The sequence below is a fragment of the Polypterus senegalus genome, chromosome 15, assembly GCF_016835505.1.
Source record: "Polypterus senegalus isolate Bchr_013 chromosome 15, ASM1683550v1, whole genome shotgun sequence".
In the NCBI taxonomy this organism is placed as follows: domain Eukaryota; kingdom Metazoa; phylum Chordata; class Cladistia; order Polypteriformes; family Polypteridae; genus Polypterus; species Polypterus senegalus.
Window position 1 is genome coordinate 97,325,878 of NC_053168.1, and position 280,440 is coordinate 97,606,317.

At 39.7% G+C, this 280,440-nt stretch overlaps 1 protein-coding gene across 2 annotated transcripts; it reads left to right on the top strand.

The window, feature by feature from the left end:
- Positions 1-15,122: 15,122 nt before the first annotated feature.
- LOC120515738 (TPR and ankyrin repeat-containing protein 1-like) lies at positions 15,123-235,174 on the top strand. Of its 2 annotated transcripts, none has more exons than XM_039737015.1 (24): positions 15,123-15,337; positions 34,337-34,476; positions 36,399-36,522; positions 36,615-36,774; positions 39,516-39,619; positions 39,937-40,023; positions 40,303-40,477; positions 40,607-40,759; positions 41,247-41,411; positions 41,589-41,759; positions 69,077-69,334; positions 69,510-69,686; positions 69,956-72,766; positions 72,903-73,102; positions 113,129-113,266; positions 156,005-156,148; positions 164,956-165,112; positions 165,819-165,907; positions 166,007-166,110; positions 167,317-167,449; positions 221,395-221,540; positions 221,676-224,632; positions 225,417-225,521; positions 234,725-235,174. In XM_039737015.1, exons 2-24 carry the CDS (start codon positions 34,343-34,345, stop codon positions 234,844-234,846), a joined length of 8,814 nt encoding a protein of 2,937 aa, XP_039592949.1. In that variant the 5' UTR covers positions 15,123-15,337; positions 34,337-34,342; the 3' UTR covers positions 234,847-235,174. The 2 variants fall into 2 exon arrangements, with proteins under 2 accessions (XP_039592949.1, XP_039592950.1); XM_039737016.1 differs by having other exon boundaries at positions 40,342-40,477.
- Positions 235,175-280,440: the final 45,266 nt, after the last annotated feature.

A 280,440-nucleotide genomic window follows, 5' to 3' on the forward strand; every position in this document is an offset into this window, starting at 1 on the left:
GTACTCTGCTGCAGATTGCCATTTTATGTTGGCAAAAATATGTTTTATGTATGTACACTCACACCATAAGTGTGAAAAAATCCCAATGTTTGTGTGGGAGGTTGTGTATGCACATTTTGATCCTTCTTTTGCCTCTCCTGTCCATAGAAATGGGGCTTTGGAATCATATATTATATGAATAATAAATTACAAATCACTAATTACAAGCAGTAATAGCCATTAGGAATACCACTAATATCTTGGCTGTATTTTAAATCAATTCAATAATATCTTGACAGAAAAAGTTATCAATTTCTTGTGAAAATATGGAAATTTCTGGGAGTGTCTAAGGCTTTAACTGATACTTTATGTATTGTAAATAATAGTAGCTGTGTTACCTGCTTCACCCGACAAATTTTGTAAGACAATGGGCCTCAGTTATAGTGACATCACTTAATCAGATGTATTAGAAGTACTATGTAACTAAGTACTTTTCTGTATACAATATATGTACATTTTTTTTTTAACCAAGGGCTAATATTATCGGCAGGCAGTGGGATGTAATCGTTAAGGCTCTGGATCTAGGACTTCAAACCCTGAGGTCGAGGGTTCAATTCTTGCACTGTGTGACCATAGACAAGTCACTTCTCCTGCATGTGCTCCAACTAAAAAAAACAAAAGAAATGTAACCAATTGTATCTCAAATGTTGTAAGTCACTGAATAAGTGCTACTCTTGAACATGCCAAACGTTCCAGCATTAGGTTAAATTCTGCTTTTCCTACAACAACAACAACATTTATTTATATAGCACATTTTCATACAAAAAAAATGTAGCTCAAAGTGCTTTACAAAATGAAGAATAGAAAAATAGAAGACACAATAAAAAATAAAAATAAGTCAGCATTAATTAACATAGAATAAGTAAGGTCCGATGGCAAGGGTGGACAGAAAAAACAAAAAAAAAACTCCAGAGGCTGGAGAAAAAAAATAAAATCTGTAGGGATTCCAGACCAAGAGACCGCCCAGTCCCTTCTGGGCAATATACCTAACATAAATCAAACAGTCCTCTTTGTATTTAGGGTTCTCATGGTAGGACTTGATGATGATGGTCACGTAGACTTCTGGCTTTCAGTCCATCAATGTTTGAGCATCATGATGCTTTGAGTAGGTGGTGGTGGCGCAGGCCGCCACTACAAAGAAACCGGAAAAAGAAACAGAAGAGAGAGTTGGGGTCAGTATGGATTTTGGAGCCACTATGAATAGTTATTATGATGAATTGAACATACAGAGTATCAGTATTAAGTTAAAGTAAAGTTAGGAGAAAGCCATGTTAAAGTAATGTGTTTTCAGCAGTTTTTTAAAGTGCTCTACTGTATTAGCCTGGCGAATTCCTATTGGCAGGCTATTCCAGATTTTAGGTGCATAAATAACAGCAGAAGGCCGCCTCACCACTTCTTTTAAGTTTAACTTTTGGAATTCTAAGGAGACACTCATTTGAGGATCTAAGGTTACGTTTGGAATATAGGGTGTCAGACATTCTGATATATAAGATGGAGCGAGATTATTTAAGGCTTTATAAACCATAAGCAGTATTTTAAAGTCAATACTAAATGACACAGGCAACCAGTGTAGTGACATCAAAACTGGAGAAATGTGTTTGGATTTTCTTTTCCTAGTTAGGATTCCTAGTCACTTGTCTTTTGTTGATGGTCATTGTAAAACACAATTTTACAGGAAACTGCATACTTTTGAATTGAAACAAGTAATCAGTGCAAACATTTGTCAAATTTATGATTTTCAACTGTTTATGTCATTCATTTTAGTATTTAATTTTGTGTTTTTATCAATTGTATGTTCAAGGTTGTTTTTTTTTTGCCATAGCAATAGGCAGACAATAAAGTGCTAACACTGAATCATGTTTTACTTTAACCTATTACAATTACCTATTATTGGCTGCGTTTTTAGGTTGCCCATGCAATGAATTGAATATTTTCATTTTGTTTTCATTTTTGAGGCTGTTTTCTTAAGTGCCTGAAGTGGAAGAAAACTTCCAGAATTATGTTTTGGAGTCTTCTTAAATAATCATGGGTCCCCTCTTTAAAGTCATCAGATGTGTATTTATATGTAAAGAATTTTAGAGTGAAAGGGGAGGGGGGCATCCCTGTTCAAAGTAAGCAGATGCTTTTCATCTTCCCTGTGCATCACTGAACTTTCTCCTTCCATTTCTTACCTGACTGTAGACACCAAACATGATCACATGTTTTTTTTATCCTGTCCAGAATACCACCCCTTCTTCAGTCATCTGTTCACCCTAGTGCTCCTCTTCTCATGCCTGTCAATTGTTTCTGCTGCTTCCTTCATTTGCATAAAACCACCTGTAAGCACAGCACAGAGCATGTACTAATAAATATTAACAGAAAAAAAAATTTCAAATCAAAAAACAGGGGTCAGCTAATTTTCTTTTTGTAATTCACCAAATTTCAGTCAAATTATTCAAAGTGTTTTTGAGCTTTTGGGATATTCACTTTTTCTAACAGTTTTTTAAACTAATTATATATAAATATTGATATATCAAAATATCCTTTCTTAGCAGGTACCTACTGACCTAGATGTACAATCCTGCCAAGTTTCAGGGTTTAACTAAACTGGAAATAGTTTTTTTGTTAATGAGTGAGTAAGTGAACTTTGCATTTTATATATTAGACATGTACAAACAAAAGACCTTTATCTGTGTGTGTGTGTGTGTGTGTGGAGCAGTCCGCACTACTCACGTTCAACCAAAGCCATTAGATGGCACATTTGTGTACTTTTACATTTTTTCAGTGCTTGCATGCACCTCACTTCTATGAAAGACCTGTGAGCTGCAAACGGTGCCACGAAACAACAACATCGTGCTAATGACACAAATGAAGAGACACAGCGTTCAAATAAAGCAAACATTGTGGCACAACAATGTGCAATGGAAACTCCTCAGCAACAGAGGACAAGGCTTGAAGTTTTATTGTAATGACTGGATGAACAGACTGATGATGCCTAAGAAAGGTTGGGGTAACAATCGGGTTTCCCAGTTTGATTGAAAATTTTGAGGAAAAGTTTGAGGAAAATAAACACTAGTCACAAAGGCTTATCCTAGACAAAAGGTATGTCACTTCAGCAGGATCTCTGTTACCACTGATGTCCAGGGTCAAAATGAATGCCTCCTTCTGGGGACTGCCTTTTTATGGCATCCTGGGCAGAAGGGATGTAGATTTTTCAAAGTGTTGTGGCCAGAGCTAAGAGCAATCCTCAGACATCTTCTTGGAACTGTGGTGGAAAGGAAAGAAGTAGTTAATGCCAGCACCCTCCTCTTGTCCCATGTTAGTATTGCTAATCTTCACAGAGCCTGGAAGGTGGTCTCCTGGCACGCATACATGGCACTATATACATATTGTCACACACTTGCTCTTGGGAGACAATTTCAAGGTGTATCTGATTATAATTCCACCATGAGTCGAGGGTTGGCATTTTTGTCTAATGCTTCTCCTCCTTTCTCCACTACAGATCCCATTGATGTCACTTCCAGGTCACAGTCCCTTGGCTCTGCCCCTTCCAGTCTGAGTGCTTCTTAAGGGGTGCCGCTGCCATTTTGTTGCCAGTTGTGATTTTAACAACTGTCTGAAAGGACCTTATTTCTTATACCAACTGTTTTTCCACTTTTTTCACCTTCAAGGTGCCCCAACTGTTTATCCTGTCTTGTCTGTTGTTTTACAATATATATGTTGTCACAATAAGACAGAAGAAACATCAAAGGTTTGGGGCAGCCACCTGTATAATGTCCCTGCCTGCAAAATGGCTAATTTTGATGAGTTGTGAATGGCACAACATCCAAAACAGAACTGATTTGATAGTGAGAACATGGCGGCTTTAAAGACCAGTACAAGAAGTGACATCATCGGGACCAGAACTGGAAGTGATGTCTTTAGTGGCGCTGAACCCAGAAGTGACTTCTTCGGGACCAAAGTGACATCCTTAATGGCCCCAGTTCTGGAAGTAATGTCATCAATGGCGCCAGAACCTAGGGGGATTTCCCATGGATGGTCTGCTGAGGATTGCGAGAGAGAGTTAGTGCAGCTCGCCACCCCCTGGTCTGGTGTGGTACTACTATTATTCAGGCCCTCTAGCTGCCTCCCAATTGCACGCCTCTTCTATGTGACTTTTTAATATTGGTCAAATTTTTCCAAATCGATTGCACAACTGTGCAATATACTCTAATATATTTGTAGAGGGAAAAGCCTCTCCTTTCCATCTTTCTTTTAAAATATCCAATATTCCCGAGGTTGCCGTCGTTATAATAATTCAAAAGGCGAGAACCCTGTAGAGGCTTGTGAGACTTCCCGATAGGCAAAGAACACGAGGGAGAGGAGCTAATCCCAGTTCCTCCTGTCCCTGCTGACCACTTGCAAAGAATTTGTTTAAGAGTCTAATTAAACCTCTGAACTAGGCTGCCAGTTTGAGGATGGTACACCGCTGTCTTTAAGTGTTTTATTTTAAGTAACTTGGCAATCTCCCTGAACGTCTCTGAGGTAAAAGTTGTCCCTTGGTCCATAAGGACTTCCTTAGGGATGCCGACACACGCAAAGAAGCCTACTAGTTCCCGTGCGTTAGCTTTAGATGTAGCTGAGCACAAGGAACAGCCTCTGGATATCGAGCAACATAATCCACAAGGACTAATATATATTTATGTCCTCGGGCTGAGTGTTCTAGGGGTCCTACTATATCGACCCCAATTCGAAGGGGAAGGGGAACAAGAGGAGCTCTGTCCTTCCTAGGAATTTGCCGTAATTGACACTCCGTATAAGAGATGCAAAAACGGCAAGCCTCCTTATTAGTTCAATAAAATCAGAGCTTAATTCGCTCTAAAGTCTTTTTGGTGCCCAAATGGCCTCCTAGGAGGTGGGCGTGTGCCAATTCACAAACCTGGGAATTAACAACAGCTTCCGTACGTCCCACCTCCCTGCTACCTTATATAATAAGTCATTTTCTAACACAAGGTGAGGACCCTGTGGCATGGACTGATGAGTGCGCTGGCCATTGACTGGTACCACTGCATTTTTCGCAAATTTCAGGGAGTCATTGCTCCACTGCTCCCGTTTGAAAGAAGCTGGTGTCTTTCTAAATTGAAAGTGTATCTAGAAGAAAGGGTCTGGTCTGACCTCAAGGGGTGGGGATGATGTTTCTGCCTGTGATTGTCCAGGAATCTCCCCATCTGCCTCTTTCGCCGCCGGCTGATTACACGGTATGGAGACAGCATGAGTTGGGTCATTCCCGTCAATTTCTAGGCCTAAATTATGATCTGGAATAGTCAGTACTACACTGCATTTATTGTTAGACCAGTCCTGCCCTAGAATCACCGAAAAAGGTGGATTGGGGACTGCCACGAGGAATTTTTTTTTAGCGATCCTACATGACTGATGAAACATAGAGCAGTTTTATATTTTTGGATTTCTCTGTGTATATATGTTATACTGGTCTTGATTTTAATCCACTGTTGTTGTAGTACATATCAGATATCAACAATGGAAATTTTGCTGCCGGAATCAAGGAATGTTCAACTTTATATCCATTAACAATCACTACTCCTGTGTGTGATATATTTGGGGGTTGTAAGTGCACATAACCCTCCCCTCTCTCTCCACCTGCATTCCTCCTCATTCCTGAGTAAATTACGCGTCCACTGGTCCGGGGACTTCGGAAGAGGCTCTGGCTTGGAAGGAAAAGGCAGATTTTCTGGGACATAATTCCCTTAGTGTCCGCTAAAGGACCATTCTGCTCTCTCAGATTGCGAGGCCGCCCTAGATGTTTTAATGAGCTGGATTAGTTTATCCAGACTGGGTGGGTGAAGTGTTCAGGAAGGGTCTGAATTAGTAGCAAACAGGCTATCTGCTGCACTATTTGAAAAGTGGCACCACCTGTTCCCATAGAGCAAAGACTTGCTCCTGGGTAGGTCTCTGTGTGTTGAATATCCAATTTTTTATTCTCTCTACCTGCTGGTCTGGGGATGACCCATCATTTAGCTAGGGTCTTGACCCTAGTGGGGGCAGCTCTCTCCTCTCAGAGTGCATAATAAGCCTCCTTCTCTTCTCTCATAAGGACAAGCCCACTCCTGTGTGTCTCTCCCACACTTTCCCTATGTTTCTTTAATAGCCTGGTTATGTGTATTGGGAGCGGAGCCTGCACTGGGTCTTTCTGAACCATGGGATAAACCACCCACTTGGAAACTCGGCCCCAGTACTCTCCCACCTGGGTATACTGCAGGTCCGATTCTTTTGGGTGTTAACCATCCTGCCGACTATGCCGCTGTCACAAAAATGATTAAGAGATATCAGAAAGGTTTGTGGCAGCCACTCATATAATTTAACCATGTGGCTAACTTTAATCATGTGACGCTGGACAAAACATTACCTGCCTTCTCTCAGTATGTGGATTGTAACACCTGGGGAAATAGGACTATTGACCTACTGTATGCAAACATTAAAGACGCATACAGTGCCACAGCACTCTTAGTAAAGCAGATCATAACTGGGCTCTGCTTCAGCCTCACTACAAACCAAGAGTGAAGGAGCTACCTACAACCATGCGCTCAAACAGGAAGTGGTCCTCTGAGGCAGAGCAGGCTCTGAGAGACTGCTTTGGAACTACGGACTGGTATATCCTGCAGGGGTCACATAGTGAGAACATTGAGGAGGTTGTTGACTGCACTACTGACTACATCAAGTTCTGTATGGACATTGTAGTTCCAGTAAGAACAGTACGCTGCTATGCTAACAACAAGCCATGGATTACAAGTGACATCAAGGGCCTTTTGAACCAGAAGAAAAGGGCTTTTAAAGGCGGTGATCAGCATGAGCTCAAGCCCGTGCAGAAGGAACTATGAGTCCAGCTAAGGGTAACAAAGGAGCAGTACAGGAGAAAGCTGGAGCAGAAGTTGCAGAATAACAGCATGAAGTAAGTGTGGGATGGGATGAAGATCATCACTGGCTGCAGCTTGAAGCGGGGTGCCACCATCGAGAGAGACGTGGAGAGAGCAAACTAAATGAACAGGTTTGACCACCCTAACCCACTCTCACCTTGGAGTACTGCACCCTCCTCCCATCCTTCTGTTGATACCAACATAGGAGAGACATCCCCATCCACAATTACAGCAGCCCAGGTGAGCAGAGAGCTGAGGAGACTTCGTGCCAGCAAAGCAGTGGGTCCAGATGGAGTATCGCCACGACTGCTGAAGGCCTGTGCCCTGGAACTGGAGAGTCCTCTACAGCGCATCTTCAGCCTGAGCCTGGAACAGGGGAGAGTCCAGAGACTTTGGAAAACATCTTGTGTCACCCCAGTCCCAAAGGTAGCATGTCCTAGTGAGCTGAACGACTTCCAGTCTGTTGCTCTGATGTCACATGTGATGAAGACCATGGAGCGGCTGCTGCTTCACCACCTGAGGCCACAGGTCCGCCACGCCCTCGACCCTCTGCAGTTCGCATACCAGGAGAAGGTGGGAGTAGAGGATGCCATCATCTATTTGCTACACTGATCCCTCACCCACTTGGACAGAGGCAGTGGTGCTGTAAGAATTATGTTTCTGGACTTCTCTAGCCCCTTCAACACCATCCAACCTCTGCTCCATAGGGACAAGCTGACAGAGATGGGAGTAGATTCATACCTGGTGGCATGGATCGTGGACTATCTTACAGACAGACCTCAGTATGTGCATCTCGGGAACTGTAGGTCTTTTGTAGGTGACATTTTAGTCAGCAACACAGGAGCGCCGCTGAAGACTGTACTTTGTCTGGTCCTGTTCAGCCTATATACATTGGACTTCCAATACAACTTGGAGTTCACTGATGACACTGGTATCGTGGGCTGCATCAGGAGTGTGCAGGAGGAGGAGTATAGCAACCTAATCAAGGACTTTGTTAAATGGTGCGACTCAAACCACCTACACCTGAACACCACCAAAACCACAGAGCTGGACAGTTTGACATCCGTGACAGAGTGACGGGCGCTGAGCAGGCTCCTGTCAATCATGGAGAATCCACAGTATCCACTGAACAGTATCATCTCCAGACAGAGGAGCAGCTTCAGTGACAGACTGCTGTCACTGTCCTGCCCCACTAACAGACTAAGGAGATCGTTCCTCCCCCACACTATGTGACTCTTCAATTCCACCGGAGGGTGGGTTAAACGTTAACTTTATACAAAGTTATTGTCTGTTTTTACCTTAATTTTTATCACTCTTTAATTTAATATTGTTTTTTATCAGTAAGCTGTTGATGGAGTATGTGAATTTCCCCTTGGGATTAATAAAGTATCTATCTATCTATCTATCTATCTATCTATCTATCTATCTATCTATCTATCTATCTATCTATCTATCTATCTATCTATCTATCTATCTATCATAATATGCACTGACTGCAAAAGGTAATGGGTGAGAGTTGTTCACAAGTCAGAGTCCAAAACAGAACTGATTTAGGTAGTCAAAGATTGCGGCTTTATATGCCGGGAATGAACTTGACGTCATTAGTGGCGCCTTAACCAGAAATGTGGACATCAGTGGCGTCAGAATCCTACGGGATTTCCCGTAGATGGTCTGCAAAGGATTGAGAGAAACAGTCAGTGCACTATGCCACCCCTTGGTCTGGCATGGAATTACTATCATTCAGGCCCTTTAGCTGTTTCCCAGTCGCACGTGTATGACAATAGATAGACAGGCAGATCTTTATTTATTGACCACATATAAATCTACATCACTTCTAAAGGCAAAAAATTCACACCATAATTGTAAATGCCTGCCTTGCAAAATGGTATGTTGTACGTGAAATGAAATAGTTCAAGCAGCTGTCTTAATGGGGTTACTGCTAAGAGATTACAGCTGTATAAGAAATAGTAGACCTTTGATGCTTGTAAATTATGGGAAAATTTCTTTGTATATTGAAGTGTGAAAACTGTGTTCCTCAAACAGATAGGATGCAGATAGTAGTTCTAAGAATAAATTACCAGGAAATTGCTGTAAATTTGAGATAACATAAAACCCTAGATTTAATATGTGATGCCTGACTTCATTAAAAGATAATCTTTGTACAGGCGCTCTGTTTCATTTTTTGTGCCCCTGTTCAATTTTACCTTTTAATTAATTATTCCATATTTAGTTTGGACTTGTTATGGGCACTTTGAAAGCAATTATGTCCAAAAGAAATGTTTAAGAGAAAAATTGCAAAGAGATGAACAGAAGCAAATAGGAGAAGTATACACTTAATTCACTAAGTAGGAAGGGGTGAGAATACTTATTGAGAAAATATGAGAATATTGAGAATATTGAGAAATATGAGAAATAAGAGAAAAAGTAAGAAACACAAAACCAAAAGTTGATGATGTAATGACACTTCATCTCTAAAGATTATTATGAATGCAAAAAATGGACCAGGAGATGGAAACACCATCCTGAATCAAAGTGAAAATGAAATCAATCATAACCAGAATGACAAGAGAACCAGGCAATTGAGGCAAAAGGGTAAAAGAAGAAGCTGCAGTCAAGATCAAAAAGATGTTTTCAAAGAAGCTAACAGAACTTAATGCTAGGAGTATTTGTTTGAAGAAAATAAAAACAGTAATGTTAAAGTTTTGTTTTCTTTCTCTAACCAAGACATGTTGTTACACAGAGCCATTGCCATTGTGGACGAAAGTTGAGACAACAGCAGGCAAACACCAATAAAAATAAAAAAAACAATTTCTTTCTTGGTGAGTTTTAAAGAGACTGCAGACCCCCAGCTCAGTCAGCCTGGTCAGATCAGACAGCCTTACATTCCAAGGAGTTTCTCTCTTTTATAGTAGATCTGTTACATGTTCAAAGCAGCACTTAACATAGAACTTTAGTGATCAATATCTTATCTTGTTTAGGCATGCAATGTTTTTGCGTAACCGCCAGGAAGAATTTAGCTACATACCCAAGTCTTTAGCAATATGCTCAAACTGGTCTAAGCAAGAGTTCAGAAACCGGTCACAGCTGATTTTGTAATATCACAGGTTGTTCTGAAATTATCAAGAGGTCAGCAGTTTCTTATAAATGATGCAAGTTAGTCCCTTAATACTGTGCACACAGCTTAATTCTTTTTCTGCATAAATGAGGAACAAATCATATAGCTCTCTGCAGCATGATTAATTCAAAATACAGTCCTTGATATTTGTGAGTTAAATAATAATGTTTTCTCTTCCTCACCATATTTATAGCATAATGTCCACTGACATCACAGTCGAGACTGCTGTGATCATGTGATGCAATTTCTCTGCTGCATAAACATGTAACAAAAGTAAAAATAAACTTTGCAAAACAAAATTGCAATGGAGCAAAATCCCTTAAAATAAATAGTCATGTATAGCTGAGATGAAAGTTATAATAATAAAGTAAAATTTGGCACAAGAAATCCTGCCTACTCAGTTTCAAATTCCTGATCCCAATAAAAAACCTGGAGAAAAGTATTATATTCCACCCAAATTAAGAACAAGAGTTTTAAAATGGTTATGAGTTCTTCTGATATGTCTAGGGCATCATGGCATTGCCCACACCTGTACAAAACTTCTTCAAAAACTGTCAGGATCTAATTAGTTCTATTTTAGAATAAGCATTTAAATTGAGGAAGCAGATTCTCTTCCCTTTTTTTATTCTATTTATTTTTATTTATTTGCGTATGTATTTATGTATGTATTTATTTATTTATTTTTCCTACTATTAAAATTTTATTTTGTTGGCCTAGCTCTCTTTCTCAGAGGTAGGGGTTGATTAATTTTGAAACTAGTTTTGTAAAACTTGACTTGCTTGTATGGAATGTTATTTCATTTTAATAAATTCAATAAAATAATTAAATTAATTAATTAATTAAATAAAACACTTACTGAATCTTTATTTTTGGTGGGAAAGAATGCTACTGAAAGTGCATGATTTAATTTTTGGTTGTGAAGTCTGTAATAGACCAAAGTCCATCCCTCCATTATCCAACCCGCTATATCCTAACTACAGGGTCACGGGGGTCTGCTGGAGCCAATCCCAGCCAACAGAGGGCGCAAGGCAGGAAACAAACCCCGGGCAGGGTGCCAGGCCACCGCAGCATAGACCAAAGTCTTCTCAGGACTTCTCCCTGGGTAATTACAGTCAATTCCTCCTCAAATTTATGGATTTTGTAATAGATCTATGTTATATTAAGGGTATACTTCTGTTTTGGTCTTAGTTGATTGTTTCTCTAAGACTATGCATTTTGTTCCATTGAAAATGATTCCCTCTGCTAGGGAGCTTGCTGATATATTTATTACGGAAGTTATGTAATTGCATGGATTCCCATCCTTAATATCAAATCAAGGTCCCTAATTTGTGTCTTGCTTTTTCAAGAGGACAGGTCATGATATTTATCATTATTTCAATATTTTGGAGCCACTGAAATAATTTTAACTGTAAAAATATTTTCTTATTATGTCCAAAGGATTCTGAGTTATCAGTTTATTTTTGTTTTGCTTTGAGGTTGTCACCATTTTGTGTTTATTCTGATGGCCACAGTAGTTTTGTTAATGGCAATAGTGTAGCATTGCAGTCACATGATTGCTGGGTCAATGATGTGTGACATCACACTTCAGAGACTAAAAAACAAACTTCTGAAGTGCATTTTAAAAGCAATTCTGTTTCTCTTATTGTACCTGCATCCTTGCAACTTTTTGACCATGACTTTGAAGTAGTCATTTTGTTTTATTGTTCAGGTTTTATTGACAGAGATGGGAGTAGATTCATACCTGGTAGCATGGATCGTGGACTATCTTAAAGACAGACCTCATTATGTGCGTCTTGGGAACTGCAGGTCTGACATTGTGGTCAGCAACACAGGAGCACTGCAGGGGACTGTACTTTCTCTGGTCCTGTTCAGCCTATATACATCGGACTTCCAATAGAACTCGGAGTCCTGCCATGTGCAAAAGTTTGCTGAAGACACTGCTATCATGGGCTGCATCAGGAGTGGGCAGGAGGAGGAGTATAGGAAACTAATCAAGGACAACTGAACACCAGCAAAACCAAGGAGCTGGTGGTGGATTTTAGGAGGACCAGGCCCGTCCTGGACCCCGTGATCATCAGAGGTGACTGTGTGCAGAGGGTGCAGACCTATAAATACCTGGGAGTGCAGCTGGATGATAAATTGGACTGGACTGCCAATACTGATTCTCTGTGTAAGAAAGGACAGAACTGACTATACTTCCTTAGAAGGCTGGCGTCCTTCAACATCTGCAATAAGATACTGCAGATGTTCTATCAGACAGTTGTGGCGAGTGCCCTCTTCTACATGGTGGTGTGCTGGGGATCAGCATAAAGAAGAGGAATGCCTCACACCTGGACAAACTGGTGAGGAAGGCAGGCTCTATTGTAGGCACAGAACTGGACAGTTTGACATACGTGGCAGAGCAACGGGCACTGAGCAGGCTCCTGTCAATAATGGAGAATCCACTGCATCCACTGAACAAAATTATCGCCAGACAGAGGAGCAGCTTCAGCGACAGACTGCTGTCACTGTCCTGCTCCACTGACAGACTGAGGAGATCGTTCCTCCCCCACACTATGCAACTCTTCAATTCCACCCTGGGGGGTAAACATTAACATTATACAAAGTTATTGTCTGTCTGTTATACCTTCATTTTTATCACTCTTTAATTTAATATTGTTCTTTATCAGTATGCTGATAAAGGATTAATAAAATATCTATCTATCTATCTATCTATCTATCTATCTATCTATCTATCTATCTATCTATCTATCTATCTATCTATCTATCTATCTATCTATCTAGGTTTAGTGGGATTTCTGGTTTTTGATATCTGCACATTCTGATTATGATTTTGGGCTTTCTTGGTCTTTGCCTTGCCTAGATCAGCTCTGCAGTTTCCTTATAGAGAGAACAAGTATTATAACAAAATAGGAAAATATAGAAAGCATGTAAAAAAACATTATTTAGTTGAGAAGTCTTTGAGCATAAAGGGAAGCAAGTTAATTAAATAGATATCACATACCTGCACATGTAGTGCTTACTAGAATGATATGTCTTTTTCATGTTTTCCCCGCTTTGCAAACAAAGAAATGCCTCTAATTCAGGACTCTCTCTATTTTGCTGAATTTATGTTATGCTCAGTTTTGGGAACCTCTCGCAATCTCCATGACAACCTGTCATAAAAAGTGAAAAGTGAAAAGACACTGTCAATAGTGTTTGATTCCACTGATGTTAACATCCATCCATACATCCCTGCATCAGATCTTTGTGCTTGCAGTCCCTTAATTGGATTGTTGAGTAAAAAATAAAACAAAAGCAATAGAGATCCAGAATGCCTGGAACTAAGCTCAATTTTTATGTGTCATTACATAGGGATTATACTGCCTACATGCATGTGCATGTTTCTTAGACTTCATTTAAAAAGTATTCAGACCCCTTAACTTTTCTCACATTTACTTATGTTGCAGCCTTATTAATTTAATTTTTTTTTGGCCTTATTAAGCAACACCCCAGAATGACAAAGCAAAAATAAGAGTTTAGGTATTTTTGGAAATTTATTAAAAATAAAAACATACTAAAATATTACATTGACAGAAATATTCGGACCATTTGCTATGACACTTGAAATCTGGCTCAGATGCACCCCATTCTACAGTATTGAAAATCACTGAGGTTTTTCTAAACTTTGTTTTTCCAGTCCATCTGTGCTAAATGCAATTAATAAGACATGTTTAGGAAAGGAACATTCACACCTGTCTACAGAGTGTCTCACAGATCAAAAACCAAGCTATGTGAAGAAATTCTAAAGAAATTTCCTGTAGAACCTGAAGACAGGATTGTGTCAAGACACAGATATTGCTGAGGGCCACAATAAATTTGGGGAGCATTGAAGGTTCCCAGGAGCACAGTGGTCTCCGTTATTCTGAAACAGAAGAAGTTTGGAACAGCCATGACCCTTCTTATGGTCAAACTGAGCAATTGGGGGAAAAGGGCCTTAGTAAAAGAATTGAGCAAGAACCTAAAGGCTACTATGGCTGAGTTCCAGAGAACCTATGTGTAGATGAGAGAAGATTCCAGAAAGACAACCATCACTGCATCACTTCAATGATTGATCTTTATGGGTGAGTCGCCAGACAGACGTTTTTCAGTAAAAGGTCTATTAAAGCCCGCTTGGATGGGCAAAAAGGCACCTAAATGATTCTCAGGCTGTGAGACACAAGATTCTCTAGTGCAGTGAACCCAACATTGAACTGTTTGGTCTCAATTCTAATTGTTATGTCTGGAGGAAACCAGACACTGCTCATCACCTGTGTAATACCATTCCAACAGAGAAGCAAGAAGGTGGCAGCATCATGCTGTGGGATGGGTATTTAGCAGCAGGGACATGGAAACTACTCAAGGTCAATGGAAAATTCGAACAGAGCAAACTACAGAGATGTCCATAATAAAAACCCGTCTCCAGAGAACTTAGCACAAAGCAAAGGCTACACAGGAGTAGCTTAAGGTTAACTCTGACGATGTCCTTCAGTGGCCTAGCCAGATCCACAGACAAAATTTGTTTAGCCATTGTTTTTATTCTATATTTTAAATATTATTATTATTATTATATTATTATTATTACTATATTTATTCAATATTTTAAAAATCATTTTAGCTAGTTACAGTATTGTTTTATTCTTTTAGTTGCCATTTAACTATAAATTTTATCTGAATTTTTGGTGTATACATTCTGTGTCTGGCCACTGTTATCCACTAGCACCTTGAGTAAGAATGACATTAGATGTCTTGCGTCTCACTGAGCATTGTATCTCTGAAAAGACACATTTTCTGTTCCTGCTTGTGGAGGAAGCAGAAAAACAGAAAAGCTTCTAATGTAAGGAGGGAAATCCTCAAAGCATTAGTTATTTCTTTGTTTGACCCATGTTGCTGGGCGTCATTTCACTCACCACTTTTATTTTCTCTGTTCAGGCAGGGAGCCAGTAGAAGAGCTGTGATACCAATCAGGAGATATTTCCTGCACTCTTTTACACGTAACTCCAATTTACAGTTCAGGGGGTGGAGAGTACAGCTGAACCTCAGCAAGAGTAAATGAAACTGAAAGTATGGAGTCCAGCAGCCTGTTTACAGTAGCTTGATAATAAGTGTTTCTCTTTGTACAGCTTCTACAATAATTCTGCCTTGCCTGTCCCACCTGAGGTAATTGGGGGTCCTGGACTACACTTCATCGAGTACATCTTGAAGGATATACTCCTTCTCTTTAGTCTAATCTGCATCACATCGGGCAGCTGAGAGCTCATCACTCTGTGTTCAGGTAAAATGTTTTACAATTGGGGTTCTAATACTTGTGTAGTTTGCTCAGAAGCTAAGATGTGGGTTTAAATGCCATCTATGTCTCCCTCTATAATCTGAGAAAGTGATTAATCCTATTCCACTGGTTACTGGTTCTTGCTCCTTCTGAAACTCATTTTGCTAAAGAAGGTATTCATGACTAAATGATATTAAGAAGTTTGAAACAATTCAAGAATACACTTACATTTATGGAAATGTTTAAAGGTACTAGGATAGTGGTATTAGCATACAAACTCATACACACTGTGCAGCAAATGACAAGGTTTATTATAGTAAAGTCTCTAACACAATAATGAGAAGTGTATTTTCTTTGACAAAGTTTATTACAGTAAAGCCTCCAACACAATAATGAGAAGTGTATTTTCTTTATGCCCACATTTTACCCTTTAGTGTACCTCAATATTAGTATAAGAAGTCTGTTTAGATGTCAGAGAGAGAGAGTGGTAGGCTTTCTCTACATTAATTACTAAATTTTCATTTGAATTGATATGAATTTTATGCACAGCATTTCAAGTGATTTCACCAGTCCTGTTGATATTTATGATTTTTTTTTTTTATTCTAGTCAAGTGCTTTTTTTCTGTTAACATTATAATGAGGGTTTGGCCAGATGCTGAAACAGTTCTTCATAAATTAAACTGGGTTCTTTGAATTGTATTCTTTTAAATTTGAAATTGAATACTTTAAATAATACTTTAATACTTTCAATAATCTATAATCTGGAATCTTAAAGGAACAACTACTTGCACACTTACAATGAGAAGTGTTACAAAAAAACAGCAAAGTGTGCCTGCCCACACTTTAATCACATTGGAAACAACAAAGCTCACTATGTCACCTTTATAATTCAATTTAAGTGACGACATTTTAAAATCAACCTTTATGTTAACGTTGTTTGTCATTAAGTTGTTTGTAATGCAAAAACAGAATAATAGAAAGCAACTCAAAACAACAAAGTAGATTAGAAAACAATTTAAACTCAAGTTAGATTCACATATTATTATGCAAGAAGCATAGCTAATAACTATGAAGTAATTTATTATTGTTGAAATTAAAGATGTTGGGGGACTGAAGGATTCTTTTGAATGATATAGACCCTGTTGGAAAAACCTTTATCACATTTCCACAGTTCCAATCATAATTTACCTCAAAAATCAACAGAATAAGCTTGCATTCAGGAAAAACTAGATACATGTGTGTGAGAAAATGAAGATGTAAAGAAGTATGTAGTTCTAGTGTAAATGATTCAAGTGATGAAATGAGTGATTTTATATAAAGTAGTTTACGTAACAAGGAAATTAAGTAAGATTAACCCACTTATATTAATAGCTTGCCTTAAACTGAGCTGGAGGTAGTTAAAAAAGATAGAGAATTGCTTAATGTAATGCAAAGTAAATCCTATATACTTAAAAAATAAATAATTATTCCAATACCAAAGAAAAATGTTTTGGTTGATGCTATGTTATAAATCTAGGGCAACAAGTTAAGGCACTGACCTATTTTAGTTCAAGGAAAACTTTGAAATAGACATATATATCAACAATTGGCACAACGTCAACAGTTAGCTCTTGCTGTGTACTCAAGTTTATTAGCATTAATTCCAGGTTCCTCATCTGTCTGTTTTCTAAACCAGCTTAGTCAAAGATCTATCATTTCATTACTGAGTATGTGTTCATTGTAAAATATTCAGTATTAGCATACATACTGAAACTCACTTACTTTGGGCTAATCTAGAGTATCTTGCCATTACCTATCATGCATATCTGTGGGGTGTGTGAAGAAAACTTAAATATATAGATAACCTAAAATTGAATTAGGTTGTTTTAGAAAAGGAATGGATGGACATGTTGAAATATTGTCAGTCCTATAAGATGCTTTAAATATAAAAGGTTTTGGCATAGCAAGAATATGTAAAGGAAAAGCTGTGCTAAATGAAGTGGTGAGTATATGACTATGTAAAATTAAATTCACTTCAAAAAAAGAACCAATGAAATTTTGTAGATGTGGAGCAGTCTGAATACTTTATGTTCAGTCAGTTAGAACAGGGCAGGGCATCTGAAAAGCTAAAGTTTTGAAAGTTAGAAGACAGAAAGCAAGTTTGAGCAATAAATGAAATATAAACATCAAAGTCTAAAATGACAAGCAAGGGATCACAGAAGAATGTGTTTGTATTATTATTGTGAAAGTGTACTTAATGATAATGAATTTAGTAAATAAATACACATGCTAGACTAATCACAGTTTTGGCTTTTACAGTGCAAGTTATTAATTTTATTGAGAAAACAGAGGGCATCTTTAAAATTGAAAACATTTATTGAATGACTTTTAAATATCTTAACATACAGCAACAAATGACTACACAAACAATTTATAACAACCACGTTAAGCAAACTTTTAAACAAGTCAGTTTCTGTAAAGGAGATGATCTGGATGGAGTGTCAGATTGCATTTTGAATGTAGCAATAGTTAGCTGGCATTTGCATAAACTTTTTAATTCTTTAGTTAGAGAAACTATAGTTCCAACTCATTTGAAAACCACTATTATCTCAGAATCAAAGATAAAAGTAAACTGTATTATCAGGGACGTTAAGAGCCAACATCAGGTCTGGGGTACAGATTGCAGAGTGTAGGATGGGATTTCAGCCTGCAGTTTTCAGGGGGATGAAGAGCCCATGTCACCTTGGAATTTTCAGAGCTAAGAAGAGCTTTCCCTTTGTGGTTTTTAGAGCAATGAGGTGATGTGGGGTAATAGCAATTTCCAACACAGACCCCTATCGGGGCACCTAGCTGGACCAATAGAAATCATGTGCCCAGGGAATATTACCCCTCTCATTGGGCCTGTATATTATTTATTATGGACACATTAAGCACATCATTTCAGATACTTTGGAAAATCTCTGGTTTGCACACTACCACAACAGATCCACAGAGGTTAATAACACTATCATCACGGTAATAATCACCAACAATAATTAAACAACTTAAGGGAAAGAGGTTTGTCCTCTAACACAGTGCTGCCACGTTGGCAAACTCTCCTTTAATGTCAACAAAACCAAGGAGCTGTACAGAAACCATTAAGAAGGGGGGATACCATATTCACACCGATATTTATGATAAGTTTATGAGAACACAACACATCTCAGTTATTGCCAAAAAGAAACAACAATACCTTAATTTCCTTATATTTTTAAGGAAGGCCTAGATGTCCCCATCTATACTCTACCAGCAAAATCCATCCTCAGTGAACCTGCACAACTAAGGACCATGAAGCATTTAAATCAGCCCAGAATATTTCTGAAACATAGCTCCCTTTTATTCAAGATATGTGTATCACTCAATGTATTAAAAATGTAAAGACCTTTACCCATACTGCAAGTCTACTTTATTACCTTCTCAATTATGTCGGGTAATAGAGTACATTTCTAACTGCAGGTCATAAGGCCACTTAACAGGAATTCAACATAATCACAAAAGCATTTAACTATCCTTTTTCTCCATTATTGTCAATGTTATGTGATGACATGTTTGCTGTTTAATATTGTATTCATGATCCAAACATTGAAGCAAGTATGACTATCAGAAATTAGTTTTCTCCACAGCAAAAAAGGGGAGGCCTTCAAAAGAAGCTCTTGTGAACTGGGAGTACCAAAAGCACATCGGAACCATAAATATTTCCAAACTTGCCCACTAGGGGTGATTACCCTGCCTACCCCCAGCTAGCAACAAAAAGAGCCCTGAAGAATCTTTATAAAATAAAAAAAGGTTTATTCTTGACAAAATTGTTCTGTGAACAAAAGCAAGCTCAGCAGAGCACAAATGCAAAAAGGAATTGCCTAAAAAGTATAGGTAATCTAAAGCAAACAAGTCACAATATAGTATCCCACACAAAGTCAAAAAAACAGAGCAAAGGTTCAAAAATACCAGAAATCCACAAAAAATACAGCAAAACACAATCAACTCAACACTCCTAGAGTGCATTTGAAATGAACCAACACAAATTATAGAGTAGGGGGCACTTCTGGGGGTGAATGGCAGGTAGCACATAATAAACAAAAGAAGCATTAACATAAATAAATGGCACCAAAATCACATGACTTTGAACCCCAGCTAGGGGAGAATATTCCATATTCTGGTCTTATTTCAAGACTTTTAAATTACCATTTCATGTTATTTGGGGTGTCAATTCCATTTCTAATATATATATTTTTTGTTTTTAAGGTTATGTTAATCTAGTTACAAAGTATTCACAGTTTTTCTACCGCCATTTTGTTTTTTATGGGTGCTGCTATTTTGTAAATGTTTTGTTAAATATTGCTCAGGTGGTTGCCTCTGAAGGATGAGATTGGAAGATTTTGACATAATCAGCATATCAGTATAAAGGCGATACAATTCCTGGTTAACTGAGAATGCAGAGTCCACTAAAGACTTTTTCTGTGTTTCTTTACTTAATATTTCCTGATTTAGGTAATTTCGCTTTATTATTTTTTAACTATAATTGCTATATTTTGGGCTTAGCAGTTTGACTTTGGTTTAATTCGACTTTCTCATTTCAACTTTACCTTGTTACTTGATAACGTTTCATCCTCTGGTCCAAATCAAATCCAAACTGCCTCTTTGTATAACTAGAGAGCACACTTTCAAATGCTTAATAATTTAATGGGTGATAAAAGTATTGATTAAAGTAGAGAATGTCCAGAAAAGCTGTTAGATTAATAAACAATGATAGAGGAGCTAAGTTTTATGTATACAGTATAACAACTCTACCCAACACAGACAGATGCTAGAGGCCCACTGATAAAAACAAAGATGTGTTTATTTTTTTCTTCACTATGTTGGAAACGCCTTCCCTGTTTGCCACAGGCACAACTCAGTCCCACAAACACAAAAGCACACAATACTAACAATTCTTCTCTGTCTTTACTCCTCCTCTTCTCCTTTGTACACTTTGTCCAACTTTGGCTCCCTGAGCACTGTCCACTGGTCCCTTATTTAAGGCACCCGGAAGTGCTTCACGTGCTCGTTGCCCTACTTTCGGCAGCACTTCCGGATGAACTGCCCACACGGGCTCAGGAACAGCTGCATTGCCCCCAGATCCCAACAGGGCTATATCGGAATCCATCTACCATGAAGTCCTAGGCACGGCTGCCACCCAGAGGGCCTGCCATCTAGTGTTTCGGGTGAGGCAGTGTTCTGTTTACACTGGCTCCTCAGGTCTTTCCATAGTAGAAGTGTCCCGACCTCGCAAGGGTACCAGCCATCTATGACAACAGGAATTGTCTATCTTGGTTTGATTAATTTTTATATTAAGGAGCTGGGTTATATAGTGAGAACCATTGAAACCCTCTTGTCCACAATAACAAAACTATGTTCTTTTATACTGAAAAGTTTTTATTATTGAAAGATTTTCAAAATAAATCAAAACATGAACATAAACAAAATGGGTTAAAAAATACACTTTAAAAATGCAAACCAAAGAGAGCAAAACCAGTTCACAATTCCAAATCAAGCTAATACCTTTTCAATATTAATACTCTTGTTTGCAGAATCAATTTATTACCTAGCAAAGTTAAAATTGTATACAGTAACATCTTTCAAATTCTCATTGTGTTTTACTCTCCTTATATTCTGTTGCGTAGCCTGAGGAAAATTGGAGCACCAACTGGAAATAAAGATTGTGATACAATTATATAAACCTTTGCAGATAAATAGTTATCAAATGGAATGAGGCAAGACTCTTTAAATCTGAGAAATGAGCAGCTGATGTAACAGACTTGACCCTGATGTGAAAAAACATCAAAAACGTTATGTTGTGTAATCCAACAGTTATTGTAAAAGAAAGGGTCAAAGGCTAAACTTAACTTTTGCTTATTATCTTTGGAGAAAGACTAGGCTTTCTTGAAGAGTCTTTAAGGGATGACTAGTTAATTGTCTTTAAATGTCCAGTAAGTCTTATGGTTTATCTGAAGAATGCAACAGTTGTTTCTCTCATCAGATGGAAACCAGTTCTCTCACTTTTTGCCATGTGAACAAGGTTACAGCTGATGCAAAGAACATCAGTAGTCAGTTCAATCATGGTGATTTGATTAATATAATATTCCCCTGTTTAAGCAGTACAAAAAACTGCCAGCTCATGAAAAAATATTAGTAACTAGCCAACCTGCGGCGTACCATACTCCGTATAATCAGGCCGGTTTTTTAATGATTTTTAAGCACAGGGAGAAAATTAGCATTTGAAAAATCGGTAATGTAATAAATCAGCAAGAAAAGCAACATTGTAACAATGCACGCAACGAACCAACACACAATCGCCCGTGACTGAAAACTGGCGGACCGTCCTCGCGCCTTCTCCTGCCAGACGGAGGGCTGGGGTGCACGGCGTGGAGTTTGGAACAGGAGGAGAGGAGAAGGACGTCCATTCAGCTCCGTCCGTCATGCTAGTCTGCTGATTTCTCGTTCAGTATGCACTGCCTGCTCATGTGCCCACCTCCAACTCGTCACTTGAGTCATCGTCTTTACACAGTCCAGATGTACCTGTGACTGATGTAGACTTTTCATTGCTCTGTGCGGTTTTGGCTGCTTTTCTATATATAATCCACCAAGACACCCGACCACAGTAGTAGTGAGGTGGGAGGGGGGTGTGTACAAAGGGTTGGGACGCAACCAGTGGGAGCATATGAGTCGCACTTAGTGGGAATTCCACGGTTTGCAGCCCGAATTGGGTTCAACGGCTTACCCACGCCGGGTAGACACACGCTCAATATCATGCATAATTATTTATTGAATGCTAAACACTTTTGGAAAGACACGGTTGTCTAAAACGGGTTGGTGTGAGAATACAACAGTAAGCAAATGAAAAGATGGAACTCTGGAGAAAGCAAAATACAACACAATAGTGAACTCGCGGCATGACAAACGCCGCATAATTATTTATTGATGGAACACTTCTGGAAAGACACAGTTGTCTAAAAAGGGAGGGTTTGAGGATACAACAGAAAGTGAATGAAAAGATGGAACTTTAGACTTTTCATTGCTCTGTGTGGGTTTGGCTGCCTTTCTATATATAATCCACCAAGACACCCGACCACGGTAGTAGCGAGGTGGGAGGGAGGTGTGAACAAAGTGCAGGAGCATTTAAGAAGACACATGTTTGTCGCGGATGCGAATTGCTGTATGTAGCGTGTAAAACAGTTTGCTATGGTGCATGCGGTCGTGCGTCGTAACCGAAAACTCGGTTTTTAAAGACTGCTTACTTCATTGTGTTTTAACCTCAGTTGTAAAGGAATGTTTTAAGGACCCCAGGGGACACCCCTCGGGTTTGGCTGCGTTTCTATATACAGTATAATCCACCAAGATACCCGACCACGGTAGGAGGGGGGTGTGCGCAAAGGGTAGGGACGTAATGAGTGGGAGCGTATGAGTCACACTTAGTGGGAATTCCATGGCTTGCAGCCCGAATGGGGTCCAACGGCTTACCCACGCCTCTCTGCGCTGGGTAGACACACGGTCAATCTCATGCATAATTATTTATTGAATGCTAAACACTTCTGGAAAGACATGGATGTCTAAAACGGTTTGGTGTGAGAATACAACAGTAAGTGAATGAAAAGATGGAACTCTGGAGAGAGCAAAATACAACACAATAGTAAACCCGCGGCATAACAAACGCCACTTGGCTCAGACATGCATGTGGACTCTTACCACAGACGAAAGGTACTAACTGGGTGGTCGGTGAGTTTTTGCGTCTGTTCAAATGGGCAGGCAGTGTGGATGCCTAGAGAGCGAGGGTAGACGCTGGCCAGTGAAAAAGGAGTGTTGGTGGGCAGGAAAACGTCTTCCGTGTTCCTGCAGGAGCATCTAAGAAGACGCATGTTTGTCGCGGATGCAAATAGCTGTATGTAGCGTGTAAAACAGTTTGCTATGGTGCACGTGGTCGTGCTTCGTAACCGAAAACTCGGTTTTTAAAGACTGCTTACTTCATTGTGCTTAAATCTCAGTTGTAAAGGATTGTTTTAAGGATCCCATGGGATACCCCTCGCAAACCATTTCACACGCTGCATATGGCGATTCACCTCCGCGAGAAACATGCCTCTATGAACAGTCAACGTAGCTCGGAGGTGCATGACATGCACATGACATTAACCTGACCTGCACTACATGTGGCCTCTACGACAAACGAATATCATTGACACCATTTTTCCGGTGTCGTCGCATCCAAGTTGGTGGGCGTGGCCCTGCGAGTTGTCATCGTATCCAATGGTCTTGGAGTTGGTGGGCGTGGCTCCTTCCTGCGTGCGTCATAGGTGTCTCACTTGTCGGCGGCTTAGTGAATCCACGCCCCTTCCGGCGTGCTTTTCATGGTTGTCTTGCCTTTCCATGGGTGTCTTCCCTTAGTGAATTATATATATAGATTTTGGATTTTGATTGCTGTGGTAATACTATTTCTACATTTAAACCTACTTTTCCCTTCAAAGCAGAGAAACCACTAATGACCCTTTCAGATAACATCATAATCTGCTCTTTTTTCTCACTATCTGTTCCTCAGTAGAACTGTTTTGATGTGAATAGGGACTAGCTGGCAGTTTTATGTAAGATGGCTAGCTATTTCAGGAGCTATACAGAAAAATTTACATCTACAACACTTTTTGTGACTTTTCTTAGTTGTTTGTTTCCATTGTCAAGCAATGCTCTAATATTATGCATTTCTGTTGCGATCATTACATTTAAACAGGTCTCCATGCACATTTTTAATAGAAGTTGTGGGTAGACGTGTACCAATATCAGCTTTTCTTTTGCATTGCTTCTCAGTAAGAATTTTATTCTTTCAATGATTGTTTTTTATCCTTATACTCATCCCATTCCTTTCTTCATGCTACTGGATGCTCCTCCCTTCCAGGGAAATCTCCAATTTCCCTAACTTGACTTCTCTTTTCTTCCCCTAAAGTCTTTTATTTCTTTAGACCTGTGGAACTTCATGTCTGCTTTCATAATTCTGACTGAAACTCAGATCACCTCATCTAATTAGACATTGCCATTTTTTTTTATACTTAATCATATATATATATATATTGTGAACGAGACCCAGACACAGACAGACGGACATCGTTTGTTCCACCACACACACGTTTATTTACACCTATGTACAAATAGTTTTAGTGCACGAACCCAGTGCCTCCAGCACCGATCCCCCAAAGTCCGGCCCTTTCCCAATCTCTTTCAGTCCTCTCTCCAGCTCCGTCCTTCTTCCACCCAACTTCCGCTTCTGACTGCAGGGAGGCGGCTCCTTTTATCACACCCCGGATGTTCTCCAGCTGCTTCCCAGCATTCCTTCGCAGACACGCCCCAGTGTGTCGGAATTGCTGGCTGCGCACCCGGACTCCCTCCAGGTGTCCCCTGTCTTCTTCCCCCAGGCTTCAGGTTTCTTCAGGCACCGGGGCGCCACCTGGCGGTGGCCACGGACCCCTACAGGGTTGGATTTCCAAGCCCCTTACCCGAGGCCACCAACAAAACCAAGGCCCCCCCCCCTCGTGGTCGGAAGGAGGCACCAGCCCTCCTCCAATCTGCTCGGGCGCCCCGGCTGGGCTCCACCCCCAGCTGCCTGTGACAATATATATATCTGTATTTGATACAATCCATGACAAATTAATAGGGTACTGTTTAACTTTAATTGCCTAAATGGATATTTGTTATCCCTCATCACGGATTTCTTTCTCCACAGTCCTTTCATACTTTTTATGTAACTATCCCTTACAATATGCTCCTCAGGTTATGATCTATCATCCTATTCTACAAAAAAAAAAACTTTCTAGATGAACCTGATTTATTTCTCTCATTAGCGTCCTCATTCTTGGATTTTGTCATTGTTTGTTTTATGGGACTGCAACATCCAATGACTCCCCTAATTCATTTGTCAACATCATTCTCATTTCTTCCTTTTAATTCTGGCGCTTTCTGTCTCCTTCAGTTTACTCAGCTGGTTAACTCATCTCAACGTCTCATTTTCATTTTCACATGCAATCTAACTTTCTTGCTTATTTATCATTCCACTGCATATCTCAGACCACCTTTTCATTCCCCTTTTCCTTCCCCAGTTTTCATTGTTACACCTTTGTAATCAATTACTAATTACTATTACTAATCATCCTCTTTAATAAAACCCTTGTGTGCGTCCAGTGTCCGTGTGTCTTCTGGTGAAGTGCGCATGCGCGGGTCCACACAGCACGTGTTCAGTCTCTTCCTGTGCATTCCCTGTGCAGAGAGATACACACACAGACGCACTCACGCACGCGCACACGCACGCACACACACACACACACAGGCGCGCGCGTCACACACGCACACGCGAGACAAACAGGCACGCGCGACAGACAGACAGACAGACACACACAGACGAGACAGACAGACACACACACAGATACAGAGGCGTGAGCTAAGAGACACACACGCGAGAGACACACACAAAGGCGCACAAGAGAGAGACACACACACAGGCACGCGCGTGCATTGTTGCAATGTTACTTTTCTTGGTTGTTTATTAAATTACAGATTTTTCAAATGTTCAATTTTTCCCCTGTGCTTAAAACTCATTAAAAAAAGAGTTTTTAGCGAGCGGGTCATAAGGCTATAGCGCAAATTCTTGCAGTGTTAGTTTTCTCTGTTGTTCAAGGTTTTCTTAGTGTTAGTCAATGTTTTTACATTTAGTTTACTATTGCGCTGTGCTTTCTATGGTATAGTTAACTATATTTGTGCTTAAAAACTTAAAAAAATATATATTTACATACAGTTCATACGGTCTGGAACGGATTATGGTCGTGAACCGAGGTTCCACTGTATTACTGTCAGACAAAATTACAGGCATTTCACGGAAATACAAACCAGTATTACTGAGAGAGAAAATTAAAGGCACACAATACAGTGACACATATTACAGCCACATACAAGGTCCCTTGCCATTTAATATACAGTAGACTGTTCATACAAATGTCTATCCACTACTGTTCTAGCGCCCGTTATTTTAACGGGCTTAATGTCTAGTCTAATAATAATACATTTTATTTATACTGCACTTTATATAAACAATCTCAAAGTGCTACAGAGTAAAATAAAGTGATAAAACAAAAAGACCTAAAAAAATACTTCAATAATAAAATATCTTTCTAAAAATATAAGTTTTTAAATCTCGTTTAAAAACATCAGTTGACTGTGGGGCTCTCAGGTAATCCGGGAGGGTGTCAGTCTCAGCACCACAGAAGAAAAGGCCCTGTCACCCATGCTGCTGAGCTTAGTTCTGGGAACTTGAAGAGAGTTAATGTGTACAGAGCGGAGGGTACGTGAAGAAGTATGATGGGTAAGGAGGGAAACCTTATACTCTATTCTAAGTGAAACAGAGAGCCAATGAAGGGTTTTCAAAATAGGAGTGATGTGGTCATACTTTCACACCCTCATCAGAATTCTGGCAGCACAGTTCTGAATATACTGGAGTCTCTGGATACTCTTACTAGGAATCCCAATATAAAGCGCATTACAATAGTCCAAACTGGAGGAGACAAAGGCATGAACAAGTCTCTCTGCATCCGCCAGGGTAAGTATAGGGCGGAATTTAGCAATGTTCTTGAGATGATAACAAGAAGATTTACAAAGATATTTAATATGGATGTTAAAAGTGAGTTGAGAATTCATTTTAACACCCAAATTAGTGACAGATATAGAAGGAGGAATGTTTTGATCAGAGAACATAATACCAGTAATGATAGAAGAACAAAGATGATGTGGTGTGCCAACTAAGATGGCTTCTGTTTTTGATCTGTTCAACTGAAGAAAGTTAAGCCTCATCCATGTCTACCAATGACAGTTCCAAGAGGAAGCATATAGATGTTGAAGAGAATAGGGCCCAAAACAGAGCCCTGTGGGAAACCACAGGTAACATTGTGGGTATAGGATTTTGCGCTACCCAAGGCAACGTACTCAGTTATACTAGTCAGGCACGATGTAAACCAGTTAAGAACATTTCCAGAAAGTCCAATAGTGTATTGCAGGTGATGAAGGAGAATGTTATGGTCTATCGTGTCAAAAGCAGCTGTCAGATCAAGAAGGATAAGTAGAGAAGGAGGACCAGTATCTGCTGTCATTAGAAGGCCATTAGTAACCCTAACCAGGGCTGTTTCAGTACTATGGCCAGGGCGAAAACCAGACTGAAACTTCTCAAACAAGTTATTCAGTTTGAGATGATCATGAAGTTGAGCTGCAACTATTTTCTCAGGAACTTTAGAAAGAAATGGAAGATTGGAGATGGGCCTATAGTTAGAGAGAACTTCAGGATCAAGGTTGGATTTTTTCAATAGAGGTCTGATGACAGCAGTTTTTAATACAGAAGGAATATGACCAGTCAAAAGAGAATGATTTATAATCCTAGTGATAAGTGGAGAGACAGCAGAGATGTTGACCTTCAGCAGAGCTAAAGGGAAAGGGTCCAGGGAACTAGTAGACGATTTCATTTTCCTGATAACGGCCTCCACTTCTTCCCATGTGGTAACAGAGAAAGAACAAAGGGGCTGGACAATCTCAGACAATGAGTCGACAGTTGGAAACGGCAGGGTGTCCATGGTAGAGAGATGCAAGCGAATGTTATCAACCTTTTGTTTATAAAAATTGATATGCATGGTGCACCTCTCATCATTTATCTCAGAGTAAACAAATGAAGGAGGTTTTAGAAGGGGATTTGTAGTTGAGAAAAGTTTTTTGGGATTCCTGGCACTATTACTAATAATAGTGGAATAGAACCTGAACCGTGCAACCTTCAAAGCTTCTGCACACGCCCTCTTATAAGTCTGTTTGTGAACAGTCAACCCAGAAGCCTTGAGCCGTCGCTCAAGGACACGCCCAGCTGCCTTCATTTTTCGCAGCTCATAGGTATACCAGGGAGCTGAGCACGAAAATGAGACAGACCTAGATGTTAAGGGGGCATGAAGGTCCAGGAGATTGCTTAAGGACTGGTTGTAGAAATCCACAAGGTCATCAACAGTGCAGGAGCTGGTAAAATCAGAGGAGAGACATTTAAGGTCCAAGGTCAAGGCATCCACATTTATGTTATTCAGATTTCTGAAATGAATCTGTTGTTTTGGTTTGGTACAAGAAGGGAAAAAAGGCAGCTCCATTGACACTACTTTATGATCAGAAATACCAAGATCATATACTTGTAGATTACTAATTGAGACAACATTTGAAATGACCAAATCAAGTGTATGACCCCTAGAATGTGTAGGGACATTAACATATTGTTTTAAATTAAAAGATTCTAACAGCTCAAGGAAATCAGCAGTGAGATAACCTGTGGGATTGTCAATTTAAATATTTATATCTCCAAGGATTATGATGTTAGCAGAAGTAGCACAAAGTGTTGTGAAAAGATCAGTCATTTCCGGGATGAAGGCAGAATTGGGTTTTGGAGGTCGATAAATAAGGAGAACAGTCATGGGAGTAGAGGGCTTACATTTAAATGCAAGGCACTTGCAGGAACATATTGCGAGTAGCAAGATAGGGGACAACCCCAGATCCTGACGGTGGATGATAGCTAAGCCACCACCGTGCCCACCGTGCCTCCAAGTAGCTGTAGCCAGAAGGACAGGCTTCATTTAGAGCAGAGTAAACCTCTGACTGGTGCCATGTTTCTGTTAGACACATGAAGTCAAGTCCTTTCTCCCTAATATTTTATTGAATCAATGTGGATTTATTACCAATGGACTGAGAATTAAACAATTCAGATTTGACCAATAACTGTGGAGTAAATCTCTGTACAGGTCATAAGACATTAAAATCCACTCCACACAGCTTAAAATTCGCTCCATAACACAATTCCAACCGAGGATGTAGAGATATCGCAGCGTTTTTTACAATGGCTCTGGTATTTCCAATGCTAGGAGTGCAGAGATCTCACAATACTTCCAATGTTAATAGCAGTTGGAGCAACGGTGCTCTGATGATGCGTCAAACGTGCGACGAGTGACCAGAAAGATGGAATGCCGTTAGCAGAGCACATTTGCAAATCTATCTTTGTAATCTATTAATCTATTACTGTAATAGTATAAGTATGATGTTAATAACTTCCCTTTGGACACAGTCAGGGACCGTGATCTAAGACTGGGCAATTCTTTCAATCAACACATTTCTTCAAGAATCTAGTCTTGTTGTTTGTGTCTTCATAACATTCACAGGTTTCAACCCTTCCTCATAAACTATGCCACTCATCTCCATGTTCAGACTACTGTTTTCATTCAGCTGTCCTACTGCTGCTATTGCCTGTCAGGAATCCTAGTATCTGCTGTCAGGCATCTCCAGATTCCCCCATAATGCAGCCGCTTGACTGGTGTTCTCCACTTGTCGTTTAACCTGTACTACTCTGCTTCACGCTCTCCACAATTCAAAACTCTTGCCTTGACCTACACATTCCTACATGTTTCTAATCCTTCTACTCCTGTGTTTAGACTCTACATATGACTTTTAAGTTGCAGTCAGGCTGAAGCTGAACAAAGACTTTGTTTATGATGTTGTGATCAATGTTACTTTAAATATCAATAACTTCTGTTTTAATTCTTCTTCTTTCTTGTTTGAAAAGATAAGATCTAAACATGTCACCACATGTTGGACTTGAAATCAACTTCTTCTTCTTTTGACTGCTCCCATTAGGGGTTGCCACAGTGGATCATCTTTTTATATATCTTTTTGACTTGTACTTGAAATCAACTGAGAGATAAAAAAGTCAGTTGCTATTGTAAGGAAGAGACACAACAACGTTAAAGGTTTGGAGAGAACCACCTTAGGTGAATCCTGTATATTCAATGCCAGAACCAAAACAAAGTGCAGAAATGTCCTTTCAGACAATAGTACTAGACAGAGCTGAACTAGGGTGGTTGAACTCTTGAATATGCAGGTATTTGAAAGGAAGGGGAGGGTCCTGGAGGGTGGACTTCAGAAGTGATGTCTACAGTAGTTAGGCTACCGTTCTGCAGGGGGAGAAAGAGAGATGGCATTAAATCACAGCACCAACCCTTGGTTCAGTGAGTTATTACCATCACCTGAGCTCTTAAGCTGTTCCCAGGCACACATGCATGACACTATGAACATCATTTTGGTTTTTGTGTTTGTATTTCCGATAGAGGCTTCCCAGACCTTCAAGTCAGTGTTCATCCATCTGCTGATCTTTTTCCACTAAATTTTGTCTATCTGCCTTGCCAGACACTACATGGTGCTGTAATTCTAGGTCAAGGGTTTGCTTGAGAGCAACACCTTTTGGTCACACACTCTAATTGAACATCAACATCATTTAAAACATTCTTGGATAGTGCATCTTATTATCAAATTTTTTCTGTTATGTTGCTTCTTTTTTTTGTCATGCTGTTATTTTTGTGTATTTTCCTAATGGACACATCCATCTTGTTGCTATCAACAAACTCGGGTTGCTGGTCATGAAATGGAATATCTGTGCTGTGGCATCATTAATGTCAGTCTTCTGATTGACGGTAGCACAGTATAGTACCTCATGTCTAAGTGTTGGATTGTTTGGCTGATCATTCATCATTTATGTAATAGTAATATAATAGTAATAAGGTGCAAGAAAGTCAGTTAGTAGCTTTGGCTTGTTTATTTCTGACAATATCCTTCTTTTCTTGTTTTGGTTTTGATGCTCCATTGTTTTGAGTTGCTGGTTAACAAATTTTGGCTTTATCATAAATCATAATTTTGCCTGTGCACTTTAAGTCATATATCTTCTGCTCCATTCTTTAAACATCTTCAGATGTGTCTTTTTCCACAAAGGGCACAACTGCATTCTTTAATACTGCTTTGAATTTTGTTTTGATATTACTTATAAACTTTGTATATTCTTTTTTTTTTTTATATTCTGATCAGTCGGTGGCACGGTGGCGCAGTGGGTAGCGCTGCTGCTTCACAGTAAGGAGACCTGGGTTCACTTCCTGGGTCCTCCCTGCATGGAGTTTGCATGTTCTCCCCGTGTCTGCGTGGGTTTCCTCCGGGTGCTCCGGTTTCCTCCCATAGTCCAAAGACATGCAGGTTAGGTGCATTGGCGATCCTAAATTGTACCTAGTGTACAAGTCACAACTACAGGGTCATGGGGGTCTGCTGGAGCCAATCCCAGCCAACACAGGGCGCAAGGAAGGAAATAAACCCCAGGCAGCGCGCCAGCCCACCGCAGGGCACACACACACACACATAGCACACACTAGGGCCAATTTAGGAAACCCACGTGAACACGGGGAGAACATGCAAACTCCATGCAGGGAGGAAACGGGAAGCGAACCCAAGTCACCTACTGCGAGGCAGCAGCGCCACCACTGCGTCACCGTGCCGCCTCAGGCTTTATAATACCAGTTATTTTCCGTTACCAAGTTTAACTCATGTAATGCATTCATCCCACTTCGTGTCGTTGAGTGAGTGACGACGTCACTTCCGTGTAGGAAACGATCAGCGGTAAAAGCTGAAGGAATAACAAAGTAGTTGTCTGCAGTTTCTGTGCATCTTGATTGTAGAGGGAAGCGAATGCAGTAACTATGTGAGTTAACTTAAAGACATTAAAAAAACTTGAGGACATCACAGCACTCAGCAGTACAAAGCATGCCAGTTATGTTAGTCTTGATCTAGAAACGTCAACGTAACGGACAACAGAGTAACGCATCGGCATGTTGTTTTTTAGTTTGTAACATGCATACGGTTAAACTACTGTACTTCATCCCCCAAAGAAAAGCTGGCAACCCCATGGCATGCCGTTTACCTTGACCAGGAGAAGTCATAATTTCAGATGTTTATCGCACATTCATTGTTGACCAGGCAGTCTGTATGTGAAAGCATACCAAAACGTTTTCTACGTATGAATAATGTGTACGGTTTACGTGGGCCCAGCTATAGACAGGAGCCTCGTATCAACCAAACCACACACCAAATTATGTTGGCTTGGATGCTGCTCCCCTGGATAAGCAGGTTAAAAGAGTAATGATTGGAGGAATTCAATCTATTTGGAAAGTTTTCTCACTGAATTTTTGGGCAGCATTTTTCTTGAAGTCTGTCAACCCTTTTTATTTTTGATTTTAGTCAAAGTTAAATTTACATACATTATTACATAATTATATTTTGACGTTTCAAAAGTAAGATTGGCAGTATCAGTAATTAGATTAAGAGGTATCTTTTATTGTATTTTGAATAGGGAGGGTTGCATATTTTTTAATATTTCAACATATTAAATATTTAAGTAATTTTGAGTAGTAAAAATATAATTTTATATATATTCAGTGTGATATGCAATTAAATATCTCAAGTTTGAATTTTCACTAATCCAAGTGTAATTTTTTAAAATGAGAATTGTTTTAAAGCATTCAATTTTAAAATTGTGTGCTATCAAACCGGATCTGCCATCCTCATAATGTCCATGAGGTCCCTTACATACGTGACCCAATTTTAATTTTTGCTTCTTATTTCGTTATAAGGAGTTGTGATGCTCCCTCTTGGCCTTTTCAGCATTTGGCTTGCAAACATTCTCAACTGGCAGTTGATTTAATTTTTTACAAGTATAGCACCTTTTAAATTGAGCAAGCCATTTCAAGTACATTATTGGTAGGTAAAATATTCAGGTTAGTTTAGAGTTGCTTTATTTTATGTAAAGAATGGTTAAAGTGGAAAACAAATTTATGGTACATGACAAATCTTTTGTTTTTTTATAAATTCATGGAAAGTTGTATTCAATTTATGTACATAACATATAAAAAATATTACATGCAAAAGATGTACAAATAATTACAAAGGCCTCTGCAGATGACACCTCTTTTTAAACAGTCATCTTCATCATCAGATAACTGCCATGCTTTTCTAGGTGCTTTGCCAATGCGTCTTCCTCCTCAATGGAAGGAAGCTTATTTTCCTTTTTTTTCTCTCTGGCTTCCCGCTAGGACCGCCAAAAATGTTGCCAATCCCTTTCTGCCAACTAGGTGTGGGTCATATTTTTTGATAGGAGTGTCTGAACCCACAGAACTGTTGGCGGAGCTAGAAGCACCCCATAATTTTTTCTGTTACTTGCAGGATTCCTGTCTGCTTTAGTATGGACCATTTTCCATACCTTTTGGGTCTACAGGGAAAGTAAAGGAAAAGTGTGACTCAGTACTGAGCAGATCTTAATTAGTGTGGAGGCAATCAGTAGACAAAATTACTTGAACAGTGAACATATGAGGATCTTTATATGGTACAGAAGAGCGGTAAACTTATGAATAAATCAGAGAACAATTCCTTAACCGGAGTTAATATACATCTGCGAGCATATGAGACAGACCAACAGGTATTTATGGCATAGTCTAAGAATGCCATATGAACATACGGTGCCCTGGATTTAGCTAAAAATGAGGCATGGTGGTGCATGTTATGTGTAAAAAATCTGGCCTCTGTCTACTAAGGCTTTGTATAAGTAGTTAATCTAATAGAGTCTTTTTAAGAAAGCTTGAGACACAAAGATTGTCAGAGTGGCAGAGCCACAAGTTCAGAAGCAGCTCACCACTACAGTTGAATTGAGAGGGTTGCTCATAAGAGCTACAGTACTATTAAGAAGAGGAAGCAGCAAACAGATTTAGCCAATAAAAGTATCTTGGATGGGATCATTTAGGATACATAATTATATCCTTTTTTGTATCACACTGCAAGCATATTTATGTTGGACTCCATCTTTTATCTTTTTATCGGTGTCAAAAATGGTCCTGCATTCTTTTCCAATGACTAGATAATTCAGAAAAGCTGGCCGTTCTGCCTGGCATTTGCTTGGCATTTGGAGGCCAGTGTATTGTTTTACTTTACTAGAAGCACCTTAGTGTCTGTTTTGAGGGATTCTCACTTAAAAGCAAAGGCATCAGTTTGTGATACTAAAGAACCACATCATTGCAAGCATGTTGACTTGTATTCTGTGTTTTTTTGATCTAGTTTGAAATGGACCCCATTCATCTGGCCAATCAGTTGCGAAAAGAAGGAAACCAAGAATTTAAAGCAAAACAGTATATTTCTGCAATCAAAAAGTACAATGCTGCCTTAGCCATCTACTATGAACTGTGTGATCTTTACAGGTGAGGTCTATGCAGCTGTTGCTCATTCTCAGGGTTCAATTCTTCCGACTTAACTGTGACATGCTGAGCACCCTTTATAAAGGGATTGATATCAAAGGGTATAATCAAATTTTTTTAAGGGAAAGGCTATTTGGTAGGCATAATTTGCATATTATACCAGAATCACAATATTAGCAGTATGGGAAATTATAGAAAAAGTGGACACATATTAGAGGAAGTAAAATTTAAAGTACATATGTGAATTATGTGGTCACATGTCTTCTACTTTACACAGAATAAATATTAGAACATAGCAATGATATTCATTTATCTCACTATTATGTAAAAAAAATCCTGGGACAAGATATGACTATTTTAGAGAGATACTTTCAAGTCCCATGAAATTAGACTTTGTGCCAAGAGATTTAACCACATCCCGGGCCCGAAATAAAAGACAAAGTATAGATGACATAGTAGAACGTCATAAAGAGATTCAAAAATGTTGGAGCACAACACATGCAGCGCAGGTTAGAAATAATGAAAGTAAAGATAGTAATGATAGTAAAGATCGCATTAGCACAAACAAATGGAAATGATTACTCTGTGAAATAACTGAACAGCGAAAAGAGATCGAATATAGTGTTCAGATTTAAACTTTGTCGGAGACTTATAGATCATCTAATTCATGTTGCCATCAGGGAAAAGTAGCTTTTCTTCCCAATGAAGAGGCGTATCCGCGAGAATGTAAAGATTTGTTGTTTGGTGAAAGTGAAATCCACATACGCGATCGGCAGAGACGCGAAGTGGCTGGCGTGGAGCACAGGCCTGGGAGTTGGCAAGCGAAGCTAGCAGTTATTTAAATTAGTTTAAAATAGTTATTTAAAAATAAATTAGTATAAATGCAGGAATGGTCTCATTAGTGAGAGAAATCATTTTCAATTTAATGGTATAGTAGAGGGTATTTAAATACTGTACATCATTTAATCTTTTTTATGAGAAAGCACAAATCAACTTTTATAATGTACCCCTTGTCTCTGTTTCCATTTTAAAAGTAAGCTGAATTACATTAATTTAATTAAGGGAAAGTAATTCAATTGATGAGTTAAACACCTTTGCATTAGTTGCAAAAAGAAACAGAGACATTGATGCACATATTTCATGGTCAAGTGTAACCCTAATGTAATCCTCCGTATATACTATCATTACAGCAGGTTCATACCGTTAAATAAATTTAAAATTTTAGATTTAAGTAACTATATTGATGGCTGGAACTGAACTTGATAAAAGAAATAGCAGAATTTGTTTCCAAAACCCAATGCAACAGAGTCTCTGAGTGCTGCTCTTTACTGGCAGAAAATATGGCAGTAGCTGCAGGTTGTTTTCTAGTTTTATTTAATTCTAGATTTGCATATTATTTAAAGAATCACATCTGTTTAATCTTTCTTATCTACTTCATTACATGGAGACTGAGCTGAAGATGTGAAACACACCACAAGGATTAAACCCATCCTGCGACTTGAGACCATCTCATATGACAATATTAGAAGATGTTTGTCTCCATAAACTTTATAAACAAATCTAATACTCAAGATACTCAGACTAGATTTCATAATCCCCTAATAGCTGGAATCTTACATACTATGACTGTATAAAACCAAATTAAAGGCTAATTTTTACTTCTACCTGCTGTTCCATTGCAAAAAGCCTGAATTAAAGGGAGATTTAAGCTAAGGAAATGTACACATCATATTTTCATTGCCTCACTGCATGAGGAAGAATGGACATATGGTTTCTTTAGACGGCCAGCATATGTTTTTGAGTTTGAAGTGCCATCTTGTGTAACTAATTAGTGCTAGTGACCTCCAGTAATATGTCTTGGCTGCTGAAGTCCAGTTTGCTGCTTTTCTTTTTAGTATTGTTATTTTGTGTTATTGTTGTTACAGGAATCCAAAGGATGTTGCCATATTGTTCTGCAACAAAGCTCTTTGTCTGTTTAAGCTTCAGAAATGGTCTGATGCTTATTCATCAGCAGATCAGGCACTAAGGTTTGATCCCACGTTCATTAAGGTAAAGCAACTGATTGCTTGCCATTAAATATGGCTACCAGATTATCCAATTTTTGTGCAGGGCATCTCATTTTTGATGTTCTTTTTTTTCAGGCTTACTACTGGGCAGGTTGTTCTTTGATTGAAATGATGGCAGTCGACCAAGCACTGTTGGTGTTCTTGTCAGGCGTGAAGTTAGCCTCAAGTAATGCCTCTCAGGATCTAATTGCAGAACTTGTGGTTAGCATCATGACAATAATTAACAAGCACCCTGGTAGGTATAGAGTCATGGCTACTGCATGACTTACATGTAACTGACTTATTCTTTTTGTTATGTATCTTTGAGAGCCAGGTGTTTTAAATACTGTTGCTTTAAAGTAAAATTGTTCTTGAATTATAAAGTCCTATGGAGTTTACCACTTACTGCAAAGAAGACCTGGGGCCTCATGTATAAATGGTGCGTATGCACAAAAATGTTGCGTAAGCCCGTTTCTACGCTCACATCACAATGTATAAAACCTAAACTATGCCATGCACATTTTCATGCCAGCTAAATGCTTGGCATATGGAAGTTCTCCGCTTAGTTTTGCAAACTGGCGGCATCCAGTGTCAAAGCAGTGCTTTTGTTCCAATGTGGTTTCCCTTTCTGTTTTAGATCCACATCCCTGATGCAGCTTTATCAAATACACTGAAATTAACCGTATATTGTTTATTAGTTTAAGGCATCTGATTGTAATTAACCTGTAATAATATAATGGTCCACGGAATGGCCAAACTATTCCAAATACCATAACTGTTTTAGCATTGTTACTCTCACTGCACCTTCTTCTTCTTCTTTCAGCTCCTCCTGTTAGGGGTTGCCACAGCATATTGTCTTTTTTCATATTACTCTCACTGCACCACTCGGAGTATTTATATCACTGTATCTGAGTGTGGAATCACAGTTCTACAGCAGCTGATCGGAAAGAGAATTATCGGTATACAGCATCTAGCACACACTGCCTCAGTCATGCTGCCTATTTGAACTGCTTTCATATGGCAAACGCTTCAAAGCCTTTCCTGTACTGACCTTGCGGTTCAGAAACAGTTTCATCACAAGAATTGTAAACGCAATCAATCAGCCCATCAAGTGCTCCTTGTAGAACTGTTTGTACTTATAAGTACAATTACCTCACTGTAAACTTGCGATACAGTTATAATATTGCACAACCTGTGCCACTTTATAAAACGCGAATTTACATATGATGACGATATCATTTTTAAGATGAAATGCAGCAAAATATGTTTATTATATTATACAGATAAAACTCCAAGGTTGCGCACGGCAAAGCAAGCATCTTGCGTGAGGCAGGAGCAATCTCTGGATGGGGCGCCAGTTTGTCACTATCACTGTGCCACCGTGTTCCCAGGTTTAATACTGTACATGCTTCAAATATACACCTCAGTATTTAAATTATTCAGAGAACTGTAATATCACGAATGTAATGGATTCTGTGCCCTGTCAGAGTAAAAGAAAGCCCGTTTAAGAAGCACGTAGTGATTCACGCAGATAGAGCACATAGAAGAACAAATACAAAACAAAGCATTTAGCGTGCTACTTTAGTTACGATGGGATTTGAGAAACTAGTAAATTAAACGATTTTAAGAAGAAGTTTATGATGTTCTACTTTAATGATAAAATAAACTACGTGATTAAAGTGGAAAGTTCGAGATTAAAGTTCCTTGCTTTTTTTCCCCCCTGTGTACTTATTTTTTTTTCTTTTCTCTGTACCCTAATAAGCTTTCATATGACACTCAGACGGTGGGCTACGACTCGCCTTTTCACTGCGACTTTGATATCTGACAACTTCTTTTTTATTTCGGGCACTGTGCGACTTTGTGAACTTGAGCTTTCGAGTTTCTCTGACACTCTATTTCACTCGATAAACTTCCTTTTGTTATTTATAACGCTGTTTAAACCAAAAAATATTTTTTTTTTCCTTGCCTCCGCTTGGTATTCGCTGAAATTCTTCTATTTTCCCCTGTGCTTTTGCCGTTGCCATTTCACAGAATGCTGAGCTTAAGAGCTATTTATATTGATTTGCATATTCAAAGAGGCATAATTCTGGTAGGAGTTGGGGAGTGGCGGCAAGCGTGTGCATGTGTGTTACTTTTCACGCTGACCGGGATTTATGAAGGGAAGATCATGAAAGTTGGCGTATACACAGATTTATGTATCTGGATTATTTTGTGTGTACGCACATTTCCAATTTTGTCTGTTCGCCATGTTTAAGTGTGAATTCTACGCACGGCATTATGCATGAGGCCCCTGGTCATCGGGGTTCACAGTGTATGACAAATATTGAAAAACTTCATGTCACCAATAAGAAAGAATTCCAATTTACTCCCAAAACACATAGTTGGTATTACTACGAAACTGGAGTTAAAAAATAAAATGAAAGTCACAAAGCCATAAAAGCATAAGGGTTTTAATAGTACTTAATTAAAATGGAGTCAAATCGTGATTATATTATTATCCATTGACATTATCTAGGCCATAAGAAATAGGTACCAGCTAAGGGCATGGAGTGGGAAATTGCATCTTTACTTTAGTATATTTGGGGTGGTAGGGGTGTCCTTCCTCCTCCCCTACCTCAAATATTAAGAAGAAGAAGAAAGAAAAATATGTCTCTATATGTATAATTAGCACTGAGCCAGCTTACCAGTATTTAGGTGTTTGCCAGAGATTTTAGGACAGGTATAGAGTACCTCACCATCCAAAAAGGAAAATGTCCTCAGATGCTCATCTTTGCTGCCAAGAATGACTTTGTAGCTTATTTTTTATCACTTTTTGAATTATAATGGTTTCAATCTTAGTAGTACTTAGCGACATGAAACTAGTCATGCCAATTAAGGTATTTTTGTACTTTTAATACCTCTGAAGTAAGTAGCTAATTCTTTACATTGAGCTGGGTGGCTATACTTTCATAGGTTCCTTCACCTGTTCTTCACATCTTCTACTTTTTACACTTACAGTCTTTGGTACTGATGTGTATTTTGATGAAATTTTTAAGAAGAGATTCAGCACTGATGTCTGGAGAATGGTGTTTGAAAAATTGGCCTACAAGGATTTGTGGAGGGTAAGAGTCATTTTTGTATTGCTCTGCAGAATATCACAATTCAATAGTGACTTTGTTGAAGAGCCTGTTTCTGGAAGGTAGATGCTGACATCCACACCTCCTTTACATCCATTTTTCAAGATACCCACTTTATCTTTGTCTTTACGGGCCCTTAGTACACTGTTTGTCACTAGCACTTGTAATTTGCCCACTAGTGGTGCAGAATGACTGCTCCAAAAATGAGGAAAGAAGACAGGAGTATGTCACATTGACATGGCCAGTCCCCCTGCTCCCTCCCAGTTCCTACTAGTCATTTACCTTATCTTTGCTTTTCACAGATCCTGCACTATCTGATTGTTTATAGAAAGAAGCAATTGCCAGTAGAGCTCAGCACGTCTCATGTTTCTCTAAAGCGACTATTTGAGGTAAGATTCTCAAGGTACATATTCACCTTAGTATGAAAGTATTTATCAAAATCAGAAGGTCAGACATAGGAAGTGTTATTGGATAAACCCCAGTTTCACAAAGATATAATTTCCCTTAAAATTTGCAGCCAAGAATAGAAAAGCAGGCCATAAAGTGAAATTTGCAGAAGTGTTGTACAGACTGAAAAGAGCAGGACAACATCACTTCAGTTGAGGCAGCTGTTTATGAAGAATGCCTATCATGGATTCCTCTGATTTGCATTATAATGTTTTCTTTAGAGCACCATGGGGACTCTCCAGATATTTTTCTTTTTGCAGGATAATGTCAGCAGGTACAGTTCTCAAATTGACTGGATATCATCATTAAGTAAGTGGCTCATAAAGCATGGAACCAGAGTTGACACCATTGGATCCTTCCCCCTTCATGCTCTTATGACATTGTCCACCAAAACCAGTGAGTAGCTTGACTAGTTTGCTGGCAAAAGTTTGCCCAAATGGTACCTTCAGCTCCATCCTGGACTTTGTAGAGTGAGCTTTTCTTTGTGTACATTATCATGTTTGCTGTTTGTCTCTGCCTTCTCAGATCTGCATACAAAGGAAAATGACTTGATTATGTGGTTGCTCTCCAATGATACATCTTTGAGGGAGAGAATCAATGAAAGGAATGAAGATGGATATACATTACTTCACATTGTGGCAAAAGCCTACACCAGTAATAAGGGCTATTCACGCAAGCGTGAGTATAATTAACACTATCACTAAGTGCCGAACTAGTTATATAATGCAACTTCTGAGCAAATCACAAATAAGATGTATCACATGTACTTTGCTTGGAAAGAAATAAAGTTAATATGGACCACATTGAAAAGCAAAATGTGTCAGACACCCTGAGCTGTAAATTACTCCAGCCAGTCGTGTATGATTTTGCTTTCTGCTGTATAGTCCTGTGCTGTTTGCTTTGCAGCAGGGTCATAACTTTAATCTATGGACTCTGATTTCTTATAGTATCATAGATATTTTGCACTACAAATATAATTACCTTTTGCTTCTTTCCGGAATCTTTTCAAGGCTTGTTTTTAAACCAAGCTCATCTTTGTGCTGTAATTATAATAATGGAGATAGACTCATGGAGTAGTTTCTACATTTTCTGTAGCACTGCCCATGAAGGCTTTTCTGAGTCATCTAAGCCTTCACTATGTTTTGTACTTGTTTTCTCTCTGCAGAACAGACTGCCCATGTAGCAATGCTGCTTGCATTGGGGATTGATCCAAGCATCACAGATGGTCAGAATAGACTTGCAGTTGATTATCTAAAGAAAAATAAAAATTTTCAAGCAGCAGAGGAAATAAGGAGAATAGCTCCTATACCTACTAATCAAGATTCAGCTGGTAGGTCTCTCCAGTTGCATCAAACACTTTGTGTTATGGAATTTTATTGTTGGTTGAGCCAGGTATTTCCACTACTGGCCTAAATATGTAATCTGTTATCCAGGGTCAGTAGATTTTCAAATAGTGGATGCCATATGTTGTATATGTCTATAAAGAAGTTTGATTGTTTTTCTGCAGTGGCCTGTGGTGCTTATGAAGACTCACCTAACACTACAGAGAATTTAACATTCGAAGAGGTGGTGTCCAACTTTGTTCAGTTCTGCTCTCAAAGCAACAGGAGATACCTCCCAAATCTGTTTGAGCAACCTGAAGTGCTAACACTTCTTCAGCACCTGTCCATATGCTCAGGTACGTGAACATAGCACAGAATAGCTTCTCTACATAAGAGATACTCATCTTGTACAATATTTATTTTCAACTTTAACTTTCACTGTTGTGGTTTGAACATAGTGATAGACTATTTTTCAACGAATAGCCCAGACATGTTTGCTGCAATAAACCAAATAATACAATTTATTTATAACATAAGGATAATAAAAGATGGATACAGGTAGTCCCCAGGTTACGGACATCCGACCTACGACTTACGAACGAGGCTGCAGCTGTGACACATGAGCCTCAGTAACTGCTGCTCCATCATCTTCGGACACTGCAAGCGGTGGCGGGACGGAGGATGGAGGGGGAAATTTTGTTGCTCGTGTAGTGTCCCATGGGGGGGCTGCCAGTGGCAAGCGGTTTCACTGCCCACCCATCACACACGGCTGCCCCGTTTGTTCTCGGCGGGCGGCTGGTAATGCTGCAAGCAGTGACCCGGTTGTGGCTGAATGGAGGCCATTGAGGTTGAATGGGGCGGCATGTGTGCTTCGGATGGCTGCCTGTTGAATTGGGGTGGTGGTGGGCGATTCGCTACCAGCCTTTGGCCGCACTGTGTTTGTTCTCGGTAGGCAGACGCTGCAGGCAGCATACTGTAGTGGAGGTGACTGTGAGGTGAGCTGGTGATGAAGCTCCCCTCGCCGCCCCATTCATTCTCAATAGCAAGCCTGCTTGTACTGTTACATACATAGCAGGAAGTTGTCTCTTGTCAGTACATCAGACGGGTGCCTTCCTGCTGTGATAGCGTGTACAGTGCTGTGCAGAAGAGCTCATCTTAACCTCTTGTCTTCACCCTTCAAGAATGTCTCTGAAACAAAATCTGATGCAAGTGCTGGTGATACAGTAAAGAAGAGAAAAACCATCACCATTGAAATTAAAGTAGAAATAATAAAAAGGTCAGAGAGAGGTGAAACTCCATCATTCATTGGCAGAGCACTTGGTTACAGTCGGTCAACAATAGCATTTATTAAAATTATGTACCTGTTCCGACTTACATACAAATTCAATTTAAGTACAAACCTACAGTCCCTATCTTGTACGTAACCTGGGGACTGCCTGTATATGTATGGATATATCTATGAACTGTAACCACAAGGGGTACCAGAGAGCCCTAAACCACAGACACAGATAGATAGATAGCAATACAGCATGCAATATATGAATAAAGTAAAAGACTTTTATTCCTTCCAAAGCTCCTTTCCACAGACCTCTTTCCAACAATCTGCCACAAATACAATTACAATCACAATAAATGAATGAATTGATGAATGGATGAGTCAGAGTCAGGAGGCAGTGGACATCTTTTAAAGCCAGAACTGGGAATGATTCCAGTATCATGCTGTATCTTCCGGGAAACACTTCTGGGCCATAAAGAAAGCAGGGAGGTCCTCCCTCGACATCGCTCTCTAATGATACCCAGAGACCCCAATAGGGCTGCACTTCCAAACTCCCCAGTATCCCAGTGAGTATCCTGACTGGATTCCCATGTGAGGACCACTGCCACCTATGGTAATGGGGATTGAACTGGTCCTGAACCCAGTTATCTATGGTCCTTCCATTAATTTACACTGGCTGGGCATAAAGTTATTTATTTGTTCTTCTGTCCTATCCGTCTGTGTCATTGCATTGGCATCCTGTCCGGGTAATGGCTTCTTCTGTTTTTCAGCCGGGATGCTAATTCTCCTCCTACAGTACTGAAATATATAGTATATATAATGCAAAGTTAACTGACTCAGTCACTCACTCATCAACAAAAGCACCATTTGCCATTAGTTACAAAGGTAAAATTTGGCAGAATGGTATAAGCAGGGACATTTTTATATATCAGTATTTAGGGGTGAAAACCCTCCCCACAATAGCATAACTAAATACCCCAAAAGTCTCAGCAGTGCTTTGACTGATTTGATTGAACTTTGGTAATGTTATACCAAAAAACCAAATTAGATGACACATTATTTTTTATTAGTTGATATTTGTCAATAATAACCCTGTAGTGAGTGGTCTATTTTAAGGTACCTCGTCTTTTTTCTGCTCAGCAAAGAGAAACTACCAGTTAAACACTGCCAGCACAAAAGTACTACTTGCCAATGCATGAATGGACTAGTGAATAAGCAAACAAGAGAAAACAGGATAATATGTAGCATGATCTCTGAAGTGGGAGAAGGAAGGTTCACTAAAGCCGAAGTATAATGCATCTCAAGACCAGCTGCCAAACAGAAATAGAGAAATACAGGAGGTGTTGGATTCCTCTCACCCAACACAATAAACCTTGACCGATGTGAGGGACTGTAAATAGTACTGGTCAACCAATTATGCACACACTTACCACCAATGGGGACCCATTACCTACCCTTTCTATTTATTATTCCCTAAACTATAAGTTCTTACCCAACTCCCATAGGACTTGCTCTTGCCAAACATTGGTATCAAAACACCCCATATAAGAATGCAATATTTTCATCTTTGCCTAGGGTACCAAAAATGCTAGTGGCTAAACTGACTAAACATATAATTCACAATATTATTTTATTTTTATATAGTACAGTTTGTGAGTTAATTCATTCTTTACAGTAGATTAAATTAGATTAGTCCTCTAATCTGAAAGACACGTAAGGCATTGACAATTCGCTTCGATCTGGTCCTTCTTGAGCTACATGTTTTGCTTCACCCCATGTTAGGTCCATCTCCTACAGTTAATTTATCACAGTTCGCTGCCAGGTTGTTTTAGGCTGGCCTTGTTTGCACTTACCAGGGGCCTCATGCATAACGAACGCTATGCGTAGAATTCACACTAAAATGGTGTACTGGCAAAAGCGGAAATGTGTGTACGCACAAAAAATCCAGATGTATAAATCTCTGCGTTCGCCAACTTCCATGTTCTTCCCCTACATAAATCCCGGTCAGCATGAAAGTAACGCACGTTCACGTGCCTGCCGCCACTCCCAACCTCCTCCCAGAATTATGACTCTTTGAATATGCAAATCAGTATAAATAGACTTAAGCTCAGCGTTCTGTGAAAAGGAAATGGCAAAAGCATGGGGGAAAATAGAAGAATTTCAGCGAATACCAAGTGGAGGCAAGGAAAAACATACTATTTGTTGGCTTAAACAGTGGTATCTATACTAATAAAAGGCAAAGCCCTCACTCACTCACTCACTCACTCACTCACTCACTCACTCACTCACTCACTCACTCACTAATTCTCCAACTTCCCGTGTAGGTAGAAGGCTGAAATTTGGCAGGCATATTCCTTACAGCTTACTTACAAAAGTTGGGCAGGTTTCATTTCGAAATTCTACGCCTAATGGCCTAACGCCGTCTTCCGAAGTAACTTCGTCACACTACCACCAAATACAGAAAAATCCACAAGTTAATACACACGCTGTCTCTAGAGTTTCTCCACACTGAATCCTCCAGGCACTACTTACAAAAGGTTACATTGACAATCGTGTTATGTTATTTTTAAAATCTTTCCTTTTCTTAGCACAAGCACAGCTGAGAAGCTTCGATGCATGTGCTCCATAACGCATTAAAAAATAACGCATTTAATCACACTTTGCATTACAAACAAAGGGGAGCTTTTGTCAATGCATGATTTCCTGGTACACCGATTACATTGATCAGCGCATCCCGATTCATTTTACCCTCGCACCACCTTAGTTTGAGAAGAAGTATGAAAAAATATGAGGTTAACACAGAAAAACAGATCACCAATTCAAACTTTATGAATAATCGATTCGCCATCAATAATTGTTTTGGTAAAGCCATACTCAGTGTAATCCTTCTTCCATTTTATAATTTTTCTACCACTAGCCATGATTAAATGAACGGTAAAAAAGTAAGAGCGAAGCGAGGGTGACTTATTTAGGCAGGAATATATATGACAGCAACACTCATGACAATGTCAATCATGTTACGTTATTATTAAAATGTTTCCTTTTCTTTTTCATTACTTCTTTAGCACACTACTTCTCCACTGCGAGGCGCGGGTATTTTGCTATATATATAATATTTGAATTACCTCCAAAGAGCGCTGAGACTTTTGATATCATGAACGTGTGTACAAAAGGGGTTTCCTGCCCAGCAAAAGTTGAGCAGCCAGCGGGCGCGCATAGCTGTGCCGGCCTTTGAGACGCTGACTGCGCTTCTGCCTTAAGTCAAAGTGAGCACTTTTAATTTTTTTCTTCCTCCCCCTGCGCTATAGCCCAGGCAAGTGCAAACACGGGACCCCTTTTCTACACCACGGCAAAATAATATTAAGGCGATTCACACTTTCTTTTGCACGTATACGATTATGAGGTTGTCAGCTCGGATTATGAAGACACGCACACGAGTGGAGGACTGACAGTGCCATCACAGCCGATTAATGGCGGGGACGTCTCACCAGTCTACACAAGACCCACCGCGACTGTCCCCAAAAGGCGATCATAACGTCAGCGAACACATCTCTCTATACTATATAAAAGAAAAAGGCAACTTTCCTTTCTTTACACCTTTTTTCCTTTTATCCCAAACCAAAGCCTTTCTCTCTTAACACTGCAGAGGACACAAAAATTATTTTCTTTAATTGCCGGTAAAGCACATTACCAGAGGCAGAAATTTAAATGTTCACATAGAAAATGTCATTTCTATACCACAGCCGTCGTGTAGCGCCTTTCAAAAGGGATCTACTACCGAGAGATGATCCATATACATTTTAGCTGCTGTTAGTTGCTTATCTGTTGTGTTACACAGTCTTTAAAATGTAGTTTACCCGCAACCACTCCAGTAGTGCTCAATGTACTTGTACTTCTTAAAACGTTAATGTTTTACTGTTTAATAACTTATAGACTATATTTTATTATTTTTCCCTTGCACTCAGTGACCAAAGCTATACACACACATATAGACACATACAAACATACACACAAGTATATGTATGTGTATATATATGTATGTATGTGTATATATATATGTATATATACACACACACACACACACACACACATATACATACATACATACACACATATATATAATTTGTGTGTGTGTATGTATGTACTGTATGTGTGTGTATATATGATGTAGATAGGTATATATATATATATATATGTAGATATGTATATAGATATGTTGATATGAAGATATGTATGTGTATATATATATATATGTATATATATATGTATATATGTATGTATGTGTGTGTGTGTGTGTGCGTGTGTGTGTGTGTGTGTGTATATATATGACAGCAGCAATCCAAGCTGTGAGAAAACAGTAAAAAGGAGGCGTGTCAGACGTCGTGGTACATTTTCTGATGCAGCTAGACGAAAATAACTTAGTGACGCTGCCACCAAATACACAAAACAATTACTTTGACAATCATGTTACATTATTTTTAAAATGTTTCCTTTTCTTTTCATAACTTCTTTAACACACTACTTCTACGCTGCCAAGCTGGTATTTTGCTATATATATATATATATATATATAGATAGATATGAGAACAATATATATATATATATATATATAGATAGATAGATATATATATATATAGATAGATATGAGAACAACACTCATATCAATGACAAAACAATTACATTAACAATCATGTTACGTTATTTTTAAAATTTTTCCTTTTCTTTTTCGTACCTTCTTTAACACACTACTTCTCCGCTGCGAAGCGCGGGTATTCTGCTAGTAAACAATAAAAGGAAGTTGATCGAGTGACATAGAATATCAGAGAAACTCGAAAGCTCAAGTTCACAAAGTTGCATAGTGCCCGAAATAAAAAAGAAGTTGTCAGATATCAAAGTCGCTGTGTAAAGGCAAATAGTACCCCACTATCAGAATGTCATATGAAAGCTTATTAGGGTACAGAGAAAAGAAAAAAATAGGCACACAGTGGGGAAAAAAGCTGAAAATGTTAACTTTAATCTCGAAATTTCCACTTTAATCACATAGTTTATTTTGTCATTAAAGTAGAAAATCATATACTTCATCTTTAAATCATTTAATTTACTAGTTTCTCAAATACCATCATAACTAAAGTAGCACGTTAAATGCTTTGTTTTGTATACGTTCTTCTATGTGCTCTATGTGTGTGAATCACTACGTGCTTCTTAAACGGGCTTTCTCTTCCTCCAACAGGACACAGAATCCATTACGTTCATGATATTACAGCTCTCTGAATAATTAAAATACTAAGATATATACTTGATATCATTTTCATGATAATAGGAGTTAAAGCAGATTATTAAACACAGGAACACGATGGCGCAGTGATATTGACGAGCTGGTGCTTCGTCCAGAGATTGTTCCAGCCTCACGCAAGATGCTTGCTGCACTGTGTGCGACCTTCGATGAAATAATTTATTGCAGCAGTACTGTCTCTTTCAAATGTACTAGCCCCCAATTCCTGTCCTTACTTTTCTTTCTCCAAGTATCCAATCGCCACACAGTCAGCTCTGTAATAGATGTTAAGCCATCTGTAAGCTTAGAATGCCGATTCTTCAAAACGTTTAAGGAACATTGTAATATCTTCGTAGTATATGTTTAATTATTACATCCATCTATCCATCCAGGGTCACGCCAGTCCCAGCAAACATACAGCGTAAGGCAGGAACAATCTCTGAATAGGGCACCCGATCGTCGCTAAAGCTGCGCCACCGTGTCCTCACATGTTTAATAACAATATTGATTATTTAAATGATGTTAACATTTTATTTGTATAATGTAAAAAACATATTTTACTGCATTTCATCTTAAAAATGATATCGTCATCATATGTAAATACGCTTTTTATAAAGTGGCTCAGGTTGTGCAATATTATAACTGTATCGCAAGTTTACAGTGAGGCGATTGTACTAATAAGTACAAACAGTTCTACAAGGAGTTCTTGGGATGAAACTGTTTCTGAGCGGCAAAGTCCATACAGGAAAGTCTCTGAAGATTTTACCGTTTGATTGTGCGCATGGCAGAGGCAGCGTGTGCTTGGTGCTGTATACCCATAATTCTCTTTCCGATCAGCTGCTGTAGACTCAGATACAGTGTGTGAAAAGGCGCTATATAGGTGCCCAACCTGACAGAGACTGGACACGGATGCACACATTAAATAAATAAAGTATAAATTTTTCTTCACCTGTGGGGCATGTCTTCCCCATAATCCCCACAGGCACAACACAGTCCAAAGCACAAAGACCAATGTGGTAGATAGGGGGCAATCTCGCTCCCTTGAACCCCTGTGCACAACTCCAGACACCAGGTAAAAGTTCTCAAATCGACTTTATTAATTTGCCACAGTGTACAAAGCACACTCTCCACCACTGTACTCATAAATCACAGTAATAATCACTAAGAAACAATCCTCCAGCTCCTAGACGCTTTGACACCCTTCCACCCAGCTCAGATCGCTCCCACAGTCCTTTTATATTCCCTGACCCAGAAATGTTCCCAATCCCCAGTCCATGTGATTCTCAATCACTTCCGGGTCAGGTAAAAGCTCTTCTCTTCAACCCGGAAGCCCGTCGCTCTTCCTATGATGAACTTCCAGGTCATAGGGCACGAAGAAGTCCTCGGTCCTCCCTGCAGCTCCCTCTTGTGGCCCCCATGGCATGCAGCAGGGCTGTGCATAAAAACCACATTGTCCAGGATGCCCTGCTGGTCTTCTGGGGACCTCCATGCTGCAAGGAGGGCTCCACCTGGCGGCTTGGGGGTATTGGCCGGGATAAATGGCCGGCCATCCTCCACACCAAGTAAACACCAAGCAAAGCACTCTTTTTCTTCCTCCACCACCCCTACCAGGCAACCTTGTTCTCCTCCTCTGGCTTTCTGAGTGGTGGCTGCTGGCCCCTTTTATAGTTCACCCAGAAATGCTCCAGATGCTTGATTTCCGAGTTCCGGCTGCACTTCTGGGTGTGGTGAAAACACTGCCCACAAGGGCTCAGGAGATCCAGCTGCAGCCCCCCATCATGATTTAAGCGTAGAAATGGGCTTACACAACAGTTTTTTGCATACACACTATTTATACCTGAGGCCCCAGGTGTTATCCATATCAGAGCCACCTTAGGTTTATGGTTCTGTGGACTTGACCAAGCCATCTTAACCATCGGCGATTGACCTCCAACGCCACACTCTGGCTCTTAGTTTTCTTGTAAAGGTCTTCATTTTCCTGAGACATCCATTGTGGAAGGCTGGCTCCTTAGTTGGAGTAAGTTCTTTTTAATTGCAGCGTTTTAAGTAACCTGAACATGAATAGATATATTATTACGAGGCGATATCCCTCCAATAGTGATACAGCGGTAAGAAATCACATAAGAGAAAATAACTTAGCTTTCTTTAATGGCGATTTACGTGGCATAACAGACGGGAAGCCATGATAACACCTTTGTGTAGAGTCTGCCATTTTCATCTCTGTGCTGGAAGGATTTTCAGGATCTGATGATGTAATCTTCCATCTGTCTGTCGGCTTCAAAGGTGTGCAGGGCAATGTTCCAAGGCTTTATACTCTTTCTCCATGTGTAGGCCCTTACTTAGGTAAATCATGCCATTCCAGACAAGGCAAAGAGAGGATCCAATATCATGTTGACTCTGTCACACAGAGTATAATACCCATTTTCATAATTGTCCCTTTCTTGTCTTCTAATGCTTGCCTAGCAGTTCTAAATGATGAGCCCCTGTGTGCTAAATCTGGCCTTTAGCTGTACATGTGAGAAGAAGCAGATTTATAAAATATTTGTTGTACAGAGCACAGTGACATATTAAACATATAAACTTACTACAGGCATCAATCTTATTCATGTCCCCCTTTACCACATGCCAGAATTCAGAGCCATACCAAAGAATAGATTTGACATTGCTTTTATAAAGTCTGACCTTTGTTCTCAGGCTGTACAGTTTGGACATCCAGATGGGCTGAAGTCTTGCTTATGCACTCTACATGCTTTCCCAAGTTTTGCTCTGATGTCTTTTTGTGCTGCATTGACCTTACTAACAGACTGCCGAGATATTTGAACTCCACAACTTATTCGAGTGGATCATCATTAACTGTGATAAGTGCATTTGGATTGCCATTTATGCACATCACTTTTGTTTTAGAGTCGCTAATGTAAAGACCTATGTGCTCAGCAAAGGTATTCAGTCTGTCAGTCTTCTCCTGCAAATGGTGTAATTTTCAGGAGAGGGCAGTTAGGTCATTGGGCAAGTCAAGATTTTCAAGCTGGGATAATGGGGTCCACTGGATGCCACCAAGTTTTTCAGCAGTTGTCCTCCACATGATCCAATTAGTGGCAAGCATATATAGGATGCAAGAGATGATATATCCATGTTGCACATTGGACTCCACTGGAAACCACTCTGACGGGTTCTGTCATCTATGACTCTGCACTGAAACTGTTGGTAGAACATTCCCATAAATGTGACCATCTTTGGAGGAACTCCATATGACCATAAGACCTTCCATAGGGTGTGACGATGGCAGGCTGTCGAAGGCTTTCCAGAAGTCGATTAAGTTGAAATATAAGGGATTGTTCCATTCCATTCTGATTGATGCATCCCCATCATCTTTTAAACCTTGCCTATTTCTGCCTCAGCCTCTGGTCAACTGCTACATCAATTCTGCCAAGAAGAATCCTTTGGTAAACTTTGGATGTAATTGAGACCAGGATGATGCCGCACTAGTTGTCTCAGTTCTGGAGGCTTTCTTATGGAGATTAACTATTAAGCCCTTGTTCCAGTCCATAGGTATTGTGTCCTTTTCCCAGATATGTCTGAAGAGATCAGTGAAAATCCTTGTTGAGGTGCAGAGGTCTGCTTTCAGCATGAATAGCATCAATACCCACAACTTTCCCACTCTTCATGGCTTTGGTGGAGAGCCTGACTTCTGCTTCAGTTGGGGAACTAGTATCAATGTCCAGGGCAGTATCTGCTAGTGGAGAGTCAGCAGGGTCATGTGTTGGTAAGTTATTGAGTAATTCTCAAAAGTGTTGTACCCATCGGTTGGCTTGTTCCTGCTCTGTTAAGTGGTTTGTACCATCCTTATCTCTGACAGGGGCAGACTGGCTGGTGTTCTTGCCACTGAGTTGCTTAGTGATCTTTTAGACTGCACTCGTCTCATCTCTTGTAGCAGCGTGTTCAGTGTCTCTTGTCAAATTCTCTACAAAAGCTCTCTTGTCTCTCCTATCATTGATAATGGGTCCCTTCTCGTATTCTACAGCCAAAGCAACAAAACAATTTCTCAGCTCCTCAGCAAGCTCTTTTGTGGTACTTAGGCACTTGAGCTTAACAGCATCAAGATGTTTCCTCTGTTCCTTCTGTTTGACCACTTTCCTAGGCTTCAAGTTGATGGTTGTAGTGATTAGGTTGTGGTCAGTGTAAACATTGACCCCATGGCAAACAAAAACCTCAAGAAAGGACCCGCACCACTTTCCATTGATCAAGATATGGTCAGTCTGCTTGGTAATGGAACCATCAGGCAACTTCCATGTGAGCTTATGGATGTTTTTTTTGTGTGGGAAGATGTTACTGCCAATTACGTCATTATTGTCTATACAAAGGCCAACCAGTTGTTTATCATTCTCATTCTTAACATCTGTGCTTTTTCCATAGCTCTTTCATAGTCAGTATTGTCAGCTCCAACCTTGGCATTCATGCCACCCATGATCATTAGTGTATCGTGTTGAGGGACTTTTGTGACTACTTGTTATAGCGCCTTGTACCATTCATCTTTATTATCCTTATTTGCCTCATTTGTTGGTGTATAATATTGTAGGCTGATAAGTTTGCAGTGTTTAGAGATGAAGCATGCTCTGATCATCCTGTTGCTCAGTGTTTCCCATTCCAGCAAGCTTTTGACCTTCTCTTTTGAAAAGGCCATTCTGCAGTTGCACTGGGATTCGTGTCTATAGTGCAGGATTACCGATCTATCACTATTCATATGGCTCCTGAACCTGTCCATTGGCATTCAACTATCACAAGAATGTACAACCTGTACCTCTTCATCTCGCTGATGATCTACGCTGTTTTGTATGTTTTAAACATGGTGCAGACATTCCATGTTCCTAGGCGGATCTTAGTTTTAGGCCTCTGACTTTCATTAGCACTTGTCATACTGCCAACTATTGGGTTCAGGTCCACTACCAGCTCCGTCATTGTTGCATTTGTCATTGTTTCCGTAACTTAATGGAAGTTTTACTGAGTGGGGATGTTGGCCCCATGCCCAACTCCCAGCCTAGATGACCAGGTGCTGAATTTCACCTGGCCATTAATTCTAAATTCCTTGGTTGAACCTGCTAGGGGCAAGCTCACTAAATCAATGAATTTTATTCACTTTACTACTGTTTTCTTACTCTGGTTGCGACAGTATATTGATATTTTTTCTCATACACTATATACAAACTACTGACTTGACTGTAACAGATCTGTAACAGCTAAAGAAATCAAGAAAGTTGTGATTTGTGTGTTTTATGCTGTTAACTTCCTGCCGATAAGCATTGTGGTCCAGGAGGACCAGAGGAGGGCTTGTGCCTCCTCCAGACCGCGAGGGGGCGTCCGTCCTGGTTATGTTGGGGGCCTCGGGTACAGGGCTTGGAAGCCCAGCCCTGTAGGGACCTGTGGCCACCGCCAGGCGGCGCACCGATGCCGGAGTATCCCGTGAGGGACCCGGTCGGGGCTGGAGCCCGGCCGGGACGCCCAGGAGGACCTGAGGAGGGCTTGTGCCTCCTCCAGACCGCAAGGGGGCGATCGCCCTGGTTGTATTGGGGGCCACGGGTAGGGGGCTTGGAAGCCCAACCCTGTAGGGGCCCGTGGCCACCGCCAGGCAGCGCCCTGGTGCGTGAGGAACCCTGGAGCCCAGCACTTCCGCCACACCAGGAAGTGCTGGGGGGAAGATGACAGGGGACACCCGGACGGCTTCCGGGTGCGCAGCTGGCACTTCCGCCACACTGGGGTGTGGCCAGGACTGATTGCCGGGAAGCAGCTGGAGCCCATCCGGTTCCCATTTAAGGGGCCGCCTCCCTCCAGTCAGCAGTGGATGTCGGGTGGAAGAGGACAGAGCTCGGGAGAGGACGGGAGGCGGTCGAAAGAGAGGCACAGTGACTGGAAGAGTGTGGCCTGGACATTGGAGGAATCGGTGCTGGAGGCACTGGGGTTGTGAGTGCACATAATTTGTGTAAATAGTAGTGTAAATAAACAGTGTGTGGTGGAACTATGTTGTCCGTCTGCCTGTGTCCGGGTCCCAGTCCACAGCATCTAAGCATGAGCATTACTGTAACTCATATTGTGGTGTAATGTACTGAAAATCTCATGACACATATTATTTTCATGACACACAAAATATCTATTCTTTGGTATTTTCAGATATGTTCTATCAAACATAGATTTATACAGACTGAGTATCCCTAATCATCAATTGTCTGTCTAAGCTTCATGGGGGACACATTTACAAGATGATTGAGATTTATAAAGGTAAATTGTCTAGAAATGTGTGAACTCCAGGTGTGATAAATCCGTATTTGTTTGGTGTACACACATTTTTATGCTTGAATCCAAGTTTTATAAAAGAGACCAGTATTGTGGAATTTTCACTTGTGATGTCATGTCATGTTGTTGCTCAAAAAAATTTTGGCTTTTGATTAGGGAGACTCAACCAGTATTCCATTGCTATTTTTTACATTTAATTCTAATCTCAAAACTGCTTAATCCAATTCCTAGCTGAAAGGGGTGTGGGATGATGCATACTACAGTAATAATATTACAACATTAGAACAATCTAGATGAGAACAGGCCATTCAGCCCAACAAAGCTTGTTAGTCCTATCCACTTATTTCTTCCAAAAATCATCAAGTATTATCCTTAGGTAAAAAAAAAACTACAAAGAAAAGAAGAATCAAACAAGATTGAGACATTTATTAAAATACAGTTTAACATATTTTTATCTTAGGTACCACACTAGAGCACACACTGATTAGCTCTGTGTCTTTACAGAGCCACCATACTGCAGTAGGTTCAAGTACAGTACCAGATGGTTTGTTTCGAGTCTGAATGTTCTCGCTGTTTCTGTTTTTCTTCAGGGTACTCGAGTTTGGTTAGATGGTCTCAGTATGAATGTGGATGTGAGTTTGTGCCTGAGTGGATCCTGTGATGAACTGGGACCCTGACCGGTCTAGGACAAAGTTAGCTTTGCCCATTCTGCTAGGCTTTTGGCTTTAGTGGCACACCAGGCTGCAGATTTAGTAGACATCCAGCTGCACTTTCCCCCACTTAAATTCAAAACTAATAGACTGAATTCTGGCTTGTACTTGGATGTGCCTGTACTTCCATCTGATAACAAATTTGTGTAAACAAGAGGTAAAATGACATCATTCCAGAGACACCTTTGCAAACTTCTTGAATCAGAAGGCATGAAATGGACTTACGTAGGAGCAATGACCTCTAATTCAAGAAATGACAACTGGGATGGAAATAATCACTTGCTTATGAGCAGGCCATGATTTTGCAACTGGAAGTGGCTTTAATACAAACCTGAGAGGTTCCATCTTTCTTCATGAACTACTTAGACTCACATCTGAGGATTTTCTGTGGACACTTAGTCCTCTCTGGCATTCTTTCAGTGAGGGGGGATCTGCAAAATTACCTTCTGAAACCTGCTGTCTAAAACTAAAACAAAAATGAGTTGTTCCCTGCCTGGGGGAGATGAAACTGACAATTCTTTCTAACCTGAGATCCAATTTGCCAAGCAAAGCTCGGTGTCAGTGTGTATGCAGTCATAGTATGTTGAAAAGCAGCCACTACTTTAAGAGGGGAACTTCAGCCCCTTAAATCAGAAAGAGTAATGCTTTTCTCCTATGACCTTAACTGAGAAAAGCACAGCATACCTGAGCAAGGATCATGTCACAAAGAGAAGGAGTGTACTTCAATGCAAGAAGAATCCTCCAATTGAACTCTGAGCAGCAACACGGTAACAACTCCACACAACATCGGAAATCATCTTTAAAGATTTGTTATTGTAAAATCTATCTCTCTATAGGTATGTATATATTCTGTTATATTTCTATTATCCTTGTGTTTATCAATAAATTGTATTATTCTGTTATTTAAAACAAATGTGCTTCAGTTATCTTTATACAAGTCTAAAGACTGGAGACCCTCCTCCTACAACAGAGAAAGGTAAAGCATGTTTGTGAATAAAGTAGGAGCCTTACCAAATTATTTAATCAATTACTGGCAATGCCAAACGCAAGACCAATTCATTAATTGAGTTGAATCTCTCATCCTTCCCACATAATTTTGACTGTCCCTAGATGGCAAGGTTAAAATTAATTTTCATTTCCTACGTTTGGCTCTTTTCCTGCATTGTGCATAATACTGCAAGGACAGGCTCTTGCTCCCAGCTCAAGTGGGGTTGAGAATAACTATGACTATTGTTAGTTTGCCTGTGGCCTTATTTGCTGTTCTAAATATACATTTAAAAAAGACCATAATTGAAAGGAAAAGTTAATTGTGGTATCCTTGGGAAACTTATTTTTTTGCTAAACTTTTCTTCTTTTCAGAGGTATAGATGTGGCAGCCTTCTACAGCTGATGTTATCCTTGAGCATTGTTTATAATCTGTGTGTGCCACTGACTTTTACATTTCAGATTCAGGTTTAAAGGTAGCATTCCCAATGTAAACATTTAAAAAAACTGTTGTGCTTCATTAAATTTCTCAATACAGTCACAAAGTGCACAAGTGCAGTTTAATCAAAGGTCAACTTAAATTATATGGCCTTGACTCCTGCTGCAAACTTGTTGAACTCCAATTGACAGCCTATTGCCAAATTACTCCGCTGCGAGTACCAGTCAAGAGCTGTGACAATAGGAAGGTGAAATGTGAACAATGAAAAAATAAATCAATTCGTAAGCAACAGATTTGGCATACAGTGGTGCCTCATACTTCGAACAACTCTAACTTTAAACATTCCAGAGTTTGAATGCTAAATTTGAGAGAAAATGTATCCATAATTCGAAAGTTGATTCTGTGCTTGAACTGCATATATATATATATATATATATACACTAGGGGGCTTTGTCCCCTGTTCGCTTCACTCTCCCACCCCGGGTTTGTTTTATATATATATATACATATATATATATATATATATATATATATATATATATATATATATATATATATATACTCAGCAAAAAAGAAACGTTCTCTGACTTTCAACTGTTTTTACTTTCAGTAAACTTAATGTGTAAATATTTGTATGAACACTAAAAGAGTCAACACCGTAAGACATAAACTAAAAATGTTTCACAATGTGTCCCTGAATGAAGGGAGGCTCAAAATCAAAAGTACCAGTCAGTATCTGGTGTGGCCACCAGCTGCTTGAAGTACTGCAGTGCATCTCCTCCTCATGAACTGGACCAGATTTGTCAGTTCTTGCTGTGAGATGTTACCCCACTCTTCCACCAAGGCACCTGCAAGTTCCTGGACATTTCTGGGGGGAATGGCCCTAGCCCTCACCCTGCGATCCAACAGGTCCCAGACGTGCTCAATTCCTTCGACGATAAACACGAATCCGTCCATCACCCCTGGTGAGACAAAACCGTAACTCATCAGTGAAGAGCACTTTTTGCCACTCCTGTCTGGTCCAGCGAAGGTGGGTTTGTGCCCATAGGCGCGTTGTTGCTGGTGATGTCTGGTAAGGACCTGCCTTACAACAGGCCTACAAGCCCTCAGTCCAGCCTCTCTCAGCCTATTGCGGACAGTCTGAGCACTGATGGAGGGATTGTGTGTTCCTGGTGTGACTCGGGCAGTTGTTCTGTACCATCCTGTACCTGTCACGCAGGTATGATATTCAGATGTACCGTTCCTGTGCAGGTGTTGTTACAGGTGGTCTTCCACTGCGAGGATGATCAGCTGTCCTTCCTGTCTTCCTGTAGCGCTGTCTTAGGCGTCTCACAGTGCGGACATGGCAATTTATTGCCCTAGCCACATCAGCAGTCCTCATGCCTCCCTGCAGCATGCCTAATGCACGTTCACGCAGATGAGCAGGGACCCTGGGCATCTTTCTTTGGGTGTTTTTCACAGTCGGTAGACAAGTCTCTTTAATGTCCTGCGTTTTAGAACTGTGACCTTAAATGCCTACTTTCTGTAAGCTGTTAAGGTCTTAACGACCATTCCACAGGTGCATGTTAATTAATTGATTATGGTTAATTGAACATGCATGGAAAACATTGTTTAAACCCTTTACAATGAAGATCTGTAAAGTTATTTGCATTTTTAAAACATTATTGTTGAAATACACAGTCCTGAAAAAGTGACGTTTCTTTTTTTGCTGAGTATATATATATATATATATATATATATATATATATATATATATACATATACATATATATATATACACATATACAGTAGCCCCTGCTCGCTTCACTTACTCACTCCCGAGTTTGGTTTAGTCTGCCAGTTCTGTGATCCAAATTCAAACAGTTAGGTGCCAAGCTGAGGAGCAGAACTGACAAGGTAGTCTTCTCCGAAGTTCTGCCTGTGCCACATACCAGTCCAGGTAAGACTGAGGAAAGTAGAAGGTTTAACGCGTGGCTCAAATGTTGGTGCAGGGTAGAAGGGTATAGGTTTATGGGGCATTGGGACTCCTTTTGGAACAGATGGGACCTGTTCTGCCGTGACGGGTTACATCTGAACTGTAGGGGCACCAATGTATTTGGGAGGCGTATGTGTAGGCTAGTCGAGGATTGTTTAAACTAGGGAATGGGTGTAAGGGAGTTTAGGATAGGCCAGGTTTAGATCCATACATGGAGGAACAAACAATGGTGTAGAAATAAAAATGCATAGTAATGTAAATTCTAAGCAAACATTTAAATGTAGAAGGAGTAACACATTAAAATAGCTTGCCTTAATGCTAGAAGTATCAAAAATAAGGTAAATGAGTTGGAGTTGTATGTAGCAGAGCATAATTATGATATTATAGCAATAATGGAAACCTAGACGGAAACAAAGATGGGGATGAGTGTAACATAGAGGGATACACATTTTTTAGGAAGGATAGACAGAACAGAAAAGGAGGTGGGGTTGCTGTTTATGCCAAACAGAATTTAAATGTAAGTCCTTTTCAGTTGGATGATGAGCCCCATCTTAGTGAGGACATGTGGTTTCGACCTGGAAAATATTACGAAAAGAAGTCTTGTTTAAGGAGTGTGTCATAGACCGCCCAATTCAGACAGTAATTTCAACACACGTTTTTAGTAATATTAAAAAGTCACATTTACAGGGAGATATTAGGAGTTTTTAGAAGTAATCAGTGATTTTTTTTTTTAACACAGCATGTTAAAGCACCAACACAGGGTGAAGCCTGTCTGGATTTAGTATTTTGTAATAAGATAGAATTGAGGATGTAGATGTGATTGAACCACTAAGGTCAAGTGACCATAATGAAATACAATTCTCTGTATTTTGTAAGAGTGCAGATGCAAAGACTAAAATTGTTAAGTTGAACTTTGATAGGGTTAATTTTGACCAGATGAGACAATGTCTAAGTAGAATACACTGGGATATGCTTTTAAGTGTAGAGACAGTCGAGGAGTAGTGGAACAGGTTTAAATATGTTTTACATGTAATGCAGGACACATGCATACCTAAATTTGGAATTAATAGGAAATTAAAAAAAAATTTTAAAAGGAAGTTGCAAAGGAAAAAACTGCTTTATAAGGCATATAAGACTAATGACTGTAAAGTGAATCGTAGAGCGTATGAGAACATGAGGGCAACCATTAAGAAGGATATCAGGGAGGCTAAAAGACAGTTGGAGAGGAATATAGAGATAAGGCGAATGAAGACCCTAAGAGATTCTTTCAGTATTTTAATAGTAAAAGAATAGTCAAGGAGGAGGTGAAATGCATCAGAAATAGTAAAGGGGAATTAAAAGATACAGACAATGAAATAGCGGGTGCTCTAAACGTACATTTTTCTGAGGTGTTCACAAGTGAGCAAGTGGATAACCTCCCAGAGGTAAATGCGACTACTAAGGTGGTACTGAGGGATGTGGAAATTGTAGAGGGAGAAGTATTGCTTAAATAAGCTGAAATCAAACAAATCACCAGGACCTGATAATATTTATCCTTGAGTTCTTAAGGAGGCTAGTGAGTACATATATAAACCCTTGACACATATTTTTAGGAAGTCATTGCGTATGAAGATTTCTTATTTTGTGATTCCATGAGAACCCTGAATACCATGAGGACTGATTGAGGTCATTTATGTTAGGTAGAATGCCTGGAGGGGACTGAATGGTCTCATGGCCTGGAACCCCTGCAGATTTTATTTTTTTTCCAGCCGTCTGGAGTTTTTTTTGGTTTTTTTTCAGTCCTCCCTGGCCACTCGATCATGCTTTTATTCTATATTAATTAGGGTTCCTTTATTTTAATCACTTATTTATTTTGTCTTTTTTCTCTATCTTCATCATGTAAAGCAATTTGAGCTGCATTATTTGTATGAAAATGTGCTATTTAAATAAATGTTGTTGTTGCTGTTGTTGGAGAGATTCCGAAGGACTGGAAAATGGCAAATATCATCCCATACTATTAAAAAGGGTGACAGGGCAGATCCTAGCAACTATAGGCCAGTAAGCTTAACATGCATCACAGGAAAATTAATGGAAGGAATTATTAAGGATAAGATTGAGCAACACCTGGCAAGGACAGGAATTATTCTGAACAGTCAGCATGGGTTCAGAAGAGAGAGGTCGTGTTTTACTAACATGCTGGAATTCTATGAGGAGGCAACAAAAGGATATGATCAAAGCCGAGCATATCATATTATTTATCTTGACTTTCAGAAAGCATTTGATAAGGTGCCACATGAGAGGTTGGGCATCAAATTAAAAGAAGTGGGAGTTCAGGGTGATGTTTTTAGATGTGTGCAGAATTGTCTCAGACACAGGAAGCAGAGGGTGATGGTGTGAGGAACCTCTTCAGAATTGGCCAATGTTAAGAGTGGTGTTCCACAGGGGTTGATGTTAGGGCCACTGTTTTTTTTTAATATATATAAATGATTTAGATAAGTAACAAGCTGGTTAAGTTTGCAGATGATTCCAAGATAGGTGGATTAGCAAATTTGGAATCCGTTATATTATTACAGAAGGACTTGGACAGCATACAGGCTTGGGCAGATTTTTGGCAGATATTATAAATAGGAAGTAAAAATGTTAGGTTTGAAAACACAATGGGCGATCGGAAAATCGAGAGTACGCCTTATGAAGGATTTAGGAGTCATAGCGGACTGTAAGCTATTGACTTCCCGACAGTGTTCAGAAGCCATTAAGAAGGCTAACTGAATGTTAGGTTATATAGCACGGTGTGTGGAGTACAAGTCCAAGGAGGTTATGCTCAACGTTTATAATGCACTGGTGAGGCCTCATCTTGAGTGCTGTGTTCAGTTTTGGTCTCCAGGCTACAAAAAGGACATAGCAGTGCTAGAAAAGTCCAGAGAAGAGCGACTAGGCTGATTTCAGGGCTACAGGGGTTGAATTATGAGGAAAGATTAAAAGAGCTGAGCCTATAGAGTTTAAGCAAAAGAAGATTAAGAAGTGACATGATTGAAGTGTTTAAAGTTATGGAGGGAATCAGTATAGTGGATTGAGACTGTTATTTTAAAATGAGTTCATCAAGAACACGGGGACACAGTTGGAAACTTGTTAAGGGTAAATTTCACACAAACATTAGGACGTTTTTCTTTACACAAAGAACGATAGACACTTGGAATAAGCTACCAAGTAGTGTGGTAGACAGTAAGACGTTAGGGACTTTCAAAACTCGACTTGATGTTTTTTTGGAAGAAATAAGTGGATAGGACTGGTGAGCTTTGTTGGGCTGAAAGGCCTGTTCTCATCTAGAGTGTTCTAGTGTTCTAAAGAGATTGTTATTTTAATGGGAATTGTTACATATGCATTATTTTGACTTTACTTTAAAACTTTTGTAAAAACAATTCTTGTCCTTTATTTCCTGCCCCGGGTGTGGTTAAATCTTTCTCGCAGGATGTATAATGTTGCTCTCGTTGTGAAGGGGGTGGCGGCTGAACGCACACTAAGGAGATGCCGTCGGATCATCTGCTGTCTTTCTGCTGCTGCTGCTAGTGAGCTGTGTGTTCTTTTTGTTGCGCTGCACATCAATAATTTAAAAGCGTCTACAGCAGCTGGCCTTTTGCCACTTTGTGTCTCTCCCACTCACGTTGTGAAGGGGGCGCTGAACACACGCTAAGGAGTTGCAGTCGGATCATCTGCTGGCTTATTGCTGCTGGTGAGCTGCGTTTTCTGCTTGTCATGCTTTGCGTCGAACATTTCAAAGCCTGCACAGCAGCTGTCCTTTTTCCACTTCACATCTCTGCCGCTTGCGTTGTGAAAGGGGTACGGGGGTCGAGGCTGAGCGCATGCTAAGGAGAAGCAGTCAGATTTTCTGCTGGCAAGCTGCGTGTTTTGCTTGTCACTTGTTGTATTAAGAGCTGGGAGCACATGATGTCTGTCTGCCAAAACATTCCAACAACTGCTTCATTAGATGTCCGTGAACTTGTTTTAAATGTTGTCTCACTGCCTTGTTTCGTGTGACGTTAAAGTGTCTCTCACTGGACGTCAAATTGTCTTCCGAGAAGATCAGGTCTCGTCTCCCTAGTATTCATCCCAGGATTTTTTTATAATATATGTATATGTATCAATTTATATATATATATATATATATATATATATATATATATATATATATATATATATATATATATACTGTGAAGGATGGCCGGTCATTTATCCCGGCCAATACCCCCAAGCCGCCAGGTGGAGCCCTCCTTGCAGCATGGAGGTCCCCAGAAGACCAGCAGGGCATCATGGACAATGGAGTTTTTATGCAAAGCCCTGCTGGATGCCTTGGGGTCCACAGGAGGGAGCTGCAGGGAGGACCGAGGGCTTCTTCGTGCCCTGTGACCCGGAGGTTCGTCATAGGAAGAGCGACGGACTTCCGGGTTGAAGAAAAGGACTATTTACCCTGACCTGGAAGGAATAAGGACTTGTGGACTGTTGGGCAGAAACACCTCCGGGTCAGGGAGTATAAAAGGACTATGGGAGCTGCCAGACGGCGAGCTGAACTGGGTGGAAGGGTGGCAACGCGTCTGGGAGCTGGAGGATTGTGTATTAGTAATTATTGTGATTTATATGAGTATTGTGGTGGAGAGTGTGCTTTGTACACTGTGGCGACAAAATAAAGTCAACTTGAGTACTTTTACCTGGTGTCTGGATTCATGGACAGGGGTTCAAGGGAGCTAGATCGCCCCCTATCGTTCACAATATATATATATATATATATAAAGTTATATATATATTTATTGTCATAAGAACGACAATACTCAGCACACTCCGCTGCCCCCTGGTCTGATGTAGAATTACAATTACTCAAGCCCTGCATATAACCAAAAAACTTTTAATTGACAAATTGATACAAATTTTTTCCATTTTTGCCAGTCATTGAGTTATGGCTGTTTGTTCTCTGATAAGTGTTTAGTTGGTGCATGGGTCTCACAGCTAAGACTATTGCTCTTGTAACCCAGTCCCAGATAAGTGGTGGAAGATGAATTAATTAATCAAGAAGGATCTATGGGATGTTATTTTAATAAAATGATTGATCATTTTGTTAGATAAGGCCCAGGGACTGCATTCCAAAGAGGCCCTGTGAGGAGAACTAACACTGGAGCTGAAATTAAGATTAGCTGGCAATCTGCATTTTAGCAAAGTCTTGTGTATCATAGCAAAATGTGTAATACTAGTCTGTCCGACATCTGTAAGATGTCTACTCATTGTTGGTGATCAGGAATATGATGGTGGCATCAAAAGAAAATTTAATAGTGGAGTGGGAAATGGTTTTGACCTTCCAGTCATAGGTAAACCATAAGGAGAGAATGGTGACAAGTTCAAAGAATCCAGTCATTAACTGTAACATGTCTCTTTAAGAGAAGATTTAGAAGTTACTACTCCTGGTATCATGGGACACTTGGCATCACATGGGTGTGAGATTTCCTTGCTTTATTACCAATTTTATTGTTATAAAAATATATATCTATAACTATATCAGTAAACAAATGTTCTCAGGATAACTTGTCCAGTCCCACAAAGGATGCACTCTATATGAATGGGATGGAAACTGGCAGTTCCAAAAAGCCTGTCTTCTGATATAAAGAATGAAGGTAGTAACTTTTGTCAATGAGAACATAATTGAACTCTTTCAGGATGGGTGTCAACTTACGTTGACACATTACTGTTAAGGATGATGTCAACATTAGTCAAGATCCAGGGGTAAAGGGTGGTACTTAGCTGTAAACATTGACTAAACCCATTGCTCCGTTTGGTAGCAGTAGGTTGCTGGCAGAATGTGTTACACTGGCGCCACAGTTTTAGCCATTTGTTGGTGCATACTGTGTCCACTGCCAATGGCCACAGGTAACTAAAGGCAACCGGCTCCGCAAAGACAGCTGACAGCAGCCAGTTCCGTTAAGAGAGTTGCCTGTGGCTGTGGCTGGCTGGTGTAGTGAACACAACTGCTACCTATGGTGACTGGCTGGCTTGGCAAATACAACTGCACACTGACAGCATTCTCAGTATGCAGAAGCAGATGCCAGAAACATTGGCACCAGTGTAACACATTTTACAAGAAGTGTAATGTAACAATGCATGGCATTGGCTGCTTCTAACATTATCATGCCTTGGAGGGCTATGCTATGTAATAGGTTTGTGAATTCACATATTGTATAGGCTCATGGAACATAAAACACAGTGACATTTGTCATAAATAAATATTTTATGTTGATTTATGTGTGTACTTTTCAGAAAGCTGAGTTTTTAGAGAAAATATTCAGCCTTGGGCCAAAACAGAGAAAAACTAAATAGCTCTCAAAGAGTTAAGGTGAATTTTGACTGTCCTTTGGGCGATTATGAAGGTTATTGAAGCACAGAAAATGACTAATTACTGATGAAGATCTGACAAAATCATCCCAAAATTAAAATCCATACTTTGGAATGTCAGATTGTAAATTTATCTTTTAAGTTATCAGACCTTGAAAATGTGACTAAAAAACAACATTTGACTTTGAAAATTCTCTGCTCTTTCATAAAGAAGTGGCCCTTAATTTTTCTGGGTCTGCATGATTTCTGTGTAGGGTTATGTGATATACCAGCATTGGAAAAGTATAGTAAAAAAAAATTTGAAATGGTACGGTACCAGTTTTTTGGGATTTTTGGTAGCAGATGTAAATGTCGGCTTTCCTTTCAAACCCCCCCACCACCATCACTACTGCAGTTATGGAACAGTGTTAGTTCATAGACTTCACAAAACTAAACTACATGTTTTGACGTAATTAGACATTCAAGGTGGCATTTATTGTTTTGACATGATCAGGACCACCCCAAACCCAGACAAAACCTATTGATTTCATGGCAATCAAGAGGGAAGTGATGCATTGTGCATTGCACCGGTGGGGGGGAGTAAGATGGTGGTTGTTTGGGGAGGAGGCGGGTTTGTTTTAGTTATCTGTTATTTGCTTCAGAATCCTTTTGATATTGGTATAGTTGTATGAAAGCTGGTATTGATGCCAAAGTCAAAGTTTTTGTACTGATCCAGCACTATTTCTATTCCAGTGCTAGCGCTTCCACAGAGTGCCTACCTCTAAAATCAAATCAGTGCACACAAGATGTTTAAGTATATGCTTTCTGAATCATGCAAAAAGACAAAAGTGGTTTGGGAGGCTACAAAGCCCTATTAACTTACAGTATATTATTAAGTTTGCTATATACTGTACATTTATTTCAAAACTTCTCGCCCATTTCCTCAAACTAATGCAAAATGAAGAATCACTTATTCAGGAAGGCCCAGGACTCTCTTTGCAGCCTTTTGTCCTCTAATCTCCTCATCCCAAACTTTCTTCTTCTATTGTTTTAGTAGAGGCCTAGGCTTATCCTGTTTCCCTTTTATACTCTCATCAGTATGTAGAACTTTAAAGAAAGATTCAAATTCAATACTCTTACCACGCTGTCAGGTGCTGTAGTGTACTTTATCGTTCCTTTTAATATGCTCAGAATAATAAACAAAGTACAAATGTGAACTTGATAGTAGGCTACCAGGTAGCTTGTAGCCTTATTGATTAATATCTATTACAGCCTGGTCAGGCATTGTTTTTGATACAGCATGGATTTTAAATGGTATGGTAGCATATCCTGTCTGAATATTGCCACTTAGAGAGGAGATCCTCTCCTGCCCTGTGGATGGAAAAATGTCAGAGAGATGGCCTGCAGCATGATACCTCAACTTATTGTGACACTGTAGTTCCTGACAGACCTCATGGAGACTTTCTGGACTATTCACCAATTAACAGCTGAGGCACAGCCTATTCCCCCAGTTCAGCTGATTTGTTCAGTTGCTTATTTATGTCCCTGCCACCTGTATTTCCCCAGGCTAGCTGTCCTAGCCAGTTAACTCCTGAGATTTTAAATATGCTGGTTTTAACCTACAGTAAACTCAGCAATTGGTTTTTAAAATATTTTTTCAACATACATATTTATATGAAAATATTATTACACTGTTCTCATGACAGTTCGTGTTATTTTTGATGACCTGAGGCAGGTATCAGGTACTGTCGATAACTTACTGGTAAATGTTTTCTTCCTCATTTAATCAAAAGTCATTTTGTACTCTGCTTCCAGTCACAGCTTGTTCATGCCTTCCTTCATAGGTTCACATCTTCTCATACATTCCATATCTTTACTCATCTACTTTATTTTTTTTTCAGAAGATAAGCTCAATCTTTCTTTTTTGTTTTCATGATATGCTTATCTTAATAATACTACGATGTTCTGTTACAGCATTACTTTATTGGTAATTATTATATTGCTTATTTCCTTGTTATTCAAACTCAAAAGGATTTTTCCATCTAGTTATTTGCAAGATGTTTCAGGTTAGGGTGTGGTGTCCCTGGCACATTGGCGTGATTGATGATTATTCCTGTGTAGCCTCCCTGCTCCTGACTTTTCTTAGTTTTTTTTTTTTTTGTCATAGAAAGTGCTGTTTGCCTTAGTTCATTTGCTGTTACAGTCAGGAGTACAACATCTTGTTTGATCAACAACAATACTTTTTCAGGTCACAGAGTTCAGTAGTCGTGGGATGAGTTTGTAACAGACTGTCTCAATTAAATTTTCAAAGTTTAATGATCATTACTTCTGGTACGCCATTGAGTGTGATTTCATTGTTATGGTTTTGGTTTTGTGAATTGTGGGTAGGTCCCCTTTTGATAGTTTTTGCTAGTACTCATAATAAGGCAAACAGGTACTTTTTAACTCCACTATCCATTACAGTTAACCTTTTTCTGTCACTCTTCACTTATCCTTTACTACTGCTTCTTTCCTTCTTTAATGCCTGATTTGAAATTCACAAATTTGATTGTTTTTGGAGCTAACACTAAATAAATTTAACAACCTTTTTATGATACAAAAGAACTGATAATTGAATTTTTTCAAGAATCAAAATTTTTAGCATGTAACACCACATTTTAATAATAAACTATCACATGATATTTTTGTCATCGTTCAGCTCGCGTAACACAGTATGCCGAGTAGTTCAATGTCTCTTGAATTTTAAAACAGTTTCTGTCAGCTGTGACACAAATGGCTAGTCCTATTATTTTTGTGTTGAGATTGCTGTTAGAAGACTTTTACTTTGCATAGTATTTTCAATGCTCCTTCACTTCTGGCCAGTATTCCCCATCCAAATTCAGAATTTAAAAGGTTATGAAATAATCCTCATTTCCAGTGCTAATGCAAATATGAATCCTGTTTTAGATGAATATGATGGATGGATGTCTCCCCAATTTTCAATATGCCTCCTGTATAACTTGCTTCCTTAGTAAATTTATGTCTCATTTAAATTAATTGACAGCTTCTGTTGCGTAATCCCTCTGCAAAACAATTTTATATTTATTTTTATTCCTTGCCACCCTTCTCAATCCAGATTAGGTTTCATTTTTGTTCCTCAGTCTCTCCTTCTTCTGCATTGCTTATTTCTCCAAGTCCTCTCTGTCAGTTTTACACTTTCAATACGTATGTCACTTTTCTCTGTATGTTCTGGCTCTGTCCTTTGGTCTTTTGATGCTGGATCTTTATGGTCAAATCTGCTTCCATCCTTTCTGGCCACTAACATTGCTATTTTTCCAAATATTTTCCTTTTTCTTGATTTCTCCTGTCTTTTTGTTATGTCTTTCCAGCAGAGAATTTTATCTTTTTTATTGCAGCTAAATATGCTGTGTTCTTTTGCTGAAAGCCTCAGAACTCCCACACTCAAATTTCCTGGAAATCTTTGTTTATACTTGAATGCTCCTTGTGCTTTCTATGATGAAAATCAATTGTGCTTCTAGGGATGATATTAAAAGGTGGTTTTAAGTGGTGGACAGAATGTGCAAATGGATTTTTACCTTAAAATAATTGGAATGAGGTGAACATGCTATTCCTTTCCTAATGCCTTACCCATCCTGAGATGTGCCCTCAGTTATATGTATTTCATTTTCTTGTTTTATTTGGGTAGGCTAGGGTGAGTTTGGGGTTGATGATGGTGTTCTTCTCTGTTTCTGCATTGTGCTTTTTTATATTTCTGTTATTTAATAGCATTTGTCACAGTTTTCATATATTTGTTTTTCATTTTGATCAATAAACTTTTTTCACAAGAAAACCCTGTGCTGTCAGAACAAATTTTGGATCTGGCATTCACAACCAAGTTATTAGACTATTTTATTGTATTTTAATTGGAAAAAAAAAACATTATCCCTTAAGATTTAATGGAGTCAACTCATTTTTAGCAGTGTTACATTGTGGGCACCTTTATGTATTCTGCTCTTGGTTTAGACACTTGGGAGTTTTGATGTTTTCCATGTATCTGTATAAGGTTTTTCTCTCTGATAATCCTGTTTATTTGTACATCTAAAATTATTGCAGGGCAAGGTCCATTTTTGTAGTCTCTGGCAAGTTACTCTGCAACAGACTTAACAGGACCAGAGAATAAATGAGTCAATCATTCTTGAATTTAAGTGGTAAATTAAGAATTAAGATTCTTGTTTGAATTGTTTGTTTTCGTTTAAATATTAACAGAGTATTAGCGTAATACCCCGGACTATTAAACTATTTATTGTAAGAATAAGGTAGGATAGGACGTATTTATATTACTCTAAAGCCTGTTTACTGTTATTAAGGTAAAACGTCTAATGAACTCGTGTGTATATTAACATTTTATTCCTCGATCGTATAGAAATCCCTCCTGGGCTTCTCTGCATTGCTGACAGCACCTTCCAGACCACTCTGGTCAAATGGTGTCTGGAAAGAGGGCAGTGGGCTGAAAGTCTGCTGCTTCTGACAGGACACAAGAACGAGAAAGTGCAGAGCAAGAAGAACGGACTTTTTCCTGACTGCGATCTTTCAGATGTGAACCTTAGTGACCTCATCCCTCATATGTTTAAGACGAATAACCTGCGGCTAAGACTTGTGTCATCACTCATTGAGAAAGGAGGTAAGTTTGCCTGTGAGCAAGTCACATGTCATGTTGGTCCAGTGAAAAAAACCTGTATGATTAACGGGAAAGATAAAGATTTTAAATCTAACTAGTGAACTGAGCCATGTAACAGGGAAAGATGTTTTGTGCCACATATTTATCTTATTTTGCTACTTCTTTCCCTCTTGGGTAGCATGTCCTGATGGCCTTGGACCTGTGACAGAACCACCTGTGACCTTGTGTCTGAAGAGCGAGGACTATGAGTTGGCTTACCACCTATTGAAGGAAGGAGCAGGTCCCCATGCTTTCTCTATAAGCTCTGGAGACACACCTCTTCATGTAGCTCTTCAAATTATTCTTGGCAAAAAAGGTATATGACTGGGTAGTGTAGCGAGCAGCTCTTATTTAAAAGGCATGCTTGAATGCAGTGTAACAGTTTGCTTAACTTTCCTAAAATTAAGGGTGCAGATTATAGTACAGTCGTGAGATACACATATAGTTAATTTAAGATTAAATTAGCAGGTTGAATTAGCAAATCCCTGGAATGAAGAATAAGAGTGAATCTCAATCATACATGTTGATTATTATGAATGCTACAGGCTGTGCTCTATATTTAAATTAAAATTGATCTTCCTACAGATGAGTTTGGCTTACACATCTTGAAGTACCTCCTCCAGTTGTTTGAATCAAACCCTCAGACATATGACTACTTGGATCCAAATTTACAGGATGAGAATGGCAACACCCTGCTTCATATCATCTTTGCCTCCAGCTCACGACACTTGGAAGAAATTATGGATATGCTGGCCAAATTTGAAATAAATACCAAAGTGAAAAATAAGCAAGATAAGGAGGCTACATTTAAAGTCAGTGGGAAAGACCAAAGACTTATATATTGGAATAAGGCTCTGAGCAACCGAAAACGACAAGAGCCCAGGATAAGAATTCAGCGCCTTAAGGTGAGCCGAGGTGTAACAGGAACCAAAATGCTCAAGATGAAAAGTGTAGCTGAAATGGACAGTTGCACAAAGGAAATGGGAAGCCTCCAGTTAGCGCACTGCAAAAACGCCAGCTCCTCTGTGCCTTTTTTTGAATGTCTTGTCTCTGAAATAAAAAAACTTATAACATGCCAACATGCACAGTTGGTGACTAGTCCAGCCACTCTAGAAGCATCGGGTTCAGTAACTAACATACACAAAGAATTATGTAATGTCAGCGATACAGCAAAGCAATACAAAGTCATGGACCCTGAGAGTACTACAAATGAGTGCCTCAAATCTGCTGAGCAGGATGTTCCAGAAGATGCTCCAGAGGCAGAAGCGTCATTAGATGTGCTAAGGGAAAATTGGCTTCAGGGGCTGGACTTTGACAACATGACATGGGAAATTGAGTGTACCACAGACGTCTTGAAAAAACTTGCCAGTAAGGATGTCTCCTTGCAGATGAAAGCAAAAATAGTCCAAGTGATTCAGCAGCTTGGAAATGGGGAATGGACTCGCAGCCTGCAGAAGAGGTTGAAACATCTAGACAGTGAAATCAGACTCTATGAAGCTAAACTGGATAAAGGTGCACGAATGTTGTGGGAACTTGCAATTGACTTCTCTCCTCGCTGTAGTGAAAATCCTGAGAAGATCATTGAAAGTGTGCAGCTATTGAGTCAGAGCACTCAGAGAACAACAGGCAGGGTGTACAGTGAGATGATACGAGTGTGGGACATTATACTAGACCATGGAAAGCTGGACCATAGCATTGAAAATATTTGCCATGCCTTCAATCGTGGGATGATGTGCATCCTGAGAAAGAAACTGAAGGGTCTAAACCGTGCCAAGATTTCCTCAAGCTGCAATGTAGAGAAGCGAATTCCACTTTGCTACATAGAATATATTGACAGTCAGAATACAGAAGAGGGAGAAGCTACAGAGTACTTTCCTCCTGCCAGTGCTGTGGAAACAGAATACAACATAATGAAGTTCCATAGCTTTAGCACCAACATGGCTTACAACATCATCAGCAACATGGACATCAAAGTAGAATATCCTTTCCGAGTTGGAGAGCTGGAGTATGCTATAATTGATTTAAATCCTAGTCCTCTGGAAGCCATCATCCTAATTGGTAGAAGTGGAACAGGAAAAACCACATGTTGTCTTTACAGGCTGTGGAAACAATTTCAAAAATATTGGCTCATTGCAGAGAAAATAAATGGACCTTGGTTTACTAAACCTGTGAGAAAGAGGGATAATTTCAAGCAAGATGATGATGAAGATGCTGATCTGTTATTTTCAGAGTGCTCTTCAAATGATGATTCTGACTTGACTGAAAATGAAGAAGATAATTCTAAATTGAGTGCACACTGTGAGCAAAGCATGGGAGCTTCCCATCAGGAAGACAAAAGCATTGCGGAAGCTGATACAGACAATGTTCAGGAGCAACTGGAGCATCTGCATCAGATTTTTGTGACCAAAAATCATGTTCTCTGCAAAGAAGTGCAAAGAAACTTTGTAGAGTTGACTAAATCCAACAAAGCCACCAGCCATTTTAGGACACTGGAGCCCAACATTCATCAGCTGCAGGATATCCAAGATGAACATTACCCACTTTTTGTCACGTCTCAGCAGTTGCTGCTGCTTCTTGATGCCTCAATGCCTGAACCTTTTTTTCCAAGGAATCCAGATGGCAGCATAAGGAGAAGCATTGTTGGTTGGTCTGCTGTGGATGAGAACATGATTCAAGAACTTGAAGATGATGATGAAGAAGGAGAATTTGAAGAGGACTTGGATGAAGAAGAGAGCATTGTCGACATTCAGCTTAAAGAAGCTGATCCGCGTGTGTTTGTGACTTATGAGGTGTTTAGTTCTGAAATGTGGCCAAAAATGATCAAGGGTAGATCTTTTTCTAACCCAGCCTTGGTCTGGAAGGAAATCAAGTCCTTCCTCAGAGGATCTTTTGAGGCCTTCAGTAGCCCTGATGGGTTTCTTTCCAAAGAACAATACTACAACCTGGGCAGGAAGAGGGCTCCTAATTTTCAAGAGGATCGCAGTGAAATTTATAGCCTTTTTCAAATCTATCAGCAGATCAAACGGCAGCGAGGCTACTTTGATGAAGAAGACATTCTTTTTAATCTGTCTCAAAGACTTTCCAAGCTTGATGAAATTCCTTGGTCCATTCATGAACTTTATGGGGACGAAATCCAGGATTTCACCCAGGCTGAACTTATGCTTTTGATGAAGTTTATCAATGATCCCAATGCAATGTTTCTGACAGGTGACACAGCCCAGAGCATTATGAAGGGGGTGGCTTTCCGTTTCAGTGACCTTCACTCTTTGTTCTACTATGCCAACAAGAGTAGCATGAACAGAAGGAAGCAACAAAGAAACACAAAGCAGGAGCAGTTTATTGTTAGAAAGCCCAAGCGGATCTACCAGCTATACCAGAATTACCGATCACACTCAGGTAACCTACTTTCAAATCTTAGGGTGTAAAAATAGCACGTTACCTTAAATGATAGACAACTGCAGATTTATAGGCAGCTCTTTTTACTTTCTGAGAATCACTGAAAAAAACTCTTTATTTGTTACTCTTATTAAAGGAATTCTGAACATGGCATCAGGTGTGGTAGATCTGTTGCAGCACTTCTTTCCTGAGTCATTTGATCGATTGCCGAGAGACTGTGGTCTTTTTGATGGACCCAAGCCTACCTTGATGGAGTCTTGTAGTGTCAGTGACTTGGCAATTCTGCTCAGAGGGAACAAAAGGAAGTCACAACCTATAGAGTTTGGAGCTCATCAGGTCTGTCAATTTTGTCATTATGTAACAGAAACATTTTGGGAAATTTTCTTTCATATACAGCACCAGATATTTGATACAGTGTGGTAATTTTTAGTGTGGCCTGTCTTGCCATGCCGGCAATCTTGAAAAACGCAAGCACCTCTATGTTCTTTCAATGTTTTTGCACCCCTTTTAATAGCAAATGGCACCTAGTGCCCAGTAATGGGAATACGCTTAAGCAAAATAAGTTATTTTGTAAGCATGTACACAAAGCTATTCACATTTTAAACACAGTTGGACTGAATCACAAGTGCCATATTCAATTACTGTGGCAAGAGGTTTAGGAAATACATGGGTGGGTGAAACACTGAACTGTTTAGAACCATGCAACTTTTCAAAAAGTGGGATCATTACAAATAATGAAGGAAATATTACTCAGCATGCAATGGATGCTTACATTGCTGTACACCATAAAAGAGACAGACACTCCCCACATGTAATTATTTTTCACTTGTCATAAAGGAAATGATCTAGGGCATTTGTCAATCTTACTACACCAGTAATTCCAATACAGCCAGGGTGTGTGTGTAAATGTGAGGGCTAGGATATGAATCTTTCTTATAGACACCTTCTCAACTTTTAGATGTAGTTAGCTGCGCTAACTTTTTCAAGATTGCTGGATTTTTTCCCCAACAACATTCATGTGTCAGATGTGAGTTAAGGGAAGGAAATAAGGAAATCCATCCATCCATTTTCTAAATCCACTTATCTCAAACTTGGTTGAAGGAAACTCTAACCCTATCTCAGCAAACATCGTGCATAAAGATGAATCCTTGGAAAGGGTGTCAGTCTATCGCAGGAAAGGAAATACTTTTCAACATGGAATCGTGGGTTGCATACCCTGGAAACTGAGGTCTTACTAGGGAAGTAGTCATTTCTTGTGAGTAAAGTGTACAGTAGGAAAGCACTTTTTAATCTTATCTGTGATCATTTCCTGAAGGTCCTGAGGGATCGCAGCAGTGTCACCTCTCCCAGAAGCTCTACCTCTGAGAGAGTATTAGTACTTTAGATTCTGGGATTTACAAACAGCAGGTTTTACCTGTCCCCAGCTAAAAAGATGTGCTTGATTCCAAATCACACTTTATTCTGGTAAAGGCAACTGTGCTTTACATATCCTGTATTAGCATAATTTTATATTTACGTTTTACCAGTCAGCACACCACAGAATAGGACAGTGTGGGGCATATTATAATGCTGAGGTGGTGGAGGGAAATTACTCAATTTAGACATTGAACCATGCTAATTACTTTGTGACAGTGCGTCAGTAAGATCACACTCATGCTTCAAAAAGGCTTCCTTATGAGGAGTCACAAGCAGTTAAAACGATTTCCCTTTATCATCAAATTTCTTTATTGTAAAGTATTCGTACAACATTCATACATTAAAGTTCAAACTTAAACTTCACATTTCACCGTCTTATCTAAATGGAAACCAGGAATATTTGTGTCTTGTGCTTGCTTGTTTAATCTATTAGGTGGGGACAAAGAACATGAACAGTTTAAAAAGTAAAGTAAGACCTTGTAGTCCATACATGGTCTCGCGCAGTACCCAACTAAAGTGAACCATAGGTGTGTCCAGTACGTCAAACTTACTGTATCTTATGAAAATATTTATCTCCCTCAGTGTTTGTCCAGTTTTGCAGTATTACAACCTAGAGTAAAAATTGATTTTTGGGGGGTTAGCACCTTTTTATTTGCACAACTTGCACAACACTGAAGGTGCAATATAGTTTTTTATTGTGACACACACAATAATAAGACAAAAAGCAGAAAACACGAGTGTGTATAGGTTTTGACCCCTGAAGTCAATACTTTGTAAAGCCATCTTTTGCTGCAATTACAGCTGCAGGTCTCTTGGGGAATGTCTCTATTAATTTAGCACATTGACACTGGGATTTTTGCCCATTCCTTCAGGCAAAACTACATCAGCTCCTTCAAGTTAGATGAGTTGTGTTGGTATACAGCAATCTTCAAGTCATGCCACAGATTCTCAATTGGATTGAAGTTTAGGCTTTGACGAGGCCATACAAAGATACTTAAAGTTTAGCTTTTACGTTTAGCATTATGTTTAGGGTCATTGTTCTGTTGGAAGGAGAACCTTCATCCCAGTCCCAATTCTATGGCAGACTGAAACAGGTTTTCCTCAAGAATTGCCCTGTATTTAGTACCATCCACCTTTTCTTCAATTCTGACCAGTTTTCCTGCCCCTGCCATTGAAAAACATCCCCACAGCATGATGCTTCCACCACCATGCTTCACTGTTGGTATGGTGTTCTCAGGGTGATGACAAGTGTTGGGTTTGCACTACACATGGCGTTTCCCATGATGGCCAGAAAGTCATCTGACCAGAAAAAAAATTTCCATGTGTATAGGGAGTCCACAGAATGCTGTTGGGCAAACTCCAAACATGCTTTCTTATTTTTTCTTTAAGCAACAGCTTTTTTTCTGGTCACTCTTACATAAACCTCCACTCTGTGGATCTTTGCAGCTTCTTTAGTGTTATCCTGGGTATAATTGTTGCATCTCTGATTAATGCCCTTCTTTGCCCTCCCTGTGAGTTTTGGTGGGCACCCTTCTTTTGTCAGGTTTGTAGTGGTGCCATATTTTTCCCATTTTGTTATACCGGTTTTAGTGGTGCTCTGTGAGATATTCAAGGTTTGGGATACATTTTTTAACCCAACCCTGATCTATACTTCTCAACAACCTTGAATCTGTCCTGTTTGGAGTGCTCCTTGGTGTTCATATTGCTTCTTTAGTGGTGTTGCAGGGTCAGGGGCCTTTCAGAACAGTTCTGTTTATACAGACATCATGTGACACTTTGATTACACTCAGGTGGATTTTAATCAACTAATTCTTCTGACTTCTGAAGTTTATTGGTGTGGCCAGATCTTATTTAGAGGTTTCATAGCTGAGGGGATCGAACATAGGCACTCATCACTTTTCAGCTTTAACTTGTTTTTTATTTACCGTATATACAATACTTTTGAATATTTTTGCAAGGCACTGCATGCTTAAACATTCTACAGTTTTTGATTATACGGGTAAATGTTTATAGCAAGGAAATGAACCGCTAACTAAAATTGATCTTTTGACCAGCAGTGATGTGCTGCATTTGTTCAGAGGTTGCATAGTATTACACTTTGTGTGGTAGATATTTAATCAATATAAATAATCACCCTGAAGAACCAGGAAGGATGAAACCTGTCATCTTTCTTTATTTATTTTCATGAAAAGGGAAATCCCTGCAGCTAACTTATTAGGGAGAAAGGACAGTCACTGAACACTGGTTTATACCCACTCAGCTCACATAACAGATTTGCATATCTCAATTATAATATAAAATAATACATGGCTACAACAAAAATAACATTTATTTATATAACACATTTTCATAAAACAATGTAGCTCAATGTGCTTTATAAAATGACAAAGGACAGTTATAAGGAGAGATAACAATTAAGATTGGACAATATACAGGGTGAACCAAAAAGAAGTACCGCATTTGAAATGTTTATTCTACAAAAATGCTACAAGATGAAATAAATGTCATTACGACACAAGAAAGAGTATACAAAATAATATTTTTTCACTGTGTTTTAAAAATGATGTCTTCAAGCTGGTGGCCATCATTAGCGATACACTCTTCGAGACGATTTCTGAATGCTTGCATGACTTGTTCGGTCATTTCAATGGGAATAGTGGCGATTTCATGGTGAACAGCGTTCTTAAGGGCTTCAAGGTTTTGAGGTCGGTGTGTGTATACCTTCAACTTGAGATTCTTGAGCCCCACAAGAAGAAATTGCACAGAGCGAGATCAGGCGAATGTGAAGGCCACCCAACTTTGCCATGCAGGGAGACAAGCTTCCCTTGAAGCATCTCCTGCAAAACTTGCATGTAACCCTGCGCCGTATGAGCTGTTGCTCCATCCTGTTGAAACCACCACAGACATCTACCACATCCATTTCTTCCAGTTGGGGCAGCAAAATGTTCTCTAGCATTTCAATGTAACGTTCTAAAGTGACAGTGACCGTTGCTTCCCCCTCCTTAAAAAAGTAAGGGCCTACAATGCCAAATTCTATACCGGCGCACCAAACTGTAACACACTCACGCACATGATGATGGCACCTCGATGAACGGTTTGCGGAATGTTTGCGCACAACTCTATATGGCTCTCCCAGTCTCTCAGTGAGTTCCTGCACTATCATCATTTTATATGGATGGAAATTAAGGTCCTCATGCAAAAACCTCCTCAAAAACATGTTGGAAATGCCTAAGGCAGAAGCATGTTTGCGTGCTGAAAATCTAGATGACTGCAAAATTGATGCTCTTACAGCTTAGATGTTTTCAGGCGTTCGTACAATCTGAGGACAGCCTGGAGATTTTCTGCTCATTGTTGTACCCGTCTGTCTAAATTTAGCCACCCACTGACGAAATGCTTTCTGATTTTGGGCATCATTGTTAGGAGGAATGCTGAAGTGTGTTCAGAAGGTGCATTGCATAGTGATGATGGACTTGTTGTTTTTGAAGAATGCTTCGACAGTGAAAGCATGGTGCACACTGGACCAAGGTATGTTGCCCACTGAAAACTACAAGGGATTGCCTATCAAAGGCCTCCACCCCAATCCACTCGGCTGTCTCTACCTCACACAGTAACCTTGAGAAATGTGGTAGTTCATTTTCTTTCAATTCGTACATTAAAGAATAAATAACAACAAAACAAGGTAGCATCAGATGGCCAGAAGGACAGGAAAAAAACAAAAAAAAAAGCTCCAGTTAGACTGGAGAAAATAAAACCACAATCTGCAGCCAAAAGTCCATCCAGCCACACTAGGCATTCCTCCTAACATAAATGTTCCTAAATGAAACCTCTTAGTTTTCATACTTCACATGATAGGATTTGATGAAGACAGCTAATGGACAGCTGAGACATGCACCTTCATTTCAACATCTCAGGGGGCTGAATGGTACCTTGATCGAAGATGCAGGTGAAGATTGCCTCCACAGAAGAACCAGAAAGAAACAACAGAGAATAGTGGGGATTAGTAGTAAAATCAGTTCCCTGAAGAATATGGTAATTCTATGCCCATATGTCTCTATTATAAAAAAAAAAAAATCCTGGGAGGGAAACTAGGGAGAGGAGACAAGACGTGATCTTCTCGGAAGACAATTTGACATCCTGCGAGAGACACTTTAACGTCAGGCGAAAACAATTTGACATCCCGCGAGAGACAGTTTAACATCATGCGAGACAAGACAGTGAGATATCATTTAAAACCAGTTCACGGACATCTAACCAAGCAGATGTTGGAATGCTTTTTGCAGATACGGTTCATGTGCTCTCAGCTCTTAAAACAACAACAAGCGACAAGCAGAACACGCAGCTTGCCAGCAGCAGGAAGCCAGCAGATGATCTGAACACTTCTCCTTAGCGTGCGTTCAGAACCTCTCCTCCCCCACCCCCATTTCAGAACGTGACCAGCTGAGACGCGAAGTGGCAAAAGGACAGCTGCTCTACGGGCTTTGAAATGATTGACATGCAGCGCAACAAAAACAACATGCAGCTAACCAGTATCAGCAGCAGAAAGACAGCAGATGATCCGACGACATCTCCTTAGCGTGAGTTCAGCCGCCACCCCATAACAACACGAGCAGAATTATAAGTCCAGCGAGAAAGATTTAACCACACCCAGGGCTGGAAATAAAAGACAAGTATTGTTTTTACAAAAGTTTTAAAGTAAAAGTGATAATAATGCATATGTAACAATTCCCATGAAAATAACAATCTCTTTAAATTGTATATCCAGTAAATCAAACCCGGGGATGGGCGGGCAAAGCGAGCAGGAGGCAGAGCCCCCTAGTAGTCTATTAAGAATACAACTGAAAAGTCGCTACAAAAATGGCAAATTAAAATAATGAGTTTTTAGCAAGTTTTTTAAAATGTTCCACCATATTAGTCTGACAAATTTCTAAAGGTAAAGTATTCCAGATTTTAGGTGCATAACAGCAAAAGGCCGCTTCACCACAAATTTTAAGCTTGGCTCTTGGAATTATAAGCAGATATCCATTTGAAGATCTAAGGTTACTACTTTGAGTGAAGGTGGATGGGCATTCCAAAATATATGACGGGCAAGATTATTTAAAGCTTTATTACCATTAGTAATATTTTAAAGTCAATTCTGAGTGACACAGGCAACCAATGTAATGATGCTAAAACTGGTGAGATGTGCTCAAATTTTCTTTTTCTAGTTAAGATTCTCTCTGTTGCATTCTACTTTAACTGCAAGCAATTGATGTCTTTCTTGGATACTCCTGTTATTAGTACATTACTGTAATCTAGGCGACTAAAAACAAAAGCGTGAATTAATTTTTCAGTGTCTTGTAAAGTTATAAGAGGTCTAACTTTTGCTATTTTCCTTAAGTGAAAGAATGCATTCCTAGTAATCCGGTTAATATGTGATTTAAAGTTTAGGTCAGAGTCGATGATTACCCCTAAATTCTTTACCTCCACCTTAATTTTTAAAACTAAGGGATCAAGTTTATTTCTGATATACTCACTATATGCATATTTGCCAATCAGTAAGATTTCAGTTTTTTTCCTTATTTAGTTTGAGAAAGTTACTACTCATCCATTCAGAAATACTCCTAAGACATTGAAGCAGAGAGCCAAGAGCATCGGGGTCATCAGGTGCTATATATAAATACAGCTGTGTGTCATCTTCATAGCTGTGGTAGCTCACCTTGTGTTTTGAGATAATTTAACCTAATGGAAGCATATAGATTAAAAAGAGCAGTGGACCCAGAATAGATCCTTTGGTACATCATATACAATATCATGATATATATGAGACACGATTACCACAACAAACAAAGAATTTTCTTCCTGTTTAAATAAGACTGAAACCAATTTAAGACACTGCCTGAGAGGACCTCCCATTGTCGAAGGTGCATTGATCACACATTATAAGACTTCACAGATTTGTTAAACCACAAAAATCACATGCTGTACATGCTGTCCCATTTTTTCTAATCAGTTATTGTCCTTTTCCAATACAGAGCCCTCAACCCTTTTCAGTTTCCTGCTTATGTGTAACTTAATGTGTAACTTAACATGTTTATCTGGTATGCTAAAAGCATCTCACACGAACATGTGCAGCTGCTCGCATTCCTTGTCAGCTTGAGGTCTGTGTGTATGAGATTTGTAGCCTGCTTGCTATCCAGCACTGTGTATGAAGTGTTTGTCTTTGTTTGGCCAGACCCCTCTCAGAACTCAGAAGTTTAAGCAGAGATTTCTAGTCTCTCTGCTTTTAGCACATTCTGCACAGATAAAATGTTATAACATACTAAATTTATGTTTTCTTTCACACTCCCAGCCTTTCTACTCCCTGAGATGACATGGCTGCTGCACGTACTTTGGACAAAGGGAATTTTTAAGTACTGATCCCTCACAGCTTCAGGGATCTGACTTTAACTACACACCCCGCTATTGTCCTTATGGATTTAGTTTTAAGATTTTCCCAGTATCCACTTTCTGGTCCTTGTGTTTTTTTATTTTAATTTTATTAATAACACACAATCCAAACACATGCTGGTTCAGTAAACTGGCTTTGTTAACTTGGATGTGGTGTGTGTATGTGTGTGTGTGTGAGTGTGTCCACCTTATCATGGGCTGATGTGCTTTCCAGGGATTGTTCCTGCTTTGCATCTAATGCTTTCTGGATTAGGTTCTAGATTACCTGCATTCCTTCCCATTTTTATGTTTTTTATATTACAATTCAAACAGCTTTAATTCACTACTGCCCTCACTTGGGTCCTGGCACATAACCAATGAGTTAAAGAGTTAAAAGCAATTTTATTGCCTGGTATAATTTAGTTTAAGTATCTAAACATCTTAGCCATATGAACATGATTTAATTCATGTGGCTAAGGATACAATACAGTATATTAGTGGAATGTAAAGAACGCAGTTTGAAAAATAATAATAGGGTCAAGTTGAGTCATTTTTTAAATATTTAAGAACAAGTCACAAGTCAGATAAACTGAAAATCATTTTCACACTTATAGTCCATTTGCTTTGTCCCAAATCAAGGGAAGTTTCAATACTTTGTTTCAATTTCTAGTTAGTGTCGTTGCATTTCACACTGTAAACATTAAATAACAATATGATCATGGAGTTTATGACAGGTCAGGTTTAGAACTGTACATAAAGGCACGAACAACAATATAAAAATAAAAATGCACCAATGCAGAGGGAAGCATGTATGGATTTAGTATTTTCTAATAATCAGGATAGAATTAAGGGTGTAGAGATGATTGAACCACTAGTGTCAAATGGCTATAACATAGTACAATTCTCAGTGTTTTAGAAGAATATGGATGTACAGACTAAAACTGTTAAGTTTAACTTTGGTTGGGCAAATTTTGAGCAGATGTGGCAAAGTCTGTGGAGGATGTATTCTGATAAGCTTTTAAGTGTGGAGACAGTTGAGGAGCAGTGGAACAAGTTTAAAAACATATAATACATATTCCTTGTATATTGCAGGATAGATTTATACCAAAATTTATGAATACTGTAGTAGCAAATTTAAAAAAAAATTTTCAGTGGTTTAAAAAGAGTTGATAAAGAGGCTGCAAAAGAAAATAACAGATGTATAAGACTAATAACTTCGATGTGAATCATGGGCATATGAAAGTATGAGGGCAACCATTACGAAGAATATTAGGGAGGCTACAAGGCAGTTAGAGAAGAATATAGCAGATAAGCTGAAAGATGTCCCAAAGAGATTGTTTCACTATTGTAGTAGTAAAAGAACAATGAAGGAGAAAGTGAAGCGCATCAGGAATGGTAAAGAGGAATTAAAAATACAAAGTTACTAGGGTGTTGTATCATGTTAGCCATTATGAATGTAGTCAGAAGTCAAGCAAAATGACACCTTTATTTGGCTAACTAAAAATACTACAATATGCAAGCTTTTGAGGCAACTCAGGCCCCTTTTTCAGGCAAAATATAATCATTAATGCCATTACATCTTGCTTGAAGAAGGGGCCTGAGTTGCCTCAACTTGTGCGACTTACACAAATCATTTTTCTTAAAACTGAAACCAGCTCAAATAAGCCTGGTGTCTCAATTTAAGGGAGGCTTACTTTATAATCATGCTTTGTTGAATAACCCCCTGATAACTTAACTACAAGAATGAATTCGCCTAATTTGTCTTATAGCTCTCTCCTCCATCATGTGGATTGAAAATAAATAGCAATTAAAGCCAATAAAAGACTCACTGCAGCTGCAGAACCCTGGGAGACTGGATCTTATACCACATGCTCTTATGTTACCTGCACTGTACCAAGCTGGAGTTCTTTGTATTGTAAATCAGTAAAATGTAAAATTTAAAAGACAATACTAACTTTCTTATGTTGCAAAATTTCATTTGTTCTGAATCTGTACAGTACATAAGAAGTTTTATAGTATGACAATCAAACATATATCTTAGTCAAAATAAAAATAAAAGATTTAAAAAGTTTGTGCAATCAGAAATATAATTGATCTCATATATCAGAAAAATAAATAATATTTTTGATTATTTGCCATGCCTCACTTTCACCCAGAGCCGAAACCTAATTAGTAATGAAAAAGAAGCCAACAGTATTATACAATCTGTTATTAGTTAGAAAAATAGGAGTTTAGCTGAGACATAGGCAGGAGCTCAGCAGACTTAACTTAAAATAACATTAGTGAAATATTGCCAAATTCTAAGGAGGCTTTGTGCAATTTAATAGAATAGTATTTTTTCTAGTTTTAGATGATACCATTTTCTCATTTATTCATTAAGGGTGCATTAGAAATCTTGCAGTTTAGCAGAATTAGTCAACTTGCTAACAATGATGTGTAGGAAATAATGGCCAGTTTATTACCAGAAATAACTCTAGGAATGCTGTAAGAGGATTTGCAATAATCATAAATCTTACACTATCTTATATTTCTTTTGGCTGCTTCCATTAGGGGTTACCACAATGGACCATCTTTTTCCATATCTTCATATACTCTGCATTTTGCTCTGTTACACCCATCACCTGCATGTCTTCTCTAAATATACTCATTTATAATCCTATCCATCCTTGTCACATCCAATCCAAATCTAAACATTTTTAACTTTGCCACTTAAGCTCTGTCTAATGTTTTTTGGTCAGTGCCACTGTCTCCAACCCATATAACATAGCTGGTCTTACTACTGTCTTGTAGACCTTCCCTTTCACTCTTGCTGATACCCGTCAGTCACACATTACTGCTGACACTCTTCTCCACCCATTCCATCCCGCATGAACTCTCTTTTTCACCTCTCTTCCACAATTCCCGTTACTCTGTAGTGTTAATCCCAAGTATTTAAACTCATCCACTTTTGACAACTCTACTCCCTGCATCCTCACCATTCCACTGATCTCCCTCTCATTTACACACATGTATTCTATCTTGTTCCTACTGATCTTCATTTGTCTCCTCTCTAGAGTATATCTCCACCTCTCCAGGGTCTCCTCAACCTGCTCCATTCATTCGCTACAGATCACAATGTCATTAGCAAACATTGTAGTCCAGGGGACTCCTATCTAGTCTTGTCTGTCAACCTGTCCATCACCATTGCAAACAAGAAAGGGCTCAGAGCTGATCCCTGATGTAATCTCACCTCCACTTTGAATGCATTTCTCACTCCTACCGCAGACCTCACCACTGTCACACTTCCCTTGTACATATCCTGTACAACTCTTACATACTTATCTGCCACTCTAGACTTTCTCATACAATACCATAACTCCTCTCGAGGCACCCTGTCATATGCTTTCTCCAGGCCCACAAAGACACAATACAACTCTTTCTGGCCTTCTCTATACTTCTTCATCAACATCCTCAGAACAATCATTGCATCTGTGGTGCTCTTTCCTGGCATGAAACCACACTGCTGTTCACTAAATTGTAGTTACTACAGCTCTGCACATCCCCCTAATTCTTAAAAATCTGTACCAATGCACTTCTTCATTCCTCAGGCATCCTCTCACTTTCCACGATTCCATTAAACAATCTGGTTAAAACTCTACAGCCATCTCTGCTAAACACCTCCATGCTTCCACAGGTATGTCATCTAGACCAACAGCCTTTCCATTCTTCGTCCTCTTCATAGTTGTCCTTGCTTCCTCCTTCCTAATCCATTGCACTTAATGATTCTCAATCGCCACATAATCCAACCTTCTCTCTCTCAGCCTCTCAAAGTACTCTTTCCATCTAATGAACACACCCTCCTTGCTTGTATGTTTGCATCTTTATCACTCTAACCTGCTGCACATCTTTCTCAGCTCGGTCCCTCTCTCTAGCCAATTGGTGCAGGTCCTTTTCTCACTCCGTAGTGTCCAGCCTCTCATACAACTCATCATATGCCTTTTATTTACCCTTCACCACCTCTCTCTTCACCTTACACCTTATCTCCTTGTACTCTTGTCTACTTTCTGCATCTCTCTGACTATTCCACTTCTTCTTCTTCCCCAGCCTCTTCCTCTGTATTCTCTCCTGTACTTCTCTATTCCACCACCAGGTTTCCTTTTCCTTCTTCCTCTGTCCAAATGTCATGCCAAGCACCCTTCTTGCTGTCACCCTTACTACTTCTGTTGTAGTTGCCCAACTATCTGACAACTCTTTACTGCCACCCAGTGCCTGTCTTACCTCCTCCTTGAACTCAACCTTGTAGTCTTCCTTTTTCAACTTCCACCATTCAGCTCTGCCCTCACTCTCCTCCTCTTCTTGATCTCCAACGACATCCTACAGACAACCTATGCTGCCTAACTACATCTGGTAAGCCTCTGTTTACTTCAGATTGACCCTCCTGCATAGGATATAATCTAACTGTGTGCATCTTCCTCTACTCTTGCTACTCTTGTATGTCACCCTATGTTTCTTCCTATTCTTAATATAATAGAAAAGAGAGAGATACTTTATTAATCCCAAGGGGAAATTCACATATTCAAGCAGCAGCATACTGATAAAAAAACACACAAAAAACAGCAATATTAAATTAAAGAGTGATAAAAATGCAGGTAAAACAGACAATAATATAATGTTAACGTTTACCCCCCTGGTGGAACTGAAGAGTCGCATACTGTGGGGGAGAAACGATCTCCTCAGTCTGTCAGTGGAGCAGGACAGTGACAGTAGACTGTCGCTGAAGCTGCTCATCTGTCTGGAGATGATACTGTCCAGTGGATGCATTGGATTCTCCATGATTGACAGGAGCCTGCTTAGCGCCCATCGCTCTTCCACGAATGTCAAACTGTCCAGCTCCGTGCCTACAATAGAGCCTGACTTCCTCACCAGTTTGTTCAGGTGTGAGGCATCCCTCTTCTTTATGCTGCCTCCCTAGTACACCACCACGTAGAAGAGGTCGCTCGCCACAACTGTCTGATAGAACATCTGCAGCATCTTATTGCAGATGTTGAAAGACGCCAGCCTTCTAAGGAAGTATAGTCGGCTCTGTCCTCTCTTGCACAGAACATCAGTATTAGCAGTCCAGTCCAATTCATCTTCCAGCTTCACTCCCAGGTATTTATAGGTCTGCACCCTCTGCACACAGTCACCTCTGATGATCTCAGGGTCTATGAGGGGACTGTATATCTATACCAATAAAAGGCAAAGCCCTCACTGACTGACTGACTCACTCACTCACTCACTCACTCACTCATCACTAATTCTCCAACTTCCCGTGTAGGTAGAAGGCTGAAATTTGGCAGGCTCATTCCTTACAGTTTACTTACAAAAGTTAGGCAGGTTTCATTTCGAAATTCTACGTGTAACAGTCATAACTGGAATTTATTTATGTACATATATACCGGCCATAGCCTGCAGCTCGGTCGCCATGTGAGGCGGAGTTGTGTCTCTCATTGTCATGCCACCCACATAATTGAGTGCCTGCCCATATAAGACCGTCCGTCAGCGGCAATCCAATAGAAATACTCTACCGCTAAATATTCGCAGGTTTAGGGCTGTGCTTATGGAAATGAAGTTGAGATGGTCAGGGTGGTGTTTGGCACAAACTCAGATCGCACGAGATAGCACAAGCACAACTCAGAACCTTTGATGCATGTAATCCGAGCGGCTCACGTGAACTGACTGTGAACGCAGTACGCAGACAAAAAGCAAGAGCTCCAAAGATCGCTGAACAAAAAACCATTACACAATTGAGAAGGCAGCAAAATAATATGAAGCGAGTGACGCATACAAGCATATTCATAAGTGCAGCTACTGCGGAAACAAAGCACACGGTAGAAAAAGTCAATGTCCAGCTAAAGGAAGACTGTAAAAAAAACCCGTGCATGCAGTGTGTGATGTCTCAAATAAAGAGGAAGACAAGTTGTTTATTGATGCAGTAAGAAAGGAATCGATGAATGAAACCTGATAACTTTACAATGGTTGACAAACACGGAATGTAACTTGAACACAACACATCCTCTAAATACGAACCTGATTGAAAGAAATAATGATAATCAAATCCTTGATGACAGCAACACTCATAACAGTCACAAAACAATTACATTAACAATCATGTTATGTTATTTTTAAAATGTTCCCTTTTCTTTTTCTTAACTTCTTTAACACACGACAGTGGAACCTCGGTTTACAAGTGTTTTGCAAGACGAGCAAAATTTTTTTAATACATTTTGACTTGATAAACGAGCGATGTCTTGCAATACGAGTAGTATGGATACACTTTGTCTGCTGAGCGTCATGTGATCACAACTGAGCTGATGGTTCTTCTCTCTCGTTCGCGTCTCTCTCTCCTTATCTCGCTCGCTCGCGAGTGCATCTCTCTCTCTCTCCTTATGGCTCTCGCTCGCACGCAGCGCGTCTCTCTCTCTCTCTCTCTCCTTATCTCTCTCGCTCGCCCGCGTCTCTCTCTCCTTATCTCGCTCTCTCTCTCTTCTCTTGAGGGCAATCGTCTCCTATTCTCCGTATGAGTCTGTGTGCCTCACTCATATAGTCAACATCCGTACGAACGTATACTGTTTACTACAGAATTGTGAATGTGTGTGTGTGTGTGCTTGCGCGCACGTGTGCTGTGAAGTGTGAGTCCCCATCTTGTACCCCAAAACACGAAGCTGAGTTTCAGTACTTTAACAACACCAGCTTTATTCAGCTTGAAACAGCAACAGCGCTGTTATTTATTGTAGCGGGATCTTTATAATGTTCCTTGTATCACCCTTAGACGGCAGGCGCTTATAGCATGTCTGCGATTTTTTTGGATGCGCTTATACGGCGAACTGCTACAGCGCTGGGAGATTGTGATTGCTTTGGGACACTCCTCCGCGTGTCGTCCTGTTGGGTGGAATCCCACTTGAGTTTAGAAACTCACTCACACCAGCCATGATTCTTTTTAAAGGTAAAGTGCAGGTTAATTTGTTTTATGTATTTTTACTTTATATTTTGTATTAATCATTTTTATATGAATAGTTTTGGGTTGTGGAACGAATCATCTGAGTTTCCATTATTTCTTATGGGGAAATTCGCTTTGATATACGAGTGCTTTGGATTGCGAGCACGTTTCCAGAACGAATTATGCTCGCAAACAGAGGTTCCACTGTACTTCTCCGCTGCAAAGCACGGGTATTTTGCTCTCTCTCTATATATATATACCCCGATCTATCCATCCATCCATCCATCTTCTAACCCGCTGAATCCGAATACAGGGTCACGGGGGTCCGCTGGAGCCAATCCCAGCCAACACAGGGCACAAGGCAGGAACCAATCCAGGGCAGGGTGCCAACCCACCGCAGGACACACACAAACACACCCACACACCAAGCACACACTAGGGCCAATTTAGAATCGCCAATCCACCTAACCTGCATGTCTTTGGATTGTGGGAGGAAACCGGAGCGCCCGGAGGAAACCCACGCAGACACGGGGAGAACATGCAAACTCCACACAGGGAGGACCCGGGAAGCGAACCCAGGTCTCCTAACTGCAAGGCAGCAGCGCTACCACTGTGCCACCATGCCGCCCTACCCCGATCTACATACTGTTAAATAAACGAACCACATGCTAGCGCTGACGTCCGAGGTTTGATTCCCGAGAGGGGGTTCAGTAAGTGTGAATACCTGATGAGCCCAGAATTAGGGTGAAACACGTATTGCGTACTCTTTGAATTATTTGACAGTAAAACTATTTTTATATATATAAGCCCTATATCTCTATATATAATCTTCATTTGGATCTTGATCTTCATTTGTCCGCGAATGAATTAGAAGAAGGAGCACTAGATGGCAGTAGAGAAACAGCTAAAACATAGGCATTGCATTAAGAATCTCCTCCAGCCTTATACTACTGAAGACTGTAGTACTCCAGTCACACCTCAAAACACATACATTCAAACTAAACAAATTGTTGTGCTTTAAATTAACTAAAGAGATCTTCATTTAGATCTTGATCTTTGTTTGTCTGCGAATGCATGCATAGATCATCTTCCAGTTTAGTACGTTGTTGTTACTCACGGATGTCAACAATGTGCCGGAATAACGAAAGGGGTGGTGGACAGTGTTACGCTGGTTAGCTCCTGAGGCCTGGTTAGAGAATGAGATTGCCGAAGATAAAAGGTACGTGCCTACGTAACATATGAATAAGAGAAAGACAGTGGGTAAAATGAATGACAACGTAACAGCATGTTCCGGAAATTATTATTGTTACGTTGTAGCCGGTGAGTGTTGCGTGTCTCACAGTCACATGTCAGTGAAGTGATCCCTATTTATGCTTTAAAGAGCCTGGATACCTGTGTGTCCCCCTTTTATAACCATTGCTCCGTGTATATTGCCTTACTCTTTGGAATGCCACAAAGTAACCAGTGAGATTGGAGAAAGGTTGAGAAGACATCGTGAGAGGAAATGATAGCGTCGTGAAAACGAGACGGACTGTGAACGACAGAAGCAGAAATGCTCCTACACCACCACATAATTACTATTCGGACAGTGATTCCGAGTAGGCCGTTCCTATCAAATCAATGTCCAAGGGTTTTCTTTTGGAATTTTGTTTCCCTTATAAAAAATCATAATGCTGTGCGACGAAGGGCCCAGTTCACGACTGGCAGCTGCGTCTAAACAGGGAGCCCTTCACAAACAACTTTAACACACGCAATATAGTTGGGCGCACATGGCTAGTATCTATACTAATAAAAGGCAAAGCCCTCACTCACTCACTCACTCACTCACTCACTGACTCATCACTAATTCTCCAACTTCCCGTGTGGGTGGAAGGCTGAAATTTGGCAGGTTCATTCCTTACAGCTTCCTTACAAAAGTTGGGCAGGTTTTATATCGAAATTCTACACGTAATGGTCATAACTGGAAGCAGTTTTTCTCCATTTACTGTAATGGAGATGAGCTTCAACGCCGTGGGGGCGGAGTTTCGTGTGACATCATCACGCCTCCCACGTAATCACGCAGTACATAGAAAACCAGGAAGACCTCAAAAAAGCGCTGAAGAAAACATGCATTATATAATTGAGAAGGCAGCGAAACAATAAGAAGCGAGCGAGTGACATATACAACCATATTCATGAGTTCTGCTACTTCGGAAACAAAGCACGATGTAAACCTACACTTTAAATTAAGTTCATAGACAGGCTGCCGCTGGCGTTTGTAATTTAGTGCCTGCCCATATAAGGCCGTCCGTCAGCGGCAATCCAATAGCAAACTGCCACGGGTAAATATTCACGGGTGAAGGACTGTGCTTATGGAGAGGAAGATGAGATGGTCAGGGTGGTGTTTGACACAAACTCAGCGAAACTGCGAGAGAAAGTTTTAAGTGCCAGGACTAAGGTAACATTAAATACAGCCATGGACATAGCACGAGATGGCACCAGCACAGCTGGGAACCTTCGATGCATGTACACCGAGTGGCTCACGTGAACTGACGCAGTGCACAGATAAAAGCAACAGTTCCAAAGAGCGCTGAACAAAACCGAATTACACAATTGAAAAGGCAGCAAAAAATATGAAGCGTCTCATACATACAAGCATATTCATAAATCCATCTACTGCGGAAACAAAGCACACGTTGGAAAAAGTCAATGTCCCGCTAAAGGAAGACAGTGTAAAAAAAACCCGTGCATGCAGTGTGTCAGGTCTCAGATAAAGAAGAAGACGAGCTGTTTATTGATGCAGTAAGAAACGAATCGATGAATGAAACCTGTCATCTTTACAACGATTGACAAACACGGAATGTAACTTGAACACAACACATCCTACAAATACGAACCTGATTGAAAGAAATAATGATAATCAAATCCTTGATGACAGCAACACTCAGTAACACTCACAAAACAAATACTGTATATTGACAGTCATGTTACGTTATTTTTAAAATGTTCCCTTTTCTTTTCTAGCGTTTTTAACACACTACTTCTCGCTATGATACGCGGGTATATATATATGTATATATATATCCCGATCTACATACTCGAATAATGGATACTTTATTCGCCATCAATGATTGTTTTGGTAAAGCCATACTCAGTGTATTCATTAGATGAACGGTAAAAAGTAAGAGCGAGGGAGGATGACTTATTGAGGCATGCAGGCTGTAGTGCGCGTCAACTCTATCTGAATTTGCGATCACATTTGAAAAATATATCTTTTCAAGTTCTATTTAGTCCATATGTGTCAAACTCAAGGGCCGCGGGCCACATCCGGCCGGCGTGTAATTATATCCAGCCCGCGAGATCATTTTATATACTGTATTATTGTTATTAATGGCCCAGGTATAAGAAGCGCTGGTAACACAATAAACTACAGATCCCATAATGCAGCGCTTCAGCGGCCTTGCCGAACACTTACCGCGTTAATCAAGTCTAGCTTATGATGCTGCAAGTTATTGCGAAGCTAGCTCACACGATGCTGAAGAGAAAAGTTGATTCTGAAAATAGAGCCTTTAAAAACCGATGGGAGGCTGAGTATATGTTTACTGAACCCGTGTGTCTCATTTGTGGAGCTAATGTGGCTGTAATTACAGAATTTAATCTAAGACGGCACTATGAGACAAAACATCAGGGAGTTCTGTGTTGTGTAGATTCTCAGGATGGATTGCAGGTGCTCATCAGTGAGACTTCAGCGGCGTTTTTACCCGTGCACAATCACAAAGTGATTTCAAGTGAAGTTGCTTTTATGGGAGACACAAATGCACCAGTGCAACTTTCCCTGTTGCCAAGTAATGTTAAACCAAGTCGTCACTACGGTGTTCCCAAATCGCACTTTGCTGATAAACTGGCGCACTGAGTTTGCACGGCGCTTTGGTGACTTTGAAGAACAAAAAAAGTCCGTCTACATGCGGCTCGAACCTTGTGCATGTTTGGTAGCACATATCTGTGTGAGAAGCTCTTCTCAGTGATAAAGACTAACAAAACAGCACACAGGAGTCGCCTCACTGATGAGCACCTGCAATCCATCCTGAGAATCTCCACAACACAGAACCTCACACCAAACATAAACGAACCTGTTGCCAAAAAAAGATGCCAGGCGTCCAGCTCTAAAATGACATATGAGCAAAGACAACTGAATGATTTGATTTGTTATTGCTGAAAGGAACACATTTTATTTATATTTCCAGGTTTTGTTAAGCAGCATGTTCATATTTGAATTTGTATAATTTTGACAGGATATATTTTTATGGAGAGCAAAATCTTTTGGGATATTTAAAATCTAAGTTTATTTTTTATATAAAATTACATAAGAGTAAAGAAATTTGAATGTTTGTTCTTTTAAGTTATTTAAGGTTTGAGTTGATTTATTCACAAATAATATTCCTGTCTGTTTTTACCATTCCTACCAAAGATATTTCTGTCGACTAAATAAAAATTCCTTCTATTTAAAATTTAAATAGAACTTGAACAAATACGATAGTTCATAATATCCACGCAGACTTGTGCGTAAGAGCGGAGTTATCCGTTTTAACAAGCAGCGTATTGCACTGATACGAAATAGCTGTGTGTGTATATATGTAGATATGTATGTATATGTATATATATGTTTATATATGTGTGTGTGTATGTATATATATATATATATATGTGTGTGTATATATGTGTGTGTATGTATGTATGTGTGTATGTATATGTATGTGTATATATGTTGTCACAAAACTGAGACATACTCGAAGAAGTTTTGGGGCAGCCACCCGTATATTTTGGTATCCTGGCTGCAAAAATCGTTTCTTTTACCCACAACAGCACTGATGTGCATACAAACGAGTCCAAGACAAGACTGAGGGTAAGGGGAAAAAGGGCAGGCTTTTAAAGGGGAAGACAGGAAGTGAGGTCATGGGAATCGGGCACGTGTTCGTCACTCATTGGATCAGGCCCGGACGTGGCATCAGGGGGGCCGGCGTTTGTTGGTTCTGTCTCCATTGGTTCGGTCCCGGAAGTGATGTCACGAGAGCCAGGTGGAGTCTCCCAGGGATGGTCTACAGGGAAGTGAGAAAAGAGTCAGTGCACTCTGCCACAGCCCGCCTGTCTCAGAACTGCCATCACTCAAGCCCTTTAGCTGCCTCCCATGCGCACGTGTGTGACAAGGCCCCCCCCTTAGCCCAGACCCGCCGGGTCGGGCGACCTAACCGAGAGGTCGTGAACCGAGAAAGAGCATCAGCGTTGGCATGGAGAGCACCCGGCGATGAACGAGCGAAAACTTTACGGCTGCAGGTCAAGAAACCACCGGGTGACCCGGGATTCGACTCCTTGTGCAGGGCCATCCACTGTAGAGGCGCATGGTCCGTGACAAGAGTGAACTCCCGGCCCAACAGGTAGTACCTCAGCTGAGTAATCGCCCATTTAATCGCCAAAGCCTCTCTCCACCGCTGCATACCTGGTTTCCGGTCCAACAGTTTCCGGCTTAGGAACATGATGGGGTGTTCCACACCATCGACGCTTTGGCTCAGCACGCGCCCAGGCCTGTGTCCAAGCGTCCGCCTGGAGGATAAAAGGCAAAGAAAAGTTAGGTGCCATCAAAATAGGTGCAGACGTAAGGGCCTGTTTCAAGTCACTAAATGCAGTGCCTGTGTTCTCAGTCCATACCACAATGTTCGGGGCCCTCTTCTTTGTTAAATCAGTCAAGGCGCCGCTCTCCGAAGCGGGCACAAACCGGCGGTAGTACCCGCTAATCCGAAAGGCTTGGACCTGCCGCTTGGTTCACGGACGGGCCATTTCAAAATGGCATCAACTTTGGAGCACTGTGGCCTCACGGTACCCCGACCCACCAGGTAGCCTAAATATTTGGCTTCACTTAACCCAAAGAAGCATTTCTTGGGATTAATCCGAGCCCGCCTCACCAAGTGTTCGTAATACCGCTTGGACCTGCTGTAGGTGTTCTGTCCATGTGCTGGAATAGATGACCACGCCATCCAGGTAGGCAGCACTGTATGAGTTATGTGGCCGAGCACTTTGTCCACCAGACGCTGAAGGTTGCTGGCGCCCGTGTAACCCAAATGGAAGGACACGATACTGCCAGTGTCCGCTAGGGGTACTAAACGCGTTTTTCCTTGCGGTGTCCGTTAAAGGAACCTGCCAGTACCCTTTGTCATGTCAAGTGTGGTCAAGTACCGAGCCTGTCCCAGCCTCTCGAGGAGGTCGTCCACTCGAGGCATAGGATAAGCATCGAATTGGGAGACTTGATTGCCGACGGAAGTCATTGCAAAACCTCCAACTCCCGCCAGGCTTACTGACGAGCACAATTGGGCTGGACCAGGGACTATAACTTTCCTCAATCACACCTAGCTCCAGCATGCACTTGATCTCAAGCTCCACTTCAGCCCTTTTGCCTCGGGAAGACGATCACGGGCGTTCTCGGACAACAACCCCGGCTCTGTCACAATGTTGTGCTCAACCAGAGAGGTCCTTCCAGGGCGTTTGCTGACTACCTCCCGGACGGTCCGGATATCTGTTTCCAGCTCCTGCCGTTGTCTGGGACTTAAGTCCGCACGAAGTTAAGGCGTGTGTGTGAGCGAAGAGTGAGTGGGGCTGGCGGAGGAGGGATCGGGGTCCCTGTCCTTCCACGGTTTCAGCAAGTTCACATGATAAACCGCTCCTTTGGCCGACGATTGGGTTGACTCACCAAATAGTCGACCAGCCCCTTCCTCTCCTTAACTTCAGAGGGGCCTGCCAATGGGCAAGCAGCTTAGAGTGGGAGGTAGGCACTAGGACCATGACCCGATCTCCGGTGGAACTCCCAAGAGACGTGCAGCGGTTGTAATAACGGGCCTGTGCTGCTTGTGCTTCTTCCATGTGACTTTTAAGGAGAGGCGAATCTTTCCCAATCTATCGCAGACTGCGCGATATACTCTAATATATTTGTAGAGGGAAGAGCCTCTTCTTCCCACCCTTCTTTAGAATGTCTAATATGCCCGAGGTTGTCGCCCATACAGTAATTCAAAAGGGGAGAACCCCGTGGAGGCTTGTGGGACTTCCCGATAAGCAAAAAGGACGAGGGGGAGGAGCTGATCCCAGTTCCTTCCATCCTCGCTGACCACCTTACGTAGCATTTGTTTGAGAGTCTGATTAAACCTCTCTACTAACCCGTCGGTTTGAGGATGATACACCACGGTCTTTAAATGCTTTATTTTCAGCAACTTGGCAGTCTCCTTGAACGTCTCCGAGGTGAAAGGTGTCCCCTGGTCTGTCAAGACTTCCTTGGGAACACCACCACGCGAAAAGACCCTAGTAATTCCCGTGCGATAGCTTTGGATGTAGCTGAGCGCAACGGAACAGCTTCGGGTATCGTAGCGTAATCCACGAGGACTAAAATGTACTTGTGTCCTCGGGCTGAGGGCTCTAAGGGTCCAACCAAATCGACCCCGATTCTTTGGAAGGGAACATCAATCAGGGGTATAGGGACAAGAGGAGCACGGTCCCTCCTGGGAATTTGTCGCAGTTGACACTCCGGGCAGGAAGCGCAAAAGCGACGAACCTCCTCATTGACTCCCGGCCAGTAGAAACGGAGCTTGATCCGCTACAGAGTTTTGCCCAAGTGGCCACCTAGGAGGTGGGCGTGTGCTAGCTCGCAGACCTGCCGGAAGGTACGCGGAACTAGCAGCAGCTCTCTCCTGCCCATCATGCATTGCTACACGATAAAGAAGGTCGTTGTCTAATACAAAGTAAGGGCCCTGTGGTATAGACTGATCAGTGCGCTGGCCATTTACAAGGACCACTGCATTTTTTGCAAATTTCAGGAGTCGCCATTCCATTGCTCCCTTCTGAAAGAAGCGGCGTCTCTTTAAATTGAAACCGCAATACAGAGAGAGGGTCAGTGTCGACCTCAAGGGGCGTGGCCTCCTCCCGTTCCGTCTCGGCTTCAGTGGATGACGTACCAGCACGCGACGGCCCGAGGGTAACCACGCCACTCAGGGAAGCCGCCGCTCTCTCTGCCGGCTGATTACACGGCGTGGAGGCAACTTGAGACGGCTCGTGCCAGCCTATAACAAGGCTCAAAGTATTCCCGGGAGTGGTATGTGTCTCACCGCTTTTAATTTCAGGCCAGTTCCGCCCCAGTATCACCGGGTGTGGAGGATCAGGAAGGATTGCCACAGTTAATTTCCGAACCGATCCCCCGTAACTGATGACACACGTGGCGGCCTGGTACCAGCGGGTTTCCCCGTGTACACAGGTTATACCGACCTTATAATTTAACCACTGTCGTGGTAGCACAAAACGGCGAGCAACAATGGTAGTGTTGCTGCCGGTGTCTAACAGAGCAGACGTTTTGTACCCATTGACGACCACCATGCCTGTGTGTGGAACCGCCAACGGGTTTATCAGAGCACACCAACCCCTCCTCCCCCTCCACCTGCATTCCGCCTCATTCCCAAGCGGTTTGAGCCGCGACCCCGGGGACGCCGGCACAAGCTCTGGGTTGTACAGGAGGGGGCTAGGTGTTGGGACATACCCCGGTTGAGTTTGGCTAGAGGACGGTTCAGCTCCCCCAGATTGCAAGGCCATCCTTTGTTTTTCCACGAGCTCTATGAGCTCTGCCATGTTTATGAATTCCCTACCCCAGACCGGCTGGGTGAAACCACGGGGTAGTGTGTCCAGAAGCAGGTAGCAAGCCACCTGCTCTATGACTTGGGAGGGCTTAAGTTTCTGTGGCCGCAGCCACTGCCCTACTTTTTCCCATAGGGACCAGGCTTGCTGTGGGGTTGGCCGCTCTGGGTCAAACCTCCAGTTTTTTAGGTTACTCACCTGCCAGTCTGGGGCACCCCTAGGTGGAAATCAGGGCTCTGGCTTCACAGGGAGGCCGGCACTCTCCTCCGAGAGCACAAAGAGCCCTGTTCACCCCCCCCGAAGCAGCCCATGTCTGTGAGCCCCTCCCGAACACTCCCTGGCCTGTCTAGATTGCCTATATGAGCATGCCGGGAGCAGAGCCTGTACCGGGCCACTCCGAAACACGGGCCACCCTCCCCGCCTGAAAACTCGGCCCCGGTACGATCCCACCTGGACGTTTTGCAGGTCCTGTCCCCTTCTCTTCCAGGACTTCTCCATCCTGCCGGCTACGCCAATGTCACAAAACTGAGACATACTCGAAGAAGTTTTGGGGCAGCCACCCGTATATTTTGGTATCCTGGCTGCAAAAATCGTTTCTTTTACCAACAACAGCACTGATGTGCATACAAACGAGTCCAAGACAAGACTGAGGGTAAGGGGAAAAAGGGCAGGCTTTTAAAGGGGAAGACAGGAAGTGAGGTCATGGGAATCGGGCACGTGTTCGTCACTCATTGGATCAGGCCCGGACGTGACATCAGGGGGGCCGGCGCCTGTTGGTTCTGTCTCCATTGGTTCGGTCCCGGAAGTGATGTCACGAGAGCCAGGTGGAGTCTCCCAGGGATGGTCTACAGGGAAGTGAGAAAAAGAGTCAGTGCACTCTGCCACAGCCCGGCCTGTCTCAGAACTGCCATCACTCAAGCCCTTTAGCTGCCTCCCATGCGCACGTGTGTGACAATGTAGATATATATATGTATGTATATATGTGTATGTGTATATATGTGTATATGTATAGATATGTATATATATATGTTTATGTGTGTGTGTGTGTAAATATATATATATATATATACAGTATATTTATATATATATATATATATATATATATATATATATATATATATATATATATATATATATATATATATATATATGACAGCAACACTCATCACTCACAACAGTGACAAAACAATTACATTGACAATCATGTTATGTTATTTTCAAAATGTTTCCTTTTCTTTTCATTGCTTCTTCAACACACTACTTCTCATGGCCTTGGTATTTTTAGTATATATATATATATATATATATATATATATATATATATATATATACTGTATATATATATATATATATATATATATATATATATATATACACACACATACATATATATATACACACACACATACATACAGTGGGATGCAAAAGTTTGGGCAACCTTGTTAATAGTCATTATTTTCCTGTATAAATCATTGGTTGGTACGATAAAAAATGTCAGTTAAATATATCATATAGGAGACACACACAGTGATATTTGAGAAGTGAAATGAAGTTTATTGGATTTACAGAAAGTGTGCAATAATTGTTCAAACAAAATCAGGCAGGTGCATAAATTTGGGCACCGTTGTCATTTTATTGATTCCAAAACTTTTAGAGCAAATTATTGGAACTCAAATTGGCTTGGTAAGCTCAGTGACCCCTGACCTACTGTACATACACAGGTGAATCCTATAATGAGAAAGAGTATTTAAGGGGTCAATTGTAGTTTCCCTCCTCCTTTAATTTTCTCTAAAGAGTAGCAACATGGGGGTCACAAAACAAATCTCAAATGACCTGAAGACAAAGATTGTTCACCATAATGGTTTAGGGGAAGGATACAGAAAGCTGTCCCAGAGATTTAAGCTGTCTGTATCCACAGTTAGGAACATATTGAGGAAATGGAAGACCACAGGCTCAGTTCAAGTTAAGGCTCGAAGTGGCAGACCAAGAAAGATTTCGGATAGACAGAAGGGACGAATGGTGAGAACAGTTAGAGTCAACCCACAGACCAGCAACAAAGACCTACAACATCATCTTGCAGCAGATGGAGTCACTGTGCATCGTTCAACCATTCGGCGCACTTTACACAAGGAAATGCTGTATGCAAGAGTGATGCAGAGAAAGCCTTTTCTCCGCCCACAGCACAAACAGAGCCGCTTGAGGTATGCTCAAGCACATTTGGACAAGCCAGCTTCATTTTGGAATAAGGTGCTGTGGACTGATGAAACTAAAATTGAGTTATTTGGGCATAACAAGGGGCGTTATGCATGGCGGAAAAAGAACACAGCATTCCAAGAAAAACACCTGCTACCTACAGTAAAATATAGTGGTGGTTCCATCATGCTGTGGGGCTGTGTGGCCAGTGCAGGGACTGGGAATCTTGTCAAAGTTGAGAGACGCATGGATTCCACTCAGTATCAGCAGATTCTGGAGACCAATGTCCAGGAATCAGTGACAAAGCTAAAGATGCGCTGGGGCTGGATCTTTCAGCAAGACAACGACCCGAAACACTGCTCAAAATCCACTAAGGCATTCATGCAGAGGAACAAGTACAACGTTCTGGAATGGCCATCTCAGTCCCCAGACCTGAATATAATTGAAAATCTGGTTTATTTCTGCAAAAGGCGCATCTACTAAATATTGATTTCATTTCTTTTTTGTGGTGCCTAAATTTATGCACCTGCCTGATTTTGTTTGAACAATTATTGCACACTTTCTGTAAATCCAATAAACTTAATTTCACTTCTCAAATATCACTGTGTGTGTCTCCTATATGATATATTTAACTGACATTTTTTATCGTAACAACCAACGATTTATACAGGAAAATAATGACTATTAACAAGGTGTATATATGTATGTTGTAGATATGTATACAGTGGTGTGAAAAACTATTTGCCCCCTTCCTGATTTCTTATTCTTTTGCATGTTTGTCACAAAAAATGTTTCTGATCATCAAACCCATTTAACCATTAGTCAAATATAACACAAGTAAACACAAAATGCAGTTTTTAAATGATGGTTTTTATTATTTAGGGAGCAAAAAAAATCCAAACCTACATGGCCCTGAGTGAAAAAGTAATTGCCCCCTTGTTAAAAAATAACCTAACTGTGGTGTATCACACCTGAGTTCAATTTCCGTACCCACCCCCAGGCCTGATTACTGCCACACCTGTTTAAATCAAGAAATCACTTAAATAGAAGCTGCCTGACACAGAGAAGTATACCAAAAGCACCTCAAAAGCTAGACATCATGCCAAGATCCAAAGAAATTCAGGAACAAATGAGAACAGAAGTAATTGAGATCTATCAGTCTGGCAAAGGTTATAAAACCATTTCTAAAGCTTTGGGACTCCAGCGATCCACAGTGAGTGCCATTATCCACAAATGGCAAAAACATGGAACAGTGGTGAACCTTCCCAGGAGTGGCCGGCTGACCAAAATTACCCCAAGAGCGCAGAGACGACTCATCCGAGAGGTCACAAAAGACCCCAGGACAACGTCTAAAGAACTGCAGGCCTCACTTGCCTCAATTAAAGTCAGTGTTCACGACTCCACCATAAGAAAGAGACTGGGCAAAAACAGCCTGCATGGCAGATTTCCAAGACGCAAACCACTGTTAAGCAAAAAGAACATTAGGGCTCGTCTCAATTTTGCTAAGAAACATCTCAATGATTGCCAAGACTTTTGGGAAAATACTTTGTGGACTGATGAGACAAAAGTTGAACTTTTTGGAAGGCAAATGTCCCATTACATCTGGCGTAAAAGGAACACAGCATTTCAGAAAAAGAACATCATACCAACAGTAAAATATGGTGGTGGTAGTGTGATGGTCTGGGGTTGTTTTGCTGCTTCAGGTCCTGGAAGGCTTGCTGTGATAGATGGAACCATGAATTCTACTCTCTACAAAAAAATCCTGAAGGAGAATGTCCGGCCATCTGTTCGTCAACTCGAGCTGAAGCAATCTTGGGTGCTGCAACAGGACAATGACCCAAAACACACCAGCAAATCCACCTCTGAATGGCTGAAGAAAAACAAAATGAAGACTTTGGAGTGGCCTAGTCAAAGTCCTGACCTGAATCCAATTGAAATGTAATGGCATGACCTTAAAAAGGCAGTTCATGCTAGAAAACCCTCAAATAAAGCTGAATTACAACAATTCTGCAAAGATGAGTGGGCCAAAATTCCTCCAGAGCGCTGTAAAAGACTCATTGCAAGTTATTGCAAACGCTTGATTACAGTTATTGCTGCTAAGGGTGGCCCAACCAGTTATTAGGTTCAGGGGGCAATTACTTTTTCACACAGGGCCATGTAGGTCTGGATTTTTTTTCTCACTAAATAATAAAAACCATCATTTAAAAATTGCATTTTGTGTTTACTTGTGTTATATTTGACTAATGGTTAAATGTGTTTGATGATCAGAAACATTTTGTGTGACAAACATGCAAAAGAATAAGAAATCAGGAAGGGGGCAAATAGTTTTTACACCACTGTATATGTATATATGTATGTATACAGTATATATATATGTGACAGCAACACTCATAACAGTGACAAAACAATTACATTGACAATCAGGTTACGTTATTTTCAAAATGTTTCCTTTTCTTTTTTAATACTTCTTTAACACACTACTTCTCCGCTGCGAAGCGCGGGTATTTTGCTAGTATATATACTATATATATATATATATATATAAAATATATATATATATATATATAAAATATAGATATAGCCATAGATATAGATATATAAATGTATATATATATATATTGTGGACACTGGCCCGGACACAGACAGACGGACATCTTTGTTTTGACCCAACACACCATTTATTTCCACTAATATTTACAAAAGTCTACCGTGTAGTCACATCCCAGTGCCTCTTGCACCGATCCCCCAAAGTCCAGGCCACACAGTCCTTTTCTGGCCACCTCCTGTCCTGTTGCCAGCTTTGTCTTCCTTACTCCCGACTCTCGCCCCGACTGCTGGGAGGCGGCCCCTTTTATGGGAACCCGGATGGGTTGGCGGAAGTGCCGGCTGCGCACCCGGAAGCCATCCGGGTGTCCCTTGCTGCCTAGCGGTGGCCACGGGCCCCTACAGGGTTGGGCTTCCATGCCCCCTACCCGAGGCCACCAATGTAACCAGGGCGGACACCCCCTCGTGCTCTGGTGGAGGTACAGGCCCTCCTACGGTCCTCCTGGGCGTCCTGGCCCGGGCTCCCGCCTCAGCCAGGTGCCACAGTGCCCCACCGCTAGCGAAGACACGTGGGTCCGAGCGACACTTCCCGAAAGGGCAGCACGTCCCCAGTGAGGGTCCTACTCTGCCCCAGGGTCCAACACGCACCCTGGGACATCCGCTTCGGCACCCTCCGGCGCCAACGTGCCCCTCTGGTTTGCGCCGCTCCTGTCTCCACTGTCCCCGCCAGCTGGGGATCCATCAGCCTCCCAGCGCGGAGCCCTCCCGCGGAGCGGCCTGTTCCAGGAGGGCAGGTCCCAGACGACGTTGGGTCCAGGGCTCGTCAGGGCTTCGAACCTGTGAAATAAGCAAAGGGAGGGCCAGAAGCACTGCCTGGATACTTGCCCCGAGCATCCTGTCGGTCTCTGTACCGGCAGCGCTCCGCCCCCCTATCGACAGCCCACAACTTGCCTGTTTGGGTCCTCCGCCGCAGGTTCCCTGCCCGTCCTTCTGGTGTCAACAGGTCCGTTCTCGCAGGTGGCTCGCCCAGCCGCCCAGGGGTTTCCCTCTGCCACCGACGACCTTCCTCCGGACGCGGGCACCCAGCGCAGCGTCCCCTCCTATCGAAAGAACCGGCATTCACCCTTCGGTTCCTCCTTCTCCTCTTGGACGGCCTGACGGTCTGGGTCTGAGCATGGCAAAAGCTCAAATCTAGCCCCGTCTGTGTCCAGGCAGAGCGACAGGAGACAGCTGCGGGCTTGGAGCGCAGGGCGCTAGGACCCAGGGCACTCATCAGCCCCGATCCTACCAACCCCTGCGTGCTCGATCTCAACGTCTCGCAGACTGTCAGCCCCGTCGCATCCGCTGTTGGGGAATTTCCTACTTGATGCCGGTCCTCCTTCGGAAAGTCACGGCTGTTTTCGGCAAATCCCCCCACATGCTTTACGGGGACGGCAATACTTACCACCCCCGCGGTGCTCTGCTGGCCTCCGGTTCCAGCGCCGCGCCGATCCTCCGTCTCCCACAGCGTCTCTCCCGACACGACTACCTTCCCCGTCAGCTGCTGCAACCGAGCGACGAGAGCACTCAGCACCTGTGTCAAAGGCGAACACATAGAGACAGACGGTGGTGGGCTTTCCTGTCCATCAGCCCCACTCCCCGCCTGTCTCCTGTGGGCCAGCCCCTCTGGCCCATTCGGGTCTCTCATAGGCACGAGACTGGCATTCCTTGGTCCCGCCTCCATCCAATCATCGGCGGGCACGCAAGACACAATGGCCAATCCCGTGCCTGTCAGCCTGGTGTGGCGGAAGTGCTGGGCTCCAGGGCTGTTCAGGCAGCGGGGCGCCGCCTGGCGGTGGCCACGGGCCCCTACAGGGCTGGGCTTCCATGCCCCCTTCCCGGGGCCACCAACGTAACCAGGGCGGACACTCCCTCGTGGTCTGGTGGAGGTACAGGCCCTCCTCTGGTCCTTCTGGGCGTCCCGGCCGGGCTCCTGCCTCGGCCGGATGTAGCAGATGATGGTCTGGAAGTGGGGCGCCACCTGGCGGTGGCCACGGGCCCCTACAGGGCTGGGCTTCCATGCCCCCTACCCGAGGTCACCAGCGTAACCAGGACGAACGCCCCCTCACGGTCAAAGTAAAAAGTATGTGAACCCTCTGGAGTTATCTGGTTTATTGCATGAATTGGTCATAAAAAGTGATCTGATCTTCATCTAAGTCACAGGTACTGATATACGCTTGGAGCTTAAGCCAGTGACACACAAAAAATTCTACTCTTTCATGTCTTTATTTTACAGACGCATTCAACGTTCACAGTGGTAGTGGAAAAAGTAAGTGAACCTTGGGATTTAATAACTGGTTGACCCTCCTTTGGCAGCAATGACCTCAACCAGGTGCTTCCTGTAACTGCAGATCAGACCTGCACATCATGCGTGGGAATTTTAGCCCATTCTTCCCTGCAGAACTGCCTTAACTCTTCCAAATTCTTTGGTTGTCTTCTGTGTATGGCTCTCTTCAAGTCATTCTACAGCATCTCATTAGGATTGAGATCTGGGCTCTGACTGGGCCACTCCAAAAGGCAGAGTTTGTTCTTCTGAAGCCATTGTGCTGTGGATATGTTGCGATGTTTGGGGTCATTGTCCTGTTGCATCACCCAGCCTCTTCTGACCTTACGTTGACGGGCAGACACCCTCATATTATCCTGGAGAATTTGTTGATAAACTTGTGAATTCATTTTCCCCTAAATGATGGCAAGCTGTCCAGGCCCTGATGCAGCAAAGCAGACCCAGATCATGATGTTCCCTCCACCATATTTTACTGTAGGGATGATGTTTTGATGTTGTTATACAGTGCACTTTTTGCGCTAAATGAAGTTCTGCTTGTTCCTTCCAAATAGTTCAATTTTGGTTTCATCACTCCATAAAACATTTTCCCAGTACCGTTGTGGAGTGTCCAAGTGCTCTTGCGCAAACTTCAGGCGTTCAGCAATGTTCTTTTTTGATAGCAGTGGCTTCCTTCTTGGTGTCCTTCCATGGACTCCTTTCTTGTTCAATGTTTTGCATGTAGTTGACTCATGAACAGAGATGTTAGCCAGTTCTAATGACTTCTTCAAGTCCTTTGCTGTCACTCTAGGGTTCTTCTTTACCTCATTGCTGACTTTGTGTTGTGCTTTTGGGATCATCTTGGCAGGGCACCCACTTCTAGGCAGAGTAGCCACAATACCAAATTGTCTCCATTTATAGACAACTCGCCTAACAGTAGACTGATGAATATCTAAAATCTTTGAGATGACTTTGTAAGCCTTTCCAGCCTTATGTACATTAACAATTCTCGATCGTAGCTCTTCAGACAGCTCTTTTGTGCGAGGCATGATTCCCATCTGGATACAGTGCATCCGGAAAGTATGACTTCACAGTGCATCACTTTTTCCACATTTTGTTATGTTACAGCCTTATTCCAAAATGGATTAAATTTATTTTTTTCCTCAGAATTCTACATACAACACCCCATAATGACAACGTGAAAAAGTTTACTTGAGGTTTTGCAAATTTATTAAAAATAAAAAAACTGAGAAATCACATGTACATAAGTATTCACAGCCTTTGCTCAATACTTTGTCGATGCACCTTTGGCAGCAATTATAGCCTCAAGTCTTTTTGAATATGATGCCACAAGCTTGGCACACCTATCCTTGGCCAGTTTCACCCATTCCTCTATGCAGTACCTCTCAAGGTCCATCATGGTTAGATGGAAAGCGTCGGTGCACAGTCATTTTAAGATCTCTCCAGAGATGTTCAATGAATGTGCTGGTCTGTGCTCTGGCTGGGCCACTCAAGGACATTCACAGAGTTGTCCTGAAGCCACTCCTTTGATATCTTGGCTGTGTGCTTAGGGTCGTTGTCCTGCTCAAAGATGAACCGTCGCCCCAGTCTGAGGTCAAGAGCGCTCTGGAGCAGGTTTTCATCCAGGATGTCTCTGTGCATTGCTGCAGTCATCTTTCCCTTTATCCTGACTAGTCTCCCAGTTCCTCTTGCTGAAAAACATCCTCACAGCATGATGCTGCCACCACCATGCTTCACTGTAGGGATGGTATTGGCCTGGTGATGAGCGGTGCCTGGTTTCCTCCAAACGTGATGCCTGGCATTCACACCAAAGAGTTCCATCTTTGTCTCATCAGACCAGAGAATTTTGTTTCTCATGGTCTGAGAGTCCTTCAGGTGCATTTTGGCAAACTCCCTGCGGGCTGCCATGTGCCTTTTACTAAGGAGTGGCTTCCGTCTGGCCACTCTACCATACAGGCCTGATTGGTAGATTGCTGCAGAGAGGGTTGTTCTTCTGGAAGGTTCTCCTCTCTCCACAGAGGACCTCTGGAGCTCTGACAGAGTGATCATCGGGTTCTTGGTCACCTCCCTGACTAAGGCCCTTTTCCCCCGATCGCTCAGTTTAGATGGCCGGCCAGCTCTAGGAAGAGTCCTGGTGGTTTCAAAATTCTTCCACTTATGAATGATGGAGGCCGTTGTGCTCATTGGGACCTTCAAAGCAGCAGAATTTTTCTGTAACCTTCCCCAGATTTGTGCCTTGAGACAATACTGTCTCAGAGGTCTACAGACAATTCCTTTGACTTCATGCTTGGTTTGTGCTCTGACATGAACTGTCAACTGTGGGACCTTATATAGACAGGTGTGTGCCTTTCCAAATCATATCCAATCAACTGAATTTACCACAGGTTGACTCCAATTAAGCTACAAACATCTCAAGGATGATCAGGGGAAACAGGATGCACCTGAGCTCAATTTTGAGCTTCATGGCAAAGGCTGTGAATACTTATGTACATGTGATTTCTCAGTTTTTTTATTTTTAATAAATTTACAAAAACCTCAAGTAAACTTTTATCATGTTGTCATTATGGGGGTTGTGTGTAGAATTCTGAGGAAAAAAATGAATTTAATCCATTTTTGAATAAGGCTATATAATATAACAAAATGTGGAAAAAGTGATGCACTGTGAATACTTTCCGGATGCACTGTATGCTTCTTGTCAAAAGCACAAATTCAAACTTTATAGTGTTTTTTATCAATCAAAGTAATTCTAGGCCACACCTCTGAACTTGTTTCATTAAATTGACTTCAGGCGTGCTAAATTCTGACTGCAATGAGCTTTTTAAAAAGTCTTTAGCTTAGGGTTCGCTTCCTTTTTCCAAACTTCAGTTTCACAGTTTGAGTAATTTATTCAATATGGTCAAAAACTGTCTGAAAATCTGTGTATCTTTAGTTATAGGAGAATGTGTTTGTTCATTATTGTGACTGACATGAAGATGCGACCATGTTTTACATGGGAATTAGACATTCAGTAAACATAGAGAATTCCTAGGGGTTCACGTACTTTTTTACTTTGACTGTGTATACTCTATATATATATATATATATATATATATATATATATATATATATATATATACAGCATAAACCCACGCTAAGGAGAAGCGGTCGGATCATCTGCTGGCTTCCTGCTACTGGCAATCTGCATGTCCTGCTTGTCGCTTGTCATTATTTTTAGAGCTGGGAGCACATGATGTCTGTCTGCCAAAAGCATTCCAACAACTGCTTGGTTAGATGTCCATGAACTTGTTTTAAATGTTGTCTCACCACCTTGTCCCACGTGACATTAAAGTGTTTCTCGTGGGACGTCAAATTGCAGTCTCTTGTCACTAAGACTCATTTAAGGTCACTGCGAGATGGTTCGTGGCCAATCTTTTTCATCTCAAGAGTTTTTAAAGTGTCTTCCGAGAAGATCACTTCTCGTCTCCCTGGTCTCCCTTTCACCAAGATTTTTTTTATAATAGATATATATTCACCACAGCCATGTCCACCCTTTTTACAAAATCCACTGTCATCTCACCTTCTTCATTCCACTCCTTGACACCATACCTGCCCATAACATTCTTATACCCTCTGTTCCTTTCACCAACATGTCCATTGAAATCCTACACTATCTGATAGATAAAAAAAAATAATTTCCCAAAAGGGATTTAATTTTGGCAGTCCCAAAGCATATGCCTAAGTGAGGTCGGAACTACCTGGTATCATTCACAATTAGGACCCAATTATTTATATATTTTAGATTTAATTTAGTTTTAATTTGTAGAGGTGTGCCCAGTGTACAATTTTCAGCTTAATTACAGCACATTTTGTACATACAGTGGTGTGAAAAACTATTTGTCCCCTTCCTCATTTCTTATTCTTTTGCATGTTTGTCACACAAAATGTTTCTGATCATCAATCACATTTAACAATTAGTCAAATATAACACAAGTAAACACAAAATGCAGTTTTTAAATGATGGTTTTTATTATTTAGGGAGAAAAAAATCCAAACCTACATGGCCCTGTGTGAAAAGTAATTGCCCCTTGTTAAAAATAACCTAACTGTGGTGTATCACACCTGAGTTCAATTTCCGTAGCCACCCCCAGGCCTGATTACTGCCACACCTGTTTCAATCAAGAAATCACTTAAATAGGAGCTGCCTGACACAGAGAAGTAGACTAAAAGCACCTCAAAAGCTAGACATCATGCCAAGATCCAAAGAAATTCAGGAACAAATGAGAACAGAAGTAATTGAGATCTATTAGTCTGGTAACGGTTATAAAGCCATTTCTAAAGCTTTGGGACTCCAGCGAACCACAGTGAGAGCCATTATCCACAAATGGCAAAAACATGGAACAGTGGTGAACCTTCCCAGGAGTGGCCGGCTGACCAAAATTACCCCAAGAGCGCAGAGACGACTCATCCGAGAGGTCACAAAAGACCCCAGGACAACGTCTAAAGAACTGCAGGCCTCACTTGCCTCAATTAAGGTCAGTGTTCACGACTCCACCATAAGAAAGAGACTGGGCAAAAACGGCCTGCATGGCAGATTTCCAAGACGCAAACCACTGTTAAGCAAAAAGAACATTAGGGCTCATCTCAATTTTGCTAAGAAACATTTCAATGATTGCCAAGACTTTTGGGAAAATACCTTGTGGACTGATGAGACAAAAGTTGAACTTTTTGGAAGGCAAATGTCCCGTTACATCTGGCGTAAAAGGAACACAGCATTTCAGAAAAAGAGCATCATACCAACAGTAAAATATGGTGGTGGTAGTGTGATGGTCTGGGGTTGTTTTGCTGCTTCAGGACCTGGAAGGCTTGCTGTGATAGATGGAACCATGAATTCTACTATCTACCAAAAAATCCTGAAGGAGAATGTCCGGCCATCTGTTCGTCAACTCAAGCTGAAGCGATCTTGGGTGCTGCAACAGGACAATGACCCAAAACACACCAGCAAATCCACCTCTGAATGGCTGAAGAAAAACAAAATGAAGAGTTTGGAGTGGCCTAGTCAAAGTCCTGACCTGAATCCAACTGAGATGCTATGGCATGACCTTAAAAAGGCGGTTCATGCTAGAAAACCCTCAAATAAAGCTGAATTACAACAATTCTGCAAAGATGAGTGGGCCAAAATTCCTCCAGAGCGCTGTAAAAGACTCATTGCAAGTTATCATAAACGCTTGATTGCAGTTATTGCTGCTAAGGGTGGCCCAACCAGTTATTAGGTTCAGGGGGCAATTACTTTTTCACACAGGGCCATGTAGGTTTGGATTATTATTTTCTCCCTAAATAATAAAAAACATCATTTAAAAACTGCATTTTGTGTTTACTTGTGTTATATTTGACTAATGGTTAAATGTGTTTGATGATCAGCAACATTTTGTGTGACAAACATGCAAAAGAATAAGAAATCAGGAAGGGGGCAAATAGTTTTTCACACCACTGTATTAATGGAGAAGGAATGTTGTGGGGGGCAAATAGTTTTTCACACCACTGTATTAAAGGAGAAGGAATGTTGTGAACTATCAAATTATATAAAATACTAGCGACTGGGAGCCCGATCGAATCAGGCTACAAATTCTACGTTTGTGAAATCCATACTTTCTCTGCATAGAATTATTTGTTTTTTTAAGTCCTTGAAATGATTTTGTTATCATGGCACTAATTTGTGCTTAAAATAGACCTTTTCGGCCAATTTAATGAGAGCTTTCTGTTTAAACGGGGTTGTGAAACGTGAACTCAGCTCTTCGACACACCTCATTTGATTTTTTACGGCAAACAAATTTTCAAAACAAACCATATTTTGCGACTCTAATCAGAGTTGGAGTTTTAGATCTGAGATTGGGCAAAATTTAAACAATGACAATTGTTAATACCCCGCCGTCATTACCCAATAGATGTCAGAAGGATGGATGCCAAAACTGAACTGCCCAAAGATAGATTTCGACGTACCAAGCAAATGGCGATATGTTCTACATTACTTACGGTTCCAGAGCTGTCGAAGGGTTTAAGTCAGTCAACGATGTTAGTCCTGGAAAGTACGCCCCACCAAACCAACGTTCCAAAAACCAACTGATCTTACTGTTATCTGCTCGAACCAACACTAACTTACTATACTCGGCCATCCAGCGACGTCACTGAAGCATTCAAACATTCTTAGCCAATCATGCAATACTACGTCCACGTTTGCCATGTTATGTTCTAACTACAGAGGCAGAGTCCCATTGCATGGTTCTAAATTGTATTGAGTTGAGGTATTGACGCGAACACCATACATACAGGGTATTGACAGGAACACTATACATACGGGGTATTGATGCGAACACTATACATATGGGGTATTGACGTGAACACCATACATATGGATAGCATCAAATTATATATAAGGATTGATAGAGAGGCCTCTTTCCCAGCATTGCCAAAGGTGGTCTAGCAAAGTGCATTGTAACATTATCTCTCTATTATAAAAAAAAATCTTGGGGTTAAGACATGGAGAAGAGACGTGATCTTCTCAGAGGACAATTTGAAGTCCCGCTCTTAAAACAATGACAAGCGACAAGAAAAACACGCAGCTTGCCAGCAGTAGAAAGCCAGCAGATGATCCGACCGCTTCTCCTTGCGTGCGTTCAGCCACCCTAACCCCCCACACAACGCGAGCGGTAGAGACACGAAGTGGCAAAAGGACAGCTGCTGTACAGGCTTTGAAATGATCAGGCAGTGCGACAAGAATAACAGGCAGTTCGCCAGCAGCAACAAGCCAGCAGATGATCTGACCGATTCTCCTTAGTGTGTGTTCAGCCGCACCCCCCCCTTCAAAACACGAGCGGCAGAGATATGAAGTGGCAAAAAGGACAGCAGCTGTACAGGCTTTAAAATGATTGACGGGCAGCGTGACAGCAGCAGCAGCAGCAGCAGCAGCAGAAAGACAGCAGATGATCTGACCGCTTCTCCTTAACATCACCCCCCCCCTTCACAACGTGAGCGGTAGAGACACAAAGTGGCAAAAGGACAGCAGCTGTACAGACTTTGAAATAATCGGGCAGCGAGACAAGCAGAACAGGCAGCTGTCCAGCAGCAGAAAGACAACAGATGATCTGACGGCATCTCCTTAGTGTGCGTTCAGCCGCACGCCCTTCACAATGCGAGCAGCGTTATACGTCCTGCGAGAAAGAGATGTAACTACACCCGGGGCTGGAAATAAATGACAAGTATTGTTTTTACAAAAGTTTTAAAGTAAAAGTGAAAATAATGCATATGTAACAATTTCCATGAAAATAACAATCTCTTTAAATTGTATATCCGGTGAAACAAATACGGGGGGGTGGGCGAGCGAAGCGAGCAGGGGGAGGAGCCCCCTAGTTTAATAAAGTCTGGAGATGCTGCTAGTGGTTTCATAGTTGAGTGAGTGAAGCACATCTGATCTATACTAATAAAAGGCAAAGCCCTGACTGACTGACTTACTGACTCACTGACTGACTGACTGACACATCACTAATTGTCCAGCTTCCCGTGTAGGTGGAAGGCTGAAATTTGGCAAGCTCATTCCTTACAGCCTACTTACAAAAGTTAAGCAGGTTTCATTTCAAAATTCTATGTGTAATGGTCATAACTGGAACCTACTTTCGTCCATATATACGGCCATAGCCTGCAGCTCAGTCGCCGTGTGAGGCGAAGTTGCGTCCCGCATCATTACGCCTCCCACGTAATTTAGTGCCTGCCCATATAAGGCCGTCTGTCAGCAGCAATCCAATAGACACGCTGCCGCTAAATATTCGTGGGTGAAGGACTGTGCTTATGCAAACGAAGACACTGCCCCTGGCGTTTGTCATGCCTATGACGAATACGATATTCATGAGATACAAGTTTAATGAGAAGACGCAGGGTATAAACGAGACTTTTGATCACTTTGTAACTGAGTTAAAATTGCTGTAACGGAGTTAAAATTGCTGGTGAAGGACTGTGCTTATGCAAACGAATAGGAAAGCAAGGTGTAAAGATTAACTTTAAATTAAGTTCATAGACACTCTGCCGCTGGCGTTTGTCATGCCGAGAGACTGTGTTTGTGGAGGGATGGACAGTTAAGGCGGGTGGGGGAGTCACATCATCATCTCCCCTCCCATTTACGTCATTTCATTCACTTCATTTCGCTCCGAGCTCAGCTCCGCAGCTGATTCGGTCTTGCCATTCTTTTTCCTTAGTGTTTAGTCCTCTCTCCATTACCGATTTATATAAAGGAGAGTTGAGTTTCGAGAGACTGTGTTTGTGGAGGGATTGACAGTTAAGGCAGGTGGGGGAGTCACGTCATCATCTCCCCTCCCATTCATGTAATTTCATTCACTTCATTTCGTTCCGAGCTCAGCTCCACATTTTCCTTAGTTTTTATTCCTCTCTCCTTTACTGATTTATATAAAGGAGAGTTGAGATCCAAGAGACTGTATTTGTGTGTTTGTGGAGGGATTGACAGTTAAGGCGGGTGGGGGAGTCACGGCATCATCTCCCCTCCCATTCATCTCATTTCATTCACTTCATTTCGCTCTGAGCTGAGCTCCGCAGCTAAAACGGTCTTGCGGAAACAACTTTGTGATGCTGCCGCCAAATACCCACAGAAAAATCCACAAGTTAATGGACACGCTGTCGTTAGAGTTTCTCCACATTCTGAATCCTCCAGGCACTCCTGAGCATTATCTAATTTTGAGGTTTGGAACACCAATAATGTTACTGAAAAACTTACAACCACGGAAACTTTGTAGCAGCACAAGACTTCAGGTTACGTGTCTGCAAAAGAACCTAGTTGAGGAAACTATTTTTACTGACAGTTGCTCAGGGGAGAGACTTTTTATTCCTCGCATCCCCATTATATCCTCTGATCTCCCATTTCAATTCAAATGCCTCCAATTTCCAGTAAGGCTGTGCTTTGTGATGACAATTAATAAGTCTCAGGGACGGACCCTACAAAAGGTTGCCATTGATTTGAGGCAAGATTGCTTTTCACATGGCCAACTATACATTGCATGCTCAAGAGTAAGCTCGCACAGCTTGGTCATATTACAACCGGAGTGCTGAACTGACAACGTGGTATACAAAGAGATCCTTAACAAATAATTATTGGTATATTTTCTCTCAGTTTAAAAAGGTTTACTTTTCTTCTTAATAAAAATTTAACAGTAGTACTTCGCCGCTGCGAAGCGCGGGTATTTTGCTAGTTACTAATAAATTATCAATGACCAGAAAACCTTTTACAAGATTTCTTCCAGATTAAAACAGTTAGGTGTGTATTCTTCATTGGTCTCTTCTTTCCGTTGTTTCAAATATTTGTAACCCAGTAATATAGCTGAAAGTCTGACATTAGCATGATACCATCTGCTTTTGATGATTGTTATTTTTGATTTTTTAACACAGTGTTTTTGACATATAAAAAAGCGAACAATAGCATTGAGCTTTTTAAAAAAGTATTATTAATAAATGTAAGATTACTTTGAAACAGGAATACAAATTTTGGGAGGACATTCTAACTATATTAACTTTGTCAGCTAGAATTGTGAAGAATTGACCATCTATTAATATCTTGTTTAGTGGTTTTCATAAACCTGCCAAAACTCTTAATAAAAAGATCTTTGTTTTTTTGTGGTTGTAACTCCCATATAATTGAACTAGTCTGAAACAGATAACTATATTTAGTAGATTATAGATTCTTTACAAGCTACTGTATGTCAGATCTTGCAACATTGTCATAATATCAGAAGTGGAATCCTACTTTACCTGAGTGAACTACAGAGTTCTTTATCCAAAAGATATGGTGTTTCAGATGCTTTCAGCTTCTTAAGCGGCTTTTTCCTAATAACTGATGTTCTGATAATTTCAGGTGATCCTTGTTGCAAATGAAGCTGCCAAAGAGGCAATCCCCGAAGAGCTCAGCTTGGCTCTTGTCCTTACAATTTATGAGGCAAAGGGTCTGGAATTTGATGATGTCCTGCTTTACAACTTTTTCACAGATTCTGAGGTAAGATACAAGGATTTGCTACTTCCCTTGAAGTATCCTGAAAAATGCAATAACCTTTCTTTTTTTTATCCTAACATCCTTTAATTTTTTTAATCCTTACATATCATGCACATGCACATGCCCAATAGAGCGTAAACGATACAGATACAAAATAACATCTCAGATTTGTTTAATTCAGTTTACAGTTGCAGGGGGTTACAACACTTGGCAGTGTGACAGTGTGTTTTGCAAGTTCCAAACAGTCATCCTCACACAGTGTTCCTGTAGAAATTCACTCCGACCTAATGACAATATGCAGACTTTATATAGACAACAATCAGATGTTGGATTTGAATTCAGAATGCTGCAGCTATGAGCAGGAAGTGCTACTTAATCTACCACCATGTTGGCCTTTTTTCCTGTCATCCATTTAACTAGTTATTTTAGAAATTCAGTACATCCCAAATAAGCTCACATCCTGATACGGCATCTCCCCAGTTCAAGATTGTAAAGAACTGCATCTTTTTGTTTATATATTTAAAAATTAATTTCTAAGATTTCTTACCTGGACTTTTTCCCTGGAAATATCAAAGTGGTCAGTTACAAGCATGGAGAACGGTTTCATTAGGACATTCTGAAATGGAGAAGTGATACCAAGGCAGGTGGAGTCCCGTTATGCTTGCTAACACTTACTGGATTCTGAAGATGAATATTACTGAGGTCAAGTACAGCAGAAAGTAGTAAACCTTTACCTTTCTGGATGCACCCTGCATACACACACATTCACACACACGCACACACACATATATACTTGTGGATTTGCCTGCGAGTATTTAGTGGCAGCGTCTCTATTAAGTTGTGAATTTGCCTGTGAGTATTTAGCGGCAGTGTCTCTATTAAGTTGTGGATTTTTCTGCGAGTATTTAGCGACAGCGTCTATATGAACTTGTGGATTTGCCTGCGAGTATTTAGCGACAGCGTGTCTTTTAACTTGTGGATTTTTCTGCGAGTATTTGGCGGCAGTTTCACGAAGTTGTTTCCGTCTAGCTGGATCAGAAAATGTACCACAACGTCTGACACACCTCATTTTTACTGTTTTCTCACAGCTTGGATTGCTGCTGTCATGATCAGTTTGAGTTTCATGGTTTGTTTCAATTACATTAGTATTTGCAGGACTTGTGTTGAAGTGACATTCGGCATCTGTCAAGCGTTGTAAGCATACAACTGGCTTCATCGAAAACTTTGCATCCAGCTTTTAAGAGTTGAAACATTCATAAACGTCAAAGTGTCCACTACTCAAGTCGTCACCTGTGAATCTAAGATGTTTAAGAGGCATTGGCGGTTGTCCAAAGGTGTAATATAGTAACATATTTGGCCATTTCGGTACACTTGAAAGCGACAACCGAACAATTCAGCGGCAGCCATCAACTCGCATGCAGAAGCATAGGTGAAGGGCTTAAGCATTTCACTCTTATAGTGCCCCTGTGTAGTATAATTATCTCCTGTACCATCATTAGTCCACACTTTGAACCTGTCCCAGTCATTCAATACATAAGACACAATGTTCCTCTGGATATCAAGACTGAGCCTGATATGGCCGCGCAATATGTAACATTGAGAATGAAAAAGGCAGGCGGCATCTCCAGTGACCGAGCTGCAGGCTATGGATGTATATATGTACGTAAGTAGGATTCAGTTATGACCGTTACGTGTACAATTTCGAAATGAAACCTGCTTAACTTTTGTAAGTAACCTGTTAGGAATGAGCCTGCCAAATTTCAGCCTTCTACCTACACGGGAGTTTGGAGAATTAGTGATGAGTGAGTGAGTGAGTGAGTGAGTGAGTGAGTGAGTCAGGGCTTTGCCTTTTATTAGTATAGATTAAAAATGGAAAAAATAATTTCATGCCTGTATTTCAAATGCATATTGCCCATTGTGGGGTACAGCCCGGACACAGACAGGTAGACATGTTCTTTCTCCACACACGTTTATTTACAAGTTCCAAACACAAGTAAAGTGCACTAACCCAGTGCTGCAGCACCAATCACCCCTTACAGTCCTGGCCGCACAACAATGCCTTGCTCAGTCCTTCTGACCGCCTCCACTCCTCTCCTCCGAGCTCCGTCCTCTTCCACCCGACTCTTGCTGCCGACTGGAGGGATCGGTCCCTTTTATCCGCACCCAGATGAGCTCCAGGTGCTCCCCGACAATCTTCCGCTGACACGCCCCAGTGTGGCGGAAGTGCCGGCTGTTCTCCCGGAAGCTCTCCGGGTGTCCCTGCTTCTCTTCCCCCCAGCACTTCCTGGTGTGGCGGAAGTACTGGGGTCCAGGGTTCCCAAGGCATTGGGGCACCTCCTGGTGGTGACCACGGGCCCCTACAGTGTGGGGCTTCCATGCCCTGAACCCGTGGCCCCCAAAGCAACCAGGAAGACGGCCCCCACGTGATCCCAGATGGGCGCACGCCCACTTCCGGTCCTCCAAGGCATCACGACCGGGTCGTGGCACATGGCATCCTCGACACCATGTATAACGAAATGTGCCATAAAAACAATTATGCCACTGGAAAGATCATGCTTTAGCTAGTAAATGCACAAAATGTGAAGTTTGTACTTTGAACCAAACAGTATTTTCTTTGGGGTCCAACACACCAACATTTTGTTTCTATAAAGAGAAATACAAAGTATAGAGGCATGCTACATATAACCACAGACCTGTGTAATACAGTTATAAAAGGTTTCAGTGAATTCATATATGCTTTTTATGTCTAAATAGTGAATGTTTTTATTTCTTCTTTGGAGCACAGTGTTATATAGATGAAGCCATGTTACATGTATATCAGGTATTTATGCAGCTGTGACAAAGACACAGGCCTCTGTTGATTTTACATGGATTGACTCAGATGCAAACCTTTTGCAATTAGTTTTAGATTCCAAGAAAAAAAGATTATACTCTCACCCATGAGGGATAGCAGAAGCTAAGCTGATGTAACGGTGAAGGTTATAATTAATCGATTAATTATTTTCAACTGTCACAACTGCAAATAATTATAGGTTAAAAGTCAAATTACATGTAGTACCATCATTTACCGTACCTTAGCATTAGGCAGGAAAGCATGGCAGACAAATGTAATTTTAACTGTCACAGAAAATATTCACATACTGTATTCGTAATGAAATCACACAAATCACTGGAAGGGTTAAAAATAACAACAGTTTAAAAAATGATCCCATAAGAAGCAGTTTTAGCACATTTTCATACTACTACTATTATTTTGTGTCATTATTTTGTTAGTTGTAGCATTTATCTTGTCTCTTTTTGAATGTGTGAGTGTGCTTTATGCTTTAGCACTTATTGCCCCTTGCACTAATCAGGTTAACAAGAAGTGCCACGTATGTCACATTGCTACCGTGCTGCATGTTATGATAGTTAATATTTTCTTAATTATTTGTGAAGTTTATGAATTTTTAGAGAGTCCTGATAATTTGTAAGTATAGCTTTGAAGCGCAAATTTCGACTTTACTTTCCTTTTGGTATTTTGTTTAAAGACTTATTATATTTTATCATTATATTGTTAGTTTGCTGTAACACCATTTTGTTTCCAATATATAGCACTAATTTAGGCATTCAATGCTATGCAGATGAACTCATGCTATATATATATTATACCAGCACCGCATGTAGCAATTGTTCAGAATTTGTGGATATTTCTAGCAAACTCTATTGCAAGTGATGTTCATTGGTTCTTCTGGTTTCTGACTCGTAACTGTCGCACTACAAATTCTGATGCAGATTTATTTTCTAACTAGCAAAATACCCGCGCTTCGCAGCGGAGAAGTAGTGTGTTAAAGAAGCAATGAAAAAGAAAAGGAAACATTTTGAAAATAACATAACATGATTGTCAATGTAATTGTTTTGTCACTGTTGTGAGTGATGAGTGTTATTGTCATATACTGTATATATATATATATATATATGTATATATATATATATATTTACACACACACACATAAACATATATATATATACATATCTATACATATACACATATATACATAAATATATATATATCTACATATATACACATACATATACACGCACACATACATACATACACACACATATATACACACAAATACATATATATATATATACATAAACACACATATATAAACATATATATACATATACATACATATCTACATATATACACACACAGCTATTTCGTATCAGTGCAATACGCTGCTTGTTAAAATGGATAACTCCCGCTCTTACATGCAAGTCCATCCATCCATCCATTGTCTAACCCGCTGAATCCGAATTGGGTCACGGGGGTCTGCTGGAGCCAATGCCAGCCAACACAGGGCACAAGGCAGGAACCAATCCTGGGCAGGGTGCCAACCCACCGCAGGACACACACAAACGGGCCAATTTAGAATCGCCAATCCACCTAACATGCACGTCTTTGGATTGTGGGAGGAAACCGGAGCGCCCGGAGGAAACCCACGCAGACACGGGGAGAACATGCAAGCGAACCCGGGTCTCCTAACCGCGAGGCAGCAGCGCTACCACTGCGCCACCGTGCCGCCCTACGTGCAAGTCTGCGTGGATATTATGAACTATCGTATTTGTTCAAGTTCTATTTAAATTTTAAATAGAAGGAATTTTTATTTAGTCGACAGAAATATCTTTGGTAGGAATGGTAAAAACAGACAGGAATATTATTCGTGAATAAATCAACTCAAACCTTAAACAACTTATAATATTTTGCTTTCCATAAAAATATATCCTGTCTAAATTATACAAGTTAGAAATAAAGTAAACGTTAAAAGAACAAACATTCAAATTTCTTTACTCTTATGTAATTTTATATAAAAAATAAACTTAGATTTTAAATATCCCAAAAGATTTTGCTCTCCATAAAAATATATCCTGTCAAAATTATACAAATTCAAATATGAACATGCTGCATAACAAAACCTGGAAATATAAATAAAATGTGTTCCTTTCAGCAATAACAAATCAAATCATTCAGTTGTCTTTGCTCATATGTCATTTTAGAGCTGGGCGCCTGGCATCTTTTTGGCCACAGGTTCGTTTCTGTTTGGTGTGAGGTTCTGTGTTGTGGAGATTCTCAGGATGGATTGCAGGTGCTCATCAGTGAGGCGACTCCTGTGTGCTGTTTTGTTAGTCTTTATCACTGAGAAGAGCTTCTCACACAGATATGTGCTACCAAACATGCACAAGGTTCGAGCCGCATGTAGACGGACTTTTTGTTCTTCAAAGTCACCAAAGCGCCGTGCAAACTCAGTGCGCGCTCAGTTTATCAGCAAAGTGCGATTTGGGAACACCGTAGTGACGACTTGGTTTAACATTACTTGGCAACAGGGAAAGTGGGGCAAGGTGCACTGGTGCATTTGTGTCTCCCATAAAAGCAGCTTCACTTGAAATCACTTTGTGATTGTGCACGGGTAAAAACGTCCGCTGAAGTGTCAGATTCTTATTTAATTATTCTTCTTTCTGTATCTTCTGCATTGCATTCAGGTTACCCTGATGTTTTGTCTCATAGTGCCGTCTTAGATTAAATTCTGTAATTACAGCCACATTAGCTCCACAAATGAGACACACGGGTTCAGTAAACATATACTCAGCCTCCCATCGGTTTTAAAGGCTCTATTTTCAGAATCAACTTTTCTCTTCAGCATCGTGTGAGCTAGCCGCAATAACTTGCAGCATCATAAGGTAGACTTGATTAACGGTAAGTGTTCGGCAAGGCAGCTGAAGCGCTGCATTATGGGATCTGTAGTTTATTGTGTTACCAGCGCTTCATATACCGGGCTTTAATAACAATAATACAGTATATAAAATGATCTCGGGCGGATATAATTACGCCGGGCGGATGTGGCCCGCTGCCCTTGAGTTTGACACATATGGACTAAATAGAACTTGAAAAGATATATTTTTCAAATGTGATCGCGCAATTCAGATAGAGTTGACGCAAGCACTACAGCCTGCATGCCTCAATAAGTCATCCTCCCTCGCTCTTACTTTTTACCGTTCATCTAATGAATACACTGAGTATGGCTTTACCAAAACAATCATTGATGGCGAATAAAGTATCCATTATTCGAGTATGTAGATCGGGATATATATATATATATACATATATATATATACCAGCGCAGCTGAGAAGTAGTGTGTTAAAAAGCTAGAAAAGAAAAGGGAACATTTTAAAAATAGCGTAACATGACTGTCAATATACAGTATTTGTTTTGTGAGTGTTACTGAGTGTTGCTGTCATCAAGGATTTGATTATCATTATTTCTTTCAATCAGGTTCGTATTTGTAGGATGTGTTGTGTTCAAGTTACATTCCGTGTTTGTCAATCGTTGTAAAGATGACAGGTTTCATTCATCGATTCGTTTCTTACTGCATCAATAAACAGCTCGTCTTCTTCTTTATCTGAGACCTGACACACTGCATGCACGGTTTTTTACACTGTCTTCCTTTAGCGGGACATTGACTTTTTCCAACGTGTGCTTTGTTTCCGCAGTAGTTGGATTTATGAATATGCTTATATGTATCAGGCGCTTCATATTTTTGCTGCCTTTTCAATTGTGTAATTCGGTTTTGTTCAGCTCTTTGGAACTGTTGCTTTTATCTGTGCACTGCGTCAGTTCCGTGAGCGCTCGGTGTACATGCATCGAAGGTTCCCAGCTGTGCTGGTGCCATCTCGTGCTATGTCCATGGCTGTATTTAATGTTACCTTAGTCCTGGCACTTAAAACTTTCTCTCGCAGTTTCGCTGAGTTTGTGTCAAACACCACCCTGACCATCTCATCTTCCTCTCCATAAGCACAGTCCTTCACCCGTGAATATTTACCCGTGGCAGTTTGCTATTGGATTGCCGCTGACGGACGGCCTTATATGGGCAGGCACTAAATTACAAACGCCAGCGCAGCCTGTCTATGAACTTAATTTAAAGTGTAGGTTTACATCGTGCTTTGTTTCAAGTAGCAGAACTCATGAATATGGTTGTATATGTCACTCGCTCGCTTCTTATTGTTTCGTTGCCTTCTCAATTATATAATGCATGTTTTCTTCAGCGCTTTTTGGGCCTCTTCCTGGTTTTCTATGTACTGCGTGATTACGTGGGAGGCGTGATGATGTCACACGAAACTCCGCCCCGACGGCGTTGAAGCTCATCTCCATTACAGTAAATGGAGAAAAACTGCTTCCAGTTATGACCATTACGCGTAGAATTTCAATATAAAACCTGCCCAACTTTTGTAAGGAAGCTGTAAGGAATGAACCTGCCAAATTTCAGCCTTCCACCCACACGGGAAGTTGGAGAATTAGTGATGAGTCAGTGAGTGTGTGAGTGAGTGAGTGAGTGAGGGCTTTGCCTTTTATTAGTATAGATGACTCCTACTTTGCTTATGATAACATTTAATTTCTTGATCCATGCTTTGTGTGCATCATGCCTCAGACTTAAGTCTGTGGCATACACTACCAAAATCATATAATAAATGCAAAAAAGAAAAGAAAGTGGAAATAACTGAAATATTTTATGTTAAGGAAGATACATTAACAGAGGAATTTAGTGTTAAGTGCTAAAAACACCACAGGGAAATCAAATTTTTATTAGGGTAATTGTTTAAGAAACCAATTGAGTATTAATGTGATGAACAAATGATATCTAGAAAGTTAAGAAAAACAATTACATCTGCATTGAAAAGAAATGTAAGAGTTTTACCAAAAATTTAAAAACTCCATATTTAAACTTTTACAACTATTGCTGTAGAATAATTGTTGATCAAGCATTCCATGCCATACACAAATCATACTTTTGAAAAATATAGCATACCAATTTTTTCTCTGTATTAGGATGGTGTGGTCTAATTTCAGAATGGGATAAGTGCAATTTCCCTTTAGTGCAAATTTCAGTATACACTATTTACCAATTAGCACCTTCAAATAATTTCACATTACAGGATGAGGTTTAAGAATCGATTCATACATTCTATACTGAAACACATACTACATAATGAAGCATATTATAAACTGAAATGCAAACATTATATTCTGATTTTTTTTTTCATTTTTTGTCACATACAATGTATGCTAAAACCCTTGAGCTGGTATTTTGTCTTTTGTTTACTGAAATGTGTATCTTTATATACTGTAGTGAAACACTGTTTTTATCTGTTATTAGATGTACCTAACACCAAAGGTACTATCTAACTTCTTAGGTTCTTTTTTAACGGGAGGCAGGAATAAATGTCAAAACCAGCTACATAACTATTACGTGTAACTTTCTATTTCTCTCAATGTCTGTATTGTACCTCACTTATTTAACGCTAGGGACCTCAATCAGCAGGTTGCTTTGCTGACTGGGTCTGTCTTTAACTTTACTTGGTTATTTCAAACCAGTTTACCTCTAGAGGGCTTCTCAAAGGCATTTTGTTGAATATTTAATACAGAACCTCTGCCTATTTTTTCAGTACTATAACAGCTATGGCTTGTGTCTGAACCCTTTTGTTCTCACTACTGGCCTATCAGCTTGTTATCTTGATAAAGCATCGGTACTGCCCTATCCCCAAAAGCCATACACAGCCTAATACACTTTGAGTGAGCTTAAATTTATTTATTTTTTTCTTGGCACATAGCTTTTATTGTTTGCATACATTTTCACTATATATATTAGCATGCATTTTTCAATAAAAAAAAAATCAAGGTTTGGTGGCCATGAGGCAGAAAGCTGCTTCAGTATTTATTAATGAAAAGCAGAACAATACATTTCAATCAGCTTGGTACATAAAATAATACATGAAGTGACATTTAATTTTTTATGGTAACACTATACTTAATTTTCTTTTTGTTTTATTGTGTGTGCTTTCTCCAGTTTTGCACTGCTTCATTCTGAGAATGACCCAAACGGATGCTGTGAAACAAGTGGCTGACGAACTCATCATAAAAACCACTTTATTCTTTAATCTAAAAACAGCAAAACAACACTTTTCAATCAGCTGAAAGCATAAAATACTAGATTGTGTCATTTTTTTACATACAGTAAATAAAATTACAAAATTACTTACATAATACATAAACAGTTTGTATAATTTTTTCAGTCTTTGCACTGTGTGCACCAAAAATGGGTGCCCTGTATTCATTTTTGTCTTGCTGTGTATGTGTTCTCTCATGGCCTCTGACTTTATTAGTTTACTAGCCAACCCGCGGCGTACCATACACCACATAATCAGGACGGTTTTTTAATAATTTTTAAGCACAGGGAGAAAATTAACATTTGAAAAATCGGTACTGTAATAAATCAGCAAGAAAAGCAACATTGTAACAATGCACGGAACGAACCAACACACAATCGTCCGTGCGGCGCTCAGGCGCGGAGGGTGGAACGGAAGGAGAGGAGAAGGACGTCCACTCGCTCCCTCCGTCATGCTAGTCTGCTGATTTCTCGTGCAGTATGCACTGCCTGCTCATGTGCCCACCTCCAACTAATCACTCGAGTCATTGTCGTCTTTGTACAGTCCAGATGCACCTGTGACTCACGTAGATTTTTCATTGCTCTGTGCGGTTTTGGCTGCCTTTCTATATATAATCCACCAAGATACCCGACCACGGTAGCAGCGAGGTGGGAGGGGGGTGTGTACAAAGTGCAAGAACATCTTAGAAGACGCATGTTTGTCGCGGATGCGAATTGCTGTATGTACCGTGTAAAACAGTTTGCTATGGTGCACGCAGTCGTGTGTCGTAACCGAAAACTCGTTTTTTAAAGACTGCTCACTTCATTGTGTTTTAACCTCAGTTGTAAAGGAATGTTTTAAGGATCCCATGGGATACCCCTCGCAAACAGTTTTACACGCTGCATATGGCGATTCAGCTCCGGGAGAATCATGCCTCTATGAACAGTCAACGTGGGTCGGAGCTGCATGTGACCTCTACGACAGACGAATATAAATGACGCCAGTTTTTTCTGTGTCGCCGCGTCAGAGTTGGTGGCCGTGGCTCTGTGAGTTGTCGTCGTATCCAATGGTCTTGGAGTTGGTGGGCGTGGCTCCTTCCTGCGTGCGCGATAGGTGTCTCACTTAGTCTTGCCTTAGTGAATTATATATATAGATCCTTGACCATCTTTAGTGTCTTTTCATATTAGGCTAGCACTTCCCGTCTCAATTTGTTTACAGTTTGGTACAGAGCAGTCTTGTTTCTAGGGCAAGTAGAATTATTTACCATGAATATTGTCAGCAGTGACTTTTCTGACATTGCCCGTAAAAGACTTACAGGTGCATAATTTTTTTAACGTAACTGAAGCAAATAGAACACCAAAAAAAACAATGTAAGTGATTTTAAAGTGTGATATTTTTTCTTTTGTTATTTTATAGCTGTCTGTCTGAAGACAGAAGGAAAAATTTATTAGAAATGGTCCATGCAGTATTTCCATGTAAATTACACTGCAGTGACACTGATAGAAATCAGTTAATGGAAAAAATACTATACAATACAACCAATGGTACTGTACAATATTATATGAAACAAGTACTTTAATTTTTATATTTTTATCTACACAAATAAAGTGTAAAATAAATAGGAAATTAAATCAAATGAACAACTTTAATAATATTTAATTTGCATCTAAACACTGTCACAAGAACGAGACATAAACAGATAAAGGTTTGCGGCAGCCACCCGTGTATTATGGTATCCTGGCTGCAAAGTCGTTTTTTATCAAATACACAGCACTGATGTGCATCCAACTGAGTCCAGAACAAGACTGAGGGAAAAGGGAAAAGGGCAGGCTTTTAAAGGGGAAGACAGGAAGTGAGGTCATAAGGATCGGGCACGTGTTCTTAATTCAGTGTATCGAGCCTGGACTTGACGTCAGAGGGGCCGGAACTGGTAAGGTCTACATCCATTGGCTCGGTCCCGGAAGTGACGTCAAGAGAGCCAGTTGGAATCTCCCGGGAATGGTCTACAGAAAAGGGAGAAAAAGGAAATGCCTCAGAACTGCCTTCACTCAAGCCCTTTAGCTGCCTCCCATGCGCACGTGTGTGACAAGACATTGGGTCAATTGAAGCAAAAAAGCTGCATAGATGGATAGATTGGTAAAAGGGTGACTTAAAGCCACTATCCACGTCAATCTTTACAGATCTTTTGCATGTGTTTATTTCTTTCTCTTTATCATCAAGCATATGCTGTAGTAGGGAAAACACACTGTCAGCTATAATAATAAATTTCTTTGATTGTGTGCACCTTGTGTATACCTTCATGTGAGCATACTTTATTACCTGTAGTTGGTGTCGTAGCACCCTGAATCCCAGACACAACCACACAGACACAAGTCCTGGGTGCAAATAAATGGTTTATTGCAACCATATACCTTGCAGAAAGTTTTTTTCCCCATAGTTGCAAAATAATAGCACAATTCTTTATTCTCTTTCTCTCTCTTTTTTTTTCCATCTCATTGACTCCTCTCAGGCAAGCTTTGTCTATCCTTCACTCTCTACTCCAACTCTCCTGGATAAGGCAGAACATCTCATTTTATACAGAAACTGGAAGTACTTCAGGTACGAGGGCATAGCTTATAGGAAGCACTTCTGGGCCAAGCGGAAGTTCCCAAAATTAAGGAGCATGAATCCTGGTGGCACCCACAGAACCGAACAGGGGCTACCCCATGGAACTACAGTTCCTAGCATACCCTGTGGATGTCCAAAAAGGTTATTGCAGCACAGGAATGCTGCCATTTAGCACATCGGGGGAGAATGCAGTCACCACAGGTTGTCTCCCACGTCCCTCCATTATATTGGCATCTTGACCAGGTAAAGGTCTTTGCTCCTTCCTTACCAGGATCCAGACCATGCATGCCATCAAATTACTCCTCCCCATGCTATGTCTTATACAGCGAGGTGGCCAGTACTGAGAGGGGTACTGTCCCACTGGAGTATTTTTTTTCCTCCTTCAGAGTCTGGTGGATACATTTTTATTGTGGCATATCAAATGAAAAAAACAAAGACTGAACATTTTTTAAGGGATGGAATCAAAGGGTCTGAGTTCCAGAAGCTTTTGAATCCAGAGTTTTAATCAGGTCTAGCAATCAGGTTTGAATGGCATGGATTACTTAGACCTCTGCCTGATCTTTCCTCTTTTACGCTTCGGTCTTGGCCCTCACCCCACAATGCAGGAGCTCCTCAACAATGGAGACTAGAAGACAAGTGGAGTATCTTTACAAGCCACAGTGTTCATAGTTCATGTTTGACACAGAGAAGACAGTCAGAAATGGCATAACCCTGCCTGCATTTATTTTGACCCTGGGCTCTGTAATGCAGTTGTAGGAGCAGTACCTGCAGCAATGTCTATGTCTTTCGTCCTCAAAGCATCTTAATCCCCACACCAAACATTTTGCTCCACGGGTTTGAAAGCAGAAAGAAAACCTTGACTCGACCTTCTGTTCTTTTGTTTCTCTTTCTCTTGTTGTTTGGTCATTAAATTCTGTGCCCACAATGACAAGAGCACCATGGACACGTGACCACAGATGTTATCGCGTTTGGCTGTTAGGTGAACCTGGCTTCTTAGCATGGTTCTCCTTTTCAATCTGTGGTACTTTAACAGTCTAGAACTCTTTACTAATGAACGAGAGGCCACTAGCTCTGTACACTTTTTTTTTGCAGGAGACACCTGTTAGCTTTATAGGAGGCTGAGTTGAATGCTAGCATCAGTATCAGTGTATCGGCTCTTTTTACTCTGAACACTGGATTCTAAGCACTGAACATTTAGCCACTACAAATGAGTTAATTGTAGGACATGTGGCTACTCAGTTCCCTTCACCTAAGTCCAGGACCCATTTGCACTCACCTGTACAAGCAAATCTGCTTTGGGCAGAAGTCTTCTGTCTTACTGTTTCAGATAAGCTTCTACTGCTTGCAGAAGTGCTTTGGCAGTATCCTCTAAAACATGCACCATTGTATAATAATATAAGTTACTTGCAAGAAAGTCTGTAGATGCTGTAATATCACTTCCAAATCTTTTTGAGGTTTTTGGTCCCCAGAACTCCTGGTAATAGTGTTTTTGGCTCCGGAAATCCTGATGAATGTTTCTTTCCTGAAACAATGGGCTTCAGACTCCTCTCTCTACTCCTTTGGAGTGGTCAGCATGAACTCCCTTTGTGTATGCCCAGTTGAGTCTTATGGAGTCTCCTGTGGTATATAGTTTGGATGGTCTCTGTAACAACCAGTCTCGTCTGCTGCATCATTGTTGTGTCAGATTCCGGACATGATTTCTGGTAGCATTTGTTTTTCAAGAAAGATGAGGATGCTTCACTCACCAGTTCTTTTCTCGTGTATGTTCCTATGGTGCGGTGCAATGGGATATGTGGCTCTGTTTCTGGTTCCTGATTACGTGTTTCCCACGGTGCCTAGTTGTGGTCCATCTCCAACAATGGCGTGTTCCTGACGTAGGATCTAATTTTGCCTGTCTGTTTATTGCGTCCATCTTGCCTATGGCAACATGAATTCAGGAGATGGCAAGACATAGACTTTCCGATCACAAGGCAAGAGTGTAGTTTTCTGTGTGATCGCTTCGGCAGCTGTTCCAACCCCACGGTGCAATGTAACAACGCAAATGCTACATCTTCTTCAGATTCCTCTTCATTGAAACTGCCCATCCTCATGGATGGAACTTACTCTATGCTTATTTCCTGCAGCAAAGACCCATTTCCTTAGGAGGGTCCCAGACAATCAGGTAAAGATACCACAGAATGGTTGCTCCCTAAAGGTTTGCCCCCGTTTTTGGGCATTTCTAACCCATGGTCAGATTATGACAGGCACGTTTAACACTAAAATCCCTGAAGCCTACGAAAAAACTTGTAATCCCGGGCCACTTTAAGTTCCTTTGCACCTCTCCATTAGCATCTTTTGTTTTGTAAATGTGTCGATCAGTACAAGCAGCAAGCAGCCTGCTATTCCATGTCACCACCAACGCAGCTCAAGTTGCAAAGAAGATTTTCAGTGCTTAAGTCTGTTTATCTGGGCATGAGGTGCTTGGAATTGTAGAGGGTAAATAATATATCATTATTTGGAATACATACGTTTCATGTCGGTTTTGTATCTACAGCGATCTATGTAAATGTAGGATGACAGGAAATGTGAGACAGAAATTGTTGAACATATAACTAAAACAGAAACTTTTTCATGTTTTAGTAATAATTGACACAATGTAGATATGAAGTGTATAATGTGTGAATACTGAAGTCCAAATGTCAAATAAACACTGTCACAAAATGTATAGTATAACAGTAAAGTATAACAAAACAAGCATGCTTTTACTCAAGAATATAACCATAGAAAAAGAAGTTGGCTTAGGGTACAAGGTAGATATGTACGCTTGGTTGGTGCAGCGGTAACAACCGCTGTCTCATAAGAGGTTGTGGGTTTGATTCCCAGGTCCTCCAACATTTACCATTTTGAACAGTCAGCTGCTATTTTTATTAGTATTGTATAATAAAAACATACATTTGATTTGAATCTGTAACAGCCGGTGTAAATTTATGGTACTTGTAAAAATTTTTTTTTTTTTTTAATTCAGTTTTATTCTCTCAGTCACGTTCATGCACCCCCCGATCTGACACTACTAGTTCACTGATCCTTACGATCACTACTAGAGGTGCTATAAAAGAGGTGAACTCAGATGAGGATGTGGGTTCTACATTGGAGAAAGAGAACAGAAGCTGTCCTGTCAAGAAAAGTCCAGTCACACATAAAAACAATGCAGCTGCACCAGGCGTAAATGCAAGTGATTGCATCATTAGGATACAGCAACAGGTCGGGCATCGTTCTTCCAGTGAATCTAACACACATCTCCTTCAACGAAACAGCAGGGCGTACAGAGCTCACCAAGGTATTGTGCAAAGTCCTGTTTGTGATTATTTTTTGTGATGGTCTTTATATAAAAAAAATGTATATGTTACTTATTATGAAATGAACAGCCTCGACACACAGAGAAAGTTTTGGGATGGATAGATAGATTGATAGATACATACTTACATACTTTATTAATCCTCAAGAGGAAATTCACATACCGTACTCCAGCAGCAGCATACTGATAAAAATAACAGAGCGATCAAAGCGCAGTGAAAGTTAAAAAATGCAAGGTGGAGAGTGCAAGGCAGGTATAACAGTCTATAATCTTTTATAGTGTTAATGTTTACACCCCTTGGGTGGAATTGTAGAGTCGCATAGTGTGGGGGAGGAACAATCTCCTCAGTCTGTCAGTGGAGCAGGACAGTGACAGCAGTCTGTCGCTGAAGCTGCTCCTCTGTCTGGAGATGATACTATTCAGTGGATGCAGTGGATTCTCCATGATTGACAGGAGCCTGCTCAGTGCCCGTCACTCTGCCACAGATGTCAAACTGTCCAACTCGGTGCCTACAATAGAACCTGCCTTCCTCACCAGTTTGTTCAGGCGTGTGGTGTCTCTCTTCTTTATGCTGCCTCCCCAGCACACCACCAGGTAGAAGAGGGTGCTCGCCACAACCGTCTGATAAAACATCTGCAGCATCTTATTGCAGATGTTGAAGGATGCCAGCCTTCTAAGGAAGTATAGTCGGCTCTGTCCTTTCTTATATATTAAAACATCTGGCTTAAAACCAATATTATTTATATATTTTATATATATATAATTAATATATATATATTTAATTTATGTATTGTCTCTGGCTGCAAATGGGTTTTTAAAGAACACTCATATGTGTTGTATTGAGTCCTGAACTGAACTGATGTGGTTAAGAAAAGATGTCATTTGGCTGGAACCGGAAGTGATGTTGAATCAGGCAGGTTTTCCCATATTTAGCCTGTAGAGATAACAGAGGTAGGTTTAGTGCACCCCGCCACCCCCGGCCTGGTGGGTAATTACCTCCACTTGGTCCACTGAGCTCCCTCCTAGTCGCACGTGTGTGACATTATATAAAAGCCAGATTGAATGTTATTTAACTATTTGCCTTGATGTATTTACTTATCTTCCTACAGCATAAAGTCATAAGTTAGACTGCAGCACTTCGAGTGTTTGATTGACACGGCATGCTGACAATGTACATGTGCAGTGCCAATCCTTATTCAGGTAAAGAGAGAGAGGAAGAGAATAAACAATTGTGTTTATTCTCTTCCTCTCCACTCCTCCCAGGTGAGCTTTCTCTATCTTTCACAGAACCAGGGAAAATTTTCAGAGCTAAGGCATAGCCCACAGGAAGCATGTCCATTTCAAGTGGAAATCCCAGGAAGTAAAAATCATGAATCCTGGCAGTTCCCCCTGGTGGCACCCACGGAACCCAGTAGGACTGCCCAATGGGACTAGAGTTACCAGCACATTCTGCAGGTGTCTTACTAGAACCAAAACCCAGGGATGCTTCCATCGAGTGTATGCGATCCATACATCACAACTTGCATATTTAAATAAATTGTGCATCTCAAAAGCTGCAACTATTTTGCTAATCAATTGGTCTGTTCCCATGAGTAAATGGAGCAGACTGCAAAAATCATGGTTAAATTGAACAGTTTAATGGCAGTTACCATTGGTTTTAGGCAAGATGTTTTTGAAGGATATGCGGATAAGTGCTGGACCAAATTAACCAAAAGCAATAAACCTAGAGCCTATAACAAGGCAAACATAATGCAACTTTAATGAAGTAGATGGGCACATTTATTTTTGAAAGTTATCATTGTACAAAGGTCTTGGTGTTTAGGGCCCATATCTCATGAACTACTTGTAAAATATTCTGTCTTTGGTGAGGTGTTGTCATCCAGGAACTCTACAGAACAGGAAAAAAAACATACTTTTACAATGGAAACTGTAATTTGTAAAACATGAAAATCAATGTTGATTTTCCACAGATGCCATCCTAAAATTAACTTTTCATTTTGAACTTCATAAATTGTCAGAATATGAACTGAAATGGATCGTAAATTTTTTACCACATTACCAAGCTACCATGTAAGTAAAATCACACCTGGGAAACAATGCTTAATAATGGCGATAACAGTGGAAGGAGAAGATTTGTTAAGGTAAAAAGATTTGCAAATTAAGTCAAATGTAAGCTGCAAATCCTCCAGCACCCATGGAGAGATTCAGTCTGTGTCTTCTATCTTCTGCCCTTTTTTGTAATCCAGTCCCTGGGCAGTAGCCTTTTTTTTGTTTCCAATGACCCTGAGATTTGAAAAGCCATTTTATTCTGGGGTAATCTTGCAATCATCTTCAGTGCTTCCCTTTTAGCTTGTGCTTAACTTTAATGTACAGTGTATATAGTAGATTGTAGTGACAAGTACATAAATGTGTGCATATGCATATGTTATACAGTGCCTGCCAAATAATACATGACATGTGTTTTGCCTTTATTGGGGCTCTACAGGTGTACACACTTTTGCATCACCTTACGAGGATTGAACCTTAGAAGTCAGCACCTGAGGCAAAGCCTCTGATGTTGCACCATGGCAACTGGTTCGCTTATTTAAAGGCAGATGTAAACGAACACATTCCTGGTGTTGATCAATGTGTCGTATCTCAATTAAGTTTTACAGAAGAAAGATTACAGAAGATTGGCTTTCTTAGACATTTTTAAGAGATAAGAGCTGTGGGACTTGAAGCGAGCATCATTTTGCACTTTTACAGATGCTAGAAGAACCTACTTAACACTGAGGATGACCAGTTTGGTTTCATTTGAAAGCCAGTCATGCCTGCATTAAAGGAATCCTTAATATACATGTCTGGCTGTGTTATTGCATCAGCAGGAGTAGAGTATTTAGGGCTTGTGTAGATTTGGACTCCCATCACATGTTGTCCAGTTTAAAAGTTAATGATCGCGTTTCCTCAAAAGAGATTAAAGTCAGAGGTAAATAAATAATTTCCTGGTGTTTACCAACATTTCTCCTCACAATTAAGAGTAGAGTTTTAACTGTGAAGCCGATTACAGAAGCTGAGCGTTTCTAGACATTTTAAAGAGATGAGTACTGTGTGACTTGAAACGCGCATCTTCATTGCTTTTTATGGATGCTGGAAGAACCTATGAAACACTTGGGATGACCAGTTTGGTCTCATTTTAATGCCAGTTATGCCTGCATTAAAGGGAACCTTAATATTAACGTATGGCTGTTTTGTTGCACCATCAGGAGTAGAGTAGAGTAGAATATGTAGGGCTTGTGTGGATTTGGAGTGCACTCGTATGTGGTCCAGTTTAAGAGTTAATGATCGAGATTCCTCAACAGGGTGAAGATCAGAGCATTGCATTCATAGGTCTGAATCGCAATCTGATTATTTGGGTGGTTACCTACCAGGTAATATTTGTGTTTGACAAATATCATTCTCTCAGTTGTGAGAAGCAGATCATAGATAGGTTATACAGTACCTGCCAAATAACATAAAGAGTATATAAAGTGTTTTGCCTTAATTGGGGCTTGTTAGGTGTAAGCACTTTTGCATCACCAAATGGGGATCGAACCTGGTGGTTGGTTTGCTTGCTTCACTCTTTTGCTTACTTGAGTCTTTCATTCATCACACTATTCTCATTTAACAATGTCCAAAATGTATCAAGGGCAAGATCCAACTTGCAAGCACTGCCATCTAGCTCCAGCCTCCCTAGGCCACATGTTTTGAGAGTGCACTAAATTAACATCATTTTAGACAAAAATGTTTAAATACTTATCAGAAAGCCTTGGTGTCACAATCACTCACAATCCATTAATAGTTATATTTGGTATTGTAATTCCATTCGGGCTTAAAATGGACAAGGACAAATTGATAGTAATTGCCTATACCACTCAACTAGCATGTGGAGTTATCTTGCTTAACTGGAAGAATACCAACTCTCTCTATAAAAATCCAATGTCTGTCTGTCTGTCTGTCTGTCTGCCCGCTTTTCATGAGAGAACTACTTAACGGATTTAGATCAGGTTTTTTCTATAATTTGCTTGAACATTCTGGTTGATTTTGCGACTTCTCAAACGCTTTAAGTATCATGGCTCGCTTGCAGTACTGATTTATTTGCGCAAATCTGAAAGAGATGCAGCAAGCTGAGGGGAGGGGGTAGGGGCCCTCCTCACACACGCACCAGTATCGGGGCATGTACCTTACCTCCTGTGAGGGACGGCCGGCGGTTCAGTCCGGCCGGGATGTCCCTGAAAGAAAACAATGGAAAAAGGCAGCCTTTTCAGGGCACTGCATTCCCCGGGACGCTAGGTGGCAGCTCCTGTGGACGGCAACGGTTCCCTGGATTCCCTCAGGACATCCTGGGACATGGATTCCATTTCCCCAGCCCTGTTGGGTGCCATGGATGCCGCCATGGGGAGCTCACAAAGAACCTGGGGACTTCTACTGTTACAATAACCCAGAAATACTTCGGAGTCATGAGGACGGAAGCCTGCAGTACTTCCGGGCTACTTGAGGAAGGATGATGTGGCGTTTAACCCGGGAGAAATACTTCCAGGTCTTGGACTATTTAAAGGACTGGTGAAGACCCAGCAAGGAGAGCCGGAGTTGGGTGGTAGAGTGACGGAGCTGCTGGGAGTGGAAGATTAAATATTGTATTGATTATTGTTGTTATTATTATTATTAATGGAGAATTGTGGCGAATGTAGTGCTTTGTGCTCTGTATCTCAAAAAAGATATTAAAATTCTTCTTGGTGCTTTTTACAAGTGTGTCTTGGACGTCTGTCTGGTGGGTTTCACGGGGCAACAGCAACCCCTAGCGTCCACACTCCGCTTAGCTAGCGAACAAGAGAACTACTTAGCAGATTTAAATCTGTTTTTTTTTCTATAATTTGCCTTGAACATTCTGGTTGATTTTGTGATTTCGATCATTGCACTAAGAATCATAGTTCGCTTGCAGGAGTGATATATTCGCACTAATCTGAGACATAGGCTGCAGGCTGAGGAAAGGGGGAAGTGTGATGTAAAGATTGGGGAGTTGGTTTACCCCTGCGTTTTGGAGTGTACCTTACCTCTACTTAGCTGGCAAAATCTTTTTGTTAATTTATTTTTAAAGTTTGTCCTGTTTTACTACTATGCGGATAGAGCCGCGGGGGATGGCTAGTATTATATGAGATTGGAAAAAGTCATATTCTAACTTAGAGGATCTATCCATAACATCTTTTAACAAATGGTAAGGCTCAATTAAAATAAAATAGAAATAGCATTCATTTAGAGAGGAAAGGATGTTTTTTGTTTTTTTAAATTTTTATTATTTATTTTTTCATATGCTCTTGGCTCTCCTCTCTTTCTCTCAGGTGGGGGTGAATTCTTGCTTAGTTAGGCTTTGAAGTTATTTGTTGTAAAACTTGTTTTGTATTTTATTTGCTTGATTATATAGTATGTTACTTTCTTGAAAGAGATTATTAAATAAAATTGAAAAAAACCTGCAGTTTTTAAAAGTGGGTCTCCTACACAAAGAACATATTATTTGTTATTTTATATACACTTCATAAAATATTCAGTTCATTGCATCCGCTATGTAAATGTGCAGCCTATAAATGTCAATGCTGTATGTAACGTATTAAAGTAAACTATAGTTCAATGTATATTGCTTTTGATCTAAACCCTCCAAAACCTTGTAACTGTACTAGATTATAGATTAAATTGTTACATTCAAATCAGAGAAGAGCTACCATTTTTATATGTGTGTTACAAATTAAAATTGAAATTTTACCCAAAATTCCTAATATTTTTACAAATTACCTGTAGCAATTCATATGAATACAGTTTCCTGTAGATATTTGTTTTGCAGTGATCATCAACAAAAACTAAGGTCATGCGAAAGGAAAGGCACAAATTCATCTACAGCAGTTATGTTTTACTCATGGTCAGTTGTATCTAGCATATTTCACAGTAAGAAGTTCCAGTAAACTAATAATGTTAGCCCTTGGTTAAAAAAAAAGAAAAAGAAGAAATATTGTATGCAGAAAAGTACTTAATTAGTTACATAGTACTTCTGATACATCCAATTAACCAGTACAACTATATAACCATGGCCCTTTGCCTAGGAATTTCCTGGGCAAACTTTTTAAATTGCATTTCCATTTTTTCTATCCCAATTTAAGCTACAATTAACCATAGGCTTAATCTTGCTATTTAATTGCTCTGAAAAAGCACATATTTATTATTTTATTAAATATTTCAAAGTGGAGGTCACTTAAACTTAAGCCCCCAAAATCTTTTTAGTTAGCCAATAAAAGGTGTAATTTTACTTGACTTCTCACTACATCCATAATGGTTAACATGGTTTCATACCCTAGTACTACATCCCTCAAAAGAGGAAGTTGTCTTTATTGTTTTATTCAGACCAGCCATAAAACTTTTTTTCATTTTTTTCATGCCAGGTTGAGTTATAAATTGTCTTGGTAAAGATTAATATGTTCATTTTTTTGTTTTTAGACATTGTGTATTACTAGAACATTTCTGATCCAAATCGGTTGTTAGGCTGGGTTTTTAGTAGTACCATAAAGTGTTGTTTTTCTTAGCATCAACTCCATGTAGTGGGGTTTTTGGCACACCTGGACCAATATCTATCAAACATATTTCTCTTACTCCCACTAAAAGTCTGCATTTGAATTTATGATTTTACAGCAGCCCGAGACATAAAATGGTGTTCATAATGATCTTTTGCAGTTTCTATGGAAATCAAGATGACACTTTGTAGTTTTATGATACTAATGCTATGACTTCGTCACAAAGATGATGATAATAATAATGATAAGGATAGTAATGTTACAAGAAGATTAAGGAAAACATAATGAAGTAGGGTATTGTGCTAAGCTGCATGTTTATGGTTGACATTTTACATCAACATCTTAAATGATATTGAAAAGAGCACAGAGTTGGAAAAACCAAGACACACACACACACACTGAATGAAAGTTAAGATCAATAATGGACATGTTTTTTTTTTTAATGAATGATCCACAGCCATACTTTCTGAAGAATCACCTTCATGCTGTTATGGCCATGGGAATTACCTCATAAAGTAACATGGCTCCAGTGTACTGTGGTGTGCTGTTTAGTGCAAAATTCGAGAAATAGTTGGTTGTGATTCCCATATCATCATTATTGCAGAGCTGCATTTTACACATAATGTTTCCAACACTTCTCCACATAGATTGAGTGATCATGTAACCTACAAGATTTATTACAAATATTAATCCCTCTCTGTCAAATTAGTATCTTTTTACAAGTTCATTGCATGTCCAGTGTTTCCAAAACAGTTGGCCTTTTCTGTTATATGTGTGCCAATCACTGCCTAAGCACCATCTTCTGGGAGCTCCTAACAAGCTAGGACAGCTTGCAAACTTTCCTAATTCCTGGTGAAATTAGGAGTAGTTTGCTAAATTAGGAAAATTGAAAGATGCTTTTACAACTCCTAAGGGGTCACTTAAACTACAGAGAAAGTTATCCTTGTGGAGTTCTAACAATCTTATGAGTGCTACGAAGAGGAGGAGCAAATTTGTGTAATTCTGAGATCTTTTTGAGAATTTAGTTTTTTATTTTTTTTGAGATTGTGAGCTAGTTAGAACAGTTTCCCTGCTCTGAGATGCTTGGTAAATACAGGTACTCACCTACATTTTGGCCAACAGCCTGCTCATATACGTGTTCATTTTTTGTCACATTATATCTATTATGGCCAGATCTGAACACGAGAATTTCCACCAAAGTATAAAGTGAGAAACATCGGTTCTCTGTACTTTTCTACTTTATTGTGTATATGATAATTTCAGTATAATTTTTAAATGTTTTGTATTCAATTTTAAAATTTCTTTCCATGTTACAAGACGTAACATCCTTTTGGCCAATATGGAGTTCTTTAATCTCATTCGTCAATCTTCACATAAGTATGACATGCACCTTTTCATTTGTTCCATTATAAAACAGTAAGATATGGCTTTTCCATATGGTCACACTGAAAAAAATAAACATTCATGAAAAAAAATACCTCCTCCCATTTCTGGCCGTACTATAACTACTGTCTCTTCCTTCACCCAGTTAGATAATGTTTTCTGCCCTTTCCGTGTTATTATGTTAAACTTAAATTTGCTTACGGTGAATCCTAATTCTGGTGCACTCACTTAAATAAAAACTCATGCGGGTTCTTTACAAATTAAACACTGTTTAAGGAGTGACATTTAAATATATTTAGTAGTTTGTATTCTAAATATTATATATTCATTTTATGTACCATGTGGTAATGATAATGGGCATAAGTATTTCCCCTTACATATCTATATTATAGACCTTTTATGTACCTTTATAACTTATCTTTTTCAATAATTTATTCCTGTATTCCAAATTATAATGGCCCTATAATGCATTACAAAATATGCATGTCAGGCTTGTTTTCATGTAAGTCCAACAAAAGAAAACAGTCTAACAATATAATGACTGTAAATATTTTAGTTTTGTGTGATAAGGGTCTATCAGTTATTAGAAGATAAGCCAATAATTTCTTTTTTGTGCCAAAGAATATTATACTTAACATTACTGCACTCATAAATAGTAGAGATGCTGTTAATTAAAAAAAAATAATTGTGAATAATCGAACAATTACAAGCAGTTAAATGAAATTAACTGCATATTATTTGCAATTTTTTATCAATTTTTTATTTGATTATCAAAAAATAGAGTATAACAAAGTACAAAAAACAAACATTTTCATATATAAATTTGAAAACCCCCAACCCTGGAGCTATATAAAAGAGAATAGAGTAAAATTTAAATTAATAGAACACACAGCTCACTGAATTCCCAGAGGCTCACGTGTCCAGCTGAGCAATAAAAAATTGGTAAATTTATATCAAACTGAATCATGGGCTCAGTGTCATCCATGACTTAATCATGGAAACATGTGCAGCTGGTACACCATTGATCCATGTGGCTGACGGTTCTAACAGAATAATGTTGTAAAAAGAGGACTTCCAGACAGAGAAACTAGCAAGGCCAGAGTTCTTCCACTGGGATCTATGAAAACTTTGGCTGTTTTTGTAGCTATTAAAATAATGTCTCTCTATTATAAAAAAAAATCTTGGGGAGGCATACTAGGGAGACGAGACGTGATCTTCTCAGAAGACAATTTGAAGTCCCTCAAGAGACACTTTAACTTGCTTCCAGCTCTTAAAACAATCACAAGCAACAAGCAAAACACGCAGCTCGCAGCAGATGATCCGACCACTTCTCATTGCGTGCGTTCAGCTACCTTAACCCCCCGTCTTCACAACGCGAGCAGCAGAGACACAAAGTGGCAAAAAGGACATCGGCTGTACAGGCTTTAAAATGATTGACGGGCAGCGTGACAGCAGCTGCCCCCCCTTCACAATACGAGCAGCGTTATACGTCCTGTGAGAAAGAGATTTAACCACGCCCGGGACTGTAAGGGAGTGACATTACATTCCCAAAATGTGTGGAGAAAAGTGCCTTGCACATTAAGGGAGCACAGGTAACAGAATGGATCAGAAGCTAAACTCATCAGGAAGCGCTTTCTAAAGTAATGATAAACTCTATGGACAATTATATATTGAATGTGTTGATGATAAAAAAAAATTCCTCTAGAAATGATAATATTTAAAAAAATTGTGTTCCAACGCAATGGAGTTGACAGGAATAGTTCAGTGATTAATTTCTGAGTGACTGGGACAGATAATTATGGAATCACAAAGGCAATTGTACAAAAAGGAAATGTTTTTAAAGTCAAATAATGGATAGTTGTGAAGAAGGGCAGGAAAACTTATTCCACATGTCCTAAGAACAGATTTAAACTAGATAGAAAATGAAAGAGGAAGATATTGTACAGTGGTGTGAAAAACTATTTGCCCCCTTCCTGATTTCTTATTCTTTTGCATGTTTGTAACACAAAATGTTTCTGATCATCAAACACATTTAACCATTAGTCAAATATAACACAAGTAAACACAAAATGCAGTTTTTAAATGATGGTTTTTATTATTTAGGAGAAAAAATCCAAACCTACATGGTCCTGTGTGAAAAAGTAATTGCCCCCTTGTTAAAAAATAACCTAACTGTGGTGTATCACACCTGAGTTCAATTTCCGTAGCCACCCCCAGGCCTGATTACTGCCACACCTGTTTCAATCAAGAAATCACTTAAATAGGAGCTGCCTGACACAGAGAAGTAGACCAAAAGCACCTCAAAAGCTAGACATCATGCCAAGATCCAAAGAAATTCAAGAACAAATCAGAACAGAAGTAATTGAGATGTATCAGTCTGGTAAAGGTTATAAAGCCATTTCTAAAGCTTTGGGACTCCAGTGAACCACAGTGAGAGCCATTATCCACAGATGGCAAAAACATGGAACAGTGGTGAACCTTCCCAGGAGTGGCCGGCCGACCAAAATTACCCCAAGAGCGCAGAGACGACTCATTCGAGAGGTCACAAAAGACCCCAGGACAATGTCTAAAGAACTGCAGGCCTCACTTGCCTCAATTAAGGTCAGTGTTCACGACTCCACCATAAGAAAGAGACTGGGCAAAACGGCCTGCATGGCAGATTTCCAAGACGCAAAACCACTGTTAAACAAAAAGAACATTAGGGCTTGTCTCAATTTTGCTAAGAAACATCTCAATGATTGCCAAGACTTTTGGGAAAATACCTTGTGGACTAATGAGACAAAAGTTGAACTTTTTGGAAGGCAAATGTCCCGTTACATCTGGCGTAAAAGGAACACAGCATTTCAGAAAAAGAACATCATACCAACAGTAAAATATGGTGGTGGTAGTGTGATGGTCTGGGGTTGTTTTGCTGCTTCAGGACCTGGAAGGCTTGCTGTGATAGATGGAACCATGAATTCTACTGTCTACAAAAAAATCCTGAAGGAGAATGTCCGGCCATCTGTTCGTCAACTCAAGCTGAAGCGATCTTGGGTGCTGCAACAGGACAATGACCCAAAACACACCAGCAAATCCACCTCTGAATGGCTGAAGAAAAACAAAATGAAGACAAAGTCCTGACCTGAATCCAATAGAGATGCTATGGCATGACCTTAAAAAGGCGGTTCATGCTAGAAAACCCTCAAATAAAGCTGAATTACAACAATTCTGCAAAGATGAGTGAGCCAAAATTCCTCTAGAGCGCTGTAAAAGACTCATTGCAAGTTATCGCAAATGCTTGATTGCAGTTATTGCTGCTAAGGGTGGCCCAACCAGTTATTAGGTTCAGGGGGCAATTACTTTTTCACACAGGGCCATGTAGGTTTGGATTTTTTTTCCCCCTAAATAATAAAAACCATCATTTAAAAACTGCATTTTGTGTTTACTTGTGTTATATTTGACTAATGGTTAAATATGTTTGATGATCAGAAACATTTTGTGTGACAAACATGCAAAAGAATAAGAAATCAGGAAGGGGGCAAATAGTTTTTCACACTGTATATTTGTCTTTCAGAAACTAGAAAGAGGCAATCTTTTTTCCATCAAACAAACTGCAGAGTGTGCTAATACCTTGTGAAGCCCAAGTTGGATAGGCGATGGGTTGCCACCAGTGCTTAGAGAGCTATTGTGAAACAAGGGTGTAAGGGAGTGCCAAAGCGGAATTGAGCCAAGGTGCTTTTCTCGTTGTGCCAAGCATGCAGAAATAATTTATACGAGTTTTATATTCATTACTCTGTTTTTGTTTTAAAATTGATAAATGGTAACTTCTGCAAAATGTGAAGGGAGACAAGATTTGTTTCTATAAGTAGCCAGGTTGGAGGAGAAAGTGGAGGGCTTAACCATAGGCAGATTGGACATAGGACATATACCCAGTGGTACAGTTAAAAAGCAGGAAGAGAAATGCCACTGCCCGATCTGGCTTGAATCAAAATAAAGTGTCTGATAAAGAGAGGCTATTCCAGGACAGCACTGACTGTTTCACCTCTTTAAACAAGGTGTGGAAATTTGGCAGCACAGTATCAGTAATGGAGGGTGACATATTCATTCCTAAATAAGTTAAGAGAGTTAAGATAAATAAAGGAAGGAAAGAGAGAGGTTAACAAGCCCGATTTTTAAGTACCAGTGCAGATTTGCTCCAATTAATTGTATAGCCCAATAAGAATTCATATGTGTGAAAATAATGTTAATATGTGGGGTATGTCAGAAGGAGCGTTTCCTAAAAACAGAAGAATGTCATCAGCATATAAGGATGCCTTATGGAGCTGTATTATGAACCCAAATAGGTATAATGATATCTAATGCATGTAAAGCAACAGCTAGAGGTTCGAGAGAAATAATAAAAAAGTAGTAGAGATAACGCTCATTCCCACCTCACGCCCCTGAACACACGAAAGAGATGTGACAAATCTAAATTTGTTAAAACTGAAGCAGAAAAACAAGCATGCTACAATTTGATCATGTTAACAAATGTAATATTAAACCCAATTTCAGTCATAACTGTCCACAAAAACGTCCATTCCATCCTTTTAAAAGCCTTTTCTTCATTAAGTAAGAAGTTTACTGCCGCGGCTGAGAGAGAAGGAGCTGTGTTTAAAATGTGCAAAAACTGTCAGCTATCAGCTGCTTAACAAAACACCACAGAGCTGGTCTGGTCAGAGTGAATCAGTTTTGGAATTACATATTTCAGCCGGATAGCCAAAATTTTAGCAAATAACTAGGGATGTTTCAATATCATTTTTCTTAGACTGATCACGACTACTGATACTTGTTTTTTTAGTATTTGCTGATACCAATACCTTTGTAATGGAACTGAAGGCTGTAATGTAGTATTTGTTTATTATGTCCATTAACTGTCACCTTTGCTGTTAACATCAAATACAAAACTTGTAATTTGGAATAAAATAATTAAAAATTAAACAAATAGCTTAAAATAAGCGACATTGCATAGAATAGATTACAAAACCATTTTTAAAAGTGCCAGATTCCTTTTGATGAACAGAAGCATCTCTGTATGTTCAGCTGTAAGGTTGTTTGTAGTTTCATTAATATATGTGACAGTACACTAAAAAATTTTTCACTCTCTACACTACTGCATGGGGCTGACAGGTATTTTCTTGACATCTGAGACAAAGTGAGGAACTAGACTTTGTTAACTGATAAGTACTTAAGTAGTTTGTCTGAACAAGAAACTGCTGTCTCTTGCAGGTATTTTTCTAGCTGTATAGCAGCAGCTACTGGAACAAAGCTCATTGATGCTGCTGCATGTCCTTCTACAATCTTATTAAACATGCACTCTAAACTACAACTCGGCTGGTCCTTTCAGGGATTTTTGGCAAGTGGAGCCATATAATCCTGTCCAGCTGCCTCTATGCCACTTGATTCCTGCAGCTCCAGCAAAACCATCTTTTTGGCCTTCTTGGCAGCATTGATATTTGAAAAGAACCATTCTTTATATCTAAACCAGGAAATATTTTTTCTGATGATATGCATGCCAATTTTATGTTCAATCAATAGACAATTTTTGACACTTTAAGACATTTTGTGTAATTGAAGAGATTATTCCAAAATGCTACATACAGTATTTGTTGTAAATAATTTTGGCAATTAAGGATTTTCTTAATTAGCCTCCTTAGAGAAGTAATTCATAATAAATTCTTTAAATTTATTCACACTTAGCCTTGGTAAGGAATTGGGACAGACATTTGAGAAAATCTATTTCTTACACATGCAGTTTCAAAAGAATATCTGTCTATCTATTTATCTACAGGTGAAAATAAGATATATTCTGCTGAACAAATTTTTAATAGTAAATATATGGAAAATTAAAATAATGATTTGGGATGGAAATTTATGATCTTCCTTAGACAAACACAGTAATAGCATTGCTCCAGTTAAATATTTACTTTAAATGCAAGTACACTGCCCTCTTCCATTTCCAGCCAGAATGTATGAACAACACAGGAAAAGCTTGGGACTCCTTTATCAATGTGTTTTACCATATTGATGGCATTGTCACGGACCACAATGCGCACATAACTTTTTGGAATGGCCTAAGTGCTAAGCACTTCCTGAAATGCATTTCCTATCACTTGGCCAGTATGTTTGCCTTGGAACTGGTTTATGTGCAACAAAACCTGCTGGAAATCGAAATTCTCATCTATCCACAGGACAGTTAAGCTGATGACACTCATTGGACAAACACCATTGTTCCAAATGGTAGTTTTGAAGCTGACAGCTGTTATGCATTTTTAGAAACTTGTGAATCCTTGGTAATACAACCTCTGTGATGTGGGTATGACTTTGAGTCTTGTACTTGGTTCCAGCACATTTAGGAGGTGCCAAAATCCTATGTTATCAACAACATCAAGATCAATGTACTGGGCAGGAGCTTCCATAATTTTCACTGCCATTGGGTTATCTTTTGACATTTTTTCTCTTCTTGCTAAAGTCTGCCACAACATTAGTTAATGGTGTGTGCAGCAATCTGAGACAGTTTCACTGCGTTCAATCTTATATCTACTTTTAAGATGTTTAATTAGGTAATTTGTTTGGATTAACCTTTTTTTGTACCCCCACCTGATATTTTAGTAGAACAAAGTTTACAGTCCGCTATGGCTTTGGCTTTCTCCAGTTTATTTATTTTTTTGTTTTGCTCCTTAACGTTCACATTATCATTTGTGCATGTTAATAATATCAGTTATAGGCAACAGGGCATTTTTACAAGTACAAGTATAAGTACATGTGCACCGTATCAGACCAAAACTCAATACCAGTACTGGTATCATTGCACCCCTACTAATAATGATAACAAACTGCTACTGGAATACAGAGTGGGATCTTTACCCTGCTTGAGATGTAGCAATATAATGGATGGGTTTACACTCACGTAAAGGATTATTAGGAACACCTGTTCAATTTCTCATTAATTCAATTATCTAATCAACCAATCACATGGCAGTTGCTTCAATGCATTTAGGGGTGTGGTCCTGGTCAAGACAATCTCCTGAACTCCAAACTGAATGTCAGAATGGGAAAGAAAGGTGATTTAAGCAATTTTGGCATGGTTGTTGGTGCCAGACGGGCCGGTCTGAGTATTTCACAATCTGCTCAGTTACTGGGATTTTCACGCACAACCATTTCTAGGGTTTACAAAGAATGGTGTGAAAAGGGAAAAACATCCAGTATGCGGAAGTCCTGTGGGCGAAAATGCCTTGTTGATGCTAGAGGTCAGAGGAGAATGGGCTGACTGATTCAAGCTGATAGAAGAGCAACTTTAACTGAAATAACCACTCGTTACAACCGAGGTATGCAGCAAAGCATTTGTGAAGCCACAACATGCACAACCTTGAGGCGGATGGGCTACAACAGCGGAAGACCCCACCGGGTACCACTCAAATAGGAAAAAGAGGCTACAATTTGCACAAGCTCACCAAAATTGGACAGTTGAAGACTGGAAAAATGTTTCCTGGTCTGATGAGTCTCGATTTCTGTTGAGACATTCAAATGGTAGAGTCAGAATTTGCCGTAAACAGAATGAGAACATGGATCCATCATGCCTTGTTACCACTGTGCAGGCTGGTGGTGGTGGTGTAATGGTGTGGGGGATTTTTTCTTGGCACACTTTAGGCCCCTTAGTGCCAATTGGGCATCATTTAAATGCCACGGGCTACCTGAGCATTGTTTCTGACCATGTCCAACCCTTCATGACCACCATGTACCCATCCTCTGATGGCTACTTCCAGCAGGATAATGCACCATGTCACATAGCTCGAATCATTTCAAATTGGTTTCTTGAAAATGACAATGAGTTCACTGTACTAAAATGGCCCCACAGTCACCAGATCTCAACCCAATAGAGCATCTTTGGGATGTGGTGGAACGGGAGCTTCGTGCCCTGGATGTGCATCCCACAAATCTCCATCAACTGCAAGATGCTATCCTATCAATATGGGCCAACATTTCTAAAGAATGCTTTCAGCACCTTGTTGAATCAATGCCACGTAGAATTAAGGCAGTTCTGAAGGCGAAAGGGGGTCAAACACCGTATTAGTATGGTGTTCCTAATAATCCTTTAGGTGAGTGTATATTAGAGTGTAAATTAGAGGATGAGAGAGCTGTCTTGATCATTTGAAACAGCTACCTGGATATGTGTGATGAAAATGCTAAATATATTTCTGGCTGAATACCATTTAGACCAGCAGCTGTGTTTTTTGAAAATTGATTTAAGGCAGACTTAATTTTTTCAACTGAAACCATGGCCTCTAACTGGGTAGTATCATTTTGGCTCGGGTTTGCAGAATTGCATGTGTACTGGGTTAGAAATATGCTGGCGCATATTTTCAGGATTATTCTTACATGCCTCAAAATTATCAGTATTTCTATATACCATGCAAGCTAAACTGAGGCAAATTAGGTCTCAAATATGCTCCTTAATAGCTAGTCAAACATAAATTGGATCCTGAGCAGAGTCTTTGTTCAAAGCTATAAACTCCTCAGCTTTTGCAGAGATTTGTGGGATAAAATCTGCATTTTGCAAAAAAGAGAAGTGTTAATGTGCGAAAGAGGGGAGGGATTTGGAAGACAGAAGGGAAAGAAAAAGTTGAAGAATAACACATTGGTGGTCAGACAAAGAGGATGAGGATAAAATGCATTAACTATCTATCTATATATCTATCTAATTGTGCAGGGGGCACGAGATTTTGAATTTGGGATATAACCTGCTCTGGAAAAAGACCTAACACGAGGAGAAAAAAAAAAGTCTAAGGTTTAGATCCATAATAAATTTGGCAAGAATGCTTCAAGAGGGCAGAATGTCCTCCATACAAATGAATACTTGGAATTCAGAAAAAGAAAGGATGCGTTTAGTTATGTTAGTGAAAAATGTATTATATGGAGTTGTAGCATAAACAGAAACACAGGTGAGTTTCCTAGCACTGATCTCCTTCAAAGCATAACAAAACCTACCTTTCAGATTACCTCCGGAACCAATAAAGTTTGGGTGCAAAGCACTGTCAACTAGAGCTAAAACTATTTATTTTTACTTGTGATAAAAGAGGATGCAACCACACAGTAGTTCTTGGAGACAGCTTGGTGAACGCCTTCAGCAAAAAGATGTGATTCTTATAAACAGACTTTATCAACCTTATTGTGAGATAATAAATCAAAAACACTTGAATGCTTGCAAGCAGAAGAGAGTGACTTTATATTCCAGGAAAACACAGTAAGATTAGCCAATCTAGAGGAAAAGGAAAGCATAGCAGCAAAAGGGAAATGTAAAAGAAACACATTAAAGAGTGCTGAACATGTCTACCTTGTGCCCCCCTCTGACAACCATGTACGTATAATGTAGGTTGCAGATCCATAGTCCCACCCCAGAGAGAGTTGGACAAACAATACCATCTTAACCCCATCATCCACATTACACGAGTCTGTTAATAGACTTGGATTCACTTGTCGCTGTTTCATTAAGTGTAAAACATAGCCAAATTGATCAGATTAAATTAATGTATTTAGTTGTTATGTTAAAAAATGTAATCGCAGAAATTTAAAACATGTTAATTAGACACATTAACAGTGATTAATCAGCTGTTCTAATAATTAGCCTACTTTTTTGTGTATTCTTTAGTATTTTATAAATGATTAGACTTTCAAATATTTCTGTAGCAGCCCATGAGCTTTCTAAAATCAAGACGCATTGAGTCTCCAACTGGTGCTTTTACTTTATTTACTTCTCAAACTATATATCAGTTTTATTAATATTACACCATTATGAGCAACATAGAAACTATAAACAAAAGAAAATATAAACATACATTAATATTTTATACACACTTTTCACTGAGTACACAATAAATTAAACAGCATATAATCAATTTTCCTTACCTCGCTCCGCTTATTATCAAAGGGTGCAACAATTTTAAAGATTTGTCAGTTTCACAGATCAGCTTTTGCTTGCTGTTATCTTGTCACTGTTAGTCGATATTTGTCATTTTTTGGTTCTTTGCTGCAGCATGTACATCACATTGAAAATAGCGTAAGCAAAAATGTAGACTTTACAGTTCAACAATGTAATCAAACGTAAATGTAACAAGAGCATTTAAGGATAAAGAAAATTAAATGTAAAATGCTACTACAAGTTTGTCCAAACATCTGTCATTCTACGTCATTTCATATGTACAAAATGATTTAGTGGTCATTTATGCTCCCACCAATCATGTTATGAGGAATTACTCACAGTTGAAAGAGTATTTTGTTTTTGAAGTAACTTCATTTCTTGGCAAAGGCTTGCTTTTGGACTAGTTTTAGCACAGTTTCTACGTTCTTAAGTGGGCACAATGTTACTGTGATTTCCTTATTTAGACCCTAGTCACTTAATTCTCCCAACCACCTTAAAGAGCATTTTCGATGATTTGACTTCCTTCAGACTTTGAAGACCATTCTTCCATTCCGCTCACCATGGGTATAGGTCCTCGGGAGCGGATCATCCCATCTAATGCCTGTAACAGCACAGCTTCTGCAGGATGAACTTTCTGCTTAGAGTGAGTGGAGCAACAAACTCGAGTGAATTGTACTGAGAGGTTATGATGGATAGAATACTGCAGTGTGTTGAAGGATAGACTTTTAAATCAACATCAAAGTTGAAGGTATCAGTTCTGATCAACCATTGAATACCAGATATGTGGTCTGATGCTGTATCCAGATTAAGATTGAGAAAATTGGTGGTTGTTATCCTATCTGTGGGAACTGCACAGTTTAGAACTTTTTTTACATTTGCATTAAACTTATAAAGGCATAGACCTCCTTTTTTTGCAGAATACCTGAGTTTCAACAATCAGTTTCCTGGCTTCTTTGACAGAAGGAGCACTGGTTAACCCATCATCTACATAGATGTTCTTCTCCATAAATGCCAATGCCAATGAATAATTACCCCTTTGTGGCTGTGCAAGATACTTAAGACCAAAATTGGCATATCTGGAGGATGCGGCTGCACCAAAGATTTGAACTGCCATCCTATGTTCTTATATGTGGTCTGCTGCTGTATCCAGATTAAGATTGAGAGAATTGGTGATTGTTGCCCTATCTGAGAGATCTGCACAGTCGAGAACTTTTTTCTCATTTGCATTAAACTTGTAAAGGTGTAGACCTCCTTTTTTGCACAATACCTGAGTTTCAACAATCAGTTTCCTGGCCTCTTTGACAGAAGAAACACTGGTCAACCCTTCATCTACGTAGACATTCTTCTCAATAAATGCCAACGCCAATGGATAATTACTTCTTTGTGGCTGTGTAAGATACTTAAGACCAAAATTGTCATATCTGGAGTGGAGGATGAGGCTGCACCAAAGAGTTGAACTGACATCCTATATTCTTAAGGTTCTACTTCCAAATCTTTGCCCTCCCACCATAGAAACTGCAGGTAATTCTGTAATTCAGGAGAGACGAAGAACTGGTGGAAGTATTCTTTTGATGTCATAGGTTACATGTATAGCTTACTTTCTTAAGGAAGAATTCCCACTAGAGACAGGGCCTGTCAGTGAACTGTTATTTAGAGACACACCCTGGAACGCTGGTGAGCAATCAAATACAAACAATAGCTTATCGTTTTTTTGGGGTGGTACATGCCATGATGAGGAACATACTACTCTGTCTCTCTCTCGGTTGCAGCAGAGGCTGGCTCAGCATCACCCTTGTTGATCATTTCCTGCATAATTTCTTTGTATTGGTCACTGCAGACAAACAGTAAGCCAGCCTCTTGTTTTTTGGTAATGAGATTGGATTACTACTCTTGAAAGGGAGAGGTGTCTCATTGTGTCCATTTACCATCTGCTGGATGTTGTCACTAAGGAACTGTACAAAGTGGACATCATTTTGGGATACATACTTATGATCATAGCTATTCTTATTGAAGTCTGCCTCTAGTTTTTTCAGGATGTCAGTGGCTGATGGAGCTGACATCTCCTTTGCTGCAATTTGATGTACAATACTCTGACTTCCCTTTCTATCCTGATGTGGGTTGGGTGATTGTTTTATGCTCCAGCCAAGCTCATTTCTTTGCGCAAATGGTTCATTTTCACTTCCTGTTATGACTTCAAGGCGAACTAAAGCCAGTGGGCAGTCATACCTGATCAACAGTACCACATCATAACTTTGGAAATGTGTTAATTCATTTACTCTTTATCTGAGGTGAGGCTGCTGCAGCACTGTCCTTACAGTTGGGATGTAAGACTTATCAACTGGGATGAAGTCTCGAGTGTAGGTGAGCTTTTGCTGGATGTAGTTTTCAGAGTGTAGTCCTCGAACTTGAAAGCCATGGACTCTCTTACTTGCTTTAGCAGTATCAAATCTTCTAAAATAAATGTTGAATCACTCTGGGTATCAAGTAATACATAAGTTAGAAGCTCTGATTATTCCTCTTCTACTGATGACACAAGGACTTGGGATGTTGCTAGAGGTGGCAGAGACATGTTGCATGAGTACATGGAATGTTACCCTGTGGATCTCCTGGCTTTCACGGTTTTCAGTGGAAGTGGAAAATTTCTTTGATGCTTCCACAAGCCTTTCAAAGTTTTCTTCGTGGAGGCAGGTAGGATGGTGTCAGACCTATGTGCAATTGGTGTGTCACCTTTTGCAATCTTTAAATTCTTAGATACAATATCTTTTAAACTTTGACTTATTATTGTTAAAATAATATAGTACTTGTATGATGTGATATCAGACTCTGAACTTGGCTAGATGCAGATTATCAGATGGACATCTAGTACTCTTGAGGTGACAAGCAGCACAAGACGTGAAGGATGTTTCAGATGTTTGGTTGAGTTTTCACTGTTGCAGTTCTTTGCTTTCTAAAATCAAGATGCAGGGAGTCTCTTGACTGGTGCTTTTACTTTATTTACTTCTCAAACTTCACATCTAAAAAAAAAATCTTAAAACATTTTAATCTTGCTTCAGTTATCAAGGGGTGCAACAATTTTAAAGAGTTGTCTGTTTCACAGATAAGCATTTACCTGCTATTATCTGCTCACTTTCAGTTGGCTCACTGTGACGTGCTGTGTCACCTTTTGCAATCTTTGCTAGTGTGCCCTTTTGTAATACATAGGGTGCCTCACGCTACCTCAGGTGCAAGATAGGAATAATGGACAGAGATAGGGAGACTGCCATTCACTAGTGGATATACCCCCAATATGCCAGGTGGCAGTGCTCATCTGGCATGCTCCCAGTTTGGACTCCAGCAGAAAATGATTCCATCTGTATGGTAATGATCTGGGTCTAATATTTCTGTATGCTCATAATCGATTTTCAAGCTGTATTTGGGTTCCCTAAGCTGAGTGATTTCTTGAGTTTGAGCTATAATAACAATTGCTATCAAGTGGCAATTTTATTTTTTTTACATGCTGGAAATGAGAACAATCATTTACTGCCTTTAACCATAATGCTAACCCATATTGAATAAATTGAGTTCCTTCTGACGACACAACTGCTTCAACACTAATAATATTTGCCAAAAATTTAGTTTGGTCATAATTTTAAAGAGGACAATTTTTTTCTCCTTTTTATTTAGTTCATTTTCTTCCCATCATATATACTTTTTAAAACTATTTCCTGTCTTCCCATTGTGCCATAGAAAACTAAATAGTTCTGTCCATCATTATATCCTGTCTGATATTCCTCTGACATTATTTTCATATGTCTTTGACTCTGTCCTGCAAAAGCAAGTTTAAGAAAATGGATGGATGGATGGATTATTTGAGGTACCTGGCAATGTCAGTATCCTCTACTCATTCATCTGTTGTATTGAGGTGATCTGAAACAAAGTCTGAAGTTATCTTGATAACCATATTGCCAATGGTGTTATGTTCACCTTCATTGTATTATTTTATTAGCTGATTCTGTGACAGAAATAGGTAATTTTCCCAAATATGTAATTTTGAATTTTTTTTTCTTTTGTGATCAACATTTTATTGAGCAAAAACAAATTGACAGCAATAAATGGACATAACATACAAAGTAACCCAACCCACCCTCTCCTAACCAGCCTGAGCCAAGGGATTATTTAAAAAAAACCAAGGAGTCGCGAGAAGAGATTTAAATAATTGAGCCACAGTAGACCAGATTTCTTTTTCTGCCAGGATAACCCAGACAGAATAACTTGCATTCAGAGAAACTGAGCGGAAGCCTAAAAAGGTGTAAAAGAAGAAAGATTTGAGGTAACAGAGGAATACTGCAGGAAAGATAGGAAGACAGAAGGTGACATATGTGTGTCCAAATAGAAAAGACAGGAGACAGTGCCAGAACATGTGGAAAAACGTGCCAGGTAAACCAAGGGAACATAAATGACAGAGAGGATCACCAGTGAGGCCCATCAGAAACTGCTTTTGGGGAGTAGGATAGAGTCTGTGTAAAATTTTGAACTGGGTGTACTGGTAGTTTGGTTTCTAGAGCAAAGTCTTACATTGGAGTGAACTGTGTCCTATGAAATGGGTGAAGGGAGAGGAGAGAGGTCCTTGGACCAAAGACAAATCAAGGGCAGAGGTTTAAAAGATGCTTTGCAAAGTAAAGAGTAGATGGTAGACTCTGTCTACCAGGTAGAAACAGTTTTTTTCTTGGGAAAGAAGGAACAAAACAAAGAGTATAATGAGTGATTTGGTAGTGGCGGTAGTCAGGGAAATTACACAACCGTATATACTTGTGTATAAGTCGGGTCTTAAAACCTAAAAAATCAATCATAAAATCAGATCCCGACTAATACACCTGTTCAAAAATGCGACACTTAAATTTTTTTTTAACATCTTGCTTTCTTCAATCTCACACCAGTTTCTCAGACACGTCAAATTTTGTTGCAGCAGTGTAGTTACCAATTTCATTTGTCACTTCAGTGACTTTTAATTTAAAACCAGATTCATATTTTTTTCTGATCAAACACTCCATCATAGATAGAGGATAGAGATCATAGATGATGCTCTTATGATAAAGGTGTATGAGGGTGTGAGATACAAAAAGCACAAAACAGTGCAAACGTTGCTTCAGAATAGTTTTCGTATTACCATGTGGTCACATAGTCACAATACATAGAAATAAAAGGCAGTGTGCTCTGTGGTTACTCTCTCAGGTGGGCGTTAGCATATCATAATATCTTGGATCAATAGCGTGAGTTTTCCGCATTCGACTTATGCGACTGACATTATAAAAATACCACAAATTATATGGTAAAATCAAGTCCTCAACTTATCCGCAGGAGAACTTAAATGTGAGTATATACAGTGTTTTTAGATACAGGGATGACAGACAGTAGTGAGAATTGACAGGACATATCATTAAGTACGAGAGAGACGTTTTACACCAATTCATTTTGTATCTGGACAGGGCCTGAAACACCTGAACAGTTCTAGCATGCAAGGGATTTGCAAGCAGTTCGAGAAATAAGTTGAAGAGTAAAGGAAACAAAGGACAGTCTTGCCTAGCTCCCCTACTAATGGAGAAAGAACGTGAGATATTTGAATTAGTCAAGAGAACTGCAGAGGCGGAGGGGTAAAGAGTTTTCACCAGATTGATAAAAATTGGACCCAAGCTTAATCTGTTCATGACTTGCTATAAAAATTGCCAGTTCACGCGATCAAAAGCCTTTTCAGCATCCAGGGAAAGGAATGAAGCAGGGCTGGGAAGGGAGGGAGATGAATTAATGACATGTGAAAGTCTTCTCATGTTATTTGAGGCTAACTGTGAATGTTTGAAACCAAACTGGTCAGGGTGGATTAATTTGCTAATGACTTTCTGTAAGCGGTGGGCCAAAACTTTAGCTAGTAGATTTTTATCTGTATTAATGAGAGAAAGGTGTCTGTAACTCTTACTCAGAATAGGGCCTTTACCTTGCTTCAAAAGTAATGTAATAACTGCAATATTAATACTAGTGTTTAAGTGGCCAGAGGAAGCAGCTGCACTGATCATCTCAAAAAGGGAATGGGAAAAGTGTTTCGAAAATGCAGAAGTTTTCTCAGGCGGAAGCCATGTCCATCCCTGGGGCCTTGCTTGTGCTCATTGAGTCAAACACCTCTTTAAGAGATGGGAGTATCTAGAAGAGAAGCCTCTTCCTTAGTAAGACAGGGGAATGGAAGTATGTTAGCAAATGATTTGATATATTGAGGGAGTGGTACCAGAGTTATCAATAAATAGTACAGAGTAGTAATCTACAAATTCATTATTCATTCAGGCCATGAGAAATCATTGGAGATCATTAGAAATCAAGGCAGATTTAGTATGGATAGATGGTATGGAGGTGAATGGGGAATTTTTCTTAATCCTAGCCAGAAGAAGTCTGCTTGGCCAGACCGCAGAGGCATAATAGCGAGCCCTAGTACAGTTGATTAAGAATTTAGATCTTTTGATTAAATGGGTATTAAGTTTGGATCTGGATTTAGCACTCAGTAATTCATGTCCTTTATTAACCATGAGGAGAGGGCATGCTCTTTCTAAGGATAAAAGGGACGTGTTGAATTTCCATCTCTGGGCACGACATGTTAAAAACTGCAGGATCAACTGTAAATTATTAAATGTGTGGTCAGCTATAACAGATGAGACCGATGAAGCATCTGAAACTTACAAAGCCAGGTTGTGTGATATGAAAATGTAATCAATTTCGAGACTGTGAATTGTGAAGGGAAGAGATAAAAGAGAATTCTCTTACTGAAGGATTAAGTAACAAAAATTAATTTATTAAAATAAGATTGGCAGTAAATTTACATAAAGAATATGTAGAGTGAGGTGTGTACTTGCCTACCAGTGGTGGAGATCTGTCTGACAATGGGTTTAAGGCGGTGTTTGCGTCAATACTGACTAGAAGATCACTTTCAGAGAACTTAAGAAGAAGGGGAAAAGGAGGGGTAAACCGAGTATAGCCATACGCAGAACTGAAGAGTAATTTACAACCTCCTAGCTCGGACTTCAAGTAACATAATCGACTTGCGTCATCGCTACCAGATAACACAACCTTAATTTGTAAGGAGTGGCGCAGCAGAATAAGAACACCACATCTCTTAGAGTGAGTGGAGGAGGATGCCGCAGCCCTGTAGAACTTATTATTACATCAGAAGTCATCCATGGCCAACAGGTGCATTTCCTGAATTAAAGCCACATCCACTGTCCACGTGGTGACAGTGGAGGAAATTGAGGAGGCAAGCGTGTTGCTGATCTGAGTTCAGGGCTCTGATGTTCCACGATATAATGTTAAGTTTTGCCCTAATTAGCATGAGAAAGAGACTGGCAGAAGATAGAATGGAAGAACAAGAAATGGAAGTAATAGTATGCTGTTTTGCGGCAATCGGTAATATCACAAACATAAAAACCAAAAGTCTCCTGAGCTCAGGTTCCCTCCCAAACCCACCCCAACTGACTCACAGTCTACCCCCAGTGCCAGAGACCCATAATAAAAAAACACATAACAGCAGAAGCAAGCAGAGATGCCCCAAACCACCCCCAGTACCCACCTATCTCATCCCTGACCGATCTTCAAACCACCGCTGGACTCAGGCCTCCGAGGATTGTAACAAAAAAGAACTACCATAAAATGAGAACAAGAAGAGAGGCGAAAAACCACCCACACCCCGATCCTCATCCTCAGCCACATAATTAATGAAAAGGAATGAATTATGTCTTGAAATAGTATGTGCGGTGCAAAGAACACACAGGACAAAATAATAATGCTGAAGACGCCATTAGGCCTAAACACCCCTACCGCCGCAAACCCATTGAACAGATAACTACACAGAAAGTTCCCAATTCCAAAATCAGTGTATGTTAACATAGCATAACATCAACATCATATGAACAATATGAAGGACAGTTCAAAAAGTGATTCCAGTCAATAATAAAAAATATTAGGATATATATAAGACAGAAACCAGGATGGCCACAACATGGCCTAAACTTGAACTTGACCAACAGTGTGTAAAATACAATGGTGTAAGTCAATGGAGATTTCTTCACGTGCCGGTTGAAACAAAGTTGTCAGTCACTGCAAGTGCTTCAGAGGGTGAGTTGAATAGGTGATGTGCTGAACCAAGACTTACTTTTAACTTTGCAGGATAGAGCAAAGATGGCTGAAGACCGGTGGCACAAGCTTTCTAGGCAAATAGGGCCATGGCTTTCCTTCACTGCGCAGTGACTGATCTGAAATCTGGGAAGAAGAGGATCCATGAGCCTTCGAAATAGATGCTTTGAACACAGTTTGCCTCAGACAGAAAGTGTCTGTGGTCCGAAAACCTCAGAAATTTTATTATAAGAGGCCATGGGTTAGCAGCATCAGCATGGCCAGCGTACACATGATGAGCCTGCATGATCTCCAGGGCAAAGTTTGGGAACCAGTTTTGCCACATTTGGGAGAGTGAAGTAAATCGCATTGTATTTCTCAGCCCCTTCTTTAAGTCCAACAATTCTTAAATTGTCTCTTCAAGACTTGTTTTCTTGATCGATCAGTTTTGTCTGTCAAGTCAGCAACTCCTTTATGGAGTGCCTTCATCTCCATATCTTGATGGAATACGGTGGATTGTACGGCTTGCTCAGTTTCTTCTGCTCCTCTTTAATAGCTTTCAGGTTGCCACATATTTCAGTGAAGTTTGCTCTGCACTGTATTATTCTGTGTAGTGATGTGTTCAAGGAGGAGATTTTTCATCAAGTCCCAGTAGGTGTCCATATTGGCACTGGATTCCGTTGGAGGATGTTTCAGCTTCTTTGGTGAATTAATAGGTGAGGAATGGGGTATCCAGCCTGAAGAAGACATCTGTTCTCGGTGACAGTGAGAAATATGGTACAGTCTGTCAATTTAATAGTAAAAGTAAGGTGAGAGGAAAAGTGGGTTTTGTTGGCATGAGTCAGAGTTCAAGCCCTAGGCAGCCATCCTGGTGAAGCGTCACGTGACTCTCTCCAACTCTGAAAATGCTGTAATGATAATTGTTCAAAGTTTTTCTCCAAATGGTTCTTTGTATCTGTCACATTCCCCAAACTTCAGTACTTACCATTAAAATTACTGTTGACACCAAAATGATCCAACTAATAGTCCAATTAAGACAAACCTAAAAACAGCCCTGTAGTTTATCTTTTTGTAATTCTGTTTCTTCTGTTGAGCATCTTCTAGTGTTCCAATTTTTATTTTGTGCTGTGCCTTTGTCGATAGTTTATCCAGTTGTCATGTGGAGTTTGCATCATCAATTTCTTTTAAGTTTCAGTGTATTTTTCATTTTCAGGATCCTATTCAGTACAGTGGTTTCCTCACCTGGATCCTAACTAGCATTATGCCGAAACTGAGTAGCTCTGGGTGCAATGTGGTTGTCTTCTTGTCCTCTTTTTTCCACTTTTCAGTAGTAGGATACACATCATAAATACTTCCGTTAATGTCCATTAGGTCTTAAACTTGCAAACCCATTGTACATTTATCAGATCAGGTAGCACTGAGGTGTGTATCACATTATTTTCCTTTCCTTGTAATACATTGTTTTGTATCATAGGAGTTTCAACCTGTAAATAATTTCTATCTTTATTATAAAGGTGTCTAATTAGTTCTGAGTACACTGGATATAATTAGTTCTTTTCAATATTTCCACTTGGGATGGAGTTTCAACTTCTACCCATCTGATTTTCTCTTGTGCTGTGATTGCTAATTTATGACGATTGTTCGGGTTTGATATTTGTGTGTCCCTCACTGTGTTTCTGTCGCAACTATCTCCTGGTCATTCCCTTTTCAGAAAAATCCCTACAGACAAAAAACAAGAAATGTAACCATGTATGCAGCTAACCATGTAAGTAAAAATATTTGGCTGAAAAACAATAAAGCCTTTAATTTATTGCTGTCTCTTTAGGCAGGAAAAGAATGGAGAGTCATCTCAACCTTCAGTCCTTCAAGGCCACCAGATACTCAGGCTTGCTGCCTTGGTGAACTTCCCATGGAAGGGCTGAGTGTTTCACAGAATAGGCCTATAGATTTCAATCCTGATCTGCAGAAGGTGAGTAAGAGTTTGCTGTCCACTAGTTTGAGTCCAGTTGGTAAAATAAGTTGAAATTTAACAGGAAGTGTGTTATTTTTTTAGGCTATTCATCTGTGCCATAATATGCTCTTGCTAAGCCTTTGTCAGACAGTACCATATCATTCTATAAAATGTTCTACCAGCAGAGGAGGTTTACCTCCTAAAAAGTCTTCCAACTAGACAGTCCTTTTCTTAGTTTTATTACTCAAATGTTTTAATTTTTGTTATTTCCTCTACTATTTCCTGGGTGCCTTTTACCTCCAGTTTCTTCTGACAGTTTTGTCATATGAGATTTCTATTGTGCTGCTTTATATTAACTTTAACAAACATTAATCATTGGATAATGCTTATACACCTCAGTCAAGTTATTTATGATATAAAACAGAGTTCCTAAACTGAGTTCTTAAGGGCTACAGTGGCCACAGTAGTACATACATAAACCCTTGACTCATATTTTAGGAAGTCACTGTGCACTGTGGAAATTTGGAAGGACTGGAAAATGACAAATATCCCAATATTTAAAAAGAGGGGAAGGATTTATTAAGGGTAAGATTGAGCAACACATGATAAGAACTGGAGACTTTCTAAACAATCAGCATGGGTTCAGAACAGGGAGGTCATATTTTACTAACAAGCTGGAATTCTATGAGGAAGCATCCATCCATCCATCCATCCATTTTCCAACCCGCTGAATTCGAACACAGGGTCACGGGGGTCTGCAGGAGCCAATCCCAGCCAACACAGGGCGCAAGGCAGGAACCAATCCCAGGCAGGGCGCCAACCCACCGCAGTATGAGGAAGCAACAAAAGAATAATCGAAGAACTTATGATGTTATTTATCTTGATGTGTCCCATGAGAGATTGTCTATCAAACTAAATGAAGTGGGAGTTCACGGTGATGTTTGCAGATGGGAGTAAAATTGGCTCAGACACAGGAAGAGAAGGGTTATGGTGAGGAACATTATCAGAATTGGTTGATGTTAAGAGTGATGTTTCACAGGGGTCAATGCTAGGGCCACTGCTATTTGTAATACAAATAAATTATTTTGATAGGAATTTAAATAACAAGGTTGTTTAATTTGCAGATAATACCAAGATAGGTGGATTTACAGATAATCTGTCATAAATTGAATCATTACAGAGGGATGTGGACAGCATACAGACTTGGGCAGATTTTTGGCAGATGAAATTTAATGTCAGTAAATGGAAAGTATTACACGTAGGAAGTAAAAATGTTAGGTTTGAATTCACAATGGGAAGACTGAAATTTGAAAGTACACTTTATGAGAACCATTTAGTATTCTGAAGCTGTTACAGTAAGAATTCTAACAGAATGTTAGGTTGTATAGCACAATGTGTAGAATACAAGTCCAATTGTTATGCTTAAGATTTATAACATGCTGGTAAGAACTCATCTGGAGTACGGCATGCAGTTTTAGTCTCCAGACTGCAGAAAGGACATAGCAGAGCTATAAAAGGTCCAGAGAAGAGCGACTAGGCTGATTCCAAGGCTACAGAGTGTGAGTTATGAGGAAAGATTAAATGAACTGAACCGTTTCAGTTTAAGCAAAAGAAGATTAAGAGGAGAACATGATTGAAGTACTTAAAATTATGAAGGGAAGTAGTACAGTGGATTGAGACTGTTATTTTAATATGAGTTCATCAAGAACACAGGGACACAGTTTAAAACTTGTTAAGGGTAAATTTTGCACAAACATTAGGAAGTTCTTCTTTACACAGAGAACCCTAGACACGTGAGACTTTCAAAACTAGACTTGATGTTTTTTAGAAGAATTAAGTGAATAGGACTGGTGAGCTTGGTTGGATTGAATGGCTTATTCTTGTTTAGATTGTTCTAATATTCTACTGTTTCTTCATGCGTTTCCTTTGATGTGGATTGTGGTGCAGGAATGGCTTCAGTCTTCTTTTATTCTGCAGAATCTGACTAAAGCCACAAGATAGAATCTGAAGTAAGAATAGGTGCAGATCCTAAAGGGTCTGATGCTATCTAACTATATTACCTGTTTTTTGAGACCCTAAATGATTTTGTATTTTTTTCTCTGTATTTGTCTGTTTATAAAAATATTATGAGACTGTACATAGTCCAGTTTCCTTAGTTTGATGTCATAATTTTAATATATACATGTACTTCATCTATTATGTTTCGATGAGTTCCATTGATATTATTAATCTAAAATATGTAACATAGTAACATAAGTAACAACATAAAAAATAGTGCTCATTTTAGCAAAAATCTTCAGTTAACATGTATAAGTGAGTTTAATTAGTTATTTTTCAGAGTATATTTGGGAGCTGCTCTTGTTCTTTTGAGAGAAGTTAAAAGAGAAGTTCATTATTTTTCAAGTCAAAGTTACTTGTTTACATTCATAGTATATATTATTTTGTTATATGAAATTGTGTTCAAGAGTAAAGCATTTTTATGCATTTTAAAAAAAATATCTAGGCTGCTCTTGTGCTTTATAATGAAGGTAAAGGAGGCTAGGTTTAACATGAAGACAAAAGCTTAAAAACTTACCTTTTTAAGCCAAGGGTGTTATTCAGTATTGATCTGCATCTTTAGATTACATAAATATTTCCAAACTGCGTTATCATGTCATTTTAGGATAAAAAAACAGCAAAATAATTTTTTGAGTGTTTTGTCATGTAAGGTCCCATGGTGACCACATTTTCCTCTTTTAGGATCATTATTGTGTAGACATTATGTCTACAATCCCATACACGTATCAATCTGTGATCAGGTACTTTAGCCCTACGGCAACCCCCTTCTGTTCTACATTTGTAATCTCAAGCAATTAAACAGAACAAAGAAACAGGCAGGAGTTACACATTTAATTATGCATTACTGAAAAAATGCCCAAAATACTTTTTTTTACAGCCTTAGCAGTAGTGCATCTTGCGTCCACAGGTGGCTCTCGGCTTATCTTCAGTCTAGATTGCTCTGCTTCCACATGGCCATTAAATAGAATTTTGAAAAAGGCCACATACCTGTCTCAGTATGGCTGCCGTGATAGAGTTGTCTTCATCATGGTCTTCTCTTCATGGCCAAATGATGAGAAAGAGAAGTAAGGCAAGGTGACCAGCTTTAAACCATTCTTAAACCAATATGGCATTGTAGTACAGAATGGCTTCTGATTCAAAACCAATCATAAACAGCCATACTTTAGACCAATAGAATTAATTTTCCAGTCTTTCCCTGACAGGTTACCAATGAAAGTGCTCAGATACAACTCATCCCCCAGTTGCTTTGTTTTGTCAGTTTTTGGCCTTCATGTGTTGAATGACTTTTAGGCTTTAAGCTCAAACACAACAGCAATTACCTTTGATGGTCTAATACAAGCTTCATCCCCTTCACCATAATTTTCACATTAAGAGTCAATCCTAAAGATCAGGGATTGTGGGGTTTGTTAGGTAATCATCAAAGCACTACTGTTCTCATCAGTGAAGTAAAACATGCCTCCCAAAACACTGATATGACTTGTGGTTTGTTAGCTTACAAATAAAGACATGCAAAATATTTATCAACTTGTATTCTACAAATCAGTCCTCTACAGTGAGATTTAGCCATTTTAGAAGATTGGCCATTTTTAAAGAAGATTAGCTATGCACTTCTTTCACTCCAAGGCAAACTTTAGTGGTAGGGGTATGGTTTAATCTGGAAAAGTAATTTCCAGTCGACATTGTTGAGTATTCTACTGTTATATTCTGCTCTGTATTTCTAAAATTTTTATTATTATGCTCTATTAAGGATTTGTCCTGTTCTGTGTATTGTATTGTATTGACCCCCTTCTTTTGACACCACTGCACGCCCAACCTACCTGGAAAGGGGTCTCTCTTTGAACTGCCTTTCTCAAGGTTTCTTCCATTTTACCCTACAAAGTTTTTTTTGGGAGTTTTTCCTTGTCTTCTCAGAAAGTCAAGGCTGGGGGGCTGTCAAGAGGCAGGGCCTGTTAAAGCCCATTGTGGCACTTCCTGTGTGATTTTGGGCTATACAAAAATAAACTGTGTTGTATTGTATTGATTTCTGGTTATGAATTGCTGTCTCTGTTCTGTAGAGAACTAGACAATAAGCACTGGAAAAGTGACACCTTTACTCACAGTCTTTTATTATGCTGAAGCTTTTTTACACCATTACAAAATTTTATTGCCTTATTTTGCTGATTGCCTACTGCTGCCACTACCATTATACATGCATGTGATTTGGTAGTCTAGTGAGAGAAGGGTTGAGCAAGTGCATAGCATGCAATGAAGTACTGATAGGCATGCATTTAGATGTAATCAGGTTGAAATTTAATATGTTTAGTACATTTGGTTTATCTTAGATATTGTGATAGTGAAGAGTTGTCATTATTGCCTCACAGCACCAAGATCTGCATGGAGTGTGCACATACTCCCTTGTGTGTTTATGAATTGATTGGTATCAGTGAGTGTCAGTGAGTATATACACTCAAAAACAGTTCTTTGATTTCCATATCCTTTAGGAAGAGCAACGCAGCATATGCTATTCAATCTTAAAACCAGTTTGTGTTGCCTCAGTTTTTTTCATTGTGGTTTTTCTGTATTGCACATTCTGCCTTGTTCATCCTTCCATCCATCCATTACCCAACCCGCTATATCCTAATTACTGGGTCATGGGGGTCTGCTGGAGCCAATTCCAGCCAACAAAGGGCACAAGGCACAAAACAAACCCTGGGCAGGGTGCCAGCCCTCTGCAGGGCACACCCACACCCACACACCAAATACACACTAGGGACAATTTAGGATCGCCAATGCACCTAACCTGTATGTCTTTGGACTGTGGGAGGAAACCGGAGCACCTGGAGGAAACCCACGCAGACATGGGGAGAACATGCAAACTCCACGCAGGGAGGACCCGGGAAGCAAACCCAGGTTTCCTAACTGCGAGGCAGCAGCACTACTACAAACAATGCGAAATAATGCTGAGCAAAATGCATGTTTCTAATGACCAATTAGTCAGGATAAAAGTCAGTTCAGAGTGCACAGGTGGCACATGTGCATCTGTCTACAATAGACAGAAACATACAGAGAGGCAGAGGGGGAAGAGTTTGTGTGAGAGTTGGTGGACGAGGAGGAAGGGGACAAGGAAGGCCAAGAACAATCATTACTGATGAAATTTGGGCAACTGTTGTACACCATGTCCTTGTTCATGGGATGACAATGAGGGAAGCTGGACAAAGAGTCCAACCCAATTTGAGCAGGTTCTCTGTGGCCAGTATCCTCAGGACATCCAGAGAAGAGAACAGATAATTGTTCCGTACTGTAGAACATTTGACATACACTATACTATACTGTAAATACTGTAATGTTCATTACAATACCTTTTTTACTGACTGTATATATTTGTAAGTGCATTGTCAGTTCTGTAGAAATGAAGCACGGCCAAATGAGGGTGGAAGGACAGCTCTGTTCTCCCAACAACAAGAAGCACTCATTGTTGACATGGTGCTTCAAAATAATGCTATCCGACTCTGTGAAATCCAGAAGAGAGTGATTGAAGACATTGTCAACTTTGATGGAATCAACAGTGTGTCTCTGTCAACTTTAACGCAACAGACTTAGCATGAAACAGGTGTACAGAGTATCCTTTGAGTGCAACTCTTCAAGAGTTGAAGATCTAAGACATCAGTATGTGCAAGTAAGTGCAACTGAGGAAGAAACCCCAAGCCCACCCCTCCCCACAGAGGAAGACAGGACAAGTTCAATCAATTTAATTTTTATTTAGTGACAGATAAGTACTGTACCTGGATTCTGCGTTATGAGGCAGAAGAGCAAAGTTACATTTTTCGATTGGCTTTTTCTAATTTCTTCTTCCTCCCCCTTCCCCTTACTTAATCAAAAAGCATAATATTGTTTACTTAAGCATTTTATTTTATTATGCTAATGGGCCATCTGTTCTTATTTTTTTCACTTGTCAGATAGACCCTAAAGAAGGAAATGCCATCTTTCCTGTGTCAAATAGACACATTCCTAAAGAAACTGGAAATTTTCCTGGGTCAGCTTACTGCACTTTGTTATGACAAATGCCTGCATGAATAACCTGCCATTATAGCAAAACGGCTTTTTCAGCTATTAACCCTAAGTAGCTTGCAAGCAGTTAATTTTTCTTTCATATAACCTACACACACTTTCAGCACTGATGCTTCCTGTACAATTCTATGCTTATCGGCCTACTGTTACTGTAGGCTAGTAGTTACTATCTTTACAGTACTGTGTACTATGCTGTAATGTATGGAAATCTGGAGTGCATATACTGTAAATACACTATTGCAGAGGTCTGCCTTTTTGTATCACTTACTGTATTAAACTACTTATCTATTTCTATAGAGAGTGTTTGCACTGGAGTCCATGGAAAGGCCCCAGGAATACATTTTCATAGGTGAATCAGGGTTCAATTTGGCGAAAAGGAGGCTGAGAGGCAGGAACATAATTGGTCAATGTGCCATTGAGGAAGTCCCTGGCTGGTGTGGTGGCAATGTCACCCTTTGTGCAGCCATAAGTAACTGGGGGGTTCTCCATCGACATATAAACCTTGGGCTATATAACACCGAACATCTTCTTACATTTCTGGGTGGTCTACGGGATATTATGTCTGTGCGTGAGCAGCTGGATCAGCAAGCAGTGCATCTTGTATATGTCATAGTTTGGGACAATGTGAGCTTTCACCGTGCAGTCCTGATAAATGAGTTGTTCTCCGACAACCAGCGCTTCATAAAGGTCTTCTTCCACCTTATAGCCCCTTCCTGAATCCAGTAGAGGAGTTCTTCTCTTTGTGGTGGTGAAAGGTCTATCACTGACAGCCCTACAACAGGGAAACTTTATTGAAGACAATGGAATATGCCAGTATTGATATAACTGTGGAGTCTTGTCAAGACTGGATTCAGCATATCAAAGTGTTTCTCCCTTGTTGCCTGGCAAGGGAAAATATTGATGTGGATGATGTCCTTTGGCCAGATCCTACACAAAGACATGATGTTGGAGAATGAATCTCAGTGACAGTGATTGTGCAGTAATGTGCTTGTCATTTAGTTTTTTTTCTGTTTTTTGTTATGAAAGTGCTGAATGTAGACACTTTGCTTACAATCATTTTTTTGCTAAATGCATTTACAATAAACATTCTCTGTTACCTACATGCCATAGATGCTGCGTTTTACACTGTATTATGTTGTGTGTAACGAATGCTCTGTGATGAATATATTTATACTTGCTGTGTGTATGATCTGAACACATTGTTTGGTTTTGAACACAGGATAACTGGTTTTGAGGTGATAGTTTGGTTTTGATAAGAAAGTCTGGGGTTTTGTGAATGTAGTTTGAATTTTCGGATTTTTGTTTAAGGTTTTGAGAAAATGGGTGGAGGTTTCAAGAAATGTGTTTTAGCAACTGAAAAAAACTGTAATACGCACTCTTAAGCTTCTGAATTTGGTGGTTTGGGGTTACAGTGTGGTGTGATGTGGGTAGCCAGAACTCCACCTGTAATGCCTGCTGCAAGCAGTCAGATAACCTAGAAACATATCATTACTGCAAAAAAACAGTACAAAGAACCTATGGTAACATGTATTATTTACAGTTACTTTGGTTGTCACAATCATGCCTCAGAAATGCAAAGGTCACATTGTGGCACTCCTTGTGTGATTTTGAGCTATGCAAATAATAAATTTGTGTTGTTAAATCAAAACCTTTGCTACCAAGTGGATGTTAAAGGCTTTTGCTTTTTTGTTGGACCCTGGTGTCCTTTACTGAACTTATTATTTTTTAATGCTGGGTGTTCTTCCAGTTAATAATATCAGATTGTTTGGGAAAGATGTACAGTCTATATTAATTAGCCATTCTAATTCATATTGACAGGGTCTTCCAATTTGCATTGATCAGCTTTCAGAGTTAATATGAAGTAGTTGTTCAACTTTGTATTTCCTTAGTTTGTATTAGCAGGATCTACCATTTTTTAACCTTCTTTTTTTTATATTAGATAATTCTATCAGCATATAACAGAACACTTTCTAATCTACTTTTTAATATCAAGAAAAAACAATCCTGTTAATTACTTGAAAGAGGTCCCCAGTATAGTGTTCTACTGTGTACTCAGAGAGCTGTTCTCTTTTATATTTGGGAGTTCTTGAATTATTTAATAAGGCTATATATATAATCTTGCCTGTTTATAGTGTGCAGCATTTCTACTTTATAAATTTCACTTTTATATCAATCAGCTGATCTAGTTTATAATTGGTAGTACACACCATACCTCTTTTACAGTCTGTAATCTCTCATATTGTGTAGCGCTTTTGCTTGCCTCATATTCTGTTCTATAGTATTTAGTGAGGGTTGTTTTTCCATGGCTAAGAGATATGATTTTCTGTTCTGAAAATACTTCTTAGACTGTTTTAAATAATATTGCTTATTTTTATGGCTATGCTGTCATCTAGGCATTTTTGATGTTATGTTTTCTGTTTGTAGGGTTATAAATTTCAATATTTTCTTAGTGTTTCTGTTTGCTGACTACTGCTTTGAATTTTTCTCTGTAACCCTGCCTGTCTTTGACACTTTTCTGCACTTTATTGATATTGTTGAAGTGGTGCCTCTGCTGAATATTTTCAAGACTAATGTAGCATAAACTTAGACTTATGAATCTGATTGCTACATGAAGAAAACCTTACAGTGAAAAACAAGACCTGATAGGAACAAATGCTGTGACATTTGCATATAAATACCCGTGCACTCTTTTGGCTCACCAGAATTTTTGCATTTTAAAGATGCTGAATGGGGAGTTGAAGCAACTCTACACGGCTATCACCAGAGCTCGAGTGAACTTGTGGCTGTTTGATGAAAATCTTGAAAAGCGAGGCCCTGCATTTGAATTCTTTGTTAAGGAAGGATATGTACAAGTTGTCACGACAGATGAAGACTTGGGTATGATTTCCATGCATACTTTTGTGTAGTTGAGTGTTTTGAATACAATTTGAAGTTCAACTGTGTTATTGTAAGTAGTTAAATGAAATCTCAGTTGTGCTAAAGAACAAGAACTTTGTAGCACATGCCATAGTCCTTCCTCACTTTAATTAGTTAATTCTGCGAAAATGATCTGCATTCTGATATAATGTAATAAAATATACTTTGGGTCAGTAAAAGTTTTTTTGGGACAGTGTATAACATAATTTTAGGGGTTTCTGGAAGAGACTTTAGTTGTGGGAGAAAGTAAGAGTCAGCAGTCCTGTTTGTGGTGGGTAGGGCTAGACTCCTCTGCAGTGGAATTTTGGGTGAAACAAGGGTTGACATAAATTCTGTTAGGAATTCATTCTGCAGAGAAAAGCTGAATCTTAAAGAAAAGAGGTTGTTTAGAGAGGTGTTTTTGGGTTTCTAAACAAAGCATGGATTTTCACCTGATGCTAGCAAAGTGGAAATTACACTCCTAGTTATTACAATTCATGTTTTTTTAAAAGAACTTGTGTTGTTTGTTTTGACCACCAATTGTTACTCTTCATCATTCTGGGATGCAGAGTTTATATCAAACCAACTGAAACTATGTGAGAATGCTGTTCTGTACAGTTTCAATTTGCAATGCAGATTTAAAAGGTATAACTATCATTTATTCAAAAATGTGTGCCTCTTCCTGCAGAGCTTGATGACAGCATGTTTATTAAATCCTCCACACAGCAGGAGTGGATTGGTAGAGGAGACTATTTTGCAAAGCACCACTGTTGGACAGTAAGTGTCGCTTGTAAAACATTTTATAAAAGCATAGTTTAAATTTTTACATATATTTTTTTTTAAACATTACTTTTGTGGTATTCTTTTTCAATGAAGGTTGCTGCAAAATGTTATCAGAAAGGAGGTGACAAGAACAAGGAGAAGCTAGCATTGGCCAATGATTCTGTTCTCAATTTGAGATCCAAAAAAGTAACTCCAAGGTGAGTCTTGCCAAAAAGAGTATAGCATCCTTATTGTAAAATATGACTAGCTGTCCTAGTGATTAGCCTGGAGTTATGGCCTTCTCATCCATGAACATCTTTACTTATACATGTAGTATTTCTATAGCCGCGTCTCTTCCAGGTTCCCTAACTCAATACAGCATAAGTCAAACACATGACAAAAGTAATTTCTGTCCAATAAACTTTGCTTTAAAAAAGTTTAGTGAAAATCTACAAAGAAACAAATCATGACAATTCAAAAAAAAAAAGTTATTACGCACACAGAATAAAAGGGAAAAAAGTTTGTTCTACAAACTTAGTTTTTTCTTGTAAAGCTTCATTTACTTTCTATCCTTAAAGTTTGAGTTATTTCTCAATGGCAAACTTACATATTCTTTGCATAATACATTCAGGGTGTTCTATATGTACAGCACGTTCAATAGGATTCAAAACTGTTTGGCCTCCATGCTTTGCTTTTGCAGATCTTAAACTGGTACTAATTTGTAGTCAGAGGGACAAGAAATACTTAGAATATTCCATTTAAAGTTTAGCTTATGGGGGTTATATTAGAACCTCCCATTATCTATGCTGTTTTATATTTAGGCAAACATAACTAAGAAAATATTTCTATGAATTGTCACAAGAAGACTCCAGACAATTAAAAAGGTTAGGGGCAGCCACTCGTATATTATGATCCTGGCTGCAAAAGGCTGAAAAATAATTGAGTAGTTTATAAGACTGAGCTCAAAACGGAACTGAATACGTGGAGGTAAGATGGTGGTGTAAGGGCTGGTGGAGGAAATGATGTCATCCACGTCGAAACCAGAAGTGACATTATCAGAACTGTCGGAACCGGAAGTGATGTCATCAGAGATGCTGGGACCTGATGGGATTTTTCGGGAATGGTCTGCAAGGAACTGAGAGAGACAGTCAGCACACTCCACTACCCCCTGGTCTAATGTAGCTGCCTCCTAATTGCATGTATGTGACACAATTTAACATAACTTTACTAACAAATAACTCTTACATTTTCCACTCTCAAGGTTTAGTGTCTTGTTAATTGTGTCACAAACATATGTCTGTTGGCATATACAGCACAAAACACTTTATTTTGTAAAAGTTAGAGAAGTCTGAAGTCAGCTCCAGTTGAGAAAAAAATGCCATGCTATGCTACTTGGTGGAATGATTTTTTTTTTCTTTTTGCAGGGAGTTGCAACTGGAATACCTGCAGCTTTCCAAAATATACCTTGAATGTAATGCCCCAAAGTTGTCAATGAAATGCCTGAAAAATGCAAAGGAGTATGATCTGTGTGGCCAACTGTGTGAGAGATTAGGAAAGGTACAACATATTATTCCTTTTTATATTTTTATATTTTGTTTAAACCAGTACTGAGCTTCTTGTTCTACTAATATTTATCCTCCTGACATGGACCACTCCTTCTTCTTAGCTTCATGCTGTTAGGATCAACAAGTATGTTAAATAAAAATTATTAATTTATATAAAATATGCTTTTGATTTGCCAAAAATCCGAGCAGCAACAGTAAGACAGACAATTAATACAGTATAAGATTTAACAAAGCACTTACAAGCCCTTTCATTATTCTGGAAACATAATCAATTTGTAATCATTTCATGTTGAGCTCAGAGGAGCTTATCCAGTCAAGTTGGCTCTCACGGGCAGCATTAGCCCCTTTCTCCATTAACTAACCCCCTAGAAAAAGGACAAAATAAATGTGTTCAAAGATGACAAGTAAACTGTAATAAATTTATAACTGCTACAAGGAATGAAAAAAAAGAATATGAAAAGACTTGTTCCAAGCCGACTGTTATATTGCTGTAATGTGACTGACATGATATGAAATATCAATTTGTGTGACATTGCCTAAAAGACATCAATATGAGACCAAACCCTCTTAACATCTTGACATTGTTGCTATCTTGGATCCCTGCAACAATGTCAGATTGCTTGCCAAACAATATAAATGGAAAAAAGAAAATAAGTGATGTAAATTATAACACCTTGAAACAACTGTAGAATTTGATACTTTACTCTTACTCAGAAATTAATGAAAGTGATTGCATTCATATTTATTAAATTAATATCTTTACTGTTAGCAACACCTATTATTGAATTTTTTTTAGAACTCTCTTGCTTTTATTACTGGTGTACTTTGGTGAGTCGCAGCAGTTAATGACCAATTTGGCTTGATCATCAGTCTACATGAAACCATAACTTTGGCCAAGATATCTTTGGTCAAGCAGCTTCCTGTATATTGTACTGTGGTTCAGTTGCAAGAAAAGGGGGAGCAAAAAGGAAAATTATCATCATTGGCATTGCCTGTTTTTTTGTTAATGTTGTTAATTTTACTGTACAGTGCTGTACAGTTCTATTTACATATTTTAATCATTAACATGCAATTTTCACATAGGGATAGTTCTACTAATGTAAATACCTTACATTAACATGTAAGAGTATATTTGTATGTTTTTGAAGAACCGTTCAAGTCTGAAGAATGGTTCAGTATTTTTCCAATTTTGGCGTCCACTGCAAATTTATACATTTTCTTACTATGTTGTAATCCATGCTACTTTACATAAAATAAAGCTCAACTTTCCTCACCATTTAATACATTTACTCTTTTCTGCTCGCTTGCTCATTTGCCCCTTAATTGTTTTGAAATCCAATTTCTAACTGCCTGTGGCAGTGCAATGCTTTTTGCAAATATATCGAAATACTGTAGTTACATTTGCTCTGCCTACATCTTCTCATTAAGTTGTCAATTTAAACAGTCTTTGCCAGTTGCCTTAATCAGAATCATCCACTCTTAATCTGTGCTGAATTTGATTTGCATTACCCTATTTGCATACAAACAGTTTTTTTTTAGTTTATTTCTTAGTTTTAATCTTAGATGGCATAGATGTAAGACCTTGGGATCTATATGTTCTTTGACACATTTTATCCCACTTCTTGTGTTTCCTCAGATAACAGCTGTTTTGTTTTATCAGAATTAATAGCTGGAGTTTGTTTACCTGTGGTTTAATAATTAACACCTTTCATTCTTTTTTGCACTGACCCAGGGATCTGTTGTAACTAGTGGCTGAAATATATCAGACTTCTGTTTTATGTCTTCATGAGCTATTCCATATTTTGTTGCTTTGTAAACATTTTCATTGGCTGTTTCCTGTTTATTTTCAGTGATTTTTCCTCTTGTTAACTTTTTGGGCTTTGAAATTTACCTTTTTCTGCATTTTGCTGGGCTGTATCATGGTGTAGCAGTTAATGCTGCTGTCTCACACCATGCAAAATGATAAATGTTAGGTTAAATGCTGGTTCTAAATCGGCTATTTGAGTTTAGGTGTGCATAAGCATTTTCTACCCTTTATCCAGGTTTACTTACTGCCTTGTGCTCAATTGTACTTGTACAGGCTCTGGTGCCAGTGACTGTGAGCAAAAAAATTGATTTCTTGATGGATACAGCTAGCAGGATTAGTATGTTTTTTGGTACTTGTCTAAATTTTAATTGCATGTTTTTTTTCCTTAATATTTAAGATATTTTATTGAACTTTAGTTGTAATTTCTTGCATTCATAATGTTTTTTGTATATTTTTTCTGTGTTTTGTGCTGTTTTATTGTTTTCAAAAGTTGAATGTTTACAAATTATATATCTTTGTTTTTGTGTGCATTGATGTATTTTCAAATATTGTTTCAAATTTAATCTTGCTTTAATTGCTTTTTCTTAAAGAATAAATCACATCTTTTTCTCATACTTTGCTTTTGTTGTTAGAAAAGGCATGGTCTATTCAGGCACTACCCTATGTTGAAGCTGAGTCTGTTACAGCAAGGTTATTATAGTTCATGAAAACTAAAATCAAAACTGAAATTATTATTAAAAAAACATTTTCGTAAACTGAAATAAAATAATTACCAAAACCGAAATGAAAAACTAAAACTAAACGAAACTATTAAAGTAGCTGGAAAGACTAACTGAAATAAAATAATAATTTACTAAAATATTTTTAGTTTTCATTTTTGAATGAATATTCTTGTTGTTTGCCTTTAACCCATATAAGTCTTAACTTTAAAACAGAAAGTCATTCACCACAAGCTGCCTGCACATTTTCATCGAGTGAAGGGTGGCTGGTGATGGAGGGCAAGTGTTCACACAGCATTTGTGGTGACAGAGCAAGCTGAATGTGGGCGCGTAAAGTGTGTGAAATAGAAAGCGATTTACGTGCCGCCTTTCTTTGTGCTTGTTATATATCAAGATGTAATTCAAACGGCTGTAATCAGAATGTGCTGGTCAACAAAACCTTTACTATATGGACAGAAAAATCATGAATGAGTAACGTTTCAGTTTATTTCTAAGGTGACTGCTTTTTGTTGACAGCAATTCATCTGCCACTTCGCACAGGAGAAATCGTTTTTACTTTCTCATATATGAAGTATAGAGAAAGTATAGTAATCATGAAAAAATTTGACCTCGATATTTTGATGAATCTTGACGTTATAGACCTCCCGGAGTTCAAAACTTTTTTGGAATGGTGTGTGCGCATGCGTGCATGTGTATGTAAACACGGTAACTCATGCAACTAGATAGACAGATGAAATTCGACATGTTGTTGTTACACCACAATTGTAGATCTGTATTAACTTTTTGGTCAAATCCACCACCCAGAAGTGGTACTTTACCTGAAAGCATACTCGATTTTTTTTTTTATTCATGCAGCTGCAGAGTCCAATTTATTCAACTTTACTTTTATAAGTAAACTAGCAAAATACCCGCGCTTCGTAGCAGAGAAGTAGTGTGTTAAAGAAGTTATGAAAAAGAAAAGGAAACATTTTAAAAATAACGTAACATGATTGTCAATGTAATTGTTTTGTCACTGTTATGAGTGTTGCTGTCATATATATATATTGTTGCAGTAGGGGGGCACTATCGCTCCCTTGAACCCTCAGGTACCACGCTAAACACCAGGTAAAAGTGCAATAATTATTCTTTTTATTATAAGAATTACGTGCACTAAACACCATCCACTCCACACTACTCATAAATAACAATACTCAATAATAAATCCAATAACTCACAATCCTCCACTCCCAGACGCGTTGCCCTCCTACCACCCAGCTCAGCTCGCCGTCTGGGAGCTCCTATAGTCCTATTATACTCCCTGACCCGGAGGTGTTCCTACCCAACAGTCCACAATTCCTTATTCCTTCCGGGTCAGGGTAAATAGTCCTTATCTTCACCATGGAAGCACGTTGTTTCTTCCTGTCACAGGATTATGATGTACTTCCGGGTTATAGGGCATATACAAGTCCATGAGCCTCCCTACAGCGACTCCTTGTGGTCCCCAATGTATCCAGCAGGGCTGGGTATAAAAACTACAGAGTCCACGAGGCCCTGCTGGAACTCGGGACACGTCTATGCTGTCGGGAGAGCTCCTCCTGGCGGCCTGGGGGTGAGGACCGGAATATGAAGCCGGCCATCCACCACAATATACACACACACACACACAGACACACACACATATAAACATATATACATATACATATCTACATATCTACACATACACATATCTATATATATACACATCTACATATATATATTGTGGAGGACTACCGGCTTTCCATGCCGGTCCTCACCCCCAGGCCGCTAGGAGGAGCTCTACCGACAGCAGGATCATGCCCCGAGGTCCAGCAGGGCCTCATGGACTTTGTAGTATTTTTACACAGCCCTGCTGGATACCTTGGGGGCCACCAGGAGTCGCTGTGGGGGGACTTATGGGCTCTGTCGTGCCTTATGACCCAGGAGTACGTCACGGTAACGTGACAGGAAGGAACGACTTGCTCCCGGGGTGAAGAAAAGGACTGTTTGCTCTGACCCAGAAGGAATGAGGAACTGTGGTCTGTTGGGACAGGAACACCACCGGGTCAGAGGCTATAAAAGGGCAGTGCCTCGCTCCAGACAATGAGCTGAGCTGGGTGGTAGGAAGGCAACGCGTCTGGGAGTGGAGGATTGTGATTATTGATGTAATATTATTGGAGTATTTGGGAGTGGAGAGTGCTTTGTGCACAATTATTATTATAATAAATAATTATTGGACTTTTACCTGGTGTCTGACGTGGTGTCTGAGGGTGCAAGGGTGCAAGCAAGCACTTAATCTGTCACAATATACATATATATATACACATATCAACATATATATACACACTAGCAAAATACCAGCCTTGTGAGATGAATGTGTTAAAGAAGCAATGAAAAAGAAAAGGAAACATTTTGAAAATAACGTAACCTGATTGTCAATGTAATTGCTTTGTCACTGTTGTGAGTGATGAGTGTTGTTGTCATATATATATATATATATATACACATATACATATATATATATACACATATATATATATATACATGTATATATATTTATTTATTTACACACACACACAAACATATATATATACACACAAATACATATATATACATATACATACATATCTACATATATACACACACAGCTATTTCGTATCAGTGCAATACGCTGCTTGTTAAAACGGATAACTCCTGCTCTTACGTGCAAGTCTGCGTGGATATTATGAACTATCGTATTTGTTCAAGTTCTTTTTAAATTTTAAATAGAAGGAATTTTTATTTAGTCGACAGAAATATCTTTGGTCCTGCGGTGGGTTGGCACCCTGCCCAGGATTGGTTCCTGCCTTGTGCCCTGTGTTGGCTGGGATTGGCTCCAGCAGACCCCCGTGACCCTGTATTCGGATTCAGCGGGTTAGATAATGGATGGATGGAAATATCTTTGGTAGGAATGGTAAAAACAGACAGGAATATTATTCCTGAATAAATCAACTCAAACCTTAAACAACTTATAATATTTTGCTCTCCATAAAAATATATCCTGTCTAAATTATACAAGTTAGAAATAAAGTAAACGTTAAAAGAACAAACATTCAAATTTCTTTACTCTTATGTAATTTAATATAAAAAATAAACTTAGATTTTAAATATCCCAAAAGATTTTGCTCTCCATAAAAATATATCCTGTCAAAATTATACAAATTCAAATATGAACATGCTGCATAACAAAACCTGGAAATATAAATAAAATGTGTTCCTTTCAGCAATAACAAATCAAATCATTCAGTTGTCTTTGCTCATATGTCATTTTAGAGCTGGACGCCTGGCATCTTTTTTTGGCAACAGGTTCGTTTAGGTTTGGTGTGAGGTTCTGTGTTGTGGAGATTCTCAGGATGGATTGCAGGTGCTCATCAGTGAGGCGACTCCTGTGTGCTGTTTTGTTAGTCTTTATCACTGAGAAGAGCTTCTCACACAGATATGTGCTACCAAACATGCACAAGGTTCGAGCCACATGTAGACGGACTTTTTGTTCTTCAAAGTCACCAAAGCGCCGTGCAAACTCAGTGCGCGCGCTCAGTTTATCAGCAAAGTGCGATTTGGGAACACCGTAGTGACGACTTGGTTTAACATTACTTGGCAACAGGGTTGCACTGGTGCATTTGTGTCTCCCATAAAAGCAGCTTCACTTGAAATCACTTTGTGATTGTGCACGGGTAAAAACGTCCGCTGAAGTGTCAGATTCTTATTTAATTCTTCTGCTTTCTGTATCTTCTGCATTGCATTCAGGTTACCCTGATGTTTTGTCTCATAGTGCCGTCTTAGATTAAATTCTGTAATTACAGCCACATTAGCTCCACAAATGAGACACACGGGTTCAGTAAACATATACTCAGCCTCCCATCGGTTTTTAAAGGCTCTATTTTCAGAATCAACTTTTCTCTTCAGCATCGTGTGAGCTAGCTTCGCAATAACTTGCAGCATCATAAGCTAGACTTGATTAACGTGGTAAGTGTTCGGCAAGGCAGCTGAAGCGTTGCTGCATTATGGGATCTGTAGTTTATTGTGTTACCAGCGCTTCATATACCGGGCCATTAATAACAATAATACAGTATATAAAATGATCTCGGGCGGATATAATTACGCCGGGCGGATGTGGCCCTGCCCTTGAGTTTGACACATATGGACTAAATAGAACTTGAAAAGATATATTTTTTCAAATGTGATCGCGCAATTCAGATAGAGTTGGCGCACTACAGCCTGCATGCCTCAATAAGTCATCCTCCCTCGCTCTTACTTTTTTACCGTTCATCTAATGAATACACTGAGTATGGCTTTACCAAAACAATCATTGATGGCGAATAAAGTATCCATTATTAGTATGTAGATCGGGATATATATATACATATATATATACCCGCGTATCATATGAGAAGTAGTGTGTTAAAAAGCTAGAAAAGAAAAGGGAACATTTTAAAAATAGCGTAACATGACTGTCAATACACAGTATTTGTTTTGTGAGTGTTACTGAGTGTTGCTGTCATCAAGGATTTGATTATCATTATTTCTTTCAATCAGGTTCGTATTTGTAGGATGTGTTGTGTTCAAGTTACATTCCGTGTTTGTCAATCGTTGTAAAGATGACAGGTTTCATTCATCGATTCGTTTCTTACTGCATCAATAAACAGCTCGTCTTCTTCTTTATCTGAGACCTGACACACTGCATGCACGGGTTTTTACACTGTCTTCCTTTAGCGGGACATTGACTTTTTCCACCGTGTGCTTTGTTTCCGCAGTAGCTGGATTTATGAATATGCTTGTATCAGGCGCTTCATATTTTTGCTGCCTTTTCAATTGTGTAATTCGGTTTTGTTCAGCGCTCTTTGGAACTGTTGCTTTTTATCTGTGCACTGCGTCAGTTCACGTGAGCCGCTCGGTGTACATGCATCGAAGGTTCCCAGCTGTGCTGGTGCCATCTCGTGCGATGTCCATGGCTGTATTTAATGTTACCTTAGTCCTTTCTCTCGCAGTTTCGCTGAGTTTGTGTCAAACACCACCCTGACCATCTCATCTTCCTCTCCATAAGCACAGTCCTTCGCCCGTGAATATTTAGTGGGAGTTTGCTATTGGATTGCGCTGACGGACGGCCTTATATGGGCAGGCACTAAATTACAAACGCCAGCGGCAGCCTGTCTATGAACTTAATTTAAAGTGTAGGTTTACATCGTGCTTTGTTTCAGTAGCAGAACTCATGAATATGGTTGTATATGTCACTCGCTCGCTTCTTATTGTTTCGCTGCCTTCTCAATTATATAATGCATGTCTTCCTGGTTTTCTATGTACTGCGTGATTACGTGGAAGGCGTGATGATGTCACACGAAACTCCGCCCCCACGACGTTCAAGATCATCTCCATTACAATAAATGGAGAAAAACAGCTTCCAGTTATGACCATTACGCGTAGAATTTCGATATAAAACCTGCCCAACTTTTGTAAGGAAGCTGTAAGGAATGAACCTGCCAAATTTCAGCCTTCTACCTACACGGGAAGTTTGAGAATTAGTGTGGAGTCAGTGAGTGAGTGAGTGAGTGAGTGAGTGAGTGAGTGAGTGAGGGCTTTGCCTTTTATTAGTATAGATAACAACATATATATACACATACATATACACACATACATATACATATATACATATACACATACATACGTACAGATAAATATACATATATATATATATACATACACACACACATATATATATACACACAGACACATATATATATACATATATATACAGATCTACATATATATACATAACTACATATATAAACACATATATATATACATATCCACTGTTGACATGGCCCGGACACAGCCAGGCAGACATGTTCTTTTTCCACCACCACACGTTTATTTACAATATTTACAGTCTTATTTGCACACAATCCCCCCAAAGTCCTGGCCACCCAACACCTTTCTTCTTCGGGCCACCTCTACTCTCTCTTCTCTTGCCTTGTCCTGCCTCCACCCGACTCCAGCCTCAAATGAAGGGAGGCGGCCCCTTTTATTAGCACTCGGATGTGCTCCAGGTGGATTCTGGCAATCACCCACCAACACGCCCCTGTGTGGCGGAAGTGCCGGCTGTACTCCCGGAAGCTCTCCAGGTGTCCCTTCTTCTCTTCCCCCCAGCACTTCCTGGTGTGGTGGAAGTGCTGAGGTCAAGGGCTCCAAAGGCATCGGGGCGCCCCCTGGCGGTGACCACAGGCAACTACAGGGTTGGGCTTCCAAGCCCTCTACCCGTGACCCCCAAAGCAACCAGGGTGGCGGCCCCCACATGACCCAGGGCGGGCGTAGACCCTCTTCCGGTCCTTCAGGGCGTCCCGGCCGGGTCGTCGCCCCTTGCATCCCTGACACCACATATATATATATATATATATGCACATACAGTATATATACTATGAGGGGCCGTTCAGGAAAAAAAGATTAGTTCGTAAATATATACATTGGTTCAGATATATCTATCGGTTCAGATACATTGGGTTGAATATATACATTGGTTTTAATACATCCGTTCAGATATATATTTCGGTTCAGTTATATACTTTGGTTGGGATATATTGGTTGAGATATATACATCGGTTTGAATACATCCGGTCAGATATATACATTGGTTTTAGATACATTGGTTGAGATATATATAAATTGGTTTGCATAGGTCCGTTCAGATATATACTGTACATTGGTTGGGATTTATGGGCAGGCACAACACGGCCACCCATGTTTAGCATCTCCCTTTCGCTTCATCATTGCTTCAACACTGTTGTAATTATTGTGCACATTTTATACAAGTACCATATGCATGTCTGTTGCGTTTTGTTTCGTAAGCCCTCTTTGTTGGGGGTCCTCAATTTCAAAGCACTTTTTTTCCTTTCATTATTTAAAACACTCGCACAGATACCCGCCTTTTCGCCTCGCTGCGTCCCGCCCCTGCTCATTGTACCCGCCTCACTCGCGCCCGGTGATATCTGTTATTCCGTATTGGCAGCATTTCATTAAAGGGTGATCTGCTTCAGCAAGGAACTTAGTCCTGTTTGCTGAAAGGATGTTAATGGAGGAAAACACTGGAGTTTCTCTGTTTCTTTAAATGTTGATCAGGGATCAACATGACCAGAATATTCCCGCTTCACAAATAACTGATGTTTAACTGTTTTTATCGTAAAACTAACAAAACCACACACAAGCACGTACACGCTCACACACACACTCAGACTCACAAATCGTGGGTCGCATACACTATTGAATAAGTGTATCTGTCACGGACGATCATTTTTTTCACCCAATAAAACTTTAGTTCGTCAAAGTTAGCAGCGCAGTGATTTCTATTACTCCTTATTGGCAGCATTTAATTTAAAGATGATTCACGTCAACAAGGTGAAAGAGTGTCTTATTTTGACAGGACGATCTTTTTTTTAGGCTTAAACATTTTTGATTGACTTACAAAAGAAAATAATTATTACTTACCCTCTTTGCTTCAAATTGGCTTTTTAAAAAACCTTTTTGATATAATTTGTTTATGACAGTATAAAATAACAAAAGTAGTGCTCAAAATTATAATGCGCGTATCTAACAGGAAGAGGTGGTGGTAAGAGTAAGATTGCTGACTCGCAGTTAAATGATCACTGGTTTGTGTCCGGGGGGCTTCCTTTCTGTTATTTTATTAACTTATTTATTTTTACAAATTGCTTTGAGTAGTAAGAAAGGCGCTATAAAAACGTAAGGAATTAATAACATTATTATTATTATTATTATTATTATTATACGTGTGAATGCGTGATCAAATTCAGCCACTGCTTAGTGGGGTATGAATAGGGACACTATGTGCTCGATAATACCACGAGTTAATTGAAATAAATTACACAGCAAGGTGCACACACAATACAAACAATGTGTATATTATTGAAGTAAGGTTTCATATAAATTGATTATATACACATTTTTAACAAGTTGAGAGATGTCAACTGGTTAAAATGCACGAAATTATACAAGTATTGCTTTATAGTCCACATATAGTGTATGTATATTATTTAAATAACAATATAAAAATCATATAAAATGGTATAGAATCTGCGTCATAGACGTATTTTGTGTCATATTTCTTCAAAGAAGTTTTTAACTAGTTTGCTTTAAAAAAATCTTACGGCAAACATGTGAACCGTTGAAAATCGCTGATCTTAATCAATTTGTTTTAATGCATGCTCTGTGCAAAATGCTGTCATATCTTTTAGTAAACATGAACGTGCAGCGATGTCGTGATGTCTGCGTTCTAAGGCTGCACGTATACTGCTCAAAAGAATTAAAGGAACACTTTTTAATCAGAGTATAGCATAAAGTCAATGAAACTTATGGGATATTAATCTGGTCAGTTAAGTAGCAGAGGGGGTTGTTAATCAGTTTCAGCTGCTGTGGTGTTAATGAAATTAACAACAGATGCACTAGAGGGGCAACAATGAGATGACCCCCAAAACAGGTATGGTTTAACAGGTGGAGGCCACTGACATTTTTCCCTCCTCATCTTTTCTGACTGTTTCTTCACTAGTTTTGCATTTGGCTACAGTCAGTGTCACTACTGGTAGCATGAGGCGATACCTGGACCCTACAGAGGTTGCACAGGTAGTCCAGCTTCTCCAGGATGGCACACCAATATGTGTCATTGCCAGAAGGTTTGCTGTGTCTCCCTGCACAGTCTCAAGGGCATGGAGGAGATTCTAGGAGACAAGCAGTTACTCTAGGAGAGCTGGAGAGGGCCATAGAAGGTCCATAACCCATCAGCAGGACCAGTATCTGCTCCTTTGGGCAAGGGGGAACAGGATGAGCACTGCCAGAGCCCTACAAAATGACCTCCAGCAAGCCACTGGTGTGAATGTCTCTGACCAAACAACCAGAAAGACTTCATGAGGGTGACCCAAGGGCCCCATGTCCTCTAATGGGCCCTGAGCTCACTGCCCAGCAGCATGCAGCTCGATTGGCATTCGCCATAGAATGCCAGAATTGGCAGATGCACCACTGGTGCCCTGTGCTTTTTACAGATGAGAGCAGGTTCACCCTGAGCACGTGACAGAAGTGAAAGGGTCTGGAGAAGCCATGGAGAACATTATGCTGCCTGTAACATCATTCAGCATGAGCAGTTTGGTGGTGGGTTATTTATTGTCTGGGGAGGCATATCCATGGAGGGTCACACAGACCGCTACAGGCTTGACAAAGGCACCTTGACTGCCATTAGGTATCAGGATGAAATCCTTGGACCCATTGTCAGACCCTATGCTGGTACAGTGGCTCCTGGTGCACGACAATTCCTGGCCTCATGTGGTGAGAGTATGCAGGCAGTTCCTGGAGGATGAAGGAATTGATACCATTGACTGGCCACCACACTTTCCTGACCTAAATCCAATAGAACACCTCTAGGACATTATGTTTTGGTCCATCCAATGCCACCAGGTTGCACCTCAGACTGTCCAGGAGCTCAGTGATGCCCTGGTCCAGATCTGGGAGGAGATCCCCCACAACATCATCTGTCATCTCATTAGAAGCATGCACCGATGTTGTCAGGCATGTATACAAGAACACAGGGGCCATACAAAGTGCTGCGTACAATTTTGAGTTGCTGCAATTAAATTTTGGCAAAATGGACTAGCCTGCCACATAATTTTTTCACTCTGATTTTTGGGGCGTCTTTGAATTCAGGGCTCTGTAGGTTGATCATTTTCATTTCCATCAAACGATGTGGCATCCTTTCATTCCTAACACATTACCCAGTCTATATCAGTATAGATATCCAGGAGGATTTCTTTTTCCCATTGAGATCTGATGTGTTTTCAAAGTGTTCCTTTAATTTTTTTGAGCAGTTTATATTAAACGCTATTGACGTTTTACCGGGGTGCTCTGTGATTGAGGGCGGACAGTAAACTTTGTTAAAATGATATTGAAAAATACCAGTCGTCAGTTGTGTTTTCAGTCGTTTGGCGTGTTTGCTATTCTGTTACCAAAAAATTCTTCAATGTGGTTCATCAACAAAGAAACGTGGATAGTAAGATTTAGTAAAATATCACTAATAATAATATATTGCTCGACACCCAGTATCACTTTACAAAGACATTTAAAAGACAGCTAGTTAAAATAAATGTAGCAATCCATTGTCATGCTATAAGTGACAGCTTGCTCTTAAACATTTACACAGGTGGTTTTTCCTGGGAATAAAAAAGGGGAAAAAATCCACGGGAAAGGTTTTGTTGTTGAACTCAAATTTCACCTCCGCCATGTGAGTCATTAAAACTATTGGAATGAAATATAGTTCTATATAAATAAATAAATAATTTTCCTATCACACCCACCCTTTCACCCCTGTACATTGGAGAGGAATCTCATTTTCACAGCAGGTGCAATTATCCTATAAAAACACATAGGAGTTCTGTGCACTGTTTTTCATGGGAGATTAAAACTCATCAAATGTATTTAAAAAACTTTTAGCAGTCTGTGGCATTCCTCATCTGCCGTGGTCCATTACAAAATGAACACCAGGCAGTTAAAATTGTGCACAGTTTCTTTAATAAGCCTATCAGACAGTCTTTTATAGCACTTTCATATCGAGTGTGTCTCTTAATCCCTTCTAGCAGAGGAGACACTTATTTCCACAGCTTGGTCTATGCTGTAGAAATGTGTGCCCCCTGTCTTCTGGTTGTAAATGGAATTACAAAACTGTCCACAGTTTATTTAAAGAGATTGAAGGAAGTCTTCTATATCACTTTTTTGTCTACTATGTCCTTATCCACTAATTAAAAAAAAAATCAAGCACTTACACTGTCTTTTTTTTAAGTATGTCTATGAAAATCGCTGTGAGTAGCCAGAAAAATGCTATATAAATGTAACATATATTATTATTATTATTATTATTATTTAGGTTTTTTAAAATCCAAATAAACCTGATAGGACTTCTTCCAAGATATGTGCCACTCTAGGGTACCAACAAAGTCAAACTGATTAGGAAATTTTGTGATCAGTTTGTTTAAAGTATATTAAGCAAAAAATAACTTTTCATCATCTTCTCATTTCTAATTTGGCATTTCAGGATACAGTATATACTGCAAATATACATTTAAATTGTAACCACTGACAATTATTTACTCGTGTGCTTGCGTTTTCCATAAAACAGCTTCAATATGTGCACAAAGTATAGGTGATAAAACACACAAATTCTGACATTAGCATGACTGTTGAAGGAAAAACATGTATTAGAAAGTATTCTATGGAGTTTTCATAAATTAATCATTATATACCTTTTGAGGTTTCTTGATATATTTTGTAATCAGGTTTTTAAATTTTTTTATTTTTACTGCCACTTCACAGATCAACAATCCCCAACATGGTCACTGTCAGAATAAGTCTTTCAACTTTTTTCCTGTATCCATTAATACATTTTCCGGGTTTCACTACCCATCTGAAAGAGTTGGCATCAGGTTGGGTGGCACTTTTAAATTGTAGTAGTATGAGCGAGCATCAGTGTGGCAAGCACTAGATTGGCATTTCTTTCCGTTTCATTTTTTGTCTTCTGGCCCAAGCCTGTAAATCTCTTTTGTAAATGGGTGGCTTGGATAGAGGACAGATACTAACAATTTTCAAGGCTATATTAAAACAATACTAAAAGATATTTGTGTATGTGTGTTGTAGTGCCCCATGTTGTAAGTGTTAGATCCATTGAAGAAGTCAACTTAAACAAAGAAAATGTACATTTTGCAGGTTTGTTTGAAGTGTTTTACATTATAACCATATTATTAATTGCTGCATGAATATAATTTTTTCAAGGGATGACCTTTACTATTGTCAAAAAAGACAAGCAGGGCAACAGGAGGAATATGAAAGTTATTTGTTGAGTTTAGGAGACAAAGGATACTTGTAAGGAAGTTCATGCCAGTGCTATTGGTGTACATTCTGGAATTTATAAAACTGCTGATATTATTTCACAAAGATGTTACTGGCCTGGTTTTATGCTGACATTAAAATGGCTACGTTTTCTGATAATTATAATCATTATTTTAATTAAAAGACTATAATTGTCAGAACAGATTCAATAAAATGTTTTAATATCTCAGTTGCTGTTTGTCGGACTCTTTAATTGACTTGTCCTACAAATGTGTATCAGTGGATATTTGGTACTTCATTTGACAAATAATATTAATTTTTCCAAGTCTCATATATTTCAGATAGATAGATAGAACTTTACTTGTCCTCTAAGGAAAATGTGCTTTTTTTAACAGAGGCTGAATGAATAAATAAATTAATATTAATATAATGAAAAAACAGCCAATCCAATAACAATTGTCTAATGTTCATTCTGCAAGCAACAGTTGGGGCTCACAACTCTGACGCAAAAGCTCAGCTGTAGAAGTGAGTGTCCCTTTGAGTGGAGAGGACAATGGGACACAGTAGACTTGAAAGTGATGTAGAAGACTTTCATCAATCTTTTACCATGGATTTCAGATAATATTAGTTATCCAGGGTTCATTTTGAAAGCAGCAGACAGTGTGCACACAAGCCCATGGATCTGCTCCAGCCATGGAAATGAGTGTTCCCTGTAGGGGATAGGATGCAGACACATAGTGGAGAAGATTATATAGAAAACTATATCTACAACCTTTTAAAATCAATTTTACATATTTTACCTCTCCGGTGTTCATTTTGTAATCAGCAGTCAGAGGGCACACATTTTACGGCTCTGTAGCAGCCATGGAAAACGAGCGTCCCGACCAGTGGATGAGACATGCGTTTTCATTCCAATAGTTTTAATGACTCACATGGCGGAGGTGAAATTTGAGTTCAACAACAAAACCTTTCCCGTGGATTTTTCCCCCTTTTTTATTCCCAGGAAAAACCACCTGTGTAAATGTTTAAGAGCAAGCTGTCACTTATAGCATGACAATGGATTGCTACATTTATTTTAACGAGCTGTCTTTTAAATGTCTTTGTAAAGTGTTACTGGGTGTCGAGCAATGTATTATTATTACTGATATTTTACTAAATCTTACTATCCACGTTTCTTTGTTGATGAGCCCCGTTGAAGAATTTTTTGGTAACAGAACAGTAAACACGCCAAAACGACTGAAAACACAACTGACGACTGGTATTTTTCGATATCATTTTAACAAAGTTTACTGTCCGCCCTCAATCACAGAGCACCCCAGTAAAACGTCAATAGCGCTTAATATGCCTTAAAACGCAAACAACAGGACATTGCTGCGCGTGCATGTTTACTAACAGATATGACAGCATTTTGCACGGAGCATGCGTTAAAACAAATTGATTAAGATCAGCGATTTTCAACGGTTCACATGTTTGCCGTAAGATTTTTTAAAGCAAACTAATTAAAAACTTCTTTGAAGAAATTTGACACAAAATAAGTCTACAGATTCTATACCATTTTATATGATTTTTATATCATTATTTTAATAACTAGCAGAATACCCGCCCTTCGCAGTTTTAAAATTTTAAAAATAACGTAACATGATTTTTAATGTAATTGTTTTGTCATTGATATGAGTGTTGTTCCAATATATATATATATATCAAAATACCCGTGCTTGGCAGCGGAGAAGTAGTGTGTTAAAGAAGGAAAGAGAAACAAAAGGAAACATTTTGAAAATAACGTAACATGATTGTCAATGTATTTGTTTTGTCACTGTTATGAGTGTCGCTGTGATATATATATAGCAAAATACCAGCACGCATGCGATGTCGTGTGTTAAAGAAGTTATGAAAAGAAAAGGAAACATTTTAAAAATAATGTAACATGATTGTCAAAGTAATTGTTTTGTGTATTTGGCGGCAGCGTCACGAAGTTGTTTTCGTCTAGCTGCATCAGAAAAGCTACCACGACATCTGACACGCCTCCTTTTTACTGTTTTCTCACAGCTTGGATTGCTGCTGTCATAATGGGTTTGGGTCTACATATATATATATATATATATATATATATATATATATATATATATATATATATATCTATACTAATAAAAGGCAAAGCCCTCACTCACTCACTCACTCACTCACTCACTCACTCACTGACTCATCACTAATTCTCCAACTTCCCGTGTGGGTGGAAGGCTGAAATTTGGCAGGTTCATTCCTTACAGCTTCCTTACAAAAGTTGGGCAGGTTTTATATCGAAATTCTACGTAATGGTCATAACTGGAAGCAGTTTTCTCCATTTACTGTAATGGAGATGAGCTTCAACGCCGTGGGGAGTTTCGTGTGACATCATCACGCCTCCCACGTAATCACGCAGTACATAGAAAACCAGGAAGACCTCAAAAAGCGCTGAAGAAAACATGCATTATATAATTGAGAAGGCAGCGAAACAGATAAGAAGCGAGCGAGTGACATATACAACCATATTCATGAGTTCTGCTACTCGGAAACAAAGCACGATGTAAACCTACACTTTAAATTAAGTTCATAGACAGGCTGCGCTGGCGTTTGTAATTTAGTGCCTGCCCATATAAGGCCGTCCGTCAGCGGCAATCCAATAGCAAACTGCCACGGGTAAATATTCACGGGTGAAGGACTGTGCTTATGGAGAGGAAGATGAGATGGTCAGGGTGGTGTTTGACACAAACTCAGCGAAACTGCGAGAGAAAGTTTTAAGTGCCAGGACTAAGGTAACATTAAATACAGCCATGGACATAGCACGAGATGGCACCAGCACAGCTGGGAACCTTCGATGCATGTACACCGAGTGGCTCACGTGAACTGGCGCAGTGCACAGATAAAAGCAACAGTTCCAAAGAGCTGAACAAAACCGAATTACACAATTGAAAAGGCAGCAAAAATATGAAGCGTCTCATACATACAAGCATATTCATAAATCCAACTACTGCGGAAACAAAGCACACGTTGGAAAAAGTCAATGTCCCGCTAAAGGAAGACAGTGTAAAAACCCGTGCATGCAGTGTGTCAGGTCTCAGATAAAGAAGAAGACGAGCTGTTTATTGATGCAGTAAGAAACGAATCGATGAATGAAACCTGTCATCTTTACAACGATTGACAAACACGGAATGTAACTTGAACACAACACATCCTACAAATACGAACCTGATTGAAAGAAATAATGATAATCAAATCCTTGATGACAGCAACACTCAGTAACACTCACAAAACAAATACTGTATATTGACAGTCATGTTACGTTATTTTTAAAATGTTCCCTTTTCTTTTCTAGCTTTTTAACACACTACTTCTCGCTGCGACGCGGGTATATATATATGTATATATATATAACCCGATCTACATACTCGAATAATGGATACTTTATTCGCCATCAATGATTGTTTTGGTAAAGCCATACTCAGTGTATTCATTAGATGAGCGGTAAAAAGTAAGAGCGAGGGAGGATGACTTATTGAGGCATGCAGGCTGTAGTGCGCGTCAACTCTATCTGAATTGCGCGATCACATTTGAAAAATATATCTTTTCAAGTTCTATTTAGTCCATATGTGTCAAACTCAAGGGCGCGGGCCACATCCGCCCGGCGTAATTATATCCGCCCCGAGATCATTTTATATACTGTATTATTGTTATTAAAGCCCGGTATATGAAGCGCTGGTAACACAATAAACTACAGATCCCATAATGCAGCGCTTCAGCTGCCTTGCGAACACTTACGCGTTAATCAAGTCTACCTTATGATGCTGCAAGTTATTGCGAAGCTAGCTCACACGATGCTGAAGAGAAAAGTTGATTCTGAAAATAGAGCCTTTAAAACCGATGGGAGGCTGAGTATATGTTTACTGAACCCGTGTGTCTCATTTGTGGAGCTAATGTGGCTGTAATTACAGAATTTAATCTAAGACGGCACTATGAAACAAAACATCAGGGTAACCTGAAAGACCTGAATGCAATGCAGAAGATACAGAAAGCAGAAGAATTAAATAAGAATCTGACACCTCAGCGGACGTTTTACCCGTGCACAATCACAAAGTGATTTCAAGTGAAGCTGCTTTTATGGGAGACACAACCACTTGCCCCACTTTCCCTGTTGCCAAGTAATGTTAAACCAAGTCGTCACTACGGTGTTCCCAAACACGCACTTTGCTGATAAACTGAGCGCACTGAGTTTGCACGGCGCTTTGGTGACTTTGAAGAACAAAAAGTCCGTCTACATGCGGCTCGAACCTTGTGCATGTTTGGTAGCACATATCTGTGTGAGAAGCTCTTCTCAGTGATAAAGACTAACAAAACAGCACACAGGAGTCGCCTCACTGATGAGCACCTGCAATCCATCCTGAGAATCTCCACAACACAGAACCTCACACCAAACAGAAACGAACCTGTGCCAAAAAGATGCCAGGCGTCCAGCTCTAAAATGACATATGAGCAAAGACAACTGAATGATTTGATTTGTTATTGCTGAAAGGAACACATTTTATTTATATTTCCAGGTTTTGTTATGCAGCATGTTCATATTTGAATTTGTATAATTTTGACAGGATATATTTTTATGGAGAGCAAAATCTTTTGGGATATTTAAAATCTAAGTTTATTTTTTATATAAAATTACATAAGAGTAAAGAAATTTGAATGTTTGTTCTTTTGACGTTTACTTTATTTCTAACTTGTATAATTTAGACAGGATATATTTTATGGAGAGCAAAATATTATAAGTTGTTTAAGGTTTGAGTTGATTTATTCAGGAATAATATTCCTGTCTGTTTTACCATTCCTACCAAAGATATTTCTGTCGACTAAATAAAAATTCCTTCTATTTAAAATTTAAATAGAACTTGAACAAATACGATAGTTCATAATATCCACAGACTTGCGTAAGAGCGGGAGTTATCCGTTTTAACAAGCAGTGTATTGCACTGATCTGAAATAGCTGTGTGTGTATATATGTAGATATGTATGTATATGTATATATATGTTTATATATGTGTGTGTGTATGTATGTATATATATGTGTATATGTATAGATATGTATATATATATGTTTGTGTGTGTGTGTAAATATATATATATATTTATATTATATATATATATATATATATATATATATATATATATATATATATATGACAGCAACACTCATCACTCACAACAGTGACAAAACAATTACATTGACAATCATGTTACGTTATTTTCAAAATGTTTCCTTTTCTTTTCATTGCTTCTTTAACACACTACTTCTCCAAGCTCACGAAGCTGGTATTTTGCTAGTATATATATATATATATATATATATATATATATACATATACATATACATACATACATACATATATACATACATATCTTCATATCTATATACATATCTACATATACACATATATATATACATACCTATCTACATCATATATACACACACATACATACACACACACACACAAATTATATATATGTGTGTGTGTATGTATGTATGTATGTATGTGTGTGTGTGTGTATATATACAAACCGGATTCCAAAAAAGTTGGGACACTAAAAAAATTGTGAATAAAAACTGAATGCAATGATGTGGAGATGGCAAATGTCAATATTTTATTTGTAATAGAACGTAGATGACAGATCAAACGTTTAATCCGAGTAAATGTATCCTTTTAAAGGAAAAATCCCAAAAAAGTTGGGACAAGTAGCAATAAGAGGCTGGAAAAAGTAAATTTGAGCATAATGAAGAGCTGGAAGACCAATAAACACTAATTAGGTCAATTGGAAACATGATTGGGTATAAAAAGAGCTTCTCAGAGTGGCAGTGTCTCTCAGAAGCCAAGATGGGTAGAGGATAACCAATTCCCACAATGTTGCACAGAAAGATAGTGGAGCAATATCAGAAAGGTGTTACCCAGCGAAAAATTGCAAAGTCTTTGCATCTATCATCATCAACTGTGCATAACATCATCTGAAGATTCAGAGAATCTGGAACAATCTCTGTGCCTTAAGGGTCAAGGCCGTAAAACCATACTGGATGCCCGTGATCTCCGGGCCCTTAAACGACACTGAATCACAACCAGGAATGCTACTGTAAAAGAAATCACAGAATGGGCTCAGGAATACTTCCAGAAACCATTGTCAGTGAACACAATCCACCGTGCCATCCGCCGTTGCCAGCTGAAACTCTACAGTGCAAAGAAGAAGCCATTTCTAAGCAAGATCCACAAGCTCAGGCGTTGTCACTGGGCCAGGGATCATTTAAAATGGAGTGTGGCAAAATGGAAGACTGTTCTGTGGTCAGGCGAGTCACGATTCAAAGTTCTTTTTGGAAATCTGGGACGCCATGTCATCCGGACCAAAGAGGACAAGGACAACCCAAGTTGTTATCAACGCTCAGTTCAGAAGCCTGCATCTCTGATGGTATGGGGTTGCATGAGTGCGTGTGGCATGGGCAGCTTGCTTGTCTGGAAAGGCACCATCAATGCAGAAAAATATATTCAGGTTCTAGAACAACATATGCTCCCATCCAGACGTCATCTCTTTCAGGGAAGACCCTGCATTTTCAACAAGATAATGCCAGACCACATTCTGCATCAATCACAACATCATGGCTGTGTAGGAGAAGGATCCAGGTACTGAAATGGCCAGTCTGCAGTCCAGATCTTTCACCTATAGAGAACATTTGGCGCATCATAAAGAGGAAGGTGCGACAAAGAAGGCCCAAGACGATTGAACAGTTAGAGGCCTGTAGTAGACAAGAATGGAAGAGTATTCCTATTTCTAAACTTGAGAAACTGGTCTCCTCGGTCCCCAGACGTTTGTTGAGTGTTGTAAGAAGAAGGGGAGATGCCACACAGTGGTGAAAATGGCCTTTTCCCAACTTTTTTGGGATTTGTTGACACCATGAAATTCTGAATCAACATATTTTTCCCTTAAAATGATACATTTTCTCAGTTTAAACTTTTGTTCCGTGATTTATGTTCTATTCTGAATAAAATATTAGAAGTTGGCACCTCCACATCATTGCATTCAGTTTTTATTCACGATTTGTATAGTGTCCAACTTTTTTGGAATCCGGTTTGTATAGATATATATAATGTAGATAGGTGTGTGTGTGTGTATATATATATACAGTGGTGTGAAAAACTATTTGCCCCCTTCCTGATTTCTTATTCTTTTGCATGTTTGTCACACAAAATGTTTCTGATCATCAAACGCATTGAACCATTAGTCAAATATAACACAAGTAAACACAAAATGCAGTTTTAAATGATGGTTTTTATTATTTAGGGAGAAAAAATCCAAACCTACATGGCCCTGTGTGAAAAAGTAATTTCCCCCTTGTTAAAAAATAACCTAACTGTGGTGTATCACACCTGAGTTTAATTTCCGTAGCGCCCCCCAGGCCTGATTACTGACACACCTGTTTCAATCAAGATATCACTTAAATAGGAGCTGCCTGACACAGAGAAGTAGACCAAAAGCACCTCAAAAGCTAGACATCATACCAAGATCCAAAGAAATTCAGGAACCAATGAGAACAGAAGTAATTGAGATCTATCAGTCTGGTAAAGGTTATAAAGCCATTTCTAAAGCTTTGGGACTCCAGCGAACCACAGTGAGAGCCATTATCCACAAATGGCAAAAACATGGAACAGTGATGAACCTTCCCGGGAGTGGCCGGCCGACCAAAATTACCCCAAGAGCGCAGAGACGACTCATCCGAGAGGTCACAAAGACCCCAGGACAAGCGTCTAAAGAACTGCAGGCCTCACTTGCCTCAATTAAGGTCAGTGTTCACGACTCCACCATAAGAAAGAGACTGGGCAAAAACAGCCTGCATGGCAGATTTCCAAGACGCAAAACCACTGTTAAGCAAAAGAACATTAGGGCTCGTCTCAATTTTGCTAAGAAACATCTCAATGATTGCCAAGACTTTTGGGAAAATACCTTGTGGACTGATGAGACAAAAGTTGAAGTTTTTGGAAGGCAAATGTCCCGTTACATCTGGCGTAAAAGGAACACAGCATTTCAGAAAAAGAACATCATACCAACAGTAAAATATGGCGGTGGTAGTGTGATGGTCTGGGGTTGTTTTGCTGCTTCAGGACCTGGAAGGCTTGCTATGATAGATGGAACCATGAATTCTACTGTCTACCAAAGAATCCTGAAGGAGAATGTCCGGCCATCTGTTCGTCAAGTCAAGCTGAAGCGATCTTGGGTGCTGCAACAGGACAATGACCCAAAACACACCAGCAAATCCACCTCTGAATGGCTGAAGAAAACAAAATGAAGACTCTGGGTGGCCTAGTCAAAGTCCTGACCTGAATCCAATTGAGATGCTATGGCATGACCTTAAAAAGGCGGTTCATGCTAGAAAACCCTCAAATAAAGCTGAATTACAACAATTCTGCAAAGATGAGTGGGCCAAAATTCCTCCAGAGCGCTGTAAAACACTCATTGCAAGTTATCAAAGCGCTTGATTGCAGTTATTGCTGCTAAGGGTGGCCCAACCAGTTATTAGGTTCAGGGGCAATTACTTTTTCACACAGGGCCATGTAGGTTTGGATTTTTTTCTCCTAAATAATAAAACCATCATTTAAAAACTGCATTTTGTGTTTACTTGTGTTATATTTGACTAATGGTTAAATGTGTTTGATGATCAGAAACATTTTGTGTGACAAACATGCAAAAGAATAAGAAATCAGGAAGGGGGCAAATAGTTTTTCACACCACTGTATATATACACATACATACAAATATACACACAGGTATATATATGTGTATATATATGTATGTGTCTATATGTGTGTGTATAGCTTTGATCACTGAGTGCAAGGGAAAAATAATAAAATATAGTCTATAAGTTATTAAACAGTAAAACATTAACATTTTTAGAAGTACAGGTACATTGAGCACTACTGGAGTGGTTGCGGGTAAACTACATTTTAAAGACTGTGTAACACAACAGGTAAGTAGTACTAACAGCAGCTAAAATGTATATGGATCATCTCTTGGTAGTAGATCCCTTTTGATAGGCACTACATGAAGGCTGTGGTATAGAAATGACATTTTCTATGTGAACGTTCAAATTTCTGCCTCTGGTAATGTGCCTTACTGGCATTACCAGCAATTAAAGAAAATTAATTTTGTGTCCTCTGCCGTGTTAAGAGAGAAAGGCTTTGGTTTGGGATAAAAGGAAAAAAGGTCTAAAGAAAGGAAAGTTGCCTTTTTCTTTTATATAGAGATGTGTTCGCTGACGATATGATCGCCTTTTGGGGACAGTCGCGGTGGGTCTTGTGTAGACTGGTGAGACGTCGCTGCCATTAATCGGCTGTGATGGCACTGTCAGTCCTCCACTCGTGTGCGTGTCTTCATAATCCGAGCTGACGACCTCATAATCGTATACGTGCAAAGGAAAGTGCGAATCGCCTTAATATTAGTTTGGCGCGGTGTAGAGAAGGGGTCCCGTGTTTGCACTTGTCTGGGCTATAGCTCAGGGGAGGATGAAAAAAATTAAAAGTGCTCACTTTGACTTAAGGCAGAAGCGCAGTCAGCGTCTCTAAGGCCGGCACAGGCCGGCTGCTCGACTTTCGCTGGGCAGGAGACCCCAGTTTTTGCAGACACGTTCACGATTCCAAAAGTCTCAGCGCTCTTTGGAGGTCATTCATGTATATATATATATATATATATATATATATATATATATATATATATATATATATATATATATAGAGTAAAATACCCGCGCCGCATGGAGAAGTAGTGTGTTAAAGAAGTAATGAAAAAGAAAAGGAAACATTTTAATAATAACGTAACATGATTGACATTGTCATGAGTATTGCTGTCTTATATATGCCTGCCTAAATAAGTCACCCTCGCTTTGCTCTTACTTTTTTACCATTCAATTAATTATTGGCTAGTGGTGGAAAAATTATAAAATGGAAGGAGGATTACACTGAGTATGGCTTTACCAAAACAATTATTGATGGCGAATCGATTATTCATAAAGCTTGAATTGGTGATCTGTTTTTCTGTGTTAACCTCATATTTTTCATACTTCTTCTCAAACCAAGGGTGTGCGAGGGTAAAATGAATTGGGATGCGCTGATCAATGTAATCGGTGTACCAGGAAATCATGCATTGACAAAAGTTCCCCTTTGCTTGTAATGCAAAGTGTGATTAAATGCATTATTTTTTAACGTGTTATGGAGCACATGCATCGAAGCTTCTCAGCTGTGCTTGTGCTAAGAAAAGGAAAGATTTTAAAAATAACGTAAGATGATTGTCAATGTAACCTTTTGTAAGTCGTGCCTGGAGGATTCAGTGTGGAGAAACTCTTGAGACAGTGTGTGTATTAACTTGTGGATTTTTCTGTGAGTATTTGGTGGCAGTCTGACGAAGTTGCTTCGGAAGACAGCGTTAGCCGAGCTCAGCTCACAGCGAAATGAGGTAAATGGGAGGGGAGATGATGACGTGACTCCTACCCGCCTTAACTGTCAATCCCCCACAAACACAGTCTCCCGGAATTTGCATAAGCACACCCCTTCACCTGCAATTTTAACTTAGTTACAAAGTGATCAAAACTCGTTTATATCCTGCGTCCTCTCATTAAACTTGTATCCTGCATTACCCGTGGGCATGAGAAACGCCAGCGGCAGCCTGTCTATGAACTTAATTTAAAGTTTAGGTTTACACCTTGCTTTCTTTCCGAAGTAGCAGCACTCATGAATATGGTAGTATATGTCACTCGCTCGCTTCTTATTGTTTCGCTGCCTTCTCAATTATATAATGCATGTTTTCTTCAGTGCTTTTTGGAGGTCTTCCTGGTTTTCTATGCACTGCGTTGACAGTCAGTTCACGTGATTACGTGGGAGGCGTGATGATGTCACACGAAACTCCGCCCCCCACGGCTTTCGAGCTCAACTCCATTACAGGGGAAAAATACCTTCCAGTTATGACCATTATGCGTAGAATTTCGAAATGAAACCTGCCCAACTTTTGTAAGCAAGCTGTAAGGAATGAGCCTGCCAAATTTCAGCCTTCTACCCACACGGGAACTTGGAGAATTAGTGATAAGTGAGTGAGTGAGTGAGTCAGTCAGTGAGTCAGTCAGTCAGTGAGGGCTTTGCCTTTTATTAGTATAGATATACATACACTATGTGTGGACTACAAAGCAATACATGTATAATTTCGTGTATTTTAACCAGTTGACATCTCTCAACTTGTTAAAAATTTGTATTTAATTAATTTATATGAACCTTTACTTCAGTAATATACACATTATGTTTGTATTGCGTGTGCACCTTGCTGTGTAATTATTTCAATGAACTCGTGGTATTGTCGAGCACATAGTGTCCCTATTCATACCCCACTACGCAGCGGATGAATTTGATCATGCATTCACACGTATAATAAATAATAATATTACTACTATTATTATTATTGTTATTAATTCCTCATGTTTTTATAGCGCCTTTCTTACTTCTCAAAGCAATTTGTAAAAATAAATAAATTAATAAAATAACAGAAAGGAAGCCCCCCGGACACAAACCAGTGATCATTTAACTGCGAGTCAGCAATCTTACTCTTTCCACCACCTCTTCCTGTTAGATACGCGCATTATAATTTTGAGCACTACTTTTGTTATTTTATACTGTAATAAACAAATTATATCAAAAATGTTTTTTAAAAAGCCAATTTGAAGTAAAGAGGTTAAGTAATAACTATTTTCTTTTGTAAGTCAATCAAAAATGCTTAAGCCTAAAAAAAGATCGTCTTGTCAAAATAAGAGACTCTTTCACCTTGTTGACGTGAATCATCTTTAAATTAAATGTTGCCAATAAGGAATAATAAAAATCACCACACTGCTTTCTAACTTTGACGAACTAAAGTTTTATTGGGTGAAAAAAATGATCGTCCGTGACAGATACACTTAATCAATAGTGTGTGCGACCCACGATTTGAGTGTTTGTGCTGTGTACGCGCGTGTGTGGTTTTCTCAGTTTTACAATAAAACAGACATCAGTTATTTGTGAAGCGGGAATATTCTAATCATTCTGGTCCCTGATCACTGATAAACATTCAGAAGAAACAGCGCTATTCCAGTGTTTTCCTCCATAACATCCTTTCAGCAAACAGGACTAAGTTCCTTGCTGAAACAGATCGCCCTTTAACAAAATGCTGCCAATACGGAATAACAGAAATCACCGAGCGGCTTTCGGTCAATGATAAACCAGCGTCTGTTGAGGTGAAAAAATGGGGGTACTGCGGTTGCTATCAATGCTTCCTAGTACTCAGCTTTTGAGAAGAATCTGTTTCATGGGGTGAAAAAATAATCGCCCTTGACAGATACGCTTAATCAGTAGTACGTGCGACCCATGATTTGTGAATCCGAGTGTGTGTGTGTTTACTATAAAAACAGTTAAACATCAGTTATTTGTGAAGCGGGAATATTCTAGTCATTTTGATCCCTGATCAACATTTAAAGAAACAGAGCAACTCCAGTGTTTACCTCCATAACATCCTTTCAGCAAACAGGACTAAGTTCCTTGCTGAAGCAGATCGCCCTTTAATGAAATGCTGCCAATACGGAATAACAGATATCACCGGGCAGCTTTTCACCAATAGTAAATAGTAAACCAGTGTCTCATGAGGTGAAAAAATGGGACGTACTGTAGTTGCGATTAATGATTTTCTGGTAACTCTGCTTTTGAGAAGAATCTGTCATGGGTGGGAAAAGAGGGAGCGAGTGAGGCGGGTACTATGAGCAGGGGCGGGACGCAGCAAGGCGAAGAGGCGGGTGTCTGTGCGAGTGTTTTAAATAATGAAAGGAAAAAAAGTGCTTTGAAATCGAGGACCCCCCAACCAAGAGGGCTTATGAAACAAAACGTGACAGACAGGCATATACTACTTGTAGAAAATGTGCACAATAATTACAACAGTGTTGAAGCAATGATGAAGCGAAAGGGAGATGCTAAACATGGGTGGCAGCGTTGTGCCTGCCCATAAATCCCAACCAATGTATATATCTGAACGGATCTATCCATCCATCCATCCATCCATCCATCCATCTTACGCTTATCCAAGGTCGGGTCGCGGGGGCAGCAGCTTAAGCAGAGAGGCCCAGACTTCCCTCTCCCCGGCCACTTCTTCCAGCTCTTCGGGAGAATCCCAAAGGCGTTCCCAGGCCAGCCGGAGACATAGTCCCTCCAGCGTGTCCTGGGTCTTCCCCGGGGCCTCCTCCCGGTTGGACGTGCCCGGAACACCTCACCAGGGAGGCGTCCAGGAGGCATCCTGATCTGATGCATGAGCCACCTCATCTGACTCCTCTCGATGCGGAGGATCAGCGGCTCTACTCTGAGCCCCTCCCGGATGACTGAGCTTCTCACCCTATCTTTAAGGGAAAGCCCAGACACCCTGCGGAGGAAACTCTTTTCAACCACTTGTATTCGCGATCTCGTTCTTTCGGTCACTACCCATAACTCATGACCATAGGTGAGGGTAGGAGCGTAGATTGACTGGTAAATTGAGAGCTTTGCCTTACGGCTCAGCTCCTTTTTCACCACGACAGACCGATGCAGAGCTCGCATCACTGCGGATGCCGCACCGATCCGCCTGTCGATCTCACACTCCATTCTTCCCTCACTCGTGAACAATACCCCAAGATACTAGAACTCCTCCACTTGGGGCAGGATCTCTCCCCCAACCCTGAGAGGGCACTCCACCCTTTTCCGGCAGAGGACCATGGTCTCGGATTTGGAGGTGCTGATTCTCATCCCAGCCGCTTCACACTCAGCTGCGAACCGATCCAGAGAGAGCTGAAGATCACGGCCTGATGAAGCAAACAGGACAACATCATCTGCAAAAGCAGTGACCCAATCCTGAGTCCACCAAACCGACCCCTTCAACACCCTGGTTGCGCTTAGAAATTCTGTCCATAAAAGTTATGAACAGAATCGGTGACAAAGGGCAGCCCTGGCGGAGTCCAACTCTCACTGGAAACGGGCTCGACTTACTGCCGGCAATGCGGACCAAGCTCTGACACGGTTGTACAGAGACCGAACAGCTCTTATCAGGGGTCCGTACCCCATACTCCCGAGCACCCCCACAGGATTCCCGAGGGACACGGTGAATGCCTTTTCCAAGTCCACAAAACACATGTAGACGGTGGCAAACTCCCATGCACCCTCCAGGACTCTGCTAAGGGTGAAGAGCTGGTCCACTGTTCCGACCAGGACGAAAACCACACTGTTCCTCCTGAATCCGAGGTTCGACTATCCGACGGACCCTCCTCTCCAGAACCCCGAATAGACTTTTCCAGGGAGGCTGAGGAGTGTGATCCCTCTATAGTTGGAACACACCCTCCGTCCCCTTTTAAAGAGGGGACCACCACCCCGGTCTGCCAATCCAGAGGCACTGTCCCGATGTCCATGCGATGTTGCAGAGACGTGTCAACCAAGACAGTCCTACAACATCCAGAGCCTTAAGGAACTCGGTATCTCATCCACCCCGGGCCCTGCCACCAAGGAGTTTTTGACCACCTCGGTGACTTCAGTCCCAGAGATGGGAGAGCCCACCTCAGAGTCCCCAGGCTCTGCTTCCTCATTGGAAGGCATGTTAGTGGGATTGAGGAGGTCTTCAAGTACTCCTCCCACCGACCCACAACGCCCGAAGTGAGGTCAGCAGCGCACCATCCCCACCATATACGGTGTTGACACTGCACTGCTTCCCTCCTGAGACGCCGGACGGTGGACCAGAATCTCCTCGAAGCGCTCTCCAAACTCCTCCCATGCCCGAAGTTTTGCCTCAGCAACAACCGGCCGCATTCCGCTTGGCCTGCCGGTACCTATCAGCTGCCTCCAGAGACCCACAGGACAAAAAGTCCTATAGGACTCCTTCTTCAGCTTGACGGCATCCCTCACGCGGTGTCCACCAACGGGTTCGGGATTGCCGCCACGACAGGCACCGACCACCTTGCGGCCACAGCTCCGTCAGCGCCTCAACAATAGAGGCACGGAACATGGCCCATTCGACTCAATGTCCCCACCTCCCTCGGGACGTGGTTGAAGTTCTGCCGGAGGTGGGAGTTGAAGCTACTTCTGACAGGGGACTCTGCCGCCGTTCCCAGCAGACCCTCACAACACGCTTGGGCCTACCAGGTCTGACCGCATCTTCCCCACCATCGAAGCCAACTCACCACCAGGTGGTGATCAGTTGACAGCTCCGCCCCTCTCTTCACCCGAAAGTGTCCAAGACATATGGCGCAAGTCCACGACACCACCACAAAGTCGATCATCGACCTGAGGCCTAGGGTGTCCTGGTGCCAAGTGCACATATGAACACCCTTATGCTTGAACATGGTGTTCGTTATGGACAATCCGTGACGAGCACAGAAGTCCAATAACAAAACACCGCTCGGGTTCAGATCGGGGGGCCGTTCCTCCCAATCATGCCCTTCCAGGTCTCACTGTCATTGCCCACGTGAGCATTGAAGTCTCCCAGCAAAACGAGGGAATCCCCAGAAGGTATGCCCTCTAGCACCCCTCCAGAGACTCCAAAAGGGTGGATACTCCAAACTGCTGTTGGCATATGCACAAACAACAGTCAGGACCCTTCCCCACCCGGCGGAGGGAGGCCACCCTCTCGCCCACCGGGTAAACCCCAATGCACAGGCTCCAGTCGGGGCAATAAGTATGCCCACACCTGCTCGGCGCCTCTCACCGGAGGCAACCCAGAGTGGTAGAGAGTCCAGCCCCTCTGAACGGATCTATCTGAACCAATATATATATATCAAAATGAATGTATCTGATCCGATGTATATATCTAAACCAATCTATTTTAACCAATATTATATATTTAAACCAATGTATATCAACCAATATATATATCTCAACCAATGTATATATTTGAACGGATGTATTCAAACCAATGTATATATCTGAACGGATGTATCTCAACCAATGCATATATATCAGAACGGATCTATGCAAACCAATTTAGATATATCTCAACCAATGTATCTAAACCAATGTATATATCTCAACCAATATATCCCAACCAATGTATATATCTGAACCAAAATATATATTTAAACGGATGTATTAAAACCAATGTATCGGAACTGATATACAGTAATCCCTCGCTATATCGCGCTTCGACTTTCGCAGCTTCACTCTATCGCGGATTTTAAATGTAAGCATATCTAAATATATATCACAGATTTTTCGCTGGTTCGCGGATTTCTGCGGACAATGGGTCTTTTAATTTATGGTACATGCTTCCTCAGTTTGTTTGCCCAGTTGATTTCATACAAAGGATGCTATTGGCGAATGGCTTAGAAGCTACCCAATCAGAGCATGTATTACATATTAACTAAAACTCCTCAATGATATAAGATATGCTTCCCGTGTGATGCTTCATTGTTTGCTTTTCTCGGCCTTTCTGCCTCCCTGACATTCTCTGCGCCTGACGGAGGGGGTGTGAGCAGAGGGGCTGTTTGCACAGAGGCTGTTTGCCTAGATGATACGGACGCTCCTCTACAAAATGCCGCTTTATCGCGGTGCTTCCGCACATTTAAAAGCACGTATTGATTTTTTGATTGCTTGCTTTTATCTCGCTCTCTCTCTCAGACATTCTCTGCTCCTGACAGCGCTCCTTTGAAGAGAAGATATGTTTGCATTCTATTAATTGTGAGAAAGAACTGTCATCTCTGTCTTTTCATGGAGCACAGTTTAAAATTTGACTAAAGGGTGTTATTTAATGTCTAGAGGGCTCTAATAATGTTAACAGTGTGGGAGAGTTTATAAGGGCTTAAAATATATAAAAATAACCATACAAACATATGGTTTCTACTTCGCGGATTTTCATCTATCGCTGGGGGTTCTGGAACGCAACCCCCACGATCGAGGAGGAATTACTGTATTTAATCCGTGGCTTGTACGGTATTTTTTGTTCGTTTATTATGATTATAGATATTTATTGATTCCCTTCTTAGCTGACTACCTGCTCATATAAGGCGCTCCGCTGGTTTTTTGTGAAGCAGCCTTTACACAGCTTCTCCGCTGTTTTATAAACGAACGACATATAAGGCCATCCTTTTTCCTTGCGTCACCATGGAAGCTGCCTTTTTATTTAATCCACAGGTTCTCAGCTGTTTTATTGTTCGTTTATTACGATTGTTATAGTTCTCTTTATATAGCACGTTGTCAGTTCAGCACTCCGGTTGTAATATGACGAAGCTGCGCGAGCTCACTCTTGAGAATGCAACGTATAGTTGTCCGAAATCAATGGCAACCTTTTGTAGGGTCTGTCCCCGAGACTTATTACTTGTCATCACGAAGCAGAGCCTTACTGGAAATTGGAGGTATCTGAATTGAAATGGGAGATCAGAGGGTATAACGGGGATGCGAGGAATACATTGAGTGTGGAGAAACTCTAAAGACAGCGTGTGTATTAACTTGTGAATTTTTCTGTGAGTATTTGGTGGCACCGTGACGAAGTTGCTTCCGCAAGACTGCGTTAGCTGTGGAGCTCAGCTCGGAGCATATTCTTTCCCTACCTTGTCAATTGTGTAATGTGTTTTTTGAACAGGTTTGATGCATGGAAGTGATCGCTCGTACTGCGTTCAGTTAGTTCACGTGAGCTGCTCTGTTGTGTGATGTTGCGATGTCCACGGCTTTATTTAATTTTAGCTAAGACCTGGCACTTAAAAGTTTCTCGCTACAGCAATTTTAACTCCGTTACAAAGTGATCCAAAGTCTCGTTTATACCTCGTGTCTTCTCATTAAACTTGTATCTCGCGAATAAAATATTCGACGAAGGCATGACAAACAGCAGCGGGAGCGTGTGCATTAACTTAATTTAAACTTACAGTTTACACCGTGCTTTGTTTCCGCAGTAGCTGCACTTATGAATAAGCTTATATGTGTTTTTCTTCAGCGCTCTTTGGGAGCTCTTCCTTCTTTTCTACGTACTGCGTTCACAGTCAGTTCACGTGATTACGTAGGAGGCGTGATGATGTGACACGCAGCTCTGCCCCCCACGGCCATCGAGCTAAAGTACATTACAGTATATGGTGACAAATAGTTTCCAGTTATGACCATTGCACGTAGAATTTCAAAATGAAACCTGCCCAACATTTGTAAGTAAGCTGTAAGGAATGAGCCTGCCAAATTTCAGCCTTCTACCTACACGGGAAGCTGGAGAATTAGTGATGAGTCAGTGATTGAGTGAGTGAGGGAGGGAGGGCTTTGCCTTTTATTAGTATAGAAATCCATCCCCATATCTGAGTATACAAGAAAGTCTAGGGGAGACCACTCCCAGTTTCTGAAAATAAAACAGCACTGATCGAGAGACTGACTAGGTCATCATATCAGTATATCATTGCTGACCAATCACTTTTGTTTTAAAAACATTGTTTAACAATGAAGTGATACAAACAAAGGTAGGTAAACAAAGAAAGTCTGCCAAGTGATGAAAAAACTAAATATACTAATGGGTTTTTGTATTTATTCTATATTTATTAATTTATCTTTTTTAGTTCATATTCACAACTCAAAATTCCTTAATATTGTGAAAGTAATCCATTAGCAGAATTATATTTTAAAATAGTTGTCTCCCTTTTTTCAATGTTTTTCTCTTTCTCTCAAAATAGACAGTTGATATTCATTTTGTTCTTAACATCAGCCTTATCATACATATTGCATACCAGGGAGTTTTCCTGCCTTACACCCAAACCTGCTGCGGTAGGCCCCAGGTTTCCTGTGATCCTGCTCTGGATAGACAGGTTTAAATCATGTGTATATAGTTCTTAATCTCAGATGCTGTCTCTGTCGTTTTATGTCTGTCCATACTCCTATTACCTGCTCTTACTCTGCTCATTATGGGTTTACTGTCCTTTATGGTGGGCTATTCATGTCTCACTGTCCCTAACCTTGACACTACATGCTTGTTTTTCTTTGTTTCCCTCAATACAGCCAGGTGGGGTCTGTACACTGATTAAACACACAGCATAAGTTATGGCAGTCTTGGGCTTGCCTCACTCAAATTCAAGAAAAATAATCATGCGCATTCTTCTTCAGCCTGCTGTCTTTGGTACTCCAGACTTTCCTCTAGCATGCTGACTTTCCTCCAGCCACATAGATTCTTCTGCATGTTTCCATCAGCAGTTTACATACCAAAGGCAATATCCTTTCTTATCAAAAATTCTCAATTTTAGTAATTTGAGTTTGTGGCATGTCCTGCCATGCTTCTCAGTCTGGATTCAGGATTAGATGCAGTGTACAGTACATCACAAAATCATATAGCAGAACAGGGAGAATGTGATGTCAGTTAATCTTGATTTTAGCCATTTATATTTTTTATTTATTTACTAATTTATTATTTAATTACACATTTATTTATTCAGTATCAGTTTAATCATCTGTTTAGAATAGTCAATAATAAGACTGTTACCTTGATTGAGCCAATTGATAAATGTGTACAACCCATTTGGGCGGTTATTGCTTAACATACACACACTGGACAAATTATTAGGAACGCCACACTAAAACTAGGTATGTCCTCCTTTAGCCCTCAAAACAACATTAATTCTTTTTAGCTTGGATTCCAGAAGATGTAGGAAACATTCCTTTGAGATTCTGGCCCATGTTGACATGACTGGATCATGTAATTTCTGCATATTTGTCAGCTGTGAATGTCCTGTTCCACCACATTTAAAAGGTGTTCTTTTGGATTCAGATCAGGTGAGATGACAGGTTTGAAATGAGTTTTGCTTTGTGAAATGGTGCATTATCATGCTGGAAGTAGCCATTAGAAGATGGTTATACTATGCTATGAAGTGACAAACATGCTCAGAAACAAAACTCAAGTAGGCCATGGAATTCAAGAGATTTTTGCTTGGTATTAATCTCCTGTTCTATCATATTCCAAAGGTTACTAAAGAATGTATGTCTATATATTTATGTGATATCTGACTTACTCAAAGAGCATTGTGCAGCTTTCTAATTGGATGAACAAGGCTTGCTTCCCTTTATTTAATATTTTTACAAATATGTGTGTTATTTATAATCTATTCACAAAATATACAGTGTTTATCTTCAGATGCTAGGTATTCTGAATCATCTTGTTAGTTTTAGAGTTGATGTGGAAGCCTAAAAAAATAACAATGAGATATATTTTACCTAATAATCAAAGATGTTTTTTATTTTATCATTTAGTTTTCTACCGTAGGAAAAAAAGAAAGAAACATGGGTTATTATTTTGATTCATTTATATCCATCCATTTGTTATCTAACCCACCTAATACAGTCCAGAGCTGAAACAAACAGTTTAGCCCAGATACATCAGGTGCAAATTAGTAACCAATCTCAGATAAGGCACCAGTCCATCACAGTCAATGTAGCCTTATACTTAGAGTCACTTATACAGATACAGTTTGGAGAGTTGCCAGTTAGACTAAAATTCATGTCTTTGGGTTATGGGAAGATAACATTTGGATAATATTTGGAGAAGAAATTACACAGAGATTACATGTGTAAAGATTTCAACCCTGAATAACAGAGCCGATTAACACTAAAAAACTCGTAATGCTTGGCCACCTTAAATTCCTTTACACCTCCTCATCAGCGTCTTTGTTTTGCAAATGTGTCGACCAGCAGTGGCAGCAGGCAGTATGCTATCCCATCCCCCACCAACGCAGCTGAAGTCGGACACAAAGTTCTCCCAGCTCAAGTCTGTTTACCTGGGTGTGAGGTATCTGGAATTGTATAGAGTAAATAATATATCATTATTTGGAATGCATACATTTCATGTCTACAATGATCTGGGTAAATGTAGGATAACAGTAAATGCAAGACAAGAAATGCTGAACACATAACTAAAACAGAAACTTTTTAAATGTTATAGTACTAATGACAATATGTTGACATGAAGTATATAATGTGTGAAGACTGAAGTCCAAATATCAATTGAACACTTTCACAAAGGGTACAGGTATAACATAACAAGTGTGCTTTTATTTAAGAATTTAACTGAAGAAAAAGAAATTGGGTTAGGGTACAATGTAAACATGTCAGCTTGGCTGGTGCAAGCGTAAGAACTGCTGTCTCATAGTCAAAAGGTTGCAGGTTTGATCCTGGGTCCTTCCTGCATTTACCGTTTTGAGTATTGATCTGGTATTATTATCACTATTATAGAATAAAAACATATATTTGATTTGAGTCTGTAACAGCCAGCTGGAAGTGTCATCTCCTGGGGCGGAACTGGAAGTGTCATCATGGGAGCCTGATGAAATTTCCCAAATTTGTTCTGTAGGGAGATAAGAGAAAGGATTAATACACTCTGCCATCCTCTGGTGTCCAGGAATTAACCTTCTTTTGAGCCCTCCTATATGCACGTGTGTGACAAGATGCAAACTTAGAACAATTTAAATTTAATAGAGTTTACAAAATAAATGAATAATCCTTAAGCTTCATGTTTGGGTTCTGTGGTATTTTGAGATCTAACGTGTGTGACAATATAGATATGTGCTAGAGTGTGTTTGTTTAAAATGAGGTCAAGGTTATGAATAACATCATTAGAAAACAGAATATTGTTTTGATAATTTGAACCATGACCAAACCATAAACCTTTGTACTTTTGTGAAGGAAAGTGATTTGTCATTATATTTGCAACAAGACAGGATCAACAGTAGTTTTTCATTCCTGGAGTCAAATATGACATGCTGATATATTTCTTGCTTGGTGAAGTGGATGAAGTGCTTGCTGAGTGCTACTGAGCATTGTTACTTTTTTGTAGAGTTAAGTATAATATAACATTTGCTCTTAAAAAAAGCATTCAGACCGCTTTCCTTCCTGCAGACTTTATTATGTTGTAGATTTAATTTTAAATTAATATGTTTGCCATTTTTGCACATCATTCTGTACTCAGTAACCTATGATGACAATGTGAAAATGTTTTTAGAAAGTTTTGCAAATTTACTAAAAATCAAAAACTGAACTCTTACTTTATCCAGGTTTTTGAGTACAGCTGAAAAGGAACTTTACTTTTTAAACTTTGCAGGGTGCGCCAGGAGCAGAGCACTGTGCAACATGCATTTTTTGGTTTAGAAGGTTCTTTTTTGCATTTTTTTTCTGCATGCACATAACCAAAAGCAACTGTGTTTAAAGTGCTGGAAAGAAACTTTTGTTTATAATTGTGTAGGGTGTGAGGTGTTTGGAGCACTGTGCAGCATGGGCAGGAAAGTGCAAGTAGTGGTAGAAGCCAGCAGAACAGCAAGTAAATAACCAGAGATGTAGCAACGAATAGTAGAAAGTAAGCACGCTCCTTAGCAAGGAGTTGTTAAGACATAAAAAGTATAACTACATTAATCAGTACATAGCGCTTATATTTGAGAGCAAGGGTATAAATGGTTTATTTATTAATAGTGAAGTTTTTATTTTAAGTACAGTGTAGACAAATGGCTAGGCTTGAAAGTAATGAAGCAAAGGAGGGACTCAGCATTAGTTAAATGTCCAGTACTAAAGGCCACAGATGCTGAAAAGTAGAGGCGGATATCAGGGCAAACAGTGGACAGAATAGTAAATATATAAGCAGTGTCATAGCTGTGAACAGTATTAAGTAAGCATATTTTCTTAGTGAGAATTACTTATTAAAGCAGTACATAGTACTTATATCGTAGAGCATCGTGGCTAGTAGGAGATCCAGTGTATAATTGTACATTAAATGGGAGGAACATAGTTAATTTAAGTACAGATGGTATAGGCAGTAGCACTGAGCTTGTAAGTAATAGAGTAATAAGAGAGGTTCAGCATTAGGATAACAGTTAACTAGGGAAGCAAGCAGAAGAAATCCAAAGTTTAGTAATTTCAAACAAAGATGCACAGCATGCAGTCATCATCTTACATGAGATTAAGGAAATAGGAGGTGTTAAACAACTGTCAGTAGTTTCTCCAAATATGTATTTAATTACTAATTAAAACTAAAATTGCTAACATTAGATCCCTTCTTACACCCTTTCCTGATGACCCATCTTTCCCTTCTGTGTTTACAGCTGTTTTCTCATTAGTTTGAGATTGTATCTCACCCTTTTATGGCAAAAGTAATTGGTCACCTTAAACCCACAACTTGTCCGCTAGATATTGTTCCTGCTCATCTTCTTAAAGATGTTTTTGAAGTGGTTGGGTCTATTATTTTGAACATTATAAATAGCTGTCATATACAGTAGTTGTCCAAGCCTTTTTTAAACATGCTGTGGTGCAGCCTTTATTTAAAAATACAAATCTGGATTTTATAGACTTTTCAATATTCAGACCCATCTCCCTTTTTTCTAAAATTCTGGGGAAAGTTGTCTTTCTATAGCTGCACACCTTTTTAAATGAAAATGGCATTCTTGAAGTATTTCATTCTGGTTTTTAAGATACACCACAGGACAGAGTCTGCACTTTCTAGGATTCTAAATGTTCTTTGATTCTGGGGATACTGCTGTCTTGCTGCTGTTAGATCTAACTGCAGCATTTAATACAGTTGACCACAACATCCTTATTGCCTTTCTTGAGCAGTATATGGGTATACAAGACACTGCTTTGAAATGGTTCAGGTCATACCCCATAGGCAGAAGCTATTCAGTCAGCCTGGGTGATCTCTCCTCATTCTCTGTTCATCACCTGTGTGTTCCCACAAAGATCAATTCGGGGCCTACTCTTTTTTCATTGTATGTGTTGCCCTTAGGATCAATTTTTTAAAAATGCAATATTTACAATATATTACAATTTATTTTTCTATAGCCCAAAATCACACAAGGAGAGCTGCAAATGGCTTTAACAAGCCCTTTTTTGACAGCCCCCATCCTTGACTGTATAAGAAGACAAAAGAAAACTAGGAAAAAACCCTTGGAGGGAAAAAAAAGTTAAGAAATCTTGGGAAAGGTAATTCAGAGAGAGACCCCTTTCCAGGTAGGTTGGGCGTGCAGTGGGTGTAAAAAAAATACAATAATATACACGGAACAGAACACAAGTAATTCTCAATACAATAGAAATAGTACAAGAACAGAGCAAAATGCAAGAGTAGATTATATCACATAACAAGATTCCAAATTGTTCAGAGTCATAGAGACCACAGTCATCAAGCTGCCTCCACACTGCTGGCCATTCCACAACTGAGTCAGTGTTGGGCCAATCCGATGTAAGGACGCTTCCACCTGATCATTCCAGTGCTCTTCTGTCAGAGATTACTATTCCCTTAAGCAGGCAAACAACTTGACATTAGGGCAGTGACACCAAGTGTTACATGTGAGTACCGAGAAGAGAAACTGAATAGGTGAGGGTTAGTAACAAATGAATTATGTTGTAGTGCTAATGACTAACAACAGAGATGCAGTATTTTAGTTAATCAGCAGCTCTAGTCTAGGTATGCTAACCTAAAGTAGTGATTCTTCAAATGGGATCTGAAAGCTGAGACTGAAGGGGTATATCTTATAGTAGCAGGCAGACCATTCAACAGTTTAGGCCCCTGTAACTAAAAGCTTGACCTCCCACTGTTATTTTATTAATCATTGGAATCATAAACAGACCAGAATCTTGAGATATTATTGTGCGCTGTGGTTTGTAGGTAATGATAAGATCAATTAAGTAAGCTTGACTTTGGCGATTTAAGGCCTTTATATGCTAAAAGGAGGATTTTGAAATCTGCCATAAACTTATCTGGGAGACAGTGTAAGGATTTAAGAACTGGAGTTATGTGTTCGTATTTTCTTGTTCCTGTAATGATTCTTCCTGCTGCATTTTTTATTACCTGGAAGTTGTATAAAATACAATTTGAACATCCAGTGAATACCACATTGCAGTTGTCAATCCTACTAGAAATAAATGCATGAATTAATTTCTCAGCATCCATCATACTTAGAAAACATCTTAATTTCCCAGCATTTTTAAGATGGAAGAAACATGCTTTGGACAATTTTATAATGTACACTTTTAATAACATGCTAGAGTCAAAGATAACTCCTAGATTGTGAGCTAATTCAGTAATACTAATGGTAATTCCAATTTAGTTAATTGATGACAAAATATTGTTGCAATCAGCATCGTTCCCTCCAATAATAACATCTCTGTTTTATCTGTTTTTAATAACAAGTAGTTCTGATACATCCATTCCTTTAATTCATTAACACATCCAACTAAAGACAACATCGGTGAAACTTCATTTGGTATAAAAGAAAGGTATAACTAGGTGTCATCTGCATATAAGTGAAAATTAACATTATATTTTCTAATGATAGACCCCAATGGAAGTATGTAAAGTTAAAACAGTAAAGGTCCCAGTACTGAGCCTTACTGGACACCATATCTCACTTCTGTGTATAATGATGGAGTACTTTCAGCACATTTCTGTTATGAAGTATAGCGGCCCGGACACACACAGACGGACACTGTTTTAATCATCACCCACGTTTATTTACACAATGCTATACAAAAGTCAAGTGCACCGCCACCAAACCCCCAGCTCCCCAAAGTCCACAAACACAGTCCTCTTCACACAAATACTCAGGCCTCTCTTCGCCTCCTCTGCCTCGACCTTGTCCTCCTCCTCACCCGACTCCAGCCTTGATTGCAGGGCGGCGGCTCCTTAAGTTGGTGGCTGATTGGTGACCACACCCAGCCACCTGCCACAGTACTCCCCCGCTAGCTGGGACCTCCCGGTACCAGCGGACCATTCCGCGAGGACGAAGACGCCTCGGCGCCAAGCTGACACATTGCAGGGTAGGGCCCGAGCCTGTAAAGAAAACAGAAAAACAAGGGGAGGGGACATTGCCCTGACGCAGCCCCTCGGCTCGTCCTTTCAGCTGGGCCAACGTTCTCCGCTCCAATCGGCCCTCTGTTGCTCCCCCGTTCGGCTTCCTCGTGCGGTAAGTCGGCGGTCCCTGCCATGGAACCACCCGTGGGCTCAGGCGTTGTGTCCAACTCCCACGCTGCGGGGTTTTCCTCGGCCTCCGCAGAGGACGGCCCTTCACGTGACGTGCGCACCCAGCGACACGTCCTCCCAAGTCGGAGGAACTGGCTTCCCCAAGCCGTTTCCTCCGCTTACTTCGGGACGCCGCAGCGGCTTGGATCTGCTCATTGTAAGAGCACAGACCTGGACCCGCTGGCATCCGGAGCTTTACGGGGTCGGTCTCACCTACCTTCCCCGCTGTACCTCTCTGTCCAGGAGCTCCTGCAGTGCGACAATCCTTTTCCGCCTGCGGCGCTCGACTCAACGTCACTGCCATCCGTTCTGAGTCCAGCGTCTGCACCCGGAGGGCACATCGCTCGGCCGGCGGCGACAGCACAAGGCGCAGTTCGTCTTGCAGCTCCTGCAACACAGCCGCCAAGGAGAGAGAAGCAGCCGGCGGTGGGCTTACCTTGTGCGGGGTTCCACCGACGGACTGCTCTCTATGGGCCTTTCCCTGCGGCCCACTCGGGTTTCCTGGGTGCACGGGACGGACATTCCCTGCTCTCGCCTTCGACCAACCGCTGGCAAGAGAACAGGACACGCTGTCCAATCCCGTGCCTGTATCGAGGAGGGACTTTTGACTGGCCTTCTCGCTCTCCTCTCTCACTCGAGAGCGTCTTTCCAGGCAGCTCTGTTGCTGCTGTGGCTTCCGCAGCCACAGCCTCTCCGTCTCAGCAGCCCCTTTCCTGGGCTCCGCGTCGGCGAGCTGCCCCCCAAAAACAAAGTCCTTCAATGGACCCCCAATGGTCCATACAGCACTTCATTGCTGCGGGGTTGGGTGCACGCCGCCCCTGCGGTATGTGGGTGGGCTCCCCTGTTGTGCCGGGCCCTTCACAGAAATATTTATCACTGCAGGTCCCCACCTTGACCCAGGTGGAGCATCCTGCTGACTACGCCACTGTGAAGTATAGCGGCCCGGACACACACAGACGGACACCGTTTTAATCATCACCCACGTTTATTTACACAATGCTATACAAAAATCAAGTGCACCGCCACTAAACCCCCAGCTCCCCAAAGTCCACAAACACAGTCCTCTTCACACAAATACTCAGGCCTCTCTTCGCCTCCTCTGCCTCGACCTTGTCCTCCTCCTCACCCGACTCCAGCCTTGATTGCAGGGCGGCGGCTCCTTAAGTAGGTGGCTGATTGGTGACCACACCCAGCCACCTGCCACACTGTACATGTTGGAATCGATTTGATAAATAAGAACCAAACCATGCAAGGATATTGCATGTGAGCCCAAACTAATTTTCCAGCCTGTGTAGTATAATAGAATGGTTAATGGTGTCAAACGTTGAGCTGAAGTCTAACAGTATAATCAGGATATCAGAACACACACTAGAGCTGTTTCTGTACTATGATCATTATGGAAGCCAGACTAGGATTTCTTAAATTGTGATGTGTAAGGTGTGACTGAAACTGATTGGCGACTACTTTTTCAGGTATTTTAGAGAGGAAGGGTAAATATACACGGAACAGAACACAAGTAATTCTCAATACAATAGTAATAGTACAAGAACAGAGCAAAATGCAAGAGTAGATTATAACACATAACAAGATTCCAAATTGTTCAGAGTCATAGAGACCACAGTCATCAAGCTGCCTCCACACTGCTGGCCATTCCACAACTGAGTCAGTGTTGGGCCAATCCGATGTAAGGACGCTTCCACCTGATCATTCCAGTGCTCTTCTGTCAGAGATTACTTTTCCTTAAGCAGGCAAACAACTTGACATTAGGGCAGTGACACCAAGTGTTACATGTGAGTACCGAGAAGAGAAACAGAATAGGTGAGGGTTAGTAACAAATGAATTATGTTGTAGTGCTAATGACTAACAACAGAGATGCAGTATTTTAGTTAATCAGCAGCTCTAGTCTAGGTATGCTAACCTAAAGTAGTGATTCTTCAAATGGGATCTGAAAGCTGAGACTGAAGGGGTATATCTTATAGTAGCTGGCAGACCATTCCACAGGTATTTTAGAGAGGAAGGGTAAATTTAATTTGGGTCTATAATTATTACATATAAGTGAATCTAGGTCTGACTTTTTTAGTAATTGTTTGATGACTGACACTATTAGTGCATCTGGTACTGTGCCATGCAATAATGAAATATTGATAATGTTAAGAGCAGGTGTTGCAAGAACATCGATAGGACTTTTTACTAGTATTGTTGGCACTGGATCTAGGTAACGTTGTAATTTTCATTTCAGAAATTAGTTAAGACTTCCTGTTCTGTTACAGTGTTAAAATGTGTAAAGTGTTAAATGCAAAGTGTGACAGTGTTTGCCAAGCTATTATGTGGTTTGCACTGTGATGCTGAGATCTGGAATATTATGTTTTTAAGTTTCTCATTAAAGAAGTTTATAAAATCTGAACTGGGGTTGTCTGTTGGTATTTTGCACTGTAGAACTGAACTCCCATTTGTTAAATTAGCCACTGCTCTGAACAGTACACAAGGATTATTATTTTTATTTTCTATTAGTTTAGAATAATAGTCCGAATGGTCTTTAAAGAGAGCTTTTTATATTTTTTAACACTCTCTGTCCATACAATATGAAAGACCTGCAGCTTTGTTGTTCTCCATTTATGCTTCAGATTTTGACAGTCTAATTTAAGAGTTTCAAGTGTTCTCATTAAATCAGGGAGAGTTTCTGTGTGCTTTGATCACATTTGTTTAAGGGGTGCCAATGCGTCCAGAGCATTTTTCAAGGTCATATTATAATCAGATGTTAGCTGATCTAAATTGTTTTCCATGGATACATTTGATTATAATTGATCTAAATGGTTTTTCAAAATTACACTTGACTTACTCAAAGTTTCCATACATTTTAAAGCAGAATTACATTCAAGATGTCGCTCTGTCCTTGTTTTAATATGTGAGTGCATTGGTAAGGGCAGAGCCAAAGGAAATGTATTTAAGCAGTGGTCATAAATAACTTACTAGAGTAATATTTAAATTCTGAATTTTAACTCACTAAGTTCTAATTACATCAAATGTGTGGTTACGATCATGAGTTGAACCTTTAGCAATCTGACAAAATCCTACTGAATTTAACAAATAAGTAAAACATTTGCTAAAGGTGTCAGTTTCCACGTCAATCTGTACATTAAAATCCCCCATCAACACTATGTGATCATAATCTATTGCCAGATCAGATAAAAGGTTGCCAAATTCAGTCTTGAACAATGAATATGACCGTGGTGGTCTGTAGACTACCACTACAATTTGCTCGAATCTGTTTTAATATTTTAAATGACTGCCTCAAAGGATGTGAAGTTGCCTCATTTTTAGAAGTGATTTGCATTTTGTCACAATGAATTATTCCAAGGCCTCCTCCTCAACAAAAATCTCTAGATTTATGCAGAATTGTGTATCCATCTGGTGACGCCTCAGCTAGGGGAACAGTGTCAGATTTACTAAGCCAGGTTTTAGTGAGAAAACATAGATCAGATTTTATGCTTAATATAATATTATTTACCAAAACAGCTTTACTTCCAAGAGAGCAAATGTTTAATAAGAAGCATTTAAAACTGCATAGTTCTTTCTGAACTGGTGATATATTTCCTGTTCCTCTTTTTTTTCATTGCTACGCAGATAATGCACAGATATATTTTCCACTGAAACAGATCAATACAAATTCCTTTAAACCTTTATTGGAATGTCTGGAAGGCATTAAAATATGGATATCACTACGTTTTCTTAGTCTAAATGACTAAAAAACAGAAATTGTGTGTTTTAGAACTTCTGATCTTACTGTTGTCCTCCAATTAATCTTGACAACCTACTGTAAACCATGCTCAGAAAATCTTGGTGTGATTTTTGATAATGCCCTCAAATTTGATAAATAAATTAACTCCATTGTGAAAGTCTTGTTTCTGTCAGCTCAGGGTATTAGCTAAGATCAAGCACTTTCTTTATGCACATGATTTTGAAATATTAATTTATATGTTTGTGTCTCCTTGGCTTGACTATTGCAGCACATTATAGAGTACATTGGATCAGTCATCCCTTGCTCATCTTCAGTTAGTCCAGAACGTTGCTGCCAGGCTTCTAATAAACACACGAAAACAGAAATCACATAACACCAATCTAAGTTTCTCTTCACTGGCTTCCTGTTCATTACAGGATTGAGTTTTAAATTTTACTGTTTGTTTTAAAGTCCGTCAATGCTTTAGCCCCCTTTTATCTTACTGACCTCTAAGGGCCAGTTTATACTTCATGCTCAGAATGCATACATGCACGTATCATGGCTGCCACGCATTGTCAGCGTTCCTTTGATGAATCCTCTAAGCACCTCCTCAGAAATGAATGCAACATGTGCGACAAGTTGCTGCACCAGCAAAAAATCAGGGGGCATAGTGTGTTCAAGGTAGAAGGTGATGCCAGAGTCTTTGTTTACTATCAACATGTGACAGCAAGCTGCTTTTCATTTCCTATAGGATCAATGTTCATGTTTTAATGTTTGATGAATGATTTGATGTGATGAAGCAAATCATCAAACTTAAATGCTGACATACAAATGTGTTAATGGTGCTTTTCTTCATCTATTTCTCGCATAGGCAATGCAAGCATTGCATTTTCCCTATTGTAATCACACGATACATTTTAAAGGTCTCACGTACCATCTTCTGTACCATCTTATTTTTTTGCCGTCTTTGCAAACAGCATTATAATGTGTTTAAGTATATTTGAGCCACAAAGAAAAAAATAGGGACACAGTGAATTAAAAAAGGTCTATTTTGTGACCTTAATTGACTTTAATCTCGTAGATTATTTTGTCATTAAAATAGAATGTCATAAACGTCATTTTAAAACTGACCCACTTGTTAATTGCTACATGCTTCTGGGGCTTCCTCCTGCACTGACAACAGCGGCAAGGCAGTCATTTCCACACAGACCACATCAAAATTTATAATATTCTAGCTCTATGCACATTTATTGATTCTTAAATTTATACTTGATATCATTCTCATGATGAAATGAGTTAAAGCATGTATATTACATTTTACAGGTAATTAATTAACTTCATTTAAAGAGTTAATACTGTTAATAATTACACATGTGGAGGCAATATGGTGGTGGAGGCGGTGCAGCTTCCGCGTCGCAGTTGGGACTTATGTCCTTGGTTTTCCTGCCTTGAGTTTGCATGTTTTCCTGGTGGGTTTCCACAATGTGCTCAGGTTTCCTTCCAAGGACATGCAGGTTTAGGGATTTTGTGATGGTAAAATTACAGTAGTGTATGTGTGTATTTGCATTCATCTTGCGATGAGCTGATGCTCCATCAAGGGTTCATTTTTGCATCATGCCCGATGCTAGCTGGAATGGGCACATCCCCAGGTTGATAGATGTAATCATTAAACATCCATCCTTTTCAGAGATATTGTGGCAAGGTATCTTGGGAATTTAATGGATGTTTCCTGCAATTCACAACACAGCAAAGCCAAACATTGTTTTCTGACAGTGATGATATCTCTGCCACCTGGTGGAATCCTCCAGATTTACATAAAGTTTGCCCGTAAATATAAACAGTACACAGCTTGTGTAGCTTTTTGATGTATAGTGTATTTGGTAGTTTTGGCCTTCAAGTATTCCAAAAATGTAAACCTAGCTATGGCCTTCCATCCTCTTCCTTTTCTTCTATCTAAAACTTCCTCAAGCTTTAAGAACATGCAGAGTCTCAATAGCCTTGTTCTAAGTCCATACTCACTTTATTCTCCCTTACAAGCTCTTTTTCCTCTCTCAGGAAACATTATTCTCAAGTGGTGTTTGTTGCATATGGCTTTCTATAATCCTCTCCCTCTAATTAGTCAGTGATTTCAGTGACCAGATCCTGCTGGGACACTATCTTCAAAAATATGAAATATGTTGGAAAACCTAAACCATCAATTCATCTTGATCCTTTGTGCCATCTCTTTGGTGTGCCTGGTATGTTCATGCATACATTATGTGCTGGCATTGCCTCCATCTTTTGACTGTCTGGTTTTTAGTTTCCAGCCCATTTTCTGTGATGCTGTCTGTCTCAATTCTCCCCTTAGTGCAGATACTTATTCTCCTTGGCCTCTGTACTCTGTCCCTCTTTGCGCATTATGAAATGTTCTTCTTTTTGGGCCAACTACTGAACTTTACTTATTTTCTACTGGAAGAGCCCTAATTAAATCTCTGTGAGTAATTTTTGGTCCTTATTGTATAATCTGATACATTTACAGCAGTCTGCCTCTTATATTAATTAAAGCATCTAGAGCAGGGTTGCCCAATGCGTCGATCGCAAAAGTAGTGCAGGTAGATCGCGTTGCATTCCAAAAAAAAAATTTTTAAACGTTAGTCTATATATCCTCCCTATGGCATTTGCCACTTAATTGACATACAGGGTGGCCAGTCTGAAATCTCTTTTCTTCTAAGACACTGGTCATCCCGCAAGCACGATCAAACGCGTGAGCTACAGCAAAACTCCAGCTGTGATCTAGTTAGCCTTCCAATTTATATCGACTAAAGAAGGGAGTTTAAAAAAAATTGTTTGGGGAGGGTATGGGCTGGATGTGGAATTGAAGAGGATTTTTTTTCTCACAATGTCACAATCTAAGTGCGTTTGTCTGATCTGTCAATCTATCATTGATATTCCAAAGAAAGAAAATGTGGAAAGGCACTTTCGAGCTGTTCACAAAAACTACGAAACTGACTTCCTTTCGAAAAGCGATCTGAGAGAGAGAAAGGAGAGGGAACTAAAATCGCAGTTAATCGGACAGCTGTCATTTTTCAAAAGCTCCTTGACTACATTATTTAGTCAAAAGTCAGCCTTTTCCCACATGAAGATTATTAAATCCAAATACTGTAGTGACAATAAATTTATTGAATTGTTGTGCCATAAAGGTTATTCAGTTATGCAAGGTACAACAACATATATTATATGTATAAAGTATACTCAGTATATATATATATATAGATATATATATATATATATATATATATATATATATATATATATATATATATATATATATATATACACAGTACAGGCCAAAAGTTTGGACACACCTCCTCATTCAATGAGTTTTCTTTATTTTCATGACCATTTACATTGGTAGATTCTCATTGAAGGCATCAAAACTATGAATGAACACATGTGGAGTTATGTACTTAACAAAAAAAGGCGAAATAACTGAAAACATGTTTTATATTGAATTACACAATTGAGAAGGCAGAAAAAAAATACGAAGCGTGTGATACATACAAGCATATTCATAAGTGCAGCTCCTGCGAAAACAAAGCACACGGTGGAAAAAGTCAATGTCCCGCTAAAGGAAGACAGTGTAAAAAAAACCCATGCATGCAGTGTGTCACGTCTCAGATAAAGAGGAAGACGAGCTGTTTATTGATGCAGTAAGAAATGAATCGATGAATGAAACCTGTTATCTTTACAACGATTGACAAACATGGAATGTAACTTGAACACTGTAAAACTATTTCAATATATATATATACATACATATATATACACACATACATATATATCAGCGCTTCCCGATTCATTTTACCCTTGCATCCCCTTGGTTTGAGACGTATGAAAAAATATGCGGTTAACGCAGAAAGACAAATCTTTTCAAGTTCTATTTAGTCGACACAAATATCTTTGGTTGGAATGTAAGGCGAATTTACTCTTTACATTTGTATGGTGAAGAAAAATTTATGCAGTGATGCCTACATTTAACTTACATTCCTACCAAAGATATTTCTGTTGACTAAATAAAAATTCCTTCTATTTAAAATTTAAATAGAACTTGAACAGATACGATAGTTCATAATATCCACGCAGACTTGCACGTAAGAGCAGGAGTCATCCGTTTTAACAAACAGCGTATTGCACTGATACGAAATAGACTGCCCATTTAAATATTTAGAAATGGATAAATAAATTAAAATTTTGTACAAATAATGTTTTTCATTTTTCCTCCTTGATGGATTCTAGCAACCCCAGCAACAGTTGCTCGCACCCCAAAGAGTATATATATATATATATATATATATATATATATATATACTAGCAATATACCAGCCGCAGCGGAGAGGTAGTGTGTTAATGAAGGAAAGAGATAGAAAAGGAAACATTTTGAAAATAACATAACATGATTGTAAATGTAATTGTTTTGTCACTGTTATGAGTGTTGCTGTCATATATATATATATATATATATATATATATATATATATATAGCAAAATACTACGCACTTCGCAGCGATGTCGTGTGTTAAAGAAGTTATGAAAAAGAAAAGGAAACATTTTGAAAATAACGTAACATGATTGTCAATGTAATTGTTTTGTCACTGTTATGGGTGTTACTGACATATATATATATATATATATATAGCAAAATACCCGCGCTTCGCAGCGATGTATATGTACATACATATATACATATATATACACATACATACCTTCATATCTATATACATATATACATATCTATATACATATCTACATATACACATATATATACATACCTATCTACAAACCGGATTCCAAAAAAGTTGGGACACTAAACAAATTGTGAATAAAAACTGAATGCAATGATGTGGAGATGGCAAATGTCAATATTTTATTTGTAATAGAACGTAGATGACAGATCAAACGTTTAATCCGAGTAAATGTATCATTTCAAAGGAAAAATATGTTGATTCAAAATTTCACGGTGTCAACAAATCCCAAAAAAGTTGGGACAAGTAGCAATAAGAGGCTGGAAAAAGTAAATTTGAGCATAACGAAGAGCTGGAAGACCAATAAACACTAATTAGGTCATCAACATATTTTTCCCTTAAAAATGATAAATTTTCTCAGTTTAAACTTTTGTTCCGTGATTTATGTTCTATTCTGAATAAAATATTAGAAGTTGGCACTTCCACATCATTGCATTCAGTTTTTATTTTTTTTGGAATCCGGTTTGTACATCATATATACACACACATACATACATACACACACGCAAATTATATATATGTGTGTGTGTATGTATGTATGTATATGTGTGTGTGTGTGTGTGTGTGTGTGTATATATATATATATAATGTAGATAGATGTGTGTGTGTGTATATATATATACACATACATACAAATATACACACAGGTATATATATGTGTATATATATGTATGTGTCTATATGTGTGTGTATAGCTTTGGTCACTGAGTGCAAGGGAAAAACAATAAAATATAGTCTATAAGTTATTAAACAGTAAAACATTAACGTTTTAAGAAGTACAGGTACATTGAGCACTACTGGAGTGGTTGCAGGTAAACTACATTTTAAAGACTGTGTAACAAAACAGGTAAGTAGTACTAAAAGCAGCTAAAATGTATATGGATCATCTCTCGGTAGTAGATCCCTTTTGAAAGGCGCTACACGACGGATGTGGTATAGAAATGACATTTTCTATGTGAACGTCCAAATTTCTGCCTCTGGTAATGTGCCTTACCGGCATTACCAGCAATTAAAGAAAATTAGTTTTGTGTCCTCTGCAGTGTTAAGAGAGAAAGGCTTTGGTTTGGGATAAAAGAAAAAAGGTGTAAAGAAAGGAAAGTTGGCTTTTCTTTTATATAGTATAGAGAGATGTGTTCACTGACGATATGATCGCCTTTTGGGGACAGTCGCGGTGGGTCTTGTGTAGACTGGTGAGACATCCTTGCCATTAATCGGCTGTGATGGCTCTGTCAGTCCTCCACTCCTGTGCGTGTCTTCATAATCCGAGCTGACGACCTCATAATCGTATACGTGAAAAAGAAAGTGCGAAGCGCCTTAATATTAGTTTGCCGCGGTATAGAAAAGGGGTCCCGTGTTTGCACTTGTCTGGGCTATAGCTCAAGGGGAGGATGAAAAAAATTAAAAGTGCTCACTTTGACTTAAGGCAGAAGCGCAGTCAGCGTCTCAAAGGCCGGCACAGCTATGCGTGCGCGCTGGCTGCTCGACTTTTGCTGGGCAGGAGACCCACGATATCAAAAGTCTCTGCGCTCTTTGGAGGTCATTCATGTATATATATATATATATAGCAAAATACCCACGCCTCGCAGCAGAGAGTAAGTTGGAGAATTAGTGATGAGTCAGTCAGTCAGTGAGTGAGTGAGTGAGGGCTTTGCCTTTTATTAGTATACTAGCAAAATACCCGCGCTTCGCAGCGGAGAAGAAGTGTGTTAAAGAAGCAATGAAAAAGAAAAGGAAAGATTTTGAAAATAACGTAACATGATTGTCAATGTAATTGTTTTGTCACTGTTGTGAGTGATGAGTGTTGCTGTCATATATATATATATATATAAATATATATATATATTTACACACACACACATACATATACATACACATACATACATACACACACATATATACACAAATACATATATATATACATACACACACACATATATAAACATATATATATACTTATACATACATATCTACATATATACACACACAGCTATTTCGTTATCAGTGCAATACGCTGCTTGTTAAAACGGATAACTCCGCTCTTACGTGCAAGTCGCGTGGATATTATGAACTATCGTATTTGTTCAAGTTCTATTTAAATTTTAAATAGAAGGAATTTTTATTTAGTAGACAGAAATATCTTTGGTAGGAATGGTAAAAACAGACAGGAATATTATTCCTGAATAAATCAACTCAAACCTTAAACAACTTATAATATTTTGCTCTCCATAAAATATATCCTGTCTAAATTATACAAGTTAGAAATAAAGTAAACGTTAAAAGAACAAACATTCAAATTTCTTTACTCTTATGTAATTTTATATAAAAAATAAACTTGGATTTTAAATATCCCAAAAGATTTTGCTCTCCATAAAAATATATCTTGTCAAAATTATACAAATTCAAATATGAACATGCTGCATAACAAAACCTGGAAATATAAATAAAATGTGTTCCTTTCAGCAATAACAAATCAAATGATTCAGTTGTCTTTGCTCATATGTCATTTTAGAGCTGGACGCCTGGCATCTTTTTTTGGCAACAGGTTTGTTTATGTTTGGTGTGAGGTTCTGTGTTGTGGAGATTCTCAGGATGGATTGCTGGTGCTCATCAGTTAGGCGACTCCTGTGTGCTGTTTTGTTAGTCTTTATCACTGAGAAGAGCTTCTCACACAGATATGTGCTACCAAACATGCACAAGGTGCGAGCCGCATGTAGACATACTTTTTTTGTTCTTCAAAGTCACCAAAGCGCCGTGCAAACCCAGTGTGCTCAGTTTATCAGCAAAGTGCGTATTTGGGAACACCGTAGTGACGACTTGGTTTAACATTACTTGGCAACAGGGAAAGTGGGGCAAGGTGCACTGGTGCATTTGTGTCTCCCATAAAAGCAGCTTCACTTGAAATCACTTTGTGATTGTGCACGGGTAAAAACGTCTGCAGAAGTGTCAGATTCTTATTTAATTCTTCTGCTTGCTGGATATAATTACACGCCGGGCCGGATGTGGCCCGCGGCCCTTGAGTTTGACACATATGGACTAAATAGAACTTGAAAAGATATATTTTTTCAAATGTGATCGCGCAATTCAGACAGAGTTGACGCGCACTACAGCCTGCATGCCTCAATAAGTCATCCTCCCCTCGCTCTTACTTTTTTACCGTTCATCTAATGAATACACTGAGTATGGCTTTACCAAAACAATCATTGATGGCGAATAAAGTATCCATTATTCGAGTATGTAGATCGGGTTATATATATATACATATATATATACCCGCGTATCACTGAGAAGTAGTGTGTTAAAAAGCTAGAAAAGAAAAGGGAACATTTTAAAAATAACGTAACATGACTGTCAATATACAGTATTTGTTTTGTGAGTGTTACTGAGTGTTGCTGTCATCAAGGATTTGATTATCATTATTTCTTTCTATCAGGTTCGTATTTGTAGGATGTGTTGTGTTCAAGTTACATTCCGTGTTTGTCAATCGTTGTAAAGATGACAGGTTTCATTCATCGATTTGTTTCTTACTGCATCAATAAACAGCTCCTCTTCTTCTTTATCTGAGACCTGACACACTGCATGCACAAGTTTTTTTTTTACACTGTCTTCCTTTAGCGGGACATTGACTTTTTCCACCGTGTGCTTTGTTTCCGCAGTAGCTGGATTTATGAATATGCTTGTATGTATCAGACGCTTCATATTTTTTGCTGCCTTTTCAATTGTGTAATTCGGTTTTTGTTCAGCGCTCTTTGGAACAGTTGCTTTTTATCTGTGCACTGCGTCAGTTCACGTGAGCCGCTCAGTGTACATGCATCGAAGGTTCCCAGCTGTGCTGGTGCCATCTCGTGCGATGTCCATGGCTGTATTTAAGGCTGTTACCTTAGTCCTGGCACTTAAAACTTTCTCTCCCAGTTTCGCTGAGTTTGTGCCAAACACCACCCTGACCATCTCATCTTCCTCTGCATAAGCACAGTCCTTCACCCGTGAATATTTCGTGGGAGTTTGCTATTGGATTGCCGCTGACGGATGGCCTTATATGGGCAGGCACTAAATTACAAACGCCAGCGGCAGCCTGTCTATGAACTTAATTTAAAGTGTAGGTTTACATCGTGCTTTGCAGAATGACACCATCATCAAAAGGTACACATTTATCTGGTGGTTTAAATAGATAACTATAGAAACTTCACCATAGGTTCAGCAATAACTTAAATGTTTCTTAATTCTCTTTTAAGAAATGTTAAAAGCAATAAATTAAAGACTACTAATACAGTCCAGTTCCTACTTATTTTCTGAAATGGAACCCCTCAAGAGCATATTTTTCTGAGACAATCTTGTAAACAGATGTTGTTGTAACTCGACATTTTTAAATTGTGAATTCAGGTTTCCAGAGGAATCGCTGTCCCCAGTCCTGTCTCCCTCCAGGTGTCAATGTGCAGGTCTGGCAGTGAGAATTCCTCCATTTACAACTTTGCCTAGGGCAGCAACAATCCTAGAACCAGCTCTGGGCATGACTAATAATAAAATATATATTAGACTAAAGAGTAAAGTTAAAACTAAATCAAAAAGTGATGTTAAAAACAAACATGGTAAAAACTAAGGGACTATATAGCCAAATGAATTTGTATTTGCAGACTAAGGCATGTCACTTTGTCTGTTGAGAGAATAAAACAAGCTAAAACTTGTAAGTTTAATGATTTTTCTTCACCTTCAATTTCTCTGGTGTATCCTGTTTTATGATTTGACTCTTGTTATAGTCCTACTTCCCCTATTACTTCAACTGATTACATTTTATCCCTCATTCTCTTTCCCTTAATTGTAGTTCATTCATTCCACTTAGTCTTTTTTGTATCCTGTTTTTACTTATTGGGTTTCTGTTATCCCTTATTCTTTTGTCTTTGAGTAACTGAAAGCTCCCAGTCCAGGTTAGAATAAATCCCTCTGAAAGTTTGACCTTGTCTTCTGATTTTGAGTGTCTGAATTGTCTGAATTTCTTTATAGTTCAAGGATGCAGCAGCTAGCTACATAAAAGCACGGAGGTACAAACATGCTGTGAAATGTTATGAACTGGACAATGAATATGATTTGGCCTTGAAGGCGTATTGCAGTGCTGAGCTATTTGAAGAAGCAGCAGAGGCATTGGAAAGGTATGTATCTTTATTAAATTTGTATCTATTTCTGTACAGTTTTCTTTGTAAAGTTTATTGTAATGTTGACTGTAATGTGAAAGGCCCAATATAAAGTACCAGTGAATGGATTTCTTAATTATTTATTCTTTCTAGATACAACCAGAAACTTCAAATTAAGCTGCCGTATGAAAAAGACAATTTCTTTCTGCAAGCTGCAGCTAAATATCACAAGGAGAAAAGACATGTGGAAATGCAGAAGTCCTTGTCTAACCTCCCTTCAGAAGAACAACTGATCTTCTTTAAAAGATATGGCTATGTTAAAGAGGCAGCAAATGTTCTTAAGAGCCAAGGACGAGGGGAAGAGGCAGCAGAATTAATGCGTGAACATGGTGATCTAATTACAGCAGCTGAACTAACTGCCAGGCAAGACTTTAGAGCTGAATGTTTGCTAGCTGAAGCTCGAAGGGGCTATTCTGTTTTGCAAAAGAGTACTAGTACTAATGACTTGGAGGTGAATCATATAATACAGGTTTTAAAACAGGCCAACCAGCTTTTCAAGGAAATGAAGCAAGTTAGTGGTTCTGCTGAGGTCCTGCTCCTGAGAGGGTTAATAAATAAAGATGCAAATGACATCAGAAAAGCATGCATACACTTTGTAAAGGAAGGCCACAATGCAGGAGCAGTAGAAGCTCTTCATATGCTGCTCTGCTATCCTCTTGACGGCGTCTCTAATTTACTGCAATATCTGAAATGTTTTGAGATGTTGATTCAGTTGGCTAAAGCTGTGGAGAACCCTCAAACCAATGGGGACAAAGAAATTGTCAAGTCTTGTTATGAATTTTATGGAATTATGCAGATGGATGACACTCAATGTCTGATACCCAAAAAAGAGGCTGGAAGGGTCCTTAATTTCATGTTTGACTATGGCCCAGGTCTTCAGAAAAACTTAATTGCTGATGATACTGCCTATAGGGTGCAGAATAGAGACTTAAAAGTAGTGATCATGCGGCATCTTTTAGGAAAGCTATCTGATTTTGCAGAGACAATCAAATCTCTTTGTGAAGACATTCCACAAATTTGCACCAAGTACATATGTGGCTTTGATTGTCAGTATGAACAATGCATTGATTTTCATAAAGCCCCCCAAAGGCATGAGCTAAAATCTTCCATTCATGCAAAGGTATATCTCATAGCCCTAAATGGAATGCTATTAGCTGCCAGGGAGCTATTTGATAGACAGATATTTAGCGAAGTAGATAACATTGAGAACAACATCACCAAAAATGCATTTGCCATGGTTCAGTCTCTTTTCAGGACAGTCTTCCCAAAGCATTTTCACCTCAGAGCTCTGTCAGACAGTAATAGAGCTACAGAGGAAATCCTTTGTTTAGCAAGAAAAATACCCTTTAGGTGTTATGCAAGTACTATTAAGGATTATGTTAACCAGCGCATTCAAGAGGAAAAGGCTGTTTTCCAGAGAGAATCCACTGATCTCTGGTTGGAGATTTTTCAGGTTCTCCTTCTCACTTCAGGTTATCCTAGAGAAATGGATAATTTGCTTACAAAGATAGAAAAACAATACCAAAATGATGTAAGTAAGGCGGCAAGTACAAACACTAAAACAGTTGCAGGCTTTCATGGCATGCTACCAATTGAAAAAGGCAGCAAGGAATGCATTAGCTTCTTCAGGCTCTTCCTGGTTTCCATGAGAGATCTCTATCAAAATAAAGATCCCCTGAAATGTGTTCACAGTTTTTATCGGTTCATGAATGTTATTGTAAAGAAGAACAGACGCAACATGATTCCAGACATTGGCAACACAGTCATGCTGATTGAATTTCAGTTTGTTTTGACCTGCTTTCTTCTCATGCGCATAAGTGGGAATTTATCCATGAGCTTGCCAAAGAGCTACCTAGCACTACTAAACCTCTGGGATTTCCTGTTAAAGGGATCTAGTTCTTCAGTCATATCTCACTGGTACAAGCCAAAGGAGCGGTACAAACTGAGGCGCCACCTTGAGTACCTCATCGGAGTAATGTGTGGTCATGTAAACTCAGACTTCAATGTTTTGCTTGATGCCTCCAGTAATTCTAGCTTCATAGTTTCAGGAGAAACTGAAAGGACAGTGGTCTTGTGCTTGGTGATGCTTATCAATTGTATCCAGATAACCAGTCCCAAGTTTGCATTCTTCATACGAAGCAACCTCATTAAAGTGGCAGACATGCTGAAGAAAGTTCTAAAAAAAGAGAAATGCCAAGTTCCTATAAGGCTAGTGGCCACCGTTGATGAGGTAAACAATGCTAAAAGTATGTGTGATGTTATTGAAAGCCTTCAAGTTTTGTTGATCCAAAGAGATGAAGAGTATCTACTAGACTGCACTTGGGATGATTCTAAGAGACAAATGTTCTTCAGAAATGCCAATTTGTCTAGATGCCAATATATACTGGAGCCAATTCAGGCAATCTCTTTGGTTCTGGAGGATTATGACGATACTTTAGACAAGGAGGATTTGGAAGAGGAGGTTGACCCCAACATCCAGTCTTTGAAAAATCAACTGTGTATCCAGAACAAGTGGAGAAAGGCTATTTGGAAGTGCATTTTGTTGGTCCGATGGATGGCGTTAGTGTTGCCTAAGCCCCAGTCTAGGGAAAGTGCCCGGTTTGTCTCTAGCAATTTTCCAGAAGCAAACATTGACAGAACCCAGTGTGATCTGTGTGGTGTGAAATTCTGGACCAACACATCTGAAGGACAGTTAAGGGATGTTCTACCTCATGAAGGAACTTCAATAATACATGATTCTGATGATTTGTGGGAAGAAGGGGAGCCTGCGGGACAAAAAGGCTTAAAAAGGCTTAAAAAGGATTATCGAAGCCATGTGTTGAGCCAAGAACATAAACATAAATTCCAGGACTATGAGAATTATGAACTTTATTTTTCAGAGCATTTTGATTCATTGATTACCAGTTCCAAAAAGATTCTCCAGGAACTGAAGGACTGTAAGGTCTTACATCTTCCAAGCAAAGAGCAGACTGAAGGAAAGTTGGAGGACTGTATTCAAAAAATTACATCTGTTGTTAAGGATATACACAAAAGAAAAGATTGGGCTTCAGGTAAGACAGTATGTTTTATGTTATCTTTAAGTGGAAAGTACACAGCTTTGTTTTAGTAAATTTGTACTGGTTGCTGTCCTTTGCCTGGCATTAATTGCTCCAGAGAGAGGGAGAGAGATCCTCTTTGATATGCAGTGCGTATGTAAATAATAATGAGAAAAAAAACTGCTTCAGTGTCTTCTTTGTTTTACTTTCTTTGTGATGTTTTCTTCCCCTGGAGTTTCACCCTACATCTGATGCATATTGGATGAGTAGTTGGGATTTGGTCCTGTGCTCTCCAGCAATAAGAACAGAGCAAATATTTAAATGCTGCCTAAGATGGAAGTGACCTCCAGTGACAAGAGGCATGGCTTTGCTCTGGACTCATCCACGTTGAGAATATTCTAGAAATACAGGGATAAGAATGAATAAATATTTTCTAGGATATAACTTAATGTGGTGAACAACCACTTGAAAAAACTCTTAGTTAAAATGCTTTCCATACATTGGAATGGGTTGCCAGTTGTGCTGTGCTGATATGTCTGCTATTTAAGGCTATGTCTTCTTTGTGAAGATCACTTTGTTATAGTAACATTAGGCTGTGCAGTGTCTCATAAAAGGCAATTGACATTGACTTCGGTCTGCCAGGATGTGGTAATATAGTTACTGCTTTTGGACACAACAGATGCTTGTAATTATTCTGGAGCTCTGAAGATTTCTTTTGGATAGGTGCAGAACGTTTTCTGTGTCAGAGATGCTTCATCTGTACAAGAATTGTTTTTTTTTTTTCTTTTTTTTTTAATAGGCATTTCTGAGGTAAAGAAAGCTGCTGATGATTTGCAGAAGAGTCTAGATGGGGCGCAAAAGATTTTGAACATTTCAAAGGGTAACACATACAACTATTGTGAAGGTATGTTAGTTTGTAAGTAGAATGGAGTATGTGATGTCTTTTTAACTGGGTACTGAGGTCTCTGAAGGAAATGTGAAGAACTAGTACACTGGGGGAAAAACCTTTCTGGTACTATTAGTAGTCAGGCCTGGACAGAACAGAATTGATCCGCTTGGCTGCATAATATAAGACTAGGATATCTGCGGCTTGCAGTTTTGTATAAACAAAAAAAAACTGTTATGGGGAGAATTAAACAGTCCCACTTTATACTATTTTATACAGAGAGACAGATGTGAATGTGCCAGATATATGTTGCATTTCATGAAGCATAAAAAATTTGTTACATTATCAAAGCAATAAAAAGTTCTCATTAACAAATTTATCCATTTACGGAATTGATTTAAAAAGTAAAAAAATGCACAGTTGGTGTTTAAATGAGAACTAGATGATATGATTAATCAGCTGACAGTTGCAGTCATTTTAACTTGTAATGTGTCACATTTAAATGGGTAAGTTGAAATGATGGTCGGATTAATTGCCTTTTAAAACAGCATAATACATAGCCCAGATAAATGAGGTTTGGTATTCATCCTCTAATTGTAATGAGCATGACTGCAGTTGTATTTCCAACCATATCTCAATTTCATAGCCAGCTTATCCAGTTCAGATTGATCTGTTCTGTATTAATGGAAGAACATATTCCTGTAGACATTCAGTTAGCTGGACTGCTAAAATAGAATACTTTATTGCTGAGACTTAATCATCAAAGACAACTTTTATGTTGTGATTTTGAAATCAAGCTAATTTTCATTAATATAGCAACTAATATGTGCTAAACGTGATGAAAGCACAACTGAGACACATCTGGATGGTACAAGAGCAAATAGAAGCAACCTTCAGGTATGAGTACCGAATATACTCACATATAAATTTGGTCTTGAAATCCAAAAAATCGATCATAAAATCAGACCCCAACTTATACAACCATTCAAAAATGCGACACTTCTTTTTTTTTTTTTACATCTTCTTGCCTTCTCCAATCTCGTATCAGTTTCTCAGATGCATCAAATTTTGTTGCAGCAGCGAAGTTACCAATTTCTTTTGGTACTTCAATGACGTTTAATTTAAAACTAGCTTCATATTTTCTTCTGATCGAATGCTCCATTGTAGATAAGGGATGCTCTTACGATAAAGGTGTATTAGGGTGTGAAATACAAAAAACACAGATCACTGCAAATGTTGCTTTGGAATAGTTTGGGTATTACCATGTGGTCATGTAGGCACAATACATAGAAAAAAAAGGCAGTGTGCTCCATGGTTACTCTCTCAGGTGGGCATTAGCATATCATAATCTCTTGGACCAATAGCGTGAGTTTTCCGTATTCGATTTATATGACCAACATTATAAAATACCAGAAATTATACAGTAAAATAAAGTCCTAACTTATCCGTGGGAGAACTTATCCGCAAGTATATACTGTAATTGCTTTCCAACTCATTGGTAAATACTGGATTAATAAACAGGCATAATTAGTAGAATTGTCTGATTAGTTATGCAAGATAGCTTAAAAACAACAGAATAAAGGCTATTTTGCAGGAATTCTGAAATACAGTGACTATGAAAAGTATTCACCCTCTTGTAAGTTTTTACATTTTATTGTTCTACAACATTAAATCACAGTGAATTTAATTTAGCTTTTTTGGCAGTGTTCAACAGAAAAGACTTTAATGTCAAAGTGAAAACATATATTTGCAAAGTGGTGTAAAGTAATGGCAAATATATAACACAGAATAATTTCATAAGTATTCACTCCTTTTAGTATGACTGCTCTAAATCATAAATGGTGCAGCCAATTGATTTTATAAGTCACGAAATTAGTTAATGAAAATAACATGTCTGTAGTCAAGGGGTTTTAACTGATGTATAAATGCACATGTATCAGAAATATCACTCCAAGCAAATCAATGAAATGATGATTGGAAAGCACAAGTCAGGAGATAGATACAACAAAATATTCAAATCCCTGAATAATCCTTGGTGTACAGTTAAATGAATCATTAAGAAATACAAAAAGTATGGCACAGCTGTAAATTTACCTAGAGCAGACTGTCTTCAAAAACTGAATGATCATGCAAGAAGACTATTGAGAAAGGCCACCAGGAGACCTATATGATAACTCTGAAGAAGTTGCAAGCAAGGGTGGCTGAGATTGGAGAGAATGTGCAATGCAACAAGGTTTTCCAGGGTGTGTTCACCAGTTGCAGCTATATGAGAAAGTAACAAAAGAATGCCACAGTTGAAAAGCACGCACATGAAATGCACATGGGAACCTCTGAGATCGGTTGGAAGAATGTTCTTTGTCCTGATGAGACCAAAATTATACGAAATACTGCACATTCTCAGATACACACTATCCCAACAGTGAAGCATGATGGTTGCTGCATCATGCTGTGGGAATGCTTCTCTGCAGCAGTCCCAGGAAGATATTTGAGTGCAGAGGGTAAAATTAATGCAGAAAGATACAATGAACTCATGGATAAAAATGTGATGTGGTTTGCAAGAAACCTATGCATTGGCAGAAGATTTGTTTTCTGCCAAAATAAATTATTCAAAGTGTAAAACCAAAGCTATTCAAGAATGGATAACAACAATGTCCATGTCGTGCTGTGGCCAAATCAGGTTCCAGTACCATATTCATCATGCCTCTCAGTGTAAGAAAATGGTCCTAACTGGCCCAAAAAATCTCAGAGTGGTACTAATTTGGCCCAATTTTTAGGAGTTGGTGTAATGGAATTTTGTCAATTTTCCTAATTTAGGAAACTACTCCTAGCTATTCCACGATTTAGGAGAGTTTGTGAGTTATTCTAGGAGCTGTCTGAAGATGGTGTTCACATTCTGAGAAAGGCAGAATATTTAAAAAACACTGGACAATAATGAAATTATAAAAGGTCTCAATTTGACGGAGTTCGAATAATATTACAAGTAAACCTTGATTGACATACATCTAAATGTATATGAAGAAGCCATGCACTGTCAGCCTAAATAAATGTGCTGGTAACATTGTGTTTTTGCCTTTTATATAGCAATTATTTCGGTATGTCACAATCAACAATTTCTGTTATTTTAAACCAAACATTGAATGCCCTTACAATGTGTGTGGTAATATGCAGATTTGTAGATTTCCCTACCACTCCATGTGAGGTATAGTTAAAACAAGCTGCATTAATGCAAATTGCTTGTTTTCCTGGAGTTGTTGGTGTGATTGACATAAAGGTCATTGTGGAAGTGTGTAAGAGCACGCATATGTGAATCAGGAGCGATACCAGTCAACACATAGGCAGTCATGGATGCAAACTGTATTGTAGTAGCCATCATATTACTGAAGATAGGTGGGGCTGGATGGGTGATTGACAGTGAAATGTCACACAGATATGCTAAGTTTTGCATTTCTTGAATCCATGGAATATTTGCACTACACTTTACAAGCCTGGAAAGATTCAAAATGGCAAGTGGAGATTCCTGGGGAATTGGATAAGATAAGGAAGGATCACAGAGAGAGACACAGAATGTGACTCTGAAAGACGATTGGAGACACTGCGAGAGTGAACAAAGCTTCAGAAACTATGCAAGAATAGCAGTTTCAGTATTTGTAATTTTGCAAGGCTTTTTCTGTGGCCTAAACAGTGGGAAGTTAATTCTTCTTGAAGTATGACTGTGAATTATTTATTGTTAACTAAACATGGTCATTATCAGGCTTAACCCATATTTGGTTTATGTATTGGTCTTTCCATCTCTGTGCTTATTACAGTATTATTCATGATGATGATGCAAAGTGGCTTGGTTCAACCCATGACATTAGAGCAGGGATTATGGGTTGTAAATTGCAACCTTTGGGTTGCAAATTATGATTGAATTATATGGTAAAAGAAAGGGCTGGGTGACACAGCAAAACTGTTATCACAATAAATGTTTTAATTTCAGTTGATACTGATAGTTACCATGATATAACTCAAGTTATTATTTATTCACTCCAAAGCTCTTATTGCTGATTAGAATGTGAACATAAAAAATTACCATGAATTAATGGGACTGCAAATCTGAACCAAATTTTATTTAATAAATTATGCAAAAAATTACAGTCTTAAATCTTGTTAACATAAATACTAACAGTGTTCAAGTTTTATAGGATATCAAAATGTTAACTTACACATACTTGGATCTAAAGCCTTAGTTTAGTCAATACACATGGTTTGTCAAGCTTTTTTCAAACTTATGTGTCAGTTAAATATCAATGAACAAACTGACAAAAACCTTTACAGACATTGTGACTTTTCTGTTGTTTACTAAATGACTAAAAATTAAACTTAGAATATGACCAGAACTCATCCCAGAAATACAAATTCATATTAAAAGAAGAATTTTTGCTCATCCCAATTTGAGGAACAGTCAAGTAAATAAAAGTGGCTTCTAGAAAACACATACTTTAAAGTACAAACAAAAATAACCAGAATCTGTTTGCATTTCTAAACAGAAATAAAACACTATAATTTGCTCTTGTCTAATAATGTCAGTAAACACCATTTAAACAGGCATTTTTCCACAAATTCAAGGCAAGGAAGTCAGGGCTGTCTGCTGTTTCAGGTTTCAAAGCTGCTCTGTAACAGGTTACAATATACCATCCATCCATTATCTAACCCGCTATATCCTAACTACAGGGTCACAGGGGTCTGCTGGAGCCAATCCCAGCCAACACAGGGTGCAAGGCAGGAAACAAACCCCGGGCAGGGTGCCAGCCCACCTCAGGGCGCGCACACATAGACACCCACACACCAAGCACACACTAGGGACAATTTAGGATTGCCAAAGCACCTAACCTGCATGTCTTTGGAAACCAGAGTACCCGGAGGAAACCCACGCAGACACGGGGAGGACCTGGAAAATGAACCTGGGTCTCCTAACTGCAAGGCAGCAGTGCTACCCACTGCACCACCGTGCCGCCCTGGTTACAATATACCTCCTGTGCTAAACACTCTTTCAGAGGGTGAGATGGTTGCAGGAATGCACAAGTGCCATGTTGCAACTAGACTTTCTCTTGGGATGTTCACCTCTTGTATCTTCACTCCAGGGTGTCACTTTCACTGTCCACTTCTGGCTCTAGTGAATGGTTATGAAGCTCTTAAGGTTCTTAAAGAAACTGCCAAATGTCTTCCGCTGCTTCTTCAGTGTAGATAAAGCAGCTGGTGCTGCATCTGTACTTCCCTCTTTTCTGTCTGTTCACCTCTAACTGCATACTGTGAAGTGGATACTCTGCTCTCCCTCCAGCATTTCAGTGGCTCTGCTCATTTTGATAGTCTTTCCTGTGTTGATATACTGAGTCTTAAACCATGTGGCAATGTCAAGAAAGAAGGCCATCAGGATTGTAGGATCTGTATATTTTTAATCAAGATATGCAATCAGTGTTGCCTTGATTTCTTTTGCACTATTCTCTGAGATTTTCAAAATCTGTATTCTAAAAAAATGGAGCACTGCTTTTAGGTAGGACACACTTACATATGATTTACCCATGATTTTATCTGTGAAGTGAAACAGGGAAGTCAAGGTAACATTCACTGACTCAAGTACATCCAGAATCTGCCAGGTTGGAACTAAGTGTTGGGTCTTCTTGTCAGCATTGAGCACCTATAAGATGCCCTGTGTTGCTCGAGCTCCCTTCCAATAATCTTTTGGCACAAACCCCACCTAGTGGGAGATTCTATCACCAGTTTGCATGGGGGCAGATGATGTTCTTCTTAAAAATCAACCAGCTCTCTCAACCTTCTTAGGTTGGCTGTGAAATCTATGAAAGAGCTACTAAAAGTGGATCTGCAAGTTTGTAACATTCATGTCTCAGTGGGGCAGCTGAAGAGGAAAAGAAAATGTTCTCCTAATCACTTGAAGTTATCTGTAGGTCCAAACATATTTCAGGAGAGTCAGTTCACTGCAACTGCAGAGCGATGAAATGTGGAGCCATTGAATAATAACAACGGCAATGTTGTTGGCTGAATACTGTATAAATGTATAGCTCTTATGTGGCAAGGCAGAATAATTGCTAGTAGTGCTGCTTCATGGATCTAGCATAAGGGGTTTCAACCATGTGCCTGGTCTTTGTTCATGTAAATAATAATAACCTCCATGCTGTCACATGGATCTCTCAATGCATCAATGCCAAGTGAGTATTTAACATTGAAAAAAATAAGATCAATAAGCAAACTTACTCTAATGAAAGCTGCCCATTTGGTCTTCTAGGTTTTGATAGTTGAAATTTCATCTTCATCAGTAACACATACTGCATAACAAAGTGGGCTCATCTGCTGACACAACTGAAATTTATGGCAATGAAAGTAGCATGTTCTACTGCCTGCAACAGTGGCACACTTCCTCAGTGGCTATTATTTCATACTTTCCACTTGTTTGTTGCATCTTCATACCTTTCATTTGTATATTTTGCTTTTTATGTCTCTCCAATTCTTCTCTCCTCCTTGTTTTTTCCTGTTCAGTCTGTTGGAGCTCCTCATCAGTATTTTCTGACTCATACAAATATACTTCAGAAAGTATGCCAAATGTATTGTCAGATATACGGTAGTTGGGCATTGCCGATTTAAAATGACAAATTGCTTATCTAAATACTGAATTAAATTATCCTTATAAGAAGTTGATAAAGTGAGAATGGCATGTACAGCATTCACAAAATGAGCTAGAGAAAACCCCATCCTTTGGGGAGGTTGAGAGGAGGCAAAGAAAATTTGTGAGATGATATGAAGAACCAGGTTTTTTTTTAAATGGCCAAATCTCAAAAATAGTTATATTTATTTATTTATTTATTTTATTCCTTTCCAAAGTGAGGTTGATACACTGTTTTGCAATATTTGTGCAATCTGAAGAAATGATTAGTATCTGATTCGGATAAGTATTTGGTAAGTTTAAGCCTTTTTTCATATTTTGGACCTATGTACCTCTAGCTGCATTTACCAAAAATTATCAAAGTACAGCAGCTCTAGTTTGCAAAATGGGATTCAGCAATAGCTTGACGCGTCGAAATGATTCCACAGAAAAAAAATATCTTTGTTTAAAAATGTTTGTAAAAATTCAAAGTAAAATTAAAAAAAAATTGATACAGCAAAGAAAAGTTCTTGTTTAAGAAAAGTTCTGTTTAAACCTTAAAATCTTGTTTAATTTTTTTAGATAGATAGATAGATAGATAGATAGATAGATAGATAGATAGATAGATAGATAGATAGATAGATACTTTATTAATCCCAAGGGGAAATTTACATACTCCAGCAGCAGCATACTGATAAAGAACAATATTAAATGAAAGAGTGATAACAATGAAGGTATAACAGACAATAATTGTGTATAATATTGACGTTTACCCCCCATCCCCCACCCCCCCAGCAGGTGGAATTAAAGGGTCACATAGTGTGGGGGAAGAACAATCTCCTCAGTTTGTCAGTGAGGTTTATTAAGGTTGCTTATACAGTTAAACCATTTCTAAATGGTCAGAAAACTGTATGTCTATCCCATTTTCATGCTGTAAATGGGTCTTTCAGCCCCTGCTAGCACTGGGACCCATAAACAACAACTGACCCAATTAACACACTGTTTCTTAGTTATAGCAAAAAAGTTTTATCTCTTATTAACTTACAGGGGGTAAAAGGCTATGCCATTGTCTATGGCTATGACTAAGCAAACACTAATATGGAATTTAACTTAAAGCATTAACTTTCTAAGATTGGCTCTTACTGTACGCTTCAGCCCCATTGTAAGCCACAAGAATAGACAAATTTTAGTTTTAAATTTTAAATACTGCATATATAAATTTCACTTTAGAGTCCAATTTTATATGGCAAATTAATGTATACCATGATTGAGAAGAAATAGCCTTGACTTGAAAAATACTAAACATTTCCTTTAACTGTATATTTTTTGTAAAATTAAAAGTATAGATTTTGTAATTTTTATTTCACATTAAACCATACTGGGGTGGTACGGTGGCGCAGTGGGTAGCACTGCTGCCTCAGAGTTAGGAGACCTGGGTTCGCTTCCCAGGCCCTCTGTGCGTGGAGTTTTTATGTTCTCCCCGTGTCTGTGTGGGTTTCCTCCGGGTATTCTGGTTTCCTCCCACAGTCCAAAGACATGCAGGTTAGGTGCATTGGTGATTCTAAATTGTCCCTAGTGTGTGCTTGGTGTTTGTGTGTGCCGTGCAGTGGGCTGGTGCCCTGTCCGGTGTTTGTTCCCTGCCTTGTGCCCTATGTTGGCTGGGATTGGCTCTGGCAGACCCCTGTGACCCTGTAGTTAGGATATAGCAGGTTGCATAATGGATGGATGGATGGATTAAATCATACTATTGTTTACACTTTAAAAAAATAATAAAAAAAATAGATGTATATAAGAAAAATGAAGATACACACATTTTACCCCCCATTATATGACATTTTTCATATGGTTAAAGAAATGTCATCTTTAGTCTTACCTAATAAGATTTCAGTAGTTAATAAATTTAAGTCCAAAAATGTGGCACTTTAAAACATTTTAATTCATATGGTTTGCCAAGAATAAAGGTTCAGATCCCCTCCACTGATACAGAGGATGCCTTTCTCAATGGCAAGACATTCTACAAAGCTATGAGTAAGATGTTTACGAAAATAGACAGTCACAGTGCAGCATAGCCAGAAGAGTAAAACAAACACAATTTCTTAGCAAGTGGAAATGTTCAAAAGGAGGTTTCTTCAGTGGATGGACTGCTTGTCTAATTTGTATTATTTTCTGCTTTCTGAAGTACCGTGTAATGATGATATCATCATAAAAGTCATTGCAAAGATAGCTAGACATTTCTGTTTTTGGGGATTTTGCCAGTTACTGTAAAATCCACTGCAGGGTCCACAGACTTAACACAGTGGTAGCTGAGATTAAATAGTGTGTTTTACATGCTGTCCAAATATTTACTGCACTTCCTTTTGTGGATTTATTGGTGCAATGATGAGGAGTCAGGCATAATAAGGAGGAAAAGCCTGATAAGAAATTTAAAATATTTTCCGTTATGAATTGTCAGCAGGTAAAAAAATGCTTGAGAAAAGAGGTCATCTGGGAGCCATGTGAGAGATTACGCGTCATATAAAATATACCTGACCTGTTATTTGTTGCACTGGTGATGATGATCATCATTGTCTGCTTTTCATTTTAGAAAAGAAGAGCTTGCAGAGTGGAGACACAGAAGAGGAGCTAGCGCAGGAACATGAGGACTTTGATGAATTATCCAGGAAAAGCAGAAAGAAAAGCAAAAAGGGAAGGAAAGGGAAAGGCTAAAGGTGTTGTGTGAAGTGGGCATGCACAACGCAGTCAGAAGAAGAAAGATACTCCCGTTTATTTCAACTGCTAATGTCTCACAATTTTGATTGTTCTATATGTCCTGCTTTTTCCATGTTCCTTGTGACATTTACTGTAATTTTGCTTCCTTATTTAGACTTTTGCCTAAAATTCAAAGCACAGTTGTTTTTCTGGAAATCCATTGCCAGCTAATTTGACACTTTTTATGTGTTGTAGCTGTACCTTGTTTGTGTTCAAGTTGTTGCGAATTTTATTCCGTACAGCTCAATTATACAATAATAAAACATTTTTATAATCTTTTCAGTCATTCATCAGCATGCCGCATCTTTGTAAAGAAGACCACATACTAAGGGTTTCATTAGCAGCAATGGTAAGCAAAGTATTGACATTGACCTGTTTGTCAAAACACGCAATAACAAGAAACGTGAAGCAGAATATAGAAGGACCATTTTGAGTTGTTAATACTTAAATTATCCTACTATTCAATTTTTTTTGTAATATCTCATTTATAGAGTCAATGCAGAAACAGTGTGACAGATTGTAGATGGGTAAAATAGCCTCTGCTAAAACAGAGAGGTCAGAAAGGTACAAAGTAGCTTACACATAAGGGGCCTACTATATACAGTATGTACACAGCTGCTTTGTGGAATATGTAACATATCACATGTATCTTTCTAATAATATGTTATTAGACCCAGAATTTGTAAGAGTTGGAGTGCTTTAAAGTAAAATTTCTATTTACAGGTGACATTTGCATCCATCTTTTATTTGTTTTAAATAAGTACAGTATTATATCTAACATCTCCTGCAGGCCAGCAATGTATTACATTGTTTTTCAGTATTTTTTTGAGATGAATTTATATTTTTATTTAAAATGATTAATTATATGCACATTTGAACTTGGGCAGCACGGTGTCACACTGCTGCCTCGCAGTTAGGAGATCCGGGTTCGCTTCCCATGTCCTCCCTACATGGAGTTTGCATGTTCTCCCCATGTCTGCATGGGTTTCCTCCGGGTGCTCCGGTTTCCTCCCAAAGTCCAAAGACATACAGGTTAGGTGCATTGGTGATCCTAAATTGTCATTAGTGTGTGCTTGGTGTGTGGGTGTGTGCCCTGCGGTGGGCTGGCACCCTGCCCAGGGTTTGTTTCCTGCCTTGCACCCTGTGCTGGCTGGGATTGGCACCAGCAGACCCCCGTGACCCTGTAACTAGGATATAGAGGGTTGGATAATGGATGGATGGTTGGACATTTGAACTTTGGGCATTATATAAAATTACCTGAACCCTCCAAGATTGTGCTACAAATTATGTGGAGCTGTGGCCTTTATGTAGTCTTAAAATGGCATCCTTACCTCCACCCTCATTCCTCAGGTGCCAAGCAAGCGAGTGTGTGCTGCTTGTGTCCAATGGCAGGGTAAGACCTTTGTAAGATAAAGCATTTTAACATCTACTGCCTTGGCTTAACTAGTCATAATTTGGCACTGATGGAACAGTTACATTTGTGATATCTAAAATATAATTTAGATTAGTCAGAATTCATATTTTAGATCACTACAATACATTATGACAAATCAAAAGGAGAAATACAGATATCTGCAATTTGATTTTTAGTTGTCCCTAGGGGGAATATGAAGTTGAGAAATTCTTCTTATATTTTTGTTGCATTTTGACTGCTTAGAATTGGAAATTTATACCCTAACATTTTGCCTAGTTAAAATTGCATTTTATATGTCCAAATCTGCATTTTGCAACATATTCAAATGTGTGGTGTGAAGGTGCAATGATTAGCATTATTAATCCAATGTCCCTATGAACTGGAGGAACGGTCCATGTAGAGTCTGCATGTCCACTTCATACCAGCATAGGTTTTTCTTCATGTACCCCATTTTTCATCCCCCATACCAAAGACATGCATGCTCAGTTAATAGGTGAACCTACTCCGGTGCAGTATAGTATGTGCATCAATGGAACTGAGGCCCTGTCCAGGGTTGCTTCCTGCTGTGCACCAGATGCTACTGGCCCACTACCCATTGACCCTAAATCGGATTAGGAACATTTGAGAATGTTATGTTACATTTTTAATTCAAACATTTAGGATCTCTGTAATTCTAAGTTCAATTGTTAAACAAATTAGAAAATGTACACATGGCATAACATTAATGTGCATTTGTGTGCTGTAGTGGTACTGTAGTCCTTAATGGACTGAGTTCAGTAGGTTGGTTCTAGAACCTTCTCAATCTATTTCAGGGTTGTTGGGGACAAAGACTTTCTTGGTAGGATTGGGCAAAAGGCTGAAAACATACTTGAACAGGACTTTAGTCTATCACAGGGACCCCTCTTATGAAGAGAGAGACACAGTTACAATTAACATTACCGTAAAAAAAAAAAACAAAAAAAAAAACCTTTTGCAATTGATTCCTTCTTGACTTCTGCATGTCTAGCCAATGTAATTTTCATGAAATGAGATTTGCAAAGCTATTCAGTTATGATAAATATTAGGGAATAACAGAAGTGAAAAGCATATTGTATTACAGCTACTGACCATTACGAATACCACATAAATGTGGCTTTTAGTTGATAAATTATAAGATGAGCAGAAGTTCCACATCGGGACACTTGTGTAGGATATATGCCCACCCATAAACCCCATCCTCATTTGTTTTATGCTTGCTTTATTTCATCATCAGAGAGGGATCAGGGCATGGAAAAAAGCGGTTTCATAAATGAACACAAATGCTACAATATAGTGCTTGACATGTAAACAAATAAATGCCAGTACTCTTCATTTTTTGTGTACTTCTTGCTTCTCCTTGCCTTAATCAAATGGGATTCTTGGTGTTTCATACACATTGTTGTAAAAATATTGTGATGCTCTTTGTATGCAATATTTGCAGCACTGAAAAACTTTTTATTAAAAGATTAGACTCTTCAAACTGGTACATTTTGATATTCTTCAGTTACTTATTGGGACACATTGCCTGAAATCAGGACTGTCCCTGTCACTGGGACATCTGGTCACCCCAGTGAATTATAGCATCAATCAAATTGTGAATCATTATAATCTACTGATAATGAAGCTCTGATGTTGGTTTAGTGTCAGGTTAACACTGATTAAATGTTTGTTTACTTGTGCATAAAAGCTTACATGTCTCGGAGTACTTTATTTCTGTCTAGATAATGTTGTGTTTTGCTTGCTAGAATTTTATACTTTTACAATAAGGAGGATCATTTCATTTACCTGTTACAAGTTAAAGCATCAGGAGGATTTAGTTTACGCTCATGAAGCTGAAAAGACTTCATAAAGCCGAAACAATTTGCTGATACAGATGTTTCTGTGTACGCCAAGCTGGACTTGCAGAAAGAAGATTGCCATCTCGCACCAAAAGCTCCTGATAGCGATCAACTTCCTACCTCCCTGCTGGTGTTTTATTAACTTATATTCAGGATCTGTTTGTCTTCAGTAGCATTTATTGAAGGTGAAAAAGAGGAAAAATACAAGCTGATATAATTGCTGTCAAGGTCAAATTGAAACAGTAAACTAATTAATAGTTAAAGTTGCACAGAATGTTTTTCTGTTTTAAGATAGACATGTTTCCAGCTTTGTCAAACCTTTTCAATGGGAGATTTTGAAACTTCTAAATTTTGTATAGCATCTGTTGGAGATATTGCAACAAAAGTTGAACTGTCTCGACAAAATAAGTGAACCACATTTTAACAAAATTGGTCCACATTCGAGGGGGAATTGGTTCATGTGGACGGAAGGACAGACATGGCTTTCACAATAGGTGCTGCATGCATTATTTGGAAACGCACCGAAATAGTCATATTAGTTACCTGAATTCACATTTTCACTACTATTTAATTACATCTGGTCATTAAAATGTATTTGTCTCTGTATCTGTTTTGATAATAATTTGAGTGTTCCTTTTTCTTCCACACATGCCACAGTAAGTGAACTGGCAGCTCAGAACTGGCCTGTAATAAGTTTTATATGTTTTCTGCACTGGTCTGATGTCATAAAATTAAATTCTGCCCAATTAAAATTTTATTTTAGATATCTAAAAATTTACGTTTACTTATTATAATGTAAATATTAAATTAAGGCATTAAATGTTAAAACAGAATTTCTTAAATGTTCCTAGTTTTTACTGGAAAAAATGGAATGATAATGTTTAAATGCACACTTTATATATTGTCAAGTCCACCTAATGCAGTTCATAGATTTTGTATATGTGCAGTTTGTAAGTTCTCCCTGTGCATGGGTTGTTACTTGATTTTTGTGTCTATAACCCCAAAGAACTCAGTGTTAGGTTAATTAGCCAAATGTTTGGTGTGTGTATGCCCAGCAGCAGAGTTGCATCCTATATAGTGTTTCTTGCCTTATTCTGTGTTCTGCGTGGAGGGGCTCTGGCTCTCCATTGACTAGACAAAAGGTAATTTTTAAAATATACTGTATCTCATTCCAATTTGACTAGTGAAAATGAAAATGTAGATATTAATTTGCATGAGACATTTAATGATAAAACAACTTGTCATAGTGAACACTTTTGATGCTCCCGTGAGAAATGCATCCATACCATCAGCAGGATTTTTTCAAGAAGAGTGAAAGTGCAGCCAATGTTCTGGCAAAGCTGCCCCCAAACAATCCAACAGTCAAGCTGTGGCAGAAAGGAGAGCAGTGTCTATTACAGGCCTATAATTAGTGATGTACTATAGTTTGCCTTGGCAAAGAGAAGAAAGATAAGACATGGACAGTTTAGCATCTTTAGCAGAGTGACGGGCACTAAGCAAACTCCTGTCAGTCATGAAGAATCCACTGTATCCACTGAACAGTGTCATCTCCAGGCAGAGGAGTAGCTTCAGTGACAGACTTTTGTCACTGTCTTGCTCCACTGACAGACTGAGGATATCGTTCCTCCCCCACACTATGCGACTCTTCAGTTCTACCCGGGGTGTAAATGTTAACCTTATTCAAAGTTATTGTCTGTTTTTACATACATTTTTTATTACTCTTTAATTTAATATTGTTTTTTGTATCATTATACTCCTGCTGGATTATGTGAATTTCCCCTTGGGATTAATAAAGTATCTATCTATCTATCTATCTATCTATCTATCTATCTATCTATCTATCTATCTATCTATCTATCTATCCATCCATCCATCCATCCATCCATCCATCCATCCATCCAAACACCTGTCAACAATGCATAGCCTGCCTCCCAGCTAGCCGTATCTGACCATCCACGATAGAGGAAGCCTGCTTTTAACTGCTTCACTTCAAACAAAGCTTCTTATATAAGAATTAGTTTAATTATTCTGGCCACAGTATTTAGAAAAAACTGTAATGTTTAAGACACACAAATGTTTGAGGAAATAAATGTCAATGAACATTAATGCTTCAAAAAAAAGATTTCACACATCTCAGAGTTACAGTTGCAATCAGAAATATTCAAACCCCCCAAGTATTGTAAGGATTGACCAATGAAAGTTTTTTCAAAGAGCTACATTTTTCTTTGGATGACTTCTTTATCAATTGAGCTGTACACAAAATCAAAAAAGAAAATACAGTATAGGATGTTGTATTCATGAGTAACTGGATATTTTATTAATATAGCCATGTCACAGTTATTCAATCCCTATATTATATTGCTGTTTTTAAAACCTTCTAATAACTTTTATGGCCTAAAGTTGAATTAATACATGATTAAGCCTAATACTAATCCTTAATTGGCTTCAACTGCGATGCATATATAAACCCCATTCATGAAGGTGTTGAAGGTGAGTTCCAATCATGGGTAAAACTAAAGAGCTTTCACAAAAGCTGAGAGAGGAAATTATTTTATTACACCTGAAGAGCTTCGGGTATAAGAGGATCTCCCAAAAACTGAACTTTTCAAGAGGCACCATTGGGAGCATTATAAGGATGTTTAAAACTTATGACACATCTGCAAACCTGCCTGGCAAGAAGAGAACACCCAACATTTCATCATGAGCCCATAACCACTTAGGACAACTAACAAAATCCCCGCGTTTCTACAAAACACCTACATGATGACTTGATGAAGGCCGGGACAAGTGTATCAGGGGCATAAGCAGAGACTTCATGGCTGCACTCCAAGATGTATTCCATTGTTGACCACAAAGAACATCAAAAGTTGACTAGAATATGCCAGGTGAATTTTGGATAGGCCTGCAGAGCTTTGGGAAATACGTCTATGGACTGATGAATCTAAATTGGAACTGTTTGGACACATGGACCAATTGTATGTCTGGTGTGCAGGCTAATGAACAAAAAATACCATCCACACAGTCAACCATGAAGGTAAGCCATTGATTATATGGGGATGTTTCCTGCTGCAGGAGCTGACAATCTTGACCATGTAACTGGCATCATGGATTCCCAGAAATACCTGGGGCCTCATGTATAACGCCGTGCGTAGAACTCGCACTACAACATGGCGTAAGCACAAAAGCCGAAATGTGTTTACACACAGAAAAATCCAGATGCAGGAATCTGTGCGTACTCCAACTTCCACGTTCTTCCGTTACATAAATCCCGATCAGCGTGAAAACTAACGCTTCGTGCACGCATTATGTAACGCCCCAAATCCTCCCAGAATTACGCCTATTTGAATATGCAAATCAATATAAATCGCCCTTAAGCGCAGCCTTCTGTGAAAAGACAATGGGAAAAGCACGGGGAAAATATAAGAATTTCAGCGAATACCAAGTGGAGGCAAAGGAAAAACATACTATTTGTTCAAATAAACCGTGGTATAATCAACAAAATGAAGTTGATCTGAGTGACATAGCGTGTTGGAGAAACTTGAAAGCTCACATTCACAAAATCACACAGTGCCGGAAATAAAAAAGAAGTCACATATCAAAGTTGCCGTGAAAAGAAGAGTTGTAAGCCCACTGTCTGAGTGTCATATGAAAGTTTATTAGGTACAGAGAAAAAAGGCACACTGTGGGGAAAAAGCACGAAATGTCAACTTCAGTCTCGACATTTCCACTTTAATCACGTAGTTTATTTTGTCATTTAGTAGAACATTATGAACTTCATCTTAAAATCGTTTAATCAACCAGTTTCTCAAATCACATCGTAATTAAAGTAGCACGTTAAATGCTTTGTTTTGTATTTGATCTTCTACTCGTATACAATACAATACAATACAATACAGTTTATTTTTGTATAGCCCAAAATCACACAGGAAGTGCCGCAATGGGCTTTAACAGGCCCTGCCTTTGACAGCCCCCAGCCTTGACTCTCTGAGAAGACAAGGAAAAACTCCCAATAAAACCTTGTAGGGAAAAATGGAAGAAACCTCGGGAAAGGCAGTTCAAAGAGACCCCTTTCCAGGTAGGTTGGGCGTGCAGTGGGTGTCAAAAGTAGGGGGTCAATACAATACAATATACAGAACAGAACAATTCCTTAAGACAGCATAATAATAAAAATTTTAGAATTACGGTTTAACAGTAGATGATATGACATAATTAGGTTTTGATATTTTTAGAGTCCTGGAGACCTCATCCATCTAGCTGCCTCCCCATTTGGCCATGCCACGGCTGAAACGTTGCTCCGATGAAAGGACCCCTCTTTCCCATGATTCCTGTGATCCTCCATCAGGGATGACTTTACCATAGGCAGGCAAACAACTTGGCAGGTGGGCCGTGGCACCAATGGCCACATTTGGGTACCGAGAAAAGAAACAGAATAGGTGAGGGTTAGTATTCAAATATAATTATCATGTTACTTATGTTATAGTGCTAATGACTAACAACAGAGATGCAGTATGTACAGTTAATCAGCAGCTCTAGTCAGGATATGCTAAACTGAAGTAGTGAGTCTTCAGCCGGGATTTAAAGGCTGAGACCGAGGGGCATCTCTTATGGAAGCAGAAGACCATTCCACAGTTTAGGGGCCCTGTAACTAAAAGCTCGACCTCCCACTGTTATTTTATTAATCCTTGGAATCCTAAGCAGACCGGCATCTTGAGATCTTAATGTGCGCTCAGGTTTGTAAGTCATGATAAGTTCAGACAAGTAAGCCGGACCTTGGCCATTTAATGCATTATATGTTAAAAGGAGGATTTTGAAATCTGCCCTAAACTTAACTGGGAGCCAGTGTAAAGATTTAAGAACTGGGGTTATGTGTTCATATTTTCTTGTTCTTGTAATAATTCTTGCAGTGGCATTTTGGATTAACTGGAGGCTGTATAAAGAACAGTTTGAACAGCCAGTGAACACCGCATTGCAGTAGTCAATCCTACTAGAGATAAATGCATGAATTAATTTCTCACAATCCTGTTTATTTAGAAAGCGCCTTAATTTCCTATATTTTTAAGATGGTAAAAACATGTTTTGGACGACTTTGTAATATGCGCTTTAAATGACATGCTAGAGTCAAAGATAACTCCTAGATTGCGGGCTGATTCAGTAAAATTAATTGGGATTCCAACTGAGTTAAATGACGACAAAATATTGCTGTGATCAGCGTCATTCCCTCAACAATTAACATCTCTGTTTTATCTGTATTTAAAGACAAGTAGTTCTCATTCATCCATTCCTTTAATTCACTAACACAACTAATTAAAGACAACATCGGAGAAACTTCATTTGATTTAAATGAAAGGTATAACTGGGTGTCATCTGCATACAGTGAAAATTAACATTATGTTTCCTAATGAGAGATCCCAGTGGAAGCATGTAAAGTGAAAACAGTAAAGGTCCCAGTACTGAGCCCTGCGGGACACCATATTGAACTTCTGTGTATAATGATGGAGTACTGTCTGCACATTTCTGTACATACTGGAATCGATTTGATAAATAAGAACTGAACCAAGCGAGCACGGGGCCTGTAAGCCCAACATCGTTTTCTAGCCTGTGCAGTAAAATAGAATGGTCAATGGTGTCAAATGCTGCACTTAAGTCCAACAACATAATTACAGTGGAATTTCCTTCATCAGAGGATATCAGAATGTCATTTACAACCCGTGTTAGTGCCGTTTCTGTACTATGACCAGTGCGAAAGCCAGACTGGAATTTCTCAAATAAATTGTAATGCGTAAGGTGTGACTGAAGCTGACTGGCGACTACTTTCTCTAGTATTTTAGAGAGAAATGGTAAATTTGAAATAGGCCTATAGTTATTTAGTATGTGTGGGTCTAGGTCTGACTTTTTAAGTAAAGGTTTAATGACTGACACTTTTAGTGCATCAGGTACGGTGCCATGCAGTAATGAACTATTGATAATGGTTAAAATAGGCGCTGCAAGAACATCCATGGCACTTTGAGGAAGTGTGATCTATGTGTGTGAATCACTACTTGCTTCTTAAACTGGCTCTCTTCCTCCAACTGGACACAGAGTCCATTACATTTGTGATATTACAGCTCTCTGAATAACTAAAATACTGAGATGTATACGTGATGTCATTTTCATGATGATAGGAGCTAAAGCACATTATTAAACACTAGCAGAATACCCGCGCTTCGCAGCGGAGAAGTAGTGTGTTAAAGAAGGTACGAAAAAGAAAAGGAAAAATTAAAAAAATAATGTAACATGATTGTTAATGTAATTGTTTTGTATATATATATATGTTGTTCTCATATCTATCTATATATATATATATATATATATATATATATATATCTATCTATCTATCTATCTATATATATATATATATATATATTTGTTCTCATATCTATCTATATATATATATATATATATATATATATATATATATACCTGCGCTTGGAGAAGTAGTGTGTTAAAGAAGGAAAGAGAAAGAAAAGGAAACATTTTAAAAATAATGTAACATGATTGTCAAAGTAATTGTTTTGTGTATTTGGCGGCAGCATCACAACGTTGTTTTCGTCTAGCTGCATCAGAAAATGTACCACAACGTCTGACACGCCTCCTTTTTACTGTTTTCTCACAGCTTGGATTGCTGCTGTCATATATACACACACACACACACACATACATACATACATAGATATATACATATATATACACATACATATCTTCATATCTACATATCTATATACATATCTACATATACACATATATATATATATATATATACATACCTATCTACATCATATATACACACACATACATACATACATACACACACACAAATTATATATATGTGTGTATGTATGTATGTGTGTGTGTGTATATATATATATATATATAATGTAGATAGGGTGTGTGTGTGTGTATATATATATATATATATATATATATATATATACACATACATATACTTGTGTGTATGTTTGTATGTGTCTATATGTGTGTGTATAGCTTTGGTCACTGAGTGCAAGGGAAAAATAATAAAATATAGTCTATAAGTTATTAAACAGTAAAACATTAACGTTTTAAGAAGTACAGGTACATTGAGCACTACTGGAGTGGTTGCGGGTAAACTACATTTTAAAGACTGTGTAACACAACAGGTAAGTAACTAACAGCAGCTAAAATATATATGGATCATCTCGGTAGTAGATCCCTTTTGAAAGGCGCTACACGACGGCTGTGGTATAGAAATTACATTTTCTATGTGAACGTTCAAATTTGTGCCTCTGGTAATGTGCCTTACCGGCATTTAAAGAAAATTAGTTTTGTGTCCTCTGCAGTGTTAAGAGAGAAAGGCTTTGGTTTGGGATAAAAGGAAAAAGGTGTAAAGAAAGGAAAGTTGCCTTTTTCTTTTATATAGTATAGAGATGTGTTAAGCTGGCGTTATGATCGCCTTTTGGGGACAGTCGCGGTGGGTCTTGTGTAGACTGGTGAGGCGTCCCGCCATTAATCGGCTGTGATGGCACTGTCAGTCCTCCACTGTGCGTGTCTTCATAATCCGGTGAGGACCTCATAATCATATCGTGCAAAGAAAGTGTGAATCGCCTTAATATTATTTTGCCGTGGTGTAGAAAAGGGGTCCCGTGTTTGCACTTGTCTGGGCTATAGCGCAGGGGGAGGATGAAAAAAATTAAAAGTGCTCACTTTGACTTAAGGCAGAAGCGCAGTCAGCGTCTCAAAGGCCGGCACAGCTATGCACGCGCGCTGGCTGCTCGACTTTTGAAGGGCAGGAGACCACAGTTTGCAGACACGTTCATGATATCAAAAGTCTCAGCGCTCTTTGGAGGTAATTCAAATATTATATATATAGCAAAATACCCGCGCCTCGCAGCGGAGAAGTAGTGTGTTAAAGAAGTAATGAAAAAGAAAAGGAAACATTTTAATAATAACGTAACATGATTGACATTGTCATGAGTGTTGCTGTCATATATATGCCTGCCTAAATAAGTCACCCTCGCTTTGCTCTTACTTTATTTACCGTTCATTTAATCATGGCTAATGGCGGAAAAATTATAAAATGGAAGGAGGAGGATGGCTTTACCAAAACAATTATTGATGGCGAATCGATTATTCATAAAGCTTGAATTGGTGATCTGTTTTTCTGTGTTAACCTCATATTTTTTCATACTTCTTCTCAAACTAAGGTGGTGCGAGGGTAAAATGAATCGGGATGCGCTGATCAATGTAATCATGGAAATCATGCATTGACAAAAGCTCCCCTTTGCTTGTAATGCAAAGTGTGATTAAATGCATTATTTTTTAACGCGTTATGGAGCACATGCATCGAAGCTTCTCAGATTTTAAAAATAACGTAACACGATTGTCAATGTAACCTTTTGTAAGTAGTGCCTGGAGGATTCAGTGTGGAGAAACTCTAGAGACAGTGTGTGTATTAACTTGTGGATTTTTCTGTGAGTATTTGGTGGCAGTCTGAAGTTGCTTCGAAGACGGTGTTGCTGAGCTCAGCTCAGAGCGAAATGAGGTAAATGGGAGGGGTCATGATGACGTGACTCCCCCACCTGCCTTAACTGTCAATCCCCCACAAACACAGTCTCGGAATTTGCATAAGCACACCCCGTCACCTACAATTTTAACTTAGTTACAAAGTGATCAAAACTCTCGTTTATATCCTGCGTCCTCTCATTAAACTTGTATCCCGCATTACCTGTGGGCATGTGAAACGCCAGCGTAGCCTGTCTATGAACTTAATTTAAAGTTTAGGTTTACACCTTGCTTTCTTTCCGAGGTAGCAGCACTCATGAATATGGTAGTATATGTGACTCGCTCGCTTCTTATTGTTTCGCTGCCTTCTCAATTATATAATGCATGTTTTCTTAAGCGCTTTTTGGAGGTCTTCCTGGTTTTCTACGCACTGCGTTGACAGTCAGTTCACGTGATTACGTGGGAGGCGTGATGATGTCACACGAAACTCCGCCCCCCCACGTCATTCCAGCTCAACTCCATTACAGTTAATGGAGAAAAATACCTTCCAGTTATGACCATTAGGCGTAGAATTTCGAAATGAAACCTGCCCAACTTTTGTAAGTAAGCTGTAAGGAATGAGCCTGCCAAATTTCAGCCTTCTACCTACACGGGAAGTTGGAGAATTAGTGATGAGTCAGTGAGTGAGTGAGTCAGTGAGTGAATGAGTGAGGGCTTTGCCTTTTATTAGTATACATGTGTTTCATGAGCCTCGTGCTCATGACAAGCATTTATCTTTTGTCGAAATTTATCGCTGCGTTTTTAGCTGTGTTGTTATTTTCTCTTTCTGTTTTATATTCAATATATATTGGCGTGGCCGCCCCAAGAGTCCTTGCTTTTCTTTCCCCAAGTAACCGATCGCCATACAATCAGCTCTGTAATAGAAGTTAAGCCATCTGTAAGCTTAGCCGATTCTTCAAAACATTTAAAGAACATTGAAATATCTTCGTAGTACATGTTTAATTATTCTATCCTTCACGACACTCCCAGTGAAGAATATAGATTATTTAAATGAAGTTAAAGTTTTATGTGTATAATTTAACAAACAAATTTTGCTGCATTTCACCTTAAAAATTAATATCGTCATCATATGTAAATACGTGCTTTATAAAGTGGCCCAGGTTGTGAGATATTATAACTGTAGTGCAAGTTTACAGTGAGGTGATTGTACTTATAAGTACAAACCATTCTACAAGGAGCAATTGATTGAGTGCATTTAAAGTTCTTGGGATTAAACTGTTTCTGAACCGCGAGGTCTGTACAGGAAAGGCTTTAAAACGTTTTGCAGTGGCTGAGACAGCGTGTCCTTAAAGCTGTATACCGATAATTCTCTTTCCGATCAGCTGCTGCTGTGATTCACACTCAGATACAGTGATATAAATACTCTGAGTCGTGCAGTGAGAGTAATAAGAAAAAAGATGATCCGCTGTGGCAACTCCTAACGGGAGCAGCTGAAAGAAGAAGAAGAAGAAGAAGAAGAAGAAGAAGAAGAAGGAGAAGTGAGAGCAGTTATGGTATTTGGAATACTATGGCTGTTCCCTGGACCATTATATTGTTACGAGTTAATTACAATCAGATGCATTACACAAATAAACAATATGCAGTTAGTTTCTGTGTATTTATAAAGCCGCGTCGTGAAAATAATGAGTAATCACACAAGAACAGTACCATTGCTTTGACGCTGGGTGCCATCAGTCTGCAAAACCGAGCGGAGAACTTGCGTACGACAAGGCATGAGGTATCGTGGAAAAGTGCGTGGCTTTACGCCAAGTGTAGGTTTTATACATCGCGATTTGAACGTGGAAAAGTTCTTACGCAACATTTCTGTGCGCACGCATCGTTTATACATGAGGCCCCTGGCCATTTTAAAGAGGAACGTGATGCCTTCTGTTCAAAATTTAAATCATGGTGATCAGTGGACTTTCCAGCAAGACAATGATCCCAAGCACAACTCAAGTTAACCAAAGCTTGGTTGAGAAATAGAACTTGGAATGTCCTGGAGTGGCCTTCTCAATTCCCAGATTTAAATCCTATTGAAAATCTTTGGTGGGATTTAAAGAAGGCTGTTATGGCATGGAAGCCACAAAACATAAATGAGCTCAAGGCTTTTGCACATGAAGAATGGGCAACGACCCCAACAGAGCAGTTTAGATGTTTGTCAGCACTTACTGAAAACAGTTATTAAGCTATATTTTCATTAACCTTGATTCATATCACTATGATGTCTTTTGAGGTGGGGGTTTGAATACTGCTGATTGCAACTGTATGCTGGTAAAAAGGAATGCAACTTTGGGCTTTTCTTGTCAATTCTTGCTTGTATGATTGTAAGTATTGTATGTTTTGTGCAGTGCTGCCCCAGGCTAAACTGGGGCCCTAACCTTCTTCTTGGGCCCCAACACCCCCCCAACTACCATTCCCTGAATCCACTACCTTAGTATTTCTTATTACAGCTTTAATATTAGCACTCAATAAATAAATAAATAAATAATATCTAAACAAATCAGCACACATCACTAACTTAAATATAACGTTTTCATTTGTTTTCTTTATAAATGAAGGCCTAAATATTATTATTATTATTATCCAATCCACAGGGTCACGGGAGTCTGCTGGGGCCAATCCCAGCCAACACAGGGTGCAAGGCAGGAAACAAACCCCAGGCAGGGTGCCAGCCCACCACAGGGCACACACTAGGGACAATTTAGAATCGCCAATGCACCTAACCTGCATGTCTTTGGACTGTGGGTGGAAACTGAGCACTTGGAGGAAACCCATGCAGACACGGGGAGAACATGCAAACTCCACGCAGGGAGGACCCGGGAAACGAACCCAGGTCTCCTAACTGTGAGGCAGCAGCGCTACCCACTGTGCCACCGTGCCGCCCTATTATTATTATTATTAATAATAATAATAATAATAATAATAATAATAATAATAATAATAATAATAATAATAATAATAATAATAATAATGACTAAGGGTGTAGCAAACAGTATCGCTTGGTTTTGTTTTCTGTAGTTAATAAACTACTCCAGCCCACATCTGGCCCAACTACCTCTTCTGCTGATGTCTGTGAGGAATTCCTCCACCTTTTCCGTAACAAAATTAAAGATCTAAATAATTCAACTAACGTAAATACATCATCTGTTTATATCTCTCCCTGTTTTCCCACTCCATCCAGCTCCTTCTCTAAGTTCTCACCAGTCACATCTGCGTTTGTTAATAACCTGCTTTGTAAGAAGAGGCCGACTACTTGTGTACTGGACCCCATCCCCGGCACACTACTTAAATCCTGCCTTCATGCCATAATCCCGACTGTTACAACAATAATAAACTCATCCCTTGACACTGGCTCTGCGCCGCTCACTTTTAAATTCTCTTCTGTAACCCCAATGTTAAAAAAGTCTGGTCTTGATGCTGACAATCTTAACAACTTTTGGCCTATTTCCCACTTACCTTTCCTGTCAAAAGTTCTTGAGCGTGTTGTAGTCTCCCAGCTCACCAATTACTTAACCTCTAATAATTTGATGGAACCCTTTCAGTCTGGTTCAGGGTGCAGCACAGCTGTGAAACTGCTCTGCTACGGGTAACCAATGATTTGCTTATGGCAGCAGACTCTGGACAAACCAGCATATTAATTCTATTAGACCTCAGTGCAACATTTGACACTGTCAGACATGACATTCTACTGTCCAGAATGGAGAACATGCTGGGTATCTCTGGCACTGCCCTCCAGTGGTTCAAGTCCTATCTGATTGATAGGCAAGAGTTTGTTAGCCTTGGCAACAGCAGATCCAGCTCAGCGCCAGTCACACAAGGAGTTCCTCAGGGCTCTTTCCTTGTCCCTCTTCTCTTCTGTATTTATATGCTTCCCCTTGGCCACATTATTCGTAACTATGGACTGGGTTATCATCTTTATGCAAATGATACTCAACTCTACTTCAATGTTAAAAGTGGAACTTCATCAGAGTTTTCTCAGCTCACAACCTGCTTTAGTGAAATTAAAACCTGGATGGAGCAGAACTCTTTAAAATTAAATTGCAACAAAACTGAACTCCTGCACATTGGGACTAAAATGCAACTTAATAAAAATGAGCTCCTTCCCAGTCCATCTTGGCAGTGATCTCATCAGATCAGTGTTATAAGAAGACAAAATACACATAAAGGTTTGGGGTTTTCTGGCCCCATATACAGTACTGCAAAATATGAGCCAAAGTAGAATGATACAAGTAATTGTTCATATAATAGAGACTGCTAGAATGGTTGAATGGGAGAAGATTTATGGTGAGGGACCGGAAATGAGAAGAGATGAATGCTGGGAAGGAACCGAGATGGATTCTGGGATGGATGACGTCATCAGGACTCGACATGGCGTCTTTCTTTCTGCAGAATAAAAGAGAGAGAGGTTAGTACCCCGCCAATCCCATCTGGCATGTGCTTTCACGCTACACTTTAGGTCCTTACGCGGCCCCCTAATCGCACGTGCGTGACATGACCCCCCCCCAGCCCAGACCCATCGGGTCGGGAAGAGGTCATGAACCCAGGAGAGAGCATCGGCATTGGCTTGAAGGGGACCCCGGCGATAAGCAACGGTAAACTTGTAAGGCTGCAGGTCCAAAAATCACCTGGGGCCTCATGTATAAACGGTGCGTACGCACAGAAATGTTGCGTAAGAACTTTTCCACGTTCAAATCGCGATGTATAAAACCTACACTTGGCATAAAGCCACGCACTTTTCCATGGTACCTCATGCCTTGTCGTACGCAAGTTCTCCGCTCGGTTTTGCAAACTGGCGGCACTCAGCGTCAAAGCAATGGTACTGTTCTTGTGTGATTACTCATTATTTTCATGACGCGGCTTTATAAATACACAGAAACTAACCTCATATTGTTTATTAGTGTAATGCATCTGATTGTAATTAACTCGTAACAATATAATGGTCCAGGGAACAGCCATAGTATTCCAAATACCATAACTGCTTTAGCGTTGTTACTCTCACTGCACCTTCTTCTTCTTCTTCTTTCAGCTCCTCCCGTTAGGAGTTGCCACAGCGGATCATCTTTTTCCTTATTACTCTCACTGCACGACTCAGAGTATTTATATCACTGTATCTGAGTGTGAATCACAGCAGCAGCTGATCGGAAAGAGAATTATCGGTATACAGCTTTAAGGACACGCTGTCTCAGCCACTGCAAAACGTTTTAAAGCCTTTCCTGTACAGACCTCGCGGTTCAGAAACAGTTTAATCCCAAGAACTTTAAATGCACTCAATCAATTGCTCCTTGTAGAATGGTTTGTACTTATAAGTACAATCACCCCACTGTAAACTTGCACTACAGTTATAATATTACACAACCTGCGCCACTTTATAAAGCGTATTTACATATGATGACAATATCATTTTTAAGGTGAAATGCAGCAAAATATGTTTGTTAAATTATACACATAAAACTTTAACTTCATTTAAATAATCTATATTCTTCACTGGGAGTGTCGTGAAGGATAGAATAATTAAACATGTACTACGAAGATATTTCAATGTTCTTTAAACGTTTTGAAGAAACGGCGCTAAGCTTACAGATGGCTTAACGTCTATTACAGAGCTGATTGTGTGGCGATCGGTTACTTGGGGAAAGAAAAGTAAGGACTCTTGGGGCAGCCACGCCAATATATATTGCATATAAAACAGAAAGAGAAAATGACAAATTTCGACAAAAGATAAATGCTTGTCATGAGCACGAGGCTCATGAAACACATGTTTAATAATGTGCTTTAGCTTCTATCATCATGAAAATGATATCACGTATACATCTCAGTATTTTAGTTATTCAGAGAGCTGTAATATCACAAATGTAATGGACTCTGTGTCCAGTTGGAGGAAGAGAGCCAGTTAAAGAAGCAAGTAATGATTCACACACATAGAGCACATAGAAGATCAAATACAAAACAAAGCATTTAACGTGCTACTTTAAATACGATGTGATTTGAGAAACTGGTTGATTAAACGATTTTAAGATGAAGTTTATAATGTTCTACTAAATGACAAAATAAACTACGTGATTAAAGTGGAAATGTCGAGACTGAAGTTGACATTTCGTGCTTTTTCCCCACAGTGTGCCTTTTTTCTCTGTACCCTAATAAACTTTCATATGACACTCAGACAGTGGGCTTACAACTCTTCTTTTCATGGCAACTTTGATATGTGACTTCTTTTTTATTTCCGGCACTGTGCGATTTTGTGAATGTGAGCTTTCAAGTTTCTCCAACACGCTATGTCACTCGATCAACTTCCTTTTGTTGATTATACCACGGTTTATTTGAACAAATAGTATGTTTTTCCTTTGCCTCCACTTGGTATTCACTGAAATTCTTATATTTTCCCCGTGCTTTTCCCATTGTCTTTTCACAGAAGGCTGCGCTTAAGGGCGATTTATATTGATTTGCATATTCAAATAGGCATAATTCTGGGAGGATTTGGGACGTTACATAATGCGCGTGCACGAGCGTTAGTTTTCACGCTGATCGGGATTTATGTAACGGAAGAACGTGGAAGTTGGAGTACGCACAGATTCCTGCATCTGGATTTTTCTTTGCATAAACACATTTCGGCTTTTGTGCTTACACCATGTTATAGTACGATTTCTACGCACTGCGTTATACATGAGGCCCCTGGTGACTCGTGGGTTCGCTTCTTTATGAAGTGCCATCCACTGCAAGGCTGCATGGTCCGTCACTAGAGTGAACTCGTGACCCAGCAGATAGTACCTCAGATGAGTCACTGTCCACTTAATAGCCAAAGCCTCCCTCTCCACCGTAGCATACCTGGTCTCCCGGTCCAACAATTTCCGGCTTAGGTAGAATATGGGGACACCATCGATGCTCTGGCTCAGCACGGCGCCCAGGCCTGTGTCCGAAGCATCTGTCTGGAGAATAAAAGGTAAATCTCTTTGTGAGATTAGTCAAGGGTTTCAGAGAAACGGGGCACAAACCGGTGGTAATACCCCGCTAGCCCCAAGAAGGCTTGCACCTGTTTCTTGGTAATCGGACATGGCCATTCCAAGATGTCTTTTATTTTGGAACACTGTGGTTTTACTTGTCCTCGCCCCACTAGGTAGCCTAAATATTTGGCCTTCTGTAAGCCGAAAAAATACTTGCAGGGATTAATGCGGAGACCGGCTTTCGTTAGCGTTGAAAGAACAGTAAATATCTGCAATATATGCTCCTCCCAGGTGCCAGAATAAATGACCACGTCATCCAGGTAGGTGGCACAATAGGACTGATGGGGCCTGAGCACTCTATCTACCAGACACTGGAAGGTCGCAGGTGCCCCATGCAGTCCAAATGGGAGAACCTTATATTGCCAATGTCCACTAGGGGTACTAAAGGCAGTTTTTTCTTTCGCAGATGCCGCTAAGGGAATTTGCTAGTACCCTTTGGTCATGTCCAGAGTAATCAAATATCGAGCCATACCCAGCCGCTCAATAAGGTCATCAACCTGAGGCATGGGATAAGCGTCGAATTTGGAGACCTGGTTCAGACGTCTAAAGTCATTGCAGAATCTCCATGAGCCATCTGGTTTAGAAACGAGGACGATAGGGCTGGACCATGGATTGTGACTTTCCTCAATAATATCCAGGTCCAACATCCGCTGGATTTCCAGCTCTACCTCCACGCGTTTGACCTCCGGGAGGTGATAGGGTCGTTCTCTGACTACCACCCTGGGCTCTGTAATGATATCATGCTCAATTAGTGAAGTATGGCCAGGTGATTCGCTAACTCCTTCAGGGACGGCTAATATGGTCTGCTCTAATTCCTGTCGTTGTTGGTTTGTCAGCTCTGGACCGAAGTTAAGAGTTGACTTGCCTGCGAAAAGGGAGTGGGCCATCCCGGAGTGTGGAGTTTCCTCCCTGGCTCTCCATGGCTTTAATAAGTTCACATGGTAGACCCTCTCACTCGGTCGAGGATTCGGCTGTTTCACCAAATAATCGACGAGCTCTTTTCTTTCTTTGATCTCATAAGGGCCTTGCCAATGAGCTAATAATTTTGAATGGGAGGAGGGAACAAGTACCATTACCCGATCTCCAGGGTGAAACTCCCTGAGGACCAAATTCCGGTTATAACACCGCGCTTGCTCTGTTTGAGCACATATCATATGATCTTTTAGAACAGGTTGAATTTTGGTTAGTCAATCACGCAGTTGCGCGACATATTCTAATATATTAGTAGAAGGAGGAGTTTCATCTTCCCGTCCTTCCTTTACTATGTCCAAAAGTCCCCGGGGTTGGCGTCCATACAGGAGCTCAAATGGGGAAAAGCCCGTGGAGGCTTGAGGCACCTCCCGGTAGGCAAAAAGCACAAGAGCCAAAAGCTGGTCGCAGTTCCTAACGTCCGTGCTGACTACTTTGTGCAGCATCTGTTTAAGCGTCTGATTAAACCGTTCTACCAACCCGTCAGTTTGCGGGTGATAGACAGACGTTTTGAGATGCTTAATAAAGAGTAACTTGACCACCTCCCTGGATGTATCTGAAGTAAAGGGAGTACCTTGGTCTGTAAGGACTTCTTTAGGTATTCCCACTCTAGAAAAAAGAAGGAGTAATTCCCATGCAATACTTTTTGTATTAGCGAAGCGCAATGGAACCGCCTCTGGGTATCATGTTGCATAATCAACCATAACCATTATATATTTATGGCCACGGGACGAGGGCTCCAGGGGTCCAACAAGATCGATACCGATTCTTTCAAAGGGAACATCGACTAGGGTAATTGGAACAAGAGGAGTACGGCCCCTCCTAGGAATCTGATGTATCTGACACTCCGGGCAGGACTGGCAGAAACGTCTGACCTCCTCATTTATTCCAGGCCAATAAAAACGGAGTTTAATTCTCTTCAATGTTTTTTCGGCCCTGATATGGGCGCCTAGGAGGTGTGCATGAGCTAGTCCGCAAACCTCCCGTCGGAAGGTTTTTGGTACTAGCAACAATTTTCCGACTCGATACAACAGATCATGGTCCAACACAAAGTAGGGCTCCGGTGGCAGGGAACTAGTAGCCATTTGGCCATTAACGGACACAATAGCATTCTGGGCGAACTTTAGGGAGTCATCATTCCACTGTTCCCTTTTAAATGAGGCGGGCTTAGATCTAAATTGGTGATCCATATTGTCTACTGGATCAATATTTCTTGAAAAAATAGTATTTTCATTGCTTGAGCCCTCCCCTGGATCTATTTTCCGGGGTATGGTCCGTGGCATGAATATTTACCTCCCTCCCCGCTACGTCATCAATGTTCACCTGTATACATGGCATGGGGGCCACAGGGAGGTTACCCTGTCCCTCCACAGTAAGACCCAACTTGAATACAGGAGTGGTTTTTATTCCACCGCGGTTGATCTGAGACCAGTTGTGTCCTAAAATTACTGGGAAGGGAGGTTCAGGTAACACAACTACAGACAGCCGAGTCACGTTTCCCTCCCACGAAATGTAACAACGAGCGGACTTATATGATCTGGTCTTTCCATGTACACATGTAACTTTTGTATATTGGCATAGCCATTGTTGCGGTAGAATAAAACGGCAGGCTACAATGGTAATGTTTCTGCCGGAGTCAAATAAAGCCACAACCGTATGCCCGTTCACCAACACCACTCCCAAACTCGGAATAACCAGAGGATTAGACAGAGCACAATACCTCTCACTGGTGGCCCAACTGCAGTCCATTGGCTCCACACTCCCCATATTTAGAGGACAGGCTGGCAGAAGATGTCCGGCCTCACCACACTTGAAACAACATGGCGCGGCCGGCTTTTCTCTGGGCTTTGATGAGGCTTTCGCAACACAGCGGGAAGGCTCAGGGGTAACAGCTCGCCCCTGTCGAGCACCGCAAGCTGACCTTTCCGAGCCCCAGGTTCGGTGCACCGCGAGTTGACGCTCCAGGACCTCTAAAAGGCCCTTCGTATCCTTGCAAGGATGTTGTCGGACCTACTGGGCGAGATAATTAGGAATAGAATTGACTAAACCTTCACATGCTACTTATTATACTTACTTCTGGCCTTAGCCATCGGCCCATCTTGCCCCAAAATTCAAATGCTTGTGCACGGGCAGGGCGATCAGGGTCGAACTGCCAATTCCTCCACTCACTCGCCTGCTGGTCTGAAGTAATGCCGTAGTGGCTGAGTATCTCAGCTTTTAGGAGGTCATAGTTCGCGGCTTCCTCCTCGGGGATATTGTAATAAGCCCGCTGTGTGGCCCCCTTCAGGTATGGCGCTAATATGGACGCCCACTCCGTCCGCTGCCACTGATAGCGGAACGTTCGAAGATCCCGAGATATGATTCTATGTCGTCAGCCTCCGTGAGTGGAACGATTGGAGGAGGTAGAGGTCAGGGTGACTCAGGTCTTACCGCTTCTGCTGAGGCCAACCAGGCTTTGGTTTCTTTCAACTCACGCTTCGTTACGGCTTGTTCATGCTGCAGAGCTTGGATCTGGGCGGCCATCCCTGTCAACACGGTGTTGAGGTCCTGTCCTTTAGACATTTCTCCGACTTTTTTTAATCCTGCCGACTACGCCACTGTAATAAATAAATTCACATAAAGGTTTGGGGTTTTCTGGCCCCATATACTGCAAAATATGAGCCAAAGTAGAATGATACAGGTAATTGTTCATCCAACAGAGACTGCTAGAATGGTTGAATGGGGGAAAATTTATGGTGAGGGACCGGAAATGAGAAGAGATGAATGCTGGGAAGGAACCGAGATGGATTCTGGGATGGATGACGTCATCAGGACTCGACAGAGGGAGGGCAGAAGTGGTGATGTGTGTTCAGGTAATCATGGCAGGATCATGGCGGAGGTGCGTCTTTCTTTCTGCAGAATAAAAGAGAGAGAGGTTAGTACCCCGACAATCCCTTCTGGCATGTGCTTTCACGCTACAGTTTAGGTCCTTACGCAGCCCCCTAATCGCACGTGCGTGACACCTGCCTCTACTGCAAAGAATCTTGGTGTCATTTTTGATTCCTCCCTCTCTTATTCCTCCCACATAAATCACATTAAGAAACTTTCTTACTTTCATCTCCGTAACATATCCCATGTTCGCTCTTTCCTCTCCTTTTCTAATGCTGAGAAACTTGTCCATGCTTTTATCACATCCTGCATCGATTATTGTAACTCGCTGCTGCCAGGTGCCCCTTCTAATCTTATATCACAGCTTCACCTTATTCAAAACTTGGGTGCAAGAGTCCTTACTCGAATCAGCAGTAACGAGCACATCACACCCATCCTTCTCCGTCTTCACTGGCTCCCTGTGTCTTACAGAATTGAATATAAAATCCTACTAATAACCTACAAAGACTTATAACCAATAACCTTGCGCCAAACTACATCAGTGACCTTCTCCATCACTATGTGCCTGCCCGCCTACTAAGGTCCTCTGATACTGGCAATCTTGTTGTGCCCAACACTAATCTACACTCCATGGGTGACAGGGCCTTCAGCTGTATAGCGCCCAGACTCTGGAATGACCTACCAAAATTAATCAGGTCAGCTGACTCCATGAATTCTTTTAAAAAACAACTTAAAACTCATCTGTTCAGGAAGGCTTTTAGCTCTACTTGACTTTATTCCCCTTCTCTCAGTTTACCTCTGTGTCAAAATGCTCATGTAACCTGTGTGTGTGTGTTAGACCATCAATTATGTTGTCTGTTAGGCTTTTCTCTGAATTTACTGTCTTAATCTTCTTTATTTATTTATTTGTTTTATACAATGCTATATACTGTATACCCTGCTGTTCTTTCTTATATTCTGTAAGTGCCTTGAGCATGGGAAAGGTGCTATATAAATTAAATGTATTATTATTATTATTATACAGCAACAACATAATAACAATTTTAATAGTACTGCTACTGCTACTACTACTGCTACTAATAATAATAAATACTAATTTTTCAGCTACTACTACTAATAATAAAAATACTAATACCCCTACTACTACTACTACTACTACTACTATCACTAGTAATAAATACTATAACTACTACTGGATGGCATAGTGGTAGCACTACTACATCACAATAAGGAGACCAGGGTTCGTGTCCTGTGTCCTCCCTGAATAGAATTTGCCTGTTCTCCTTGTGGCTACATGGCTTTCGTCATGGTGCTCCGGTTTTCTCCCATTGTTTAAAGACATGTAGGATAGCTGGATTGGCAATGGTAAAACAGCCCTAATGTGCGCTTGTTGTATGGGTGTGGGTTTGTTTCTGCCTTTCATCATATGCTTGCTACAATAAGCCCCAGTCCATATCTCCCGTGAACCTGGTCTGGATTAAGCTGACTAGAAAATGGCATAAATACTACTACTATTATTAATAAATACTGTTTACTACTACTGAACATGTGCTGTAAATACAGGGTCAAAAGCTGAAGCTGAATATTTAGATATTTAAAAAATCCTCTTCTTCTTCTTTTGGCTACTCCCGTTAGGGGTTGCCTCAGCAGATCATTTTCTTCCATTTCTTTCTGTCCTCTGCATCTTGTTCTGTTACACCCATCACCTGCATGTCCTCGCTCAACAATTCCAAAAACCTTCTCTTAGGCCTTCCTCTTTTCCTTTTTCCTGGCAGCTTTATCCTTAACATCCTTTTCCCAATATACTCAGCATCTCTCCTCTGCACATGTCTAAATCAATGCAATCTCGCCTCTCTGACTTTGTCTCCTAACCTTCCAACTTGAGCTGACCCTCTAATGTACTCAGTTCTAATCCTATCCATCCTTGTCACACCCAGTGCAAATCTTAGCATCTTTAACTCTGCTACCTCCAGCTTCGTCTCCTGCTTTCTGGTCAGTGCCACCATCTCCAACCCATATAGCATAGCTGGTCTCACTACCGTCCAGTAGACCTTCCCTTTCAATCTTGCTGATACCCTTCTGTCACAAATAAGTCCTGACACTCTTCTCTACCCATTCCACCCCGCCTGCACTCTCTTTTTCACCTCTCTTCCACAATCCCCATTACTCTAAATTGTTGATGCCAAGTATTTTAACCTTCACCAATTCTACTCCCTGCATCCCCAACCATTCCACTGACCTCCCTCTCATTCACACACATATATTCTGTCGTGTTCCTACCGACCTTCATTCCTCTCCTCTCTAGAGCATATCTTCACCTCTCCAGGGTCTCCTCAACCTCCTCCCCGCTATCGCTACAGATCACAATGTCATTAGTAAATATTATACGTAGTCCATGAGGACTCCTGTCTAATCTTGTCTGTCAACATGTCCATCACCATTGCAAATAAAATAGGGCTCAGAGTCGATCCCTGATGTAATCCCACCTCCACCCTGAATGCATCCGTCATTCCTACCGTAGACCTCACCACTGTCACACTTCCCTTGTACATATCCTTTACAACTCTTACGTACTTCTCTGCCACTCCCAACCTCCTCATACAATACCACAACTCCTCTCGAGGCACCCTGTCATATGCTTTCTCCAGGTCCACAAAGACAAAATGTAATTCCTTCTGGGCTTCTCTATACTTCTCCATCAGCACCATCAGAGCAAACATTACATCCGTGGTGTTCTTTCCTAGCATGAAACCATACTGCTGCTCACTAATCATCACCTCACTTCTTAACCTTGCTTCAACAACTCTTTCCTATAACTTCATGCTGTGGCTCATCAATTTTATGCTCCTATAGTTATCACAGTTCTGCACATATTCACCTCATTCTTAAAAATCTGTACCAGTACACTTCTTCTCCACTCCTCGGGCATCCTCTCAATTTCCAAGAGTCCATTAAAAAAATTTGGTTAAAAACTCAACTGCAATCTGTCCTAAACACCTCTATGCGTCCACAGGTGCAGTATATCATCTGGGCCTTCCCATTCTTCATCCTCTTCATAGCTGTCCTTAATTCCTCCTTGCTAATCCGTTGCAATTCCTGATTCCCTATCTCCACATCATCCAACCTCTTCTCTCTCTCTTTCTCTTCATTCATCAGCCTCTCAAAGTACTCTTTCCATCTGCTCAACACACTCTCCTCGCTTGTGAGTATGTTTCCATTTTTATCCTTTATTATCCTAATCTGCTGTACATCTTTCTCTGCTCGGTCCCTCTGTCTAGCCAATCAGTACAGGTCCTTTTCTGCCTCCTTAGTGTCCAACCTCGCATACAACTCATCATATACCTTTTCTTTAGCCTTTGCCACCTCTCTCTTCACCTTTCTCCTTATCTCCTTGTACTCTTGTCTATTTTCTGCATTTCTCTGACTATCCCAGTTCTTCTTTGCCATCCTCTTCCTCTGTATACTCTCCTGTACTTCTCCATTCCACATCCAGGTTTCCTTTTCCTCCATCTTCTGTCCAGATGTTATGCCAAGCACCCTTTTTGCTGTCACCCTTACTGCATCTGCTGTAGTTTCCCAGCCATCTGGTAACTATTCACTGCCACCCAGTTTCTGTCTTATCTCCTCCTTAAACTCAACCTTGCAGTTTTCCTTTTTCAATTTCCACCATTTGGTCCTTGGCACTGCCCTCCCTCTCCTCCTCTTCTTCTTGATCTCCAATATCATCCTACAGACCACCAACCTATGCTGCCTAACTACACTTTCCCCTGCCACCACTTTGCAGTCTCTAATCTCCTTAAGATTGACTCTTCTGCATAGGATGTAATCTATCTGTGTGCATCTTCCTCCACTCGTGTACATCACCCTATGTTCCTCCCTCTTCTTAAAATATGTATTCACCACAGCCATGCCCACCCTTTCTGCAAAATCCACCATCCTCTGACGTTCTTCATTCCTCTTCTTGACACCATACCTACTGTACCCATCACCTCCTTGCCTCCTCTGTTCCCTTCACCAACATGTCCATTGAAATCCGTTCCAATCACTACTTTCTCTCCCTTGGGTACACTGTTCATCACTTTATCCAACTCACTCCAGAAATCTTCTTTCTAGTCCCTCGCACACTCAAATTGTAGGGTATATGCATTAACAGCATCATCACACCTTCAATTTCCAGCTCCATAACCATCACTCTGTCTGACACTCTTTTCACCACCAAAATACTCTTGACATACTATTCCTTCAGAATAAATCCTACCCCATTTCTCCTCCCATCCACACCATGACAGAACAATTTGAATCCACCTCCGATCCACCTGGCTTTATTCTCCTTCCATTTAGTCTGTTGCACGCACAATATTATACCTTCCTTCTCTCCATCATATCTGCTAACTCTCTCTAGATATTTAAAAAATAAATGTGAATATATCACCTATGCTTAAGAATTGATCTGAACTTAGTTTTGTCTTTCCAATGACTAGCTATAGCTGTAAAAGTTAAATCAGTAATGGTATCAATCATTAAAATTAACCAACAATTGAAGTTAGTCTCTCTTACTCTTTTTGCATACCAATCTTTCTTTCATGGTGCTTTTCCAAAATTCAGCCAAAACTAACAAGTAAGCAAGATAGTCTGTGTGCTGGTGAAAGGTGGAAATGTGTCCTCAATGCAGCAACACTCAGAGGACTTCATAGGTCGACTAACATTAACAGCCTTTAACAATGTGTCTAGATCCTGAGGTTTATATAGCGGTAATAAATAATGTTCAAGTATATGTCAGAAAGATACTGTAACATCAGATAAATACCTACTTGTACCATGTGACAAAACTGTAATAATAATTCTATTATTACTCCATTGTTACTTCAATAAAGTTCTAGCTTTAGTGTAGTAGCAATACATTAGCTTGCATACTGAATGTTGGACAAATTTAGATTTCTCAAACATTCCTGCAAGTGCAACAGAATCTGCTTCTTCATGCTTTCATGCTGTATTCACCTGACTGGTACTGATTTGAAGCCATCTCTCTGCTTTTTAATGTAAAAAGATCTCAACAGGTGACTGTCAGCGATGATTGAAATTGTAACTGCATTTGACAAAGGTTTCTAGATGATTCCAAAATAACCCAAATGCAGCTACCAGACAGACATTCTGGTACTGGTATGACTCATCATGCAAAAACAGTTATAACCCCAAAAGTCGGCCCACCCCTGAATCGCAGGCCCCTCATGATGATGTGCATATAGGAAGTGGTGAATTGGGCGTATAGGAACAGGTGCCTCAGCTTTTGGGCATATTGACATTGGAGTTGGACAGGCACTAAGTATTAATGGGGTCTCTGTTCTTTCTTTTTATGTCTGTTTTGTAAGATTGTTGTCAATAGATAAGATGGGGTAGAGCAAGCTAGCTGTGTAGGAGCCCCCACCTCTTATTCTGTTTATGGAGTATTATCTTTTTGTATTGATTAATGTTCAGAATAACCACTTTAACCCTTTTTAACTGTTTGCCAAATTAATTCTTTTGTTTTTGTTTCTGTGTTATATTCAGTCATGTGAAAATCTAAATACACATCATAGAAAATGTTGAGTTTTCCAATATATTTCAACAGGCAAACACTAGAAGTAGTTATATGCATGCGGCTACTGTCACAATGATTTATGACCCTTAAGCCCCGCCCCTTTTGACTTTGGACCGGAAGTCCCGTCCTATGATTGATTACCCTAAAGCCCCGCCCCTATGACGCAATACCGGAAGTCCCTCCCAGCTGATGCAACACCGGAAGTCCCCCCTGCTGACGTCACATCTTACCCCCATACCCCCCACGTGACCTAGCCCCCACCCTCTGGCACCTGATTGGTTTAGGAAACTGTCAAGGGCCTTTTGATGGATGTCTGTCCCCTCGTTGAACCCACCCCCGGCACCTGATTGGCTCAGGAAACTGTCAAGGGCCTTTTGATGGACGTCTGACCCCTGTTTGAACTCATCCCACAGGTGCTTAATTAAACAAACTGTCAAGAGCAGCCCCTCTCCCTGCCCTGACAAATCCAGGCCAGTTACAGACCTGTTGGTGTCCCCACTTCTCTCGAAGACACACAAGCGTTTCAAGGGGCAGAGCTGCCTGCCTCTACGGTTTGGGTAAGAACTCCTGTATCTATCTATTATTTAAAATAATCTACGACTTTAAAGATCTAAACCTTAGTTTAGCACTTGTAAACCGTTTTTTTATTTTATCTAAGTCAAGCCCCCAGACATTCTCTGCACGGACAAGCTGTCCCTTCACTCACTCTACACAGTTGATGCGTGAGAGCTGAGACAGCCTCTGCTGGGTCGAAGCTCCAAGCGCACAGGCAGTCAAGGTCGAATGACGATTTACAGCTCTGTGTCTACACTTCCCTGTCCCCCACACGTCTCTGTCAGTTCTGAAAGGCCGGTATAAAAAGCGAAGCATTTTGTTCTATCTACGATTTTAAGATGAACACGCAATTAAAACATTTCATCTTTGCTTCAAACTTAGTCAAGCTGCTTTTTTTCCATCTCACAGACAGATTCTGCAGTAAAAAGCAGCCTTAGCGGTGATTCAAGTTTGAGACGCTAGCCTCGAATGTATATTTTGTATATCTTTAAAAAAAGCCCTGTTCCATCCATTACATGTCATTTTACATAATCAGCTGCCCCTAAGGAAACAGATCGCGAAAGCACGGCGAATAGTTTTCTAAAAGTTAGAATTGTATTCAGATAATCCCAGAGTGAACGGAGCACAAATATTTACCAGAAGCGGGATTCGAAACCACGCTGGCATTTGTCCCTTGAGTCTTAAAACCATAGCCTTAAACAGATCGGACCTCCGGGGATACAGAAATGCGCTTCACAGCCCAGAGATGGCAGGTGTTTGTGTGACCGGTTAGGGGAGAAAGGAGGGGCGCTATACAGAGCACCTAGGCAATCAAAATTGCCTTACCTTGTGAAATGCAGCTTGTAAAACAAAGGACGTTTTTAGGAGACATTCCAAAGACGCGGTGCAACGAGCGTGGCTTGTGTCCGGTTCAAATGATTGGCAAACATAAAGCACTTCCAAAATACCGCTTTATAAAGAGAGATGCTTTAAAATGGTTCTAAAACCTTTTTCATCCCATTTAAATATATTCCGGTTCAAATGACTGGTAAACATTAACATAAAGCACTTCCAAAAATACAGCTCTATAAAGAGAGATGCTTTAAAAATGATCTAAAAACTTTTTTCATCTCCTTTTAAATATAATTTGATATATAAGCCTTGTAAAAATCACACAGTTAAATAATAGGCAACAGCACCCTTTTTAAATGGCTTATTTTTTTAAAAAGCTATCCTCGGTGTATAAAAAGTATTTCACCAAACTTAGATTTTATTTTTTAGACATTTATAGGTCTAAAAGTTAGATCGCCTTCAATATGCCGTCATTCTGGGATAAAAGGTAAAGACGCTTTGGCAAGCCACGAAAACGGAGGACATTTACCCAATACATGCGGCGCTCGCCTGAAGCTAAAGTGGTGATGGGGGGTGCGCTTCACAGCACAGAGATGGCAGGTGTTTGTGTGACCGGTTAGGTGGAAAGGATGGGCCGCGATTCAGAGCACCTAGCAACAAAAATTGCCTTACCTTGTGGAATGCAGCTTGTAAAACAAAGGATGTTTTTAGGAGACATTCCAAAGACGCGGTGCAACGAGGGTGGCTTGTGTCCGATTAAAATGATTGGTAAACATTTGGTATCATAAAGCACTTCCATAATACATCTCTATAAAGAGAGATGCTTTAAAAATGATCTAAAAACTTTTTTCATCCCCTTTTAAATATATTTTGATATATACGCCTTGTAAAAGTCACACAGACGTATGCCGCAGTTCCCTTTTAAATCATGTCTTAGACGTCTAAAATATCTAGCCTGGGCTGATTGGTGGCTGATACCAAAAATGTTCACATATATACAGAGCTTAACTTTAGGGTTTATTTTCCTGGAGGCGTCTAAAATCAGACAAAACACAGTTACTAAAAAAGAGCAAAACCCTAATTTCCTTAATTACATTGTCCTCCTGGCTGAGTAATGAATCACGTCCTGTACATGTCTGCAGTCCCTTACAAAATGAGCAACCTAAAAACGTTATATAGTGTAAGTATAATATAATTAAGTTATTTTTAAAAGTAACACCACACCGCTCAAGAGAGACTGATTCCACAGGTGTTTTTGGATTTGCTGTGGTCAGTGATTTTTTAATTTTTTGCTTAGCTCATTTCTATCACCTAGAAGCCTTTTGACAAAGAAAAACTCTGTAAATGCACTTGTGCGTTTAAACGGAGCTTTATAAGGAAGCACACGAGGCTCTACTGGAGTGTGCTGGTTTAACTAGAGGCCTTTAAAACACCCTTTGGCAAGCCACGAATACGTCGGTCATTTTTCAACTGTTTCCAAAGCACATAGCCCCCAGCGTGCTATGAACTTCTTAGAAAAATTATTTCTTTTATCTTTGTATAGGATGAAATGAAATAAAACTATTCTTCATGCAGACTATTCATGATTCTTATAAGCGTTAAACGAACATATTTTTAAAAATGGAAGTTTGAATCCTTTTTTTTTTAATATATTTTAGAGGGTTATATCCCCGAAGAGTCTCCGATCTATTATACGGATTCAGGTAAGACCCTTTTTTTAAAAATGCTTTAGGCTTGCAAGGTGCTTCAGAGCACTCGTGCGTGTGTGCGTGCATTTGGGCACGCGCATTGTGCGTGTGTGCGCGAGCTTGGGCACGCACTTGTGTCCAAAGTCCGGGCGACTTGTAAACGTCTCCAGTGTATTGTTCATGGGTAAATGAATAGGGTTAAGAACTAGGGTGTCTGTTTTGATAAAGTTTTTATCTTGGTGTAGGGATTGAGGTTTCAGGTAGTTACAAAATAACCTATTTAGTTCGAGATTCTGTTTAGCTAACGTAAAATAGATTTTTTTGTATGGACAAGCATCTAGCGGAATAGAGTCTGCAGGGTGATAACGCATGAGCTGTGGTTGCATGTGTGGATGGATTGATTTACAGGTTTTTTAATGAGCCGAGGCAAACCTTGGAAGCTTAGGACTTTTTGCTTTTTAGAAGCTAGTCCTTTACACAGTGAAGACGTTTCTCAAGGGGCTTCCTCAGGGTTGACCAATCGCAGTAGTTGTTGTCTCGACGTCTGAAAATTCAAACAGGGGGCATCTCCTCTGAGAATATTCAGGAGTGGCTTTAAAGCGCAGGCCGGTGGTGCATTAACTCTGACATAATAAAAGTATTCTGAACTATCTGCAGATGGGACCCGCTGGTGAAATGCCTACTGTTCGAAACGGCCTCTCTCTGTACGGAGCCGCCTGTTTTTTGAAGGCTGAGATAACAAAACATTTTTGCTTTATAAACTCTCATTTGAACAACCGGTTAGAGACAGACTCCAGGAGCTTACTGTAACGGTGTTTTCATTCATTTCATTAAATGTAATGATTTTAATACAGAATGCTAGCCCAGATTTCGGATGATTTTAGACGTGTAAGTAATATAATGAAGTTATTTTTAAAAGTAACCCCAAACCGCACAAGAGAGACTGATTCCACGTGTTTTTTAGGATTTGCTGCGGTCAGTGATTTTTTTACATTTTTTGCTTAGCTCGTTTCTATCACCTAGGAGCATTTTGACAAAGGAAAACTCTGTAAGTACACTTGTGCATTTAAACGGAGATTTATAAGGAAGCAGGTTGCACACCTTATCCCTGTTTTGTACGTGCATTTAAAAGCACTCACTGTTACACTAGCACAAATGTTGATATTTTCTGTCTACTCAGAACTAAAATTATTTCTATTAACACAGGGGATAATTCGAAATCATTTTACTATTTTTAATTAAAAAGTTAAAAACAGAAAAGCCCAATTATGATTTTTGTTCCTGCGGTGGGTTGGTGCCCTGCCCGGGATTGGTTCCCTGCCTTGCGCCCTGTGTTGGCAGGGATTGGCTCCAGCAGACCCCCGCGACCCCGTGTTCGGATTCAGCGGGGCGCTCTGTTGCACATCCGAAGTTCGTTGTACTAAAATAGCAGAGCTAATTACTCTTTCTGTTTAAACTAATGGTCAAATATTTAGGTAAATCTTAATTAAACACTAAAGCATTAGTGAACAAAATATATTTTCAGTAACCCAGTAAAATGACCAGTTGCTTTAACATGAAAAGAAAGCATTATAAGAAAAATCTCTTTTTCCAACAGGTTTTCTTGACCGGTCTTTGGAATTATCAGTGCCTTTCTGATCACATCCAGCCCAAACATAGTATAGAACTTAATTTCTGTACTCATTTTAAATGATAATAGCTAGTATAAAGGCCCTAAAGGAACTGGAGACATCTGATATCTTCTATCATATATCTTTTCTTGCCACCCCAAGTCATTTAGATTCTGCTTACAACACACCTGTACGGTTATTTTTCTCAAACGGCCAAATCTTTGGCCTGCTAATCATGAAAAAATCAGATTTTATTCTCATGACACTTTTATTATACCTACTTAACTTTTATCGACATTTATCTACCTCTATATTTATTTTTCTGTATCATAGTTTAAGTTAATTTGTTTTGGGTTCAATAGATGTATTTTTCATATTTTCGATTCTTGTTTTCTTTTATTTCACATCTTCGTGTCCCCTTTTTGTTACTTTGTTCCCCCTAGCGGGGTCCGCCCCGAGTTTGAGAACCACTGTGTAGAATTTTATGTGTAAGACACTCTGCGGCATTTCAAGCTAAGTTAGATTCCCTTGTTTATTCAGCCGTCCATCGGTGTTCCATTTTTATTATAAATTGTATTTAGTCTCTCTTTACTTACTAAGCATTTTATACGATGATTAGAAAACAGTTATCTTGTTCAGGCTTTAATTTAAAACAGCATTTTCATCAACAGGTTATAAACACTTTGGTACTCAGGGGGCTTTGTATAATACAACGTTTTAGAAATTCTGTAAATGCTTGGTAAGAGCCTTCCATTTTACATCAGTTATAAACCCCTGAAAATAAGAACGGTTATAGGAGGTTATAGGAGCAGATACTGTACACTACAGGGCTGCTGAGGATTAGGCTTTGGACACGTTAGGCCAATCAGGATGGAAAATGTTTTAGTGAATAGTTACATCATATCTATTATATGTGTTAGCACAAGGATTAAAATTTTACTAAAACTGTGAGGTTTTATTCTTTGTTTTAGGTAGTCCAGGTAACATAGGACAGCTGTCATTGAAAACAGCTTTTTCCCTCTGTTTGTGAAAAAGCACCCTTGGTTTTAGTAGCATTCAGGGTGAAGGGGATTTAAGTTTAAACTGTGATTCCAAGAGTCAACAAGTGTCTGCAAACGTCTTGAATACGAGTCCAAGGACCAGAGTTTGTGCAGGGATCATAGTCAGGGGCAGAGTTAAGCTGGACATTATTATTCCAAAATGAAACATTGACTCGCCCCTATCACAAAGATAAGACTCCCGCCTCACCGGCCTGATTGGTTAGGGAAACTGTCAGGGCATTTTGATGGATGTCTCTTATTCGGGTCTGTGAAAGGTACTTCGGCATAAAAAACCTAAGGTCTCGGGGGTATGGTCACTGTGAATAGTGAATAAAGAAAAGAGAATACAGAACACATGCCGCACTCGTATCTCTTTTGAAAAACCTAGGTGAATTTTGAACATCATGTCCGGTTAACACTGCGGACACGGGTGCTAGATCTCCGTCATATGGACCATAACAAGACCCATAGCACCCGCTGGAAGTTGGACAATAAAGTGCAGACCCTTTAGTATTTATTTAGGTCATATTCTAAAATATCTTAGATTATATCTATTTAGTTAGCATGTTGGCACCGTTCATTTTCAATATAGGTGGTATATTTCCCTGACCAGGGGTTTCTTGTCAAAAGGTTAAAATAAAACAGAGATCCGAGATACTCTTTGTCAGCCCTTGCATTCTGATTCTTAAAGCTCTGTCAAACTATTGCTAATTTCAAAGCAAAATGCCACCAATCATTTTGTTTATAACTAAATTAAATAAACCTTATAAATAGATCCCGGTGCTTGATAATACTTAACCCTAATTGATATAATTAAATGATATTTCTGTGTTTTATTCAAATTTAATATTTTTAATTTGCCATTTTAAGCTTTATTTAAAAATGAACTCTTTAGGACACATTCAGACTATTCCAGACTGCGCATGTCAAAAAAAGCTTATTATTTATTTCAAACGTATCACGGCAGTTTTTCAAATTGTAATCACTCCACTTTTTCATGTGGTTATTTACTTCATAAATAACTTTTTTTATTTATTTTGCACAAAATGTCCTTACCATCATGACTACCAGTCTAGTTCATATTCTAAAATCCAATATTTAATGTTCTTCCTGAATCAGAAGGAACACAAGCCACACTTTTACTGCCAGATAAGATTCTAACAATAACCGGCTCATGTTAATTAGCCTCATACTAGCCAATGTTCAACAATGTTTTTCCCTAACTCTTTGCAATCCTGTGGAACTGCCTACTGTACATAGATGACAGTTTAGCTGATAATATATCGCAGAACACGTAGGTTCTGTTGTGTGCGGTGAGCTTGGGGTGATCCCTTGTTGATCCGGTCTTAAGATGTTTTTTAATCTCCTCTGTCACTTAGTATTTGTACATTTTAGTTTGTACTGTCTTATCTTTGTGATAGGGGCGAGTCATTGTTTCATTTTGGAATAATAATGTCCAGCTTAACTCTGCCCCTGACTATGATCCCTGCACAAACTCTGGTCCTTGGACTCGTATTCAAGACGTTTGCAGACACTTGTTGACTCTTGGAATCACAGTTTAAACTTACGTCCCTTCACCCTGAATGCTACTAAAACCAAGGGTGCTTTTTCACAAACAGAGGGAAAAAGCTGTTTTCAATGACAGCTGTCCTATGTTACCTGGACTACCTAAAACAAAGAATAAAACCTCACAGTTTTAGTAAAATTTTAATCCTTGTGCTAACACATATAATAGATATGATGTAACTATTCACTAAAACATTTTCCATCCTGATTGGCCTAACGTGTCCAAAGCCTATCCTCAGCAGCCCTGTAGTGTACAGTATCTGCTCCTATAACCTCCTATAACCGTTCTTATTTTCAGGGGTTTATAACTGATGTAAAATGGAAGGCTCTTACCAAGCGTTTACAGAATTTCTAAAACGTTGTATTATACAAAGCCCCCTGAGTACCAAAGTGTTTATAACCTGTTGATGAAAATGCTGTTTTAAATTAAAGCCTGAACAAGATAACTGTTTTCTAATCATCGTATAAAATGCTTAGTAAGTAAAGAGAGACTAAATACAATTTATAATAAAAATGGAACACCGATGGACGGCTGAATAAACAAGGGAATCTAACTTAGCTTGAAATGCCGCCGAGTGTCTTATACATAAAACTCTACACAGTGGTTCTCAAACTCGGGGCGGACCCCGCTAGGGGGCGCGAAGTAACAAAAAGGGGACACGAAGATGTGAAATAAAAGAAAACAAGAATCGAAAATATGAAAAATACATCTATTGAACCCAAAACAAATTAACTTAAACTACATTCTGATACAGAAAAATAAATATAGAGGTAGATAAATGTCGATAAAAGTTAAGCAGGTATAATAAAAGTGTCATGAGAATAAAATCTGATTTTTTCATGATTAGCAGGCCAAAGATTTGGCCGTTTGAGAAAAATAACCGTACAGGTGTGTTGTAAGCAGAATCTGAATGACTTGGGGTGGCAAGAAAAGATATATGATAGAAGATATCAGATGTCTCCAGTTCCTTTAGGGCCTTTATACTAGCTATTATCATTTAAAATGAGTACAGAAATTAAGTTCTATACTATGTTTGGGCTGGATGTGATCAGAAAGGCACTGATAATTCCAAAGACCGGTCAAGAAAACTGTTGGAAAAAGGGATTTTTCTTATAATGCTTTCTTTTCATGTTAAAGCAACTGGTCATTTTACTGGGTTACTGAAAATATATTTTGTTCACTAATGCTTTAGTGTTTAATTAAGATTTACCTAAATATTTGACCATTAGTTTAAGCAGAAAGAGTAATTAGCTCTGCTATTTCAGTACAACGAACTTCGGATGTGCAACAGAGCGCCCCGCTGAATCCGAACACGGGGTCGCGGGGGTCTGCTGGAGCCGTTCCCTGCCAACACAGGGCGCAAGGCAGGGAACCAATCCCGGGCAGGGCACCAACCCACCGCAGAAACAAAAATCATAATTGGGCTTTTCTGTTTTTAACTTTTTAATTAAAAATAGTAAAATGATTTCGAATTATCCCCTGTGTTAATAGAAATAATTTTAGTTCTGAGTAGACAGAAAATATCAACATTTGTGCTAGTGTAACAGTGAGTGCTTTTAAATGCACGTACAAAACAGGGATAAGGTGTGCAACCTGCTTCCTTATAAATCTCCGTTTAAATGCACAAGTGTACTTACAGAGTTTTCCTTTGTCAAAATGCTCCTAGGTGATAGAAACGAGCTAAGCAAAAAATGTAAAAAAATCACTGACCGCAGCAAATTCTAAAAAACACGTGGAATCAGTCTCTCTTGTGCGGTTTGGGGTTACTTTTAAAAATAACTTCATTATATTACTCACACGTCTAAAATCATCCGAAATCTGGGCTAGTATTCTGTATTAAAATCGTTACATTTAATGAAATGAATGAAAACACCGTTACAGTAAGCTCCTGGAGTCTGTCTCTAACCGGTTGTTCAAATGAGAGTTTATAAAGCAAAAATGTTTTGTTATCTCAGCCTTCAAAAAACAGGCGGCTCCGTACAGAGAGAGGCCGTTTCGAACAGTAGGCATTTCACCAGCGGGTCCCTTCTGCAGGTAGTTCAGAATACTTTTATTATGTCAGAGTTAATGCACCACCGGCCTGCGCTTTAAAGCCACTCCTGAATATTCTCAGAGGAGAGGCCCCTGTTTGAATTTTCAGACGCCGAGACAAAAACTACTGCGATTGGTCAACCCTGAGGAAGCCCCTTGAGAATCTTCTTCACTGTGTAAAGGACTAGCTTCTAAAAAAGAAAAAGTCCTAAGCTTCCAAGGTTTGCCTCGGCTCATTAAAAAACCTGTAAATCAATCCATCCACACATGCAACCACAGCTCATGCGTTATCACCCTGCAGACTCTATACCGCTAGATGCTTGTCCATACAAAAAAATCTATTTTACGTTAGCTAAACAGAATCTCGAACTAAATAGGTTATTTTGTAACTACCTGAAACCTCAATCCCTACACCAAGATAAAAACTTTATCAAAACAGACACCCTAGTTCTTAACCCTATTCATTTACCCATGAACAATACACTGGAGACGTTTACAAGTCGCCCGGACTTTGGACACAAGTGCGTGCCCAAGCTCGCGCAAACACGCACAATGCGCGTGCCCAAAGGCACGCACACACGCACGAGTGCTCTGAAGCACCTTGTAAGCCTAAAGCATTTTTAAAAAAAAAAGGGTCTTACCTGAATCCGTATAATAGATCGGAGACTCTTCGGGGATATAACCCACTAAAATATATTAAAAAAAAAAAAGGATTCAAACTTCCATTTTTAAAAATATGTTCGTTTAACGCTTATAAGAATCATGAATAGTCTGCATGAAGAATAGTTTTATTTCATTTAATCCTAAACAAAGATAAAAGAAATAATTTTTCTAAGAAGTTCATATAGACGCTGGGGGCTATGTGCTTTGGAAACAGTTGAAAAATGACCGACCTATTCGTGGCTTGCCAAAGGGTGTTTTAAAGGCCTCTAGTTAAACCAGCACACTCCAGTAGAGCCTCGTGTGCTTCCTTATAAAGCTCCGTTTAAACGCACAAGTGCATTTACAGAGTTTTCCTTTGTCAAAAGGCTTCTAGGTGATAGAAATGAGCTAAGCAAAAAATTAAAAAATCACTGACCACAGCAAATCCAAAAACACCTGTGGAATCAGTCTCTCTTGAGCGGTGTGGTGTTACTTTTAAAAATAACTTAATTATATTATACTTACACTATATAACGTTTTTAGGTTGCTCATTTTGTAAGGGACGGCAGACATGTACAGGACGTGGTTCATTACTCAGCCAGGAGGACAATGTAATTAAGGAAATTAGGGTTTTGCTCTTTTTTAGTAACTGTGTTTTGTCTGATTTTAGACGCCTCCAGGAAAATAAACCCTAAAGTTAAGCTCTGTATATATGTGAACATTTTTGGTATCAGCCACCAATCAGCCCAGGCTAGATATTTTAGACGTCTAAGACATGATTTAAAAGGGACCTGCGGCATACGTCTGTGTGATTTTTACGAGGCTTATATATCAAAATATATTTAAAAGGGGATGAAAAAAGTTTTTAGATCATTTTTAAAGCATCTCTCTTTATAGAGAGGTATTATAGAAGTGCTTTATGATACCAAATGTTTACCAATCATTTTAATCGGACACAAGCCACCCTCGTTGCACCGCGTCTTTGGAATGTCTCCTAAAAACATCCTTTGTTTTACAAGCTGCATTCCACAAGGTAAGGCAATTTTTGTTGCTAGGTGCTCTGAATCGCGGCCCATCCTTTCCACCTAACCGGTCACACAAACACCTGCCATCTCTGTGCTGTGAAGCGCACCCCCCATCACCACTTTAGCTTCAGGCGAGCGCCGCATGTATTGGGTAAATGTCCTCCGTTTTCGTGGCTTGCCAAAGCGTCTTTACCTTTTATCCCAGAATGACGGCATATTGAAGGCGATCTAACTTTTAGACCTATAAATGTCTAAAAAATAAAATCTAAGTTTGGTGAAATACTTTTTATACACCGAGGATAGCTTTTTAAAAAAATAAGCCATTTAAAAAGGGTGCTGTTGCCTATTATTTAACCGTGTGATTTGTACAAGGCTTATATATAAAATTATATTTAAAAGGAGATGAAAAAAGTTTTTAGATCATTTTTAAAGCATCTCTCTTTATAGAGCTGTATTTTTGGAAGTGCTTTATGTTAATGTTTACCAGTCATTTGAACCGGAATATATTTAAATGGGATGAAAAAGGTTTTAGAACCATTTTAAAGCATCTCTCTTTATAAAGCGGTATTTTGGAAGTGCTTTATGTTTGCCAATCATTTGAACCGGACACAAGCCACGCTCGTTGCACCGCGTCTTTGGAATGTCTCCTAAAAACATCCTTTGTTTTACAAGCTGCATTCCACAAGGTAAGGCAATTTTTGTTACCTAGGTGCTCTGTATAGCGCCCCCTCCTTTCTCCCCTAACCGGTCACACAAAACACCTGCCATCTCTGGGCTGTGAAGCGCATTTCTGTATCCCGGGAGGTCCGATCTGTTTAAGGCTATGGTTTTAAAACTCAAGGGACAAATGCCAGCGTGGTTTCGAATCCCACTTCTGGTAAATATTTGTGCTCCGTTCACTCTGGGATTATCTGAATACAATTCTAACTTTTAGAAAACTATTCGCCGTGCTTTCGCGATCTATTTCCTTAGGGGCAGCTGATTATGTAAAATGGCATGTAATGGATGGAACAGGGCTTTTTTTAAAGATATACAAAATATACATTCGAGGCTAGCGTCTCAAACTTGAATCACCGCTAAGGCTGCTTTTTACTGCAGAATCTGTCTGTGAGATGGAAAAAGCAGCTTGACTAAGTTTGAAGCAAAGATGAAATGTTTTAATTGCGTGTTCATCTTAAAATCGTAGATAGAACAAAATGCTTCGCTTTTTATACCGGCCTTTCAGAACTGACAGAGACGTGTGGGGGACTGGGAAGTGTAGACACAGAGCTGTAAATCGTCATTCGACCTTGACTGCCTGTGCGCTTGGAGCTTCGACCCAGCAGAGGCTGTCTCAGCTCTCACGCATCAACTGTGTAGAGTGAGTGAAGGGACAGCTTGTCCGTGCAGAGAATGTCTGGGGGCTTGACTTAGATAAAATAAAAAAACGGTTTACAAGTGCTAAACTAAGGTTTAGATCTTTAAAGTCGTAGATTATTTTAAATAATAGATAGATACAGGAGTTCTTACCCAAACCGTAGAGGCAGGCAGCTCTGCCCCTTGAAACGCTTGTGTGTCTTCGAGAGAAGTGGGGACACCAACAGGTCTGTAACTGGCCTGGATTTGTCAGGGCAGGGAGAGGGGCTGCTCTTGACAGTTTGTTTAATTAAGTACCTGAGGGATGAGTTCAAACAGGGGTCAGACATCCATCAAATTCCCCTTGACATTTTCCTGAACCAATCAGGTGCCATGGGGGCGGGTTCAAGGAGGGTCAGACATCCATCAAACTGCCCTTGACAGTTTCCTGAACCAATCAGGTACCGGGGATGAGTTCAAACAGGGGGCAGACATCCATCAAAAGGCCTTTGACAGTTTCCTGAGCCAATCAGGTGCCGGGGGCGGGTTCAACGAGGGAACAGACATCCATCAAAAGGCCCTTGACAGTTTCCTGAACCAATCAGGTGCCAGAGGGCGGGGGCTAGGTCACGTGGGGGAGGTATGTGTTGGATGTGACGTCGGCAGGGGGCGGGACTTCCGGTGTTGCATCAGCTGGGAGGGACTTCCGGTATTGCGTCATAGTGGCGGGGCTTCAGGGTAATCAATCATAGGGCGGGACTTCCGGTCCAAAGTCCAAAGGGGGCGGGGCTTAAGGGTCATAAATCATTGTGACAGAATCCGCATGCATATAACTGCGGAGCTTCAGGGTAATCAATCATAGGGCGGGACTTCCGGTCCAAAGTCCAAAGGGGCGGGGCTTAAGGGTCATAAATCATTGTTAAGGGTCATAAATCATTGTGAACAGTAGCCACATGCATATAACTACTACTAGATCTTCATGCAAAACGTGCCTACAGATAATGGTGAAATACTTGAACAAATAAAACATACAACTGCCTTGGTTAATCATTCTCATAATAAATTAACAAAAATGCAGATTTGCCTCATGGAAAAACTAAGTACACCCCTACATTTATCACAACTTAAAATCCATAAAATTAGATTAGGTATCCATGATTAGAACCATCTTAGATAAGAACCTGTCTTCTTTAAACCACATATATCTAGGGTTTGGTATTTTCAATTTGCTATTGACACATTTGGTGTCATCATGCAAAGATGAAAAGAACCCTCTAAGACCCTCAGAAAGACGACTGCGGATGCCTTTGAGTCTGGCAATGGATTTGAAAAGATCACCAAGTTATTTGAAATGAATCATTCCACTGTAAGGAAAACCATCACATGTGGTGTTCTTTGTTTAAAAGACAGGTGATTTGCCCAGGAATTGTCCTAAGATGCTAAATGTCCAAGAATCTCAACATTTCATTGCAGATTCTTCAAAATAACTCTTGCAATAGTTGATGTCAATGTGCATTCATCTACATTCAGAAAAATATTGCACAAAATTGACCTGCATGTGATGGAACTGCCCGACAGGTTAAGCAGTTAATTTCTGTTAATGCACAAGTCATTTGTGACACCAAGATGTGGCGGACAAACGTCATTTTTCAGTGGCCTGGGTTATCCCATGATTCATTTAGTTTAAGGAAAAGTAGCTTTGACAGACATGATGGCACTGGATTTGGTTACTGGCTTGTTAGTAAGGTAACTGGCTCAACCTTCATTGTTGCATATGGTCTGTACTATTTATTGTAACAGCAATTTTTCAGGTAATATTAGCTATCTGCTCAGACGCTGGCACCTTATGCCTTTTTCAGACTCACATAACACAAATAAGATGCATAATAATAGACATATTTGGCACAGACCAAAGACAGCATTTCAGGAGAAGAACCTCATATCAGCTGTGAAGCAAGGTCGTAGAAATATTATGGTTTGGGGTTGCTTTGCTATCTCAGGGCATGGGCAGCTTGCAGTCACTGAGTCAACTATATATTCTGCATTATATTAAAGTGTGCTTGAGGAGAAAGTTGAAGCTGAAAGGGAAACTGGATGTTTCAACATTATAATGATCTGAAGTGCACTGGCAATGAATGGCTCAAAAAGAAGTAATACAGGGTTGTGGATTGACCTAATCAAAGTTCTGATTTGAATCTCATTGAAATATTGTGGGTGCTTTCAACGTGTCAACACATGCAATTTGTTGAATTTTGATTGAGAAAGTAATTTATTCTTGTGTTTTTATTCATGTTTATCCCCTTTATCAATAGGCACTGTTTACATGAAGATCTACTATTTGCCTGTTCACAAATGTTAAAAAAGTCAACTATTTCCATGGAGTGTTTCTTGTTTTTATACATTCGTGTTTTTTTATACGTGTTTCTTGTTTTTTTGCGTGACCAGTGTTTGCTGCAAGTGGCGCATTACCTGACCAGGTTGTTGATCTACAAAAACTTCCGGTTCAGACATGATAAATAAAGGGTGTTTTCTCATTCTCGTTTCTTGAATTTTTCTTTTCCGATGTGCGAAAGAACAAAAGGAAAAAAGTGATTGTTTTGCATTTTTCATTTTTCCCTTTTAAGTTGAAAATCAAAAAAGTGTCTCTTTTTCTTTTTTAAATGATATTTTCTGAAACGAAATTTCAAATACCAAAAAGTACACGGACCCAGCACACAAACAAAATGAAGACTGAGCAAACAAACTGAGAAGCATGAAAACAAAAAGAGCAGCGCATAACCCAAATAGAGACAGAAAAAAGAGTGAAAAATGAAGTTCATCATGATTTAATCCCAGCTTTTCAGTGAGTGCTGTGGTGGAAGCAAGAATGCTGTAAGGTGAAAGAGATGTAATCTTTTGTAGGTATTTTTGTACTTTGGTAGAAATTATAATGTTCTTGAGGTACTTAATGGTATATTTCACATTTTTTTGGATTGTTGTCTTGTTGAAAAAGTAATTATTTTTTAACTTCATTTTTTTCACTGACATTCTGACATTCTTCTTGAGGAATTGTTGATATTTTGTGGAACATTCCTTCCATGTTATTTCACAATGTATCCTGTGTCATTAGCTGCTACACAACCCCAAAGACAGATCCACCCTGTTAAATGAAATATTTTCAAAGTGTGGTTTTCTTCAAATGCTCTTCCTTTTTACTCCCAATGAGTGTTTTTTGGTTTAAGTAGTTTTTTATGATGAGACCATATGTTAGGTTTTCTTCTGATGGCTCTTCCATGTTGGCCCTGTCTGTCTAAGTAACTCTTGCAGTAGAGAAGTGCCCACTATAAGAGGATTTTGCTTTGCCTTCAGATACAATATATGAGTTTTCTTGCTGTTCCAGATCTTTTCTTGACCTCCATGGTTCTCCTTAACTTCTATTTCTTAATGACATTTGATAGTTGGAAGTGCTTTGATATCTCTTTATAGCTTTCACATGTTGTGCAGCCAACAGTTTGTTTAATTTTCATACCTTTTCCCCCCCACTAGGTCCACGCCAGCTGAGCACTGCCATTTATTATAGTGTGGAAGGAACTGCCCTGGATGCCCAATTCCCTCATATTATCCATTAAGTTATCCCTTTGTATGGGATGTTGTTTCGGTTCCATCCCAGCGAGGTTATGCCGCCTTCCATACTGACCTTCTATTATGACATTCCAGCTTGGAAAGGTTCCAGCACAGCACTCACTGTGTACTGTCACACACATGCGAGTAGGTGGCAGCTAAAGGTCTTAAGTAATGGTAATACCACATTCGACCAGGGGGCAGTAGGGTGCACTGACAGTCTTTCTCAGTTCCCTGCAGACCTTTCCCAAGAAATCCTGCCAGGTTCTGGCGCCTCCGAAGACCTTACTTCCAGTTTTGAGCCCTTTGATGACGTCACTTCTGGTCCTGATGATGTCACTTCCGGTTTTGTGGCCATCGATGACATCACTTCCTATATGGGCCTTTAAAGCCGCCATCTTACCACCAATGCATCAGTTCTGTTTTGGGCTCAGTCTTGTGAACAACTCTGTTCTTTTCAAAAAGCCTTTTGCAGCCAGGGATATTATACAGATGGCTGCCCCAAACCTTTTCATGATGTCTGGTCTGTGTTTCTATCACAGCACAAACTTTACTAGTTCACCAGATCCACCAAACTAATTATGTGGATTATCCACTTGGGTCATGGATTGTCTACAGACATTTTGATCACAGTTTATTTTATGTAATTCCTTTCTATGAAGACCACCAACCCTACGAATTTTACATATACAGAATGATCAAATCATATGAATATTTACACATTTTTGGTGACTTGTTAAGGATTACATAATATTTTAATAATTAAATTGAATCAGAAATTTTGTAGTGTGCAGTCCAGTATCATAATCACAAGTCACAGTGTCTGATTGCCTTGAAGGTGGCATGCTGTGGTGCCAAGGGCATTATTAAATAGAGGCTTATACTAGTACAGCTGAAATGGACTGTTCAATGAGCGCAAACCGATGCACCGTAGCGGCAGATGGGAGTGCCAGTTTTACTTCCTGTTGTTCATAAAACAGTGTTCCCTACAGGGTGATGATCAAAAGAATGAGAGATTCAAAATACTGAAAGGTGTGCTCTAGGCACATGGTAGACATATGCTGCACCTCCTATTTTTATAGGTTGTTACAAAGTTCTAGTTTTCATATGGCTGGGTCACTTGAATGGTTTGGAAACAAGAGAGAATTAAAGAAAATAAAATGCTTGCTGCAGCTTCCCTTTTGTTTCAGGAGGTATTCAGCATTTAAAGAACAATATTACAGAGAACATCTCCTAGGTAGCAGCCTGCAAGTCAGCTGTGGGGGTTGCAGTCCACCCACCAATTGCTTCCATAGGAGGGGTTCCACTAGATCTGGGCAATACCCAGCATGAGGCCCAATTTGCTCTCCATGACAATGGGAGGGTTGGCCTGAAATGCTAGTCAGGGCA

What these genes read in the sequence shown, in the direction of transcription:
- LOC120515738 (XM_039737015.1), top strand. Translation starts at nt 34,343, where the DNA reads ATGGACCCCATTCATCTGGCCAATCAGTTGCGAAAAGAAGGAAACCAA. An exon ending in GACATTGTCCACCAAAACCA is followed by an intron (nt 40,478 to 40,606) that starts GTGAGTAGCTTG and finishes CTGCCTTCTCAG; the next exon opens with ATCTGCATACAAAGGAAAAT. An exon ending in CAAAGCACCACTGTTGGACA is followed by an intron (nt 165,908 to 166,006) that starts GTAAGTGTCGCT and finishes TTTTCAATGAAG; the next exon opens with GTTGCTGCAAAATGTTATCA.